This window comes from Lampris incognitus, chromosome 8, assembly GCF_029633865.1.
Source record: "Lampris incognitus isolate fLamInc1 chromosome 8, fLamInc1.hap2, whole genome shotgun sequence".
Taxonomy (NCBI): domain Eukaryota; kingdom Metazoa; phylum Chordata; class Actinopteri; order Lampriformes; family Lampridae; genus Lampris; species Lampris incognitus.
The window spans coordinates 32,895,851-33,121,046 of NC_079218.1; the positions used below are offsets into that span (position 1 = coordinate 32,895,851).

General features: G+C 41.5%; 4 protein-coding genes across 7 annotated transcripts; 2 read left to right on the forward strand and 2 right to left on the reverse strand.

Annotated features, from left to right (window-relative positions):
* Positions 1-38,139: 38,139 nt before the first annotated feature.
* On the reverse strand, positions 38,140-39,696 carry pou4f3 (POU class 4 homeobox 3). Of its 2 annotated transcripts, XM_056285254.1 has the most exons (3): positions 39,577-39,696; positions 38,803-39,123; positions 38,140-38,733 (listed from the first exon to the last, which is right to left on the reverse strand). In XM_056285254.1, exons 1-3 carry the CDS (start codon positions 39,694-39,696, stop codon positions 38,140-38,142), a joined length of 1,035 nt encoding a protein of 344 aa, XP_056141229.1. The 2 variants fall into 2 exon arrangements, with proteins under 2 accessions (XP_056141229.1, XP_056141228.1); XM_056285253.1 differs by having other exon boundaries at positions 38,140-39,123.
* A 6,882-nt stretch (positions 39,697-46,578) lies between these two features.
* Positions 46,579-117,997, reverse strand: rbm27 (RNA binding motif protein 27). Its single transcript, XM_056284981.1, has 21 exons — positions 117,847-117,997; positions 117,149-117,267; positions 115,712-115,839; positions 115,014-115,093; positions 106,321-106,520; positions 105,466-105,804; positions 96,271-96,498; positions 87,247-87,453; positions 85,404-85,550; positions 84,557-84,710; positions 84,266-84,419; positions 82,000-82,236; positions 80,361-80,492; positions 79,258-79,380; positions 77,724-77,798; positions 76,778-76,954; positions 69,817-69,921; positions 60,866-61,093; positions 60,248-60,331; positions 60,035-60,154; positions 46,579-46,889 (listed from the first exon to the last, which is right to left on the reverse strand). Exons 1-21 carry the CDS (start codon positions 117,903-117,905, stop codon positions 46,788-46,790), a joined length of 3,198 nt encoding a protein of 1,065 aa, XP_056140956.1. The 5' UTR covers positions 117,906-117,997; the 3' UTR covers positions 46,579-46,787.
* A 310-nt stretch (positions 117,998-118,307) lies between these two features.
* On the forward strand, positions 118,308-203,947 carry LOC130116610 (leucine--tRNA ligase, cytoplasmic-like). The gene is made up of 32 exons (XM_056284575.1): positions 118,308-118,415; positions 118,853-118,974; positions 119,763-119,850; positions 120,160-120,240; positions 121,062-121,199; positions 121,609-121,770; positions 124,078-124,190; positions 131,719-131,782; positions 132,222-132,310; positions 132,588-132,813; positions 133,071-133,158; positions 141,449-141,525; positions 141,681-141,734; positions 141,917-142,057; positions 145,690-145,767; positions 154,069-154,154; positions 155,523-155,588; positions 159,559-159,641; positions 161,608-161,746; positions 164,134-164,346; positions 173,564-173,621; positions 173,950-174,013; positions 182,005-182,188; positions 188,865-188,955; positions 189,830-189,970; positions 191,200-191,340; positions 194,461-194,571; positions 195,925-196,035; positions 200,067-200,171; positions 202,254-202,349; positions 202,656-202,788; positions 203,467-203,947. Exons 1-32 carry the CDS (start codon positions 118,410-118,412, stop codon positions 203,670-203,672), a joined length of 3,555 nt encoding a protein of 1,184 aa, XP_056140550.1. The 5' UTR covers positions 118,308-118,409; the 3' UTR covers positions 203,673-203,947.
* Positions 203,948-212,403: 8,456 nt separating this feature from the next.
* plac8l1 (PLAC8 like 1) lies at positions 212,404-220,022 on the forward strand. 3 transcript variants are annotated; one of them, XR_008810622.1, is made up of 5 exons: positions 212,404-212,453; positions 214,763-214,995; positions 215,228-215,364; positions 218,101-218,640; positions 218,800-220,022. XR_008810622.1 is itself a non-coding variant. In XM_056285298.1 (4 exons), the coding sequence occupies exons 1-4, from the start codon at positions 212,428-212,430 to the stop codon at positions 218,230-218,232; spliced, it is 528 nt and encodes a 175-aa protein (XP_056141273.1). In that variant the 5' UTR covers positions 212,404-212,427; the 3' UTR covers positions 218,233-220,022. The 3 variants fall into 3 exon arrangements, 2 of the variants coding, with proteins under 2 accessions (XP_056141273.1, XP_056141274.1); XM_056285298.1 differs by having other exon boundaries at positions 218,101-220,022; XM_056285299.1 differs by having other exon boundaries at positions 214,763-214,947; positions 218,101-220,022.
* The last annotated feature ends 5,174 nt before the right edge of the window (positions 220,023-225,196 follow it).

Genomic DNA, 225,196 nt, shown 5'->3' on the forward strand with positions numbered 1-225,196 from the left:
CCTTGCAGGATTTATTTTCCTTAAGCAGGATATTCCTTAGGGGCATGGCCTAATTTTTTTTTTCCTTTTGATTTTTCCCCCCTTTTCTCCCCAATTATATCCAGCCAATTACCCCACTCTTTCAAGCCGTTCCGGTCACCCCCTCTGCTGATCCGGGGAGGGCTGCAGACTACCACATGCCTCCTCTGATACATGTGGAGTCGCCAGCCACTTTTTTTCACCTGACAGTGAGGAGTTTCACTAGGGGGACATAGCATGTGGGAGGCTCACGCTATTGTCCTCAGTTCTGTCCCCCTGCAAACAGGTGCCCCCATTGACCAGAGGAGGCGCTAGTGCAGCGACAAGGACACATACCCACATCTGACTTCCCAAACGCAGACACGCCCAATCGTGTCTGTAGGGACACCCAACCAAGCCGGAGGTAACAGGGATTTGAACCGCCATGTTGCAAATGAAAGTGTGTCCTAATTTACTTTACCTTCAATATGCAAATTATGCATTGTCCCAGATCCGTGACTGGATGATCTTTGGCACAGTATCTTGCTTTTGTTCATGTCTATTAGGAGCATGAGTATTAATTAGCAGGTAGCAACATGTCCATGTTCACGCAAACTATGCTGCATTCAGTCTGATTGCTAGAGCTTTTCTATGGCATCAACAGGTAGAAAATAGGATAGGTGCCCAACAATTGCCTCACAGTCTCAACTCTGACTCCGTCGATGTGCTACTTCCCCCAGGTTGTGCCAAGCAATGGGGTCACCATCTACATTGGCAGACACAAAAAATATAGCCAAATTTTCCCTCAACACTTGTAGGCAATTGGTGGAGCTATTGCTTTCTGTAATATCTGCCGGTTGTGAAAGCTCTCTAGCGATAGTTTGCATGAACACGGACATGTTGCTACTTGCTAATGCTCATACTCCTAACTGGGCATTAGCAATTGAACCATATACTGTGAAATAGATCATCGAATCACGAATCTGGGGCAATGCATAATTTGCATAGTGAAAGTAAAGTACATTAGACTACACTTTCATTTGCATATTGAAGGTAAAATAAATTAAGCCACACCCATAAGGAAAATCCTGCTGAAGGAAAATAAATCCTACAAGGGAAAATAAATTCTCAGATGACTGAATGACAAAATAAATGTGAAATTAATTAATTTACACATTTATAAATTTCTTAAATTTTGTGCATGTTCTTTATTCACTATTTAATTAATTTATTTACTCATATCTCTATTTGAGCATTTTTAAAACCTATTTATTACTTTATTTCCTAATAGATCAGATTTGGTCCTCCATAGAACATACAACAAAATTTAATTCTTTAAATTTTTTTCACTTGTGTATGTTAGAGATCTTTCACTGCAATTTGGAATTTTAAATAAAGTGTAACATTTACAGTAGCCAGCGCTCTGTGCAGAAAACAGTTCTCAGGATTTGCACTGATAAAACCCTTCTAAGTTTTCCTAATTACAGTTGAAATGTTAGGGAGGAAAAATGTGTGATCCATTCTGGTTTTGTCTGATGTTTTCCTCAGGACCACTGACTTGTTATCTAAAGCTTTAATATGTGCGCTAGCCAGTTAGTCACATCATAGCTTTCTTCATTCTCTTATTAAACTCCTCTAAATGATTAAATGGCAGTTGGCTTTAGGGCCATAGAGGATAACACAGTGCTTAGCTTTAATTCAGGAGATGTTTTTGCACTCGTTGAACGAATATTTTCCACTTTTCATGTTGATGATAATCTGTTGTCTGCATTTGGCTAATAAAGTTCATTGGATGTATCACTTGATACGGCCTAGCCATTATCTCTCAATTGTCTTCCTTTCTAAGTATTAAGGATACCAGGTCACAAACAGTTGCTCAGTAGGAGAGGAAAGGTATTGCTAATGTGGTAACCACCCTGCAGATCCGCTCTTCAGAGAAAAGGCGCTTGGTGGTGAACAAGCTAATCAGCCATATATCTTAATCAAGATTACTGTAACCTCGAGCTGACGGGCTCTGCAATCACTGACACAGCAAAAATTTATTTTTTTTATTATTATTTTTAAATGTGGGAGGGAAAAAATCACAAGGTGTGGGGGTAAGTTGGTATATAAATCTGGTGTGCTCAGCAAAGACAGGACATCCAGCTCTCTGAGCCATCAACCAACTGATCAGCACAAAGACCCTTCCAGAGGTCAGTACCACCACCAAGAAGGCAATAATGATGAAGACAACCCTGCTTCTTCTGTTGTCCACTGCAGCACTGCTAGTTAGTCCGGCACCCAGCAAGTCTCTTTCAGACATAGAGATAAAGAGAGAAATTATTCTTAATGACCTACTTGACTCAGTTGACAACTACAGTCGCTCCAACCCAAAGGTAAGAAAGCCTGGCAAGCAGCACCAGGCAAATATTTGGTGAGCTTTTTGATGACCCCGGCAAACAATGACAATCATTACCTCTTTTTTGTTGTTTCATTTTCAATACTGCCTTAAGTCATTGTTAAAGATCTTTGTAAATCAATTGTCAATCAATTGTTAATGAAGTTCTGAATTGTGCATGTTGCTCCCTTTGCAGAAATTTGTGGAAGACATTACACCCCTGGCCAAATCCCACAACAAATGCGAGGTGAGGAGGGTCATATTTCCTTGCAGAATTGCCAACACATCTATGTGTTATCAAAAGAACCAGATATACCATTAATCTATAGAGAATGTACGAATCCCAGTTTGAAATCTTGAATTTTCCATTATATAAAGCTGCAAATAAATATGACACTGTAACTTTACTAGTCATGATCCATAATGAGCACTCGTACAGATGTCTAATTCAGACGAGCTGATGCATTAACCCTATTTTTAAAAATTATCCTGCAGTATTATCATGTCATAAGGAATATGTAGAGATGTTCTAATTCTAATTTTCCTGCTGATTTTAAGGAAGTATCTCAATTTTTTTGACCAGAAGTTTGTGCTGTTAAAGGCAATCACTATGAAACTGGGGCCACCAGTTTGCACAATTGACTAGCTTGGCAATAAAAAATATACCTCTTTCTTCTGAAAATATAAAATGTGGAGATATTTGTAACTTTTGGATACTGTATTCGTACCTACATATCCAATAAAAAAACTTAAATATGCGCACATAGACACACATACCTCTGTAGCAAACATTAGCTCTTGTTAAGCACTTTGTTTTGTATTTGCTTTAGTTTTGGAGTTCTCAATTATGAAGTGAGGAAACAGTGGCAAGGAGATGTTGATAAAGAAATTGTTTGAAAAATGTACCACAAAACCAGGGCCTAGACACTCTACCACTGGTTTGTATTTTGACTACTGTTATGTCCTTTTTTCTTTTTATAGTATCAGTTCTTCTGCAAAGCAGAGCAGATCTTTGCAAAGCTTGACCATTCGGAAAAGATTGTTTTACACCTGTCAGCTCATAACAAAGACTACAAAGTAAGACCTCCAAGAAGTTTTCATACCTTTGGAATTACATTGATTGACTATTTGATTTGTACTTTGTTCATACATGTAGCTATTCTCCTGATTTGACAAAATATTGCCTTGGTGTTTGAAAACTGCAGCCCTGACTCAGATTTGAAACTTAGATCAAATATTGTTACTAATAGGAGGAGAAAGGGGATGGGACCTCAAACTCGCTGATAATTAGTCTACCATTATTTTACTTGACCTACAGTAGATGAGGATTGTCCTCATAATTGGGGGAATGCCTTGATCACATCATTATTTTCAGACAATTACCAACATGATCAGTAATGAAATGGTCTTTGTAGCCAAGGGGGAAAATGTAGAGCAGACTCAAGAAAAGGGAATGTGAGGAGGCAAAACTCTGGACAATGTGGGGAAATAAGTCAGAGAAATCAGCAATTTCACAGCTCTGAAAGTGGTGATCTTTTTACAGGTCCTCGCACATTACCACACATTTACAACAGCTGGCCAGTAAACCCCAAATCTTGGGCAGTGCCTTGCTTAGATGCACTAGAGGAGAAGAGTTTAAGAGACAGGAGAACATGATCCTTGTTGATTTTCTGCTGCCAGACTTTTCAAGCTAGTTTTCAGAGGTGGAAATGGTGAGACCTCTAGTCACACCCCACCCCTCCTGCAAAGGAACCATAAGTTGAACCTGTTTTTTTGTCTTCCAGACAGTGTGTGACCAGCTTAACCTGATGGATAAGAAAGACAAAGCCAAAGACAAAGAAATTAGTATCCTCCAACTGGTAGAGTTGCTCATCTCTTGTGTCCAGCACGTGAACTTCAACAGGAAATCCTCCTGAACCTGTTAACTAACTTTCAGAACAATGGCCTCATGTTGACTAATGTTAATGAGTTTTGATTACAAAAAAAAGATTTTCCATTTAGCAAACTTGAGGGGAAAAGAACAAAAATATGGATAGCAAAATATTGTTACTCATACTGTAATTTTTTTAATGTATAAGGGACAAATTGACAAGATCTGTGTCTTGAATAGGTATTTGATCATCTGGGTCTTATAGATATTAAACCTCAGCTAAACACCCCTTTTCAGCAATAGATATGTGATGTTTCACGATAGAATTCTTCATTTTATTGTTTCATGCCTTTCCTGATTTTTTTCTTTTGTAACTACAGTATAGTTAAGCATATGGAGTAGTGGTGCTAGTAGCAGTTGTTGTCCACAGAGCTGGTCCCAGATAAGTGCGGCATTCTCACTTTAAGAGGCTTGATTGATGCTCTAAACACAGGCTGGTTCACAGGCATTAATTTTACCATTTAATTTTATCAGACCTGTAATCCAGGTCTTAATGTTACCAGATACTGTTTCTTATTTATTCCTTATATTTTATATTTAAAAAAATTACAACAGAATTATTTTTATTATCATTATTATTTTTAATAAACAATTTGGTATTTATTTTTTTAAATTGGTATTTATTTGGATTACAATATATAGCTTTGGACTATAAGAATGTTGTCAAGTGTTTATTGAAATAAACAGTCAATTTTGTTCAAAAATAAAGTGTGCATGGCAATGTTTTGTTGTGTTGAACAAATGAGTCAATGTTCATAAAAATGTATCTACAGCCAAAGGTGAATTTCATCTGTAACTCAAAGTTTATGAAGTTTTTTTTTTTTTTTTTACAATATTTCTACTTGGTAAAATTAAAGGGACGGTGTGTATCAGCACTAGCAAATGTCAGCAGGAACTACTAAGTGCTAGTGACTGAAAAAAAAGTAGTTTCTGGCTGTGGCTTCATAGTGCAGCAAATTAAGCCGTGATTACACTGAACAGTGTCTACAGAGGATGTACCGACATAGCTCATGTCAGCAAATGCTGATCATCCTGCTACCTTATAAAACCCTCCTGCCAGCCTGGATCCTATGTTTTTAATACACAAATCTGGGGGGAAAGGACATTGTTGTTCACTTTGTTTTCAATCACTACACACACGGACTATTTATATTACACACTTGCCTTCCTAAATCCTTCCCCTTTGCCCACAACACTGAACGTTGCATCCTTCGCTCACACCAGCTCCTCCTTGTGGTATGATCGCACTGCTGTTCATTCCTTACCGCATTACCAACGGACATCATTACCCTCACCGTCACCGCAACAAACGACACGTAAATCAGCCCATCCCTTCCTCAGTCCACACAGCCTATCCAGAGCCCTAGAAAGAGAGAGTTACGTCAACTCCGTAGACGTCAATGGGCCAATTATTTACAGTTTTTCTCAGTCGCTTTGGTGCATTTCTCGCATCACTATTTACATTTGCACAACAGTTAATGCATTTCTCAAAACAATTAGTACAAACTGCAAAACCTAGTTGATAATCTGCAAAAGCGTGTCACTTGCTCAAAATGTATAGTTCATTCCTAAGAAGCAAGTATTCATGTCAATGAAAGTGTCAGTGTCATCAAGATGAAAAGTCCTGACACCATTGTTTATGAACAAGATAGTCAAATGGCTTTGTCATGTTTTCATTATGACAGTTTACTCTGTAAATGTTTTCCAATGCAAAAAAGTCAGAGCTTGGTGACACTACCTGAAAATGCTCAAGACAGCACTATATACTATTTACACGGCCATTTGAAAACTACAGTAAAGTTACACATTACCGTATTTAGTGAGGTAACTGAGTACAAGACACTGCATATGTATGTTTTACATTTTTACTGCATATGCTCTTTGCAATTCTAATTTGTTCACAGCATTGTGCAAAAGAAAAAATACACCCTTATTTACAACAAACATAAACTCCCTTTGGGTAGAGCTGTGCACAACTGTAAACAATATTGCAGTACATATTGGAAGTGAACATACAACATACGAAGACAGTACTGTAAATCATTCATGCACATCCAGACGTTCCTCTCTGTCTGGCCACATAGTTTCATCTACATCACAGCCAATATCATCTCTTGCAATGCAGTGAGGAAAGTATCTCCTCGAGTAGTGAATCCACCCTCTGCAGGACTCTGCTGTGATGTCATCACATGCTGCATCCATGGCCGCTAGCAGGGCCATTTGGGTATGTGGATGCCGGTCATATACCTTCCACCTCCAGGAAGAGAAAAACTCCTCTATTGGATTTAGGAATGGTGAGTAGGGAGGGAGATATTCCACCAGCGTCCTATCATGTGTTGCAAACCACTGTCTGACCACATCGGAGTGGTGAAAATGCACATTATCCCAAACAACAGCATACTGGTTCAGATGGTCTCCAGTTAGACCCCTCTCATTCTCAGGGATTATGTCCCTGTAAAGAGTGTCTCAAAAAGTCAGCAGATGTTACGCCGTTTTCTGAGATGGCTGCACACATAGTAATATTCCCTCCTCGTTGGCCTGGTACATCAGTGGTTGCTCTCTGTCCAATGCGATTCCTTCCACGCCTTCTACCTTTTGCCAGATTGAAACCCGCCTCATCAAGGTATATGAATGTGTGCAGCGGTTCCCTGGCCTCCAGCTCCAGTACACGCTTTATCACAGAAGAGGGAGCGAGAAAAACTATAACAACTTTTCCTGTGTAACATAATGCATTTTGGACAACATATTGTACAGTATGCGCTGTGAATACACATACACAGAACTGTCATGTAAGTGTAGTGCATGGCACTACACAAAGTAAACAGTTTACAGCACTGAACATTAGAGTATGCATAGAACACATACATGTTTTACCTGTACATACTGGTGACGGATCTCCTTCACTCTGTCGCTGTTCCGTTCAAATGGCACATTGTACAATTGTTTCATGAGCATTTCATTTCTCCTGAGCACTCTGTCAATTGTAGCGATTGAAATGGATTCAGTATTCCCAAAGCTGTTGTCATCCTCTATAACATCACTTTGTATCTCTCGCAACCTTATGGCATTGTTTGCAATCACCAGTGCACAAATGGCTTCCTCTTGTTGCAGAGTAAAAAGGGGCCCTCTTCCACCTCTGCAAGGTTGTCTTGCAATCCTATGTGGTGCAGAGTAAAATTACAGTAAATATGGCAAATCTTTACTGTAACACTACTGTACACTACAATACACTAAATCTGTGCTGCAGTAAAGCTGTAAGTCTAAATGTAAAGTTCTTGTCCCACTGCAAGCTTCATGTATGACACAATGACAGTAGTGCAGTGCAGATTGTTTAGTGCTGAATTACTGTCCATTATACACACCTGTTCTCCCGACGAAATGTTTGAATAATTGAATTTACAGTAGTTCTCCCAACATTTGGCTGCACCCTTTGACCAGCCTCAGCCATTGTGAGGCCGTGATTGACAACATGATCCACAATTGTAGCCCTGATTTCATCAGGAATCCGCCTATGTACTTGGCCTCTTCTTCCCCTTCCCCTGTTTCGTCCCCTTCCCCTTCCTCCCTGCATCCTCACCCCTCTTCCACGAAGCTGACCTTCCATTTCTGTGTCACAGTATTGTAGAAATGGTACACACTATGTCCTGCTTGGTTCATATATGCTTGTAAAGTGGGGGTTCATGGGATTCAGCTCTGAGTAACTGTGGAGAAGTGGCTTATCATTGGTTGCAACTAATGCTTCACATACCCCTTCTCTTCAGTGAAAGCTGAGGTTCACCTGAGAGAAATTGTTCAATTTAGGAGACATTTTCAGGGGAAAAAAAAAGATTAAAAAATGTATAAAATTTGCTTGACAGATTTTGACAACTAGTTCAACATTTTTGTATGTAATGACTCAAGCAATGAAATGTGGACTATTAGTTTTATAGGGAATGACTATTCAGCATTCACACGAATAGTTCATTTTGACTGACATGACATAAGCAAATGATAATGTTATAAAACAGCAGAGAGTTGTATGAAAGCAATTGATGCATGTCCAAAAGCATTTACAATTTTTGGAAGGAATGAGAAACTGCTACTATGATGTGCACAAATTACTAAATGTGGTGGAGGTTGAACTAACTGTTGTGCAAATGTTAATAGTGATGTGAGAAATGCACCAAAGCGACTGAGAAAAACTGTAACAGCAATGGCGGATCATGGGAGCCCTGGATAGTTCCAAACAGTACGCATAGAATATGTGTCACGTTGGAATATATCTATATCTATATATAAATGTAAAAATCTGAAAATATTGGTTAGTAGTTACCAGAAATCGCAGCTAAGCAGTTCATTTGAATGACCCGCCAAGCTTCGTTTGGAACTATTCGGCGGCTACATGAACCATGTGACCCTCTCACGTTCTGACCCCTCATTGATGCAACTCTCTCTTTCTAGGGCTCTGGGCCTATCATAAAGCAACGTCATCTGAAACTGGTTTTGAATTTATAACTGACAGTAACTTTGACTTCCTCTGCCTCACCGAAACCTGGCATAAGCCCCTGGACTATTTCTCACTAAACCAGAACACACCCGCAGGATTAACATTAATTGATAAACCCCATCTTGAGGGGCGGGTAGGTGATGTTGCAGCTGTTTACAGGAAGGACATTAAAACAACCACCATCTCCATTTCTGCCTCTCATTCTTTCAAACACCTTGTCTTCAAACTCTGGCCCCACTCCCTTGGTCACTGCCATTATCTACCCCCCCCCCCCCAAGCCAAACTCCTCCTTTTTCTCTGACTTCTCTGATTTTTTTTGACCCGGCTATGTGTCATCTCACCTTCCATTTTCCTCTGAGGTGATTTTAATATCCACATTGATGACACTGACTGTAAATCTGCCATAGAATTCCTGGAACTGCTAAAGAGCTTCAACTTCACACCAATATACCAACTTACCCATTCATAGCTGTGGTCACATCCTAGATTTAGTCTGCGCCACTAGTCTCACAATGCATCACCTCTCTCCCCTTAAACTCAATATCTCTGACCACCTGGCAGTCACCGTGAACATTGACATTCCTATCCCCATCCCAAAAATCAAACGCATAATATCCTTCAGAAATCTCAAATCTATCTCCTCCTCACCTCTTTCTGTCTCTCCTGCCAGTAAAATATCTGCCTCTCTTCCCCTGCTGTCTGATAATCCCTCCGATCATGTCAATTATTATGACTCACGCTCTTCCTGTGTTGATCATCTGGCCCCCATTAAAACCAAAACAGTCTCATTCACACGCTCTGCTCCCCAATATACTCCTGAACTCCATCAAATGAAATCCCATAAGGGCCAGCTCAAAAGACTGCAAGAAAACTGGTTTAACGGTGCATCATATAGCCTACACAGACTACCTTCAACAATACAAAGACACTCATCACAGCCCGGTCCACCTACATACACCTCATACACTCTGGTATGGTATATGGTTTCTCGAGGTCCTTGTGGGATCGTCTCACACAATCACCAAGACACTCACAGAAACTCTTGGTCACCGGACGCACCACGTCATGTTGTGAGCTTTCCCCTCTGTCTGTACCTGCCATCTGTTGCTGCTGTTTATAGTTTTGTGTAATTAAAGAGTTGTTCTGACTCAGTTTGTCTCCACTGTTTGCACTTGGGTCCTCTCCCTGCTCTCGCCATGACAGTACGATCCAACCAACTATAGACCCAGCGGATGAGTCGGTGTTTTGGGGATGACGTAGGCCTTGGTCCAAGCCTGCGTCTGGTGTCGAGCCGGCCACAGCCCTAAACCCCTTCTGGGGAACCCGCTTGGCTGGGGGGGGTCCCTGTAGTTTCCGCCGACCCTATGTTCCCCAGCACCCAGCTGATGTCCTGTCTGACTATCAGCCGCCGGCCACACCGGCCGACACCTTCTACCTGTTCCTCTTCTGCCTGCCACCTCGGCCGACCTATCAGCGTCAGCTGCCCAGCGCCCCAGAGCTCAAGCTGCCCAGCGCCCTAGAGCCTAAGCTCCCCAGCGCCCCAGAGCTTAAGCTGCCCAGTGCCCCAGAGCCTAAGCTGCCAGGCGCCCCAGAGCCTAAGCTGCCCAGTGCACCAGAGCCTAAACTGCCCAGCACTTGGGCCACTTCAGGGTCACATCCAGATTATATGTTGCCGAAAGCACTGCATCTTTGCCACAAAACAAAAGGCCCACATTTGATTTGGCATATTTGGGCCACATCTGCTATTATACATGTGGGCCACTTTAGGCTCACATTCATTTTGTCAGGGCCAGAAGAAGGCCATCAGTGCCACATCATTGCCTGAAGTGGCCCACATCTGGATGTTATCTGGGGTGGCAATGGCGTCCTCTGTAGACCTTTTGAGATGGTAGGCGAACTGATGTGGGTAGAATGTGGGGGGGATAATGTTTTTGATGTGAGTCAAAACCAGTCTCTCAAAGTACTTCATGGCAATGGGGGTGAATGCTATGGGTCGGTAGTCATTCAGACATGTGGATGTTGATTTCTTGGGAACAGGAATGATAGAGGTGGTCTTAAAGCATGCCGAGACTATGGATTGGGACAGTGAGAGTTTAAATATAGTTGTGAAGACCTAAGCCAGCAGGTCGGAGTATTCCTGGAGGACCCGACCCGGTATGCCGTCTGGTCCGGCAGCCTTCCGTGTGTTCACTCTGCGCAGTTATTCTCTCACCTCTGCCATCGATAGAGTGAGCACCTGGTTTTCTGGATGGGTGGGGGTTTTCGTGGCCTGGTACAGTATTGTCTTTGTCGAAGCGGGCGTAGCAATTATTTAGCTTGTCTGGGAGGGGGGCATCATGGACAGTGGGACCGCTATTGGAGCTTTTGTAGTCTGTGATAGACTGAATGCCTTGCCATGTTCGCCGGAGATCAGAATTATTGTGAAAGTGGTCCTCTATTCATAGGGAATAGTTATGTTTGGCTGTTCTGATAGCCTTTTTGATGTTTGCAGTATTTTCCATCCGTCCAACCATTTTCTAACTGCTGCTCCATAAGGGTCACTGTGGCAACAGGGTGGACAGATTGGCTCAGACAACCCTTTCCCCAGCCAACTGGAAGATATAATCCCTCCTATGTGTCCTGGGTTTGCCCAAGGATTTCTTCCCAGCTGGTTGTGTCTGGTACACCTCCAAAGGGAGGTGCCTAGGAGGCGTACTTACAAGGATTGAAGTTCAATTGTAGTTTATCAAATCTGAAATCAGCATCGAGTCTTCTTACCGAATCCAAATCCATTTGAATCCCATATCAAACCTTTTTGGTAAATTATATATAAAAAAAAAACTTATTATTTTTGATTGACATGTTAGAGCAGTTTTTGCCGATCATCCACGATGTTGGAAGTAATCTCAGGTCGAAATTTGGTCCTTTTGGATTTAAGTGGCCACATAATAATTTTTGCTTAGGTTGAGAAAGTTCTCATCCATCCATACATTGAAATTTGACATACAATTGGTGAAGGGAATTGGACTGAAATTTTTATTTTTTTTAGTGAGTCAGTGACTCACAGCAGTACATTACTTTTGATACTCCTCACTTCTTAACCTATGACCACTGATTCAGGAGCTTTCTTAGAGGAGCTTGTTTCAGCACTGCATCTCCCTTTGCCTTGGACAATGTATCCATCGCCCACTGACTTGATGCAACGTGAAAGCTATGGAGAGGTTACTGATGCTGACAGTGGTTGTGTCTGTAACATTCACTGTGTGTGTGTGTGTGTGTGTATGTGTGTGTGTGTGTGTGTGTGTGTGTGTTATTTAACCATCGCTGCCTCATTACTAAATAAAAAGCATTTCTCTTATTTAGCAGGGCTTTTTATAGGACTCCCGTAATATTCTTGATACATGTGGATTTTTACCTTCCATCCTTTTCTTGGAGAGAAACCGACCACCTAGCAAATAAAACTGGTCCCTTTGACATAGTGAAATGGTCCAGTATTCCTGTGGTTTGCTACCAACTATGCTGACACCATTGTGTCCTACTTTACCATTGCGCCCTACTTTTCCAATTAGACTGCAGTGTGACTTGTATTAGACCATCTGCACTTACATCAAGACTGTATCTGCAAGCAATCATCTGGAAGGAGTGGAGGGATGGCCTAAAACACACTTTAATACCAGGTGAAAATGGGGACCTTAACCCAGTCTAATGACCCTGCTTCTGCCGATCCTTTCTTTTTACCTCCACCTGGAGGAAAATTGAGTATTAAAAGAAAGAAAGATGATTGAGACAACCAATGGATCTTTAGAGGTGAAGGCAGGTTAGGGTTAGGGATTTTGAAAATGCTGTATGCTTCTTTTCCTCCGTGGGGAGTTGCTGGCATTGAGTTAATCGTCGCCCCCTGCTGGCATTGCACCTTCATACACGCGTGTACTTTTCACGCCTGAGCGAGGCAAACCCTGACACTGACACGTTGGACCGGCGGGTGTACTACACGCTTTGGCATGATACTGGGCTGATTGGGAAGACAAAACACAAACACAATAGTTGGTATTGATTATTTTGGTATGAGATGAAGACTATTATAAAAGACTATTATAATCAGCTGTTGCAAAAGCATGAATATAATATTAAGGTTACCTGGGATGTGCTTCATGACATGATTAAAAATCGTAGTAAAATGAATTTCCCATCATATTTTGTAATAAAAAAAAATAATAATAATAATTCAATTATTGAAAATATAGAGGCAATTGTAAATTAATTTAATGATTTTTTTTGTTAACATAGGCTCAAATTTGGCAAAGGAAATTCACCTTCCTACAAATGAAGACAGTAATTTTGATTTTGATTTTGTATTTGACAACGAAATTCAATGTTCCTGGGTGGAGTCTGTGGGAGTGGTGTGGTATAAGTGGTTAGAAAGTTTAAGAATAAAAAAATTCCCCTGGATGGTTATACTATTGATATGTCTTGATATGTCACTAATAAAAGAGGTAATTGAATGTGTCCTCAAACCATGTACTTATATATGTAATACATTTTTTCTAACAGGTATTTTTCCTGATAAAATGAAAATGACTAAGGTGGTTCCAATCTATAAAAATTGTGACAAACATATCGTGTCAAATTATAGACCTGAGTCTTTGCTACCTCAATTTTCTAAAACACTTGAAAAATTATTTGTAAATAGTCTTGATAACTTTAGTGCCAAATATGAGTTATTGAGGGACCATCAATATGGGTTTAGGAGCAACTGATCAACACCTTTAGCAGTGATGGATTTTGTAGAAAATATAGCAACAGAATTAGATAAGAAACAAAACACTGTAGATGTTTTTATTGATTTACGTAAAGCATTTGACACAATCGATCATTCCTTACTTTTGCAGAAATTGGAGCGCTATGGTATAAGAGCAGGGACGTAATTACCATATATGCTGGTGCACAGGGGCCCGCTCTGCACGGCCGAATATAGCCAAGGCAGGCGGCGCGGCTGCACTGGGCCCCGCCCACGGAAGTGAGTGGGCCCGTAGAGCGAGCCATATCTACCCGCAAAAAGACTTTCTCCATTATGGTTTTTTCATAGTCTGTAGCAATCTATAAACTATGAAACACGACAAATGAACTAAAACTATTCAATTAAATGAGTGAGTGCTTCTTATTTTGGTATATTTGTGTTCTGTGCAGTCTTTCTCCAGAGGACTCCATTTTCATCAACCTCCAGTTTATCCCATTCACGGAGGAGACAACCGCTCTGTTCATTGAGGTTTCTCAGATCTTGACGTGAGGCCCTCACTCCAGACACTTTGTGCTACAAAACTGGTCCAATATGTGAGTCGTTTTTTTTTAAAATCCTGTTGTATCTGTGCTGGTGTTAATGAAACAACTGAGGTATCTTGAGCATCGAGCAGACTCTTGACAGAGATGGCCATTGACCATAAGGCATTTGTCTCTGACTGTGTTTCTACTGCCTGAGCAGTTGTTCCCACCACCTCATAAAACATTTCCTCTGTGCACTCATTCATCAGCTTCCCAATATCTACTGGCATTCTAGACAAACTATCAGCATCAATGTTTTCTTTGCCAGGGCGATATTTTATGGTAAAGTTAAAGTCTGCTAATTCTGCTACTCACCTACTTCCTGTGGCTTTTAACTTCACAGTGGACAACACATAAGTCAGGGGTTGTTGTCAATGTAAACTGTGAAAAAGGGGGCGTAATACAAATAGTCATGGAATCTTTCTGTAATCAAGAAAATTGAAGAACTTGAAAGAAAAGTAGAAGATTTGGAAAAGTACACAAGGATGGATGACCTCATGATATCTGGACTTGAGACAACTCACCGCACATATGCATGGATCACAGCAGGTGACAAGCGGGGAGAGGATGCGCCAAGAGGTGAATTGTGCACACTGGAGCAGCAAGTCATTAAGTTTTTCAATAACAAAGACATTCCTATGGACAGTAACAATATAACTGCTTGTCCCACCATACACCAAAAACAAAACAACAGGCCAAAAATCATCATTAGATTTGTGAGCAAAAAACATCAAATTGACGGGTGCTTAAGCATGCAAAAAACAAAAAAAAAAACTGAAGGGTACACAGGTATATGTAAACGAGCATCTCACAAAGAGAAATGCTGAAATTGCAAGACAAGCTAGAATTCTGAGAAAGGAAAAACGAATTCAGGACACTTGGACAAGGAATTGTAAAGTAATGATAAGACTGAATGGGACACCAGAACAGGCCAAAGTTATAGCCGTCAGAGACATAAAAGACCTTGAGCAATATAAATGAATAATGATGAATATTATGGTAGATCGGTGGAATAGTGAGGAAATATACGTTTATTTTAGTGGTGTTGTAACAGGCAATGTTTGTTTGTGGGTGACAAATCTGGTAAAGAAAATGGGTGAATACACAGATTTTTTTTTCTAAATTTATTTCTGATTTTTCCCTTTTTCTCCCAATTTTGTGGCCAATCGCTCCCTATTCTAGTTCAAACACCCACCCTCGTACTGTATGCGTTCGCCAACTGCATCTCTCCGGCCGGCAGTCTCGAAGGAGACGCCTCTTTACAACATGACATTGATCCCGAGACCCACTTCTACCAGAACATTAACATTAATTGTGAATATTGTTCTGAAAACAAGTTCACTTCCAACGTGGAAATGGAGGGGTTTTCGGTGATTAATTTCAACAGTCTGAGTCTCTATAGTAATGTCTCCAAAATTAAAGGTTTAGTGTGATAGCAATTTCAGTGACTTGGTGTAGTGATAATAAAGAACTGCAGGATGGATTAGAGGGCTACGAAATGTTTTGACAAAACATGGTCAATAAAAGGGGAGGGGGAGTTACCTTATTTGTGATGTCTGCTCTTAAATGTAGGGTTATTGATAACCTGCTATTGACAATTTGATGGAATGTGTAACCGTTGAAAATAAAGTGGAAAGATTCAAAAACATTAATTAGTTGCATCTATAGAAGACCGGGGTCATGTATTGATCAATTTAATACAAAGATTTCTGAATTATATGAAAAATATAATGATAAAGTGATTTTTCTTTGTGGTGACTTTAACATTGATTTGCTGAGATTAAATGCTCCTATGAAAACTACAGAATTTGTTAATGTTGTGTTTAGTTTGAGTTTCTATCCATTAATAGTAAAACCAAGCAGAATAACAAATGAACGTGCAACTTTGATTGACAATATTTTTACAAATGTAATTGATGGAAAGATAAAATTGGTCTATTAGTGACTGATGTAAGTGATAATTTGCCTGTCTTTACAGTGTTAGAAATTATCAAGTTAAAATTAGGAGCAAATAGGCAGACTATAATTTGATTAGAATAAAATCACCAGAGGCAATTATAGCTCTTAAGGCAGAACTTTTGAATCATGATTGGCAGGAAGTTTATGCAGAGGATACTAAGGAATCATATGATGCATTTTTGATGCATTCTTGACAATTTATGACCAGCATTGTCTATTGAAAGACTATAGACAAAATTATAAAAAGAGGAGAAAACCATGGTTCACAAAGGGGCTAGAAAAAGCTTACAAAAAGAAAAATAGGCTCTATAGGGAATTTATTAAACATCGAACAAAGGAAAAGGAGGACAAGTACAAAAAATATAAAAACAGATTAACATTTATTATGAGATCACATAATCAGTTGTTGCAAAAGCATAAATATAATATTAAGGCTACCTGGAGTGTGCTTAATGACATGATTAAAAATCGTAGGAAAAGGAATTTCCCACCAAATTTAGTAAAAAATTATAATTCAATTATTGAAAATATAGAGGAAATTGTAAATTAGTTTAATGATTTTTTTCTTTCTTTTTTTTGTTGTTGTTAACGTTGGCCAAAATTTGGCAAAGGAAATTAACCTTCCTACAGATGGAAACAGTAATTTTGATTTTGATTTTGTATTTGACAACAGAAATTCAATGTTCCTGGGTGGAGTCTGTGAGAATGATGTGGTAAAAGTGGTTAGAAAGTTTAGGAATAAAAAATCCACTGATGGTTATACTATTGATATGTCACTAATAAAAGAGGTAATTGACTGTGTCCTCAAACCATTTACTTATACATGTAATAAATCTTTTCAAACTGGCATTTCTCCTGATAAAATGAAAATGACTAAGGTGGTTACAATCTATAAAAATGGTGACAAACATATCGTATCAAATTATAGACCCGTGGCTTTGCTACCTCAATTTTCTAAAATACTTGAAAAATTGTTTGTAAATAGATTTGATGACTTTATTGACAAATATGAGATATTTAGGGACCATCAATATGGGTTTAGGAGAAATCGATCAACACCTTTAGCAGTGATGGATTTTGTAGAAAATATAGCAACAGCAGTAGATAGGAAACAAAACACTGTAGGTGTCTTTATTGATTTACGTAAAGCATTTGACACAATCGATCATTCTTTACTCTTGCAGAAATTGGAGCGCTATAGTATAAGAGGTGTCATAATACGCTGATTAAGAAGTTATTTAAATAATAGGTTTCAATATGTGAATATTGAAAACAGAATCACATCTAAGAAGAGTAACTTGCGGTGTTCCACAAGGTTCAGTCTTGGGACCTAAATTGTTTATACTTTATTTAAATTATATTTCGATGACATCTAATATGTTGAAATTTTTTACGTTTGCTGATGATACAAATTTATTTTGTTCTGGGGAGGATATGAAAGAATTGCTGAAAACAGTAGAAAGGGAACCGAGAATTTAAAAAAAATAGTTTGGTATCAATAATTTCTCACTAAATGAAAATAAAACAAAATTTTTGGTGTTCGGTGGTTTTAGGGTTAATTGTGAAATAAAACTGAAGTTAAATGGAGTTGAAATTGAAATAATATTTGAAACAAAATTCTTGGGATTGATTATAGATCAAAAACTCTGTTGGAAACCACATATAGAATATATTAAATGGAAATTATCTAAATCTATTGCTGAGTGATCTGCTGAATAGGAAATGTTTTCATATATTTTATTGTTCATTGATAATGACATATCTGTCATACTGTGTTGAGGTTTGGGGAAATGTTTATGAAACAAATATAGACTGTACTGCTACACCCAATGTGACTCTTGTCCTATATTAGGTTTTACAGCCAGCTAAACTCTCCCTTGCATCATATCCTCCAAGGAACAGACCAGTGTTGTATATGGACCGGATTTAATAACAATGAAGTGTGAAACTGAAAATAAACATACAGAAAAGCATACATCAGTATACAATACAAAATAGCTTACTCAATCTAGAGTTACAGTTAGGATAACTAATCCTCTATTTTTCAGGAAACAAAGATAAGTATAAAACTAACATTTTCTTTGCAGGAATAAAATGTAAGTTGTAACTAATCAGGTATAGCACTGAACACTGTATTTACGCTAGCATCAAACGTATAGCCTGAATGCCATCATTAAAATGTGCTGTCATACATGTTACCAAAATTATACAAACTGTAGCAAATACGTAAAAAATACCTCAAAATAAAGATTCTAGCAATGATGGATAATAGCTTTACTTACAGTTATTGCCACTCAATGGGGTAGAAACTAGGTGATGGCTAATGATGGAGCATGACTATTGCTGTGTTGTCACACAATTTTCTCGTTGTCAAAGGAAAAGGAAGAGGAGGAAAAGGAAGTAGCTGAAACCGCGGTACTTATCTATGCCACTAGAAAGCAAAATGCTCAAGATAATGGCACAATTCCCCTAGTGGCAGGGAGGCTCTAAAAAAAGGAAACCGTTCCATTACATAGACCCTATAATTAAACATCAGAAAAGAGCTATTAGAATAATAAATAAAGCCTGTTACCATGAATCTACTAATCTATTATTTATATGGCCCTGCACCTTAAAATTCTTAGATATTGTGTATTTAAAACATTGGAAATACTTTATCGAGCTAGAAGTAAAAGCCTTCCTGTTTGTATCCAACAACCTTTTAAACTGAGAGAAGGAAGCTATAATTTAAGAGGGTTGTGTATTTTTGAAACATGTAAAGTGAGAACCACTGTAAAATACAGATATGTTTCAGGAGTCAAGCTATAGAATGGGCTTGATAATGAGTTGAAATTGTGTAGCTCGCTGTTGCGTTTCAGAAAATCTTTAAAATGTAAAATAATTAAGGATTACAACTTAGTATAAATTCTTTTTTCTTCCTTTTGTAACTCTGATATTTTAGGTTAACTTAAGAACTGTACAGGATAGGCAACAATAAGCCTTGGGCTTCAGCCTGTTCCTTTTTTGGTCATTGATTGATTGAGTTTTGTTGTGTGAAATGGACTGATGTAAATATGTACGATGATGTTTATGTTTTTTTTTCTGTCTGTCGCATATGATCACAAATACATGACCGAATTCATTCATTCATTCATTCATTCCATGGGTTGAGAAATCTGCATCTTCATGAGAGTACAGTGGCTCATTTTGCGATTGAGTGGAAGCGCAATTATCTGATATTCTGGTGGGCCTTGTATAAGGACTGTGATCTGAATAACAGCGTTATGTCCCTGCATTTGATTCAACAGAATTTCCTCGAGATGTCATTGATTTTTGTCATCCTGTTTTTCCAGGCATTTTTATGGCACCAAAGTAGGAGAACAACCCAAAGGGGTTGTTTATAAATGTTTGGTAAAGTTGGCCCATTCGGTTTGATATTGGCACCATGTTGGCTTAGTGGTTTAGTAGGTACTCTGTAGAGAATAAATGAATGCATGGATGAATAGGTAATTTGAGTCCACAAAAGCATATTATAACCCCCAGAAAACACAACTTGCAAATTGATAATGGTGCATTTGCCATTCATTATTATTACCTCTGTATTTTGTGCTGCCCAATGATTTGTGTCATGACTATATGACTTGTGGTTACTTGGAGTCATTGAGGGTTTGCAAGTGTCTGACACTGTCCTTTTCCCTTTTCCACTGCAAATAACCCACCTAACAAAAAGAATAAATTGCAGAATGTTACATCAATCTTTGTTTTCTGTTGTTCGTAGTGTGCCTTTGGTAAAATCCAGTTGCTTTATCCATTTCCCTGCACACAACTGCTTGCTCCTAATCTTGCTGGTGTTTTGACAAACTATCAACTCAGTTAGCAGCGTTATGATTATTCATGCAGAAAAAATTTTGAATTATTCATCTCGGTTTAATATTTAATCATTTATTCAAGGTAAAAACAGAGAGGTAGGTTAAATATGATCATTTGGAGCTTAGCACCATTAAAGAAAAATAAATCTCTCACAATTAAACTTCTATTTAACACCTAATAAGGATTCATTTATTCTTACACGTATTCAGACCACCTTATTAATTACTATTTGTGTTATTTCTGTTGTTTGCACATGTATTCATATAAGCTTTATATTCATTCATCTTACTGGAATTAGTTTGGGTCATGGAGGACCTCTGTTCATATTTCTCTGTCTAACCTATCGGAGTCCCATGGGACGAAGCCTGACCGTATGCTAATGAGCTGAAACCAGCCTGAGGCAATTATAACCTGTCCTGTCATTCTGCCCAGTTCATACTGGCTTTGTTCTACCACCTTATCCTGCTACACCCATGCAGGTATTAAAATTGCATTCCGTCTGATAAATACCTCAGAATAGGCCTATACAGATGTATTGTTGTCTGCTGGGCCCTCTTGAAAACCTCACCTCCTTTTAATTGGCCGTTCTGGATCATGACTCTATTAGAGGAGGCTTGATTAAAACAATTTTATTTCATGATCCCCCTTGATCCATGTACACACAAATATATATACACACACACACACACACACACACACACACACACACACACACACACACACACACACACACACACACACACACACACACACACACACACACACACACACACTTCTGATTTGCGTTATTGGTCGGCTAGCCTGGGGGCAGTCTTCAGGGCTTGGGGCCACTGGGAGCAGAGAGAGGGTCGGATGCATCTGCTGGGGGACCTCCTTCAGGGGTCCCGCTGTGGCTTGGCTCTGTTTTCACGTTTCCCTTCAAAGGCACAGCCTAGAGAGGGGGGGGGGCACGGCAGCAGTAGACTGTGGTGCTGCAATCCAAAACATAGTTCTCTCGCCCTGTTCTCTCATTCAGTATATCTGACAATGTCAGACAGCGTGTCTACACAAATTCAGCTTCCTTACCTCTCTATTTCACATGCACCGCCGGCCTATCAGATATGCAAAATTCATTAAAGTCAAAGGAGGAACCTTTGGAGAATTAGACGGGGACGCGTGTGAGCGAACGAGTCGTCGGAAAGCATCGAGTTCTCCATTCAAGAGGCAGTTGTAGCCCCTCTCCTGCCGCTTAGCTCAGGCTGGAAGTCCTCTGGGGGCTCCTGTTGTCAGGAAAACTTAGTGTCAAGCTCCACCCTGGTCGAGGGTGGGTGGGGATTTGGGGTGGGTGGTATTTGGAGTTAGACTTGATGTGTTCAACTCATTCTCCCCTTCTTGCTCCCATCTTTCTTTTCTTGCTGACTTGCTTCATTCTTTCTCTTGTCTTTCCTTCCTCCCTCCTGTCCTTCTCAGCTCCCTTCTTTCTCGTTTCTTTTCTTGCTCCATTCTCTTCTTCTCTTCCTCCTGCCTTCCTTCCTTCCTTCCTTCCTTCCTTCCTTCCTTCCTTCCTTCCTTCCTTCCTTCCTTCCTTCCTTCCTTCATCGTTCCTTCCTTCCTTTCTTCATCCTTCCTTCCTTCTTCTCCCTACTCACCAACACTTTTTTCTTGTGCAGTTCTTGAAACATACTGCATGAACTGTATCTATATATATATCGAGTGTAACAATAGGAACTATTGTTAGGAACCATTGTTTAGTTCCTTGTTTACACAGGGGTCGTTTAGGTTGTTGCACCTGGAATAACGGACCGAGCATGATGCATAACCTTACGTGCCGAAGTTATTATTAAAGTTTATAGCCCCGTGGGGTTGAAACGAGTTGTAACGTCTCATTAGTAGAAGGTAACAACACACTTTAACATGGTGGCAGCGGCGGACGTCGTTTTATCGCCCATATATATATATATATATATATATATATATATATATACACATAGACGTGTTTTGGTTGCATCATTTCCTTCGCAAAGTTCACTGCGAAGCGTTCTCCAGTGCAGAGTAATAGTCTAAATTTGATTTTTAATTATTGCCAACATGTCTGGGTACAGACGCCATTACGGACGCACTAGGACTACCACCTACGCGTTGCAGTATTTACAGGCGTTGGACAGCGGCCATCTTAAAATGTTTGAAAAATAGTATTAAAGTTGTTAAATTGTTAATTTTGGTGTCAGTTAGTTTCTTAACAGACACACTAACATATGTAATGCATCAATATCTCAATTGGGTATTTACCTTGACAGAATATAGAGTTTAAAAACCGTGGCGTCAAAATGACCGCCCACGGTTCTAGTAGTTTCTAAGTTCCGGTCGTTGTTTAGGACTGTTTTAATATTTATTTTCAGTTCTTTTTTTACATTTTACGTTTCATTACGTCATTGTTACGTTTATTAGATTAGCAATATGTGTTTTCCATTTTGATTTTCAGGTAATATTTTCACTTTTTCAGTTTTGCTATTCAAGTTCGACCATGTCTGTCTGAAGTTTTAAATTGTTTAAGTAATATTATAGTTGTTAAAATTTTAATTTTGGCGTCATTCGTTTCCTTACACATATACTAACATATGCAGTGCATTAATATCTCAATTGATTATTTATCTTGACAGAATATAGAGTTTAAAAACCGGCGGTAATTTTGACCGCCCATGGTCGTTTTAGATAGGAGTAAAATCCCAGTCATTCTATTGTTGACAGGTTTCATCCCAGTGACCATACCGTGGGTATGAAAATGTCAACTGAAATGTCAGGGGTGGAATCTACTGACAAGAAAAATGTCCAGCCTTTTTCACGTCAGCCAGAATAACGTCATTAACTCTTCTTTTTTTGTGCTATGAGTCGAATCACTTCCTCACATACAGTTTTTGACAAATAAGAGGGATTTCCTGATCCGGACTTTCCATACCGATTGATATGAGCCAGTAAAAATGGATCAAATTTTGCTACTAGTTCTGAAAGACCAAGCCAATTGCCGTTATTTGGAGAACCGAACCAAATTGTTCATTGTCTCCTCTGAATGGTAAGCCTCGTTCTGCAAGAGTGCATATTACAGTGATAATTCTCTCCGTGACATGCCGCCAGTACTGCTGTTCTGCTTTTATTTGTTTCTCTAGCTTTGACGTTAACGTTTGTCCTCTCTTCCGTGTTAGGTAGGTCAGCATGGCATTCCTCTGCTTCCCTGAGTTTGGATAAGATAGGAGTTTTGCCAACATCAAACCCTTCAGAAGCTAAAGCTGTAGCAGAAGATGCAAGGTTTGGGAAGAGTTTACAACCAAAGCAATATATCCGGCCTTTTGAGGGAGAATACACAAGCCACTCTCGGCTATATGTTTCCCCATTGACTTTTGTTGAATTAAAAAGAGCTTTTGTGCAAAACCTGGGCTGTTTTTTGTACACTCGCTTGGAATTTGAAAATGGTCCATAATGATGCTGAACTTGAGAGGGGCCCCTCTCTACCCAATAGGATACTTCCTCATGTGATAATTCTGTCGACAAACCAACGTCTGTTACAGTAGATCTTTGTTTGGTATCTTCATCTGGAATACCTTGGACTTGAACTATTTTACCAGGTGTGAGCTGAAAATTCTGACTATCCACATTATTTTCTTGTGGCTCTTTAGCCTCTCCCTGTCCAGTAAGTGACTCTTGAATTCGTTTTATATTTTCATTTTGAGCCGGCATCATGGCTGCTTCCTCATAATCAGCTTGCTGTTCCGCATCCTGCTTCGCTGTTTCTGTTTTGGGGACGTTTTCTTCTGGTTGAATGTTAGTAGTTGGCTGGATAGCACCACCACACTGATTTCCTTGTGTTAGTATCAATGTATCTGCTTCACCGCTGGCGCTTGTTGCTTCTGTCAGTGGCTGATGCAAGAAAGCAGTGATTGGTCTTAACTTCTTTACTATATCATTTTCAAGTCTCTTTCTCTTGTGCTTGCTAGCACCACTTTCAAATCTTTTACTCATGCTAAGATTAGAATCTGAAAATAAAAAGTAAAATTAGTCTTCAATAGTTATTAGAAAGAAAAACATGAAGGGATGCTCTCACAAAACGGGATATATATATATATATATATATATATATATATATATATATATATATATATATATATATATACTTAGCACAAAAAGTAAGGAAATGTGTGTTTGTATTATATAGCACAACCCCCCCCGGAATGCTTTATAATGAGTAGCTGTAAATAGTGATTAATAAATGAGTAATAGGGCACTTATATGCTGTCACAACACACAAACACTGCAAAAGACAGTATATATTGCACTACAGAACAGGCATTTCCAGCCGTTGAAGGAAGCTCTTCACAAACTTTGTAAAGTCAGTATATATTGCACTATAGAACAGTTAAAACAACAACAACAACACACACACACATACAAATGCGACCTTCTTCATTAACATAAACCAAATAATTATATTTTAATTATCAATGTTGCTACTGTAAACTACTAATAAGACACGTTAGTCCATAGCCAACGGGTCTGACCCTTTAGCCGAGCGGTTAGTGATGTCGCCTTGTGGTCCAGTGCATCTCGTATCGAATCCCGCACCGGGCAAGAAAATAACCGGTTACATCGGTGGCAGCGGTGGGACCAGAAGTCTCTTCGGAGCGCGGGAATAACAAACCGCGAGGGCGCGCTTCCGGGGAGGGTGACGACTGTAAACTTCAAATAAGACACGTTAGTCCCTAGCTAACGGGTCTGACCCTTTAGCCGAGCGATTAGTGATGTCGCCTTGTGGTGCAGTACACCGTATCGAATCCCGCACCGGGCAATAAAATAACCGGTTACCCTACTGTTGATAAAATTAAATCAACATAAATACAAATAGGAAAACAGAACTATACAATTGGTCACACAAAACATGTGTTACAAAGCTTCAAAAAACACTGCAAAAGACAGTAGGCCTATATGTATATTGCACTACAGAACAGGCGTTTTCAGCAGTTGCAGGAAGCGCTACAGACGCACACGTCTGCATTTCCTGGCTGCAAAATCCTTAATTAACTCATCGTATGACAGCTTCTGAGCGAGTTCTGCATTGATGCTGATGACAGTGTAACGGGGGCAGTCCTATGCTGTTCTATGCTGGTCAGCCTGCTGCACGCCCGTCACTCTCATCATTAGCTCTGCGTTGTGTTCTAGTTGGGTGGGGCCCCAGGTGTTGTGGGGGGGCCTCAGTCTCTCATCATCATCATGATGATCAAGGAAGGAGGGGGGACACACAGGACTCTATTTGGCCCACCTTGCCATTTATTTTGGTTTCAAACCCTTCGACAAACGTCCAGTCCTCCAGCGGGAGCGGTGTTTCTTACGGACGTGGGGGTCGAAGTTCAACCACTGCCCGGACTTCACTCGTGTGCGTTAGAAGGAGAAACCGTCCACGGGACTCCGATGTAAGAAAGGATAAACAAGTATTTTATCCCACAGCTTGCAGTATCTTCTTACAGGGATACTGAAGGTTACGTTCTCCTCAACCAGCAAAACTGTCCTGCGGTAAGAAACACGTGTGGCTCGGCTCGATTGCTGCTTGAGACTCCTCCCACAAAACAAAATGGCCTCTCCCGCGTTCCCTCTTCCGTGTACCCACAAGACCTCTCTCTTAAAGCGACAGTACACGTAGTATATGACGGTCGTTGTAAAACATACATAAAAGTAAATAATGACATAAAATAAAATGTAGTAAACACAAATAACAGCACACAGACAGGATTTGGTGATATTTCATACTCAAACAAAATAAAATAAAAACATTAATTTTAACCTGGTTACAACAGCAAGACCGCTTAGACGTTCCTGTCCCATTGATGAACGCGTTTAATGAGCTTAAGTTTTGAAAAACTTCGCTCAGCAGAGGCAACTGTAACTGGGAGGGTTAATGCAATGCGTAGAGCAATCCAGAGATTCGGATAGACCTCTTGAAGTTGGTTGTCATGAAGAAATGTGAGCATCCCTGACAAAGAAATCGGTTTTACACAGCCAATCAGAAATCTTTGAACGCTGGTCCGTCTGTCATGTCAGATCTGATTACAAGTAGCCTACGATGTCCACAAAATATTCCTGTGTTAAGAGGCAACAATCTGATTCTCTCAAACGGCCTTACACGATCATTATGGGTCTTGCAAACGCCATGTTTTGAAATAAATATACTAAACTTGGGTAAATGCTTTGCTAAAGACGGGTTGGATCTGGCATGCTAATGACTGGTTTGAAGCAAGGGGTATTCACACGTGATGAGTAGGCTAACTATTAAGGAGAAGAACGTATTCATGTATTTCAGAATAAACCGTCATCTATTGCTGAAAATCGGCACCTAGTAACGTAACTACTAGCTTCCCTTAAATATTTGCCTCCTAAACAATGCTGGTAACGTTAAAGATTATGAGATATTTGCTTGCAGCTAACGTTATAAGATCTTTAACTTACTAACTTTACCTGCTGGTTGCCTCAAGATGTTTCCTACCATTAGGCTATGTATTGTAACGTGCATGAATAAGTAGACACGTTAGCCTTTTGCTAACGGGTCAGAGCCTTTAGTCGAGCGGTTAGCGACGCCTCCCGCGATACAAGAAATACGGGTTCGCCTCCCGGCTGCAGCGGTTCCTGCGGTTGCCCCCCGAATTCGCCACGTTGGTGTCCGAAGTGGAATGCGCGCGGACGCGCTTCCCGAAGGAGGTGGGATAGTGTAACGTCCATGGATAAGTAGACACGTTAGCCCTTAGCTAACAAGTTGGAGCCTTTAGTCGACTGGTTAACGCTGTCGCCCGTGCTGCTGGAGCCACGGGTTCGCGCCCCGGCTGTGGCGGTCCCGGGCTCCTCTTTAATCTGTTACAGTATGTTATGCATTCCAAGGCTAACATTTAAGCACTTTACAGTATTTTAAGAATTAACATTTCTAATACATACCTGCAAGTGATGCACGAGCGTGCAAGAAACCAGTCTCAGATGATTCGAGCTTTATGACATGGCGCGTTATCCTGCTGGAAGTAGCCATCAGAAGATGGGAACACTGTGGTCATAAAGGGATAGACATGGTCAGCAACAATACTCAGGTAGGCTGTGGCGTCGACACGATGCTCAATTGGTACTAAGGGAGTGTGCCAAGAAAATATCCCCCACACCATTACACCACCAGCCTGAACCGTTGATACAAGGCAGGATGGATCCATGCTTTCATGTTGTTGATGCCAAATTCTGACCCTACCATCCGAATGTCGCAGCAGAAATCGAGACTCATCAGAACAGGCAATGTTTTTCCAATCTTCTATTGTCCAATTTTGGTGAGCCTGTGCGAATTGTAGCCTCAGTTTCCTGTTCTTAGCTGACAGGAGTGGCACCTGGTGTGGTCTTCTGCTGCTGTAGCCCATCTGCCTCAAGGTTCGACGTGTTGTGCGTTCAGAGATGCTCTTCTGCATACCTCGGTTGTAATGAGTGGTTATTTGAGTTACTGTTGCCTTTCTATCAGCTCGAACCAGTCTGGCCATTCTCCTCTGACCTCTGGCATCAACAAGGCATTTTCGCCCACAGAACTGCCGCTCACTGGATATTTTCTCTTTTTCGGACCATTCTCTGTAAACCCTAGAGATGGTTGTTCGTGAAAATCCCAGTAGATCAGCAGTTTCTGAAATACTCAGACCAGCCCGTCTGGCACCAACAACCATGCCACGTTCAAAGTCACTTAAATCACCTTTCTTCCCCATTCTGATGCTCGGTTTGAACTGCAGCAGATCGTCTTGACCATGTCTACATGCCTAAATGCATTGAGTTGCTGCCATGTGATTGGCTGATTAGAAATTTGCGTTAACGAGCAGTTGGACAGGTGTGCCTAATAAAGTGGCCGGTGAGTGTATATATTTTTTAATAATTAATCATTATGAAAATTATAAATAGATAAATAATTCTGGTGCCCCCTCCGGCAGTTGGTGCCCTACGCAGAGTGCGCAATGCGCGTTATGGGAGCGGCGGCCCTGCATCGGTGCACTTCCTGCGGGACTTAGTTGCACCCCAATTTTTTTTTTGTCCGTCAAGTTAAAACCTGGATTGATCCAGAACTTTCCATCTGAGCATCGAAATGACAACACGCTGTAAGTAGGTCTATATTTCCCTGTGAGGGGGTTGTGGTGTGAAGCAGAAAGCATGAAGATGATGATTCAAGTTCGTACAGTTTCAGTTGGGTCTCTGTGAAGACCCGCTCATGACCGGCTAAGTGCTGTGTAGGAAAGAAAATCACGCCACTGTGAGTTAGTTCTGGCTGGCTTAGTCTTATTTCTCTGGGCACTTTGATAATGGAGAGGATGTGAATAATGAACGAGGTGTATGATACTGTTCTTTAGGCACACTGAATGAATTAAGCAGGTGTCATCCCATAGCTTAGGGTCTGTTCGTGTCCTTCATATCTCAGCCTGCTCCTCTGCTTGGTCCTTTCCTCCCAAGGATCCTTCTTTCACTTTCCAGTGAGGGAAGGATCCTTGGACAGTGGAACAACTTCAGGTTTCATTGGCGATAAGCTCTTCTTTAGTCTGAGTGATTTCGAAGTAGCCTACTTAGACTGAAATAAACCACGCAAATAACAGAAACGTGTCTCCATATTATGCAAACATCCTTTCCCTGAAATCGCGCTCTCACACTGTCTCTGCTCTACCTTTCTCCCTCTTATGTACCTGTGTGTGTGTGTGTGTGTGTGTGTGTGTGTGTGTGTGTGTGTGTGTGTGTGTGTGTGTGTGTGTGTGTGTGTGAGAGTGAGTGAGTGAGTGAGTGAGTGAGTGAGTGAGTGAGTGAGTGAGTGAGTGAGTGACAGAGAGAGAGAGAGAGTGACAGAGAGAGAGAGTGAGGGAGAGACAGAAAGCGAGACGGAGAGACAGACGGATAGACAGAGAGAGGGAGAGACAGAAAGAGAGAGACAGAGACAGAAAGAGAGAGACAAAGACAGAGAGAGACAGAGAGACAAAAAGAGAGAGGCAGAGACAGAGAGCGAGTGAGCGAGAGAGAGAGAGAGAGAGAGAGAGAGAGAGAGAGAGAGAGAGAGAGAGAGAGAGGATAAGACTAAGTGTGCACACGTGCAAGTATGTACGCGCTTGAGTTGCTTTCTGTTTGGCTTGTGGGTGCATCTCAATATAGGGTGTGCATGATTCACGGTGTGTTAGTTATAGCACACAGCCTGACCTTCCATACAGACTGCGTGGACTCAACCTTCCAACCAAAAGCTCTGAAAGGTGCAGAGAAGGAAGCCAGCCTCTCTGCACCACCGTAACTGGGAGACTAATATAGGCAAGGGACAGATGATTCAGAGCTCTTTCTTACTTGATAATCAATTGGTTTCGTTTACTTGAAGTGATGGAAGTGACAAAGCAACCATAGTGGGGCAGCTTAGTATAAAAATTGTGCATTTTGTAATAAAAGCATCGAACTTGGTACATGTGTAGCTTAATATATTTAGAAGACTTTGGATATGGAGCCACTGCAAATTAACCCCGTAGTGGCCATGGCCGGCATGGACGTTATTAGATTGCTTTTAGTTGGGCTGTGGCCTCCCTAAAGTTCATAACAGCCACTATGACAAGACCGAGGAGAATGTTGCCTTTCCAGAGATACCAATATTATTGTTCTAGTCCAAACAGAATCAGATATATGCCATTTACATATCGGATGGCAAAAATGCATGTTGAAAAAACTAAGGTCCCAGCCACTTTTGAGACATTATTCATCTATACACTCTGTATAGACATTTATACCTAAACACTCCTCTATTCATCTATAAACTTTGCATAGACATCTATACCTAAACACTCCTCTATTCATCTCTACACTTTGTATAGACATCTATACTATACCTAAACACTCCTCTATTCATCTCTACACATTGTATAGACATCTATACCTAAACACTCCTCTATTCATCTATACACTCTGTATAGACATCTATACTATACCTAAACACTCCTCTATTCATCTATACACTATGTATAGACATCTATACCTAAACACTCCTCTATTCATCTATACACTCTGTATAGACATCTATACTATACCTAAACACTCCTCTATTCATCTATACACTATGTATAGACATCTATACCTAAACACTCCTCTATTCATCTATACACTATGTATAGACATCTATACCTAAACACTCCTCTATTCATCTATACACTTTGTATAGACATCTATACCTAAACACTCCTCTATTCATCTATACACTCTGTAAAGACATCTATACTATACCTAAACACTCCTCTATTCATCTATACACTATGTATAGACATCTATACCTAAACACTCCTCTATTCATCTCTACACTTTGTATAGACATAATACATGAACACTCCTCTATTCATCTCTACACTTTGTATAGACATCTATACCTAAACACTCCTCTATTCATATATACACTATGTATAGACATCTATACCTAAACACTCCGCTATTCATCTCTACACGTTGTATAGACATCATACATAAACACTCCTCTATTCACCTATACACTATGTAAAGACATCTGTACCTGAACACTCCTCTATTCATCTATACACTATGTATAGACATCTATACCTAAAGACTCCTCTATTCATCTACACACTTTGTATAGACATATATACCTAAACACGTTTCTATTCATCTATACACTATGTCTAGACATCTATACCTAAACACTCCTCTATTCATCTATACACTCTGTATAGACATCTATACCTAAACTCTCCTCTATTCATCTATACACTCTGTATAGGCATCTATACCTAAACACTCCTCTATTCATATGTACACTATGTATAGACATCTATACCTAAACACCTCTCTATTCATCTATACCCTATGTATAGACATCTATACCTAAACACTCTTCTATTCATCTATACACTATGTATATACATCTATACCTAAACACTCCTCTATTCATCTATACACTCTGTATAGGCATCTATACCTAAACACTCCTCTATTTATATATACACTATGTATAGACATCTGTACCTAAACACTCCTCTATTCATCTATACACTATGTATAGACATCTGTACCTAAACACTCCTCTATTCATCTATACACTCTGTATAGGCATCTATACCTAAACACCTCTCTATTCATCTATACCCTATGTATAGACATCTATACCTAAACACTCTTCTATTCATCTATACACTATGTATATACATCTATACCTAAACACTCCTCTATTCATCTATACACTATGTATAGGCATCTATACCTAAACACTCCTCTATTCATATGTACACTATGTATAGACATCTATACCTAAACACCTCTCTATTCATCTATACCCTATGTATAGACATCTATACCTAAACACTCTTCTATTCATCTATACACTATGTATATACATCTATACCTAAACACTCCTCTATTCATCTATACACTCTGTATAGGCATCTATACCTAAACACTCCTCTATTTATATATACACTATGTATAGACATCTGTACCTAAACACTCCTCTATTCATCTATACACTATGTATAGACATCTGTACCTAAACACTCCTCTATTCATCTATACACTCTGTATAGACATCTATACCTAAACACTCCTCTATTCATATATACACTATGTATAGACATCTATACCTAAACACTCTTCTATTCATCTATACACTATGTATAGACATCTATACCTAAACACTCCTCTATTCATCTATACACTATGTATAGACATCAATACCTAAATACTCTTCTATTCATCCATACACTATGTATATACATCTATACCTAAACACTCCTCTATTCATCTATACACTATGTATAGACATCTGTACCTAAACACTCCTCTATTCATCTATACACTCTGTATAGGCATCTATACCTAAACACTCCTCTATTCATATATACACTATGTATAGACATCTATACCTAAACACTCTTCTATTCATCTATACACTATGTATAGACATCTATACCTAAACACTCCTCTATTCATCTATACACTATGTATAGACGTCAATACCTAAACACTCCTCTATTCATCCATACACTATGTACAGACATCTATACCTAAACACTCTTCTATTCATCAATACACTCTGTATAGACATCTATACCTAAACACTCCTCTATTCATCTATACACTATGTATAGACATCTATACCTAAACACTCTATTCATCTATACACTATGTATAGACATCTATACCTAAACACTCATCTATTCATCTATACACTATGTATAGACATCTGTACCTAAACACTCCTCTATTCATCTATACACTCTGTATAGGCATCTCTACCTAAACACTCCTCTATTCATATATACACTATGTATAGACATCTATACCTAGACACTCTTCTATTCATCTATACACTCTGTATAGACATCTATACCTAAACACTCCTCTATTCATCTATACACTATGTATAGACATCAATACCTAAACACTCTTCTATTCATCCATACACTATGTATAGACATCTATACCTAAACACTCTTCTATTCATCTATACACTATGTATAGACATCTATACCTAAACACTCCTCTATTCATCTATACACTATGTATAGGCATCTCTACCTAAACACTCCTCTATTCATCTATACACTATGTATATAATCTATACCTAAACACTCCTCTATTCATCTATACACTATGTATAGACATCTATACCTAAACACTCCTCTATTCATCTATACACTATGTATAGACATCTATACCCTAAACACTCTTCTATTCATCTATACACTTTGTATAGACATCTATACCTAAACACTCCTCTATTCATCTATACACTCTGTATAGACATCTATACCTAAACACTCCTCTATTCATCTATACACTATGTATAGACATCTATACCTAAACACTCCTCTATTCATCTATACACTATGTATAGGCATCTATACCTAAACACTCCTCTATTCATATATACACTATGTATAGGCATCTATACCTAAGCACTCCTCTATTCATATATACAGTATGTATAGACATTTATACCTAAACACTCCTCTATTCATATATACACTATGTATAGGCATCTATACCTAAGCACTACTCTTCTGTTGGTTAAGGTTTAGAACCAGCGATTGCAGGAAACAATAGATAATTCAGTACTTCAACAGTATTTATTTTTTATGATTTTTTTTATTTACAAAAGTAACTGCTTATCAACTTAGTTTTTTCAACATGCATTGGTGACATCCGATATGTAAAATGGCATATCTCTGGTTCTGTTTGGACCAGAACAATGACATTCGTATCTCTGGAAAGGTAACATTCTCCTCTGTCTTGTCATAATGGCTGATATGAACTTTAGGGAGGCCACAGGCCCGCTAAAAGCGATCTAGTAACGCCCATGCCTGCCATGGCCACTACGGGGTTAATTTTCAGTGGCTCCATATCCAAATTTCTTCTAAATATATTAAGCTACATATGTACCAAGTTTGATGCTTTTATCACAAAATGCACAATCCTTGTGAATATTGGAGCTAAGCTGCACCAATGCCACTTCTTTTTTTGTTTAAAGTTTTACTTTACTCGCTCAGAGAGTCAAATAATAATGATCACAACAACAACAACAACAACAGCAACAGTAATAATAATAATAATAATAATAATAATAATATAAAGCGGGTTCCATTCCACCTGTGCTTTTTAAAGTTTTCATCTCTGTTTAGATGGCTTTTCATGGGCGTCTCATTTGCCGCAATTAAAAGTTTGAAAATACCTCATTAGCATAATTGAATGTCAGTGTATATGCCCATCCCGGCTGTAAGCTTGCTCATCCACCATGCCTCATATTCAGCATATGTTAAGGACAGAGTGACTGGCAAAGTGGATTCGAAAGCACTATTATAAGGAGACATCGGATGAATCCGGGTGCGTCCCGAAAGACACACAGGGACCAACCTCGTGGATGCGGGAGTGAGAGCAGCAGGCGATCCTGTCTGCATATGTGAGTGCCATGGCAAGCAGGGGTTTCATTACCGAGTTTGTCCTGGGCTGGCTTGGCATCTGATGATAATAGAAGGAGACTAATAGAGAGCACAGAGGTAGCTGTCGTCTTCTGCACTGGTCACATTCTCATTTGTTGCTACCGGCATCGGATGAATTATTTAGTTTGGGGCGTCTTGGCTCCGCCATCGGCCCGACGTACACCCTCTTGCATTCCCTCACTCCGGTCCCAGGGACGACAGCCATCCAGTGCACGCAAGTGTGTGTGTGTGTGTGTGTGTGTGTGTGTGTGTGTGTGTGTGTGTGTGTGTGTGTGTGTGTGTGTGTGTGTGAAAGAGAGAGAGAGAGAGAGAGTGAGAGATGAGGCTAGAGATTGTACGTGTGCGTGCAGTCCGTTGCAATTAAACGGAGCTTCTCATCCTCATTCTGTCAAGACCGGTCTTCCCTGCATGAAAACGTCCCGCGCAAAGCCGCACGCCACGTTCCAGTCTCACACCTCGCCCTCTCTCCATCAGCTTTCTTCTTCATTCCCACCGTCCTACAAACTCCTCCGCAGCGTACATATACATCACACCGTTTTATTCATATTTTGCATCAACTGCTGTATTCTCAACCCTGCCTCCATGTAAGTGTTGTGACACAGCTGGTTATAAAGTAATTCGCAGGAGGCTTGATAGGCTCGTCCAAGGTGAATGCACGGTGTTTGGATCACAGGTCCGATTCACCTCAACTCTTGCATGAGGAACTGCAATATACCTTTCAGCTGCTGTTAAATTATTGAGGTGCCCTCGCTCACCACATGCTGCTAACGCGCACCAGCCTTCAGCTCAACTTACCACGTCGCCAGTGGGTTATGATATCAATACGGGCTTTACAACGATCAATAATTCACACGCCTAAGCACCTATCAGGCGCAAATATAAATATATATATATATATATATATATATATATATATATATATATATATATATATATATATATTACCTCACATTTACGTCAGATCCAGTCTTTATGTCCCTTTACGCCTAAGCACACATCAGGCCCAAATGTGTGTATATATATATATAACCTCACATTTACGTCAGATCCAGTCTTTATGTCCCTGCAGTGCAAAGATGGCGCAATATTTTAAATCCCCGACGGCATTTACCGAGGGAAGGTATTTACAGTTCACGTTTTTCGATACGCTGCAACGAACCTATGAATAATATAGTCTCATACATGTCTCCATCCGAACAGACGGTTGAATATGACGACACATCAGCAGGATAAGCGCGTGCGTCTCACCTTAGCCGCCTGTTATAAAATATTCTCTTTATCATCACAAATCAACTGTATCTTGTCCGATATATCATCAAAGGGAATATGAACGAGAGCCAGATATGATGACATGCATGTACAGACTGTTGATCCTCCGGCTACGTAGGACCACCATGGGAGGGAGAGGCAGTCTCACCGGGCAAACGACCACCGCAGGTTATGTTTGCTCTGGCCCAAAGATGGAGGACAAACTTGCCATCACACAACAAGTCAATGAGTCTGACTGTTGCTTTATTCCGACGATGCAAATTTCCACCAATAAGATGTAAGATGGGAGTGGGCCCTCCCAGTATGGGACCCTTGAAATAGCTGAATTGGTTGCGCGTAAAATGCTCAAAATGCGGTATGCGTCCAACTCCTGTCAACTTATGTAATACAAATATATTATTATTATTATTATTATTATTATTACTACTACTGCTACTACTACTACTACTATTATTATCATTATTATTACTACTGCTACTACTATTATCATTATTATTGTTATTACTGCTACTGCTACTACTACTACTACTACTACTACTACTATCATTATTATTACTACTACTGCTACTACTACTACTACTACTATCATTATTATTGCTACTACTACTACTACTACTACTACTATTGTTACTATTATCATTATTATTACTACTACTGCTACTACTATTATCATTATTATTACTACTGCAATTACTACTACTACTAATACTGTTATTATCATTATTATTACTACTACTGCTACTATTATTATTATTATTATTATTATTATTATTATTACTGCTACTACTTCTTCTACTATAGTTATCCTTATTATCATCATCATCATCATCATCATCATCATCATCATTATTATTATTGCTATTATTATTTTGTTATTATTACCACTATTATTATAATTCAAATTTATATTATTATATTGTTGTTGTTGTTATTGTTATTATTATGTAAAGCGCATTGGCGGCCTGCGGTAAAATTAATTACCAAACGGCAGCACATCGGACAAAGACAGAAGACAATCTTAATAAATGCAGATTAATCAAAAGTTTACACTGACTTAAAAAAAACATTTCCAGGATTTTCTTTATCTAATTATACAAAATATAATCGCCACCTTCCACATGGTTTACCTCTTCGATAAACGTAGTCCCATGCCCCCCCCCCCCCCCCACTCCCTCTCTCTCCCTCTCTCTCTCTCTCTCTCTCTCTCTCTCTCTCTCTCTCTCTCTCTGGAGTCACACGTCCCCCGTCAGACCGCCACTCGGGTCTTGCATTGCTCCTCACTGGGTCCTATACTGATATATATGATTAATATTACGTCGTCATTATACGTGATCAGCCTGACGCGGTCACATAAGGCCGTCCATAATTAAAATGGAGCTAATTTAGAGAGGAAGGGCTTTGTTAAGACTCACATAACGACACTGGGCGTAAACAGGGAACATGTATATTTTCAGTGTTTGTATTAAACGCCAGGCTGCATTTCTAATCCCAACGGGGCCTCTGGGATTCATAAATAAAACAGTCGGATACGTTTGTGTGAAACAAACAGTTTACAATGATCTTCTCACCTTTGGTCCAATTACTGAATGATTAATGCGTCTATCGTCAGCTTTGGCATCTATTTCAGCGTAAAAACGCTTTATTTTGTCATTTTTATACATATTTTGTATATTATCAATGCATCCGTCATTCCTCACCATGTCGAGTCCCTGTAGACTTGCAACCCGCAGTGTTGATTAAGATGATGCCACTGGCACAAATGAATAAAAAAACAAAAAAAAACAAAAAACCCAAGTGGCTTATTCAGGACATTTTTGTTAGAAAATAATCAATTATTTATTAAGTTTAAACTTCACACATCTTAAGTGAAATCCAAGAGTGAGGCAAACATACTTGGGTGATATAATGCGTGTGTGTGTGTGTGTGTATGTATGTATGTATGTATGTATGTATGTATGTATGTATGTATGTATGTATGTATGTATGTATGTATGTATGTATGTATGTATGTATGTATGTATGTATGTATACCTGTAATACTCAAAAACATGTGTACATGAAAGCACGCGATGCCAAAACATAGCAGCAACGTCCCAAAGCCCCGTGGCTGTGTCTCGTATTTGGGTATCGTTTGTAAAAGCATTTCAAGGTAAAACTCACTCATGCGTCATCGGCTGTGGAAAATATACTAACGATACCTGATCGTTCGCATGTGTGAATCATCCTACAGTTTTTAAAAACAGCACGGTCGTTTGCAGACGGTGACGCTGGTTTACAAGGTGGCCGGACGCGCGTGCAATCCGTTCACAGTCAGCGGTTACCAGCGCGTGCAGTGCCACACTTATTGATTGATATGCACATACATACATACATACATACATACATACATACATACATACATACATACATACATACATACATACGTACGTACATACATACGTACGTACATACATACGTACGTACGTACGTACGTACGTACGTACGTACGTATATGTATATGTATATGTATGTATGTATATGTATATATGGGTATGGGTGAAATCGTCCTAAGACAGAGTAATGGTGATACCCGGGCTATGTGGACAGACAACTGAGTGGATTTGATTAACAACTGACAAGAGTCTGTATAGGCTTGACTGTGGAGCAATCCGGAGCGTTTCTCTCAAATTCATTCAGCCGAGTGAGGAGGGAGGGAAGTGATCAACAACATCAGAATAAACACCCAGTCGGACTTTTAGCACAGTAGTAATACACGTGTCCCATAGCATACCAACAAAGAAATTCAAATGTGCAAGTGTGGTAAGAAAGACGAGGAGTGAGCAACACGATTCAATCTGAATGAAATAGAAATAGATACTACGGTTGTTGGGTTTTTTTCTTTTTCTCCCAGATAATCCCAGACGAGTGTGACGATGTGTTGATAAATCCCTGTAAGCAGGCTATCATTAATCAGCCGACCAGAAATGTAGTATTTTATTCATGACGCCTGGACTCAATGCACCGCCGAGTATTTCATCCTTTTCTGTTTTTGCCGCTGGTTGCAAAACCACACTCGAACCACGTTCTTTTTCAGGTCCAGTTTCTCGGCGATTGCCGCGATCTTTTCCGATGACGGCCGGGGCTGGATGGCAAAGTAGGCCTCCAAAGACCGCTTCTCCGGCGCGGCTATAGACGTGCGCTTTCGTTTCCTCTCGCTGCCACTGAAAAGGTCTGGCTTGCTGTTTTTCTCACGGTACGCCGCCTCGGCTTCCTCGAGCCAGGCCTGCAGAACCGGTTTGAGCGCGATCATGTTATTGTGGGACAGCGTGAGGGACTCGAACCTGCAGATGGTGCTCTGGCTCAGCGACCCGACGCCGGGGATCTTCAGGTTGGCGAGCGCCGACCCGACGTCCGCCTGGGTAACGCCGAGTTTGATCCTCCGCTGCTTGAACCTCTCGGCGAACGCCTCCAGCTCCCGCGGGTCCGACTCCACGTCGCTGACGCACGCCATGCTGCTGTGCACGGAGAGGGAATGCGGGTGGGCCATGGTGGCCATCGCCTGGTGCAGCTGCCCCATGGTCTGCAGGTGATGATGGTGCTGCTGCTGCTGCTGCTGCTGGTGCTGCTGCTGCTGCTGCTGCTGGTGAAGATGGTGGTGGTGGTGGTGGTGGTGGGCCGGCGTGGTCATCCCGGGAGGCTCCGGAGCCCCCATCCCGTTCACGGACAGGCTGGAGGAGAGGTGCTCCAACAGATCGCCAGCCTCCAGGCTCTGTCCGATGTGGTGGTGGGAGGCGATGGTGGAGGGGACGTGGGAGATGGGTACGGTGGTGGAGGAAGAGGAGGCTGAAGTGCAGGGGACACTGCTCATGGTATGGTAAGTCACGTCTGGTTTGAATGGGTGACTCTTGCCGTGAGAGACGACGCTGTCAGCAGCCGCCAGAGCCTCTGCCCGTGCCAGCAGGCTCTCATCAAAGCCTCCGAATATATTGCCCTGGAGCTGGAGGCAAGAGTGCGCATATTGGAGTCAGTGGGGAATTCTGTCAGGCAGCTCAGGATTTAAAAAACATTTTTTTTCTTCCAAAGGCAAGCAGCAGCGCCGAGGAGGAGAACCCTCCTCAAAGCACAGGTCATAAAAATTAATATGAAAGCAAGAGCGACGCTTGAATAGACATTTGGATAAGAGAGAAAGAGAGCGAGAGAGCGCGAGGGGGCGCTGAGGAGGAGGAGAAGGAGGAGGAGGAGGAGGGAGGACACAGTAGGAGAATGCGAGGATGAGGAGGAGGGTGGGGAGCGGGATGGGGAGGGAGGCAAGAGGAACGATAGAAGAGCAGCAAGCAAGCGGATAAGAAAGAACAAAGTCCTGTCAAATCAAGTTTTACAGACGTTTCCAGTGCGACATTGCTCCTTGCCCACACACCTCCACAAGCTTTCTCCGCCAAACTCTACGTACCTGCGGGGCAGGCAGACACACTCTGCGCATGCCCTCCGCGCCGGCGTGCAGGCCGGGGTACTTGGGCTCACACAGAGCCGGGTGCATGGAGAAATGCTGCTTTCCGCTCATGGTCGTCATCCTCCTCGCGCGCAGGAGTGCGGGCCGGACATGCGGCCGGGGGACGGAGAGCCGGCTCCTCTGCTGCGGCGCGACCCGCTCCCTTCTCCTCGACCACACGGAGCTATTAACATCGGCAGCACCTCCCGGGCTTCCCTTTGCTCTCCTCTCCCTTTCTTTCAGCCAACCCTTCCCTCATGCTCTATCCATCCCTCCCTCCACCCATGCCACTCCACCCCCACCCCATTCCACCCCCCACCTGATCCGATCCCCTGCTCAACTTACAAGTTACAAGTCTGGTCCTCAGTGCGCAAGCGTGGGATAGCCTTGTAAATAATGATAATACTAATAATGTTGTTTTTTTGTTTTTTGTTTTTTTTTTAAAGTTAGGAGGTTGATGCTGGCGTCCGACTCCAAGTGAGACTTGTGGCTATTTGTCCCTCAGTTGGAGCACAAAACACAAAGTAAAAGGTCAGCTCTCCGGTCAGCCTCGTCACTGCGTGGTATACCTGCAGGGCTCCTGGGATATCACAAAGGATATGTTGCGGGGGGGGGGATAGTATATATTTTGAGGAAGAATCATGTAAAACGGGAGACTGTGAAACTTCCGGGGAGTTCCTCGTGATAAACTGGTTAAAAAAGGAGTCTGGTTTAAGAAAAAACAAAACTCAAAACCACACAGCAGGGACAACCCAGACCAGTCTAACGCAGAGCTGGCCAACACCCAGCTGTGCACATCCGTCCGAACAGGCCCGTCATCGGTCTCTTTAACTTTAAAACAAAGCAAAAACAAAACAAAATAAAGTCATGTCACTCGCACGCAGAGGACAAACGTACGACGCACGTGACGTACACGGAGACATTTGACTCACGTTTCAATGACGGATCCAAAAATTACATTCGACCAGCTGTGTGTTATAGCTACCGTACCCTATCTGCAGGGAACGTAGGCATCATGGAAAATGTCTTTAGAAAAATAATAATTTGCACAAGATCGTTCGGAGACCTGCATCTTACACCAGGGGTCCCCAGTCTGGTCCTCGGGGTCCCACTCAGCATAACTATTGCTGGGTTTCTCTGCCGCCAGGTGATTAAGTACATTTCCTCGTTGTGTCAGCAAGACAGGGGATCGTTATTAACCACCCGGCATGTATCGCAGGGCAAGTCAAGTCAGACTTATTTGTAGAGCCCAATATCACGAATCACACATTTACCCCAAGGGGCTTTACACAACACCCCTGTCCTTAGACCCTCGCATCGGATAAGGAACATCTCCCGAATAAATAAATAAATAAATAAAACATTTAAAATAGGGGAGAAACCTCAGGGAGAGCAACGGAGGGGGATCTCCCTTGAGGACCGGATTGAGGACCACCGGCCTAAACAACTTCATAAAAAATTTTGATCAATTAGAATGAAATAATTCAAACCTCTGTTTCAAACACTGTCTGAACCTAAACCCTGCCAGCCTTGGGCCCGGGTCCGGGTCCCGTGTCCCCGTTAAAAAAAAAAACCAAAACCCCTTTACAGGCTGTTCGTGTAGCTGCCTGCTTCAGCAGGCGGCACAGGGCCGGACGGTGGAAAGGGGAGCCCGGCGGACGGAGGCGGACCGATGACACGCGCGGTTCAATCCGATCCCGTCTCCCGCCTCTCCGATTCCTGGAGCCTGCATTATTAAACAGCGCGGTGGCAGGCATCCATTACCACGTTGGCATGTTCTTATTCATTATACAGATTAAAGCAGACATGATCTTCTTTCTCTCTCTCTCTCTCTCTCTCTCTCTCTCTCTCTCCTCTCTCCTCTCTCTCTCTCTCTCTCTCTCTCTCTCTCTCTCTCTCTCTCTCTCTCTCTCTTCTCTCTCTCTCTCTCTCTCTCTCTCTCTCTCTCTCTCTCTCTCTCTCTCTCTCTCTCTCTCTCTCCTCTCTCTCTCTCAGTGCAAACCTGTTGCAGGAGCCCCAAGTGTGCTCGTAGACTTCTGATATAATCCAGGTCACCCTTATGCTGTGCACACGGCGAAGAAACCACGGGGGTAAAAATCATTTCCGGAAGGGGGATCGATATGAATTTCTGCAACAACACCCAGAAACCCTGTCGGCGCCTAGGTTCGGAAGGCCACGTGCGAGAAGTCTTCAGAAAGCTTCGGTAACTTCGGCTCGCATCTAACGAGACCGGAGAAAGCCCATCTTTAAAACGACTCATCCCTTTTAAGACGACCCTGAATAAGGCATGAGGTCCTTTTCTCACCCTCGCCACAGCACCCCTCCTTTTCTCACCCTCGCCACAGGCCGCCCCCCTCCCCCTCCCATACCACCCCCTTTTCCTTCTTCTTTTTACTTCTTAATAACTGTATGGCAAGAGCCATTCATAATTCAGCGGCCATTGTACAATGTTTACGACTTGTCATCTGTGACTGTGCGCGTTCGCATCCCGAAGATTGACTCTGGCATGTTTTATGGATTTGTTTGTGGCGAAATGTGACAGCAACTCTCTACCCCCGTCTGGGCTACAGACTTTCCTCTGCCCAGTGACCCTGCGACTGTCGTAGTTAGCCCCCCCCCCTCTCTCTGCTGTTGTCCTCCGTGCACACCCCCACTCCGTCACCAGACGCAGAACGAGCGCTTTAAGGTGACATCCCCTCCCCCGGGGACAGCCGGCACTTCTTGCATTAAATCCAACACACTGAGTGTTTTCACTTGGCTTCCTAAAGTAAGAAACGCCCATCTATAATTAAGCAATATTTGAACATGTCAGAGCCGCTGAAGGCAAATTAAAGTCGTTCGAGAGAACGGCAGTCGCGGTTGCCGTCCATCGCCGGGGGATGGGCTGACTAAGGACCATCCCTAGTTTCCAAGAGAACCGAGCGTAAAATGTGGGCATCGTCTCACATCTCTGATCTCGTTCATTTCCAGTCTGGACCGCACGAGGTTACGCAACCGGCACAGAAATGTACAAGAGTGTGCCAGAACAACACAATGCTATATCGACCACTTATCACAAATACACACACGCGCATCAGCTAGATCCGCTGGGCATTAATGAACAGTTGTGCTTCTGTCTGGCACCTGCCAACTAGGGATGTTTAGTTAAGTTAGGCCTACAAGCAAAGTGCCCGATGCATCTTTAGACTAATCTATACACAGGCAACCATGTGCGATGGGGGTGCCAGTGGTATGCGTGTTTTCTTTCCAACCAGTCACAACAGGTGATTTCAGTGTGATATACGCCAGATGGACCAAAGTGTGAAATTAGCCGGTGCAGTAATTGTTTGGAAGGAAAACCTGCATTATTCTCTCTCCTCCATGGCACATGGTTGTCTGTCTGCCATACCACTGGATGCTGTGTATTGGACTGTACATCGTGTTGCATTTCAAGTAAAGCTAGTATATGTGAAATCCGCAGAAAGACACCTCTCCCCACTTCATTCACTCATTTGCCAACTCATCTGTTCTCAGACATTTCTGTAAGCCTAGTGCCGTGGTCCTGAACCAAAACAACACAAAACTCCTGGGAAGGGTTAGAGCAGACAGCACACTTAAAGAAACCACACCAAACAGGGGTTGAAGGTAATATTTCTGGAATGGAACTTTTAAGTACTTTTGGAATTTTCTCTTGCAACTTCTTTTCACAAATGTTGATTTTTTTTAACCTGAAATTTTTTTCTCTTTCAATCCAATTCGTCTTTTTCTTTTCTTTTTTTTGTTGATGTTGTTGTTTATCATGTTCCAAGCACCCCATTCCTCCATCTTTATTGGCAAAAGCAAACATGCTACTTAATTAGAAATAATTTTTACAAACAGAATAAATCAAGAAAATACATCCACATCCTGCAAATATAAACAGTAACAAATCCAAAACTATTATCCAATAAAGGTTTTACATTTTTTTACATTGTGTCATAGTAGCATACACAAGATAGTAAAAATAAGGGGGGTGAGAGGCATTCTGAATCTTCACCTCCACTCACAGGGAGATCTGCCAACAGGGCGGTCCTACAAACCTCCTCTGCCAATGGCCCCATGAATGATTTTAGGGAAATTAATAAATAAAACAAAACAATGCCTTACAAGCGCAAAATTGGTTGCTTTCAAACTATGAGTAACAACTCCTTCCTGCCAATTTGGAAAAAGCCCAGCTGTCCTTACTTGTCCTCATTTGGCTGCAGGAAGTCTGAACAAGCCATCTACTGGGACTGAGGACCAGCTATCGCCTTCAACAGATGGACCGGAGAAGAAGGCTCTTTAAACGGGACAGCAAGGTCAACCGGAGGGACGCCTTCTAGTTATCAGACAGACAGCCCACAATTCAGTGAGCTATGAGATGCAACGGACGAGCCAAACAGCAGTGTATAAGTGGGAGAAACCTTCAAAGCTAAAAGCATTGTTATTTTATTTACCCAAAAAAAACAAAACAAAAAAAAACAAAAAAAAAACAAACCACGACATGTACTCTGGGGAGATTCTACAACCTTTCACATCCAGTACCAGTGTATGTTATAGGCAACAAGTGAAACAATATCTGTCCACAGTTGAGAAACTATTGTCCAAATCTCTAACTACACAAAACCTCCTTAGGGATTATTTTATTAAGAAAAAAACAAACAAAAAAAACAAAACAAAAATTTTCGAGCCAACACAGTGGAGTATCTTTACATGCAGGCGGACACTGAAGCGGGACTATTGGCGTTAAAATTACTTAGGAAAAATACCACAATAAATAAACTGGTGTTGCACTTTCAATTTGGTAAGGGGCCAAGTTTATAAAGTGTATACACTTAAAAAAAAAAGAAAAAAAAAGAAACTGAATCCGTCTTCAATGTATCGGGCTGCATGTAAACACTGTATATCAAACCCGCGCTGAAAGACTATTATTTAGAATTGCAAAGTAACTTTAAACAGTCTTTTTGACAATTCTTTTAACTAAATTGCATGAAATTTCATTCCTCCCACCCTGAGGATTCAGAAATACAGTATACGTAGGAAGAACAGACTATTTTTTTTTCTTTGTCATCTAATGTACAGGGTCCTGAACTTTTTGTTTTGGGGTAGCTAGAAAGCGCTGAACGCCTGCCCGTCGTGGCGTTCAAATAATACGGCGAGAGCTGTGTGAGCCGTATTGCCCTCCAACACGATCTCTCTTACAGCTCTGGCATGTTCTTCCTTTTAAAATCTTCCTTTTCCAAAGAAAATGTGCTACTTATGAGGTCAAGTTACACATCTCACCGACTGCCTGTGGGCAAGCACAATTGCTAACAACTAAGCTGAGACGCTCTTAATTGGCCTCCTGTAACAAGACCTCTGCCTGACAGTCTTGCCGTTCATCCCAAAGAACTTCATCATCAGAATAATTAAAAAAACAAAACAAAAAGAACAAAAAGTATCAACAGTAATTTCTTGTTCAGACATTTACAAATTTTTACAAAAGTAAATGACAAATCTCATAAAAATCCAGCCTTCTGCTGATCATGTAAGGCGAAATATATATATATATATACATATATATCATATATATGTGTATATATATATATTAAAAATTAATTATTAAGTATTACATTCAAACATCTGTCTACGTGTCTTGACACATTTTTGGAAATGGGTGATGCTATCTGTGTCCCCAGAAGCCTCTCAGGAGGTCAAGGGTCAGACTGGAGGACAGAAAATGTGAAAAACTGCTAAACACTTGTAGAAAATGTGGAACACCCCCTGGGTGTTAAGACTATGTACAGAGAGTGGCACCAGATGCTGAATCCAAATAAGAAAATGAGGAAATAAAAACGGAGAATCTGAACATTTAGCTATACAACAGTTGGGCAGCGTCACATTGATGTGGACACAGTAATGGTAGTTGCTGCTGCTGCAATTTGTAAACATCATAACGATTTTGCTCCGGTTGCCCTCTACACCTATCCCAGCCCTACTGTGATTACGGTGCAATTTTGGGCACCCTATAGTAGTGAGCCAGCAAGCGCTTCGGGTGTCTAGAAAGCGCTATATAAATGCAATGATTATGAATTAATAAACATTGTATCCAGATGAACTGATTCAACTTTCTTTGATTTTTTTACCTGGATTATTGAGCATGCATCAAGACAAATAATAATAATCCATCCATCCATCAATTATCCAAACCGCTTATCCTGCTCTCAGGGTTGCGGGGATTGATGGATTATTATTATTTGTCTTGATGCATACTCAATAATCTAGGTAAGAAAACCAAATAAGGTTGAATCAGTTCATCTAGATACGACGTTTATTGATTCATATTTGCATATGAAACTGGTTGTTGGTTTCAGTCGTTATGCAACTGTATTGTACTGTATTGTTTACAAGGGGTGGGGATATCTGCAGTGAGTTTGACTGAAGATGTCACTTAGTTGAGTGTTCAGTGATGGAACGTATCTGTCAGTAAATGTTGTATCCAGATGAATGAACTGATTCATCCTTCTTTGATTATTATTATTATAGTGATGTTAGTGGAGGCGCACACAATCAGAATGGCACCAGTGACCCCTTCGAAAGTTGGGATCGCCGCCAAACATGTAAAACAATGTAAAACCATATTAGAATTGTTCCGTTCGGGTATGGAACGGTGCGCTTATGCAAAGGGTGGGGTGGGTTTGGTGGCAACGCAAAACTCTCTTTCTGTGATGGAATGACCATCCCTGGACTGAGGACAAGACTTCAAAACAAGGGAAGAGATAGCTTAGATATGTATAAAAATACTTATTCACAGTAGTCACAAATGTTGTGCATTACTGATATTAATTATCTGGTAACCACACTGAAACTTAGACATAGAATTTCTATTTATAAGAACAACTTAACATTTATTTTTCTCAGCAAAAGTGAGACATTTTAAATAATTGTTTAGTGAAGTCAAGGGATACAAAACTGTCAGCCCTTTGAGCTTCTTTACACAAATAACCCACGTAAAGACTTTTGTTTTGCATTCTGATTAGAGTCTTAGATTCTTTAGTTTCAAAATACTGGACTGGAAAAAACAAAATAAAAAAGGCGACCTCCATCTTCTGGTCTTTCAAGCTCTACGTGAAAAAACAACAATAAAATAACTGATGGTCTCTCTCGAGAGCAAGTAATGACAGTCCATGCCACCTTCATCGTCTCCAAGATCGGCTCTCGTATTCATCATCTTCATCCTCGTCCTCTTCCTCCTCATCTTCATCCCCTGCTGCTGGCAAGAAAGAGCTGACTTCCTCCTGTTTGAGTGAAAGATTTATATTAATTAAATTAATATAATCAATTAATTATTAACATTATTTATATTACTACATTAATATAAGAGAATAAAAGTAAAGAATAAATAAATGTCGAATTTTTGTACAATTTACCCCCCCTCCCCCAAGAAGAAGAATCCACCGCATTACATATTTTGCCCTGCATCATGTCACATCTCCCCTTCACTAAATTATGAGATTTAAACAGACAGGAGCATTAGTTACTCATGAAATTACTATTATCATCATTTCTAGCAGCAGCAGGTTCGCTGGATGGTGTAGCACATAGAAATTAACACAACTCAGGTTCAAATCCCTTGATCAGCATGCACCCTGCTGCTGAGGCACCGTTAAGCAAGACACTGAATCTCTATCAGCCGAAGGGAGTGCCTTTCTATTCATGACTCTGCATTTGCCATTTGTGTGTGTGTGTGTGTGTGTGTGTGTGTGTGTGTCAGGAACACACTGTCATTTTACTTCATGCACTTGTGTACATAAAATGAAACGAAATGCCGTTTCCTCCAGCCCACAGCAGTACAACACAAAGACAAAATCGCATCCAAAAACTACAAGAACACACATATCCAAACTAACACATATATCCAAACTAAACAAAACAAAAAAATCACTATCCAAGGGAACGAACGCCAGCCAGGGTGACTGTCGGAACCGCCTGTCTGCATGGGTTAGCAGTTAGCTTAGTCTGCCCCGCTTCCGTGTCCTGTCAGACCGCTCTTGGCGACAGCTCTGGGCAGGGGCTGTGGTCCCCGGGTCCACTGGACGAAGCAGACCAAGCTCTCCCAGCTGATCCAGCACTCCCAGCCAGACATCCTTGACACACCTCCCCGCACTCCTCACGATGACGTCAAAAACACCACAGTCAACACCAGGTGAGGCCGCTGCCAGACCACCCTCGGTGTTATCGGGATTGCCGGTCTGCATGGGCTAGCAGTTAGCTTAACCTGCCACGCTCTCCCAGCCAATTCATCATCTATTTCTGTACATAGTAGTTAAATGTTTATGTTTACCTTGTCATCTGTTTTAGTTGTACGTCTATAAGTACACGGAGAGCAATGGAGGAACTGGAGTCAAATTCCTTGTATGTGTAGGCCTACACATGGCCAAATAAACTGATTTTGATTTTTACAAGGGTGTAGACTATTTACAGGTGAACTGACAGCACACAAGCAACAATGGCCGCGACATTATGTTTGCAGTCTAAGTGAATCAGTTGTACAAGGACTATTTCTCTCTGCCTCCTACATCAAAATATATTGGAACATTGTTCTACTGTGATCGTCTGGCTAGCAGAATCGCCACATCATTATAACATTTCAAATGGATAAAATAGAGAGAAAAATCACGGACTGCATCTTTAATTAGCAAGAAAATTGCATTTTAGATAAATAAAAAAAAAAAAAAAAAAGGGAGACAATTTTCCATGACAATCAAAAAAGCAGCACTCCTAAAAAGTTACTCTTTAGTAAAGTTGGATGTTACAAAACTTAACTTAACAAAACTGGTTTGCATAAACCACCATATTACACACATCCACTGCTCGGTCCACCCATTTCTTAGGGTGGTTTCAACTCTGGCTTACTTCTCAAAAAGTCTTCTCTGAATTAAATTCAACTAACACTGTTTACTCTGTGTTATGTAACCAAAAGAAAAACGATGCAGCTTATCCAGTATTTAAAAAAGGCCAATGAAGGTTGACCACTGTGCACTTTCGAAACTATACAATACAGTTTCGAACAGGTTTCCTATGCTGCTGTGGCATATGTAACCCAGTGATGTGGTGCAGCCACCAAAAAAGGGTAAATATTTCTTTAGAAAAGTAATCATTTTGTTTTTCCATGGAAGGATGCTATTTTCACAGTGATAGCGCTATCTATTATACATTTTACATGGCTTAGCATGATGGCACCGTGGATGGCAGTCTCAGTACAGCGCTCTCTAGTACTTTCTTTGTTTTTGTTTATTCTCTGTGTGTTCGGTTACTCAAACCCGATTACTTTCACTAGAGAACTGCTTAACATTAGGCAGGTCACTCCAGACAGTTTTCACAAACCCGTAAATTTTGCTGGAGATCTTAGTTGGCTCTGACAGTGGGGGAGTTCGAGCTGTGCTCCCAGCTTTTCACCTGGTGAATCACCGCTCCATGCTCAACAAAATGGACGAGCTGCTTCTCCTCAATGGGACGTACAAGGACTTTGCACGTTCTGCTCCCCTTTGTTTCACTGAAACCTGGCTCAGAGTGAATCCATCCCTGACAGTGGATTACATCTGCCAGGCTTCTGCCTACACCAAATGTAACATGTAACGGTGCTATTGGGGAAAGCGAAGGGTGAAGGAACATCCTTCTACATAAATGATGGTTGATGTACAGATGTCAGTGTTAAGTAAATACTGCAGCCCGAACCTGGAGACAATGTTGATAAACTGCGAGCCATTTTATTCACCGTCAGAGATTTCCTCCTTCATCCTGGTTGGTGTTTACATCTCACCCCAGGTCACCATGAATGACGCACTGCAAACTCTGGCCAACCAGATTACCGGCTTGGAACAAAAACATACAGACTCACTTTTTATAATCCTTGGGGACTTTAAATGAGCAAAATTAAACCATGAACTACCGAAATATAGACAGGATATTAATTGTCCCACCAGGGATAATAACACACTGGACCACCGCTTCACCATTTTTAAAAATGCATATCTCTCTGTCTCCCGGGCAGCTTTGGGGCACTCTGATAACTGCTTGCTTCATCTTATTCCAGCCTACAGGCAGAAACTACAATCTGCAAAGCCTGATGTTAAAACAATGAAGAAATGGACTAGCGAGGCAAAGCAGGAACTCCAAGACTGCTTTGACTGCACTGATCGGAGTGTTTTTGAAGTGGCAACTGACAACCTGGACAAACTGACTCACACTGTGACATCTTATGTCAGCTTTTGTGAAGACACGTGTGCCTACAAAGACCTTCTGCACATACAACAACAAGCCATAGTTCACAGCCAAACTAAGGCAACTATGGCAGGCCAAGCAAGATGCCTACAGTAGTGGGGATAGAGCCCTGTACAAGCAGAAAAGAAACTCACTGACAACGGCGATCAGACTGGCTAAAAGAAGCTACACTGAAAAGCTGAAAAACAGGTTTTCAGCCAAAGACCACGGGTGTGTGTGGAGAGGCCTGCAAGACATCACAAATTACAGAGGACCATCCCCCCATGCTGAGGCAAACAAAGACCTGGCTGACCACCTCAATGTCTTCTACTGCAGGTTTAATAGGGACTAATTCACACCCCTCACCGATTCCAGCCCAACAACAACAGCCCCCATCACATCTCTGGCAACCTCCCCCAAGATACACAGGCTGCACTCAAGATTCGTGCAGAGGATGTGAGCCTGCTTTTCCAGAGACAGAAGACCAGGAAAGCACCACGTCCAAATGGTGTCTTCTCCCTCCTGTCTTAAAGCATGTGCTGACCAACTGGCTCCAATCTTCAACAGATCTTCAACAGATTACTGGAGCTGTTTGAAGTCCCCTCTTGCTTCAAATGCTCTACCGCTCTCCTGGTCCCAAAAAAAACCCCTCCATCACAGGACTGAAGGACTACAGGACAACCGTTCTGCGTCTGTGGTCATTAAGTCCTTCAAACGACTGCAGTTGGCCCACCTGAAGAATGACACAGGACACCTACTGGATCCCCTGCAGTTTGCCTACCGGGCAAACAGGTGGTCAGTGGATGATGCAGTCAACATGGGAATGCACCACATCCTGCAACATCTTGACTGCCCAGCAACATATGCAAGGATCCTGTTTATGGACTTCAGCTCGGCGTTCAACACCATCATTCCAGAAATCCTCTCCCAGCTCACTGTATCCCCTGCCATCTGTCAGTGGATCACCAGCTTCATGACAGGCAGGAAACAGAAGTTGAGGCTGGGGGAAGTCGCTTCTGGTAAACAGAGTCAGGATTGGTGCTCCCCAGGCATGTGTCCTCTCCTCACTGCTCTTCTCCCTTTACACAAATGACAGTACCTCTAAGGACCCAGCTGTTAAATTCCTGAAGTTTGCAGATGACACAACAGTCATCGGACTCAACCAGGATGGCGACGAGTCTACATATCAGCGGGGGGTTGAGCAGCTAGTGCTCTGGTGCAGTCAGAACAAATTGGAGCAGAACAGGCCCAAGACTGTGGAGATGACAATGGACTTTAGGAGACACCCCCCAGCATTGCTTCCAAACAATATCCAACAGCCCCATGTCAACCGTGGAGACCTTCAAGTTTCTGGGACCTACCATTTCCAAAGACTTGAAGTGGGGGTACAACATCAACTCCAGCCTCAAAATGGCCCAATAGAGGATGTTCTTTCTGCAGCAATTGAGGAAGTTTCTTCTTCCACAGGAACTGTTGAGCCAGTTCTGAACCACAGCCATCGAATCTGTCCTGTGTACATCTATCAAGGTTTGGTTTAGAGCAGTAACAGAACAGAATAGGAACAGACTGCAGCTAACAGTAAAGACAGCAGAAAAAAAATCATTGGTGCTCCCCTGCCCACCCTACAGGACTTGTAAACCTCTAGAAACCAGAACAGGCAGGCAGGCAGAAGCAGCAGACTCCCCACACGCTGGACAGTTTGTTTGAACTCCTACCCTCTGGTAAGTGTTACAGAGCAATGTACACCAAAACCACCAAACACAGGAAGTTTTTTTCCCCACAGGCCATCTCTCTCATGAACACTTAACAGCATGGTGCAATAATGGCCACATTATGTAAACATACACTACCGTTCAAAAGTTTGGGATCACCCAAACAATTTTGTGTTTTCCATGAAAAGTCACACTTATTCACCACCATATGTTGTGAAATGAATAGAAAATAGAGTCAAGACATTGACAAGGTTAGAAATAATGATTTGTATTTGAAATAAGATTTTTTTTACATCAAACTTTGCTTTCGTCAAAGAATCCTCCATTTGCAGCAATTACAGCATTGCAGACCTTTGGCATTCTAGCTGTTAATTTGTTGAGGTAATCTGGAGAAATTGCACCCCACGCTTCCAGAAGCAGCTCCCACAAGTTGGATTGGTTGGATGGGCACTTCTTGCGTACCATACGGTCAAGCTGCTCCCACAACAGCTCAATGGGGTTCAGATCTGGTGACTGCGCTGGCCACTCCATTACCGATAGAATACCAGCTGCCTGCTTCTGCTCTAAATAGTTCTTGCACAATTTGGAGGTGTGTTTAGGGTCATTGTCCTGTTGTAGGATGAAATTGGCTCCAATCAAGCGCTGTCCACTGGGTATGGCATGGCGTTGCAAAATGGAGTGATAGCCTTCCTTATTCAGAATCCCTTTTACCCTGTACAAATCTCCCACCTTACCAGCACCAAAGCAACCCCAGACCATCACATTACCTCCACCATGCTTAACAGATGGCGTCAGGCATTCTTCCAGCATCTTTTCATTTGTTCTGCGTCTCACAAACGTTCTTCTTTGTGATCCAAACACCTCAAACTTGGATTCATCCGTCCACAACACTTTTTTCCAGTCTTCCTCTGTCCAATGTCTGTGTTCTTTTGCCCATCTTAATCTTTTTCTTTTATTGGTCAGTCTCAGATATGGCTTTTTCTTTGCCACTCTGCCCTGAAGCCCAGAATCCCGCAGCCGCCTCTTCACTGTAGATGTTGACACTGGTGTTTTGCGGGTACTATTTAATGAAGATGCCAGTTGGGGACCTGTGAGGCGTCTGTTTCTCAAACTAGAGACTCTAATGTACTTATCTTCTTGCTCAGTTGTGCAACGCGGCCTCCCACTTCTTTTTCTACTCTGGTTAGAGCCTGTTTGTGCTGTCCTCTGAAGGGAGTAGTACACACCGGTGTAGGAAATCTTCAATTTCTTAGCAATTTCTCGCATGGAATAGCCTTCATTTCTAAGAACAAGAATAGACTGTCGAGTTTCAGATGAAAGTTCTCTTTTTCTGGCCATTTTGAGCGTTTAATTGACCCCACAAATGTGATGCTCCAGAAACTCAATCTGCTCAAAGGAAGGTCAGTTTTGTAGCTTCTGTAACGAGCTAAACTGTTTTCAGATGTGTGAACATGATTGCACAAGGGTTTTCTAATCATCAATTAGCCTTCTGAGCCAATGAGCAAACACATTGTACCATTAGAACACTGGAGTGATAGTTGCTTGAAATGGGCCTCTATACACCTATGTAGATATTGCACCAAAAACCAGACATTTGCAGCTAGAATAGTCATTTACCACATTAGCAATGTGTAGAGTGTATTTCTTTAAAGTTAAGACTAGTTTAAAGTTATCTTCATTGAACAGTACAGTGCTTTTCCTTCAAAAATATGGACATTTCAATGTGATCCCAAACTTTTGAACGGTAGTGTAACACTTCGTAAATAGCCCCCTCTCATCAAGATGTCTCACTTACATATCTCTGATGTGCAATGCCTCTTTTTAAACCAGATGTGCAATACAAATGTACAATTGTAAATACATAGACAACAGCTGTATACTAGTTATAAACATTATTGTTATAATTATAACATAAATATATGGTATAATATATAATTATATAAATAAATATATAGACAAATATATAGTACATATTATCAGTATATAATATACTAATATACAAGTAGGGCTGGACAATTAACAGAAAATGCATCGAAACCGACATTAAGAACCTCTCACCAACTTAATCTTGTTCATGTCGGTTAATTCGGTTAATAATTTCCCCAATGCGTGTGTTCATGAACTTTCCCTTAAAAAAAATACTACGTCATGTCCAGTCACATGCCTCCCCCCCGTCCAGCTAAAATTAGTATGAGTTCACTCAAAGCAAGCTGGCGGCATGGATGACACAAGTGCTAACACTGAGCCAACAAATAGGCCTCAACCTGAGCAGCTTGTCCATAAAAAGAATGCCGTGTCCGTCGTTCGGACATATTTTGGCTTCTGTGAAGACGACACAGAACAAAAAGAAGTCAAATGTAAACACTGCGGAAAAACAATTTGTTTAATCACTTGGAACGAAATCACATTACCGAATATGAAGAGTGCATGGCTGAAAAAGAGAGAGACCGACTAACGCAAAAGTGCTTCCACAAAGCACTCACCCCCATTGCCATGAAGTGCTTTGAGAAACTGGTTCTGGCTCACATCAAAAACATTATCCCCTCCCACATTCGACCCACATCAGTTCGCCTACCATCCCAAAAGGTCTACTGAGGATGCCATTGTCACTGCCTTGCACTTTGCTCTGACCCACCTTGAACTTAACAACACATACATCCGGATGCTGTTTATAGATTATAGCTCTGCCTTCAACACTATCATCCTGCCAAACTAACCACCAAAGTCCTCTCTCTTAGCCTCAACCCCTCTCTCTGTAACTGGACCCTGGACTTCCTGACCAACAGACCTCAGTCTGTTAGTTTAGGTGACCACACCTCCTCCACCCTCACCCTCAGCACAGGTGCCCCTCAAGGCTGTGTTCTGAGCCTCCTTCTTTTCTCCTTCTTTACCCACGACTGCCTGTCAACTCACCCTTCAAATGTTATAGTTAAGTTTGCAGATGACACCACAGTCATTGGCCGTATCACCAACAATGACGAGATGGCCTACAGGGATGATATTCAGCACCTCACATCATGGTGTACTACCAACAATCTTGTCCTCAATGTGCAGAAGACGAAGGAGCTGATTGTGGACTTCAGGAGGTCTAGAAGCTGCAGCCACTCCCCCATACACATCAATGGGATGGAAGTGGAGTGTTCTTCCATCTTTAAATTCCTTGGAGTCCACATCAGCGAGGAACTTTCGTGGACATTAAACACACAGGCCCTTGTGAAAAAGGCACAACAACGCCTGCATTTCCTGAGGAGGCTGAGGAGCGCCCGTCTAGCCCCCAAAATGCTCACCAACTTCTACCTCTGCACCACAGAGAACATCCTGACCAGCTGCATCTCAGTGTGGTACACCAACTGCACCTCAGTAGACCAGAAAGCTCTGCAGCGGGTCGTCAAGGCGGCCCAGCATATCACCGGTACCCAGCTCCCAGCCATAAAAGACATTTATCACAAATGCTGCCTTCGAGGGGCTCTCAGCATCAGCAGAGATCCCACCCACCCCACCTATGGACTGTTCCCCCCCTGCGCTCTGGGAGACGTTACAGGAGCCTCAGAGCCCACACTACCAGGCTCAAAAACAGCTTCTTTCCACAAGCTGTTGCCCACCTGAACCTGGCTACCCACTGAATGTCTGTAGATATTTTTAAATATTTTGGTGTTTTTTAACTTATTTTTAGCTTTTGGTCTTCATGTGTGTATATCTTATACTGTGTTTGCTGTGTTTGTCTGTGTCTGTCTTGCACTGTTTGGTGAAGCCACAGCCCTCATTTCATTTTTAACATGTGCCTGCACATTGTTTTTAATGACAATAAATTGACTTGAATTGACCTGAATTGAAAAGCAGCTGTCGCTAACACAAGCATTTACAAATAAAACACAATATGCAAAGGATTCAAGAAGATGGAAAGAAATAACTGATGCCATTGCATATTAAACCATGAAGGACATGGCTCCCATAGCTACCGTGGAACATAGTTGGTTTAAACATCTCGTAAAAACCCTAGACAAAAGATACGCCGTGCCATCATGAAAATATTTTCCCCAAACAACGGTGCCCAACATGTACAAAACATGTCATGAGAAGGTAGCTGCTGAACTAAAATCTGTTCGGTACTTTGCAGCCACATCTGATCTCTGGTCAGGTAGAATGATGGAGCCATACTTGAAGCCTTATGTTGCACTACATTGACAATGAATGGAACCTGCATAACAGATGCCTTGAGACGGCATATTTTCCAGATGATCACATGTCAGAAATGATTGCACAGGGCCTGAGAAATATGCTTTCTGCTTGGGACCTTGTGAAAGAGAACCTCGTGGCCATTACAACAGACAATGGCACTAATGTCGTCAAAGCTAGACAGATCAATGGATGGACACGGGAGCAATGTTTTGGACACAGGTTCCACCTGGCAATCAGTAGGTAACACATCAGCTGAACAGATACAATACTACAGTTGAGCTAGAGCTATCTTTCAGCACACTTAAAATAAATACTGTGACATCAATAATAAACTATTCATATAGCACTTTTCTTAATGTTACAATGTGCTTCAAATTACAATGTTACAATTTTAACTTCAGATTACAATGTAACAAAATAAAACGCTACATTGAGTCATCATTAAAGTAGAAATAAAAATTACTCTAGAAGTGTATAATTAATCTGATATTATATTTAAGCAGCTCAGAATTAAAATTTCTCACCTATTAATTTTGCTTAAGCTATACAGTTTGTAAAATCTTCAGGTATAAGTGAAACCCTCAATAATATAATAATTCCTCTTTTCATGTGTGTGTATTTCAGAAAATGCAATGAAAGATCAACGTGTGGAGTGGGCAATGAGGGTGTGCAAAAAGATTGTCAGTGCTTTTTCCTATAGTTGGAAAAAGAAGAAGGCGCTTGTGAAGGCACAAGAGCTGAACCTGCCACAACACAAGTTGAAAACTGCACGTGCCACCAGATGGGGATCAATGCAAATGATGACTGCAAGGGTCCTTGAGCAAAAGAAAGCCATCACACAGGTCTTTGCTGATGATAAGAAATCAAGGCACCTTGTTCCATCTTGGGCTGACCTGGATGTCTTAGAGGCTGTCAACAAAGCTCTCTCCCCATTGATGGAGTTCACAGATGCCCTGTCAGGAGTAAAGTAAATGACCTTTTCATTTGTGAAGCCTGTCCTACACATCCTCCATTCACAAGTGCTGGCTGAGGAGGAAGATGACATGGAGCTGACTAAAACAGTCAAAACCCGCATCCTTGAGTACCTTAAGGAGAAGTTCTCAGAACCCATCACAGAAGAGCTACTGAACACAGCCAGTTTTGTTGATCACAGATTTAAAACGGCATACATTTCTGCACACCATGTCCTCACCATTCAGGAAAAAGTGAAAACAGAGATGATGGTGTCAGCAGCTGCATACCACAGGGCAAGTACCCCAGAGAGCACAAAGACGTCTACATGTTCATTAGAAGGGAAGAAGCCAAGGAGGTCATTAGGAAACTTTTTTTTCAAAGGAAGTGAGGCAACCCCTTCAAATGGACCCACTTTGTCACTTCAGCAAACAATAGAAGCAGAGTTGAGCAGCTACTTGGTGTCTCTCATGCTGGATAGTGAGGAAAATCCACTGGAATGGTGGAGAAAGCATCGTGTACACTTTCCCACTCTAAGCAAGGTGGCAAAAGAGCACCTTTGCATACCAGCCACCAGCTCCCCATCTGAGCGGGTTTTCAGTTCAGGAGGAAATATTGTTACATGCCTCAGATCCTGCCTGAAACCTGAAAAGGTAAACATGCTAGTGTTTCTTAGTAAGAACCTAGAGTAAAATACCCACTAGTGCATAGAGTAGAGTAACTAGGGCTGGGCGATATGGATCATAAATTATATCTTGGTATTTTTAGGCTGAATGGTGATACACAATATATATCTCGGTATTTTCTACGAAGTGGGCTAAATGTTCAGTTCTAAGTCAAAGCCACTTGTGAGATGTTTCAAGCACTTTTATTAAAACAGATCAAACGGATCAAAATAAAATGCAAAGACAGGGTCTCCTTCCATTTTAAAATATACAGCTGCACAATATATCAACATGCAAATGAAGAATTATCTAAAATAAATAGCCTATATTAAATAAAAATATGCCTATCTCTGAGAATGCAAACCGCATTCCAAAACGATTTTCAGTTAAATAACTTTGTGAAAAAAAGAAAAAGATACAGACCTGCCACTCCCTGAATTCTCCTAAGATTGCATATATTTGTATTTAAAATTAGTTTTAGATCAATTGCACAAAAAAGAAAAAAATTATGATAAGATCTACCTAAAACGACAATGAGCGGTCAAAATGGCCACTCGTAATTTGCTCATGCGCATCATGTCACTATTTATGACGTGTTTTGGTCACATCACTTCCTTCGTGAAGTTCATTGCTCTGTCTTGGAAAAAAATAGCATTCTCCAGTGCAGAGAAATAGTCTAAATTTGCTTTTTGATTATTGCTGCTGTTTCAGACACACCATGAGTACCGCCAAGGCATTGCAGCATTTACCGGCATGGGACCGCGGCCATTTTGAATTGTTTGAAAAATAGTATAAAAAGTTGTTAAAATGTTAATTTTGGTGTCAGTTAGTTTCTTAACAGACACACTAACATATAAAATGCATTAATATCTCAACTGGGTATTTATCTTGACAGAATATAGAGTTTAAAAATCGTGGCGGTCAAAATGACTACCCACGGTCGTTCTAGTGGTTTTTAAGTTCCGGTCGTTGTTTGGGACCGTTGCAATTGTTACTTTCAGTTTTTTTTGTTTTTTTACATTTCACGTTTTATAGGCCTTGTTACGTTTGTCAGATTAGCAATATGTGTTTTCCGTTTTGTTTTTCAGGTAATATTTTCACCTTTTCAATTTTGCTATTCAAGTTCGGCCATGTCTCTCTGAAGTTTAAATTGTTTAAAAATAGTATTATAGTTGTTAAAATGTTCATTTTGGTGTCAGTTGTTTCCTAACAGATATACTAACATATGCAATGCATTAATATCTCAACTGAGTATTTATCTTGATAGACTATAGAGTTTAAAAACCGGCTGTGAATTTAACTGCCCATGGTTGTTTTAGTTAAGAGTGAAATCCCGGACGTTCCAGTGTTAAGAAACGGGTTACGTATTTTAACGCAACATTAAACTATATCGATATAAACGGTATTGTCTCATCCTATACTCATCCTATATCTTGTTTGAAAATATATTGATATAACGTAAAAAGTCGATGTACCGCCCAACCCTAAGAGTAACAGGGCACGATCACATGCAACAGCGGTCATGAGTCACATTCACATCTACAACATTATGAGCACACAAGAGATTCAAGATATTATTTTCTACTTTTTTTAGGGAACTTGCTTTTTACTTTAAAGCTAAAATGTGACATCTTTCACAAGACGTTTTCATTTCAAGCGATGTGTGCTTTGATTTCACCTGTTAGAAATATTCAATAAATAGCCATAAATAGTTTATCTGTGTGAGTTTCCTTAAATTATTTAAAAATCACAAAGATATGCGTCATTAGAAAAAAAAATATCCCAGCAGTTCAGCATATTTACAGTACAGACCTTGTCAGAGAACTATAAGGGCCGTGTAAAAAAAAAAAAAAAGCATATAAAATAAATGATCGTTCATTAATCGTAATTGAGGTAAAAGTTTGAAATAATCGTGATATTGATTTGAAGTCATATCGTCCAGCCCTTTAAATAAGTATAAGTTAAATTATTCAGCCATAACAAAACTGTATAGTTGTGACATACTTTGTTGTACATACATACTTAACTCCAGTATTCTATTAATTATCCACTTATTTCTTCTGTTTTTCTTTTTCACTGCCTTTTTTTGAGTGATATATGTAAGTACTAGAAGCTTCTGTAAACTGAGTCAAATTCCTTGTAGGCATAAACACAAATGGCAAATATAGTTGATTCTGATTTAAGACAAAGATTTACATATGGCTAAAGGTAAACTTGATAAACTGTCCTGCAAATCCAAAGGGTGGTAGATTGGATTTATTTGGGGCATCCAAATAAATTTGGGGCATCCATTACTGCATCCAAAATTTGGCTCAAAAAGCCTCACAAGAAAGCAAGCATGAAAGAAAGAAAGAAACTGGAAACATAAGATTTTGACCTAACAACCATGCAGCGTTAAGTCAAATGGCTATGATGCTCTTAGTGCTAAGAGGCTTGCCTCCATTCTCCGCAGGGAGCCATGGTGAAAAATTTAAAAGCACAGGAAATAAATTTGAGGGTTTTGATCTGTTAATGTGATTGAGAGTTCTCCAAAGTTTGCTACACTGACTCAGAAGTTGAACAAGCAGTCCTCCTTTTTTAGCTCTCTGGGTGCCCTGAGGATGGGTTGGAGTGTGTGCGCTGCTGGATGACGATGTCGAAAGTGTGTGATTAAGTGTGTATTCTGGTTCTTACTGTGTTGCCCTCCTCTTTTGCTTCTTCCTCCTCTGGCTCAGTGGCAGTAGCTGGCGTCTTGGGCTTGTACCAAGATATCTGCAGGACACGACCTTTAAACTTAGCCCCCTGGTTTGCTGCCTAGAAAAAAAAATGTAATTGGGGGGGAAACATTTAGAATGTATAAAGAGAAATCCTGAAAAGTATAGCTTATCTGGAATCTGTTTGACTTACATTCTCTGCCTCGCTTCGCGTCTTGAAAGTCATGACAACGCTTGTAGCATCTTGGTCACGGAGGTCTTCAATCTCGCCGAATTTCTGAGGCAAAAAAAAAAAGACATCACATCACCCTCAGATGTTAACTAGCGCCGATCCATTCATTAAAATGATGAAAGAAGGAATATGTTCAAGCAGCAAATGTGCTGAAAGAACATTATAGTGCATCTCGTTAACCACTTGCACCACACAGACTGAACACAACTTTGACTTCATCTCTAACAAATTAATCAGGACAACTCAATTGCATTTTTTATTTCCTGTTTTCTTTTTTTAGGGCAGTTGAAACGCTTGCACTAATTTACACATCAATTGTTGTAAATTCTCAAAATAAAATTCTAAAAAGACAAAGACAATACATAGTATAATTTCCTATTCCATAGATTTGATTGTTGAATTGGAATTAGAGTAATTGAAAATAGGAAAACTTTTCATTCTATTGTGTGCTTTCAACACAGAAATGGTATCCCTTTTGTAGGAGTTGGTGGCATCAACACTCCTCCACAAATACCAGGTATAACATTCGACAAATGCACTCTTCATGTAATCACAGGCTGCATCCTGCCCTAATCTCACCACAAAGTGCGGCATAAGCTCTTCTTTCTCCTCCTGAGTGACCCCCAGGATGGCTAGAGCTCTGGGTCTGTGGTCCACCACCATGCGGTTCAGGGCCCCACCACGTGACATCATATCCCGGCTTCGGGCTCTTCCACGGCCCATGAGTACTGCACCTGGCTCCAACGCCATCCTCCCTCGACCTCGACCGCGACCTGTTGGAGGTCTGATCAGGCCCAATTGGGTTGCCTGTTGGAGAAGGACAGCATAAGTTTGGGGTGGGATTTCTTTCTTTCTTTCTTTTTTTTTTTTGAGGCAGGGGCCCATAAGAGGCTAGTTGAAAGTTTGACTGCTCATATTGTTGACACTATGTTTCCATCACTGTATATTTGTGAAACTTTTGAAGTACTGAGTAAGAAAGTTGAATGGAAGCATCAAATTCTAATAAAACAAAACTAGGTCAAAACCTAGTATATGGCTGGACCGTGTATGGTCAATGTTCGAAATTGTGGCCGATTTGTTGCAGGGATAGTCGGTGGTAGTGTCTATAATGTGAATTCCTGGATATTACATGTTCATCTGCAATTTTGTAGTGGTCCCAGTAATATTTGTTGCTGAAGTGTACTGAAGTAGCATATCACATTATATGGTTAAGCTATGTTCGAGTTAAAAAAAAAGGTTATAAATACAGCTACAAGAAGAATTCCACTCATCTTGGGAGGTTTGATTTTAAAGCAAACTCAATTTAATTGTAAGTATACCTATTCTAATTATCAGTTAACTCCCCCTCCTATTTCATCTGTTTCTATCTGAAGGTGTCTCCTTTTTCAGACAAACTCTATATTGACAGGCGAATTCACAAAGAACAGATTGCGCATCACTTGCAACCACTATCTGCCCCGTCTCAAGGTCCGACTCACAAAATATATTGCACAAATTTCAGTCCAGCGCAAACACACCCATGAAGTTTAGCAACTGTGTGCAATTTGGCCTTGTTTTGCATCTGATTGCAATTATCGATGTGACAAAGTATAAATGGTGGCTTTGTGCCAAGAACACAGTAGGCAGGTTCAATGTCATCCTTGATGTAACCAAGTACAGCAAGAATTGTTAGACCTGGCAGCCTGAATCTGCGAATGACTTTGGTCTCAGTTAAATCACAAAGTGTTATTCTCCTGCGTAATATACGCTCACAAGCACACCTGGCATGACAATGCCTTCGCCTGGCTATAATCACTTCTGCCATGATCACTGGAAAGTCTGGGCGTGACACCAATTATAAAGGTGTTTCGGTTACCACCAACTTTCTGAAGACGCTAATAATTTTCACTCCAACTTAGGGTTGCCAACTCATTGATATGGAAATAAGCAACAGGGGACAGGGACGGGGGTTGGATGGACAGGTGGCGCAGGCATAACAAATATAATGTGCCTTACACTATACACACATATATTATTTATATATATATATTATATATAAGGAACGATTCCTTATTTTAAGGAACGGTTGGCAACCCTACTCGAACTGCATGTGGCTATTAGCGCAGGTGTTTTGCAATGAGGTTCATTTGCATAGAAAGGGGCCCATTTTTCCCCAAATTTATGAATATTACGTAATTTATATACATGGTAATAGCAACATAGCATCTGAGACGCCATTGGCTCTGCAACACAGATAGGGGGCATTTCACCCTTTGGGTGTGCTTTGACAATTACATGGTTTCTTTTTGTCTTATTTGTGCACGTTTAGCGGCCACAAATGCCATGCAATCCTTTTGTGAATTCGCTAGTGACTGTTTTTTTTTCTTTTTTTTTTTTGGAGGGGGGTTTCCCCTTTTTCTTCCCAATTGTATCTGGCCAATTACCCCACTCTTCCGAGCCATCCCGGTTGCTGCTCCACCCTCTCTGCCGAGCCAGGGAGGGCTGCAGACTACCACATGCCTCCTCCGATACATGTGGAGTCACCAGCCACTTCTTTTCACCTGACAGTCAGGAGTTTTGCCAGGGAGATGTAGCGCGTGGGAAGATCACATTATTCCCCCCAGTTCCCCCTCCCCCCCAAACAAGCGCCCCAACCAACCAGAGGAGGCGCTAGTGCAGTGACCAGGACACATACCCACATCGAGCTTCCCACCTGCAGACACTGCCAACCGTGTCTTTAGGGAGGCCCGACTAAGCCGGCGGTAACACAGGGATTCGAATCGACGATCCCTGTGTTGGTAGGCAATGGAATAGACTGCTACGCTACCCGGATGCCCACCAGTGATTGTTTTGTCAGCGTGATTGTTATTTGGGGTGCTTTACTGTGTGCTCTCTTCCTTATGCCTCTTGGTGGTCCACCAACCAATCATGTAAATTCAGTGACGTTGTTGGTCACTTGATCCCGTGGCCCAATTGTGTCAAACTGATCACTCAGTTAGGCACTCTAACATGGCCAGTCAATCAGGGACATTTGGGTTTGTAAGGTTGCCCGCTGACCGGTCCAGCCGGAAAAAAAAAATAAACAGAAAAGAAAAATCCAACATATCACAAAAAAATTCTGATGCACACTGAAACGTTAGCATACATATAAAGAGAAGATATAATAAATGAAGGTGGATACATTACTTTGAAATCAGTGACGATGGAGGGAATAATGCCATTTCTTCAGCCACTCTAAAAACTGCCTATTGCATTTCCTCACCTTCGCCTTAGGACAGTATGGGATACGACCAGCTGACATAAACTTAGAATGATTCCTACAAACAAGTCTTGAAAATTCTCCATTTCTTTCTCGTGGGAGCTAGCACTTGTTAGCGTTAGTACTAGCTGCTGTGAAAACTTTACCAGTGCTGTTTTGATGATGTTGCGGCAAGAGCAGAGGGAAACCATTTATTCATACAACACCCATAGATAGAAATACACACTGATTCACATTTTCTTTCACCAACTTTTCAAAATTTTTTCTTGTAAATTGCACAATATTTGAATGAAAACAAAGGTACCGTTTCCCCACTTATTTTTATTACCCTTTTTTTGGGGGGGGGTTTTTCCCCCCTTTTTCTCCTCAATTGTATCCAGCCAATTACCCCACTCTTCCAAGCCATCCCGGTCGCTGCCCCCCCCGCCGATCCGGGGAGGGCTGCAGACTACCACATGCCTCCTCTGACACATGTGGAGTCGCCAGCTGCTTCTTTTCACCTGACGGTGACGAGTTTCGTTTCGTCAGGGGGACGTAGCGCGTGGAAGGATCATGCTATTCCCCCCAGTTCCCCTTCCCCTCTGAACAGGCACCCCGACCAACCAGAGGAGGTGCTAGTGCGGCGACCAGGACACATACCCACATCTGGCTTCCCACCAGCAGACACGGCCAATTGTGTCTGTAGGGATGCCCGACCAAGCCGGAGGTAAGACAGGGATTCGAATTGGCGATCCCCGTGTTGGTTGGCAATGGAATAGACCTCCATGCTACCTGGACGCCCCCTACTTTCATTACCCTACAAACTTTGAACTCCAACTAGTTCCTTGTACTTAACTTCCAATCTAAACCTATAAAAGTTTAGCTACTTTAAAGAGCTGTACAGATGGACACAATTTTTTGAAATTCTGCATACTCTATAAATGATAACTTGTTTTTCTATTTTTGGTCATAGAAATGAATGTTGGAGTGCATGCAAGGGCATTGTTGCATCAGAGAAACATGAGGGTTGCCACCTGGCAGTGTTAAAAAATTATTAGAGGCAGATGTGAGAGACTGAGGAACAGACTGTGGCCACCAGATGCCATACAGATGTTAGTGTGTAAATATGGTGCAGTTGGTACTAGTGTGCCTGCAAATATTCCACATGAATGTGCATGAATATAAAACACAAAAAGTTAAAGAGGTTGTAGACAAATTTTTTTCCCTTAACTTATTATGACATAAATGTTGCTTGCACAGTAGCTATAGAATAATCACACCATTGTTATTTACATTGGTTTCCTGTAAGCCTCGCTTTCAAGGTTATAGGGAACCAAATTCTGTCTGCCACCATGCATAATCTCGTGGGAAAATGAAGGCTTGATTTATGGCACAAAGGAAGTGCGTCTACCATTGCGCAACCAAAATAGGAAGAGGATAGCGCTTGTGTTTTCCCCGCTATAGGTAGCTATCCCCAGTAGCCGGAATGGCAGACAGTGGAAACACTACCCGGCAACAGAAAAAGAACCCCATTGATGGAGGGGGCAAAGAAGGCAAAGAGGGAAAGTGATAGAAACAGAGGCAACATAGGAGTGAACTTGGACGGGCACTCGATGAAGTGAGCTCCAGTGTAATCAAACTCTGTTTACCCGTGGAGATCTGTTTCCCACTAACCAGACGAAAGCATTCACATGGAAACAGGTTAGCTATCAGTTATGATTAGGTAGGTCAGCATTAGGTTAAGCTTAGAGTTAGGTTAAGGGTTAGGGTTAGCCCTCTATCAAGTGTCCCGATGTTGTGTCGAACTCTGGCTAGGGGGAAACAAAGAGTTCGATACAACACTTGGGACTTGAGAGGATTCCCAACTCATATTCAGTGGCATTTTTTCTACTGGATCAGTAAGTAACACAAATTGCCTACTTATTATACTGGATGTTTTACTCTGCCTTTATCATAGCAGTGAGATCTGGGTTCCTAGTTCAAATTGGGTTTCTTACAGTTATTTCTTGCTTTGAATGTAGCCAGGCTGCTAATAAACAGAAAGTGATCCGGTTGTCTTTGTGACAGCGGCACCAACAATAAAAACTTGTGGGGTTGGTTAAAAGTAGTCTACAGCCACTTTAAAGCCAGACCGTTTTTCATTTTAGTTTTAAATTTTCTCCACCTAAAACTTCTCATGTTCCCCCTCTCCTGCTCCCTCAGTCACCTGCTGCACTTAGACACACTGTTCCTCCTTCATTTTTAACATGTCTTTTTGTGCAGCCACCCACCCTGCAACCTCACAATCTCTCTCTGTTTTGCTTGTATCCCTGCCTCAGTGCCCTCACCCCCCCTGCCCAGTCATCATACCACAATTTTTCCCAAAGAGGGGCGGCAACTTAAACTTTAATGAGACAGAGCTCCATCAGCATGGGACTCCGGGTCTGATTTGGCATCGTTAGTGGGTTTTACTCTGGGCCCTGCTTAAGTGACTGAAGTTTAATGTGCAGAAAGTGGATGGTTAGACTGGGACGGATGGAACGACATGCATTTTTAACCAGCAGCTAATTTAGGATCCACAGGGACAGAGGGATGGAGAGATGAAGGGTGGGTGAGAGCTCGTAAGGGTAAGAGGGACTGAGTGTGAGTGATAGAGACAAAAACACATGCAGGGAGGGGTGTTGCAAACAAAAGCTTATGTTCTTGTTAAGGACGCTGACCATGTGACAGTGAGTGATATGCACGTGTGTACGTGTTGACAACCATGATTCTGTCTTGAATGCTGTATGGGACTGTGTAAAATACGGTGTTATAAAAGGCACAATTCTAAATCATTAATCTTATCCTTAACCATTTATAAATCCAACAATGTTGGACTTGTTATTACTACTACTTGTTACTAGTTATTTTATTGTGGTAAACTCATCAAATAGATTACGTAGTGACTTCTGATGAACATATTCCAACAAAATCTGCCACTAGCACTGGTGGAAAGAATGTTCTTGAAGCAATTAATCGTTTAATCAATCAATCCACGCCCATACAAAGATATAAGTTTCCATTTCTTGACATGAATGACGTTTACAATATTTAAGGGCGGATGTTTTATTGTGGTGAATATCACCGCTGAACCCATTGTTTTGTGGTTGTAAAATCCTGTAGTTATTGTTTGTTTGCCATGCAATCCAATGACACTATTCAATGGTATACTGTACAACTGGGATCTAAATCCAAAACACAGTGTACTGCCCTCTGGTGGCGACAATAATTCATATGTGACACTCAACCACATTTGCTACCATAAATCAATTGTACACATGTGGCTCTTACAGCGTAAAGAGATGCAACACCAAAGACAAGAATAAGAAATGAGACGACACTTCAGCTAATTTATCATCTAGAACTAAAGCTAACAGATGCAGGTCAAACAGAAATTTGACCCACAGCATTTGGACTAATCATCTTCCCTGAAAGAGTTCCCTGAAAAATGATGAGAATGAGATTTAGATTAACAAAATTGCTGAAAAGAATTCAAGGCTCAAATTGTTCCCACGATGAGTACTTCTCAGCATCCTTCCACTTATTTTTCTCTTAATTGTTTAGGATGACATATTCAAGGGTGTTTATTCATTTAAACCCAGCCAAAGGAAAAAAATCCTCCCCGTTCTCATTTTTTTTTTTTTAATTTCACAAGTTTATTTCGATTAAAACTTGGATGGAAACGTAGCTCCTGATATGCTAAAGGACATTTTAGCAGGATAAATGTTTGCAAACATGTATTGTACTTTAAAGTCATCCAATTCAAGGACCTTAAGGCTACATCGCTGCCCAAGCATAACCAAATCCAACCCATGTTCTTAATGGTTTTACCTTGCATTTATGTTTGAATACAGAAAATACAGCTGTAACATGAGCTTAAAAAAACTGCCAAAAATGAAGAAGCATCCATGTGATTCAAGTATTTTCACAGTCTCATTTATTTTACTTATCTTTGCTTTGAGTGTATGTGACTTCAACTGTTTGCTGTTTTGAACACTAAGAAAGGATTGAAAACTGTGACCTGAAACACACTGACAACTCTTAAAACAGGCTGAATGAAAGACGTGCTGGAATGGGAAAGACAGAGAGGCCAAATAAACAGAGTATTTTCTATCATTTGGGACGCCTATGCTGGCCTTTAATGTCTTAGTGTTGTTCAGCTCAAACCTTCACTGCTGTGGCTTTCTCAGGCAAGAGCCGTGCATGTGCATGACCTGTGTGCGTGTATATTTACCGTCTTTCACCCTTCGAGCAGTTCCAAGGTCAGAAGATGGGGCTTGACTGATGGGAGATTTTCTCTCAACTTTTGTCAGTATTTTAAGAAAAACCATGCAAATTCTTATCTGCTGATGTAGGTTTGTGATTGTTCACATTTCTTGACATCATCCCCTCAACTCGAGCTCTCAAGAATAACGACGGCGAGATGCTCTTGTCAACCACAACCTGTGTGTGCGTCTGTCTGTGTCTGTACGCGAGTGTGTCTCTATATCTCTGTGTGTGTATGTACATGCATGTGAGTGTATATCCGTTTTGTGTCTGGGTGCATCTCTGTCTGTGTATGTATCTGTGAATGTGTGTGTGTCAAGTGTACCTGTGTGTATGTACACTCACCGGCCACTTTATTAGGCACACCTGTCCAACTGCTCGTTAATGCAAATTTCTAATCAGCCAATCACATGGCAGCAACTCAATCAATGCATTTAGGCATGTAGACATGGTCAAGACGATCTGCTGCAGTTCAAATCGAGCATCAGAATGGGGAAGAAAGGTGATTTAAGTGACTTTGAACATGGCATGGTTGTTGGTGCCAGACGGGCTGGTCTGAGTATTTCAGAAACTGCTGATCTACTGGGATTTTCACGCACAATCTCTAGAGTTTACAGAGAATGGTCCGAAAAAGAGAAAATATCCAGTGAGCAGCAGTTCTGTGGGCGAAAAATGCCTTGTTGATGCCAGAGGTCAGAGGAGAATGGCCAGACTGGTTCGAGCTGATAGAAAGGCAACAGTAACTCAAATAACCACTCATTACAACCGAGGTATGCAGAAGAGCATCTCTGAACGCACAACACGTTGAACCTTGAGGCAGATGGGCTACAGCAGCAGAAGACCACACCGGGTGCCACTCCTGTCAGCTAAGAACAGGAAACTGAGGCTACAATTCGCACAGGCTCACCAAAATTGGACAATAGAAGATTGGAAAAACGTTGCCTGGTCTGATGAGTCTCGATTTCTGCTGCGACATTCGGATGGTAGGGTCAGAATTTGGCGTCAACAACATGAAAGCATGGATCCATCCTGCCTTGTATCAACGGTTCAGGCTGGTGGTGGTGGTGTAATGGTGTGGGGGATATTTTCTTGGCACACTTTGGGCCCCTTAGTACCAATTGAGCATCGTGTCAACGCCACAGCCTACCTGAGTATTGTTGCTGACCATGTCCATCCCTTTATGACCACAGTGTTCCCATCTTCTGATGGCTACTTCCAGCAGGATAACGCGCCATGTCATAAAGCTCGAATCATCTCAGACTGGTTTCTTGAACATGACAATGAGTTCACTGTACTCAAATGGCCTCCACAGTCACCAGATCTCAATCCAATAGAGCACCTTTGGGATGTGGTGGACCGGGAGATTCGCATCATGGATGTGCAGCCGACAAATCTGCAGCAACTGTGTGATGCTATCATGTCAGTATGGACCAAACTCTCTGAGGAATGTTTCCAGTACCTTGTTGAATCTATGCCACGAAGGATTAAGGCAGTTCTGAAGGCAAAAGGGGGTCCAACCCGGTACTAGCAAGGTGTACCTAATAAAGTGGCCAGTGAGTGTATATGTGTGTACATATTGCTTTACTAGTGAGGTCCGATGCTTGACAGCCCATGTTTTTTCTGAGGATTAACTTAATTTGTGAGGAAATTTTGGCCAACCCTCATTACTTCAAGGCTATTTTAGGGTTTTTGACTGAGGTTTAGGGTAAAATTAGAACTAGGTTAAGGCTTGAATAAGGGTTCATGCTAGGCATGTAGTGCTGACTGTTAAGATTCGGGCAGGGGTCGGCAATCTTTTCCAGAAAGGGGAGGTGTGGGTGGGAGGCTTTTGCTTGAACCAAGCAATCACACACTTGAGTTCACTTATCAAAGTTCTTAGAAAAGACTCTGGTGGTTGATTAGCAGAATTGTAGAATCAGGTTGTAACTGCTAGGAATAAAAGACTGCCCATCCCTGGGCAAGAGAATGAATGTAATCAATAAGGGTCCTCACAACTACAGAATTACCAATGTGTGTACATGTGTCCTACCTCCATCTGTAATTGTCCCAGTTTTCTCCTCAGGTCAGTCGTATCCTCTCCTGAGCTCATCTTTTTGTGAAAGTCAAGCTGAGCATCCAATAGTTCTTTCTGGGCCTGGCATAAATGTAAACATAAATCAAAAGAATGTAAATAATGGCATGTACTTTACGTCATATGATACAGAACACCAATAGCAAACAGTTTTTTAAAATAAATTTAGTAACGCTTAATAAAAACTTAGTCCTCCAATAAAATTAGAGTATGAAAAACACAAAGTTGACCACAGACATTTCACCTTAAAAAATGACTACCATTGGTTTTTTTTAAAAAATTTGCATCGTCTGGTTTTGGACGACATCCATACCAAGACCACTAGCGCAAATAAAAAAATGCAGCCTGCAGGACAAATCGGAAAGCAATTATCAAACAGCATAACCAAATCAGTGTTATAATTTTCTGGTATCTTTATGTAAACCTCGGTTTTCAGTTCACCCCCCCCATAACCCCTGCCCAGTAAATTATGCTTTTGTCTTTGTTTTTCTGTCCTTATGATAACTCAAAAGTGGATGAATGGATGGATTCACATAAAATTTGTAAGCAGGTGATCCTTGGGCTGAGGAATAATTGGTCCAATTTGATAGTGAAATTCTGTAAACCTTTGTAGATTTTCCACCTTTATTTGTAAAACATTTCCAGTAGAAAATAATGACGGAATGTTTGGAATCTCTTGTAAAGGGAGAGATTTGATGATGTCACCCCATATTCATAATCCCAATTTAAAGATGAACTGCAGTTTTTGGCCACTAGTATGATGAATGAATTGTATCCCTGTACCAAAACAAAAACAACATCAAAGGAGCATCCTCTCCAATATGATGCCAATATCCAGAGGTAAACAATGGAGCCTTGTAAACATTGTAATTTTATAAATATCAGACACCAAGATTTTTCAAAACATATCTGAAGGTAATAACTTTTGTCAGCATAGTGGGGTCTAGCACCCTACATCTTCTAGTGAAATTATGTATGTAAACAAATCTGTGTTTGTTTACATGGAAAACTCCGCAATTCAGCTTTAAACCACTGTAACCACTTAACCAACACTTTCTGCCAGACGACACATTTTATCCAGGAAATAATTTAATGTAATTATAATTATAATAAGTAAGAAGAAGACAAAGAGGTTAATTTGTGGGTGTGAAACATTATGGGGGGGCTATTCAGCCTTGATGGAGATTCGTGCTCTTTCAGCATTCTCTTTATTTGAATTTATTTTAACTAAGTAGGTCATAAAAAGCTAATTTTTTAATAGGATAGGGAAATTTATTTTTATTTTTCTTTAGTCACCCCTGCAGTATCTACCCCAAGGAGTCTCATTTCTATATTTCTAAAGATTTTCCTTTTGTAGTTACCCTAATTTACCACTTTTAAGAAGAAAGAAAGAAAGCCACTTTATTTTGTCACCGTATTGTTACAACGAATGGTATTGTTACAACGAATTCGTTCTCTGCATTTAACCTATCCTATTGTATAGCAGTGGGCAGCTGCAGCGCCCGGGGACCAACTCCAGTTTTTCTTTCCATTGCCTTGGTCAGGGGCATAGGCAGGAGTATTAACCCTAACATGCATGTCTTTTTGATGGTGGGAAGAAACCGGATATCCCGGAGGAAATCCACACAGAACCCGGGGAGAACATGCAAACTCCCCACAAAAAGGACCTGGGACGGTCTGAGGTTCGAACCCAGGACTTTCTTGCTGTGAGCAACAGTGCTAAACACTGGGCCACCATGCCCATTACCATGTAAATAAGGAATAAATGTAACATAAAAGAAAAAAAATATGTCACTCAGTCCCAACTTGTAAATTCTCAGGTATGTTGATACACTGTTGTAAATATTCATAAATCCTTGTTCATTCTACTTTGGAATATAGTGATTGTGCTTTGATTTTCAAAGTTGATTGATCAAATTTCAATGAGTGCAAATTTGCTTGGCTTAAAATAAAAACCAAAACTTAATCTTTCTTTATGAAAGGAGATGCATAGACATCTTGTATCTTTATATCAAATCTACTTATTGTATTTATAACCAGGTTTGAGCAGAAAACAATGAAAAGGTATTTAGTGCCTGAATACTGAATACACTGTCCTAAATGTAATCAGTAACAATAATGCGAACAATTAGTAACATATTCAGATTACATTTAGAATAGATCTTCAAAGGGCACATGTGAAACAGATGCACTGTATCATGAATGTTATGTCAGTCACAATCTTGTTTATTCCTTGGTGTTACTGGTATCTTCATGCCATTATCAAGTCCAAATCCAGCCTCGCCCTTACATTCTTTCCATTCCCCATGTTAATTCTGCCTCTTTTATCCTGTTTCAACCAATTATAATTCCGGGTTAGCGAGTACAGTCTCCAATATGAACTCCTCCTCCTGCATCTTAGACATCATTCCCACTAAGCTGCTCAAAGGGGTATTTTCAACTGTTAGCCCTGTTATTCTGCAAATTCTTAATAATTCTCTGGCCTGTTTTTTTCCAGACAGTTTTAAGCATGTCATTGTTCACCAATTGCTGAAGAAAGCTAATTTAGACCCCCTGTGCACCCTGTAACTACAGACCAATCTCCAAATTGACTTTTTTATCTAAGGTTCTGGAGAAAGTAATTTCATCTCAATTGATACTTTTATGAATACTAATGGTAGTTTTAATGGTTTCAAGTCTGGTTTTAGAGCACTTCATAGTACCAGGACAGCTCTAGTTAAGGTCACTAATGACCTACTGCTGACTGCAGACAGAGGTGACTGCTCAATTTTAGTTCTTTTAGAACTAAAATCGAGGGATCGACTGTACTGCCTTTGACACAGTCGATCACAGCATCCTTTTATATCGCTTAGAGACTTGCATTGGCGTCAAGGGCTTGGCTCTTTCTACTTCCTCGATGGTTCAGTTGAGTTGTGGTGTCCCTCAAGGCTGTTCTTGGCCCCTTTCTGTTTTCTATATGCTGTGCTCCTTGGCCAGGTGATTCAAAATCACAATGTGTTTTACCCTTTTCATGCTGATGACACTCAGTTATATATGTCACTAAAACCCAGAGTTCCTAGCACCCTGGCAAATCTCAACATTTGCCTCTCTGACTTTAAATCCCAGATGTCCAAAATTTTTCTAAAATTTAATGATGATGTGTCAGGGGTCATTCTGTTCGGTCCCCCAAATTCCATCAGCCCTTTAGTACTAATCTTGGTGGTCTGTCTGGTAGTCTTAAGCAGGCTGCTTGGAATGTTGGGGTAATATGCAATGCTAACCTCGGTTTTGATAAATCAAAGCTGTTGTTCAGTCACGTTTTCTCCAGCTCAAGGTAATCTCCAAAATTAGGTCATTTAATTGCGAATCTGAAAAAAGTTGTACATTCTTTTATCTATTCTCGGCTTGACTATTGCAACACACTTTACTTGGGCATCAGCAAGGGCTCCCTCCACCATCTACAGTTGGTACAAAAAGCCGCTGCTTGGCTCCTTACCGGGACAAAGAGGCATGACCACTCCTGTGCTTGCCTCCCTACACTGGCTCCCTGTTATATTTCGAAAGGATTTTAAAATTTTATTGCTCACTTTTAAGGGCTTAAATAGCCTTGCTCCTACATACATTTCTGATTTGTTGAACTGGTATACGCCCTCTTGACCGTTAAGCTCCACATATGAAGCCCTGCTGGTTATTCCCAGGTTTCGGTTTGTCACAAAGGGTGATCGGGTTATTACTGTTAGAGCCTCAAAACATTAGAATTCTCTTCCTATTGAACTAAGACAAACAAAGTTTCTAGCTTCGTTTAAAACTCATCTTTTTGTGAAAGCTTTTATAAATGTTTGATATTTATTTTCATTTATTAATACTGTTTTTATTTTTACTTTTACTTATTTGGTCTTATTCTTATTTTTGCCTTGTCTGCTTTTATTTCTTTGTAAAGCACTTTCTAAATTGGTTTAGAAAGTGCTATATAAATAAACATTATTATTATCTCCTTATTTACAATCTGCCAATTACTGCTGCACTCTACCGATGTGTGGTTAAGAGTTTATTTATATAGCACCATTTAAAACAAAGTTACAAAGTGCTGCACAAGATACAGAAACAAACAATATACATATACAGGTATAAACAGAAAAGTATAAATTACAGCCCCTTTACGAGGAAGGCAAGTCAGTAGAGATGGGTTTTGAGAAGTTTTTTTTTTTAAAGCTGTTTACAGACTAAGCCAGTGTTGTAGTACTCGGACTCAAGTCCGACTCGAGCCCTGATTTTCAGGACTAGTGACTCGACTTTGACTTGAGCACTGATGACTTGGACTTGGACTCAAGCATTGACTGCATTTGGACTCGGACGTTGGAGATGAGGACTTGGACTTGTTAATTGATAAAGACTGTTTTTTTTTGTTTTGTTAGTTTTTTTGTTTGGCTATTGTGTCACAAAGTAAATAAACTCCCTTTGAAAGGGTGACAGCTGTGTCATTTTTGCTTAATTTAGACCTTTGGTAACACTTTAGTATGGGGAACATAAAAAACACTTAATTACTAGTGAATTAGTAATGATCAAGATGTCACTTTAGTATGGGGAACATATTCTAAGTAACAAAAACTTAATTTACAGTAATTTAACACTATTAACACTTGTAGTTTTGTGTTTTGTTATGTAAGAACAGACCATATTCATTAAGTGTTAGTAAGGGAGAATAACTCTTCTTGTGGTACTACCACCTTATAAAGTCCATACTAAGCAAAGCATATTGAGATGGTACTACTAATAAGCAATAATTCTGAGGTTATAGAGGGAAAACTCATAGTTAATGGCTTACTGGTTGTATAATAAGGCCATGCAGAATAAGGCATTAATGAGTACGTAATAATGACCAATTAAGAGCCAATATGTTGCTAATTTGCATGCTAATAAACACCATTCTAAAGTGTTACCAGACCTTTTTTATTTGTATGTCAGCTTTATTACGGTGCCAGACTGGAGCACTGGAGCCCATCTTGAACTCGACTCACACTCAACCTTGATGACTCGGACTCAGGTAATGGGGACTTGACTCGGACTTGGACTCGAACACTGGGGACTCGAGACTCGACCTCGAAGTTTAGTGACTCGACTACAACACTGGACTAAGCTGATCTAAGAGAGGGGGGACACTGTTCCAAAGGGATGGGCCCTGATGGCAAAAGCACATTCACTCTTGGATTTGCGGCGGGAGCAGGGTATAAACAAGAGACCCTGGTCAGGAGATCTAAGTGAACTAGAGATGGAATAAGGATGCAACAGTTCGGAAATGTATAAAGGGGCAAGACTATGTAGGGCCTTGTATGTGATAAGCAGTATCTTGAAGTTTGTTCTATACTTAACAGGGAGCCAATGAAGGGATGCGAGAATTGGTGCGATGTGGAATCTACGACTGGTATTGGTTAGCAGCCTGGCTGCAGCATTTTGCAGGAATTGCAGGTGGGACAGGGCTGCTTGGCTGAGACAGGAGAAAAGTGCACCGCAGTAGTCAAGGCATGAAGAATTAAAGGTATGGACTCGCAATTCTCGATCTCTGATTGAAAGCATTGATTTGATTTTTGCGATGTTCCAGAGTTGGAAAAAGCAGGGTTGCACAAGCTTATTTATGTGTGGGTCAAAGTTCAGATTCTGGTCAAAGAGTACACCCAGACTTCCTGCGGAGGGTTTAATATTAGTGGCTAGAGGGCCAATACAGGGTTTCACCTCTGAGACAACCTTATTGGGACCAACAAGGAGAACCTTGGTTTTGTCTGAATTGAGCTGAAGGAAATTGAGTGACATCAATTCCTTAATAGCAGCCAGGCAGACACGAAGGATACTACTATTACCCATATCATTTGGCTTAACTAAAAAATACAGCTGCATGTCATCAGCGTAGCAGTGGAGAGAGATGCAATTGAAATGGCTAACCAGATTGCCAAGGGGTAACATGTAAAGTGAGAAAAGGATGGGACCAAGGATTGAACCATGCAGAACTCCACAGAGTATAGGGGCAGCTGAGGACACAAAGTTATCAATGGCAACCTGAAACTTCCTGTTAGACAGATAGGACGAGAACCAATTGAGAGCAGAGCCCGAGATCGTAACCACTTATTTAAATATTTAACCAAGATGGAGTGATCAATAGCATCAAAAGCAGCAGTTAAGTCAAGCAGGACCAGGATAGAATATTCACCATTGTCAGCTTGCATGAGGATGTCATTTGTCATTCTTAGTAGTGCTGTTTCTGTACAATGTTGGTGGCAAAAGCCGGATTGGAATTTATTGAAAATATTGTGTCCTTCAATGACCTCAAGGTCATTGTGTGGTGTGGAGGGAGAAATGTGCTTATACCGATTCGAAAATAGACATTTATAGCTTCTAAAAGATTGTATCATTACTTTAATTAGGTGCAGAGTTAGCACCAGGGTATACAAGTTTCACCACAAGTTTCACTTTTTAAGTTGACCTCACCATGCTGTTACTATTATGCTGTGTGAACAAGATTTAGGCTGACAAAGAAACGCAAATGTACACACTGAAACTAAATGCAAATACACAGTCACATATCAATGCACTATACAAACTATGATGTAAAGAGTAAATCTATTGCAGGAAAATAGATGTTTTTCATGTGTTTTATCATTGCCGAGTTGCAGATTGCAGACTAAGCCAAGACAATTTCCTTCCATTCAATTTTTACGAGCTTTCGCTGACCACCAATGAAATGTGAACATATAGTCCCACCTGTAACGTCGATGCTGAATAGAATTAAATTATTCTAAAAGTATTCTCCTCAAAACTGATAAAATAACTTATCTGAATACTCGTGTTTCTAAATGTTAAAACAGACTGAAACAGACAATTTCTCTATTCTGAATATGTAACATCATCACTTGTATTCCATTACAACCCATTCCTGTTTATGACTTACATCATTCTTGCTCTTGGGCTGGCTGTGGTTGGGGTTGGCAGAGGAGGCCTGTGAGGCAGTATTCATCTCGTTCTGCAGCTGGGAAAGCTTCTCCATCAGCTCCTTCAGTGTCTTCATGATGTTGGCTCTTTGCTCGGGCTTCATATCTCGGTTGTTTTCCAGACGGTTTATCAGTGTCTGGGGCAGGGATGGATGAGGCAGCAGGAGGAAAATGAGAGTTTTTAGAGTGGAGGAGAGAGGTTGGGGGTAGAGTCGAAATGAGAGGTGCAAGAGATAAAAGACAAGGAGAAAATCAGGAGGAAGAGGGAATGGAGAGTAAGGGGTGGGTATGCAATAATATCCACTTGTGTCAGACTTGTAAGTGCTATGTGAAGTATTTCATCCATTCATTATCCAAACCGCTTATCCTGCTCTCAGGGTCACAGGGATGCTGGAGCCTATCCTAGCAGTCATTAGGCAGCAGGTGAGGAGACACCCTGGACAGGCTGCCAGGCCATCACAGGGCAGTATTATTTCAAATTTCCAGAATTATATGGCAAGTAAATGTCAGTAGTGGTACTGTTTGAAACAAAGTAAACAGCCCACACTACCCAACTCCTCAGATTTCTCCATTCACAAACACAACAACAGGGTAGGCGAAGTTGTTTTCATTGTTGTTTGACACCCCTCCCTCCAAGACACATCCTCGGCAAACTACGTAGTAATCAAAGGAAACTGCCATGTACTGAGGACGTTAAAAAATGGCAGAAGGTGGCAACCATATTGTTTATCTGCAACATCAACATTTCTGTTTGACTATTTATGTCTTGATCACTTTGATTAGTTGTGAAACAATTGGGGTAAGGTAGAATTCATGTAGATTTACACAGAGCAATTTTATTTCAAATGATCCATGCAGTACTGAAAGAAAATTAGTTTTGTTAGATGTTCCTCAGGTTCTACCAACCTTATGACACTCAATCTGTGTCTTAAACATCTCCTCCTTCTTCTTCATCATGTCTTGCTGGAGTTTGAGTGCCTCCTGGACAGACAAAAAAAGAGGTCATTTGATGCACACTTAGCTAAGGTGGCATTAATACCTTGTTTGGAGCTGACAAACATTTTTTGCTAAGTTTGGAACTTTTTTACTGGTGTGAGCACTCCACACAGACAAAACCTGTACAAAAAGGTCACCATAAATCAGGGGTCATGATTCATTTTCAGTTGGAGCATGGTTGTAGACTGTTTCGGCCATGAAAGCAACATCACTTAATAAAACAAAACTGAATCAAATAAAGGAAATGATGACATGATGCAATGCACTGTGGGTTCAGGGAAGGACGTTTTTATTGCTTTAAAGATCTAAAAACTCAAGATTAGAGGGTCAAGGCAAGATGGACTATTACCGGTCATTTTCCCAAGTTTGTCCACAAGTAAAGTTTACCACAAGTAAAAAAGATAAATCCAGGACTCTCTCTTTCTGCCAAACTCGTTTTCCTCTAGAATTTGAGCTGTGCAACAAACTGGACCCAGTACAATATAACAACAGTGTAGCCTCTGGTTTTAAGTCTTTAAAGCGAGTTGGTTAAATGTGAAAATGCCCTAAGCCCTATGAGAAACAGACATTCCAAATGTATTAGGACTGCACAATATATCGAAAATTTACCTTCATCATGATATCAATATGTGCGATATACATATCGCAAAGACTGCTTGAACTGCAATAAATGGTATATGCACGTGCCATGCATTCACACTGTGCATATCAATATATTTGGCCAATCAGATGGAGCCCTACTGCCCTAGATGCCCGGATGTCGATGCGAGTGACTGAGGTTAAGCGTATGGCGGTAGTTAGAGTGTGAGCGTCATGATGGCTGAAGGGAGAGAGATGAGCGCTGAGGAAAATTTGGGCGATGGAGAACTAGTGGCTAAAAAGAACAGCAAGTCTGTCAGTTGGCAATATTTTGGTTACAGGAGACCTGTTACAAACACAGGTACTATGCAAGTCATGCCAAACACTGGCAACTACCAGAGGAAACGCAACTAATCTCCACAGCCACCTACTACACAACCACAAAGAACTATATGAAGAGTTAAAAAAATCTAGCGTTAGCCAAAGCAAAAAAACTAACGTCAAGTCGAGCAGCATTGTCAATATAGCGGCTGTAGACAGGTGCATTTTTTTCAATAAAACCATGTTGCTGGAATGGAAATAATGCATTTTATTTTTCTATTCAGTGTGCATAGGCTGTTCATTGTCTGGGGTCTATGTTAGCAACAAACCTAAAGCACAAAGACATTAAAACTGTATACTTCAATATTTGTTTATTTATCACGAGTCATATCGTCATCACAATTTTCAACAACGTTATCGCATGTTTTCCTAATATTGTGCAACCCTAAAATGGAAATGTGCATCCATGAGAAAGCAAAAAGCTGATCAACAGGAAAAAAACATAAAACAAAAAACGTTGACTGTGGAAAGCAAAGCGACATGCCTGTTTCTTTTTCAGGGCCTCCTGTGCTTCCAGGGCTTTGGCAGTTTTCCCCAGACTCTTGGAGGCCTTGACAGCTGTCAATGTGTAAGGGCCCTTCTGGGTGGTGGTCACGGTAGACACAGCCTAGGTAGTACAATGGTGAAATTAGACCAAGCAAAACTTAAGCCCTGTTGACACCTGGCACTGAAATGTGTTTTGGGTGATCGAGTCACAACTGGACAGCTAAAAATACAGGTGTAGATGCCTCAAAGTCGCATAATGAATTGGATCATCCAAACCTCCTTACGGAGGTCAGAGATGCACATGACTGTACTGGTAATGTAGCGTGAATGCTTCTACATTTCCTGACCACTTATAACTGCATTCTACATGTGCAGAAGCGAAATATGTAAACTTTACGTAAGCCCTGTTTGTCCCTACCACTAACATGGCATAACTCTTCAATTAATGTTGGTGTAGTCCTTTGCGGCAGACAATTTAACCTACCATTGGTACCCATAGCCTATGATGGTGTACTAGGGTCGGGGGGGGGGGGATTCCAATGTTTTTTCGAGAGTAACGTCTTTATTTCAAATTTATTGTTAATATGAAACTGAGAAATTTTGGCCTGGAAAGCTACACACAACAGACCAACAAATAAACTTAGTCAAGTGCCAATATATCTTGGAAGCAAGTAAATTATATATCTTTGTTCTTTCTTAGAGTTTAAATTTTTCATTTGCATGTTGGTTATTTCCACATTAGTCACAGTTTTTTTTCTTGGATTCACACACTTGCTTAATATGAATCAACCAAACTCATACCAAAGAGTACTATCAATTCTTTGTGACTGTTCTGGATTTGTCTAAATTCAAGATGAGTGGGATTTTGTCACATAAGAGCCATGAATGCTGTGAACCTCAGACAATTATAAGACAAAACTGAAAGTTAAAGTAAATGTTCTGCAATTTACACCTTAACTGACAATATTCACTTTCTCCTGACCAACCTTCTTACACTTCATCCCAGTCAAACCACCAAGAACCTCTTTGCTAATGTAAATTTAACCCAGGATTGGCATCAGTTAAACACTCACACATGCACGTAGATAGAGTTTAACTTACAGCGGCAGGCTCTGTGCCTGGATGCACAGGTTCCGGTTTGCTTGCAGGGGGGGCCGTGGTCGCTCCCGGCAACCGATGCTTAGGAACAGTCTTGTTCAACACATAGGCTGCTGGACTGTGCTGTTTGATCCCCTGCTGATTGACAAACACCAGGATGGTTTAAAAAAGGCATTAAGACTGAGAATGAAAAAAAAACTACACTGTGAACAATCAGTCTTTTATAGCATTTGTACAAAATAATGTTTTAGAATGTTTGAACAATTTTGTGGTAATGTATAGCTTAATGGGTTAAATGTGAGACCAACACTGCTAGTTGAGTCTCAATCCCAACTAGCATTGCTAAAGCTAGGGGGGAAAGAAACTGATATGCAGCCTACGTGTGGTACAATACAGCCCATTTGATGACTGTGCCCTAATTCATTTGAAATTCAGTTCAGTTTCATTCAGTTTCCTACTTCACACACTGAGACATTATTTCTTTCACATGAGCACTTAGTCAAATTAGAAGAGCACCCATGGAAAAAGCACTGATGCTTGGCTCCTGTGCAATTCACAGCATGAAATTAAATAAAAGCAATGATCGTAGAGTGATGTCTTCCCCCACAACACGGCCTTCACTAATAACTAATCTGCCCCTTCCTCCTGCCTGTCAAACATACACACACAAGCATGCCCTCTCTCACTGCTCCTCTGCACCAATACAGATACTAACGAATGCTCAAGATATTACCGCCATACTGCTGATTTTCAGCACCAACGAACAGTCCTCGTTGGACAACTACTAATATCAATATCTCATCTCATCTCATCTTCAGCCGCTTTCCGGGGTCAGGTCGCGGTGGCAGCAAGCTAAGTAGGGCACTCCAGACGTCCCTCTCCCCAGCAACGCCCTCCAGCTCCTCCTGGGGGATCACAAGGCATTCCCAGACCAGATTGGACATGTAGTCCCTCCAGCGAGTTCTGGGTCTACCCCGGGGTCTCTTCCCAGTTGGCTGTGCCCGGTAAACCTCCAAAGGAAGGCGCCCAGGATGGCGGGCGCCAAAGGAAGGCGTCCTAGGATGGCAAGCGCCAAAGGAGGCATCCTAATATCAATATATAATATAATAATATATGATATTTAATAATATCTATGTATAGGATTGCTATCACTCCCAGATTCATAACTTACTTGCAAATCAGATATTTTGATCATCTTAGTTATGTACATTGTCATGGCACACATTCCGTGGCCATCAGAGGAGGCGCTAGTGCAGCGGCCTGGACACATACCCAGATCCGGCCTACCACCCACAGACTTGGCCAATTGTGTCTGTAGGGACGCCCGACCAAGCTGGAGGTAACATGGGGATTCGACCTAGCGAGCCCCGTGTTGGTAGGCAACAGAATAGACTGCTATGCTACCTGAATGCCCCGAAGATGACTTTCTTACAGAAGCGGTGCTGGTAGGAACGTTAAACTGAGAATCAGGCCCCTCCCCCAAAAAAAAAGAAAGAAAGGAAGAAAAAGAAAACATGCGTGCGCACGCATGTTTTCACACACATGCACATACACATACACACACACACGCATACACACACACACACACACACCAACAACCAACTAATTGCACCAGAGCTTAGCTTCATATCTCTTTGCCAACCTTATGTAGACTACTGTGCTGTGGTCCCTGGCTGTGGCCTAGCCCCGTTCCGCCTGCCTGGGTTCCCAAGTTCTGTTCCTGCTGCTGGGTGCCAGTGGTGGCACCGGGCTCACGATGCCAGTAGACCCGGATGAAGCGGTTGTTGAGAACAGCCTCAATGCTGGAGATGGCCCGTCTGGCTTCTTCATTGGCTGTGTACTGGATCAGTGCCGCCTCTGGGTCTCCACCAAACACCACCTGGATGGAGATAGAAGAGTCCGTGTGTGTGTTTTTTTTTTTGCATGACAAAACAAGTGCATTTCCTTGCAGACCTACACTTGCTTAGATGGATGCTATTCTTGTCTCATGCCCCTTTCCCACTGGACAAAACCCCCCACTAACACCCACTAACATCTGGCTTTTTCTTTAGTGGAAAAGGTTAGAATAGGCATTCAGTCCTGGGACAAATGACTCTGTAGTAGTCATGTGTATTTATCAGCTCCAGCTCCGACTGCCAGTGATGGTAACATACGATGGCATATTAGGGCCACTGTAAGTTAAATAAATAAATAAATAAAAATTATAGTGTGTTTTGGCGGGGGGGGGGGGTTAATATCCTGAGAAAAACAGAATTTCCGAGATTAAAGTCTTAAATTTATGAGAAAAAACTCGGATAGTCTCTGAGATTTAAGTGGTAAATTTACAAGAAAAAACTCACAAATTATGAGGAAAAAACTCAAATATTCCCCAAGATTATAAATTCATAAATTTGCAAGATGAAACTCAAATCCTATGAGATTAAAGTCGCAAATTTATGAGAAAAAAAACTTGGAAAAATAGTGTTTTTTTTTTCTTTTCTTTTTTTTTGGTCAAGGAATCACATCACTTCACTTTGCAAGGTTGGATAAATCTCATCACACCACAGACACCGCCGCTTGCCTTGTATTATGCCTACAGTGGATGACCTAATCAAATTATACTTTGCAATTAGATTTAGCAATAAGAAATTACTCATTATTTTAGACCAGAATCTCCATATTATCATAAGCATCCAAACTTTGAAGAGATAAGGCTGTGAATTGAGCCTATTCAGAAGAAAAAAAATCACACTGATTTGGATGAGGTGATAGCTTTTGTGCCTCAGGAACTACAACACGATAGATATATGCAAGTATATCGCTGGTTATATCTATGGGCAATTCAAATGGGATTTGTGGTACAGCAGGATACAACACTATTAGGGCCATGAACATGAACATAGGGCCGACTGCAAAGTATAATTTTATTAGGTCATCCACGGCAGGCACAATACATGTCATGCAGTGGCATCTGTGGTGCGATGAAGTTAATCCAATCTCGAAAAGTGAAGCGATGTGGTTCCTTGACAAACAACATTAGGTAGAGTCAAGTAAATTTTATTTGTATAGCCCATTATCACAAATGATAAATTTGCCTCAGTGGGCTTTGAAGTTATAAGTGATCGTCTGCCAAAAACCGATTGCCGCCCGCAGTTTCCACTTGCCAAAAAGTGATTGCAGCTCCTACCTTGTGACTGAAAGGTTCTTTCTTCCTAAAAATAACTTGAAATGGATAAACTGATACAGCTTGTGGATGGCAATCAGTTTTTGGCGGACAATCACTTTTTGGCACGACACAACACCGACACTTTTGTCATGACACACCAAGACAAAAAACAAAAAAACAAAAGCATACTGGCAATGGGGAAAGGGGTCAATCGCTTATTTTTAGCGGGTAATCCCACATTTAAAAAACTTGCTTATACATGCTAATTTTGGTGGGAAAAGGGCATCAATGCTGGCAAAATCTTTTATCAATACTTGTGGAAAATCAAAAATAATTGTCTAAAAAATAACCATCAAACATCTTTACTATACTACTACTACTACTTTTGGCTGCTCCCTTTAGGGGTCGCCACACCAAACATCTTTTCCATATAACCTTCAAAGTAAGGCTATGATCAAAAACAATGAGTTGTTATCTAATACCCCAATTCAGCTCTTTCATTTGGAAAAAGGTCTTGTACAATCTGGGGATTTGTTAAAAGGGTACGAGGCAGATATGAGTGTGAGGTCCTGCTATGTTTTGTTCAACATCTTGTGTGTAAAACCTTTATGAGAAAATGCCTTTTGATGAGTCGGCATCAATTCAATTGACTAATTTTTTTGCGTTGGTCACATATCGAATTAAACTAATGTTGCATGTATTAACACTAAGTTTTAAGGACTTGCACATGGTAAGATATAGTAGGTTTTGTGTTTTATGTTACCTGGATATTGACAATGGTTCCAAACTTGCTGAAGTGTTCATTGAGTTTGGTGATGTTATTTAGCTCTCGGGGGATCCTCCGTACCTCCAGCTTGGTGTTGACATAGTGGTTTCTCTTAGGGAAGCTGGTTTTGTGTTGGTTATTAAAGCTTGGCCTAAAAAAAAGAAAAAGGAAAAAAGATGATAATTCTGATATCAGTCTGTAGAGGGATTCATTTGAGAGAAATCAATCTAAATTTGGTAGAAACAAAAGAAAGCTTCAAGGCATGTCAGTAAGTCTATTAAGTCTTACTTATCCATCCATGTTTTTTTAGCAGCTGGCCCATCCATGCTGCTAGGCCCCATGACTCTCTTTCTGCTGTCCTGCTCTGTGTTGAACCGGGTCACATTTGTGCTGGGTGTGCTGGCAGCAGTGGCAGGCTCTGTCTGGATCACTATGTTGGCAGCTGGACCACACACACACACACACACACACACACACACACACACACACACACACACACACACACACACACGCGCGTGCGCGCAAATCATAACGATTATGATTAGCAGTTGGGCAATGTATCGAATCCAGCTTTGCAGCCCGTCAACAGAGATTGCATCGATACTGAGTCGTTGCTATGAGGTCCATATATACTCTGCAGCTTAAAATGTAACAGATATGAAAGTGATTTAGCAAATAGATTGTTTTTATCAATTCCTTCATGTGCTTTTCATGTTTACATCGCTCGTAATTCTCCTCTTTTCTCTTCAGTTACCTTATTATTGTTTTCCCCACATTTAATCAGATTTGTAGAACCCAGAAAATAATTTCAGACTGTTGGACATCTAAAGCAAGTGGTTGTCAGGAAGCCTATACTCTTGTCACCTTTGCGGTGATGAAGCCCAGGCTTTGAAGCAGACTCCTTTTTTAGCATTAAAATAACTAATTCAAGTCCCTGCTGTAAATCATGTCTTAAAAGACTCATTGCTTTTCCCGATCTCAGAATTGCTTTTCATCGCTTATTACATTTATTGCATATTTTTGTCTTTTATTTCTATTTCAAAAAATGTTTTATTGAACATATCAATTCTTCATTCAATTCTGTGACTTTATTGACCTGTGAAGCAGATAATGCCATGTGTTTTGTTGTTTTTACCTCTTGAGCCCTGCCCATCCCCTGAGGTCAGTCCAATGAGGTTGGACCGCTGGGTCTGGACCCGGGGAATGAACTGGCGGTACTTGTTTCGAGTTGCTAGCGTCAAGCCTGGGGATTCTGGGTTATAGCCCTCAGGGTCATAGTTATCTAATGGAAAGAAAGAAAAGCATAAAAAGGTAATCATACAAACTAACACTTTTAGAAGAATGCATAGCAGAAAAAAATTGATTTGAGCCTCTACTTTGATTTTGTCCATTAAAGGTCCCATGAAATGAAAAATCTATTTTCATTTTTACTTATTTCATCTACATCTTATTAACATTATTTTCCAGAAAGTTACAAAAAAAAGTTTTGTTCTTGTGATTATAAAAATATTGTTTTTCTCTTCCTGAAAAAAAAAACGTTTTGTTCTTTTGTACTGCACTTAAGGGCGTACACAAAAAAAAAAGTCGAATGAGTGGGACATTAGATTGAGAATAGACAAGTGATCATCTATTACCAATCTGAAATTAACAAATAGCATATCCATGTCCACATTTGCCTACAAATGCCTGGGTGTTGTTGGCTGTTAGTCAGCTCAAATGCCCTCCCCTCACAACCCCCCCCCTCCCCCGACTGTTCCATTTCATTTGACATGATCATCAAACCATAGACATTTAGTGTGCTGGAAATGCTGTTTCATGGGACCTTTAAGCATTATCACATCAAAGTATTTCGAGTAGCTTTAAATACCCTAGTAATGGCAATGGGGGGGGGGGGGTTAAGCAAATGAAAAGAAGAAAAAAAACACAGCATGCCCTGAAGCATCTGAAAGAGATTCTGCTGGAAAAGTTCAGCTGGTAGATTAGTCATTTCCTTCATACACTAACCACAGTGAATGTGGCTTTGTACGAACTACTATCAAAAAGAAGAAATTACAAGCCGATATCAAATCAGCTCAAGACCATGGTGAAAATCCCTTAGACTCAACTACACTGAAGGCTGTGGAGAAAAACATGCTATTAAAAAGGAAAATGCATTGAATTACAGATGTTATTGTGGTCTGATTAAAGTGGAAACATAAACTAAAACCTTAGTTCTCAATTAAGATGAAAATCAAATGAAAACTATTCTCACTCATTTGATGTACTTCCATCATGTATTGTCTGAATTTATGAAGCTGGTCATGGTAAAAATACTCAACGTAACTGCAGTCAGCAGATGGGTTGTACTGTCTCAACCTTGCTACCCTCTGGTAAACAGTTGTTTCTACAGCTTGAAGATATTAAATCAAGCAGCACTGAGCACTACAATGGTGCAGGCACAAAATGAAAAAAAAAAAACAACACACACACACATACATACATACATATATATATATATGTGTGTGTGTGTGTGTGTGTGTGTGTTACATGCATGTCAAAAAGACATGCATGTTAGGGTTTATACTCCTGTCTGTGCCCCTGACCTAGGCATGGCAAGACGAATTGGAGTTGGTCCCCGGGCGCTGCACGGCAGCTGCCCACTGCTCCTAGCTACACAGCTAGGATGGGTTAAATGCAGAGGAAGAATTTCCCCACAGGGATCAATAGAGTAAAAAAATAAAAAAATAAAAAATACATACTATATATCGCTCTCTCTCTATATATATTTAAACAGCGTAAAAGAGGGATTCAGGTATAAGCATCGACAAAAGGCAAAAATCGGCAACATATATGCAAAAAGCATACTTTAAGTAAACAAAAATAAAAACTCTGAAGTCAAGCAAATAAAGGGAAATCATGTGGAAGAGCCATTTTTTTTTTCAATAATTGCCTCCAAAGACAAGCGTACCAATCTGAATAGGAAAAGCATCACTGCTTACATTCAGACTGGATATACTGGGGGCGAAGAGACACAGTTGAAGATGAGGAGGAAGGAGGAGGAGGAGGAGGAGGAGGACGAGGAGGAGGAGGAGGAGGAGGAAGAGTAGGCAGCAGCCCCACACCAGGAGGTCCAATAGGAGAGGAGGACGAGTTTGCTGATTGGTTGTTGGGGGTGTCTATCCCACTGGTTGCGATTAGTGGGGATCCTGAGGGAGACACAAGCCCAAGCTAATAGCTATGGTACATCACAGAGTTTATATTTAGACCTAGCTAGACTCCAAAGCAAAGTGAAAGCAAACCAGCGTCAATTATGCCTGTTCGCACTGATCCACTGGAATACGGATAGGATGAGAAAATTTGGATCCCATGTCAGGATATGAAACCTCATCTGTATTCATTCGGATTATATTCTGCTATGGCAGCTTAATTTGCCAAGGGATATCGCTAAAGTTTTACCTGTACTGTACATTTGCGAGTAGTTGATTGTGTGAATGTATGATTACAATTGCAAATTGTGCCCTTTCAAAAACTGGTTCTTCAGTAGGGATAGTTACAGATTATCAATACTTTTAAAGGTAACGGTGCCAAGGTGGGAGGTACCGAGTGGACCGATAAGGGTTGTATTATAGTACTAACAACTGTGCTTTGTATTGGTGCCACATGTCACATACACAGGTAATTCTTCACAGTGGGTGGTACAGTCACACAAGAGAGGTTATGCATTCTACTAGAGAGGTCTGTGTTGATTTTTCTACAGAAAAATTGTTAAAAGCCCGAGTTAACCAATAAGTAAAATATTTCAAAGCTGATAATTATTGTACAGTTCACAGTATATTATTCAGTATGCATGTTTTTGCTGAGTTATTATCAATAGTAAAAACATTCAATTTATCAAATATGATGTTGTTGATATGTGGCAATTACAGGCAATAATAAACATTTTTTACACTGTGGTGGGACGGGATAAGAACCATCTGCCCTGTAGTTTGCCTAGGTAATGTGTCCACACCCCAAATGAAGACATAACTGAAGCTGGGAGAGAATGAGAGCTATGGACAACACGTCACTGCCATTCTGTCACAGCTAAAGATACAAGATGTCAAGTTTTATTTTAGGATGTTTCAATCCTTGATGTTTACAATATTTTGACTTTTTAAATAACCGAGCTGTTGATCCCATGCCTTCCATGTTGTATGTCTTTGTGCTGGAGAGCCCTGGCTTTGATGCAGCCTTGCCACATTCACCATGACAAAAAAAAACAAAAACGGGTACCGTTAAGCGGGATTGTAAAGAACTGGTGTTGATAGGATGTAGCAGAATAAGAATGGAAATCAATAAATTCATAATGATAGCCAACCCTATTCTTGAGTTGCTACTGTGGAGCAAATGTACAACTTTTAGAAGAAAATTTCTTTTACCGAAGGAAATATAAGCAGCTTTTTTCAAATGAGTGTGATTATTTAACACTGTATAAATTGACTCCACATATGAATTAAAGGAATCTTCTGGGAGGGTACACATCTTCCCTTTGTTCAATTTTTCTTTCCTATGCTGAATGAACCAGTGAACAATACAAAACAATGTAATAGACGCTGCAAGGCACCCTGGTGGTATGTAAATATGTAACTGAAAGGCAGCAGGTCATGAAAACAAACATGCCAGACCACCACACCACAATTTCAAGCCAGCAACTGCAGGGGGGGCACTTTCTTCAAAAACAAGTGCTGCCCCTATACTGAGCATTGTATAGTCTACAATGTAATCAGTCTATGTTATGAACATTTTTAGATGTAAAGCACCTCATGAACCTGGCCATTCACAAACTGACATTTTATCTCATGTTTAGATTTGGGTGGGGTTTGCTACTTCCAAAAGTGGCCAGAACACCACTGACAGAGACAAAAGTAAGACATGCTCTATCACCTTTACTGTGGCTTAACTACTACTTTCGGCTGCCACCTGCATGTCCTCTCTAACCACACCCATAAACCTCCTCTTTGGCCTTCCTTGTTTCCTCTTCCCTGGCAGCTCCATAGTCAGCATCCTTCTCCCTATATATATATATATATATATATATATATATATATATATATATATATATATATATACATACACACACACACACACACACACACACACACACATTTTTTTCTTTTACTACTTTATTGATCCCCGCGAGGAAATTCTTTCTCTGCATTTAACCCATCGTAGCTGTGTAGCTTGGAGCAGTGGGCAGCTGCTGTACAGCACCCAGGGAAATATATATGTATACGTGTGTGTGTATGTATGTATGTATGTATGTATGTATGTATGTATGTATGTATGTATGTATGTATGTATGTATGTATGTATGTATACATACACACACACACACACGTATACATATATATATGTGTGTATGTATATATATATGTATATGTATGTAAACACACACACACACACATATATATACGTATATATATATATATATACGTGTTTATATATATGTGTGTGTATATATATATAACTTTGGTAAAAGAAACACTCAATGATAGGGAAAGTGCTCAACAAATAAGGAGCAATATAATCCAGTGAGTCAAGTAAATTCTTTATGTGACAGTACAATGAGACAGTGGATGATGCTTATGGCATGAAACAGGCTTGTACTGTCTCATATAGAATTTACTTGACTCATTGGATTATATATACTATATATATATAATTTTTTTTCTTCCTGTATCTGTACTGATATTCCACTCCTCATTAGTTGAGCACTTATAACAACACCATTGATGGTTTCGGAAAAACACGCTATATATACACACACACACACACACACACACACACACACACACACACACACACACACACACACACACACACACACACACACACACACACACACACCCAGGATCTCCTCTCCACCCATGTCCAAACCATCTCAATCTTGCCTCTCTTGCTTTGTCTCCAAACCATCCAACCTGAGCTGTCCCTCTAATACAACTGCTCCTAATCCTGTCCTCCTTTGTCATTCCCAATGAAAATCTTAGCATCTTCAACTCTGCCACCTCCAGCTCCGCCTCCTGTCTTTTCGTCAGTGCCACTGTCTCCAAACCATATAACCTAGCTGGTCTCACAACCATTTTGTAAACCTTCCCTTTAACTCTTGCTGGTACCCTTCTGTCGCAAATCACTCCTGTCACTCTTCTTCACCCACTCCACCCTGCCTGCACTCTCTTCTTCACCTCTCTTTTGCGCTGCCCGTTAACTTTGTACAGTTGATCCCAAGTATTTAAACTCAATACGCTTTCGTCACCTCTACTCCTTGCATCCTCACCATTCCGCTGTCCTCCCTCTCATTCACACATATGTATTATGTCTTGCTCCTACTGACTTTCATTCCTCTTCTCTCCATTGCATACCTCTGCCTCTCCAGGCTCTCCTCCCCCTGCAACCTACTCTCGCTACAGATCACAATGTCATCTGCAAACATCATAGTCCACGGAGACTCCTGCCTGACCTCGTCCATCAACCTGTCCATCACCATTGCAAACAAGAAAGGGCTCAGAGCCTATCCTAGATTTAATCCCACCTCCACCTTGAACCCATCTGTCTTTCCAACCGCACACCTCACCACTGTCACACTTCCCTCATACATATCCTGTACAACTCCTACATACTTCTCTGCAACTCCCAACTTCCTCATACAATACCACACCTCCTCTCTCAGCACCCTGTCATATGCTTTCTCTAAATCCACAAAGACGCAATGTAACTCCTTCTGGCCTACTCTATACTTCTCAATCAACATTCTCAAAGCAAACTTCACATCTGTAGTGCTCTTTCCTGGCATGAAACCATACTGCTGCTCGTTAATCGTCACCTCTCCTCTTAACCTAGCTTCTATTACTCTGTCCCATATCTTCATGGTGTGGCTGATCAACTTTATACCTCTCTAGTTGCTACAGTTCTGCACATCGCCCCTATTCTTGAAAATCGGTACCAGTATACTTCTTCTCCACTCCTCAGGCATCCTCTCACTTTCTAAGATTGTGTTAAACAATCTAGTTAAAAACTCTACTGCAATCTCTCCTAAACATCTCCATGCCTCCACAGGTATGTCATCATGACCAACTGCCTTTCCACTCTTCATCCTCTTCATAGCTGCCCTCACTTCCTCCTTGCTAATCGACCGCACTTCTTGATTCACTATCCCCATATCATCCAACCTTCTCTCCCTCTCATTTTCTTCATTCACCTGCCTCTCAAAGTACTCCTTCCACCTTCTCAACACACTCTCCTCCCTTGTCAGCACTTTTTCATCTCTATCATTGATCGCCCTTACCTGCTGCACATCCTTCCCAGCTTGGTCCCTCTGTCTAGCCAATCAGTACAAGTCCTTTTCTCCTTCCTCAGTGTCTAACCTCTCATACAACTCATCATACACCTTTTAATTTGCCTTTGCCACCTCTCTCTTTGCTTTATGCTGCATCTCCTTGCACTCCTGTCTACTTTCTTCATCTCTCTGCCTATCCCACTTCTTCTTTGCCAACATCTTCCTCTGTATACTTTGCTGTACTTCTTCGTTCCACCACTAAGTCTCCTTGTCTTCCTTCCTCTGTCCTGATCACACACCAAGTACCTTCCAAGCTGTCCCCTTCACTATTTCTGCAGTGTTTGCCCAGCCATCTGATAACTGTTCACTACCAACCAGTGCCTGTATAAATGCCTCCCTGAACTCCACACAACAGTCTTCCTTCTTCAACTTTGACCATTTGATCCTTGGCTCTGCCTTCACTCACTTCCTCCTCTTGGTCTCCAAAGTCATCCTACATACCACCAGCCGATGCTGCCTAGCTACGTTCTCCAATCACCTTCTTGGAGTCCCCAATCCCTTTCAGGTCACGCGTTCTACATAACATATAGTCCACCTGTGTGCACTTTCCTCCACTCTTATATGTCACCTGTGTTCCTCCCTCTTTTTGAAATAAGTATTCACCACAGCCATTTCCATCCTTTTTGCAAAATCCACCGCCATCTGTCCTTCCACATTTCTCTCCATGACACCATATCTGCCCATCACCTCCTCATCACCTCTGTTTCCTTCACCAACATGCCCATTGAAGTCCACTCCAATCACCACTCTCTCCCCCTTGGGTATAACACTCTCCACCACTTCATCCAACTCACTCCAGAATTCTTCTTTCTCTTCCATCTCATACCCAACTTGCGGGGCATATGCACTGACAATATTCATCAATACGCCTTCGATTTCCAGCTTCATACTCTTCACTCTGTCTGACACTCTCTTCACCTCCAGCACACTCTTGACATACTCTTCCTTCAGAATTACCCCTACCCCATTTCTCCTCCCATTCGCACCATGGTAGAAGAGTTTGAACCCACCTCCGATGCTCCCGGCTTTACTCCCCTTCCACCTGGTCTCTTGCACACACAGTATACCTAACTTTCTTCTTTCCATCATATCAGCCAGCTCTCTCCCTTTAATAGTCATAGTACCAAAATTCAAGGTTCCGACTCTCACTTCCAGACTCCTACCCTTCCCCTTCTCCTGCTGCCTCTGGAAATGCCTTCCCCATCTCCTTCTCTTTCACCCAACAGTAGCATAGTTTCCACCGGCACCCTGCTGGCCAATAGTACCGGTGGCGGTCGTTGCTAACCCAGGCCTCGATCGATCTGGTATGGAAATCTGACTTACGATCCGCATATTTGATTCGGCAAAGATTTTACGCTGGATGCTGTTACTGACGCAACCCTCTCCATTTATCTGGGCTTGGGACTGGCACTAAGAATGCACTGGTTTGTGCATCCTCAGTGGCTCAACAAATCTATTTTTTGATAAAAGTTTAAGTGTTTCCAATGTGTCCGTTTACTCTTCTGGGTTGTTTTTAGGTAAAAACAAAAAAATAAAGATTCAGATGATCATGAACTTTAGCTTTGTTGAAGTGGTGCAAAAGTATCTATTTTACACTGTCAATGTAAAGCGTCTAGTCAGGCTATGATGCAAATAACACGCAATGCTAGCTACTTATTTGAAAATGCGCTGTGAGTACTAGACCTGTTTACAATGACATATTAAAGGCAATGATTCCGTATCACCTCTCACAATAAAGTCACACCACAGTTTAGCTTTCCATCTATGAGACTATGTGTCCCATTTGAATACGTATAAAAGTAACGTGTACTTGATAATGTTAGATAAAACTGAACAATTTCCACAAGAAAATGTAACAAAGACAATGCTCATTCAGTGGCACTCTTACAGTATATTGCCTTACTGCACTGTACTTTACTGTGGTGGTCATAATTTATTCCACACAGCTCAAACACAAAACATTTTGGAGTGTTATGGCGGCTGTCCAGAGTACAATTAGCCCTGTCTCTTAGTATTGTGTCATTTTGTAGTGTTAAAAACAAAGTTGCCATTATTATTCTATAACTGTGTCAGCTAAAAGAATTGTGGGACATTTATCTTTTTATCATATTTGACAAGTGGTAAAGTTTTGGATAGGTATAGTATTGGTGCACTGGGGTAGTGTATTTTAGTCCCTCCCCATGGGGAGGGACTAAAATCTTTACTGTTCTAGGTATCATCCTTGAATACTGGGTTAAGAGGTTTCTGTCTTGGGGTCCGCGGTGGTGTAACGGTCTAAGTATCAGCTTTGTGTCGATGCAGTTGCCCACTGGGGACCGGGGTTCGCGCCTCGGTCTCGTCAGATCTGACTATGGCTGGACTCGATGAAGCAGCAATAATTGGCAACGCTGTCTTCGGGAGGGGGGCGGAGTCGGCTTGTGTCCGTCACATGAATTGTCTCTGTCTGTGTCGGAAAAAGCAGTGGTTCGGCCTGGGGTCGCCTTGTCACGGAAGTGGCGAGGCGTCTCTTTCGAGACTGCCGGCCGGAGAGATGCAGTTGGCGAACGCATGCAGTACGAGGGTGGGAGTTTGAACTAAAAAGTAGGGAGGTGATTGGCCACTAAATTGGGAGAAAAAGGGAAAAATCAGAAATAAATTTAAAAGAGGTTTCTGTCTTGTTAGGTTTGGGCACTATCCATGTACCTGTCTGTGGGTATTTTTTCACAACTGGAATAAGGAACTTTGTCGGCGATACACACCAAAAAACATGGATTCACTTCCAGATTGCCATTTGTGCCCGAGCATGTAGTAATCAGTAAAAGGTATCTAGAGTGTTGGATTGGGTGAATTGTGTACCCAAAGTTACTTGCAAATTGTGGAAATTTCCTTGGAGTTTTCTACATCACAATGCTTATCACAGCTAGCAATTCTTTGATTCTCGATTGCAGGTGAGAAATAATTTAGGTGGGCCATTACATAGATATAAAGCAAAAAATATCCTGATGTAGATTTAAGGAATCATCTTTAAGACCTTCAAATGATCACTGAAAGCGTTTACAATATTTCAAATTGATGTGATTAATATGATTGTGAATACCTTCATCTTCAAGATGCTGACAATAAAATAAGATGAAATTCTCTTCTCTGGACAGCATGACATGTAACATCTTAAACCTTGATTGTATAGTTATACATTACAATAGAATAATTTTGTGGATATTTCAGTCTTGAAGGTCGAAACGAATCAAGAAAAGCACAAAGAATTGAGCAATCCAGTGACTTCTGTGTCCCTCTAACAAATCCAATTAAATATAATAGGGTATTTTACAAAGATACCAAACTCATTCTTAAAAGGTGGTCAGTAAGCCTTAAAATTATTTAAAACAGTTAAGATAGTTCCTGGGCTACAAGTTGCACCAGAGTACAAGTCGTACTCAGCAAAAAAGCACGTTGCTACGAGGAAAAAAAACATATATAAGTTGCTCTGGTGTATAAGTCGCATTTATATGGTGGTACAGTATTTTCAATTAGTCACAAGATTAAATAGTGACATCTAGTGGCCTTAGTTGAAATGCAGTGTATTCATCCGGACTTGTGCCCATGCCTGTCGCATGTATTCCCTTGTCAATAATAAAATGTGGAAATTAATGTTTTCATTTTCAGTGAAAAGGAAAACCTGCAACAAAAGTTCATTTTAATGTACCAAAGAATTACATGTTTTTAAAAGAATAATCTGCACCTCTGTTTATTTTGTCCAAGATATGTAACTTTGTTTCATAATAAATCCAGGCAAAAGAGTTGAAGCATTGTTCACAATGCAGATAGCATACAGTCTTGTATTTTGGCGTTTGTCATGGTGGATGGTTTATAACACAGTAACTACAACATGTAATGTTTCCATTCCTGCATTTGATTTCTCTAAAGATCGCTTTACATTTTACACAGTTGAAAGTTCCAGTGATGACAAAAATAATTCATCATGGGGCAAGACTACATTTATTTTCATAGTGTGCTTTTTTATGAACAAAATAACCAGTGAAACCAACTACTTGGCAAGCGGGGTGTCATAGAAGGCGGTGGAAAGTCTTAACGGTAGCTTAGGTATGATGACAAAACAGATTAAAGGAACGGAGCCGGGCAAAATTTTTAAACCCCCCCCCCCCCCCCAGTCAACTAATTAATTACATCTCATCATTCCTGCCCACTAACAGGAAATTTCTATGGGAAATACTGCAAATATTACAGCACTTTTCTTGAAGAAACTGAGGGCTAGTTAAAAGAGGTATGGAAGATGTGGCCCATGGGACAAGATGTTTAGATATGATGGGCCAGAAAAGCTAGAGAAAGGTTCTGTACCTGACCAACAGCTCGACCACTGACAATTTTCATAATTTTACCAACCAAATATAAGTTTTAGAAATTAATGGGATCAGTTAAAAATAAATTATTATTGACCAAAACAACTGGTAAAGACCATAAAGTTAATGACAGCTAAACAACACCTGTGTTGGGTTAATTGTTTTTGTAAGTTTCAAACTCTGCTTGGTAAAATGCGAGGCATCATAATGTTTGCAGGCTTTAAAGAGTAACATGGAGTTCATGTAGCCAGAGAGCTTACGTTAATGGCTATAAATCACCTTTAATGCAACAGCATAAAGTCAACACTCACCAGTCAAAGGGAATACGCCAGGAGGCGGTGGCTGGCTGTAGGGAGGCATAGAAGGCATCCTGAGGGAGGGAGGAGGCTCTGTGATGGGAGGCATAGGCAGCCGGGCGGGAGGCATGACAGGTGGGGGAGGGAAGGGAATCATGCCAGGCAGGGTCACGTCATCAACGATGAGAGGGTCGTTGCCGTGGTCAAACGGACAGAGGTCGCCACGGACACAGAATCCTTTCTCTGTGTCAATAAAGGTGCATGGGGGGGGGTATGACAGAGAGACTGTTCAAAACAAAACTACAACAACAAAAACAACAACAACATCATCATCAACAAAGTAATCCTACTATTTAATTAGCCACCTGCAGATTATAAAAAAAGACCCTTTAAACTGTCAAGCTACATCTTGTTTCACCACATTCTTAGTATCGAATTCAACAAGAGAAAACAATGAAAAACTTGCCAACACGAGAGAAGGAGGGCGAGAGAGAGAATGAGCAAAATAGAAAGAGCGATCATCAAGACAAAGACAAGCATTGATAATCCAAGTAAAAACCAACAAAGCCTTAGATAACTGACATTATCTAACAGCTTCATTAAGACTAGGTTGTGTTGATGTGCTCGCTGTGTGCCAGTGGGGAAATGGGAACAGCATAAACCTTTTCATGCCCCTTTGGGGATGGTGTTTTAAACCTGCCTGCCTGTCCTTCTTTCAGTCTCTTTCCCTCTTAGGGGACAAGAGTCATTAGCAATGAGCTAAACAAAGTGTTCAATGGCTGTTGTAAGAACATGACATAAGAAGTTAACATTTGATACATTGGCTTATGCTGGTTTGAGTTAATCACATTGTGGAAAGTACTCCTTAAGCCAAAATGTTTATCTAAATAAGCAAACAAATACCTTTACCCATTTGATATATCTTGTATGATTTAAATGTATATTATACTTCCATGTATTTTTGTATCTGTTCAAAAATGCATTGCATTTTTATGTACAAAAGGTTTTATAAAGATCAGTTCATCTGGACACAACATTTGAGAGAAACGTTTCATCACCCATCTAAGTGACCTCTTCAGTGTCAACTGACTGTAGGTATCCCCACCCTTATAAACAATACAGTGGCATAACAACTGAAAACAACGATCGGTTTCATATGCAAATTGCCGTGACCATTAACTAAAGTTACAATGGCAATGTACTATTTAGAGAGGATTGGGGAATGGCTGCAATCACATTATTGTAAGATGGCGACAGATGTACTCTTAGCCGCCCCCCCTCGGTTCAGGGACGGTAATTCATTTTTCACATAGATGGCCTCTTTGACTCCCCATTCAAACCAGCATTCCTCCCTATCAAGGATGTGAACATCCTCATCCTTGAGTGGCAATTTGCATATGAAGCCGATTGTTGTTTTCAGTCGTCATGCCACTGTATTGCTTAGGATAACCACACTTAACCATTGCCTGTTTAATGTGAGATTTCTCCCCTTCCCTGACTGCTGTGTCAGTGGGGATGTTGTCCGCTCGTTGGTACAGCATCCTGATGACTCCTAGTTTGTGCTCCAGCAGATGATGAGTCAAACCTTAAGTACTGATCAGTATGTATTGGTTTAAGGTAAAAATCAACAACAACTATAATAATAATAATAATAAGGTCCGTAGAAGTTCAACCCCGCCGCCACGTGGCATGGACCGGGCAACTCAAGAATGGAAAGCCAGCAATACAAGCGGCCAAAGGGGCTCTGACAATTAAACAAAATGATGCAATTACAACTAACTAAATCACCCTACTGCATCGGTTGTCGCGCGGGTCAACAAGGACCACGATCCCCAGTGAGGAACCAGGCTGGGATCGAAAAGTCTGCTACTGGAACATACTCTACCTACCAAGTACTCGAGGAACACCACACTGAGGACTCTCCTCACAGTGGCCTTCTATGTACAACAACTAAAAACCCAACAGAAAGAACAAGACAGAAATGGTCTAGGGAACAGTATAAAGATGTCATGGAAGCATTCTGCACTGCTTCACTAAAACCAACAGTAACGTCAACGTCCAAAGCTGCCTACAACATCTGACGAGAAAAACAACCCACGGACAGACTGTATCTGGATGCCAACAAACTCTCCAATGATAGGCGTGACATCATTAAAAACCAAAGACTAACAGACCTGGAACTCAAGAACATATGAAAAAAGATGAGAGAGAGCATCCCCAACACGAACATCAAGGAGCTAAACATCAACAAACCAGACGAGACAGCAGCAACTGTCTGTTGCAGTATGCGGATCTTGTCAATCCGCATACTGATTTGGCAAAATGTTACGTCGGATGCCCTTCCTAACACAACCACTAACCCTATGGATGGGGTCACAGGTAAAGCACTGGATGCCATTCCAGTATTCATGGATTTGCATCCATGCCTGTCACCTAAAAGAGCAGCGGTTATTAAACGTGGTAGCATGTACAACATATTTGGTGTCATATACAACATCATTAATCCCAGATGACGACGTCAGGTGGTAACGCGTTGCTAAAAGAGCAGCGGTCATTAAACATGGTATCATGTACAACATATTTTGATGTCATATAGGTACAACATCATTAATCCCAGACGACGAGGTTGGGTGGTAACATGTTGCTAAAAGAGCGGTGGTCACTAAACGTGGAATCATGCACAACATATTTTGATGTCATATACAACATTGTTAATCCCAGACAACGAGGTCAGGTGGTAACGCCGAAATCCTATTAGTGACACATTGTTACTTATGCACTGGTGTCAATGATTGCAGGCTGGGGATGGATGAGTAGGAGTAGGCTCTTAAAGCTCGGAGCAGCTCATTTAAAATAAAATAAAATAAAATAAAATATATAAACGTGAACTTAGTGTAAAATTCAAAATAAGAACGTGAACTAGTTCATTCTAATCTCCATAACATTGGTTTCTTCATCTTTCTCCCCCCTCCCACACACACATTGGTCTGAAATGAATTCGGCAACAGAGAACACAATTTCCACTGCTGTGCTTAACCTTCAAAAAAAGCTGATGTGCAATAGTTTAGTTACATACAGTGTTATTGTCAGTGTTGTGCATTAATGTCAGATGGCCTTTTCACGTGGAACTACATTCTCTCAACCACAGAACGTCTGTCTGATTCTGCTTATCTGCGGCGTAATAACGTACGCTGCATAGGTGCACTTGTGTGAAGGAATATGAACATTTGCGGTTGAGAGAATGTAGCTAATGTAGTTCCACATGAAAAGGTCGTGTGACAGTAAGATAAAGCGGTGAAAATATTAAAAACAGCATACACTTAAACGGATTATATTTTTTTGAGGTAAGCCTTTTAAGTGGCTAAAATGCATTTTCTCTGTGTTCCCATCTGCAGCAATACGTTCCTCAACTTCTGTACCGGCTACTCCTGCTAAATCTCCAAACTGGGAGCTCACAGACTCCCATCTACTGCAGGTAGACGATTGATAAGTACCTCATAGAACCCCACCTCAAAAAACCTGAACTATCACTTTAAAGATAAGAGAATGGGAAAATAATGACACTAATGTACATTTTTCCATTCAGTTCAGTCAAAGCCTGCTGGGAGCCCTTTAACCAATTTATGTGGAGTTATTTTATTATTATAATTATTCAGTTTGATCAAAGTTTACTGCCTGCTGTCCATGCAGTTTAATTCATTCTATTTTTATGTTTTGGAAGTTATTTATTTTGATTTAAAGAATTCTACTCAGATTGTTATCTAGTTATTGCCTTGAACATCATGCACTTTATTTTTTTTCCCCAAATATTTTGTTTCACAAAAAATTCAATTAAACTTATGTTCATTTAAAGGCATCCTTGTGTTGGGGTTTGTGTTGCTGTAAATTTTGGCACAACATTTTTTAACATTTACCACAACTGAATATTGGCCCCAAATATTGGTTATCGGCATCCATAACTTACCAATAATCGGTATCAGTATTGGCCCTGAAAAAAACATATCGGTCGACCCCCTGGAAAACCTCCAAAAGGTGCCCAGGAGGCATCCTAATCAGATGCCTGAACCACCTCAACTGGCTCCTTTAGATGCGAAGGAGCAGCGGCTCTACTCCGACCTACCTCCGGATGGCCGAGCTCTAAGGCTCTCTCTAAGGCTTAGCCCAGACACCCTATGGAGGAAACTCATGTCAGCCGCTTGTATCTGCGATCTCACCCTTTCGGTCACTAACCAAAGCTTATTATCACAAGTAAGGGTTGAAACGAAGACTGATGGGTAAATTGAGAGCTTTGCCTTCCAGCTCAGCTCCCTCTTCACCACAACGGTCCAGTGCAACGTCCGCATTACTGCTGATGCTGCACCAACCCGCCTGTCAATCTCCCGCTCCATCCTACCCTCACTCGTGAACAAGATCCCAAGATACTTGAACTCCTTCACTTAAGGCAACAACTCATCCCCAACCTGGAGGGAGCAATCCACCATTTTCCGGTAGAGCACCATGGCCTCAGACTAGGACTAGGAGGTGCTGACTCTCATCCCAGCCATTTCACAGTCAGCTGCAAACCGCCCCAGTTCACACCGGAGGTTACGTTTTGATGAAGCCAACAAAACCACATCATCTGTGAAGAGCAGAGATACAATTCTGAGGCTCTTAAAATGGATACTCTCCTCACCTTGGCTGTGCCTTGAGAGCCTGTCCATGAATGTCACAAACAGAACTGGAGACAAGGGACAAACTTGGCGGAGTCCGACACCCACCGAAAACGTGTTTGACTTTATGCCGAGAATACGGACATATATACGTCAATTTTATTTGTATAGCCCAAGATCATAAATTACAAATTTGCCTCAAGGGGCTTTACAGCAACACAACATCCTGTCCTTAGACCCTTGCATCGGATAAGGAACAACTCCCTAAAAAAACAACAAAAAAAACTGTGTCCTGGATGGTTGCACTGAGACAGGCAATCGGTTTGGACTGCCCAGAAGCCACATCCATGAAGCTTATCAAAAGGGAATCTTTCTTATGGAGTTCATTAGAAAGCCGTCGAACATCCTCTTCAAGGTCAGCGATCTTTCTATTTGCTTTCTTTAGTAGCACACAGTCCTCACAGGACAAAGTTGGCATAATTGTTCGCTTAGCTTAGCCACAGGCTAGAAACAAGTCTTCACATACAGCCCCAGTGCTAGAGAAACGGAGGCTTCAGTGTGATTAAGTCAGTGCAGGAGCCGATGATGGAATAAAACCAATAAAGTAACAACAGAGGCAAACCATAAAATGGTCCCAATGAGTTGTAAGTTATTAGTTATTAAAGTTTAAAGCAAGCAGAGCAACACACAAACAAACCATCAGCTGGGAACCAGATGTTCAATCAAATGTCCCTCATCACAATCTGCAATTTCAGTCTAAGAAGGCTAACCTGTCCTTTTTCACATCCTCCTTGATGTGGTTGGCCACAGAGTTAATGTGGTCGGTGAAGTGTGGTACATCCTGAAATTTTTATTTTAACCCCAGTGTCATCCACAAATCTGAACCAATGGCTAGGTGGTGTCCCTGAATAGGACATCAGAGCTCTCTTTTCCACTTCCTCCACATACAAGTTGGCCACTACAGGTGAAACTGGGGAACCCATAGCACACCCATGCTTCTGCCTATAGTACTGTCCCTGTATGTAAAGTACGTGGACTGAAGACAGCTTCAGGAGCAGAAACACTATTCCTCAGGGTGGGGTCACTTTGTAATTTCATACGGACTACCTCCACTGCTTCATCAACAGGAATGCATGTGAAGAGAGACGTAACATCATAAGAAACCACAGAAAGTTGAATCAGTTCATTTGGACAAGTTTCATCACTCATCTAAGTGACCTCTTCAGTCTCAACTCACTACAGGTATCCCCACCATTATAAGCAATACAGTGGCATAACGACTGAAAACAACAACCGGTTTAAACCTAGTGCTGCACTGAAGCAGACCAAGCTGTCACTTGGTGAGCAAACAACGACCTTCTGCTTAATACAGCCAAAACCCAAGAACTCATTATTGACTTCCGATGCATGCCGAATCCCAAAACACCCGTACAAATGAACGGAGACCCCGTTCACTACAGCTGACTGTTAAATTCCTTGGAACATACATCAGCAATAACCTGAAGTGGAAAATTAACACTGAACATTGCAAAAGCTCAAGAACAACTTTTCGTTCTTAGGCAGTTTAAAAAATACCAGATCAAACATCAACTCAATCTGGTTTACTCAATCTCATTCTGGTTTACTCAGCAATTATCGAGTCCATCGTAACATCTTCTATTACAGTATGGTATGGAGGCCTGAACAGTCAATCATGGAAAAAACGGCAGCAATTGTCAACAAAGCATCCAAAATCATAGGCAGCCGAATCCCCTCAGCTGAATCTCTATATACTCCCTGGACTGTAAAGCGAGCAAAGATCATCTCCGACCCTTCACATCCTGCTCATTACTTCTTCCAGCTCCTTCCTTCAGATGGGCGCTACAGGTCACTGTCCACCAACATTAAACACGTCACAGTTTTTTCCCTTAGCTATCAGGACTCTCAATTCCTCCCTACAGTCTCCTCTTCACACACCACTGGCATGCATACTATCATTCCCCTAATCGTTGTGCGTAATATGTTTGTTTCTGCTATTGTGTAACTGTATTGTTCATGGTAATATGTAGTGTCTGCTGTTGTCCATGGATGTATTGTGCTGTCGAGTTTAATGTGTACCGAAATTTTTTTTTCACCGGCTTTGGTTGTGTGGCTAATAAAACTATCTACATGCAAACTGCCATGACCATTAACCAGAGTTAAAATGGCAATGTGTACTATTCACAAAGGATTGGGGAATAGTTGCAATCACAGCACTGTAAGATGGTGACAAATGTACTCTTAGCCCCCCCCTCGGTTCAGGTATGGTCATTCCCTCTTCACATAGATGGCCTCTTTGACTCCCCGTTCAAACCAGCGTTCCTCCCTATCAAGGATGTGCACAAGCTCATCCTTGAAAGAGTGGCAATTTGCATATGAAATCGATTGTTGTTTTTGGTCGTTATGCCACTATATTGTTTATAAGGGGGGGGGGGTTACCTGGAGTCAGTTGACACTGAAGAGGTCAATTAGATGAATGATGTAACGTTTCACTAAATAAACGTTGTGTCCAGATGAACTGATTCAACTTTCTGGGATTTTCTTACTTGGATTATTGAGCATGCATAAAGATGTAAGAGACCATTGTTTCATCCCCCTCCATAATGATGTCCCTCAATTTATCCACAAAATCCAGAGTGTTCTGAATGTTTTGTTCATTACTACCAACGGGTTAAGAATAGATGCCAGAAACTTAAGAGATGTTATAGGTCACTGAGTTAATCATACAAATAGGCTGTAATGGCACATCCTGTTTATGTATCTTAGGTAAACCATACAGACTAGGTGTATCTTCCCCTGGGTATAGAGGATATGCATTGACGTCACTTTCCCACCGGAACACGCCCCCTCAGTCGCAGTGAGTGGCAAAACATCCTGCAACATGGCTGCTTCTAGTAGGAGAAACAGTGAAACTGGGATTATAATGCAAGATTATCTGCTTAAAATAAAGGAAGTTGGACTTGACAGTGACCCGTACAGCTTACCAAATAACCAGTGGTCCATGGACATTAACATTTGGCCATAAATCGAGTTTCCTGATATTTATATGTACTTGATTTCTATGCCTGGGAAATACACAAAGCAAAGCCTGAAGGTATATAAAAGTCTTGACGCTTGGTCGTACTTCAAGGCGGGATTTGTTGGTGAAATTAAAGTGACGAGGACAATGATGGACATTCTGGTTGTATGTGGACAGGTTTTTCCAAATATTTATTCTATTTTATTTATTAAGTTACAACTGTGAAAACGGTAACGTTAAACCAACCATTCTCCCTTTTGTTTGTAAAACACAACACAAGGATGTTTAAAAAAAATATCCTGACAGAAACTTATGAAAGATGCTAAATATTTAATTGATGAGTAGTCAATACAGTATATGACTTGATGATTTTACATTTAATGTTACCCAAAAATCCAACATAGCCTAACGTTAGCCTACCTGACACAAAATGGGAACCACAAATCCACGATTTAGTGCCTGGATTCCAGTTGTTTCTGCGAATTGCAGTGATCTGTTTGTTTCTCTTTACCTTATCGTTTGGTAGTCTGTAAAAAGATAACTCCGATTTCTTGTGAAATCTATTAGTGCAGTCTATCACACAACAGTTCTTTCTTTTAGATACGTTTTCACTGTATTCAAGCTGGATGTTAATGCTGCCACTCAGTCTTTTTGCCACTCAGTGTCGCGTTACCACTGTGAGTTCCGCATCTGTTACATCACCCGCATACCCTCTATAATCTGTGGTACAAAATTCTGGCAACAGCTTTGGACTGTTCTAACAGTTTAAGACTAACACCTTTATCTTGTAGCCTGGATCTCATTTCAGGGGCTCATAAGTATTCATGTCGCTAAGTAACGTCACAACTTTCCAACCATTCCCCAATCCTCTGTGAATAGCACATACACATTGCCATTGTACTGGTCATGGCAATTTACATATGAAACCGAGCAGTTTTCAGTTGTTATGCCACTGGTGTTGTTTAAAAAGGTAGTGATACCTGCAGTAAGTTGAGACTGAAGAATTCACTTAGATGAGTGATGAAACGTTTCTCTTAATAAACATTGTCCAGATGAACTGATTCAACTTTGTCTGTGAATGTTCTCATTCATCCAGGTCATGGTTATCCAAAGGAGTTGAATCAAGTGCAACTGGACTTGGTATATATCCGTGAAGACGTTTCGCCTCTCATCCAAGAGGCTTCCTCAGTTCGTGCCTTTCTGACTAGACCAAACATCGGATCACAAAGAGCCACGCATATCAATAGCTCTGACAACAACTCCTAGAGGATAAATTCTGAGTCTCATCACCAGCCAGTCAGACTAGCTTGGTCTAGTCAGAAAGGCACGAACTGAGGAAGCCTCTTGGATGAGAGGCGAAACGTCTTCACGGATATATACCAAGTCCAGTTGCACTTGATTCAACTCCTTTGGATGATTCAACTTTCTAGAAATTTCTTACCTGGATTATTTAGCATGCAGTAAGTTATATAGATAAGAGTTTGATGTGGGGGTTGAAGTGATGAAAACCAACTGCATTCCTACCATCATAGTCCCGGCAACGCTGCTTGAGTGAAACACCCTTGCTGTTGAATGGCTTGATGCCTATGCCATCTTTCCTTTGGCCACCATAGAAACTGGACCAGCTGTCTGTGGTGCTGTCAGGCAGGTGAGCTGGTGTTGCTACAGAAACTACCCCAGCTCCCGAGACTCCAGCTGAGGAAGAGGAGGTGGAGGAGGAAAAGGGGTGCTGTTGGATTGGCAGGGGGAGGGGAAGGGGCAGAGGCAGGAGGGGGGTTGGGTGCTGGTGCTGGGAGCTGGACGTGGTAGAGGAGCCATAGCCTTCTGGATCCTTCCTGTCTGCCTCAAACTTTGACTTGAAGTCTGTAAAAAAAAGAAAAGAAAAAAAAAAGATTTGACACAAAAACAAACTCGGATTAAATAAAATGTGTAGTGAATGATTAATCATCATGACCCATTTTATCAAAGAATATTCATTCACACACATTCAAGCAAGACATTAAATCTTCAATGTCAACGAGCAGCTTTTTGTTATATTCACAACGAAACACACATTGTTGCAAATCCACCTTGAAGGTAATATGGCCAGTTCCAGTCAGTGCAGCTCGGTCTCCAAGGAGGCAATGCCGTCCACATTTTTCCCCTCAAAGGCTTCAGAAGACACTGATTAACCGCTTCACAAAAGGTGATCCTATCTACTTCTCAGCACTGTTTGCAGCAGCAGAGGCAGCAGTGGTAGTATGAATGCAGCAGTCACAATAACTAGGCTAGGTTGGTGGGAGACAAACAGTAAACTGAGCAGACAGGAGACTCTTAACCTCCTGTGGTGCTCTGAAGCGGATGAAGGGTGGGGGTGGGGGGGTTACTGAGCTTACTCACCTCTGCTGCCTCTGTGCTCCCGGTCCCTGCTCTTCCCTCGGCTGCTGCTCCTGCTTCGGCTTCGGCTGTAGCTGCGCCCCCTGGGACTGCCCCTGCGACGCTCGTGACGCTCACGCTCCCGGTATGGGTCTCCACCTCCTTTTCCATGTCGCTCGAGGTCACGACGCTTGCGCTCATCCCGCCTTCTGTCGTCCCGGCTCCTTAACGGTGGAACACAAACCACAATACATGTAAATGAATGTGTTTGGATTAAATGTTTATCTTCTTAAAACAAGTGAAAGGGCCATATGGATGTCAATTACAGGGCACTGAATGAATTGATTTTATCTGTGGTCAGTTAGCATCATCATAAGAGCCCTTTAGCAATACAGTTGTGCATAATGACTGGAAATACATAGTTGCAACCAAAAACAAGAAGTGACTACTTTTCATTTTAAAAGTCATTTATGCAAGCTAAAGGGCTACTGGTTACTTTCCATTTTAGTTTAACATTTACAGAAAATATTTTGCTGTTCTTTATTTTGTTTTGCAATGAACTTGGTTTGCCAGAGACTAGGGAAGAGACTGGACACCAGGGCCTTAATCAATCTAAAAGCAGGACTCATGGGAGAAAGTTCTCTCTCTAAATATAGACGTGCTTCAACAAGACACTGAAACCTCTATATAGTGAACACACTGGAGAGTGGTAAGAAAACTAGAGATAACCTATTTCAAGGGTTGAATGAAAAGTCCGGTAGGAAACAGAGATAAAGTTTTATTGAGAGGAGTGGTATTTTCTTGATATACCATTAGCGCATGAGATACAGCGCATAGCCGCAGGAACGTATTTTGAGCAGGGGGGCTGAGAAAAAAGAGGGCGGGTCGAGTTTTGCCAGGAGTGACGTTATGACTGTGCATAGCCTAGACACTCAAGTAAAACATAGATACATGACTAGAATGTGAGATTAGTTGCTGCTGAGGGACAAATAGACTCTCTCTCTTTCTCTCTCTCACACACACACACACACACACACACACACACACACACACACACACACACACACACGGTGGTGCCAGGCCTAACGTTACGGACGCTGCTTTTCTATGCGGAGTGCTTGTACGCTGACTGTGATGCTGAACATCAACACTCATTTATGCATGACAAAAGCACATCACCACACAAACGCAGACTGCTCGGCGGCAGCATAAAAAAAACAAACACATAAACACATAATATATGTATGCCTATAGCCAAAGCAATATCTCCAAAACACAACTGCAGGCTGTGCGGCGGCAGCATATAAAAATCAACCCATACACATAGACCTATCAGCCATAATCTCCAATCAAGAAATATACAGTTGGCGCTGATTAAGTCCCTCATGAGGGCATCAATGTCCAAACTGTTCAATATATCTCCATGAACATGCATCAGAGCAAGGTGGGTCAGTCTTTTTTTGCGTCATAGTTGTCCATAACTATGTCTTCAGATGACAGAGAGCGGAAAAGGTCCTCTCCGATGAAGCAGCTGAGATGGGGAGACTTGGGCAGAGTTTGATGAGGTCTTCAACTTTGTTGAAAAGATCCCTTGTTTGTGGATGGAGTTTAGACATGGTTGTTGCGATGTCTTTTACTGTCTAGGGAGAATCACTGCAGAGGTCTCCGATCATTTTCAGCTGAAGCTCCAGTCGGGCTTTGTCAAAGTGCAAGGGAGGGTGAAGGGAATCTATATCCACTATTTGTTTCTTGTTGGCTGCGTTAATAAGCACCCTCTCTCTGAGAGCTGCTGTTTTCATACCATCTTGATCAAATCTCCTCTTTACTTCTGCTGTGACCAAGTCCACAGCTTCATAGAACTCTTGTCTCCATAAGTGTTGCGCAACTTGTGCATCTGCCTCTGGCTCTGCTGTGTGTCGAGAACAGGCTGGTGTTTTTGTCATCCTGTGCTCACCTGGCATTTTAAGTCCCGTTGTGGATACAGTTTGCTGTAGCATGTTATCCACCACTGTATCATCCCGAAGGGCCTCCATGCGCCTTCCAAGCAGTTCGGCACACTCAAGGGCGCCCAGTGTGCTGGCTTTGGTGTGCTGCAAACTCCTGGCCACCAACTCGCAAATATTGCTTCACAACAGAGGAGGCCATAGTAGGTTTTAGCCTTCATTGCTTGCTTGAGTAGGCCTCCGATCTTAGCTCTGGTCTCTCCCCTCACACTTTTGTCACCCTTAAGCTGCTCCATTGTTTTGATGATTTCTCTGTAGGCACTACACACACGTTTGATAGCTATTGTTTGTATGCACCATCTTGTTGGACATATGGCCAGTATGGTAAGTATCTCATTGCAGCCAAACATGGACTCATAGAGCTCCTTGCGTTTTGCTGATTCACAGATTACCAGAGCTATGCCCTGAACCAAGTTCATCGAATCAGTGATGAGACCTACCTCACGCGCAGCCTCCTGAAGAACTAGGTCAAGTGAATGGTTGGCACAGTGGACGAAGAGGGACTCAGGGCATGTTTCTTTTAGCCGCGCCTGAACACCCGAAAACAGTACTGACATGTTAGAAGCTCCATCAAAACAATATCCATGGAGATGCTAAATTGGGATGTTCAGCCTGAGAAATACATCTTTGCTGCACTTGAACAGGGTCTCTCCGCTGCTGTCGGGGGCATTGTATAATGCAATGAATTCAGAGTGAATCCACATACTGCAGCGTCAATGAGAACTGCTCTCTTGTACAGGAGTTGGTGGTACCATCAGCTGTGAGTCCATAGTACGGACTATTTCTGGCACGAGATACAATCTCACGTTGAATAGCAAAGGCATACTGTTGAATGACTTCATTCTGGATTGTGTCTGAGAGCCAGTTATCTCTCCTCTCAATCCACTGTCTCTCTCCTGGGAGGTTGTAGGTACGTTCAAGCATCAGTTCATACAAAATGCCATCACGGGTGCTGTCACCCCGAAAAGACACCCTCTTCTTTCCCAGGAAGAGCACTGACCTGAACATCAGCTCCAAAACATGCCTTGCTGTGTCATGAGTTTGGCGGGCAGCGTCAGATAAAAGGGCAGTAATTGGGGTGTTTTGTAGAGCAGCGATTTTTTGAATGGCATCACTATGAAGTTTAGACTTTTCATGCTTGTTGAATTTTTCTATGGCTTTCTGCCAGTTTGTGAAGCCTCCCTTGACAAAACTGCTGTCAAACCTTACACTATCTTCATTGATGAAATGTTACTCTACTGCTTTCACACAGCTAAAACAGACAACGCGATAACCTTTCTCAATATAATGCAGCCACCTCCCATTTGTTGAACCAGTTTGCATTGAATGAACAAGAAAACGTCTCTTTTCCAAACTGCCTTCCAGGAAAACTGAAGTTGGTTGGTTGGTGTGGAGTGATTTCCTCGACTGAAACCACGTTAACGGTAGCATTTTGTCCTGGTACTGCCATGACTTTAGCTTGAATTAGCACGGCTTCTGGGCCCGGGGCAGGTGTGGCGGTCGCTTCGGAGGTGCTGCAGTTGCTGCTGGTAGGCCTACTTGGCTTAGGCTCCAAGTCTGCTTCCTCCTCCTCCGCTTGATCCGCCAACTTGAGGCTCAATCTCTTTTTGTCTTTTTTGGGCTTCCCAAAAAACTCAGAAATGTGTTTTTGCGCCATTTGGACTGGTGTTCAGACACTTGACCTGACTGAGTTACTGACGGGTGCCGTCATGAGACAATTGTTGCTTGTTGTCATTGTGGCTTACTTACTTTTTACATTCTAGTCATTAATGTTTCCAATGAATTTTAATGAATGAATGAACTGATTTTTTTTTGTTAAAACATATTTATTTATTTATTTATAAACCCCCTCCCCCCGCCCAATTTTTCTTGGGCTCCATGCCAGGGGGTGCTGCAGCACCCCTACTTCCCGCAGCTATGATACAGTCTCATGTGTCTGCAGTAATGAATATGAGTCCTGTGTATTTGTCAACATGAAATTGGGAAAATAACCCCTCATGTATCTGACAGGTATAACTGTCATAGTGGTATCATTTTTTTTTACATTAGCATTCTCTTCTTTAAAAGGTTCTATATGTAACTAGGGCTGCACAATAATTCAATATTACTGTGTATTGACTTTCAATGGTATTGTATCGAGATTAAATTTAAAATTGTCATATTGTGACACAATTTTGTCATCTGATGATAATGACAATCTATTGCCAGAAATTTCTCACAAAATAAGGTTATAAATAATTGAGGGTGTATTATTTGAAAACTAATTTTAGTTTGACATTATAGAGTACCAAACAGTTAAAAGTGATGAATCACACCTGGATTCCTAAATATGGTATTTTTGCGCATGAAAGCAGATACTGTGGAAATTGCAGGAAAGTAAAGACGGACAATTTTTCTCATTGACTACACTTTATTCTTCCGTACAAAATCACAATGCGAGCAACATGGTGCTGCTCCAACCATCCTCTTCCTCATCGCTCCACCCTCTCAACCTGAAAACCCTTTCTTAAAGGGCCCGTGTCTACCAATTATAGTGAATTGTGCCCATATAGTCCGCTACATACGTCCCCCAACTTGGAGGGGGGCGGGAGGTCCGGCCGCAACAGCTTCGCTGAACAGGTGTGGAGGCCGGGGTGCCTATAGGAGGGGCCTTAAGGACCCTGCGGTGGCGTGAAGGTAGGGCGGGTGGTGGAGGAACCTTAGGGATCTTGTTGGGGGGTGGGGGCGTGGTAGGAGGGCACCCCTGCCGTGGGGGCTGGGCAAGTCCAACAGGTCGGTCCAAGTCCAGGCGAGCCGGTTTGAGGCGATCTACTGAAATGTGCTCTGGCTTGTTGCCGACTTCCACGACAAAGTGCTTGTTTCCGGTCTCCAGGACACGGAATGGCCCGTCATAGGGATGCTGCAGGGGTCCACAATGGGCGTCGTGGCGGATGAAAACATTCTGCTAACTGCAGACTTGCGGGGATGTGAGACTGTGGGAAGCCGTGTTGCGAAGTGGGGACTGGTGCGAAAGCTCTGGCATTATCCAGGAGCGTGGTCTGTTGATGGGCTGCAGACCAGGGAGCTATGGTGTTGGAGGCGAAATCCCCTGGGACCCGCAGTGGCTGTCCATAAACCAGTTCAGTGGACGAGGACTGGAAGTCCTCCTTAGGGGCGGTCCTGAGGCCCAGCATGACCCACGGGAGCCTGTCGACCCAGCTACTATCCTTAAGGGTGGCCCGAAAAGCGGGCTTCATAGAGCGATGAAACCACTTGCACAACCCATTGGCCTGTGGGTGGGTACGCTGTGGTGTGGTGGAACTTCACCCCTATGCACTCTGCGACTGCGTTCCAGAGCTCAGACGCAAACTGTGAGCCCCGGTCCAAAGAGAGGTCAGATGGAGTGCCGAACTGGGTGACCTAGGTCCCGATGAACGCCCGGGCTATGTCGGTGGATGTCGTCAATGACAGCGGGACAGCTTCTGGCCATCGAGTGGCCCTGTTCACCATGGCGAGGAGGTAAGTAAAACTGTGGGAGGGGGGCAGGGGGCCCACTAGGTCCACGTTTACATGGTCGAACTTCCTTTCGGGCACCGGGAACTGTGCCAGGGGGGCTCTGGTGTGGCGGTGCACTTTCAAGCGCTGACACTCCAGGCAGGTGTCAGCCCAGTCTCACGTCTTTTTTGAGCCCGTGCCAGATGAACTTGGCTATGACTAGTCTTTGAGATGGCTTTCTGTCACCAAGACCTTGTAGAGAGAAGAGCCAGCTGGCCTGCTCAGCGCCAGAAAGTTCAAAAGTTTTCAACAGGTGAGCCTTGAGTGTCTCGTATTTATCTTGCTGCAGAGGATTTTTGAGGAGGCTCACCACTGTGGTTGCTGATGAAATGCTGAGAGCCGACATCATGTAATAGTGTGGCATCCGCGGTGATTTCCTGCAATGCTAACTGCGCTTCTGTCTGGGCGAACCAAGCCGAGGCTGACAACTCCCAGAACTCCGGCAGCTTGAGAGAAACCGCATTAGTCATCATGTTCGTAAAGAGTTGTCTCTGGAAACGTCGAGCAAACAAATGTCGGGGTCACCAGTGTGGAAATTGTAGGAAAGTAGAGACGGACAATTTCTCTCATTGACTACATGAACGCGTGTGTAATTTATTCTTCCGCAAAAAATCACAATGGGAGCAACATGGCGCTGCTCCAACCATCCTCCTCCTCACTCCGCCCTCTCAACCCGGAAACCCTTAAAAAGGGCCCGTGTCTACCAATTGACCATTCGCAAAGTCCCCCCCCCCCTTAGTTACTGTTGCTATGCCCATCAAGCTTTTCAGAACCATCCAGGAAGTAGCCGGATAACTCCAAAACATGAAGGAAGAAATCAGCGCATTCCCAGAGAAAATAAGTGATGTATTTTGGAGTAATTCATCCTTAATATCATCCCGTGAAAGGCAGAAGTGGTTACAGTATGCAGGAGGGGTACATCCAGAATATTAAAAGTAAAACTTCTTGGGTGAATTCCAGGCTGCCGGGTGCGACTGTAATTGAGGGTAAAGCTTACTGGTCGCAATCAAACAATGAGAAACCCCATCAACTAATTCTGAAAAACATTGTGGACCAATTGTGCTCTTGCACTGTAGGGTAAGTTAAATATTTCAGCTATTATTGGTATATTTTTAATAATCCGTTGTCAACATCACCGTATTATAGTGTTGATTTTGGCCAAGGTTCCCCATGGCGTTCTTTTATCCAGGCTTTTTCGGGGGTTCTGTAAGGGCTCCTGGGGGTCGCAGGGTGGCCAGGGACATGCCCCGGGGCCGGGGGAACCGCCCCATGATTTTTTTTTACTTTCGGACGAGAACCGGTATTTTCAACAAAATAAGGCAAACGAGATGCCTCCGCGGGCAGGATGACTTTTCCGAACGGCCGGTCCCCACCTGGAGCTCACAGAGGGGGAGAAACACTTAAAATAGGCCGGATATGGGGAGATCAGACTGGCCAGAGACCATCCCAGCTGATCCTCCCCGTGGGTCTTTATGCTCTGAAATGAAAGGTGGAGCCAACCTGTGACTAGCATAACAAAGTTGTGTTAGTGGGCTAGCTATCATTAGCTATCATTAAATTAGGTATCTCTGTCACAGACTAAGCTGGTTACGTTCATCAGGGACATTAATAATGTTATTTTGTTAGTCAGTAATATGTTGATAATGGTAATAATCATTGTGTGGGCAAAAGTAACAGTAATAATACGTTAGCTATATTAGCGATCAATAATAGCTAGTAGCAAGCTTAGCTTGGAGCAGACAGGTATTTTTGTTGATTGTGGATGGATTAAGTTGGCCATGGGGTCTGCTATACTGTGAAATCCATTGCCGACATTGCGCTTCTTGCGTTCTGGGTTTCGGGAAGGGAAAGAAAATTACACTCCCTCCAAACTTTTCAGATATCTAGTATCCGATTTGCAGATCCCATAGGCACACCGTTTCAGCATTTTGCTGTCTGCTTGAAAGCTTGATGGACCGCCCTCAAATACAAACCGTTGCTAAGGTAGGATTGGACAAGCACCGTTCTGGGGCGGTACTTTGCGAAAGGTCAATTATGGTGAATTGTGCCCATATAGTCCGTTACAATACTGTCATATTAATATTATATACATCATATTATAAACATAATTTATGTCATATTCCATAGTATGACTAGCCAATTGTCAAGGTTTGAGGGCTAGCTGAATGATACTGATTAAAACTAAGTAAAATGAACCCTTACTCCACCCAACTCCACACACACATCCCATATTTCTGCATTTAAAAACAAAGGAGTTGGACTAGCTGAGCATGTTTGCTGTTTAACACCTTGCACTCCACAACAAACTACGCAATGATCATAGCGATTAATAACCAACAATATCTAAGTAAATGTGCTGTATATCCACTACTTTTGCAAAAAAAATATGTCCTGTATGCTTTGATTTACTTATGTTATTCCCATAGCTGAAAGATAGAGCTCAAGAATACGGAAAAATTAATGTTGTTAATAACCAGTATTAACAACTTTAGCCACTGGAAGGTTTTTTTTTTGCATTTCTTGTTGCATTAAAAATCTTTTACTATCAATGTTGTCTGATGACTCTTGCAGCTTGGAAACTCCTAAGCTCACCCAAGACTAACAAGGAAAAGCTGCATTGTAATTTAACACCAGCAAGCAACAAATTGTGGCTGGAAAGTGACAAAGACTCTAAAGACCCAAACATACTCAGGCGGAACGTACGCGGAACGTATGTGGAGTGGACTCCGCCGGACTAAAAGCGGACGTCCACAAGCCCTGTGCACGCAAGGCTCAGATTTTACTCATCGCGGTCGTAAAATCTGAGCTTTGCGCGTACAGGGCTTGCGGACGTCCGCTTTTAGTCCGCCTTTAGTCCGGCGGAGTCCGCTCCGCGTACGTTCCGCCCAAGTATGTTTGGGCCTTTAGACTGTTGTTGATTAGTGATCAGCAGGTGAAGTGCATTGCTGCGACCCCTTACTTATTTAGCCTAGTTGCCCATCATTAGTGCTGGAGAAATAATGTGTGCTTTCATTTTGAAATAAACACTGGTACCAGTCATGTTGAATTATCACTACAGGTGTTGCTCTAATACTGTATATCACCTGGAATCCCACCCACCACAAGATGCCCACTGAAAAGTGTTCATGCATGGATATTTATTTGGGATGAGCACCGAACTTAAAAAGTTTTGAACTGAACCTGGCGTCATTGAAATCGGAGCGGTTTCTCAATGGACTTCTCCTTCGCCTGTTGTCTCTCTCCTCTTCAGCTGTCTCAGGCTTGAGAGAATGAAAAAAAAATTAACACTTCAACTCTTCCAGACAGCCATCAAATTTTATGAGTCAAGATGTTTGAATATGAAAGAGTATTTATTATTCAAGAAATATTTACATTTTAGTTAACAAAATGCCTAAATTCACCAACAATTAATTCCTTAGAACAGGGGTGGGCAATCTTATCCAGAAATGGTCAGTGTGGATGAAGGTTTTCATTCCAACCAAGCAATTATACACCTGTGTCTCCTAATCAAGTTCCTCAGCAAAGACTCTACTGGTTGATTAGTGGGATCAGGTGTGTAACTGCTTGGTTGGAACAAAAACCTTCACCCACACTGACCCTTTCTGGATAAGATTGCCCACCCTTGCCTTAGAACCTTGCAGTGCCACACCCCTATACATTCTAAATATGTATGGTCCCGAAGAAAAACATAACTCTATTCCCTTGATACAATCATGTGTTTCTAACACATTCTTCCCAATGAGCTGCTGTAAAAAATAGAAGGTTTTGTTCAGAACTGCTCAGGTCTTTTAAAGAACTGGTGTAAAAGATGTATGAATGTAAGAACAGGCGTATTGTCACAGTTAAGAATACTTCTCACAAACTGTTCAATAAATTACCTCCAAAACATCAGATTTGACAGCAGGTTGCTTAACTTCCTCCTTGGGAGTTTCCTTAGCAGATGGATTCCCCAAGTAGTTCTTTGATGTCAGACATTCAAAGAGTTTATCCACAAATCCTGTTGTCTCTGTAATAAGGCAATGAGTTTTATCATTAGTTGTAAGCTTCACTAAGACAAATGTCCAACCTTGTGCCCCATCCTTCCAAGTTGAAGAGTTTTCCCCTTAGGGTTCTTCTGATCAGTTTTTCTGTGCTGATATTTTTGTTGCCCCCACAACAATACATAGAGCCAAAGAATAAATGTGAAATTAGTCAATAAGTAACAGGCAAAAAACTGTAGGAGGGGAAAAAAAAAAAAGGAAAACAAACGACATGAAAAACAACCTAAGGTTATGGGGCAATGTTGTGTGTAACAAGTGGTTAAACATCAAACAATATTAAAAGGAATAAATCAGACGAAGGCAGCACATTACAAAATTAGTTTCATATAAATGTCACATATTTTTATATGTTCAATGAAATAGCTGCATACTACACTTTCTATCAAGTTAAAATGAATTTATTTTGAAGTAATGCAAATATGCTTTCATTGCTAAATCCACATTGGTCTCTGGAAGTACTTGACTGTAAATAATGCCATGGGACTGCCAGGCTACAGGACTTCCTGCTCTCAAGTGCAGACGTTTAAAACATAGCTGGGATGTACTGCATTAACTGCAAAATGTTATTCTAAATTTTCTCCTATTCAAAACATTCTGAATGAACAAACGAAGATAACTGTGAGCTTCCATTTTTGAGAATGAGATAGTTTTTGAAAACTTAAATGACTGCCCACTGGACTGTACTGAAGCCCAATGAGAAGATTCAGAAGAATGGTAAATGTATCAGTGCTGAAGTAATCAAAGATTTTGTTTCTATGATTCTAATTGATGCCCAACAATGTTTTAATTAAGTCTGGGTTCAAAAATGGTGACCCTTTCCTTTAAGGTCTAGGCTCTCTGAGGATAAAAGCCTAATTGTCTTAAATTTCAGATTTCATATAAAAGCGCTCTCTGATGATATTTTTTGGCTGTGCTCCAGCTCATAAAGCAATGTAGAAAATCTGATTCAGCCAAACCACAAATGTAAAAAGCAAAATCAGCTCTAAAACTAACAGGCAAGAGTAGCACAGAAGCCGTGATGTCTTTTAATTGTGTTACTGCTGCATTAGAGACGAGCTGGTGCCTAAAGTTGAGACATGGACAACTGGCTGGAGCATGTATGAAGAAAGATGCATGGGTGACTTCTCCCAGATTAGTAAATGATTGAAATAACAACCTGATGGGAAAAGTTTGCATCTTTCTTGACCTGTAACTAACCTTATGAATCTTATCACCTCGACATTAACATACATACACAGAAGAAGAAAAAAAATAACTCAGGTGTGGACCCTATACCTTTCTGTAGGAAAACATCGAGTTGATCTGCGCAGAATGCTTTCAGCTCTTTCTCTGGTTTGTCCTTCTTCACTAGAGCCACAACATAGTTTGCTAATGCAGATGGGTCTGCTTCACATCTGCCAATTAAAATACATAAACTTTTAATTCCATAAAGATAGCCAGTTCAAGAGGATAAGCACAAGAAAAGCAACTGTAGGAAAAGTTACAAAATAACTGAAGTGTGTGTGTGTGTGAGAGCGAGAGAGAGAGAGAGAGAGAGAGAGAGAGAGAGAGAGAGAGAGTATAACTGTGGTAACTTTAACGAGCAGATCACAGTTAACTGGTTAACATAGTCAATCTAAAAGTCTTGAATATTCATTGACTGACTGGTGGGATCTAAGTAAAGCGATGTGCTTCAGCTACCCAAATGATCAACTACACTCTTAAGTTCCCTTAAGTCACATTAGCGTCGGCTAGCTACAGTTCTAACAACCTTAGAGACCAATTTTTGCAAAACATAGATTAATATACCGTACATCGTTTGTGGAACAGTTAAAATTAACACTATTTCTCTATCTGCACCATAAGGCAGCGAGCTAGCAGCCACGGCGGCTAACTCGTGCAAACATTTGCCAACAGATGCGAGCAAGCTCCAACTCACTGGCTATTTGGTTAGCATGTAAGCTAGCTAAATGTCATTACAATTCATCACTTACATTGGCTCCAGGAGTTTTGCCAGCCATGACTTCAAAGCTTCCACATTGTCTATGATCATCGTGAGAAAGACTGTAACACTGTCTATAAATTGAAAGTACGTTTTAATAATACCACTTTCATCGTCTATGTATTTAAATATTTTTCGGGCCTTCTCTTTCTGTTCTCTTCACTTGCAGGTCGTACAAAGTGTTTTACGGCATGGCAACACAAGTGGCGTTGTCGTAAAGCAATTTTACCAATGACGGAGTAACACCGCCATGTCGTTTATTAATCCTGAATCAACGTTAGACTAATTCTTGAAAATAAATAAAATGAATTACTCATCAAATAATTAACCCTGATGTATAAACCAATTTTCCAGTTGGCGACATAACTGCACGGTGACGCAATTGACAAGTTGATTGTACACTACATTTCCCAAGAAACAATGGGTATCCGCTTGCTAAAGATGTCATCAGCCAAGAACCGGTGGCGTGGTTTTTTTTTCCCTTGTCAATTTCATTGAACTGTCGCAGGTACTTTTTGTGACTAAATAACAAAATATCACACCACTTGAATAGAAATGACGGTAGGTGGATGTTGCTAATTGTGTATACTTTGTTTGCAGTTTGTGATCGATACTTTTGATTAATAGACATTGCAAAAATAGATAACCACATTACAGACTTGCTAACTGCTAACGATGACTAGCTGTAGCCAATTGCTGAATTGGACTTGAGAGAAATCTCAGAAGATAGCAGTTGTTTCTTGTACTGTAAAGTTGTACCAGAACTCGTTTTGCTTGATGTTTTTGACTGATATCAGCTATTTTTCTATTCTTCAGTATTTCTATTGTACACTGTTCTGTTCCATTCCCTACTACTCTGTCATTCGTTTCCCTAATATAATACAATTGCTGTCAGTGTAAGTGCAGCTCAAAAGTTTGTTACTACAATATTACAAAGATTTCGTGATGCTGAAGTAAATTGCATGTCCTCTTGACCGGTGCTTATAATTCTCTTCTAGGAGCGAAAGGGAACTGCAAAGTTGGACTTTTTGAGAAAAGTAGAGCTAGAGATCCAACAGAAATGGGAGAAGGAGAAAGCCTTCGAGTGTGATGCACCAACAACTATCGGGCAAAGCACCAAGTAAAAATGGTTTCTGCTGCTTGTGTCATAATTGCCACAAAACAATTTTACACCCCATTTAGACTCATAAACTGGATATATATCTTGGTAGGCTTAATCCAAGCACATCCCTTGTAAGAAATAATTTACATCAAGCCTTGCACACAGAAATGTCCTCGCAGCTGCCGTTCCCAACAGATCTGGGACAAATCCAAATATGCTAGTCTACTTCCTAAAGGCTGTCACTTTGCAATGTATTGAAAAGCAGACACATTAACATCAACATATCTCCTTCTTTGTACTCACAAATAGGAATTCATTTGTTGATTAACCAAATGCAATTGTCTGGGAACTATTTTAATGTATATCAAAAGCTTTTGTTGTTGTGACTTCCACATCTACATAAGCAGTTCATCGCACCAGAGGGAGTGTGTTGTACTTGGTCATGGGGCTGGAGATCGTTAGCATTAAAGCAGTGCCAATATACAATATAACCTATTTCCTTGAGCGGGAATTTGCTTTTATTCCACCAAAACACGACTGTTGTATGAGAAGCCTTTTATGTCACACTTGTGTGCCAGAAGGGTGAGCCAAGCAGGTCTGATTCAATTATTATTGAGCATCATCCTTAAGCAGAGCAGAGTTTAACCAGGGTCTTAACCTGAGCTTGACCAGGGTTGGTTTACTAACCCTGGCTGACCTGCTCACCTGCTGATTTCCCGGATGTCTACTCTAGTGTGTAAGAGAGTTCCAGTATTGATCCTAGATGGTCTCACAATTTTTTTCTCAATGTTCCTTTTCTGTTCTAGCAAAAACAAATATTTTGTCACCTTCCCCTACCCTTATATGAATGGCAGACTGCACCTTGGCCACACTTTCAGTCTATCGAAGTGTGAGGTAAGTTGATACACAAATGCTGACATAATTAGAGACAGAGTTCTCTATCCACAAGCCTCAGTAGTTATACCTGGTGAACTCAAAAGCCTCACTTTTGATCTGGGATTTCTGACCTGTTAATATTGCCTACAGTGTACACCACAAATCAAGCAATAGTCAAAACAATGATTTTTGTCAGCTATAGAGATGGATTTGACCAAAACATCAGAAACTGAAGCTCAGTCATAGCTCATTCGTTGTGCCTGTCATGTTTTTTTTCTTGCCTTGTTGAGCTGAATGAAGTGTATACTGTACTTCTTTTATCTGCAGTTTGCTGTTGGTTACCAGCGTCTGAAAGGGAAGCAATGCCTGTTTCCGTTTGGGCTGCACTGCACAGGAATGCCCATCAAAGTAAGTCTCGCTGCTTTATCCAACACAGAACCATAAAAAAGAACCTCAAAAATGCTTCATTGATGTAGAGATTTGACTTTGTTGAGGAATTTCATGTATTGTAATTATAGGTGTGGTCACTGAAGCAGACGTCGATGTGGATGTTTTCATTGACTAATGATTTTTATAGTCTTCAAAGGTTGCGGCAAGTTTAATAAATAAGTTATGAACCGTTGTTTGGTTTTACCAGAAGAACTTCAGGATAAAATAGAGGCTCACCACATAAATAATAAGTATAGAGAGAAACATCTAATATCTAGTATTGGTTTGCAGATGGCATTCTTGTGTTTGAACATGTTTCTGTTTGCATCGTTTTCTCCTTTCATCCTTTCATTGTTTCTCATATTCAACTCTTTTTCTTGCTGCACTAATGTATTTAAATCAGTATTATCTATATTACCAGTTATGGAAGAAGCAGTAGGATCAAAAGTATAGATCTCTCAACATTTTAAGTCACAAATAGTTAACCCTTCCACAGGTGTATTGGGAGGAAGGTGTAGTGCAGCAGTAGCATTCTGCTGGCTCAACAAGTTAAGGGTGTACTATGTTAGCCCGGAGCACAACATCTTGGGTTTGAATCCAACCCAGGACCTCCATTGTATGTCTCCTCCTCTCTCTATTCCCGCTTTCCTGTTGTTATTCACTTTGTTCAAATTCTTTTCCAACAAAGGTAAAAATGACACAATGGATATATTTTAAAAAGTCGTCCCCCCAGTTTCCTAGATATTGTTGACCTACTTGTTGCCTTTCACTGTCTATAAAACCACTACCTTATCCACCAGGCCTGTGCAGACAAGCTGAAGAGAGAGATGGAACTGTATGGAAACCCTCCGCAGTTCCCAGATGAAGAGGAGGAGGAAGAGGAGAAGCCCAAGGTGGCTGATGAAATCATCATCAAGGACAAAGCAAAGGGCAAGAAGGTCAGGATCTAAGAAGAGATGGTTGGCTGTGTGCTTTAGTGTGCATCATACTTGCTTCACCTCAAATTTACAATATGCTTTTCATTGTTTATTTCAAACTGTTAAGATATCAGCTGGATGGCATTTGCTGCAACAGACAATTCAGTGTCAGAGCAATGTATGTGAAAACTTAATGTATGTTTTTTATGTGAAGGGCAAGTCACCTGACACTCTCTGACTTGTATGTGATTAGGTAAAACTTGTGCAAGTTATGACAAATGCTCAGAATTTTACTAATGCCAGGTCTGTGTCCTGTTGGTGTCCACTTGTTAGAGAGTAGTCCTCCCTCTACTTACTCACATACATAGTATTTCACATGGGAATTTTCTGGGGGCCTTTTCCTCAAATCTGTGTTCTTTCCCTCTGTTAGAGCAAAGCAGTGGCTAAGTCTGGTGCTTCCAAGTTCCAGTGGGACATAATGAGATCTCTCGGTTTGAGTGACAAGGAGATCGTCAAGTTTGCTGAGGCTGAACATTGGCTTGAGTACTTCCCTCCTCTGGCTGTCAAAGACCTCAAACAAATGGGAGTTAAGGTGAATGATTTTAACTATCCAGTAGTGCAAAGTGCTTTTCATTGGGTTTTCTCTGTGCTATTCCTTATGAAACTTTTTATGCATAAAAGTATGGTGAGGAATCTGCAGTACCTTTTTAAGTCGCAAAATGTGTACAGTGACATGGTGGCTTAGTGCTTAGCACAAGGTTCAAGTCCCAGCCCCAAAGTCCCAGCAATTCAGTGGAGACACTGAACTGCCAATAGATATTAATAGGTGTTTTAGTGGGCCCTGTGATGGACTGACAACCTGCCCAGGTTATCTGTCTATCTCCTGCCCAACGCTCTCTGGGATAGGCTTCAAACCCCTGTTAACCTGAATATGGTTAAAAAGGTTATGATTAATAAATTCATTTATGAACCAAAAAAAAATCCCTGTGATGGACTGGTGGCCTGTCAAGGGTGTCTCCCCGCCTGCCGCCCAATGACTGCTGGGATAGGCTCCAGTATCCCCGCGACCCTGAGCAGAATAAGCAGTTTGGATAATGGATGGATAGATTTATGAACACATTAACAGATGTAAATTATTAGTAGAGACAGGCATGGGAGCAAGTCCATGAATACTGGGATGGCAACCAGTGATTTACCTGTGCCCCCGTCCATAGGGTTAGTGGTTGTGTCAGGAAGGGCATCCGATGTAAAATTTTGCCAAATCAATATGCGGATTGACGAGACCGTACCGGATCAGTCGAGGCTTCATTCCGGATTCATCAAGGCCCGGCTTAACAATGGCCGCCATTGGTGTTGTGCCCTCACAGGGTACTGATGGAAACTTTAAAATCCACTGTGGTGACCCCTGAGAAACAGGGGATAAACTGAAAGAAGATGAAGAACAGCAGATATACATTGCTATTTTGTACATTTCTCAATTGAACTCGAACAATACACTTTTTGTACAAGATTTCAATAGTATGAGCTAAATTTTTGTGGAAGGTTTTATCATCAGCTAAATATAGAAAATTTTTATGCGGATATTAATATTATTAGCTCTCTAGAAAACATTTTGGTTGAAGGTTGTTAGCTCTACGTAGTACTTTTTCAGAGGGTTATAATGTTATTAGCTATATATACAATCGATCTGTTTGTAGAGGTTTAATTTTATTAGCTATATGTTGAATTTTATGGTGGGGGTTGTTAGGACATGGCAGAAATGTTTGAGTTCAGGGCATCCGGGTGGCGTGATGGTCTATTCCGTTGCCTACCAAAAGAGGATCGCCAGTTCGAATCCCACTGTTACCTCCAGCTTGGTTGGGCGTCCCTACAGACACAATTGACCTTTCACAAAGTCCCGCCCCCCTTAGTTACTGTTGCTATGCCTGTCAAGCATTTCAGAACTATCCAGGAAGTAGCCGGAAAACACCAAAACATGAAGGAAGAAATCAGCACATTGTGTGGGTAAAAGTAACAGTAATAATATGTTAGCTGTATTAGCTATCAATAATAGCTAGTAGCAAGCTTAGCTTGGAGCAGACAGGTATTTTTGTTGATTTTGGATGGATTTAGCTGGCCATGGGGTCTGCTATACTGCGAAATCTATTGCTGACATTGCGCTTCTTGCATCCTGGGTTTCGGGAAGGGAAAGAAAATTACAACCCCGCCAAACTTTTCAGATATCTAGTATCCGATTTGCAGATCCCATAGGCACACCGTTTCAGCATTTTGTTGTGTGTTTGAAAGCTTGACGGACCGTTGCTAAGGTAGGATTGGACAAGCACCGTTCTGGGGCGGTACTTTGTGAAAGGTCAATTGGCCATGTCTGGGTGGGAAGCCGGATGTGGGTGTGTCTCCTGGTCGCTGCACTAGCGCCTCCTCTGGTCAGTCGGGGCTTCTGTTCAGGGGGGAGGGGGAACTGGGGGGAATAGCATGATCCTCCCATGTGCTATGTCCTCCTGGCGAAACTCCTCACCGTCAGGTGAAAAGAAGCGGCTAGCACTCCACATGTATCGGAGAAGGCATGTGGTAGTCTGCAGCCCTCCCCGGCTTGGCAGAGGGGGTGGAGCAGTGACCGGGATGGCTTGTAAGAGTGGTGTAATTGGCCAGGTATACTTGGGAGAAAAAGGGGGAAAAAAATCCAAAAAGAAAAAAATGTTTAAGTCCTCTGGAACTCCAATGGATCCAAACCCCATTTTCCCTCTCATGTCAAAGCAATTTCTCTTTTTAGCCTCTAACCATGGCTAAAATAGTGTTTTGATCATATTATTTATTAATGTGTAGGCAGCAGTAAAGTTATGATATATTTTAATTTTTTTATATGTGATGAATCATTTCTTTCTCTTTCGCTCTCTCTCAGGTGGACTGGAGGCGCTCATTTATCACCACAGACGTGAACCCCTTCTATGACTCCTTTGTCAAGTGGCAGTTCATCACATTGAAGGAGAGGAAGAAGATCAATTTTGGGAAAAGGTGACACGATAAAGAGACTCTTTGTAAGATAAGATGAATGTCATTTATCCTTTTGGAAAAAGTGAAGTTTAGGCAGCAAACAGAATCAAAACTGGAAAAGACACAAAACAATATAATAACACAAACTTTTTAAAAGATATACATCTAAGTAATGGGGAACACATGGCATTCATATCCAGCATTGTCAATTAAGTAAATTGCTTATCGCTAAGTATAATGAAAAACAAAATCTTGCCAACTAGTACTTAAAAGTACTAAAATCAAGATTATTGATCAAGTATAGAAATTCTAAATTAAAATCAACAAATTGATGATTATAGTACACTTTTTCTTCTTTTTTTTCTTTTCAAAATATTTTTGTTGAATTTTTACCAAAATTAACAGTGTTGGGCACATATATTCCACAATGCTACACATCAATGTACAGAACAAGCAAAAACAAACAAAAACCTGTGGCAGTGACAGTGGTAACAGTGATATAGTGAAACAGCCCTTCCCTCCCACCCCCGTCCCCCCACCCCCCTGATTATCTGGAATAATTCTAAGGCACAATGTCTAGCAGAAAGGAAGTAAATAATATTGCTATTTCCATGGAGTCAGGTATTGTTTTTCATGTCAGGGGCCAAGTTAAAATGAATATCGTGCTTATATTGTTTGGGTGTTATGAAAATATGTTAAAAAAGTGTTCCCAGGTTTTATAAAATTTTTCTTCTGAGCCACTGACTGAGAATCACAGCATCTCTAATTTGAGACGGGACATCATGTTTCGAAGCCACTGACTAAGCTTGGGCGGGGCAGCATCCTTCCATTTGAGCAAAATTGCATGTCTGGCCAAGAGCAAAGCAAAGGCCACCATGCGGCGCTCCGCAGATGTCAGATGAGAGTCATCTCCATCAGTAATGCCAAACAGAGCAATAAGAGGGTCTGGGTCTAGGTTTTGTTTTAAAATTTAAGATAGGGTACGAAAGCTGTCTTTCCAGAATTTTTGTAAGTGAGGGCACAGCCAGTACATATGGATCAAGGTAGCATCATTGTTTTGCATTTGTTGCAAGTGGGGGAGATATCAGGGTAGATGCTAGATAATTTTTCCACTGGACATGTGGGCCCTATGGACCAGCTTAAATTGCACTAGGCAGTGTCTTGCACAGATTGGAGATTTGTGTATTGATATGAGGATGGAATCCCATTGGTCATCAGATATATGTCCCACATCATGTTCCCAAGCTGTTTTAATCCTGTTCAGAGGGGACATGTCAGCATGAAGATTTTTCTATATAATGCTGACAGTGCACCCCTAGATAGTGGGTTAAAGGAAAGAAATGCGTCAGTCGGGTTAGTGTCAGGTTCTGTAGGAAAGCAAGGTAAGGTGGAGTGCACATAATGTCTGACCTGTAAATATTGAAAGAAATGTGTTTTTGGTAAGTTGTAATTCTCAGACAGTTGACTGAAAGAGATAAAAGTTATCTTTGAACATGTCTCGAAACCATCTGATGCCTTTCCTGTGCCAAATCTGGAAAGTTGAGTCGTGTTGAGATGGAATGAAAAGATGATTAAAAGCAATAGGGCTCAGGAGAGAAAAATCTCTGTAGCCAAAGCACTACCTGAACTGGGCCCACACTTTAAGGGTATGACACACAACCGGGTTGTCTATTGATTTTTGTTAGGGATTAGTTGAGCGGTGAGCCAAGGAGTGCTTGAAGCTAAATATCTGGGCATGATCCCAACTCTAGAAATTTCCAATATGGGCTGTTGGGCTGAAGATAAAAGTGGGCCGGGAAAGCAAAACAACGGATGTTAGCAGCCCAGTAATAGTGATGGAAATCGGGGAACCCCATTCCCCTGTCCCTTTTGAACCTCTGAAGTAAGATCCTGCTTATTCGTGGCTTTTTATTTTGTCATATATATGAAGAAATAACAGAATCTAGTGAAACAAAAAATGATTTTTGGGATGAACACTGGTACACACTGAAATAAATATGTAAATTTTGGTAGTATATTCATTTTTATAGAGTTTATTCACCCGGCAAGGGACAATATAAGAGGGGACCACTGCAATAATGATGTTTTAACCTGATTTAGTAATGAAATTTTCTTTAAAAAAGATTTTTGAATTTCCGAGTGACTACTGCTCCCAGGTAAGTGAATTTTCTCTCTTCAAGTTGAAATGGTAAGTTGTTGTAGTCTAGGTCAAATGCTTCTCTGTTAATTGGGAACAGTTCACTTTTTTTTTGCATGTTTATCTTGTATCCCGATAATGATCCAAACTGTTTAAGCAGAGCGAGTGCTGCTGGTAGAGAGGTTGTTGGGTCTGAAACATATAGCAGAAGGTCATCTGCATATAAAGATACTTTATGTTCCATACACCCCCTCCAAATATCAGCGATGTTTGCATTGTTTCGAAGAGCAACTGCAAGCGGTTCGATGGTTAAGTCAAAGAGGATCGGGCTTAATGGGCAGTCTTGACGGGCTCCATGTCCTAGAGCAGAGGGTTGACAAAGTGTACTATTGGTTTGAACTGTTGCACTGGGAGATGCATATAATAATTTAATCCAAGCCATAAACGACGGCCCTAATCGAAATTTTTCCAGAACTGTAAATAAGTACCTCCACTCAATTCGATCAAATGCTTTAACGATACAACACACTCGGGGAAGTTTTCAGATGGTGAGTACAGAATATTAAAGAGACGTTGGAAATTAAAAAAGGAATGGCGATTTTTAATGAAGCCAGTCTGGTCATTTGCTGTTATTTGGGGGACAACTTCTTCTAATCTGCATGCCAGAGCCTTTGCTAGGATCTTGGCATCAGTGTTCAGAAGTGAAATTGGCCTGTACGAGGCACATTGTACAGGGTCTTTCCCTTTCTTGGCTATGAGAATTATACATGCCTCATTCAGGGATGGTGGGAGTTAACCCAGCCTAAGGGATTCTGTTAGGACGGTTGTTAATTGTGGGGAGAGGAGTGCTGAGAACTTACCGAAAAATTCAGCCGGAAAGCCATCTGACCCTGGGGATTTTCCAGATTGCATTGATGATATGGCCAGGGCTATTTCTGCTTGGGTGCTTCTAGTTTCTTCACCAAGTCTGGGGGAATAGTTGGGAAGGGTAAACGGTCAAGAAAGTCTTTGATTGTCACTTCATCTCCATCAAATTGGAAGGTGTGTAGACGGCTTTCCTGTTTACAAACACTACTGGGTGCGTGCACAGCCAGGAGCTAAAACTGCTTTGGTAGCTCTCAAAAGATAAGAGATGCATAATCTTTTGAGAGCTACCAAAGCAGTTCAACAATGAAAATGTTGGAACATTTTCCACCCATCCTTTTGGCGGCTTGTGCAGTTTATTGCACAACAACTGCGCATCATCTCTGCTGTATCTGAGCTCTATCTTGGTTAAAATCTCTGCACTGTAGCTGCTTTCTGCCCCCTAGTTGCGCACGCATCTCTGTGATGACGTGGCATGGAAACCCTCCTATAGTTGGTAGTTGAAATCTTTAAATGTATTACTGATTTTAATGGGATCTACAGTGACATCCCCACCATCTGTGTGAATACTTATGAGTTGTTTAGTCCTATGTCCCTTTAATTGGTTAGCTAACAGTTTCCCAGTCTTTTCACCATGTTCATAATGGGTACTTTTGCTTTTTAATAACAGATTTTGTGTTTGGCAAGTGGTAAAGAGGTCAAATTTATTTTTCAGTTCTAATCTTTTGTTATATAATTCTGGGGTTTGGGGTAATGCATATTGCTTATCAATTTCTAAGATTTTAGTCACTAAATCTAATCGTTCCTTCTGAGATTGTCTTTTCTTGTTTGCAGTAAAGGATATAATTTGCCTTCTAAGGTAGGCCTTAAGTGTATCCCAGACCACAAGAGCAGAGACCGGAGTGTTATTCATTTCAAGAAAAAAATCTAATTTGTTCTTCTATATATTTTACAAACTTATCATCAGAAAGTAGGGTTGAATTAAAACACCAGTGCCATGTGGGCTGTGCAGTACCAGGGAGCAGCAGTGACATCACAACAGGGGCAGGGTCAGATATAACAGTACTTTGGTATGTACAGGAACCAACTTCGGGGATTAATCTGTTGTCGATGACAATATACTCTGGAGTATGTGTGATGTACATTGGAAAAAAAGGAATACTGTCTCTCCTTAGGGCGAAAGAACCGCCATATATGTATCTGACATTCCAAGCTCAAAAAGAAAAGACTGAGTATATGAGGCAGATTTACTCACTACTCCATTTTGGTCGAAGAATGATCCAGGATCGGGTCCAACCAACAGTTTAAGTCCCCACCAAGTATTAAGTAGTGTTTGCCCAGGTCAGGAAGAAGAGAAAACAGGTGATCAGAGAACCCATCATCGTCCACGTTCGGGGCATAAACGTTGGTCAGGACAACATTTCTGTTAAATAGTTTCCCTGAAACAACTATAAACCTCCCATTCTTATCAGCTGTGATTTTGGTTGGTTCGAAGAATATACGTTTAGCTACTAGGATGGAGACCCCTCTTGCCTTGGCCTGCAAAGCAGAATGGAACTGCTGCCCCGCCCAGTCTGCCATAACTCTGGAGTGCTCTGAGGAAAGCACATGTGTCTCCTGCAGAAAGACAACATCTGTGTTTAACTGTTTAAGATGGGTGAATACTTTCTTCCTTTTGACCGGATGATTCAACCCCTTGACATTCCAACTCACTATATTAAGGTATCTACTCATTATAGTTTGTAAGGGATGTGTGTTGAAGAGTAGCAGTGTGGTATAGACTCCATGTAATAGCATTAAAGGGGAAATGGACAATATATAGTATGTATTCTAAGTTAGATCTATTGCAACTTTTCCAAAAATAACCTAGTTTATTGCCTGTGTTAAAGCAGTCCCTTCCCTACCCGACCCCATTCCCACAAAACTTCCCAAAAACATAAAAAAGCCCAATAAGAACTTCCCATATATCCATATCCAAGACAGCAACTGTATTAAACAGTTGCAAGCTCTCCCTAACTTTAACTAAGCCATCCATACACTTCCTGGCAGTTTTAGCCTCAATCCCACGTTGATCCAAGTGCCTCAAAATAAGGAAGTTTTCATTTTAAGAGTCTACTAAAATCTGTACACAGAAAAAATATGCTGAAAGTAATTGAAGAAAAAAATGAAATGAAACGAATAAGATGGAACTATGTAGTAGCTACGTTATGTGCGCAACGACCATCAGTCCCTGTGTCACAGAAGCGCCGCCCCATGGTAAGATGTCTGTCTGTGTGGTGCTGTTTTGTGTGAGGTAGTTCGTCCGCCAGACCAGAGGGGGACCTATTATTGGTTCCACTGTTGACGTTGTAGTAGCCTCGAATGTAAACAGAGATGAAAGCGCCATAAGCGATTAAAGCTAGGCTATACACAGAACTATGTAGGCTAACAGAACGGCCAGTTAGCCGAACTCACATCAACAAGGAACTACAAAGACAGCATGTTCGTATAAGTGGTATCACAAGTGCAAATAACACAAAAACATTTCCTATGTCATGTTCTCTATAAAAGTGTAAACTAGGAGTATTAGCACGTAGCGCAATGGTGCTAATCAGAGATAGCAGTTTGAGTTTGCCCAAGTTTTGCCGCTATTATTAAAGTTACCGCTCTTCCCTGGTCGGTGATTGTGATAAATTATGCTGATTTGCCAGGAAAGTCACGGCGCCCTGCACTGATGCGAGGTGCTTTTCTCTCCCATCTTTGGTTGTGATTCGTAGTCTCGCTGGGAATAGGAGTGATGGCTTGAAGCCCTGTTGATACACCCTTGACATCACCTCCCGGTACGCCGTGTGTTGCTCGATGACTTTGGGGCGTCTTCGAAGGTCGCCACTGGTTATCCCCCAGGAGGAGCTGGAGGGCGTTGCTGGGGAGAGGGATGTCTGGAGTGCTCTACTTAGCTTGCTGCCACCACTACCCAACCATGGAGAAGCGGCTGATGATGAATGAATGAATGGTTTACTGGATTTATTGTGCCGTCCTTTTAATTTTTTGAAAGAAAGGTGACTGTAAAAGGAGAATTCCACCTAAATTAATTCATTTAATCTCATCTCATTATCAGCTGCTCTTTCAGGGTCGGGTCGCAGTGGCAGCAAGCTACGTAGGGCGCTCCAGATGTCCTTCCCAGCAATGCCCTCCAGCTGGCATTCCCAGGCCAGATTGGACATGTAGTCCCTCCAGCGAGTTCTGGGTCTACCCCGGGGTCTCCTCACAGTTGGACGTGCCTGGAAAACCTCCAAAGGAAGGTGCCCAGGAGGCATCCTAATCAGATGCCCAAATCACCTCAACTGACTTCTTTCGACGCAAAGGAGCAGCGGCTCTACTCCGAGCTCCCTCCGGATGTCCAAGCTCCTCACTCTATCTCTAAGGCTGAGTCTAGACACCCTACGGAGGAAACTCATTTCAGCTGCTTGTATCTGTGATCTCACCCTTTCGGTCACTACCCAAAGCTCATGACCATAGGTGAGGGTTTGAACGAAGATTGACTGGTAAATTGAGAGCTTTGCCTTTCGGCTCAGCTCCCTCTTCACCACAATGGTCCAGTACAACGTCCGCATTACTGCTGATGCTACGCCAATCTGCCTGTCAATCTCCCACTCCATCCTACTCTCACTCGTGAACAAGACCCTGAGATACTTGAACTCTATCACTTGAGGAGTACATTGAGGAGTACTTGAGGAGGACCGGAGGGTGTGCTCCAGTTATTGGGGCATCATATTGCTCAGCCTCCCTGGGATAGTCTACTCTTGGGTGCTGGAAAGGAGGCTTCGACCGATTGTCGAACCTCAGATCCAGGAGGAACAATGCGGATTCCCTCCTGGCCGTGGAACAACGGACCTATTATTTATCTTTGTGGCCGTGCTGAGGGAGGCATGGGAGTTTGACCAGCTAGTCTACATGTGTTTTGTGGACTTGGAGAGGGCTTATGACTGTGTAGCCGGGGCACTCTGTGGGGGGTACTGCTGGAGTATGGGGTACCAGGGGAGTTGCTACAATCCATCTGGTCCTTGTATAACCAAAGTGAGAGCTGTGTCCGCATTCTCAGCACAAAGTCAAACACGATTTTCGTGGGTGACCCTTGTTGTCCCTTTCTTGGTTGTCCCTTGTCTCCGATTCTGTTTGTGATATTCATGGATAAGATCTTAAAGTGCAGCCAAGGTGAGGAGTGTGTCCATTTTGGGAACCTCAGAATTGCATCTGCTCTTCGCAGATGATGTGGTTTTGTTGACTTCATCAGAAAGTGTCTTCTGGCGCACACTGGGGTGATTTGCAGCTGAGTATGAAATGGCTGGGATGAGAGTCAGCAACTTAAAGTCTGGGGTCATGGTTCTCTACCGGAAAATGGTGGATTGCTCCCTCCGGGTTGGGGATGAGTTGTTGCCTCAAGTGCAGAAGTTCCAAGTATCCAAATTAATTTGTATATTTAATTTGCAAATGCAAGTGTTTTCTAAAATTTAACACTATAAAGTGAAAATGGAAAATTCATGGAGTGTTTGTGATGACTCTTTGCAGGTACACCATTTACTCTCCCAAGGATGGACAGCCTTGTATGGACCACGACAGACAGACAGGAGAGGTGTGGCTTTCAGGCTGTTTCTGTGGCATGTTTTTATGATCATAGCCATTTTTAAAAATTGGTCATTTCTGTTCCAGAAATTGCAATTACTTATTTAGGTTATTTTTACTACCCATGAAAAGCCCTCATCTTTTGAAACAGAAGATGGATAACAATCTTGCCAATATGCCAACTAAGAGCCCATTTTAAGTACCTTTGATCCAGGAGATCACTCCTGACTTTTATTTGATTTAAACCTTTTGTCAACCTGGGTATTTCTTGGCAAATCAGTAGGGAAAATTCTTCAAGTCATGTTAATCTCTTGTTTTTTATGAACGCTACCACAATTCTAAGAACTTTATTTACAATAATGACAGAAAAATGGAATAATCCTGGTAGGCTAATGGAGAATTTAGAATGTAACCCCACTGCCATATTAACTAACCAACTCCATCTTTAGGGAGTTGGACCACAGGAGTACACACTCATCAAGATGAAGATAGTTGAACCATACCCAGCAAAACTCAAGTCCAAGGTCTTCTATAGCAGGTAAGACATTTTTTATTAGCTATGTATTTGACAGTAAAGTGGAATATACAAAGCTAACTGAACTCTTGATGAGTTTTCCTACAGGTAAATTCCTGAGTTTGCATGGTGCTTCATCAAAAGGAATTGAATTGAAGTAGTTTCGTGTGTAGCCTCAGGATAATTTGAGTTCATATACATATTATAAACAGGTAATTTTGCAGGAAAGTGCAAAAGCCTAAGCAGGTCAGTCTTGTGTAATTGTTAATTCCGACTTATATCATGTCACAACCACCTTCAGTGGCTTTAAAGGCAAGAACATCTACCTGGTGGCAGCCACTCTACGACCAGAGACCATGTTTGGCCAAACCAACTGCTGGGTGAGGCCAGACTTGAAGTACATAGCCTTTGAGACGGCCAACGGAGATATCTTCATCAGCACGAGAAGGTCTGCCAGGAACATGTCCTACCAGGGCTTCACCAAGGAGAATGGAACAGTGCCAGTGGTTATGGAGATACTGGGACAGGTATCCTGCATGTTTGCTGCGTTCTTCATGATTTGTTTAGCAAAGGTCGGTGTTTCCTACAAATGCTAATGGAAACAAAAGGCCGTGGAAACTGTAACACATAAACATATTGTTGATTTATTAGGATCCAAGGGCGGATTGGTACATAAGTCCTTGAATTTGGGCAGTGCGCCTATCCCATTATGGTGAGGTGTTTTTTTCAGTGTTGATGGACATATGAATGTTGTATGTCCATCCTCCCTTCTCTCTCCTTCCAGGATATACTAGGCTGTGCTTTGAACGCCCCTCTGACATCTTATAAGACCATCTATGCTCTGCCCATGCTCACCATCAAGGAAGACAAAGGTATTAGTCAAGACAAATGTTTCGCAGCACACTTAATGTTCTCTGGAAATTCAGAGCAATTCAAATTCTAAGAGTGAAATCTAATTTATATGTGGATCTCCTATTGTGGCCCTGTGATGGCCTGGGGGCCTGTCCAGGGTGTCTCCCCACCTGCCGCCCAACAACTGCTGGGATAGGCTCCAGCATCCCCGTGACCCTGAGAGCAGGATAAGCGGTTTGGATCCCCGTGACCCTGAGAGCAGGCTAAGCGGAGTTTGGATAATGGATTGATGGATGGATGGATGGATGGATGGATGGATGGATGGATGGATGGATCGAGAGCAGGCTAAGCGGAGTTTGGATGGATGGATGGATGGATGGATGGATGGATGGATGGATGGATGGATGGATCTATCTATCTATCTATCTATCTATCTATCTATCTATCTATCTATCTATCTATCTATCTATCTATCTATCTATCTATCTATCTATCTATCTATCTATCTATATATATATATAAAATCCAGTGAGTCAAGTAAATTCTGCACTGATGTTCGACGAGAAGACCTGGCTTGCAGTCTCTGTTCTACTTCATCCCAAAGGTGTTCGACGGGGTTGAGGTCAGAACTCTGTGCTGGCCGGTCAAGTTCTTCCACACCAAACTCACCCAACCATGTCTTAATAGACCTTGCTTTATGCACTGGGGCACAGTCATGCTGGAACAGAAAAGGGCCCTCCCCAACTGTTCCCACAAAGTTAGAAGCATAGAATTGTCCAAAATGTCTTGGTATGCTGAAGCATTAAGATTTCCCTTCAGTGGAACTAAGGGGCTTAGCCCAACCCCTGAAAAACAACCCCATACCAATATCCCTCCTCCACCAAACTTTACAGTTGATACAATGCAGTCAGGCAGGTAACGTTCTCCTGGCGTCCACCAAACCCAGACACGTCCATCAGACTGCCAGACAGAGAAGCATGATTCGTCACTCCACAGAACATGTTTCCACTGCTCCAGAGTCTAGTGGCAGTGTGCTTTACACCTCTCCATCCGACGCTTGTCATTGTGGTTCGTGATGTAAGGCTTGCATGCAGCTGCTCGGCCATGGAAACCCATTCCATGAAGCTCCGGGTGCACGATTTTTGTGCTGGTGTTAATGCCAGAGGAAATTTGGAACTCTGCATTTATTGAGTCAACAGAGTGTTGGCGACTTTTACGCACTATGCGCCTCAGCACTTGTTGACCCCGCTGTGTGACTTTACATGGTCTGCCACGTTGTGGCTGAGTTGCTATGTTCCTTAAACACTTCCACTTTTCAATAATACCACTTACAGTTGACTGGAATATCTAGCAGGGAAGAAATTTCATGAACTGATTTATTGCAAAGGTGGCATCCTAGGACAGTACCACACTTGAATTCACTGAGCTGTTCAGAACGACCCATTCTTTCACAAATGTTTATAAATGCAGACTGCATGGCTAGCTGCTTGATTTTATACGCCTGTGGCAATGGGTCTGAATGAAACATATCAATTCAATGATTAAGAGGTGTGTCCCAATACTTTTGTCCATATAGTGTGTATATATACCCATCCATCCATCCATTATCCAAACCGCTTATCCTGCTCGCAGGGTCACGGGGATATATATTTAAATACACATATTAAGATATCAATAATTTTAATATTCGCTCGGGTTTGGTTTTTTTTATATATATATATATCTATATATAGATTAGTGGTGGGACTTGATTAAAAAAATTAATCGAATTAATTATGGGCTTTGTAATTAATTAATCATAATTAATCGCATTTTAATTGCATATCGATATTCGACACCAGAAGCGACATTTTTCAATTCAAACAAGTCTTGGTAGATGACTAAATCAATGAATAGACACATACATAAGTTTAAACAACAAAATCCTGTTTATTTTGTTCAAAACAAGTTTGTTTTGGAAAACACAGTACTTTTTGTAACCCCTGATCTTCTACCACTGAAAGTGGTCTACAGTCCACAGCAATCCATTTCGCCAGTGAGTTTGTTAATTTATCAGACGTGGACTTACTCATCTTGGCTTTGAACCCCGTCATCTGGTGGAGAGTCGGTTGGAGACTCTGCTTGGTTGTACTAGGAGCACTAGCGTTAGCATTAGCTCCGGTGTTCGTACTAGCTGCAACGTGTTTCGCATTTAGGTGGTACCGGAGGCCTTAATAAGTGGGGTGGAATGCAAACTCTTCGTTGCAGAGCCTGCACACAACAGTGCTCTTATCTAGGCTTCCATCCGACCGTTTTTTAAACGTAAATTTCTCATCCACAGAGCTAAGCAACGCGGTGTCGTCCATCACATCTGTTGTTAGCATACTAACTTGTTAGCCTAACCTACTCTGCCTTCCGCTTGACTGACGTCACTCGGTGCATCGGTATAATCCGTATGCCAGAAACGAGTGCACTGAGAATCGTTCCGTGTTGACTGGAGTGTAAAAATAAAATGCGATAAAATGCGTTAAATTTTTTTAACGCCGTTATTTTTCCTATAATTAATTATCGAATTAACGCGTTAAAGTCCCAGCCCTAATATATATCTTGCTTTTCCATCACATATTTTTCTAGATTCTATCTTGGTTTATGCCTTGATACTCAAGAAACTAGTTGCAAATCCAGCCTATATATCTCCAGATGTTTGATTTATGCATGACTGAGGCAACACGGAATACCAGAGTAGTTCGGAAAATCTGTCAGCCACTTTTCTGAATAATTATGCTCACTTGAAATTGGGGTGACTTAACACAACATAGGACATTATTCCGACGTAGTATAGTGTTTAAAAAAATACCCAGAAATAAAAGTTGTCTTTTGCCTCATGTCCATCCTTTAATCTGAAATACATATTCATAAGTATGCAGCAGAAATAGCCAATTTTTCTTGACTATCTGAATACTTATGTTTTCCGCTGTTGCTCCCAATGCTCTAGGCTGTATTTCTGCAAAAAAAAAATCTGCACTGTGATTTATATCTCCTTTTCTGGAATCTTCTTGCTTGGGCCAGGGGTAAACTATTTGGATGTCTTGGAATACTTGAAGCCAGTGTTGATACAGAAATTGGAAATTGCCTCACTCTAAAGTCAAAAGGAGAATAGTAATGGTTTCTGATTTTAGGCTTCAGTATAAACAACAGCGTATGTGGACATACACTCTCTAAGAAAAACACATGTACAAACACACAGAAAAACAGAAGCGCTCACATCCAAATGTCCTCAGAGTTCCTCCTTGGTTTTCTTGTGAGTTGCTACAGTGCATTATTGTGGTCTGCTTAGCTAGAGAGGCTTTGTGTGTGGTCACGTGTTTGTTTCTTTGTGTATAGGACGATAGTCCTTGTTAATTTGTAATGTCAGGATTTAGATATGAAAGCTTTGTGATATTCTCTGGATAATGTCCTGTTTTCAAGACTAAGTAGAGCAATAGAGGAAGGGGACTTGGTCTCAGGTTGCATTAGTGGGGTTTTACAGACCTGCCAACCTGTACGCATTTTAGCAAAAGTACGCTGATACGATTTGCCACTCTAAACTACACAAAAAAATCTGCAGAAGCCGACGAGTTCAATTGCATGCGCAGTACTCAAGTCTACCAGCAAGAGGCAGCAGCGTCTAGCCTACCGAAAAGCAAACAAAGAGTTTGACCAATCATAGCGCCAGATTCACCCCCCGCCTTCGCCCAAATATCAAGCGGGCATCATTGACAAATGCGTAATGTCATTTCAGGAGACTGCAAATTGACAGCAACATGCCACTGATTTTATCCCTGTCGTTCCCCCTCTTCCGGCTGCTTACTCAAGTGTGTGTGCATGTGTGCGTGCGTTGTGTCCTAACCAGCCTTGCAGTTAAGAAATTATCATGACTCCAGACAGGGAGAGTGCAGCAGACCCACTAAAAAGAAACGAGTCCATGCTCCCCAAAATTTCTCGCAAAATATCAGGAGCAATGGCCTTGCCTCCGCCCCTTAAAACTGCCGCACCATGCACATTGTGCAATTATGATTTTGACATAAGCCACCAAGGTGCTTCAGGTAATAATTACATTACATTACAGTCATTTAGCCGACGCTTTTATCCAAAGCGACTTCCAATAAGTGCATTTAACGTAGGAAATCAGAACTACTAGTCATCAGAGGTCATAAGTGCATCTTCTCTCTAAACAAGCATCTAAGAGCAAAACCAGTGCTCAAGTAAAAGTGCAAGAAAAGAGTTTTTTTTTTTTTAAATGAGTGAATACAATAAGTGCTAAGAGCAAGTAACAGGGTAGTAGTTCTTGAAGAGGTGAGTTTTCAACCTGCACCGAAAGATGGGCAGCGACTCCGCTGTCCTGACATCAGTGGGAAGTTCATTCCGCCACTGTGGGGTCAGGACAGAAAAGACCCATGACTGGGTCAATCGGCAGAAGAGGCCTCTGAGCGACGGGGCAACCAGGTGTCCTGAGGCAGCAGAGCGAAGTGGTCGGGCGGGGGTGTAGGGCTTGACCATGGCCTGGAGATAGCAAGGAGCTGTTCCTTTCACTACCCTGTAGGCTAGCACCAGAGTCTTAAACTGGATGCGAGCAGCTACTGGAGCCAGTGTAGGGACATGAGAAGGGAGTTGTGTAGGAGAACTTTGGGCGGTTGAACACCAGACGAGCTGCAGCTTTCTGAACAAGCTCCAGAGGTCTGATGGCCGATGCCGGGGCGCCAGCAAGGACGGAGTTGCCGTAGTCCAGCCGAGAGATGACCAGAGCTTGGATGAGCACCTTTGCCATCTCGTTGGTGAGGAATGGGCGAATCCTCCTGATGTTATAGAGGAGAAATCTGCAGGAGCGAGCAACCGATGCAACGTTTGCAGCAAACGATAGTTGGTCGTCCAGGATCACACCCAGATTCCTCGCAGTCGGAGTTGGCGTCATCACATTGTTGTCAGTGGTGATGGCCAGGTCTCAGTGCAGGCAACCGTTCCCCGGGATGAACATCAGCTCTGTCTTGTCCAGATTGAGCTTCAGGTGGTGTGTCGCCATCCACTCCAAGATGCCAGTCAAGCATGCAGCAATGCGTGTCTCTACTTGTGTGTCAGAGGGAGGGAGGGACAAGATCAGCCGGGTGTCATCGGCATAACAATGATAAGAGAAGTCTTGCGAGCGAATAACAGAACCCAGGGATGTCATGTACAGGGAGAACAGGAGAGGACTCAGAACCAAACCTTGTGGAATGCCTGTAGTCAGTCTGTGAGGCTCCGACACAGATCCCCTCCATGTCACCTGGTAGAGCGACCCATCAGGTAGGATGCAAACATTGAGAGTGAAGAGCCTGTGACACCCAGCCCATTGAGGATAGAGAGGAGGATCTGGTGGTTCACTGTGTCGAACACAGCTGACAGGTCCAGGAGTATCAGGACAGAGGCGAGAGAGTTTGCTCTTGCAGAGTTCAGCAATTCTGTCACTGCAAGGAGGGCCGTCTCTGTCAAGTGACCCACTTTGAACCCAGACCGGTTGGGGTCCAGGAGGTTGTTCTGGTGCAGCTAAACTTCGAGTTACAAAGGCCTACATTCCCAGATAATTTTTCCCTTAAATAGGCTACATTTTTTCATTGGGCCTATATGATGTGTGCCTATGTAAGCTGATTCAATTTTTAAGTGAAATAGAAATCCCAAACAGAAACTTGGATTTTATTTATAATTGAAGGTGTTTTAAAATGCAACATATATATATATATTTTTACATTACAGCATGTGTTTCTGTAAATAGTTGAGAATGAAAACATGTTTGTCATGGGTGTGTGATCAGGGTCATCAGGGCTCGCCGTCCCCATCCCCTGATTGGTGTTTCGGTTCACCTGCCCTCGTTTGCCTGAGTGACCCTGATTGCTCCTGATTGCCTGGCTTCACTCACCTATTCCCCTTTCTCCGATTGGCTGTGTGGTTCCTGCGCACCTGTGCCCAATCTCCATCCACTTTCTATGATTGGCTTGTCTGTTCTTCCCCTGTCCTGTGCACCTGCACCCAATCTCCCTGATTGGCTCCCTTATGTATATATTATATTCCCCCTGGTTGGCCGGGGTCCTGTGGGATCGTCTTACAGAGACAGTCACAGAGACACTCAGTTGCCGGATGTGTCGTGTCCTTTTGTGAGCCTTTCCTGCTGGCTGTACCTGCTATCTGTAAGTTTTTGTTGTTTGTTTAAGGCTTTGTTCTTGCCCAGCCTGTCTCTGAGTCATGCATTTGGGTCCTCCATCCCTCCCTCCACCGTGACAGTGTTACAACATACAAAATAAATTATTTCAGTTTTTATTAAATAATTGAATGCAATTCACTTATGGTTATCAGTTTGTTTAAGCACACATACAATGAAGTATTAATCATGAAAAAAATGGTTTTAAGCAGGTGTACTCTAACTTTTGACTTCCACTGTATATTATAATATAGTGCAGTGCAAGTGATATTTTAGAATCGGATCAAATTATACAATTTTGCCTGATCACTTTAATAGTCGAAACTGGAATTATAAAGAATGTGTGTGTGTGTGTGTGTGTGTGTGTGTGTCTCTCTCTCTCTCTCTCGCAGACTGCCGATGCCACACGGAGGGAAAAAAAAACATTTAAAAACTGTGGCTGTTACAGATTCAGTCCCTATAATTAACTCATTCTTACAAGCATGTGATGTGAGACCAATTCGGGCAGAAACCCTTTTCACTACATTCATTGTAGAACACAACTTGCTGTTAGCTGCTGCAGACCATGTCAGACCACTATTTAGGAAGATGTTTCCTCATAGTGAGCTAGCCAAGCAGTATGGCTATGCCAGAACCAAGACGGCCTCCATAGTAAAAACATTGGCCAGGAACGATAAGTGCATTACAGAAGCAATGAAGTGCTCTCCCTTCAACATTGCTACAGATGGGAGCACAGATATGGAGAACATAAAAATGTACCCCATTGTGGTTGGGATTTTTGATGCCAGTGTTGGGAGGGTAGTTGTGATGTTGGTCAAGATTTGTGAACCAAGAGAGTCTGGAAGAGCAATATTTGAATTGCTTGATGGTGAACTGAAGAAAAGAGGCATACCATGGTCAAATTGTGTCGGATTTGCAGCTGATAATGCTGTAGTTATGTAAGGTTTGGGGAAAGGCGTAGCAGCTTTTTTGGAAGGCACAAAATCCACACAGTCTACCTAGTTGGTTGTGCCTGCCATCTGATACACTTAGCTGCAGAGAGGGCATCCAGGCAGCTTAATATGAACATTGACGACTTCCTTATCACCATTTATTACTACCTGGACAAAAGCAAGAGAAAGTCAATTTTACATGACATACAGATGTGTGATGCAGAGGTGAGGAAGATCCGCAAGCTTGCTGTCTTTGGGGCAGTGTGTGAACTGTCTACTGCAACAGTGGTATCCTCTTACTGTTTTCTTTGAAAATGAGGTGGCTGCAGGAAAGAAAAAGAAGACAGAACCCTCTGGTTCCTCCAAGTTGCCAAAGCCTCCATCTGATCCTACCCAGCAGCCTAAATCCCTCACCCTAACGCCCCACCCTGCGCCAAGGTGCAAGCACACCTGGCTTTTAAAAAGAATGGGAGATGATGCTCTGATCAGTTTCATTCATGTTACGCCCAAAACACACATAGATTAAGTAATTAATTAACACACCTGATTAATTAAGAGACTAAGTACGACTCCTTTGCGCCTTGTGCCTTACTTTGTGCCCAGATTATGTGCTGTTTAACTAGTAAAAGTTGATTTGTACATGGTCTAAATGCACTTGTGCCAATGTGCTTTAGACCATGCACTATAGATCACTTAAATAGGGCCCATTGTCTTCAGAAGTGAGAGGTCACCCGCTGTGGCGACCCCTAATGGGAACAGCGGAAAGTAGTAGTAGTAGGCTTTAGATGTGAGAGGGGGTCAGACTTTTTTTTTTAAAGTGTTCTAGTGTATGGTAGGCATAAAAGACCAATATTTACACCTCTATGAATGTTTACTTCACTTTTATGTTCAAATTAGTATTTACATAAATATACCCCGAATCTGAATATACTCCTAAGTGACTATAGCTCGTACTTTATGAAGGGCATTCTCCCTATTGAAGAGCAAAATAGCCTTCCAAGGCAGAACACTGTGCATGTTTGCCTGCCTATGTAAAATCAGCTTCAGTCTTCAATTGCAGCAGTTGAAATGCTCAGTGGTCTGATTTAAGAGTATGGTAGTCCATATCTGTGAAGGATTGCTCAGCATAAAACATCTCCGGACATATAAATTATATGGTGTATATCCCTCTGTGATGCATGTATTCTTTAGGTACAGGTGTAGTGACCAGTGTACCTTCTGATGCTCCTGATGACATTGCTGCCCTCAGGGACATCAAGAAAAAGCAGGTGGGCTCTGTTAGTGATACTGGATGAGCAATTTCTTTTCTCAGGCTCATAGCATGTTCCTGCTTTGCTCATTTTGTTGGTTCCTTTGATAGTCTATGCTGGATGTATGTGTTTTGTAAACGTTAATTTAAGTGATTTTTGATGCCCCTGTCAAGGCCCTGAGAGAGAAGTATGGAATCGAGGATAAAATGGTGTTGCCTTTTGAGCCGGTAAGCCGTTATCCTGAAGTTTTTGATTTCACCCTCCAGTTTTACAACTGGAACAACACAGAAGTTATAACAACAACACAGAAGTCCATACTTTTATATTGCAGTGCACAGCAAAAGCCGATCCCATGTGTCCCACCTTTATGAAAATTTGGTAGTAAACCTTAACATTCTACATATACCAGGTCCCCATCATTGAGATCCCAGGCTACGGAAACCTCTCCGCTCCCCTGGTTTGTGATGAGCTTAAGATCCAGAGCCAGAATGACAGGGAGAAGCTAGCTGAGGCCAAGGAGAAGGTCTACCTGAAGGGATTCTATGAAGGGGTGAGTCCCACAACTACATACACTGCAAAAAATCATGAGCTTAAATACAAGAAATAAACACTGAGTTTGAGGGGAGAAGTACGTAATACTAGTGAAATTATCTGTCCATGCAGCAAGATAATTTTACTTGACAAGAAATCTTAAAATAAGTTGGTTCCAATCTATAAATAAGTAGGCTTGGATAGTGTTCAAAGGCTTGAAATAAGAAGAAAATACTGGTTTTTAGATGAAATTACTTAAGATCAGATTTGTTACAGCACAGTAATAAGTGAAATACACTGACTATTAGCAAATATTATTTTTTTTTATTTCTGATTTTTCCCTTTTTCTCCCAATTTAGTGGCAAATCACTCCTTATTCTAGTTCAAACACCCACCCTCGTACTGTATGCATTCGCCAACTGCCAATTACTGTTGCTTCATTGAATCCAGCCATAGTCGGATCTGACGAGACCGAGGCGCGAACCCCGGTCCCCAGTGGACAGCTGCGTTGACACAAAGCCAACGCTTAGACCACTACACCACCGCGACAGGGGAGGGTGCCCCAGACACAGCCAACACTAAACCATACACGTCAGAGCAGCTGGATGCTGTCAAAAAAATCAAGAGCTGTAAAGATTACTACCAAATTCTTGGAGCTGAAAAACATGCAAATGAAGCAAATAATTCCTAACTCATTTTTTTGCATTCTTAATTTTAGCACACTGAAAAAGGAACAAGAAATCAAATCACTAATTTAAGTGGAAACTACTTAATACTAGTGGAGTATGATTATTCCATTACTTGAAACAAGTTGGCTCATCTTGAAATATGTAGGCCCAAACTTAAAACTAGTCCTTAATCCCAGAGCATACATCTTAAAATGGGAAACTTGATTTTACTGAAATCACAACTAGGGCAAGTGAAATTTCTGTCAACATTTATTGCCAACTCTTTCCAAGTTTGAGCAGTGAAAATCAAAGTGTACTTTCATTTCGTGATAGGTGAAGCATGTTGGGCCATTGAATGAAAATGTATGTATGTAATGCCTTGTGTCATTCTTAAATCAAGCAATTGAACTTGAGTTTGTGTCACTGAATCTTGAAACGAGTTATTTTTTGTGAAAGAGAATGGTATAAATTACAAACCCCAATTCCAATGAAGTTGGGACGTTGTGTAAAACGTAAATAAAAACAGAATACAATGATTTACAAATCCTTTTCAACCTATATATTCAATTGAATACACTACAAAGACAAGATATTTAATGTTCAAACTGATAAACATTTTTTTTTGCAAATATTCACTCATTTTGAATTTGATGCCTGCAATATGTTCCAAAAAAGCTGGGACAGGGGCATGTTTACCACTGTGTTACATCACCTTTCCTTTTAACAACACTCAGTAAGCGTTTGGGAACTGAGGACACTATTTGTTGAAGCTTTGTAGGTGGAATTCTTTCCCATTCTTGCTTGATGTATGACTTCAGTTGCTCAACAGTCCGGGGTCTCCGTTGTCGTATTTTGCGCTTCATAACTCACCACACATTTTCAATGGGAGATAGGTCTGGAGTGGAGGCAGGCCAGTCTAGTACCCGCACTCTGTTACTACTAAGCTACGCTGTTGTAACACGTGCAGAATGTGGGTTGGCATTGTCTTGCTGAAATAAGCAGGGACGTCCCTGAAAAAGATGTCGCTTGGATGGCAGCATATGTTGCTCCAAAACCTGTATGTACCTTTCAGCATTAATGGTGCCTTCACAGATGTGCAAGCTACCCATGCCATGGGCACTAAAACACCCCCATACCATCACAGATGCTGGCTTTTGAACTTTGCACTGATAACAATCCGGATGGTCCTTTTCCTCTTTAGCCTGGAGGACACGATGTCCATGATTTCCAAAAACAGTTTGAAATGTGGACTCGTCAGACCACAGCACACTTTTGCACTTTGCGTCAGTCCATCTCAGATGAGCTCGGGCCCAGAGAAGCCGGCGGCGTTTCTGGGTGTTGTTGATATATGGCTTTGGTTTTTGCATGGTAGAGTTTTAACTTGCACTTGTAGATGTAGCATTGAACTGTGTTAACTGACAACGGTTTTCCGAAGTGTTCCTGAGCCCACGTGGTAATATCCTTTACAGAATGATGTCGGTTTTTAATGCAGTGCCGCCTGGGGGATCAAAGGTCACGGGCATTCAATGTTGGTTTTCGGCCTTGCCGCTTACATGCAGAGATTTCTCCGGATTCTCTGAATCTTTTGATGATATTATGGACTGTAGATGATGAAATCCCTAAATTCCTTGCAATTGTACGTTGAGAAACGTTGTTCTTAAACTGTTGGACAAGTATTTGCTCACGCAGTTGATCACAAAGTAGTGAACCTCGCCCCATCCTTGCTTGTGAACAACTGAGCCTTTCGGGGATGCTCCTTTTATACCCAATCATGGCACTCGCCTGTTTCCAATTAACCTGTTCACCTGTGGAATGTTCCAAACAGGTGTTTTTTGAGCATTCCTCAACTTTCCCAGTCTTTTGTTGCCCCTGTCCCAGCTTCTTTGGAACGTGTTGCTGGCATCAAATTCAAAATGAGTGAGTATTTGCAAAAAAACAGTAAAGTTGATCAGTTTGAACATTACATATCTTGTCTTTGTAGTGTATCCAATTGAATATAGGTCGAAAAGGACTTGCAAATCATTGTATTCTGTTTTTATTCACATTTTACTCAACTTCCCAACTTCATTGGAATTGGGGTTTGTACTACTCTAGCTAATGTATCTTGTTTTAAGAATAAATTACTTAATTGTAAGATTTCCTGACTAATTGAGGCATAAAAGACATATTCATGATCAATTTAAGAATATACCATGATTTCAAAGATAGAAACTAGTAAATAACTTTTAAAACAAGATAATTAATCTCTTATTTCCTGATCTAAGATTTTAAATCTTGGCAAGCACAGAAGAATTTGCAGTGTAGTTCAAAGGTCAGCATGCCTCCGCTCGCTCAATCCCTTCCAAACCATGTACATTTGGATTAGAGAAGTGATAAATGTCAATATCCATTTGTACTTTTGTTAACCTGTCAAGGGGTTGGCTATGTCTCGTCTTACTAACAGTATTTGTCCGTCTCAGTTGTCTACAGACTAGAACAGTAAGAATTAACAGCCATAAAATGTTAAGCACAGAATATATGTATGTTTTCTTTTTTCTTTTCTTTTTTTTTGCTTAAAAATCTGCTAATGGAGAAGTACCTTTTGCCCATTTCAATTTTCTTTACCCCTCAAAAGCTCACTGAATATTAGAATGAAACCAAAGCTAATTTTAGCAATCCACCAAATTTCATTTACATAATGTTTAAAACCTAAAAATACAATACAATGCACTTTACATTAGAATAGAATGTAAAACTTAACATAGAATAAGAAAGATGCATAGAATTTGTATATATACACCACACAAGACGTGTAAAAAAATATTAAAAGGGAGAATGTTCGGCCAAGTACATGTATGAAAGATTGTATGTCAATGTGTTGGGGCAGGATATGGATCAAGGTTGTGGTAATGTGACAGCAGCTCTAACCATGGTTACAACTGGATGAGATTATATTGAATCAAGTATTGATATTATGAGAACTATGGTGTTATTCTTTCCTCAGATCATGCTGGTTGATGGCTACAAGGGGCAGAAAGTCCAGGATGTTAAAAAGCCCATCCAGAAGATGATGGTGGAAAAGGTATCCCCCTCTTCACTGTTTTGTTCAAATGCATTTTTTATGCCTTTACAGAATCATGCTTTAACTGTTAAATAAATAAATAAATATATAATCCAGTGAGTCAAGTAAATTCTGAGATGGTACAAGCCTGTTTCATGCTGTAAGCAATCATCAGCTGTCAATAAAACTACTTAAGGAAAGGACATACCATCTAATGCCTCGTCATGTGCACATTGTCCAATAGGGAAGGGAGAGGTGCAACGTACAACATTTTCAAAAACATGTGATCGCTAACGGTCCAATTTGGGGGGGGGGGTATTTGTCTATTGTCATGATTTACACTGCTATAAAAAATAAAGGGAACACCTAAAAACACAATATAGACCTCGATGAATGAAATATTTCAGCTGAAAGTCTTTATTTATTAGACAGAGGAATGTGTTTAGAGCAAAATAACCTAAGAATGATCAATGGAAATCAAAATCATTAGCCCATTAAGGTCTGGATTCAGAATCATACTCAAAATCAAAGTGGACAATGAGAACATAGGCTGATCCAACTTCTGTGGAAATTCTTCAAGACGATTCAAAATGAGGCTCAGTAGTGTGTGTGGCCTCCACGTGCCTGTATGCACTCCCTACAACGTCTGGGCATGCTCCTGATGAGACGACGGATGGTCTCCTGAGGGATCTCCTCCCAGACCTGGATCAGGGCATCGGTCAACTCCTGGACAGTCTGTGGTGCGACATCGCGTTGGCGGATGGTACGAGACATGATGTCCCAGAGGTGCTCGATTGGATTCAGGTCTGGGGAACGTGCAGGCCAGTCCATAGCATCAATGCCCTCGACATACAGGAACTGCTGACACACTCTGGCCACATGAGGACGAGCATTGTCATGCATGAGCAGGAACCCAGGGCCCACTGCACCAGCATATGGTCTGACAATGGGTCTGAGGATCTCATCCCGGTACCTAATGGCAGTCATGGTACCTCTGGCTAGCACGTAGAGGTCTGTGCGGCCCTCCAAGGATATGCCTCCCCAGACCATCACTGACCCACCGCCAAACCGGTCATGCTGAAGGATGTTGCAGGCAGCAGAATGTTTTCCACAGCGTCTCCAGACTCTCTCACGTCTGTCACATGTGTTCAGTGTGAACCTGCTCTCATCTGTGAAGAGCACAGGGCGCCAATGGCGAATCTGCCAACCAAGATGTTCTCTGGCAAAGGTCAATCGGGCTGCACGGTGTTGGGCTGTGAGCACAGGCCCCAATTGTGGACGTCGGGCCCTCATACCATCCTCATGCATTCTGTTTCTCACTGTTTGAGCAGAAACCTGCACATTAGTGGCCTGTTGAAGGTCGTTTTGTAGGGCTCCGGCAGTGCTCCTCCTGTTCCTCCTTGCACAAAGGACCAGATAGCGGTCCTGCTGCGGGGTTGTTGTCCTCCTGCGGCCCCCTCCACGTCTCCTGGTGTACTGGCCTGTCTCCTGGTACCTCCTCCATGCTCTGGACACTGTGCTGGGAGACACATCAAATCTTCTTGCCACAGCACGCATTGATGTGCCATCCCGGATGAGCTGCACTACCTGAGCAACTTCTGTAGGTTGCAGATACCGCTTCATGCCACCTCTAGTGGTGAGGGCACTAGCAAAATGAAAAACTAACCAAAGATCGGCCAGAAGAGATGAGGACAGGCAAATGGTCTGTGGCCACCACCTGCAAATCCATTCCTTTTATAGGGGTTGTCTTGCAAATTGTCTAATTTCCACCTGGTGGAAATTAGACAATTTACAAACAGGTGAAATTGATTCACAAATCAGTGTTGCTTCCCAACTGGACAGGTTGATATCTCAAAAGTGTGATTGACTCGGAGCTACATTGCATTGCTTATGTGTTCTCTTTATTTTTTTGAGCAGTGTGTTTGTAATTACAAAATAGGTGCTTATGTCTGCAACTACTGGCCAATTCATTCCTGTTATTCAATGTGGATATTTCTGGTTTGCAAATGAATCGGCTGCCAATGTGATGGCACATTGGCAGCTGATGAGTGCGCTATGCATAAAACAAGCTTGTACTGAAATGCATTCAAAGTTTTTTTCCTACATCTATCTTAATATTCCGCACCTCATTTTGTTGAGCACTTGTATCTACACCATTGATGGTTTCTGGAAAAAAAAAACCCCGCTATGTATGTGTGTGTGTGTGTATATATATATATATATATATATATATATATATATATATATATATATATATAACTTTGTTAAAAGACACACTCAATGGTAGGGAAAGTGCTCAACAAATGAGCAAATGTGTGTATGTGTGCATATGTATGTATGTATGTATATGTATGTGTGTGTGTGTGTGTATAGTATGTGTATATATATATATATGTATATATACATACACACACACACACACACACACACACGTGCATGTACACTGCAAAAAAAACATGAGTTTAAATACAAGAAATAAACACTGAATTTGAGGGGAAAAGTACTTAATACTAGTGAAAGTATCTGTCCATGCAGCAAGATAATTTTACTTGACAAGAAATCTTAAAATAAGTTGGTTCCAATCTATAAATAAGTAGGCTTGGATGACTGTTCAAAGACTTGAAATAAGAAAATGCTAGTTTTTAGATCAAATTACTTAAGATCAGACTTGCTATAGCACAGTAATAAATGAAATACACTGAGTATTAGCAATTTTTTTTTTTTTAATTCGGATTTTTCCCCTTTTCTCACAATTTAGTGGCCAATTGCTCCCTATTATAGTTCAAACACCCACCCTCGTACTGCTTGCATTCGCCAACTGCCAATTATTGCTGCTTCATTGAGTCTGGCCATAGTTAGATCTGACGAGACCGAGGCACGAACCCCGGTCCCCAGTGGACAACTGCATTGACACAAAGCCGACGCTTAGACCACTACACCACCGTGTCAGGAGAAGGTGCCCCAGACACAGCCAATGCTTAAACCAGTCATGTCAGAGCAGCTGGATGCTGTCAAAAAAATCAAGAGCTGTAAAGATTACTACCAAATTCTTGGAGTTGAAAAAGATGCAAATGAAGCAAATAATTCTTAACTTAATGTTTTGCGTTCTTAATTTTAGCACACTGAAAAAGGAATCAGAAATCAAATCACTAATTTAAGAGGAAACTACTTAATACTAGTGGAGTATGATTATTCCATTACTTGAAACAAGTTGGATCATCTTGAAATATGTAGGCCCAAACTTGAAACTAGTCCTTAATCCCAGAGCATACATCTTAAAACAGGAAACTTGATTTTACTGAAATCACAACCAGGACAAGTGAGATTTCTGTCAACATTTATTGACAACTCTTTCCAAGTTTGAGCAGTGAAAATCAAAGTATACTTTAATTTCGTGATAGGTGAAGCATGTTGGGCCATTGAATAACATATATATATATATATATATATATATATATATATATATATATATATATATATATATATAACTCACTGGCCACTTTATTAGGTACACCTTGCTAGTACCGGGTTGGACCCCCTTTTGCCTTCAGAATTGCCTTAATCCTTCGTGGCATAGATTCAACAAGGTACTGGAAACATTCCTCAGAGAGTTTGGTCCATATTGACATGATAGCATCACGCAGTTGCTGCAGATTTGTCGGCTGCACATCCATGATGCGAATCTCCTGGTCCACCACATCCCAAAGGTGCTCTATTGGATTGAGATCTGGTGACTGTGGAGGCCATTTGAGTACAGTGAACTCATTGTCATTTTCAAGAAACCAGTCTGAGCTGATTCGAGCTTTATGACATGGCGCGTTATCCTGCTGGAAGTAGCCATCAGAAGATGGGAACACTGTGGTCATAAAGGGATGGACATGGTCAGCAACAATACCCAGGTAGGCTGTGGCGTTGACACGATGCTCAATTGGTGCTAAGGGGCCCAAAGTGTGCCAAGAAAATATCCCCCACACCATTACACCACCACCACCAGCCTGAACCGTTGATACAAGGCAGGATGGATCCATGCTTTCATGTTGTTGACGCCAAATTCTGACCCTACCATCCGAATGTCGCAGCAGAAATTGAGACTCGTCAGACCAGGCAACGTTTTTCCAATCTTCTATTGTCCAATTTTGGTGAGCCTGTGCGAATTGTAGCCTCATTTTCCTGTTCTTAGCTGACAGGAGTGGCACCCGGTGTGGTCTTCTGCTGCTGTAGTCCATCTGCATACACTCACCGGCCACTTTATTGGGCACACCTGTCCAACTGCTCGTTAGCGCAAATTTCTAATCAGCCAATCACATGGCAGCAACTCAATGCATTTAGGCATGTAGACATGGTCACGACGATCTGCTGCAGTTCAAACCGAGCATCAGAATGGGGGAGAAAGGTGATTTAAGTGACTTTGAATGTGGCATGGTTGTTGGTGCCAGACGGGCTGGTCTGAGTATTTCAGAAACTGCTGATCTACTGGGATTTTCATGCACAACCATCTCTAGGGTTTACAGAGAATGGTCCGAAAAAGAGAAAATATCCAGTGAGCGGCAGTTCTTCGGGCGAAAATGCCTTGTTGATGTCAGAGGAGAATGGCCAGACTGGTTCGAGCTGATAGAAAGGCAACAGTAACTCAAATAACCACTCCTTACAACCGAGGTATGCCGAAGAGCGTCTCTGAACGCACAACACGTCGAACCTTGAGGCAGATGGGCTACAGCAGTAGAAGACCACACCGGGTGCCACTCCTGTCAGCTAAGAACAGGAAACTGAGGCTACAATTCGCACAGGCTCACCAAAATTGGACAATAGAAGATTGGAAAAACGTTGCCTGGTCTGATGAGTCTCGATTTCTGCTGCGACATTCGGATGGTGGGGTCAGAATTTGGCGTCAACAACATGAAAGCATGGATCCATCCTGCCTTGTATCAACGGTTCAGGCTGGTGGTGGTGGTGTAATGGTGTGGGGGATATTTTCTTGGCACACTTTGGGCCCCTTAGTACCAATTGAGCATCGTGTCAACGCCACAGCCTACCTGAGTATTGTTGCTGACCATGTCCATCCCTTTATGACCACAGTGTTCCCATCTTCTGATGGCTACTTCCAGCAGGATAACGCGCCATGTCATAAAGCTCGAATCATCGCAGACTGGTTTCTTGAACATGACAATGAGTTCACTGTACTCAAATGGCCTCCACAGTCACCAGATCTCAATCCAATAGAGCACTTTTGGGATGTGGTGGACCGGGAGATTCGCATCATGGATGTGCAGCCGACAAATCTGCAGCAACTGCGTGATGCTATCATGTCAATATGGATCAAAATCTGAGGAATGTTTCCAGTACCTTGTTGAATCTATGCCACGAAGGATTAAGGCAGTTCTGAAGGCAAAAGGGGGTCCAACCCGGTACTAGCAAGGTGTACCTAATAAAGTGGCCAGTGAGTGTGTGTGTGTGTGTGTATGTATGTATATATATATATATATATATATATATATATATATATATATATATATATATATATATATAAAGCCTTGTGTCATTCATAAATCAAGCAGTTGAACTTGAGTTTGTGTCACTGAATCTTGAAACAAGTTATTTTTGTGAAAGAGAATGGTACAAATTGCTACTCTAGGTAATGTAGCTTGTTTTAACAAATTACTCAGTTGTAAGATTTCCTGACTAATTGAGGCATAAAAGGCATATGCATGATCAATTTAAGAATATTCCATGAATTCAAAGATAGAAACTAGTAAATAACTTTTAAAACAAGATAATAAATCTCATATTTCCTGATCTAAGATTTTAAATCTTGGTAAGCACAGAAGGATTTGCAGTGGTGTGTGTGTGTGTGTGTGTGTGTGTGTGTGTGTGCGTGCGCATATATATATATACACACACTATATACAGTGCATCCGGAAAGTATTCACACCCCTTCACTTTCCCCACATTTTGTTATGTTACAGCCTTATTCCAAAATGGATTAAATTCCTTTTTTTTCTCATCAATCTTCACACAATACACCATAATGAAAAAGTGAAAAAGGTTTTGTAGAAATTGTATTAAAAATTAAAAACTGGAATACTGCATGTACATAAGTATTCACACCCTTTGCTATGACACTCAAAATTGAGCTCAGGTTCATCCCGTTTCCACTGATCATCCTTGAGATGTTTCTGCATCTTGATTGGAGTCCACCCAGAGTAAATTCAATTGATTGGACATGATTTGGAAAGGCACACACCTGTCTATATAAGGTCCCACTGTTGACAGTGCAAGTCAGAGCAGAAACCAAGCCATGAAGTCAAAGGAATTGTCTGTGGACCTCCGAGACAGGATTGTATTGAGGCACTGATCTGGGGAAGGCCACAAAAAAATGTCGACAGCTTTGAAGGTCTCGAAGAGCACAGTGGTCTCCATCATTCGTAAATGGAAGAAGTTTGGATCCACCAGGACTCTTCCTAGAGCTCGCCACCCAGCCAAACTGAGCAATTGGGGGAGAAGGGCCTTGGTCGGGGAGGTGACCAAGAACCCGATGGTCACTCTGACAGAGCTCCAGCGTTCCTCTGTGGAGATGGGGAAAACCTTCCATAAGGACAACCATCTCTGCAGCACTCCACCGATCAGGCCTGTATGGTAGAGTGGCCAGATGGAAGCCTCTGCTCAGTAAAAGGCACATGACAGCCCGCTTGGAGTTTGCCAGGAAGCACCTAAAAGGACTCTTGGACCATGAGAAACAAGATTCTCTGGTCTGATGAAACCAAGATTGAACTCTTTGGCCTGAATGCCAAATGTCAAGTCTGGTGGAAACCAGGCACCTGTCATCACCTTGCTAATACCATCCCTACAATGAAGCATGGTGGTGGCAGCATCATGCTGTGGGGATGTTTTTCAGCTGCAGGAACTGGGAGACTAGTCAGGATCGAGGGAAAGATGAATGGAGCAAAGTACAGAGAGATCATTGATGAAAACCTTTTCCAGAGCGCTCAGGGCCTCAGACTGGGGTGAAGGTTTACCTTTCAACACGACAACGACCCTAAGTACACAGCCAAGACAACAAAGCAGTGGCTTCGGGACAAGTCTGTGAATGTCCTTGAGTGGCCCAGCCAGAGCACAGACTTGAACCCCATCGAGCATCTCTGGAAAGACCTGAAAATAGCTGTGCAGCGATGCTCTCCATCTAACCTTACAGAGCTCGAGAGGATCTGCAGAAAAGAATGGGAGAAATGCCCCAAATATAGGTATGCCAAGCTTGTAGCTTCATACCCAAGAAGACTTGAGGTTGCAATCACTGCCAAGGGTGCCTCAACCAAGTACTGAGTAAAGGGTGTGAATACTTACATATGTACATGCAATATTTCAGTTTTTTATTTTTAATAAATTTGCAAGAATTTCTACAAAACCTTTTTCACTTTGTCATTATGGGGTATTATGTGGATTGATGAGAAAAAAAAGGAATTTAATCCATTTTGGAATAAGGCTGGAACATAACAAAATGTGGGGAAAGTGAAGGGGTGTGAATGCTTTCCGGATGCACTGTATATACACACAAACACACACATGTATATCTACTAGTAATACTTTTTGCTGCTCCTGTTAGGGGTCGCCACAGGGGATCATCTGTTTCCATTTCTTCCTGTCTTCTGCTTCTTCCTCTTTCACACAAGCCACCTGCATGTCCTCCCTCACCACATCCATAAACCTCCTCTTTGGCCTTCCTCTTTTCTTCTACCCTGCCAGCTCCATATTCAGCATCTTTCTCCCAATATACCCAGTATCTCTCCTCCACACATGTCCAAGCCATATCAATCTGGCCTCACTTGCTTTGTCTCCAAACTGTCAAACCTGAGTGGTTCCTCTAATATACTCGTTCTTAATCCTGTCCTCCTTCATCACTCCCAATGAAAATCTTAGCATCCTCAACTCTGCCACCTCCAGCTCCACTTCCTGTCTTTTCGTCAGTGCCACTGTCTCCAAACCATATAACATAGCTGGTCTCACAGCCATCTTGTAAACTTTCTCTTTAACTCTTTCTGGTACCCTTCTGTCAAAAATCACTCCTGACACTGTGTGTGTGTGTGTGTGTGTGTGTGTGTGTGTGTGTGTGTGTGTGTGTGTGTGTGTGTGTGTGTGTGTGTGTGTGTGTGTGTGTGTGTGTGTGTGTGTGTGTGTGTGTGTGTGTGTGTGTGTGTGTGTGTGTGTATATATAGTATGTATATATTCAGTTGAAATGCGTGTTAATTCATCTAACGGTAATGGCTTCTTATCTGTTTTCTGTGGCCTTTTAGTGTTATGATATGACTTGGGTTCACTTATCTGTCACAGGGTGAAGCCATGATGTACATGGAACCTGAAAAGCAGGTCATGTCGCGGTCATGCGACGAGTGTGTGGTGGCCCTCTGTGACCAGTGGTGAGTGCACCATTAGTCTTACCTAAATCATTTTTTTGTAATTGTTTAATTTTTTTGTTTAAGATCAATACTTTATGGGATTAGTATGGGATTGCAGAGGGTTAAAATAGAAATGGCTATTTAGAGAAATCCTTTGATCTGACTGAAGAATGCACATGTAGCTACGTGATTTGTAGTAAGAAAATGTATTGGCTCCAACGTTCAAAAAGAGATGTTATAGGGAAGAGAAGTTAACGTGTTCCTTTTTGTGGGTGCAAAGGTGGGTTAACTTCAGTTTTTCCTCTCATTCAAGAACTACTACCCTGTTACTTGCTCGTAGCACTTATTGTATTCACTCATTTAAAAAAAAAATTAAAATCTTTCTTGCACTTTTAATTTAGCACTGGTTTTGCTTTTAGATGCTTGTTTAGAGAGAAGATGCACTTATGACCTCTGATGACAAGTAGTTCTCCTGAATTCCTACGTTAAATGCACTTATTGTAAGTCACTTTGGATAAAAGTGTCGGCTAAATGACTAATGTAATGTCATACGTGCTGAAGTCATAAACCATGAAAAGAGTCAGTCAGCAGCAACTGTCATTTTTAACAAAAAATCTAAGAATTTCAGAATGTCTTTTCCATGACATCAGCATTGTCTGATGCGTTGCTTACCAACATGGGGATCACCAGCTCGAATCCCGGTGTTATCTCCGGCTTGGTTGGGCGTCTCTACAGGCACAATCACAGTTGGCTGTGTCTGCGGTGGGAAGCCGGATGTGGGTATATGTCATGTTTGCTGCATTAATGCCTCCGCTGGTTGGTCGGGGTACCTGTTCGGGGGGGGGGGGACTGGGGGGAATAGAGTGAGCTTCCCGCGCGCTACGTCCCTCTGGCGAAACTCCTCACTGTCAGGTGAAAAGTGGTTGCTGGCGACTCCACATGTATCGGAGGAGACATGGTAGTCTGCAGCTCTCCCCGGATCGGCAGAGGGGGTGGAGCAGTGACTGGAACAGCTCAGAAGAGGAGGGTAATTGGCCGGATACAACTGGGGAGAAAAAAGGGGGAAAAAAAAGTCTGATGCCCTGCTTTTGCAGTAATCCCTGTGATGCTTTTGTACTATTAATGGCAAGCATAAAAAGACTTGTGGTAACTGTGCTTGCATTTTAAAATGCCTCAGTCTTTCTTTGAAAAGAATTTTGTTATTGTAAATGTCGTGTTGACATGATTGACAATAATGACATTAATGTCTTTTACAGTTCATAATGTTTTTGGGAAATCTTTAGTTAGACCTGAAGTATTAGTGCACCTTCTTTGTATCTCATCTGGGCAGTCTTTAACTAGAATCAGTGGTAATGGTTAATTCTGTAATATTTCTTATCTGTCTTTCAGGTATCTGGACTATGGAGATGAAGAGTGGAAGGCACAGACTAACAAAGCCCTCAAGTCTTTAGAGACGTAAGATGATTCCTACATTATTAAGATTCATAATTATAATACACTTTAATTGCTTATACATTTTCAAAAAGAAAATATTGACCCTACAGAATCAGACCACAATGAAAAATATAGCAAGTAAAACCCCAATGCTAGAGAAATATAATGGTAACAACAATAACAAAACAAAGATGTGATCTAAGTAATATCCGGGATAGTAACTGCAATAACAAAATGAAAAATGGAAAAAAATGGTGGACATCCACCATATTTGTAACCTTTTTGTTTTAATAATTAAAAAAAAAATTAAGTCAATCCACCTGCAATGCCTTTCAGCCCACACCATGGGAAATGTTAACCAACGCATATGACTTAATTAATAGAAGTGTCCTATGTATACATGTATTTCACTTTTGTTGTAAGCAGTTTGACTCAGCTAAAACTCAAGTGCAGACGTTGAGTCTGTTATCTTGTCTTGTCCTGAAAGTAGATGAGCTACATACTTTGTCTGACTGACTGACTTATAGCAATGCAACATCCTGTCCTTAGACCCTTGCATTGGATAAGGAAAAACTCCCTAAAAAAACCCTTTAACAGGGAGAAAAAATAGGAAGAAACCTCAGGGAGAGCAACAGAGAAGGGATCTCTCTCCCAAAACAGACAGACGTGCAACGGATGTTGTGTGTACAGAATAAAACACAATTTGTAGAATACAACATTGAAAGAGGATATCAGAATTATAATGGAATTATAAGATATATGAAGAATATGATGAAGATACCAAGCAGTGTACAGACGCCACCAGAACAGCCTAGGACCTGAGCCACGTTACCACCATCATCATGTAGACCTGGCAGGAGGACAGACTACACATGTACATGGGGGAGACTCATATCACACCATTCACATACACAGGAGAAGAGACAGGAAAAACATTAAATGTCACACATTGAAGTGAGAGAAGGATGTAACATTGAAACAGGATAATAAAATTATATTGATTTATAAGATATATAAAAAAATGTGATGAGGAAGATGCCAAGCATTGTCCAGGTGGTGATCACCATGTAGACTTGGGAGGAGGACAGACTACACATGCATATGGGGGAGACTCGCGTCACACCATTCATATACACAGGTGAAGAGAAGGAAGACATTCAGAGAGAGAAAATACATGTGAGAGAAAACAGTTTGCAATAGTCACTAATCTATATTCCATAATTTCATCGGCAGAACAGTGCTTTGTAAATTCATTGAGACAAAAACCGACCCGCCATGCAACACAGTTCATGAAATACTCAAATGAAAGGCAATGGATTGTAGGTTAAGGCAAAAAAAAAAAAAAGATGAGTTTTAAGTTTAGATTGAAAAGACTCCACAGACTCTGATTGTCTGATGGCAGCAGGCAGGTTATTCCACAACAATGGGGCCTTATGGGAAAAGGCCCTGCCACCAGCTGACTTCTTTTGAACTTTGGGTAAACACAGAAGCCTGTATTTTGGGAGCGGATAGCTCGAGATGGAATGTGCAGTTTAAAAGACCAGCTAGGTGTGATGGGGCAAGCCCATTTAGGATTTTGTAAGTCAGCAGAAGCAAATTGAAGTCCGATCTAACATGGATAGGAAGCCAATGAAGGGAAGCAAGCATTTATGTAATATGGTCAAATTTTCTAGTTAGAGTTAGGATTCTAGCTGCAGCATTTTGAACCATCTGAAGACTTTTAGTACTAGCATGTGGCAGAACTGAAAACGGAACATTGCAGAAACCAAGTCTGGATGAAACAAATGCATGTATTAGAGTCTCTGCGTCAGCCATAGACAGGAAAGACTGAATTTTATCTATGTTATGTAAGTGAAAAAGGCAGTCTTGTTGATTTCTTTAACGTACTTATCAAAGGAAAGGCTGGGATTAAATGTAACACCAAGATTTTTGGCTGCCACACTTTGTGAAATCAGAGTTGTCTTTTGTTATCGTTACTTGATCAATTTGGTGTTTGTGTCTGGCAGGGCCAATGAGCAGCATCTCAGTTTTATCTGAATTTAAAAGCAGGAAATTTAGTGACATCCATTTTTTTCACAGCAGCCAATCAGACCTCTAAATTAGTCATTTTAGTATGATCATCAGACCTTATAGGCACATACAGCTGAGTATCATCAGAATAGCAATGGAAATTTATTCCATGACTGCGTATAATTTGGCCAAGAGGTGAAATATATAAAGATAGTAAAGTAGCGGGCCACGATCTGAGCCCTGAGGTACGCCATATCTAATGTCAGATAATTTTGATGTAATATTACAGTAGACACACTGTGTTCTTCTAGATAAGTAGGACTTAATCCAAGAGAGAGCTAAGCCAGAGACACCAAAAGTACAATTTAATCTGTCTGATAGTATACAGTGATCAATTGTGTCAAAAGCTGCACTGAGATCTAGTACTAGAAGCACAGAGGTGGAATCAGAGTCCATAGCAAGTGGAAGCTTGTTCACCACTCTGGTCAGAGCAGTTTCAGTGGAGTGACAGGCCCTGAAAGCCGATTTGAAAAGTTTCATATAGTTTTCTTCTATATGGGTCACAAATTGTTGATATACAACTCTCTCTAGTACCTTAGAAAAGAATGGAAGACTAGAGACTGGTCGATAGTTATTAAGAGACCCTGGATCGAGGTGCGTTTTCTTTTTTTTCTTTTTTTAAGTAGAGGTTTGACCACATCCGTCTTAAAACTGTTGGGGACAGTGCCAGTAATAAGTGACAAATTAACAATGCCCGGCATTGTAGGTCCCAGGAAAGGCCAGAGGTCTTTAAAAAGTTTTGCTAGTAAAGAGTCAAGTAGGCAAGTAGTTGGTTTGGAAGGTGGCATGAGCTTCGTCAAAGTATCAAGAGTGATAGTCTCAAAAGCTGTAATAACAGGGACTCTCAGTGACTCATTCATTCATTCATTCATTCATTCATTCATTCATTCATTCATCTTCAGCCGCTTCTCCAGGGTAGGGTCGCGATGGCAGAAAGCTAAGTAGGGCACTCCAGATGTCCCTCTCCCCAGCAACGCCCTCCAGCTCCTCCTGGGGGATCCTAATTAGATGCCTGAACCACCTCAGCTGGCTCCTTTCGACGCAAAGGAGCAGTGGCTCTACTCTGAGCTTCCTCCAGATGTCCAAGTTTCACACCCTATCTCTAAGGGTGAGCCCAGACACCCTACAAAGGAAACTCATTTCAACTGCTTGTATCCGCGATCTCACCGTTTCGGTCATTACCCAGATTGACAATAGGTGAGGGTTGGAATGAAGCTTGACTGGTAAATTGAGAGCTTTGCCGTCTGGCTCAGCTCTCTCTTCACCACAATGGTCCGGTACAATGTCCGCATTACTGCTGATGCTGAACCAATCCACCGGTCAATCTCCCGCTCCGTCCTTCCCTCACTCGTGAACAAGACCCCGAGATACTTGAACTCCTTCACTTGAGGCAACAACTCATCCCCAAACCGGAGGGAGCAATCCACCATCATCCGGTAGAGAACCATGGGCTCAGACTTGGAGGTGCTGATGCTCATCCCCACCATTTAACACCCAGCTGCAAACTGCCCCAGTGCATGCTGGAGGTCGCTTACTGATGAAGCCAACAAAACCACATCATCTGCGAAGAGCAGAGATGCAATTCTTGAGGTTCCCAAAATGGTCACACTCCTCACCTTGTCTGTGCCTTGAGAGCCTGTCCATGAATATCACAAACAGAATCGGAGACAAGGGACAACCTTGGCGGAGTCCGACACCCACCGAAAACGTGTTTGACTTGGTGTTGTGAATGCAGACACAGCTCTGACTTTGGTTATACAAGGACCGGATGGCTTGTAGCAACTGCCCGGTACCCCATACGCCCATTACTCATTGTATAGATATGAATTTGGTAACAGGATCTGCAGGAGTAGCTGGAGTTGAAGAACTCATTTTTTTGTCTGTCTGTCTCTGTTTCTGGTGTTTTGGGGTTTACGGACAGGTTCTGTGATGAGACCAGGAAGAACTTTGAGGCAACTCTAGCTTGGCTCCAGGAGCATGCGTGCTCTCGCACCTATGGCCTTGGTGAGTGTGTGCCATATAGTGCATTTTTGTGTTTGTATGTGTCTACCTTTGTGGAAGTGCACGTATGTGTGTTTGTGTTTCTGCAAATATGTTGGTGTATGTTTCTGCTTTTGTGTGTGTCTACAGTTGTGTTTTCTGTGTTTGTTTATGTAGTTTTACATGTTTTTGTGTCTGCAATTGTGGAATTGTTTGTTTCTGTGTTTCTCTGTCTGTGTGGAGTGTGTGTAGGGTGCTGCGAGTGTGGGTTAACTTAAATTTTTCTTCTCATAATTGTTGAAGTCATAAACCATGAGAAGAGTGAGTCAACAGCAGCTAACTTTGCTTGCCACAAGAGGTGGGAGAGCTTTGCCAGTATGTGTTTGCAGAAGGTCCCAAACCAACAGATCAAGAGTTATTGCAAACCATTTTATGAGGGTTGTAGAGTGTCTGGATTGTAAGAGTTGTACCTCAAAAAAGAACAAATTTGCTAGCATTCTGCTGCTTTTCAGTAATAATCTGTTCCCTCATAGTATTGTTATCATTATTATTATTATTATTCCCATAGAACAGGCTGACTCTAAATAAACCCATTTTACAAATGACATAGTACATAGTTTGTGTGTGGGGAGGGGAGACGGAGGACGAGTGATGAAGTAATCTGTCTGTATAGGAGTGGATTCATACCCTTAAAGCCAGCTGACCTAGTATATCAACTCATTCTGGGCTGTGATGAAGAAATTCTCCAGTTATTATGCAACACTAAGACACACAGCCCAATATGCGTTAAAATGGCATGTCGTAAAGATATATTTGGCCATATATGATCTTTAAAAAGCTTCCTTGTCTGCATAACCTGCAGATTGTGAATGCAGAGTCTTTTAGTCTGTGTCTTTCTTTTAACCAAATTTGTAGTTTTGACCTGGACACCAGTTATCAATTAACCAAAGCAATGTGTTGCTATAGTTGAGTCTTTGTAATTTAGTGTGTGTGTGTGTGTGTGTGTGTGTGTGTGTGTGTGTGTGTGTGTGTGTGTGCGTGCGTGCGTGCGTGCGTGCGTGTGTGTGTGTGTGCATTCTATGTGTTTGAGGCTTAAAATCCCAGCCCTTTGATACATTTCTACGTCTCTTCTACCCCACTTTATTGTCTTCCCCTTCCTTGTAGTTATTTAAAGTAAAAATGATTTTAGGAAGTGATGCCTGATGAAGAAGATATGAAATTGCAAGTGTCAATTAAAGAAGAACAGGAGCCAGCCTGCGTATTTTTTTTTTTATTTCAGATTTTTCCCTTTTTCTTCCAATTTAGTGGCCAATTGCTCCCTAGTTGAAACACCCACCCTCATACTGCATGCGTTCGCCAACTGCATCTCCCCAGCTGGCAGTCTGGAAGGAGACACCTCGGCGCTTTTGTGACAAGGTGAATCTAGGCCGAATCACTGCTTTTTCCGACACACCCAGAGACGCATTCATGTGACGAACACAAGCCAACTCCTCCCCCCTCCTGAAGGCAGCGTTGCCAATTATTGCTGCTTCATCGAGTCCGGCCGTAGTCGGATCTGACGAGACCGGGGCACGAACCCTGGTCCCCAGTGGGCAACTGCATCGACACAAAGCTGATGCTTAGACCGCTACACCACCGCGGACCCGTGCATATTTTATTTTTTTTCCCCTCATCTTGGAACAAAGAGTTAGTCCGCTTGACGCATGGCAGTTTTAGAGAAAAAACTCTTTTTAAGCAAAAGCAGATGATGGATAACATCTTTGTTTTTCCCCACCTTGATGTGTTTTCTGTGTGCATGTGTCTCTTGTGTATGTGCCTGTTGTGTTATCACTGGGTTTTGTATTTGTGTACATGCATTTGTTGTCGTGCATGTGGTGGTTTTTCTGCATGCATGTTGTTCCATCACTGACTTTGTATGTGTGTGTGTGTGTGTGTGTGTGTGTGTGTGTGTGTGTGTGTGTGTGTGTGTGTGTGTGTGTGTGTGCCATAGGAACGCGGCTGCCTTGGGACCAGCAGTGGTTGATTGAGTCGCTGTCAGACTCCACCATCTACATGGCATACTACACAGTGGCACACCTCCTTCAGGGGGGTGTACTGAATGGACAGGGGCTGTCGCCGCTGGCCATCAAGTAGGGATATTATACAGTGACATACAGAATAGACATGCACAAATATGAATAATGCCTCTTTCTTTCTCTTGTTTGCTCACTCTTTCTCCCCGTGCTTCCCCATCAAAAACTGCACAACACCTGGGGGGGTGAGATACAATACTGGCTTTATTCATACATAAACATATTTCACCAACAAGTCAACAAATGCTTACAAAATAATTAAAAAGATACAACTGTTGAATTTACTATTTTGAAGAAGATATGTTTTGAAGCTACAATCCTAAACATGACATTTCTAATATTTTCTGTCACTGTCTTGTTTAAGACAATAGCAAATTCATGAATACTTTAATAGTTGCTCATTATAATGGTTACTGTCTGGTTGGACTTTCTTGGTGTGGGGCATATTCTACATTTTTACCATAGCCAGCCAAACCCACAACCAATAATGGAGAATAAGGTAGCAAGCAGCAAATTTGAAGTAGACAAGACATTGTTGTGATTAATGCGCAGGTAAGCAGACTAGTTTTCTAGAGGACCCTGACAGACAATGTACAACACTGACCAATGCAATTAGCACCATGTCCAAAGGCTAAAATAAACAAAAATGACAATCTGCAGGATTTTTGTATTACATAGTTAAAAAGGCCATTGTTACGTAATCAGGTAATCTGGCAGTGAAAATAAATTTTGATCCCTGTGGTTTGGTTGATTTACTTTAATAGAAAAGAGGTGAAGTTGAAATAAATAATGAAAGTAATATGATGAAAAATGAATATTGCAAGATTATATAAAATGTATTTAAAGACATGTAGGTCAGGTGAATCAGCCATACTGAAAAATTGTCCCTAGGTGGAAATGTGTTGGCCCTGTGATGGACTGGCAGCCTGTCCAGGGTGTCTCCCCGCCTGCCGCCCAATGACTGCTGGGATAGGCTCCAGCATCCTGCGACCCTGAAAACAGGATAAGGGGCTTGGATAATGGATGGATATTTTAAAATGTTGAAATGTCCAAGATGTGCAAATATAGCTGTAGAGCTTGCAGACATCAACATACAACAATGAAAACCTTGATATAATCATTTAAATTTTATAAAATGCATTTATTGTCTTCTCTGTATTTCCATCTTTCTATCTCTTCTCTCAGCTTCACTGTCCCTGTCTGCCCCTCTCTTCTGTTCAGTTTAGTCTACTTCATTGGCATGAATGTTATGTAAAAAAAACATCACCAGAGGATGTAAATACAGTTGGAATCAATTAATAAGAAGACATTTTCTCATGGTACAAATGTTCTTCAGCAGACACATTTTCGTTTCATTTCATTTCATTATTTATTCCGCTCACGGTAATGCACAGCTCCAGAAAGAAAGAAGCAATTTATGATCAAACACAACTCAATTTACACATTCCATGATTGAAAAGGAGAAGGGAGAAGAAAATCTTATTGTAAACAACAGAATAGATGGTCTGTCAGTCAGTTACTCAACTAATACTTACAGCAACATGAGAAATGGAAAAAGAATCAAAAAGTCATACACAATAATTCACCATCAACTGAAAACCCATTACCTGACAACTCCATATTGTCTAATTATTCTTTCCTTATACATTTTCTTGAACTGAAAGATATTTATCCAACCTTTTAGATCATTCTCTAAAGAATTCCACAGTTTGATGCCACATACTGAAATACACATCTGCTTTAAAGTGGTACGTGCATACTGATGTGTAAAACGAAATTTCCTTCTATGGTCCGCATCCTCTGAACTAAAAACAAATAATTTTTGTAAATCTTCTGGTAATACTCAGCTTTTTGCCCTGTACATAACTAACAATGTCTGTAACTCAACTAAATCTTTTAAGTTTCATTAATCCTTACTTAATAAACAGTCCATTGGTGTGTTCTATTGGATCCACTTTATGAATAACTCTTACTGCCCCTTTCTGTAATATAACCAATGGCTTTATGTTGCTCATGTACGTGTTGCCCCACCCAGTAACTAAAATATGGCAAAATAAGTGAACAGTATAGCATTTGCATTACCTTGTAATCTAACACATACTTGGCTTTGTTCAAAACAGAAATATTCTTAGACACCTTTGTTTTTACATACTATGTTATGTGAGCTTTCCATGTCAGTTTGTCATCCATTATTACACCCAAAACTCTAAACTCAGATACTCTTTCAATATCAATTCCATCTATAGACAGTTAAACATTTTCATCCTTTTTCTGTTTAGCAAAAACCATAAACTTAGTTTTGCTCAAATTTAATGATAACTTATTGCATTAAATGCAAAGAAAAAATATTGAAGGATATAGTGGGTTGAATGCAAAATCTAATCTCTAGCTTTCTCTGTGTCTCTCTCACCTTGGCTATTCATTTTCCCCGTCTCTCTCCCCAGGCCAGAGCAGATGACCAGGGAGGTGTGGGACTTCATCTTCTTTAAGACTACTCCTTTCCCCAGTACAAGTATCCCCAAGGAGAACCTCCAGAGGCTGAGGAGGGAGTTTGAATACTGGTACCCTGTGGACGTACGCGTGTCTGGCAAAGACCTGGTCCCCAATCACCTGTCCTACTACCTGTACAATCATGTGGCTATGTGGTCCAATGACAAGTAAGTTAATTGACAAAAAGAGTAAAGCTGTGTGTGTGTGTGTGTGTGTGTGTGTGTGTGTGTGTGTGTGTGTTAGTCGTAGTTTGTGTAGTAGAGAGAGTGTGTATGTACGTTAGAGATGTCTCGATACCACTTTTTTTTGTGCCTGCTTTTTATTCAGTTTTTTTTTTATTGGGTTTTGTAAAAAAATACACCCGTGTCATCAGACCATTCACAAAGAGTAAAAAGTACACATTCCTTTTACAAAGACACACCATGAAAAAAGTGACAATTGACTCATTTCTAAGCACCACAACAACCCACAGAAACCAAGAAAACAAACAACAAAAAGATTAAAAAAAAGAGGAAAAAAACCCATCAGTCAACCAACAATAAACTGTGTCAATAATAGACACCAATAGTCAGTGCAGCAGCACATGACCCACGTCACAACAAACTCAATATTAATACTCTTCTAAACTGTTAAGAGCTGCCTCAATCAGGGAGACATTGGAAATCAATTTTCTGAACAAATTGAAAGAATGGACCCCATATTTTCCCAAATTTATTGGAGGAGCCACTTAATGAAAATATGACTTTTGCCAATCTAAGAAAATAGAGAATGTCTCTTATCCAGTGGGTATGAGAGGGAGATACAGTTGATATCTAAAGATATCAAAGCCTCTTGAGTGTCAGAAGGTGGAGTATTATAAATTACATTGAACAAACGTCTAAGATTAGAGAATGAATGCCTATTTCGAATAAATCCTGTTTGATCTTGAGAAATTATAGAAGGGAGAACAAATTCAAGGCGCAGTGCTAGTAATTTGGATAGCAATTTAAAGTCAGCATTCAGTAAATTTATTGGGCGATAAGAGCAGCAAGCTAAGGGATCTTTGTCTTTTTTCAAGAGGAGAGAAATAGAGGCTTGATTAAGAGTTTGAGGAAGACGACCAGCGACAAGTGATTCGTTAAGCATATCTAATAGTAAAGGGGCCAGCTTGTGCCAAAACTTCTTATAAAATTCAGACCTGGGCATGGGCACTTTCCATTTTGCAGAGATGTAGCAGCTGCGTGAAGTTTTGAAATAGTAATTGGATTTTCTAATACTTTCATGTCTGATAGACCAATAGAGGGAATAGCTAAATTTTCAAAGAAGGTATCATAATTAGGAGGAGATGGACCTTGATCAGAAGACTAAAGAGATATATAAAATTCCTTAAAAATATTATTAATTTCTAAAGGGTCAGTAGTTTTACCTGAATCTGTTTGGATCTGAGAAATGTGACGCAACGTAGCCATTTGGCGCAACTGGTGTGCTGGTAGCTTGCTGGCCTTATCACCATATTCACAGAACTGGGATCCCGACCGGAGCAAGAGCTCAGTAGTGCGATGAGTCATGAGGGCATCGTACTAAGCTTGTAAGGAGAGACGTTCCTTGTAAATATCTGGGGACTGGGAGGAAGCATACAAGTTATCAAGTTGAGAAATACTCTTTGCCAGCCTAGATAATTTTTCCTGTCTAACTTTTCTCTCATGTCTTGAATAAGAAATTATTTCCCCCCTAATATATGCCTTTAATGTCTCCCACAGCAAAGAAGCAGACACGTCAGGTGTTTTGTTTACACTCACAAAAAAGTCAATCTGTTGTGAAACAAAGTTAACAAAATCCTCATTCGATAGTAAGCGTGTATTAAGATGCCATGGTGAGTGCGTGTCGATTATGTTTTTAAAAAAAATTTCATTGAGATTGGAGCATTGTCAGATATAACAATAGCATTGTATTTACAGTCTGACAATGATGAATGTAGTCTATTATCAACCAAGAAAAAGTCAATACGGGTGAAAGTGTGATGCACATGAGAGAAGAAAGAATATTCCCTTTTAAAAGGGTTGAAAAAGCACCAGGCATCAGAAACTGCAAACTCTTGCGTGAAAGACTGGATTACTGGCAGATTTCGAAGGTGAGCAAACCTTAGAGGAGGAGCGGTCCAACTGAGGATTGAGCCAGCAATTAAAGTCACCTCCTAAAATCAAACAGTGTGAAGACCTATCAGGGAGAGTTGAGAAGAGACGTTTAAAAAAGGCCTCATCGTCATAATTTGGAGCATATACATTTGCCAAAATCAAATGAGTGTTATGTATTTGGCCAGTAACAATAACGAATCTACCATTTGGATCAGAAATAACAGATGAATAAGTAAATGGAACAGATTTATGCAGCAGAATGGCAACCCCCCGTCATTTGCCCTGGAATGTAGAATGGTATATCTGACCCACCCATCCCCTTTTCAATCTGGTGTGATCAGAAGCTTTAAGATGGGTTTCTTGTAAAAAGATCACCTGAGCACCAAGAGTGTGAAGATGATGCAACACCTTGCTACGTTTTATGGGGTTATTGAGTCCTTTACAGTTAAAACTAATGAATTGAAGGCCCCCCCCATATGAAGGCATTTTTAAATTAGTATGAGACATGACTAAGCCTATACAGTGCTATATGCAAGGGTAGTAGTGTGACAGTAGTAGCGCATAACAACATTGAAAACAAATGCCTGACTGATGGGGAAAAAAAGAGAGGACCAAGAACAAAAGCGAAAAATAAAACCGAACCAAAACCAAAAGCCCTTCCACCCAACACTGGCAGAAGCATCCCCCCAAATGGGATGCGTGCAACTTGACCCCAAAAAAACACACAAACTATCACGCCTCCTAGTAGCTCTGATTAAAAACCCACCAAACACTACTCGGTGTCCACTAAGAAAATGTGACATTTTAAGGAAACAATGAAAATATACAATAATAAACAGGCTTATAGCCTAATCATGTAAATATGTATGGTCTAACCAGCTACATGTCACTGTATATATGTAACTATTCCACCCTAAAAAAAGTAGACAAGCAGCATGAATTTGCAGCATCAAACAAGCTTAACAGGAAAGTGACTCCTGTTGTTAAAACTTCGAAGTTGAGGTATTCATGCATAATTAAACAGCAAACGTGTATTCAAGTTTTAACTGTAAACAACTTAAGATTTAAAGAAAAAAAAACAGCGAAAAGTGAACAGAAAACATTGGTAACATCAGTCTCTAGCATAGACTAGTCTCTAACCGTAGGAAATCTCACTTCACTGAAGCAAGGCACTATAGGAAATGTAGTCTTATCTCCTGGCAGTAGCGGCTAACCAACTAGCCAGTTAGCATGTCAGCTAAACTGCATCAGGATCGACAACTTCTTTAATGTTTTTCTCAAGAAAGTCTGATGCCAAAGCAGGGTCATCAAACCTGTGAGTTTGTCCGCTGGGTAAGGTAATGCGAAGCGTTGCCGGGTAGAGAAGACCAAACTTGATGTTTGGGCAAGAGTGGAGCTCCTTCTTTACTTTGGCAAAAGCGGCCCGTTTCTTGGCCACCGCTGGAGTGAAATCCGGGAAAATCGAGATCCTCCTGCCATTGTAGGAGAGAGGAGGCTTCCTCGGCACGTCGCAGAATCTGGTTCCGAACTTGAAGCGGGTTAACCCGAATAACAAGCGGACTGGAGGTTCTCCATCTTTGGGCCTTGCACAGAGGGTACAATGGGCCCAATCCAGTACAGGTTTGTCATCAAGTCCCAATAGGTCCTGTAAGAGTTGGGCAGTAAACTTGGTGGGTCGCTGGCCTTCCAGACCCTCAGGCAGGCCCACCAGGCGTACATTATTCCATCTTGACCGCCTTTCCAGGTCCTCGCAATTCTTGGCGAGAGAGTTGACCAGGGTGTTAAGCGTGCTAACATTAGCTTGAAGGTCGGTTAGCCTGCTATCTTGGTCATTAGCCGAGCGCTCGAGGTCAGTTATAGTCTGTCTGAGAGGCAAGTTTAGCTTCGATTGACTCCAGAGCCGCCGTAATCTCTCTTTTGACAGCACCCGAGATGATGGAGTCAAATTTACTGATGATATCGGAGCGCATTTCGTCCATCATCTACCTCATATTCATTAGCAGGGCTTCATTAGCATCTGGCTGCTGCTGGGGTTCTGGCTCAGGAGAAGGCTAAGGCTTGTTGCCGCGACCCGATTTGGGAGTGTCGGGTTTCCCTCTATTTGCCATCATAGATCGTCCTCAGTTGAAAAATAAGTCACTTAAAGCAAGTAGCTGCAAAAGTAAAGCATAAAATAGTGCAAAAAAGTAGAAATTAAGTCACATTTCGGCGGAGCACCTGCAAAACACACCCTACATCAAGCCTGCTCAGCAGCGCCCCCCCACCCGATATACACTTCTAATCAAAGAAGCATTTAATTAATCACAGTAAACAATTTTAGAGAAAATGTAAGGATAAAACAAAAGAACAAACAACTTGCAACCGCAGACCATTGACAACGTTACTAATTTTGTACTTGAAATTTGGCTATCTGCTGATACTGATATCAATCCGATATACTACTACCACTACTACTACCACTTTTAGCTGCTCCCATTAGGGGGTCGCCATCTCTTCAAAAGGTACCAGAACCGTGAAAACCTTCTCCAATAGGCCCCACTTGTTTGCTGTTAGTGTGGCGGGAAGGTCATATTCAGCCATATACGCAGACAGTGCCCATTTCTGTGCAATGAGGCTTTCAATCATGTATTAGGTGCTTTTCCACCTAGTTTGGATGACCTGCTGCAGATGCTTAGGCTACATATATAGCTCTACTTGAATGTCTTCTAACCGTGAATAGGCAAAGGGTGAGTGTTTTAAGTGGCTTACTATTTTTCTCCCGCTAGCCAGTGTGTCACTAACACTGCACTACGACAACAGTCTGTCATGCACAATTGGCTGCAATGTGTGTGCGAAGCATGCTAAACTCGCCACGCCAAGTTGACCCAAAGCCTTCTTCATATTTTGTGCATTACCCCTTAAAACTATATGCACTTTGTTTGTATTAATCTTCCATTCACGCAGCATTTCTTCAATGGCTGCTATAATGGAATCCCCTGTGTGTGAGCCACGAAAATCTCGGACATGCAACACCGCTTTTTTAAAGGTAAAATCCGAGTCTATCCAATGTGCGGTCAGACTCAACAAGGACATTGGACTCACGTCTGAGCTCCAGATGTCTGTTGTGAAACTAACCATGCCTACATTCTCCCAAGAGTTTCGAGAGAAAATTGCAAACTTCGTTGTGTATATGAGGGATGGCCTTTTCCGTTATATAATGGTGACTGGGCAAAGTGTAGCGAGGCTCGGGGTGCTCAATTAAGCATCAAAACCCCATATTTTCTATCACCGAAAGGGGTTGGTCATCCAGGACAATAAACTGAACTAGTTTCTCCATTATCAATTTCGCCTTGTTACTGTCTGGGGGCAGTTTCTCTCACTTTTTTATTGATTCCGTCAGTGTTTGCTGTTGGGGCGTTTTGCTTTTCTTTGTAGCCGTTGCATGCAGAAATTCCTGGTGGTGTTTCGTGTGGTGTTTTTCCAAATACTTAATTAAGTTTGTGGTGTTAAACCAACCAAAAACACTGCCACCCTCAAAACATTTGCATTGCAAATTTTGCATTCGGCTGTCGGTTGAAATACTTCCACACCACTGACATGATTTCGACAGGTAGTTAACGCTCATACACATGTGACTAATTGGCTACTACTGTTGTTATCACTTGACACGCTGTGCCGCTTAACTGGAGGTGCACGGCATAGGAAGTGCTAATATGAAGAAGAAAGCCAGAAAGAAGAGGAAGAAGAAGGGGGAAAAATACAAGCATTTAGGCGATGGTTTAAGCTAGATTTCCTCATGGTTTGTATCGGATGGGTATCGGAACATATTTTTTTCTCCCCTGTGATATTCAATCCAATGTTCTGGACCAGCATCGACCCGATGCCATGGAATGGATCGGGACATGCCTAGTTATTGTGTGTCTGGAATTGTGAGTGTGATAAAGAAGAAGTGGGAGGGTTAAAGAGAGAGTGAGGGAGGGAAAGAGAGATAGCTGACAGGCAGCAAGTGAGTCAGAGCTGACTTGGAGTGGGAGAGTGAGGCAGTAAGTTGGCAGGGTGAGCTTGTGAGGAAAGAGAGAAGGCTATGCAAACTGGAACCAAAAACAGACAGTCCCGCTCTCGGGCTCGGTACACATGAGAGGATAGTCTGGCTAATTTACTTGTGATGGAAATCTCCTTCATGGACTCAGTCCAACTGTCACACCTAGACCAACTGTGCGAAAACATTACCTCAAAGTTACAGATTTTCTCTTAATCATCATGAACAGCTTGCAGATCGATTTGAGATGACACAAAGTACGGGTCTTGAACAAGCTTTGTGATTTTGGGGGATCACTGACTCATTCCATGGCCCACGGCCAATGAGAGGTTACAGTGAAGAGAGTTGAAAGTGAATAGGAGGATTTGAATAGGTACTACGTGAACTATTTTTCTTATCATTTATGTTTTTTTTGTTTTTTTTATACGGTGCATCAGTTTGAGTCTGTCTGCCTGCCTGTTTTGCTCGATCCTGTGAGAGTTAAGTTGCAGACGTCAGTAATTTTTTTAGAATCGACAAAACAAGATCATTTACATCATTAAACAGACATACCAGTGTTTTAGCATGTTTTACCCCAATTACTTCAAATGCAGTATCCTTTGCATTGCTCCCGACCATTTCCAAATCATACTGTAATTTGGAAAATGCACTTATTGTAAGTCGCTTTGGATAAAAGCGTCAGCTAAATGACTGTAATGTAATACTGTAGTTTTTCTTTAATTTAGATTTTTGAACGTGTTTTCCCTCACTCCCATGAGCCATTGATTTCCATACATTTTAGTTCAAGATGAAAATCAACTTGTGAAGACTTCAAACTTGATTGAGTTGAATAATCCGTCACAATGGAAATTTTGTCTATTATTTGTCTTTTTTAAAGCTACGCCATACTTGGGGGACAGATTGTTTTGAAATATCCTCCGGTGGTTCGTTTCAGTGTGCTCGAACATCCAAGATTTGGGAGTCGGCTGTTGAACAGAACCCTTTTTAATACAAGAAGCTACACAACTTCACGTTACGCTGTTCACAACATCCATGTTTGATTATTGTTATCCACCGAATTTCATTTTATGAAAGCATGGCCTGTGAATACTATTCGGTTCAGCAGCCGACTTTTCGCAGCAAGCATGCTTTCAGCTGCATTGCCCTCACAATAGGGAAACTTGGACATAAAAATAACATCAACAGAATTTTCATTAAGATGGATTACCTATCTCAGGCAAGTTTCAAGCCTCTGAAAGTTGTTTTTAAACTGTACTAAAATTAATGGAAACCAGTGGCTCACTGGAAGGTAGGGAAAAACTCATTCAAAAGTCTAAAACATAATTTGTGCTCTGGAAAGTGGTCAGCAGTAATGTCTATTCCATTTGTAATTAATGGGCTAAAACATGAAAAAAATATACTGGCACGTCTCTTTAAGTGTGTGTATTACCTTGTCATTGCCTAATCCTCCAGTGGCTGCACACCACAAGGAGGCCTCAGTGAGCTTCCAGGGGGACTTTGAAGTGATGGGAAAATATTCTCAAGATGGCTGTATGTAATACCCTATCCACAAAGCATCATCAGAAGCAAATGTTTTGCTTAAGAAATGATCCATAACAGTCTAAATTTTCCTATGATTTATAAAGTAATATCATATGATATTACTTTCTCTTGTTTGTCCCCCTAAAATTGCCCAGTACATCTCATCCGTAAGAATGCTGTGGCTAAACAGTTCTTATCAGGGGAAAAATAGGATTATATGGAAAAAGATATAAATAAAAATGTAGCCTAATTAACTGTAAATAATATCCATTCATCCATCCATTATCCAAGCCGCTTATCCTGCTCAGGGTCACGGATATGCTGGAACCTATCCCAGCAGTCATTGGGTGGCAGGTGGGACGACACCGTGGACAGGCTGCCAGTCCATCTCAGGGCTCACACTCGCTCTCTCTCTCACACACACACGCACATTCACACTTAGAGACAATTTAGTACGGCTGATTCACCTGACCTACTTGTCTTTGGACTGTGGGAGGAAACCGGAGCATGTGATTTCATCTTGGTGTCTTATTTTATTTATTACTGAAATCTTTTCATGGTTATTGCACATAGAAATCATTGGATGCAAATTATTGCACACAATGCAGATATAAATTGACAGAGTATCTCCATCTTCGCCTGAAAACTGCAGAATGTAGAAGTGTTTGACTTATTCCTTTGAAACCGTTGTTCTTGATTTGGAAACTCTGTCAACAACTTCTTCGGTTGGCGCCTGAAATTAAAATGAGAATGCCCTAGACATGGCGCCATATGATGTTGACAGTGAGGCCTCTGTGTGAAACAAAAGGCAGAAATACCAAACCAGAGTTACCTCAAACTAGTTTCATATTGTATCCCAGTAGCAAAGGCTCAGCTCAGCCACAGTATGTATTGCTCTCTCAAGTGCCAACAAATGTATGAGACCTTACAATTTTTGTAGACATTTGCAGGCAAGGCATAGCGCTTTCAAAAACAAGCCCAGGGTGCTTTTTTTTTTTAACAAAAGGCAAAGAAGGGACTGAGCCACCGCACAGTCGAAGATTAAGGCATAGACAGCTGTGGATAAGGAACTTCTTAGAAAATTCTATGCTTTGGGCCAGAAAATAGCCCAACAGAAGAAGGGCTATTCTATTGAGAAATATTTGATTATACTTTGTGAAACCGATATAGCATGTGGACATTTTCAAAAGAAATTAGGAGTTGGAAAATTCTCCCAGCATTACCCAGCTTCAATAAAACTCCTCACTGATTCTGACAGCAATATTTAAAGCTGCTTCAAGGAATTTTTCACTGATTATTTATCAGTCTCCGTTTAATTTTGATGCCTCTAAATTTACGACATGATCAAATGAGACCATCTGTGAGAAGATTAGATATTGCTATTTAATGATTCCAAATGCTTGTGTCCTAGTCGCATTCCCTGCAAAATCTGATGGAAAGATTTGGAGCACAGAGATGTAATTAGAGATACGTTACCTCATCACTGTATAACTTGCGAACACCTGCTCCTCCATAACGCCACACCATCTCTGTTTTCTCCTCAAAACAAAGGCACAAGCTGCCAGATGGTGAGTCTGAGAATGAAGTCGCTCTTCTGTGAAACACTACCGCTTTTGTCCGCAGGGTCGCACAAAGTCAACAAAAATCCAAAATTCCTTGTAGCATCTTTTAAAGTGAGGATTACAATGTTCATGAAGAAAATACTGAAGAGAATGATCTCTGTCTCCATAGTGGGAAGTGGCCACAGGCAGTGCGAGCCAATGGACACCTATTGCTCAACTCTGAAAAGGTGATTTATTTGTGTTTCTTGTCATACTTCTCCATATATTATCACCAGTGTCTGCCCTGAAATCAGAAGGTATTTTAATGGCTGTGATCCTTCCCTTCCCTGACACGGGCTGACTAATGGTAGACTTTAAAAGTACAACACTTGGTAGAGATGCGCTCTAAAAGCTTTCTAAATACACAGAATAAATTATGTGGCCATGAAGTTAATGTATCATTTATATGACCTCTTTAAAGGTTTAATTTTTGTCAAGGTTGACCACCGCTTTTAAACGGTGTCAGTGTGTTAGTATGTGTGAGATCCCGCTAACAGCTGTTTTTGTATTCAACAGATGTCCAAATCCACAGGAAACTTCCTCAGTCTCCGTCAAGCCATCGACAAATTCTCCGCAGATGGTAGGCTCTCTCACTCTAAGTCTTGTCTCTCCCTTTTTCCCTCTGCCTCTCCTCCTTCCCCTGCAGCTTTTCCCCTTTCTAGTCATCTCTCCCAAACAGAAAAATTGAAAAACACTTGTGCATGTGAAATACACGCTTACAGCAGATCAGTGTGTTGTAGTAGTGTGTGTTCCATTACATGTGACCATACTGTATTGTATTTACTTTTATTTAAACACAGTATGCTCCCTCTGTATATATTTTATGTTTTTGCTGAAGTTGAACTAATACTGTCAGGTTTACATGATGTCTTTTGGTGAGGATAATTGGAAACCGTCAAGTCGTGATAAATAGGTTAAGCCAGGGTGTTGATAGTTGATTTAGCCACACTTGCTATTCATTATTCACTATGACAGTTTATGCAGTGTAAATGTGTTGTTTATGTAAAATATTTTATCAATTATAACTGCAGAAAAAAATGGACACTACTCCAGGTGGGATTTTAATTAAAGCACTTCCTTAAATGTGCGTTAAACAACGACTAAGATTTTACACTTAGCATCATTAGTGATATTACTTTTTGTTGGTGTATGTTTTTTGCTTCTTTTCATTTTACTTCATTTTATATTGTATTTCTTCTTTTGTTTTCTTTTTCGTGTATCCTATTTTCAGCTGGTGAAGGAGATTAGCAAAATTAACCTTTCACAATTTTGTCTACTGGATTTCTCGACAAGCCGCACTCGGCAAAAAACGTGTTGTTATGAGGAAAAAAACAAGTCACTTTGGTGTATAAGTCGCATTTATGTGGTGGTACAGTAGTGATTCGCGGGTAAGGGTTTTTTGATACCTTTACCCAAATATCTAAAATATGAGTTAATTAACCACCTGAACCTGACCCAACCCACAAACCTCCAGATTTAGCCCAGGCTAGCAGTGTTGCACTATTTAGTTTTTAGGCTGTTTGCCCAGCACAATAGACTTATTGCAAAGCAATAGCCTATTATATCTTAGCCTAATTGCACCTGGGTCAAGTCAATCTTATTTGTATAGCCAAATATCACAAATTATAAATTTGCCTCAAGGGGCTTCACAGCAATGCAACATCCTGTCCTTAGACCTGGGTCTAAGTACAGGACAAGTTTACATTTTTTCACAATTCCTTACAATGACTTAAAGATATTCAGAGGCAGACAGATAGCATGGGATCAGACCGCATGGCTTTGAAAAGACTACAAGGAACTTGAAGACCACACAAGGACAATTTCTTTTTTCCTTTCGATTATTTCAAACTCCCAGGAAGAAGGGACTGTGAAAGAACACTGGATAGAATGTGCTTTTGTTCCATATTAGCTGAAAATGGACAGAGATCAGCTTTTCAGAGACCTCTCCTGGTTTCCTCTATCTCTCCAACATTTAGCAGTGGACATGCTGGTCACGCCTGATACGATCTGTCAGATGATCATATTGCTCACTGGACTGGGCACATGCTGCCTCATTTCAGTGAAGGTTTTGGACACCATCCTAATCTTTTGCGGTGAATTTAAAATGTTAGACAGCAGCTGAATAGCGTTTCCTAATTCACTGCTTTGATTAATCGTATGGCGTTAAAACTCAACCACAAATGTCACAAGACTTGTAGTTGTATTTTACTACCTGTACATGTATATTAACATTTGCAAATGTGTAAAAATAGAGTTGAAATAATAAATCCTAATCATAGTTGTATATCAATATCTGTAAATATGTAAACAGATCTGTAGTTGAACACAAAGCCAATTTCTTCAGGTAAATTGCTGTGTACAAATACCGTTCTACATGCAACTCTTGAAATACGAGTACTGTTTTTGACGCAGCTCTGCGGTTAAGGGTTTTTGACAGAGACTTCACGCATTCGGTGTAATCACGTCAATCAGAGTGAAGGATTTTACTTCCTATTTTACTCGCGAATTGGGGGCCGCTATGATCTGTGCAGAGTGCAGGGTTGCCAGTTCTGATAATAGCCGAGAAAGTGTCAAGCATTTGATTTGTATTTCCAGAACTTTCTTTAAATTCAGTTGAAAATGACTACCAATACAACTTTTGGGTTTTCAGGAGAAATTCCATATTCGTCTTTCCACTTAGAAAAACAGCATTTCCAGACATTTGTGAAAGAGTCCAGATCAGTCTGGATGCGGGGCAGGAAAACATACTGGGCACAGAAGAGGTGATAGTTTCAGAATGTAGAGAATTACCACTTAATTTTGAGGGCTATAAACAATGGGTTTTTGGGGTAAAAAAACAACATTTTAGCATAAGTCTTAGCTACCCTATTATTAATTTACTACAGACAATGAAAACTGAATCTACCTGAATTTGGTAAATTTGCCTTTATTGTTGTCACCAAGGTGTCTAGTTCTTTATCAGTCATTGGACTGTATGTTATTGTAAGTTCCCCCTCTTGCATCTGGCGGTGGTCTGTACTGGCTGAAACACCAAGCAGTTCAGAAATGCAGGAGACAGACAAGTAAATTTCAACCAGTTGCTGGGTGTGGTCTTTTGACACAACCAGTTTGCGACATCCTATCTCACCATCCACTGCCTCAAGTAAAATTGTGGTCCTCCTTTTGTCCATTTCTACATTGATCATGGTGATCAGCTGGGAAAGGCCCTGGATAAACTACAGGAATTTTAGCTTTATAAGTTAATAAAAGATAAGTTATATGTTGTTAAAAGAGGAACTTTGTTTCCAACATTGTAAAATTCCATTTTATGAACCAGACCTGCTTCATATTTTCCCCTACTCTGCCTCATAATCAACATTAAAGTTGTAAATTACAGTGTATTCAGTGTATGGAAGTAGCTATACAAATTAGGGCTGACTGATGTTGGGTTTGTCCAAAATCTCAAACTCTAATACTCAACAAAGACAGATGGTGTTCAACTTATCTAACCTCCTCCAGGACATCTACTACTACTACTACTACTACTACTTTTGGCTGCTCCCATTAGGGGTCACCACAGCAGATAATCCATTTCCATCTCTTCCTGTCTTCTGCATCTTCGTCTGTCACACTAGCCACCTGCATGTCCTCCCTCACCACATCCATAAACCTCCTCTTAGGCCTTCTTCTTTTCCTCTTGTCTGGCAGCTCCATATTCAGCATTCTTCCCCCAATATAACCAGCATCTCTCCTCTGCACATGTCCAAACCATCTCAATCTTGCCTCTCTTGTTTTGTCTCCAAACTGTCCAACCTGAGCTCTCCCCGTAATATCCTAATCCTGTCGTTCTTCGTCACTCCCAATGAAAACCTTCTCTCGCTCTCTCTCTCTCTCATTTTCTTTATTCATCAGTCCCTCAAAGTAGTCATTCCACCTTCTCAACACATTCTCCTCGCTTGTTAGCACATACCCATCTCTATCCTTCATCACCCTAATCTACTGCACATCCTTCCCAGCTTGGTCCCTCTGTCTAGCCAATCAGTAAAAGTCCTTTTCTCCTTCTTTAGTGTCCAGCCTCTCTTATAACTCACCATACGCCTTTTCCTTTGTCTTCGCCACCTCTCCTTTTGCTTTACACTGTATTTCCTTGTACTCTTGTCAACTTTCTTCATCTCTTTGACTATCCCACTTCTTCTTTGCCAACCTCTTCCTCTGTATACTTTGCTCATACTTCCTCATTCTACTACCAAGTCTCATTGTCTTCCTTCCACTGTCCTGATGACACACCAAGTACCTTCCTAGCTGTCTCCCTCACTATTTCTGCAGTAGGTTGCCCACCCATCCAGCAACTCTTCATTACTGCTCAATGCCCTGATTGCCACACTACAGTCTTCCTTCTTCAACTTCCACCATTTGATCCTTGACTCTCTGCCTTCACTCTCTTCCTCTCCTTGATCTCCATAGTCATCCTACAGACCACCATCCAATAGTGTCTAGCTACACTCTCACCTGTCACCACCTTGCAGTCTCCAATCCCTTTCAGATTGCGCTTGCTGCGTGAGATATAGTCCACCTGTATGCACCATCCTCCACTGTAATACGTCACCGTGTTCTTCCCTCTTCTTGAAATATGTATTCACCATAGCCATTTCCATCCTTTTCACAAAATCCACCACCATCTGTCCTTCCACATTCCTTTACACCATGCCTACCCATCACCTCCTCATCACCCCTGTTCCCTTCACCAACATGCCCATTGAAGTCCGCTCTCTCCCCCTTGGGTACACACTCCACCACTTCTTCCAACTCACTCCAGAATTCTTCTTTCTCTTCCATCTCACACCCAACTTGCGGGGTATATGCGCTGATAACATTCATCATCACACCTTCGATTTCCAGTTTCATACTCATAACTGTGTCTGACACTCTTTAGCTCTAACACACTCTTGACATACTCTTCCTTCAGAATTACCCTACCCCATTTCTCCCCCTATCTGCACCATGGTGGAAGAGTTGGAACCCACCTTCGATGCTCCTGGCCTTACTCCTCTTCCACACAGTGTATATCTACCTTCCTTCGCTCCATCATACCAGCCAGCTTTCTCCCTTTACCAGTCATCATGCCAACATTCAATGTTCCCACTCTCACTTCCACACACTTACCCTTCCTCATCTCCCATTACCTCTGGACATGCCTTCCCCTTCTCCTTCGCCCAACAGTAGCATAGTTTCTACCAGCACCCTGCTGGCCAACAGTAACTGTGGCAGTTGTTGGTAACCTAGGCCTCAACCAAGCTGGTATGGAAATCTGATTTATGATCTGCATAAATAATTTGGCAAGGGTTTACGTCGGATGCCCGTCCTGACGCAACCCTCCCCATTTATCCGGGCTTGGGACCAGCACTAAGAATACACTGGCTTGTGCATCCTCTGTGGCTGGGTTTACATGAGCTTATAAGAGTTATCTCATAGGTGCAAATGAACTCCAAATGCTCAAGGTCCAATGGTAAGCATTGAAGTGCATGCCCAATTTTCCCTGAGGCCTCTCAAAATTAATTATTTTTCACTTTGTTTATTATTCATATATTTATTATTTTTATTGCAATTATTATTAACTTTGTTTGTTTGTTTGTTAAGTAAACAAGAAGTAACCTAAAAGATATTTCAATGTCGGTTGACTGAGGTTAATAGAAATAGTGGAAGCACAGTTTGAGAGGATGAGAAGATTTGACACTGGCCTATACGCAGTCTTGATACCAAAGAAGGGACTTTAAATTCAACAACGATAACAAAATAACAATGTTGCTACCGATAATACTGAAATATACATGACCCTTGTTGAATGTTGTGCAACTAAAATGGAATTAATGGGAATATATTGCTGTGATGGCCTGGTGGCCTGTCCAGAGTGTCTCCCCACCTGCCACCCAGTGACTGCTGGATTAGGCTCCAGCATCCCCGCGACCCTCAGAGCAGGATAAACGGTTTGAATAATGGATGGATTAATGGGAGTATATTGCTGCTATCGTAGCATATGTTTTGTGTTATGACACCATGTCTGTCTATTTAACGATGGTGGGTAGACACCGATTGATGCATCTTTGAAGAGAGAGCGTGAAAATCCCATGTCTCAATAGAAGGAACAAGTCAACAGCTTACCAGAATGCAAATACAACAGCAATAAGAATTATTACGTTATGAGTGGGAATATATTCTGATTTGCATTAATATTTGCTTTAAAACAACATTACAACATAAACACAAGTCGTATGGCTAGCTCACAGCTATTTTGTATATATTGCAGCATGTAAATTACTTACTAGTTCTTCAGAATGTCTCTGCAATTAACCAGTCATCTTCTTGAAAGAATGGTACACTTAAGTTTACAATATCACAGTGCAAACTTATCCGTTGGTTAAATACGCTACCTGCTGAGGAAATATAACATTTCTGGTGCAGTCAGAGGCTTTGGACCTCAAGAACTAGCAACCCACCCCTCTGCACAGATCACAGCGCTCCCTGACTGGCTAGTCAAATAGGAAGTAAAATCCTCCATTCTGATAAGTTGATCACATCGAATGCGTGAAGTCTGTCAAAAATTCGTAAGTGCTGCTGTATAGTTGCATGTAGAACGGTGCTCATATTTCAAGAGTTGCCTGTAGAATGGTATTTGTATGCTGCAATTTACATGTAGAAATTGGCTTTGTGTTCAACTACAAACCTGTTTCACACATTTGCAGATGCTAATATACAACTATGATAAGGCTTTATTTTTTTTCAACTCTATTTTTACACATTTGCAAATATTAATATACATGTACAGGTTGTAAAATACAAGTACAAGTCTTGTGACATTTGTGGTTGAGTTATGATGGAGCTTTAATGCCATACCAGTGAGAAACCATGAACATCAAACCCTCTTACACACTACTAAACTATGAGAGAATTTGATTGTGTGTGAGACGGTTTGATAGTGCGTGAGAGAGTTTGATAGTGTGTGAGCGTAGCTGAGAATCGCACACACACAAGCGTATTCTTTCTAACCAAAAAGGGAATTTTTGCTGTGTAAACAAAAGCTCTGAATACCACTTAGGGAAAAAACTTATAGGTGAAGCTTCAATGCTCTAAAACACATGCTTTGACCAAAACAATAAAAATTGGAAAATTGATGATAAAGCTGCTTGTGTGTGTGTGTGTGTGTGTGTGTGTGTGTGTGTGTGTGTGTGTGTGTGTGTGAGAGCGAGAGTGGACTAGTAATGCACAGCCTAGCCTATTGCACGCAGTGTTTCTGTAAGTTATTAATAACTTACTCAGAATGCTGCTCTGTCACTTTTTGACTTTTTGGTCACCCGAACTCGTGATATTTTCTATTAAGCTTACCCGAACCTGCCTGACCCACGCATCACTATGGTACAGTATTTTCAGTTGAGTCACAAAATTAAACGGTGCCATTAATGGCTTTATTTGAAATGCAGTGTATTTGTCCCACAAAATTACATTGTATAAGTTGCTTTGGAATATAAGTTGCGGGACAAACCAGACGAGTTAAAAAAACCTAGCAATTTATAGTCTGGAAAAGACAGTACTTGATATTTCTAGATATTGATGCTCTTCAATCCTTAGATCAGGCATAGGCAATCAAGTGCCATGGAGTCTGATGAGTATGCAGGTTTCCTATCCAACCAATCACTACACCAGGTGATTACGCTGATGAGTCTGTTCTCTTTGTCTGAAAGTGTGGTAAACAGTGAAATCAACTGGTATGGCAGTTGGTTGGGTCAAAAACCTGCATATTCATGGAATTTCATAGCAAATGGTTGCCTATACCTATCTTAGATACTCATTTCTAGTTTTTCTTAGAACACAATGTCCCACGGTGTCGCAGTGGTTAACACGGTCACCTCACAGCGAGAAGGTCCTGGGTTCAAGCCCCGAGTAGTCCAACCTTGGGGGTCGTCCCAGGTCATCCTCTGTGTGGAGTTTGCATGTTCTCCCCGTGTCTGCGTGGGTTTCCTCTGGGTGCTCCGGTTTCCTCCCACAGTCCAAAGACATGTAGGTCAGGTGAATAAGCCATACTAAATTGTCCCTAGGTGTGTGTGTGTGTGTGTGTGTGTGTGTGTGTGTGTGTGTGTGTGTGTGTGTGTGTGTGTGTGTGTGTGTGTGTGTGTGTGTGTGTGTGTGTGTGTGTGTGTGTGTGTGTGTGTGTGTGTGTGTGTGTGTGTGTGTGTGTGTGTGTGCGCGCCCTGTGATGGCCTGGCGGCCTGTCCAGGGTGTCTCCCTGCCTGCCACCCAATGACTGCTGGGATAGGCTCCAGCATCCCCGTGACCCTGAGAGCAGGATAAGTGGTTTGGATAATGGATGGATGGATTGCTGGAGTGTCACAAGTTGACTTCCTTGCTTTTTGGGTTAAGTGACCTACTCTACTAGTAGTACTATTGGATTTGAAGGAATAGTGAAGACGATGGTTGAAAAAGGCTCAGGAATTAATCGCACCGTCCTTGACATTTCTCTTTAGTTTATTTGAAATTTCAATTGTTTAAAAGAAAACAAACAGCCTACCCAAACCTGTTCCCATCCTTGTACCCTCGTAGGCATGCGGCTGGCTCTGGCTGATGCAGGAGACACCGTGGAGGACGCCAATTTCGTTGAGACAATGGCAGACGCCGGCATCCTGCGACTCTACACCTGGGTGGAGTGGGTGAAAGAGATGATTGCCAACCAGAACAACCTGAGGACAGGGTCTGCCGATACATTCAATGACAGGGTCTTTGCCAGGTAGATGCAGGGCTGTGTGGAGGGAAGGCTTGTGTTATGGATTTTCATTAAATAATTTTCTTGTTTTTCTAAACAAATTCCACTTAAATTAACAAACAAAAAAAAAGAAAAGAAAAAAAAGATTTTAGGATTGACTAGCCTAGAAAATTTGAAAATGCTGTGTTTTTAGGCTGGGAGTCAATTGCTTTACTTTTGGTATAACACCGATATTATATATAGTATATATACAGCGAGAGAGAGAGGGCGGCACGGTGGTGTAGTGGTTAGCGTGGTTGCCTCACAGCAAGGAAGGTCTTGGGTTCGAACCCTGGGGTGTTCCAACCTTGGGGTCATCGTGGGTCGTCCTCTATGTGGAGTTTGCATGTTCTCCCCATGTCCGTGTGGGTTTCCTCCGGGGGCTCCGGTTTCCTCCCACTGTCTAAAGACATGTAGGTCAGGTGAATCAGCCGTACTAAATTGTCCCTAGGTATGAATGTGTTGGCCCTGTGATGGATTGGCGGCCTGTTCAGGGTGTCTCCCCGCCTGCCGCCCAAGCATCTTGTGACCCCAATTGGGATAAGCTGCTTGAATAATGGATGGATGGATGGTATAACACCAAAAAAGCATGATGGCAGTTTTAATGTCTGGCTCGTTTCTGATTAACAATACCCCTGATTGTTTACATGAAATAATGAAGATTAAACGTATAGATTGACTGACGTGACCTTGAATAGAAGCATCTAAGTACAAATTACACTCAAGCTAAACAAAATCATAAAAGCAAACAGACAAAATCATTATGCCCATGTGTTATCATCCAAATATATCAGCATGTCGGTATGCTTAGGGTTAAGTCATGAGTTTATTCTTTTGACAGCTAGGCCTGGAAATGAAAATAGTTGATACCTAAGAATACTAGTATCCATTTTTTAATGAAGCTTGATTGACATTGTCATAAACAGACAGACTGTCATGGGATATTTCATGGGTGGCATTCCCATAATATACAGTATATATAAGATGGGTGCATGGGTATATTCTGCTGGTTTACTTGGTAGTGAAATCCTTAATTTGGTTAGATACTTAATACAATTTTTCGAGCCAGGAAGTTACTTGAAAGTAATTTTGAAAAACATTGAGGAATGATTGATTCCTCTGTGTGGCCATACTTGTCTTGTACTTAATCTTTACCTGATTCAGGGCCGCCGCATTAACCGGCTGATCCTGCTCCTCCAAACAGGGCAAAATTATCATGTCCTCCTTTAGGAGTTAATAAAGTATATCAAATCTGATCACAGATGCACAGGTGTGTTATCTGAACAGGGAAAAAAAAAAACCTCAGTCAGCTGTTACGCTTAGTCTGCCATTGAGAAATACATGTAGATTGGTGTGTGGGTGGAGTGGCTCAGGAGGACAATTGCTAGCAAGAGCAGTCTCAGAGCACTACCTGCTGACATCAGCAGAGACAGTGTTATATGTCACGTCAACCGAGAGGTGAATTATTGCCCTGATAAATGAGAGAAAAAGGTGAATGGTGGATCAGTGGGTAGATACATGGATAGAATGGTAAATCCAGGATGTTTGTTGTTTAGGGACGGATGGATGAATTGATTAATGGATTTATTGTATAATGGATGGATGGATGGAGGGTCAGGCCTATCATGACTAATCAATAAATAATTGAATAAATAAAAAGATAAACAAGAGGGGATTGTAAATCATTAAATGAATAGAGGAAAAAATAAATGTATGAATTAACTGGAGAATACAAATGGTTAAATAGATAAATGTAGAGGAAATTATCAATAACAATAAAGATAAAATGGCATATAAATTCATTTATTTGTTAGCTTTGGTGTGAAGGGGGCTCTCCCCCTTTTCATCCCCTTTTTGGCGTGTTCAACTCCGTGTTCTCCTGGGTCTCACCACTGCAAAACCCCAACATTAGTTGGGAAGGCCAAAGATCTCCACATGCATCCTCCAATACATGCGAAGCTTGCTGACCACACTTTTCACCTGACAGCTGCAGGTTCGTAGCTGCAGGGAACGTAACGTGTGGAGGTCCACGCTGTTTCCCTCAGATCCACCTGCCACTGTACCAGGTGTCCCACCATCTGTATGAGACACTAGTTGTAACAGTGACACAGATTACCCTTGCTGGAAGGTCACCCCTCTTTTAACCGAACAGCCTTTAACTTCCAGTATAATTAACTTTTAAATTTACAAGTCATGCGATGACTTGGTGGTTAGCACTGTTACTTCATATTAAGTTGGCAATGGGTTCAGTTCCAGCCTACTATAGGGAGTTTGCATGTTCTCCCTGTGTTTTTTGGGATTGCTTCTTGGTACTCCCGTTTTCTTCCCACAGTCTGAAAATATGCTTAAGAGAAATGGAGTCTATATATTGCCTATAGATATTGACTGTGTGTATGGGTCTTGCAGTGGACCTCAGTCATGTCTATTGTGTTTCCCTGCCTTTCACCCACTTTGGGAAAGGCTCCAGCCCCCTGTGACCCAGAAATGTATTAAGTGATGATGGATGGATGGAATGAAACTTGTGTAGTCCCATAAATCAGACATATACTATGAATTTCACAAGTTAAAGATAGGAGAAGTTTGTGCTACATTCTTTAATGAAACAGGTTGAACAACAACCTGCATACAGTTTATCTTATTCACCCTTCTATGTTCCCCTCCCTTCTTCACTATCTAGTTTTAAACTCCCAACTGTTGCTGAAATACCTGGTCTTATTCACAAATCATCTACCTGTCAGTTAGACCCCCTTCCTACTCATTTAGTAAAAGCCTGTCTACCTTCTCTATCTTCTTTAATAACTGATATCGCACATTCCTCCCTTACCTCTGGTCTTGTTCCCTCATCTCTCAAAACAGCTGCAATAACTCCAATACTCAAGAAACCTGGCGCAGACCCCAACAATTTGAATAATTTTCACCCAATCTCAAATTTACCATTTCTTTCTAAAACACTTGAAAGAACAGTCACATCTCAGGTACACACTCATTTGACTAACCACAATATGTTTGAACAATTCCAGTCTGCTTTTCGCTCCATGCACAGTATGTAGACAGCCATGGTGAAAATCACTAATGATCTGTTGATGGCAGCTAACTCTGGGCTCTTAACCATACTTGTCTTCCTTGATCTGAGTGCAGCCTTTGATACCATCTTACACAGCATCCTCCTAGAAAGATTAGCTTCCGTTGGAATAACTGGCACACCCCTTGACTGGTTTCGATCATACCTCTCTGGCCGCACTCAGTTTGTCCCAAGTTAAAAAAATTGAGATCACAGTACTCTCCTGTTACTACCAGTGTTCCCCAGGGCTCCTATTTATTATTTACCTACTACCTCTTGGCCACATTTTCAGGCCTACCTCCGCTCTTCTGCCCACTTCCCTTTCTGACTGCTTACCAGAAGTTAAACCCTGGTTTTCATACCACTTCCTCAAACTTAATAGTGATAAAACTGAGGTCCTCCTAGTAGGCACTAAATCTACTTTGGCCAAACCTGATAGTTTTTCTCTGACTATGGACAATTCTATAGTTCCTCTATCGCCTCAGGTTAAGAGTCTGGGTGTCATCTTGGACAGTATCTTTTGAAGCTCACATCAGCAATGTTACTCGGTCTGCATATTTCCACCTACGCAATATTAATCGTCTTCACTTACACCTAAAAGCACAGCCATACTCACTCACACCCTGATTACATCCCGTATTGACTACTGTAATTCTATCCTGTTTGGTCTTCCCCTCAAATGTCTTCATAAACTTAAATTGGTCCAGAATTCAGCTGCCCATATCATTACCAGAACTTCTTCCATAGATCATATAAATGAATAGATGAATGGATTGCATTCAACAGCGCTTTTCTAACTGCAACAGCCACTCAAATCACTCCTCATATCATATCACTCATATCACTCCTGTTCTTCAGCAATTCCATTGGCTCCCTGTTAAATACCGTATTGACTTAAAGATCCTGCTCCTCACCTTTAGGGCCCTTAATAACCTAGCTCCTTCATATCTTTCTGAACTTTTTCATATCCACACGCCCTCCTGCACTCTCACATCCTCTTCTGCTCTCCAACTCACTATGCCATCAGCCTGCTTGACTACCATGGGGCCTAGAGCCTTCAGTCATTCTGCCCCTATGGAACTCTCCCCCAAGAACCTTCAAATCCCATCTCAAAACATACCTTTTCAAACTGGCATATTCAGTCTGATACACACTTCATTGATTTTTTTGCAGATGATGATTTTATACTTATCTGTTGTTTTACTTTTTATTGTCTACCCTGCTTTGTTTTGATTTTATGCTGTCTGATACAGTGCTACTTGTTTTTTACTGTGTTCTGGAAGGTGTCCTTGAGTGCTTTTAGAGACGCCCACAAATAAAATGTATTATTATTATTAACTAGAGGATAGTTACCCTTTGTCAAGATAGGCTGATAGACAATACTAGGAGAACAGAGACTGCTCTCTAAGAAAGCAGTAATAGAAGTGTCTTGCAGAAATGCAAGATTCAAATCGCAAAAGTAAACCAGTGAAAAAACATCTCCAAAACGGTTACATTTTGGGTGCAAGGTATTGATATTCATATAGGTAAAACATAGCCACTAATCCTCATTAGAATGCTTGAAAACCTGTCTACTAGAGTCTTGTTTTCTGGTGGTATAAGAGTTAAAAATTCTCCCTCCTCACATAAATACATACATCCAGCTGTTTGCCAGTTTCTCTTTCCTTAGAATGACATTTGCTATCCTCCAGGGAGAATGTGTTGTCATGGTAATGCTCATTCCATACCACTGTTGGGCAGCTTTAGTTTATTTCCATGCAGGTAGATTGGTACCTTTTCCAAAAGCTAAATCTTCCATCTCTATCTGGGCTATAGATTAGAGCATTTCAGATCTTGTCAGTGTTGTCCTACCCAAAGATGTAAGCTGGGCTACCATCATGCTGGGCTACCATCATCCTGGACCAGTGGAGGCTTTGAAACTGTTTAATCATTGAATTTATTCATTGTTCTTGTTTCTGTCTCTTTCTCTTTAACTGGGTCTTAGTATATCGGATGTTGTCTTGTTGGGAGTTGCCCTCAGCTTGCTCTGTCCTAAGGGAGGAATTAAAACTAGTGGGTGCTGAGATAAATCAACTTCTTAAAAACCTATGGCTTGGCCCCTGCTCATCAGGAGGCTGATTTTATTTTTTTTGAGATCCCCCCCCCCTTTTTTCTCCCCAGTTGTACTTGGCCAATTACCCTGTTTTCCAAGCCATCCCGGTCGCTGCTCCACCCACTCTGCTGATCTGGGGAGGGCTGCAGACTACCACATGTCTTCTCCGAAGCATGTGGAGGCGGCAGCTGCGTCTTTTCACCTGACAGTGAGGAGTTTCGCCAGGGGGATGTAGCGCGTGGGAGGATCATGCTATTCCCCCCAGTTCCCCCTCCCCCCCAAACAGGTGCCCCAACTGACCAGAGGAGGCGCTAGTGCAGCGACCAGGACACACACACCCACATCCGGCTTCCCACCCGCAGACACGGCCAATTGTGTCTGTAGGGACGCCTGACCAAATCGGAGGTAACACGGTGATTCGAACCACCGATCCCCGTGTTCCTAGGCAATGAAATAGACCGCTACGCCATCCGGATGCCCTGGGCTTTAGTTTTAATGGTCCAGCATAACATGAAATAAAAACAATGGGTTTCTTTTAGGCAGTGTCACTTAGCTAGCAAACAAGTGTCAGTCTAACTTTAGCATAAATGAACCTGACATACCCGTGTCTCTTTTGAAGGTCAAGGTTGCGAGCAGAAACTCATACCATTGTCGTCATCCTTATTGTCATTACTCTACAATTTTATGTGATTGCCACCATCATTTAATAGATTGTTTGCCATGTTATTACTAGGACATTGTACCTAACTTTCAAAATAACTGCCAAGTGTAAGTGCTCAGTGGATGATCCAGGGAAGTTTCACCTTTAGCAGCATGGGCCAGACTTATCATTTGTTGGCTTGCGTGCATATTTATTTATTTACTCTCAAGTTAATTGTTACATTTATTTGTTGATTCAATTTATTTTTCCTCTGCTTTTCTGTATTTTCATTTATTGATTGATTTATCAATACTATTGGCCTAGTCTTCTATAGGGGGGAGGGAGGTATGATGGATAGGTGGGTTGAATAAAAGAAGGATATACTTGGCTAGAAGAATGATCTGAAGATAAAGCCTGTTGTAACTTTCGGTGACAAGGTATTTGCTAGATAAATGGATGCATGTTTTGGTGGTGGAGAAAGAGATCAATTGCGGAGTGAAGGTGGCAAACTATTGTACATTTAAATGGAATACTGGATGTAGGGAGAGTAGAGTTATTGCCAGGTAGAGATAACATTTAACATGGTGATCTGCTCTGACCAGCCAGGCTGACTAACACAACACAATTTGGGCAGTGCTTACTCGGCAGGTCTGTTCAATTTGGCACACCATTATTTCAAGCAATGTTCATAAACTAGATATGTTGGAGGGTGCTGTAAAAATCAAACCAGGCAATTTTAGCTTGGCCAGTCTTGGAAGATTTTCAGAATCATGAACCTTTTGTTGTTGTGTTTTGTTTTTTTGTTTTTATGCTGCCAAATGAATGATACCCTGAATGACTGACTGCCTGCTCTTGGTACCTTGTCAAGTGAGATGAATGCTGGCATCCTGAAGACAGAGCAACACTACGATAGGATGATGTACAAGGAAGCTCTGAAAAGTGGATTCTTTGAGTTCCAGGTAAATAACTGCCTTTTGTAGCAATCTGTCTTTTTACATGAAAGGAAGGCGGTGTCCATCCTACTGAAGCATATCATTGGATTGCGCTGTAAACCAGGACTCTGGAGTGAATAGGAATAACGATCTGGGAACCTCATGGCCCTGGTTTCAATTCTCACCTGTTAGTACGTAGGTGCTTTGTGTGTTGGCAGACACAGCCACAGGGAAACCTTCTGCTGACTTTTTCAAACATGTCACCTCTGTGTACAGTTTCCTATTCTTTCTTATGCACCTGCAAACTTGTCAGCATTTCTTCTACATAGAGTTTAGTCACTGTTTCCCCACCCTAAGGGGCATTGTTTGTGATGGTATTTATTTGTTTGTCCTCATTAGAATGCTTGAAATAAAACAGCTGTAGCAACTGACATACAATGTTCAGGAAAGGTCAGCATTGGTCCCTGGATGGCCTGAATAAATTTTGTTTTTTAAGGCCCAATTTTCAGGTAATTGAGTCGAGGTCATGAAAAATTTCCCAATTGGTTTTTGTCCAGAACTTGTTAGAAAAAGATGTGATCTGTTTCAAATTGACACAGAAATATTTAACTTTCTTTTTCAATGATATATTTCTGTCCATTGCTGTAGCAATAAATTCATTGTTTTGAAGATCCGTATTAGTCAGAATTTGGGGGCTGGGTCTGGCATCACTTGTCTTGTATTTGAACTAATATCACATAGAACTCCAAATGCTATTATTCAGAAAACATCAAACTGAAAAACATCCTTATTACTTTACTTTCATTTTAAGTGTCACAGTAAACAGTGCTTTAAGTCATATTTGTGGTATTTGAAAACCTTTATGACTTTGTGTTTGTGCGTTTGTGCATGTGTTTCACAGGCTGCCAAAGATAAGTATCGAGAGCTAGCAATTGAGGGCATGCACAAAGACCTTGTCTTCCAGTTCATAGAGAGACAGACTCTACTGCTGGCCCCAATCTGCCCACATCTGTGTGAATACACATGGGGTCTGCTCGGAAAGGTAAGAGCCATATCAACACAAAACATTTCATTTTGTGACAGAGGACTTTCACATATGTCTTTTTGTAGGCACTTTACAACAAAAGCCACAATCTGTCAGTCTTCAGGAATATGGCTTTAAGCTAGCAATGTGTTATTTGTGACAATGCAGTCACACCAATGGTGATGCATGAAACTAGTACTGCTGTCTGACCACTCTAAATCTCAGATTCATTCAAAATGAAACTGCTATGAGTGCTGTTGGCATCAGCGTCTCGCCTCAACCTGCCCTGTACTTCTTCACTTAGCTGCCATTCTAAATTGAAGAGGTACTGACGATATAAAACTCTGCATATTGATGGGCGTCCGAGTAGCGTTAGCGGTCTATTCCGTTGGCTACCAACACGGGGATCACTGGTTCGAATCCCCATGTTACCTCTGGCTTGGTCAGGTGTCCCTAAAGACACAATTGGCTGTGTCTGTGGGTGGGAAGCCGGATGTGGGTATGTGTCCTGGTCGCTGCACTAGTGCCTCCTCTGGTCGGTCGGAGTGCCTGTTCAGGGGGGAAGGGGAACTGGGGGGAATAGCGTGATCCTCCCATGTGCTACGTCCCCCTGGCGAAACTCCTCAGTGTCAGGTGAAAAGAAGCGGCTGGTGACTCCACATGTATCGGAGGAGGCATGTGGTAATCTGCAGCCCTCCCTGGATCGGCAGAGGGGGTGGAGCAGCAACCAGGACGGCTTGGGAAGAGTGGGGTAATTAGACGGGTACAACTGGGAAGAGAAAAGGGGGGGAATCCAAAAAACAAAAAAAAAACTGCATATCATATTTTTTAAGACCTGCCCGACAGTAACCAGTAAAAAGAACAACTGCAAGTGTTTGTACTTTGAATATTTTGAGTAGCTTAAATGTGCCAGCAATAGCGAAAATCAAAGATTATATTTGCTTGCATGTATGTATGTTTAGGATTGTAGCTTTAAAAAAATGGAGATGCTCAAAGGGAAGATCAGTATACAGAGAATTATGTGTGTGTGGTCTTGGGTAGTCCTACTGTTGCCTTGTTTTGTTAGGATGGTGTTGTGAACTGCAGGTGATCCAATTTAGAAGATTCTGTGTTTAACCTTCCTTTAGTATGTCTTTTTACCATGGATTTTTAGCTGCATAAAACTCTCTACTTACAACTGTCTTTTACCACTTACTAGTATCTTTTTCTCTTTCATCCAACCATCCATCCATCCATTTGCATTACAGCCCGGTTCTTTGATGAAGGCATCATGGCCTGTGGCCGGTCCAGTTGATGAGGTTCTGATTCGTTCCTCTCAGTATCTGATGGAAACTGCCCATGACCTTCGACTACGACTCAAAGCGTACATGCTGCCCCCCAAGAACAAGGTGAGTGTGTAACAGTGATAATGATTTTTTTCATGTAGCACATTTCGGAACAGGGTTTACAAAGTAATTCCCAGATAGAAGAAAAAAGAAATGTCATAAAATTTAGCCGTTTAAAGGCTAAACTGTAGCGGATTCTCAGAATTCTTTCATCAAAACAACTGTCAGTGATTTGTGACTGTTCACAGGGTCATTAGGGGTCAAGCGGACATATACACCAGTATGTATGGCTGTGTATTCTGGTGGACTTTAATGGTAGATCACCGGGTGTGTTGATGTACTTAACAACTGCTTTTGCCTTTGAATACAAATCAGGTTTCTATTGTCTTGGGGCTTTTTTGTTTTTATTTGAAAGGTTACACAAAACGGCATTTAGAGCAAACTTGTATGTCTACTTGTGTATCCAAATGAAATGGAATGGTCAACTGGGACATTGTGGGGGAGGGAGTTTGATTTGACCAACAGCCAATAATGGATGGGCATTTTTAGAAGAACGTGGACATTGACTGGCTAGTCTCAGTTTGGTGGTAGATGATCACTCAACTTTGCTCAGTTTCACTCCTATTCGTTGGACATCTTTGTTAGTGGTATGCCCAAAAGAGCTGGATGACCTAAAAGAGAGGAAAAAAATCCATCTTTCTAACAAGAAATATCCTGTTTTGTGAATTTCTAGAACATTTTGTTAAATACATGTAAATTAAGTGCAGATGAAAGAGGTAACAAGAATGAAAATGCATTTCTATTTCACGGGACCTTTGAATTTCAGGTTTTTCTTTTTTACATGATTTTAATCCAAAATAATGAGCTCAGACAGACATGATTTGGGAGAGAGGATGTGAGGTCAGAAAAGGACAACAGGCCACACCTGAGATGCCCTGTAATCTTGGCAGACTAAATCGTTTGTTCTCTCCCTCCCTTTTGCTCTCGCTCTCTCTTGCTCTCTCCTTGTCTGTCACACCCCACTGGGTTCTGTCTATCCAGCCATTATCCAAACTGCTTATCCTGCTCTCAGGGTCGCAAAACACAATTAACAATGTTTAAAAAAAAAGAGCTCTGCATCGTATGCCCACACTGTTGCTATGTAGCCTTTATCTTTGAAAGGATGCTGCTAAGCATGTGTGCTTTACCTTCATTGAGCAGGTATACAAAGGAGGTTGGATTCTGCTCTCACTTAAATTAATGTGAATCCTCTTGACTGCACCTAGCCTTTAGGCCATAGTGTATACATGAAAGTTGGTTTATCCTTGACTAACTGCTTAGACCGATGGATGATAGAGATGGTAAATTACTTCTAGAATTGACATAAGAACTGTTATATTTTGTATTAGAGTAGGGAGCCCGAGTGTGCCCATTTTGCTGTAACAATAAGCTTTTGCATGCTTTTTTTTTTGTAACAATAAGCTTTTTTCTCTCTCTCTTTTTTTTTTTTTTTTTTTTGGCATGGCAGTGCAGTGGATACCACCGTCGCCTCACAGCAAGAAGGTCCTGGGTTCGAGCCCTGGGGTAGGCCAACCTTGGGGGTCGTCCCAGGTCATCCTCTTTGGCGTTTGCATATTCTGTGTGTGTGTGTGTGTGTGTGTGTGTGTTTGGGTTTCCGGTCCTCTGGTTTCCTCCCACAGTCCAAAGACATGTAGGTCAGGTGAATCGGCCATACTAAATTGTCCCTAGGTGTGAGTGTGAGTGTGTGTGTGTGTGTGTGTGTGTGTGTGTGTGGATTCGGGTCGGTCAGTCCTGTAATGGATTGGCGACCTGTCCAGGGTGTCTCCCCGACCTGCCACCCAATTACTGCTGGGATAGGCTCTTGCATCCCCGTGGCCCTGAGTAGGTTAAGTTGTTTGGATGATGGATGGAATACGCTTTTGAGTCAGTATCATGTTGATCATACCTATATGCCCACTGAAACAAGCCTAATATTAATGATACATACATTACACTAAAATGCAAAGGATAAAGAATATTTTTTAATCTTCCAGCCAAGTCAAAGTAAGGTTGAATTCCATAGATATATTTTAGGAGTTCAGGATGAATTCAGGATCCAAGAACGGCCATTTGGCATTGACATTTGGATGACCAGACCACAACACTTCACATAATGTTATATATTAATCCATTATGTTACCTTGAAGGCTTAAAGATTTTGTGCTATGTAGAATTTTACAGCTGAGTCTGTTCTGCGGAAGGACAGGAGTCTCTGCACTTAATTCAAATCAAAGATGAGAAGCCATATTAGCTTCAACTTTCTACTACACAATGATACAAGCACAGAGAAACTTTCTCAGTTCATTGTGGTATGGCAGTGTCATGCCACTCTACTCACCTAAGGAAAACGCGTGTATGCAGACACACACACACGCACACGCACTATCCTACAATTCATTTATAGCTTCTACACTGTGTTACTGAATTAGGCTTGACAGCTGTCATGTAAGATGAATTCAAAGATGCTCAGCTTCACAGTGAAGGGTAGTACACACAGACGCGCACCCCCCCTCCCACACACACACACACACACACACACACACACACACACACAAACATACATACACAGAAAGTGGAGGATTTTATGAATAATCCAAATCTACTGTAGATCGCTGTCTTATGAAAGAGCTGGTCTGTCAGATAGTATCTGCTGGAGAGGGTTATTCTTGTCTTGTCCTTCTCAAACTAGCCTTACACTCCCTGTCTTTTATTGCTAGTGTTACTCTTAATAATGACCAAAAAATATCTGTCCCGGCTTGTTTTTGCCCTCTGTATTTTTATATTCAGAGAGGTTGTTTCAAAGGGAAAAAAAGAATTTTCTCTGTCCCACCACGCAGATGCAGAGTGATAATGGAAGTCTAAACACATCAAGAATCCCAGATTTGATATGAAACAGATGGCAATGAGTCACCTTGTTGGTTCTGGAAAGTGAAGTTAAAATGAGTCAGAAATTAGGTATTAACTAAATTTAAAAAGAAAATGTTTTTGCTTGAAAAGAAATCCTAGTACTACTTTTCAATCATGAATGTCAATTAATTTTGAAATGGCCCATGACAGATTTTAACATTTTTTGTTGTTTTTTTAAGGATTAAGCTCAAAATTTTTACCCCCTGCATCTCTTCCCTGCTTCCCCATCCTAATCAGAAAGGTGATACGAAACCACCAACCAAGCCCTCCCATTGTACCATTTACATAGCCAAGAGCTACCCTCCATGGCAGCACAGCGCCTTGTCCCTGCTTGGCAAGCACTACAAGGTGAGTAATATGCATGGTTAATCTGTGTACTGACTGATATAATAACTGTGTTTTTGGGTCAGATTAGAATTAAAATGAAATTTTATTATGATCTGTAGCCATGTATCCACCCAAGTTTTAGGTGAACCTTCAAAAGATTAGGAAAACCTCAAATGTGATTAAGAAGCATTAGCTGGTTTTAGGCAATCAAACAGGCTCATGTCATTAAAAACATTGAAGAGACGGGCGTCTGGGTAGCGTAGCAGTCTATTCCGTTGCCTATCAACACGAGGCTCGCTGGTTCGAATCCCCGTGCTACCTCCGGCTTAGTCAGGTGTCCCTACAGACACAGTTGGCTTTGTCTGCGGGTGGGAAGCTGGATGTGGGTATGTGTCCCGGTTACGGCGCTAGCACCTCCTCTGGTCATTCAGGGCTCCTGTTCAAGGGGGAGGGGAACTGGGGGGAATAGCGTGATCCTCCCATGTGCTACATCCCCCTGGTGAAACTACTCACTGTCAGGTGAAAAGAAATGGCTGGTGACTCCACATGTATCAGAGGAAGCATGTGATAGTCTGCAGCCCTCCCCGGATCGGCAGAGAACGGGTTGGAGCAGCAACCGGGATGACTTGGAAGAGTGGGGTAATTGGCCTGGTACAAGTGGGGAAAAAAGGGGGGTAAAAAAAACATTGAAGAGGAGAAATTAAGGGGTTGACAAGAAGGGGGGGGTAGAAAGTTTCTGTCGTTCTTGATCTCTTAGTAGGCACAGCCTTTCCACTTCAAGGGAACAAAACCTTTACAAACCTTTTCACTTATTTAGGATTTTTTTTACACCTTGGTGTTGTCATTGAAATTTCAGGATTTGATAATAGCTCAATCATTTCTGTGTGTCTGGGTCATTGTTATAGTCTTTTTCTGGGTTGGGCGGCACGGTGGCGCAGTGGTTAGCACTGTCGCCTCAGCAAGAAGGTCCTGGGTTCAAACCCTGGGGTTGTCCAACCTTGGTGGGTCATCCCAGGTTGTCCTCTGTGTGGAGTTTGCATGTTCTCCCCGTGTCTGCGGTGGGTTTTCTCCAGGTGCTCTGGTTTCTCCCACCATCAAAAGAAACATGCATGTTAGGGTTTATACTCCTGTCTGTGCCCCTGACCAAGGCAATGGGAAAAAGAACTGGAGTTGGTCCCTGGCACAGCATGAAGGCAGCAGCCTACTGCTTCTGGCTACACAGATCATAGCTAGGATGGGTTAATTTGCAGTAAATTAATTTCCCCAAGGGGATTAATAAAAGAAACTTACTTCTCTATATAATCGTGTTATAGTCTTATCTATTCTGTAATATAGTATTGTCAGTTGTCATCCGTCCTTGTTTCATTTGTCCAGAGCAACGGTGGAGTCTTGCCAGACAACAAAGTAATAGCCGGTGAGTTAGGAGCCCTACCTGAATTGAAGAAGTACATGAAGAGAGTCATGCCGTTTGTAGCCATGATCAAGGTGAGTTGTGTCTGTATTTATGACTGTTGTGTCTGTATTTATGTTTGTACCATGAGTAATTAACAGGCAGTTAATGCTGACATTGTCCTGCCCTTTTCCCTTTTCTCACTCTGTCTCTCCTCTTCTTCCATATTTGAGTCTTATCCCCGCCTCTCTACATTTCTTTCCTTTCTTCTTCCCTGCCCTGTCATCTTTTTCTTACTTATTGCAATTGCTGTAAACCATTTCTACAGTTAGACTTGTCATTTGGATGAGATTTTATTTGGATCTGAGCCAAATTAACTAGCCTTGTGTGACTCAGCAATGTGTGTCCACACTTGGCCTGAAAAGTGCCCATTAGACGCCTCCTGTGGCTCTTATTTGTATAAATTGATGTCCAAATTACACACGCTCACTTTTCCCTCAACATCTCTTCATGTTGACTATAGAACCATTATGGCTGGCCTGGTCCCAGACCATGCCGATTTGCTGTTAGACATTGCCAAGCCTGAGTGCTTCCTCACCTGAATTTCACAGTTCACTAGTGATGCAAGGAACAATAAAATGTTTATTTGCCCAGCTTTATCACTTACTATGTCCGGGAATTATTAGAAAATAAAAATCCAATTGAAACAAACAGGTTGTAACCGTAGCTGTTGTTTCTGTTGGTCAAGGAGATTACACAGTGGAGGTCAGGTCACTGATGAAGCATCTGAAGTAGGATGCTGGTTAAAATGATTCACTGCATCGCCACGTGGCTCGAGGCTTTGTTCAGGCGTTATTGTTTCACAGCCAAGATCAAACAGAATGGGGGGGGGGACCAGCTGCTATTCTAATTCTTTTATTTTAACTAATTTCCATGCAACGCAAGTACTGAAACAGCTACTGCTGCCTTTCATCACAATTCAACACAATTATATTGGATATGTTTGGAGTCAGTGGTGTGCTCAGTCCTCTCTGTAGTTAAGTAATATATTTGTTGGGTGCTCTTTGGTCCAAGGTTAGTAGTTTCAGATGAGAAAAAGAGAACAAATCTCTCTGACCAAGGCACTCCGTGTAATTAAAAATGTCTTTATTGAAACTTGGACATATCCAAAAAGGACCTAAAAATGCCCATGCATAGTGGCTTGGGCCTTCTTCAGGGCATAGTGAGACAAAACAGGAGTGAATGGTTTTTGTGCAGACACAGAGCACAGGTGTTAGTTGCTTGATTGGATCTGAAGCAACCAATTACTAAGACCTGCCCCTCACACAGATCCTAGAGAGCAATCACATGCCAAACACAGTTCATTGTAAAAAGAAAACAAAAACACAGATTAATTGTACACACACCCACAACTATATCACAATAAAGGTACATGTTCACAGTGACTCAGAAAAACAGTAGACTATAAATTAGACATTTTTACAAAAAAAGCCTATAGTCTATCTCCTCGTTCAAACCTGGATATTCCATTGCCTTAAAATTCCAGATCCAAAAAGTTTCCTGCTGCAGCAACTTTTTCAATCTACCCCCCCACGTACAGATTTCTTTATCATCTCAATACCCTGGACTCTTAAGGATGAAGGGTCGCTATGGTGCATTTCTCTCTAGTGTTTGGCCATTGGGTAATCTTCATTGTTGATCCTTATTGCGTATTTGTGTTCAGACAAACGTTCTTTTAATTTCCTCTTTGTCCTACCTAGGTAAAAGCACCCACATGGGCACTGTAGGCGATATACAACAAACTCAGAATTACAATTGATAAAGCCATTGGTTTTGTATTCTTTTTGGGTTTTCAGGTCAAGGAATGTCTTGCACTGAATGACACCCTCACAGTGTTTATATGACCCACACTTATAAGTTCCCCAAAGGTCTTTATGCAACCATGTTTTTTCTTTTGAGCCTGGCAGGTAACTCCTGACAAGTTTGTCTTTTATAGAAGGTGCTTTTCTGAACACTGTCATAGGTGGATTTGGGAAAATTTCCTTTCGAAGTGGATCACTATTAATCATTTTCCAATTGGACCTGATTATTTGTTTCATCCTGGAGGCACAGCGGCTGTATTGTGTGATGAAGCATGGTCTGGGATTGTTTTTAACCATATTAGTTTTCTTCTTTTTCTTTAAGAGGTCAGACCGATTTTGAGACTGGGCTTTTTTTTTATTGCACCATCAATCAAAATTGGGGAATAACCCCTTTCACAAAATCTCAATTTCATGTCTTTGGCCTCTTTTTCAAAATCTGAATCATTGCTGCAAATGCGTTTCAAACGCTGAAACTGTCCAAAGGGAATGTTGTTTTTAAGTCCCTTGGCATGGAAACTGTCAGATCTGAGTAAAGTGTTCCTGTCTGTACTCTTTCTTTATGTTGTGGTTTGTAGAGAGCCACTCCCATCAATAGAAATCGATAAGTCTAGAAAGTTTACAGACATTTTGGAATAGTCAATTGACAACTTGATGTTAGGATTTGTCGCATTGATATAATCATGGGATTGTAAGATATGGATATGTTCCTGAAAAAAGCTGAAGCAGCGATAAAGGAAAACAAAAGCAGAAAGACAAACACTCCAAGTATGGCTAGCGCTAGCATTAGTCTGACCACAGCTAATACCGAAGCCTCACCGGCATGGTTTCTTGAGGAAATGGATAAAGTGATTAACAAAATTCAAACCTTATTGGGCCACAAGTTGAATGTTATATCTGAGTCGGTGGAAACACTTGTCAGCGACAATCGTGCACTGGGGCAACGTGTTAAAAGAGATAGAAGACAAGCAGCAGAGCTACACGGAAAGCCTCAACTTTGTGCACCAAGATCTCAATGACTACAAAAAAAAAAAGAAAAAAAAGAGAGATGGAGAAATTAATGATCTAAAAGAAAAGCTTGATGATTTGGAAAACAGGGTGAGAAGGCAAAATGTAAGGCTGGTTGGCTTTCCAGAAGGAGTTGAGGGGAAAAACGCAATTGCCTTCCTACAAGAATGGCTCCCGAAAATACTAAGTCTAGAGACCGGGCACTCAATTGAGATAGAGCAGGCTCACTGTACACTCCAGTGGCGTCCCGATGAAGGCAGTTGACCTTGGGCCCCAGTGATCCATCTAACAGAATGAAGAGTGTAAACTGGTATGAATATTTATGAGTGTGGTCTTGGTCAAAGTTTTTTGCTCAAGGTGTTCTTTGAGATTTTCAGGTTTTGATTTACTTCCTCACATCTCCTGATGTGAAGGACCTAGTTTTGACACCTGGCTTTTTTTTACATTTTTTTTTAATCAAACTTAGTTAAAGCATCAATCCAGTAATTAATTTATATGTGCTGTAGCTCGATAAATAAAGACGTATTATTTCTGTGGTGGTCCAGTCCATTCCCTTTTCCAAATTCTCTTGCTGCTGTTACAAATTAAGACTTAAAGGAGGTATTTACACTCTTGGCTTACTTGATTGTGGTTTAGTGATAGAAGTCACCAGCAAAATAGGACAAGAATAAGAGACATTTCCAGATAGCTAAAAAGAGGTTCTTAGTGATCCAAAGTTAGAGTTCTTCCCATGGAAAAAAAAAGGACAAGCAGAAGTAATTTAAGTGGATTGAAACACTCTCCACTTAAGTCACTTTCTACAGATTTGGAGATAATGGGCATCCTTAAGACATTATAGGTTGAGATACTTCTAAAAGTCTCTCTCTCTAATACTTCACTGCCTTTTTTCATCTTTTGTACACTATTGGTTATTACAGGCCTTGTACAGTGCACCACACTTTACTGCCCTACTGTTAAACTTACTGTGTAATACTGCGCAATACAAGGTTTCTGGCATTACACATACGATACTTACCTATGTACAAGATTGATCTCTATGTATGCATTCATCCTAATTTGTTTGTGAGGTATCAAAGTAGGGGTTTGTCTATAACTGTGATCAAAGTTTTCTCTTGTGTACTGTATTTCAGGATTTTTAGTGCACTTGGAGATCTTACTAACAACTGTAAAGTTGATGTGGCAAAAAGGTATATTGATTCACTCATTCATGCGTGTGGCTGTATGGTTCTGACTAACTTGAATCCCACTTTGTCCTGCAGGAGAACCTGGAGAAGAATGGGCCACGGGTTCTGGACCTGGAGCTGGAGTTTGATGAGCGGGCAGTTCTGTTAGAGAACCAAGTCTACCTCACCAATTCCCTGGAGGTGTGTAACACTAGCCATTAGACTGCAGCAAGATATATATAGCGTTTTTCCCGGAAATCATCAATGGTGTAGATAAAAGTGCTCAACAAATGAGGAGCGGAATATTAAGATAGACGTATGGAAAAAAAACACTTGTACTGAAATGCATTAAAGTTTTTTCCCCCTATATACACACACACTCACACACACATATGCAACTACAGTAGCAAAGGCCGCAAAATGTAAAGGGTAACTAATTATGTTATTAATTGACATACTATTACACAGTGGGTTTAATAATGGGAAATTATACAATTGTAACAACTCAGTAACAATTCAATGGACCAATAAATAGGCAAGATTTAGAGGCAGTGATACTACATATGATAAGGCAATAAAGCGTGAAATAAATGTTTGTTAGCCAAGCCCCACACATGACCGAGGGCCAAAACTGGTCATATATTACTGCCAATAGTTTATTTGAACGATTACACTAAAACATATAACTAAGGCATTTAGAAATATTGCAAGAATACATAGAATAAAGAAAATTATTACAAAATTTGTGTGTGAAATTTAAAGATCATATAGGGTCACATGACGAGTATAAAACTGCAGTCCAATGATTCGTCGACTTCAGGAATCTGGAACACTTTTTTATTTGTCATTTCCCCCAGCCCACAGCAGTGCAACACAAAGACGAAAACATATCTAAAAACTACAAGAACACACATGTCCAAACTAACACATATATCCAAACTAAACAAAATAAATAAATAAATAATCACAGTTCAAGGTAATGAACGTCAGCCAGGATGACTGTCGGAACTGCCGGTCTCCATGGGCTAGCAGTTAGCTTAGCCTGCCCCACCTTCGCATCCTGTCAGACCACCCTCGATGTTTCCTCTTCGGGCACAGCTCCAGGCAGAGGCCGTGGTGTTTGGGCCCACCGGACACAGCAGACCACGCTCTCCCAGCTAGATGCCCTCAACACACCTCCCCGCACTCCACATGACTTTAAAGCCATCTTGCCACTGCACACTTGTGGGAAATTTAGTGCGAAGTTAGACTCTTCCTAAATGTTTGTGCAAACAATATTCTGAATTTATATCCGGTTAGCCAGTGTAGTATTTTTTTCTTTAATGTTCCATTATCTCTTATCACCTATGACGAAGAAAATGGTTCTCCAAATTCTACACTATTAGACCATTGTGCCAAATATACTCAGAACAGAGGATCAGTATGGCACTGTAGACTTAGTATCTCATGTAGGACTAAACATGGTTCACAGAGGTGGCTGTATGAATGCATATGCATATTTAACGAGTAAACAGGTGCTTGCCAGATAAATGAGTGTGTATGAGAAAAGTCAACTGCTATTTTTTGGTTATGGACATTCAATCTGCTGATTTAGGTTACTGACATATAAAAATTTTGTTTTGTCAGTGAAACCATACGGGAATGTGTCCTTCAGTGTGCGGACTCCATTTTTCTTTATATAGTCATTCGATTGTGCCAGTGTTATACAGTCTTGTGCAAAAGAACCAAAATGGGGATGCGTACTTTTTCCTCCTTCATTTTCTCTATCTTATGCCACTTTTAGGATAAATTCCATGTTTTGCTTTTGACTAGATTGTAAACCTAGGTCTGTTTCAGCTCTCAAGCTGAAATCTCATCCTCAGTTTGGGGTGTGGGTTATGGGATAGATTACTAAGACAGCTGTCCGCTCTCTGATCACTGCAGGGCCTTGGTTGAAACCATCAACCATTGAACACTTTGAATACCAAACACTTCCATACACTGTCCCATACACAAGCCTGATGACATCTTTCTTTATATTTTTGTAGCTCTCTTGATATCACACTCATATTCCACTCACAATCTTTTTTATGTCTGATCTCTCTTTCATATCACTCTTTCCTCTCTCTCTCTCTCTCACTCACTCTCTCTTCCCCATCCTTACTCGTATCCTTCTTATTCTGATATCCTCTCTCGCTTCTCTCTTACCTCTCAGTGGCCCCCCCAAACCCATCCATCTCATCTCACTCTCACCCCCCCCCCCCACACACACACACATAACTTTCTCTCCTCTGCTCTCCCCAGTTGGAACAGATAGATGTCCTGTTTGCATCAGAGGCTGATGACAAAGTGAAGGAGGACTGTTGTCCAGGGAAACCTTTCAGTGTTTTCAGATCAGAGGTAAATGCTTTTGTCTCGGCTGTTTAGTGCGATCAAAAAGGATGTCTGTTTTGGTGGGAGTATGTCTGTGTGTGTGGCTTCTTCTTGTTAGCATACCTATGTAGCTCAGAATGTGCTTGGGTATGCATGCTAGTGTCTGTAGTGTTTTAATCTGTGTGTACGCCCTTTTCTTTGTGTGTAGTGTGTCTACAAGTGTGCACCCCTTCTGCAGCAAAATTGTCCCTTATCAATCACAAGGCTTTATCAGCCAAGTTTATCTTTGTCTGTCTGTCTCTCTCTCCCCCCCTTCCCCCCTTCCCCCAATAGCCTGGTGTGTCTGTGTCTCTGATCAACCCACAGCCATCCAATGGTCTTTTCTCTACCAAGATTGACATCCGACAGGGCGACAGCAGGGACAGCATTGTGCGACGACTTGCCAAGGTCAATAGACTCATCAAAGGTCAGTGGTCTGAATAGAAATACTACAGCATCTCTCATAACTCTGGGCACCTCCGCAGCAGTGCTCCATAAAATGGGGACTATTATGAACGAAAGCGGGGAAAAAAGTCACTCAAGGGTGAAATTTAGCAGTGTACATTTTTTTTCCTGAGTTGATACCTGAAGCTGCTAATGTGCTTGTGCGGTTTTTATACATATTTCCATCTGCACATGGGTTCTTGTAAAATAGCCACATTTCACCATTGAACATGATTATTCGCTGTCTTTCCGAATCATATTTCAGATTGTGTTCATTTTTATTTTTGCTGAAGACTACAAAGTTCATATGCCCCATTTGACATATGTGGTCCCTTGACACGCTAGCACGTGTTTTGATTTTGCGTTACAACTAATACAAACAGACAAACCAAATGATTCAGCATCTCCACTGACAGATTTCCATTTCTTTGGTGGTCTCAATGATGAGTATATGAGCCAGTTTTGCCGACTGGCCTTACTATATTCCAGTTTTCTTCTTTTCCTGTTTTAATCCTCTTCTCTCTGCCTTTTCCTTCTCCATCGTTTGTTCTTCACCACCTCCTTCTTTCTTCCTCTACCCTCCTCTTCTTTCTCTCTTCCATCAACATCTACCTTGCCTTGGTCTTTTTTTCTCTTCCACTCTCATCCCCACCATCCCCAGATCTGTCCAGGGTGAAACTGATGCGGTATGAGGACCCTGTGCTAGGGTCACGCCGGGTGCCCATTCTGGGACGGGAGGAGCAGGGCAAGCTACTTGTCCCCGACAAGTCTGTCTTCAGTATCAGCCTGGAGGACAAGAAGATCACAATGGCTGACAATGGACTTACAGTGGACATAGGGGACACTCTTGTTTATCTTGTTCACTAGAGTAATGCACACATACACATACACACATATAGACCACACATGCAAACACATTCTGGGACACATTCAGCATTTAGTATTTTGTGAAAGGTTCACATTTACAATGTGAAATGCCAAGATTAAATTGTGTTACAAAGCCATACAATGCTGACTTGAAAGCGACTCTTGCCTTCATTACGATTCACCTTATGCCTGCCACATTTGTGATGGGGATATGTATATGCATGTTGTATGTTTTTCAAGACCTTGTCATCTGCCACTGCTTGTGCAGTTGGATTAGCCAGATACAGGCTGTATTAAAAAAAAAAAAATCACCGTCTGAAGGTTTTATACCTTTTTGATGCTGAATTTGTCCTGAGGGAATGTCTGAATCAAATTGTACCAGAAAAAGCTGGCTTCAGACTTCCCCCTTTTTGAAAACCATTTAAAGCTCTACTTTCAGATTAGAGCAAAAAATTGGATTTTGTTATGCAGTGTACTGCATCAAAGAACGGAAAGGCTTATGGCTTTTGGAAGCCTGATTATGGTGATGCAACTTGCACTACAATGGCTTCCTTACAACCTTTGCTAATTTCTCAGAGCAAAAGAAAAAAAAAAGAGCTTGTTCATGGAACTTTTCAAAATGTCCCTAAAAGGATTTGACCTGGGACAAAGAGCGGCTTTTAAAATTTTTCATCTCCTCCTTTAAGTTCTATAAGTTTTGATTTAAAGAATTTAATTCAATTTACTTAAAATGAATTAACTGAATTTTTTTCCTCTTATATCTATGGTAATATGGGAGGGCAGCCAACCTTCTTCGGTTTAATTTTTTTTCTGGACCGGCTGGTGGGCCAGTCCTACAAATGCAAACATCGCTGACTGACTGAGTAACTGAGTGATCATGTTTAACACGAATGGGCCGCTGGATCAGGTCACCAACAACCTCACTGAAAGTACATGATTGGTTGGCCGAGTGTCGAGAGGCAGGAGGGTAGAGAACATAGTTAAAGCACCCAAATAACAGTCACTCTGGCAAAACAATCACTGACGAATTCACAAAAGGATCACGACTTTTGTGGCTGTTAAACCTGCACAAATATGAGAAAAAGACACCGTGTAATTCTCAAAGCACCCACAAAGGGTGACATGCACCCCTAACTGTGCTGCCACACAAATAGCGTCTTGGTGCGCCGGTGCTATTTGCATGTATTTAAATTGGGTAATATGCATACATTTGGCACAAAATTGGCCCCTTTTATGAAAATGAGCCCCATTGCTAAGCAGCACTAATAGCCACATGCAGTTGGAGTGAAAATTATTGCCATCTTTGGAGAGTTGGTGCGAACTGACACCCAGATTTTCCAGTGATCATGGCGGCAGGGATTGTAGCCAGGCGAAGGCAACGTCATGCCAGGCATGCTTGTGAGCGGATATTTGGAAAGAGAATATCACTTTTTGATTTAACTGAGACCGAAATCATTCACAGATACAGGTTGCCAGATCTAACAATTCATGCTATACTTAACGACATCAAGGATGACATGGATCATGCCTACTTGGTGCAAAGCCACCATTTATACTTGGCCACATGGATAATTGCAATCAGATGCAAAACAAGGGCAAACTGCACTTGGCCACAAAACTGGGTGCGTTTGCACTTTAATATCATTTGCACAATATATTTTGTGAATAGGACCTTCAGACGGGGCAGAAAGTGGTTGCAAGTGATGTGCAAGTGATGGTGCTATCGATGGCCACAATCCATTCTTTGTGAATTCGTCTGTCAGTACAGAGTGAGTCTTAGAAAAATGAGACTTCCGCAGATAGAAACATGAAAGACGAGGGGGCGTTATCAGATAATTAGAAAAGGTATCTTCTTCTTTTGGCTTTTTTCCCCCGTTTCTCGGGTCAACACAGTGGATTTTATAGTTTCCATCAGTACCCTGTGAGGGCACAACACCAATGGCCGTCGTCGTTAACCCGGGCCTCAACCAATCCAATATTGTCTCGTCAGTCCCGATACTGGTTTGGCAAAGTTTTATGTCAGATGCCCTTCCTGACATAACCACTAACCCTATGGACGGGGGCACAGGTAAAGCACTGGGTGCCATCCCATTATTCATGGACTTGTGCCCATGCCTGTCACCTAAAATTAGAATAGGTATAATTACAATTAGATTAAGTTCTCTTTCAGATCAAACATCCCAAGATATGAGTGGAAAGTATTGTTCTTGTAACTGCATTTATAACGTTTTTTTTTTTACTCGAATATAGCTCAACCATGTCGTGTGATACCAGAAAGTTGAATCAGTTCATCTGTACAAAATGTTTAATGGAAGAAACGTTTCATCACTCATCTAAGTGCCCTCTTCAGTCTCAACTGACCGCAGGTATCCCCACCCTTATAAACAATACAGTGGCATAACGACTGAATCCAACGATCAGTTTCATATCTAAATTGCTGTGACCATTAACTAGAGTTTCAATGGCAATGGGTACTATTCACAGAAGATTGAGGAATAGCTGCAACCTGTTGTGTATACATGCTTACCTCAAATGCTCTATTCATTATTCAGAATTCACACTTTAGCGATTGGGAGAAAGGAAACGGCGTACCAGAGGCATGCTAGTCACTGTGAGGCCAAGTGTTACAAGTGAGGCCCTGGTACACTGATAATGGCGCACATCTTCCCGGCCAGAGTGCCTCATCCTAGTTGTAACTATTACCTAATCTGTGTATTGTACACATGGCCATTGTAACTCTAGTTAATGGTCAGGGCAATTTGCATATGAACCGATCGTTGGTTCAGTCGTTATGCCACTGTATTGATTATAGGGGTGGGGATACCTAAAGTCAGTTGAGACTGAGAAGGTAACTTAGATGAATGATGAAACGTTTCTCTCAATAAACGTTGTGTCCAGATGAACTGATTCAACTTTCCTTACCTGGATTATTGCGCATGCATAAAGATATGTCATTTGATATGCTACTGAAGTACACTTCAACAATAAATATTACTGGGATGGCAACAGAAAATAGCAGATGAAAATTTAATATCCAGGAATTCCTGTAACAAATTGGCCACAATTTCGAACATTGACCATCCACGGTTCCAGCTGTATACTAGGTTTTGACCTAGTCTTGTTTTACAAATAATGTGCAAGCAGAACATACTTCAAATTGGTCCACTCTAATGTTGGTTATTAATTAAAAAGGCACATGTAGGTAGTCCTCAGTTATTGCCTGTTTGAAGTCGTCAAAGATGGAGGATTAGATAATGCTTGAATAAAAGCATTGAAGGACCATTTGTCATTGTGTCTGTGTTTGAGCAAAGTGAGATTTCACATGGATTATCTGGGATATTAGTTGCTTTATCCGGATAGTAATGTGTCCACTCTGTTATTTCATACACCCGAGCTGAAACATCAGACATACAGTGCTGCTTGAAAGTATGTGAACGCCTTCAGCAGTTTAGATTTTTCTGTTGTTTTACCATGATTTTCTTATTCTATCATCACCAGTTTTTATGTATGAAATGTCAGATATATGTTTATCAGTTGCATGTACTTGTTTAGTGGGACTTGTTTAAGTAGCCCAAAAACTACATGAAACATGGAATTAGTGTATGTGCAAAAGTAAGTGAACCCCCAGCTGCATTGGTTAAGTCAAGCAGGTAACAGACTCGGGTGAAACACATTTGGGTGCTTAATTAATCATTTAAGAAGACCAATGAAATGAGACATCCTTGGGAAAGGGTTTGGCCTGCACTAATTAAAAGAGAGAGGAAACCAACCAAACCACTGTGGTCCCATACAAATCAACAATGCCGAGAGCAAAGGAGATATCCGAGGACATGAAGAAGAGGGTAGTGATAGCCCATCAGTCTGGGGAGGGATATAAGACCATCTCCAAAAGATTCCAGCTCCATCCATCCACTGTAAGACAAATAATTTACAAATGGAGGGCCTTCAACATGACAGCAACTCTGCCTAGAAGTGGACGCCCATCAAAACTATCACCCAGAAGCACCAGAAAAATAATAAATCAGGTAAAGGCCAACCCACACATCACCTCTGGAGAGTTGCAGACCTCTCTGGTAGCATCTGGGACAAATGTGCATGCGTCTAAAATCAGACGAAAATTGGATAGCCATGACATTCATGGGAGGGTTGCTAGAAGGAAGCCTCTGCTCTCAAAAAAGAACAAAGCTGCCCATTTCAACTTTGCCAGAGAGCACTTGGACAAACCAGAGGCCTTCTGGAAGTCCATTCTCTGGACAGACGAGTCCAAAATAGAATTATTTGGTCACAATCAAAACCAACATGTTTGGAGAAAAGCCAACACTGCATATGAAGAAAAGAACCTCCTCCCAACAGTGAAGCATGGTGGTGGAAATGTGAAGGTCTGGGTCTGCTTTTCTGCTTCTGGACCTGGACGACTCCATATTATCCAAGGAACCATGAATTCTCCGGCATATCAACCAATTCTTGACCAGAACCTCCTGCCATCAGTCAGGGAGTTGAAGCTGGGACGAAAAGGGATTATGCAACAAGACAATTACCCAAAGCATTCCAGCAAAACTACAAAGGAATGGCTTCAGAGAAAGACGATTCGTACTCTGGATTGGCCCAGTCAAAGTCCGGATCTTAATCCAATTGAAATGTTGTGGCGAGAACTGAAGAAGTTGTTACATACCAGATGTCCCTCCAACCTCTCTCAACTGGCTGAGTTCTGCAAGGAAGAGTGGGCAAAAATCGCCATAAGCAGATGCGAGAGACTGGTTAGTGGTTACAGAAGATGTTTGGTTGAAGTAATGGCTGCAAAAAGGAGGAGCCACAAGCTACTAATACAAGGGTTCACATACTTTTGCACATGTTAAATTTTCAGTTTTTGTGAAATAAACCACCTTTGTTGAATTAAATAATGAAAATGTATCTCTTTTTGTGTGTGTCCATTATTTGGAAGGGGTGCTTTACAAATTGGGATTTGGATGTATGTGTAATAAGCTTATTTTAATGTTTTTTACAAAAACAGTGACCATGTCTGGAGGGTTCACAAACTTTCAAGCAGCACTGTATATATTACCCAAATATTTAGTCAGGCAGCTAGTCTGACAAATTTCTATTTTTTGCAGGGGATGGCAGTTATCTAGTGTGATTTTCCAAAGAAATAAACCCTAGCTATGAAATATTCACTTGGTGTCAACTCTTCTTGCTCTACTTTGTTTCTTCAAGGGACATGTAAAAGCCAAGCATTCCCTGCTAAACTATAAAGCCTCAGAGCCTCTTATGAGCAGGTCTTCTCAGTCATGGATCCTGCAGGCATCTTCTGAAGAGGTCATACCGAAACTGTGTATGTAAAGACCCTCAGTACTTTCGAGCCAGTGGCTCCCAAGGGTGGATGTTTGCAAAATGTCTAAATATTGACATCTTGATATACAGTGTGTAGATAAAAAGTCTTAACACACCCCTGTTAAAAAGGCAGGTTTTATGTAAAAAAAAAAAAGTGAAACCAAGATAAATCATGTCAGAACTTTTTCCATCCTTAATGTGAAATTGCAACCTATAAAAATAAAGTGAAAAACAAAAATTTTTTGGGGGGGGGGGAAACAAACGTACAATACCCTGGTTGCACAAGTGTGCACACCCTTTTATAACGGGATGTGGCTGTGTTCAGCATTAACCAATCACATTCAAACTCGTGTTGAATAGTAGTATAATACCTGCCATCAGTTGCAGTGACTAATTAACCTCGAATAAAGTTCAGCTGTTCCTGTAGGATTTTTTTTGACATCTTCTTGGTTGCATCCAACTGTAAAAGCCACGGTCCACAGAGAGCTTACAAAGCATGAACGGGATCTCGGTGTTGAAAGTTATCGATCAGGAGAGGGGTACAACAGAATTTCCAAGGCATTAGATATACAATGGAACACGGTGAAAAATCACCAACAAGTGGAGAAAATACGGCACAACATTGCCAAAGACAGGATGTCCCTCCAAAATTAATGTGAAGACAAAGAGAAAACTGGTCAGGGGGGCTGCCAAGAGACCTACAGCAACATTAAAGGAGCTGCAGGAATTTCTGCCAAATACCGGTTGCTCCGTATATGTGACAACAATCTCCCATATTCTTCATGTCTGGGCTATGGAGTGGGGTGGCAAGACGGAAGATTTTTCACACAAACAAAACATCCAAGCCCCGCTAAATTTTGCAAAAAGATACACCCAGTGTCCCAAAACCATGTGGGAAAATGTGTTATGGTCTGATGAAACCAAAGTTAAACTTTTTGGCCATAACTCCAAAAGGTATGTTTGGTGCAAAAACCACGCAGCACATCACGAGAAGAACACCATACCCACGGTGAAGCATGGTGGTGGGTGGCAGCATCAGGCTTTGGGGCTGCTTTTCTTCAGCTGGAACTGGGGCTTTAGTCAAGGTGGGGAGACTCATTAATAGCTCTAAATACCAGTCAATTTTGGTGCAAAACCTTCAGGCGTCTGCAGGGGAATTTCACCTTTCAGTGGGACAAAGATCCAAAGCATACATGGTATGGCTTGGGGCGTCCGGGTGGCGTGGCAGTCTATTCCGTTGCATACCAACACGGGATCTCCGGATCGAGTCCCCATGTCACCTTTGGCTTGGTCGGGTGTCCCTACTGACCGTGTCTGCGGGTGGGTATGTGTCCTGGTCGCTGCACTGGTACCTCCTCTGGTCTGTCGGAGCGCCTGCTCTGGGCGGGATAGCGTGATCCTCCCACGCGCTAGTGCCCCTGGCAAAACTCCTCACTGTCAGGTGAAAAGAAGCGGCTGGCGACTCCACATGCATAGGAGGATGCATGTGGTAGTCTGCAGCCTTCTCCGTATCAGCAGAGGGGTTGGAGCAGCAACCGGAACGGCTCGGAAGAGTGGGGTAACTGGCCAAGTACAATTGAGGAGAAAAGGGAGGGAGGGGATAAAACAACAATGGTATAGCTTCACCAAAAGAAGATCAGCGTTTTGGAATGAACCAGCCCAGAGCCCAGACCTGAATCCAATTTAAAAATCTGAGGTCACCTGAAGAAGGCTGTGCACAAGAGATGCCCTCGCAATTTGACAGATCTACTACGTTTCAACAAGGAAAATATTGCTTAGTCAAGATGTGACAAGCTGATGACACAAAAAAGACTGTGCTGTAATAAAGTTAAAAGGTGCTTCAACAAAGTATTAGTTTAAGGGTGTGCACACTTACGCAACCAGGTTATTACTGTAAGTTTTTTTTTAACTTATTTCTTTCCATTTGTTTTTCACTTAACTTTCACAGATTGCAATTTCACGTTAAAGGTGGGATGAAGGTCTGACGTGATTGACCTTGGTTGCATTTTTTACATCACAAAAACCTGACATTTTAACTGGGGTGTATAGACTTTTATATCCACCGTATTATATAATCTTCTGGTTTTTGTAAATGGATGGTGACAGTCAGAATATATACAATGTAATCTTATTAAAATTAATAAAATGGAACTGAAAGCCAATATAATCATTACACTTTGTGTCCATGAATCCAGAAATGGTTTCCACTACTGAATGGGCTGAGTGCTCAAAGCTCATGCCCGAAAACAGACCTACCTACTCAAACACACACCCTCACTACATCTCACTTTGTAAATAATGCTTGAGCCTCCACTGAAAGGTAAATTACATTTACAACAATCTACGTGAAATCTTCGTGCACGTGTGTGTTCCAAGTTTCAGCTCAACATGCCTCTCAGACTCCCCCCCCCCCCAATTTTATCCGGCCAATTCGGTTCGTCAGAGAAACTGTTAAGTCTGTGTTTCTGTTTTGAAAGGTGAGTTTATGTGATAGGTATGCTAGCCTTTGTTGCGTAACAAACCAATTACTCTCACTGTAATCATCGGTGTTATCTGTGATACAGTAAGTATGCTATGCTGTAAAACTAATGAATACAGCCTGAAGTAAATTGCAGACAACTGTTAAGACGACCCACTGAATGGTATCCTTTGGCTGTGTGTGTGTGCTATCTTTCAGTTCTTTTGTCGACTTACTGTACCTCCCTTTTTCTCTCTATGTATTTATCTCTCTCAGCGCCTGGGAGCTATTATGGTCTAAGCCTCGGCCTTCAGCCTTTCCTATCCAAGCTTAAACCCCATGGTTGGACTTTTCCTATTATGAGTTACAGCATGTTATAAACAGACTGCTGGTTTGTGTGTGTGTGTGTACGTGTGTGTGTGTGTGTGTGTGTGTGTGTGTGTGTGTGTGTGTGTGTGTGTGTGTGTGTGTGTGTGTGTGTGTGTGTGCATGCCTGTCTGGGTGCAAGCATTCACACCTATAGTTGAGGATTTTTCTAAACCCGTATTACTGCTAGATGCATGTGTGTGCATCTGCACGTGATGGATATAAACATAGGCGTAGCTCGCAAACATCTGTATTTGTCCAGGGCCATGCGATTACCCACACATCTCTGTATTTGCATGTGTCCATGCTGTATTAGCGGGGGCATGATGTAGCCTCGGCCACATTGGTTATCTCTACCAAACAGCTTCTGGCCAAGCTGTCACACAACGGGTTTATCTGCTCTCGCACACACCCTCTCAAAGGCTTGAGACCCCCACCAAACCATTTCCTCCCTCCTTCTAACTCCTTTTTCACCCCCTCTCATTCTTTGTCATCCCTATGGATCCCCACTCAAACACACACGCATGTAGACACATGTACACAAACTTGTACACACACAGACATAAACTGGCAGGGAGAGGAGGAGCAGTCGAGCTTTCAGTCATGGAGCAGACGACAGGCGCAGACCAGTAAGTGTCTCTTTGTACCTACTGGTACCTAGTGTGTCAACACTGGCACCATGGATTCATAGCAAACAGCTTACTTAAGTTACATCTTAATATGCTCCTTTTTATTGGTATAAAACATAGAACATTATCTACCTTTTTATCTCATTTATGCAGAATTTCTGAACTATGAACATTCGTAATTTTGGATAAATAGTATCCCACCATAATCCTAGTTACATTTTCCACCAAGTAGCTATGACTACGCCATGAAATCCTTGTTAATGGTTAAGTTCAAGTTCAAATGACAAATGTATTTAGAATACAATGAAATCCTTGTGCTCTGGCTGTTTCTGCCTTAACACAAGGCACACAAGGACAAAGGACACAAGGACACACCATCCAACAAGAAAAGAAAAAAAAGAACAACACTATAGACCTATATAGACAATGTACATAATGAATTCATACACAATATACAGTACACAATAACACAACAATGTAAGGTGCATATGGGTTTGTCAGCTGTTCAGTAACCTGACTGCCTGTGGAAAGAAACTATTACTGAGATGGGTGGTGTGTGATTTGATGCTCTGATAACGTTTTTTAGATGGAAGGAGCGAGAACAGAACATGAGCGGGGTGGCTGGTGTCCTTCATGTTTTGGGCTTTCCTTTTGCAGCGAGTGGTGTAAATATCATGAAGTTGTGGTAGTCCCATGCCAGTGATGTTTGCTGCTGTCTTTACAGTCCTTTGAAGCAGTCTGCAGTCCTGAGCAGTCAGGTTGCCAAACCACACTGTGATACAGCCTGTCAAGACACTCTCCATGGTACTGCCGTAAAAGTTCATAAGAGTTTTGGTGCTTATACCAGAACTCTTGAGATGTCTCAGAAAACAGTCTCTGCTTTGCCTCCTCAGGATGCAGTTGGTGTTTAGAGACCATGTGGGGGTGTCTGTGATGTTTAAACTGAGAAATCTAGAACTGTCCACAATTTCAACAGATGACCCATTGATGGAAATAGGAATGCAATTTTCTCTGATCTTTCTAAAGTCAACAATGATTTCTTTTGTCTTGACATTTAGAGAGAGGTTGTTATCATGGCACCATGTGGTTAAATCTTCCACTTCCCTCCTTTAGGCCCTCTCATCACTGTTACTTATTTGTACAATCCCTGTGGTGTCACCTGCAGATTTAATGACTGTGTTGTCATATTTGGCAACACAGTCGTGTGTAAACAGGCTGTACAATAGGGGACTGAGACAGCAGCCCTGAGGTGTGCCAATCCTAAGAACTAATGTGGATGAGTATGTTTTACCTATTCTCATATTCTCACACTCTGGGGCCTGCCTGTCAGGAAATTAAATAGTCAATTACAGATAAAGTAGCCCACACCAAGACTCCTGAGTTTCAACCAGTTTGCATGATACAACTGTATTAAAAGCACAATTGTAATCAATAAACAACATTCTGACATAGGTATTTTTCTTTTCAAGGTGTACTAAAGCAGTATGCAGAGCAAGTGAGATAGCGTCATCTACAGATCTGTTGGAAAAAAACTGTGATGGGTCAAGGGTAGCAGGAATGTTATATTTTATATTATTTATATATATTACCAATCTTTCCAAACACTTCCTAATAACAGAGGTCAAAGCATCAGGTCAATAATCATTAGGGCAAGAGGCAGGTGTTTTCTTAGGTACAGGTACAATGGTGATTTTCTTAAAACAGTGGAACCACACACAATGATGGGTTATAAATGTCAGTAATAACCTGAGATAGCTGAGTGTAACATGTCTTGAGGACATGGGTAGAGATGCCATCTAAGCCAGCAGCTTTATGAGTGTTAACCCTTTTAAAAGTTTTACCCAGTATGTTGGTAATTTAGGAACTGGCAGGGAACTAATGATGTGTTTTCTTTCATTAACAGCTAGTAAGAAAAAGAATGTAGGCTAAATGCCTGTATCAGATACATGTAAACCATGCCCACATATAATGCTGAACATCAGAACAAGGACAGTTGCTCTGGAATAATGAAGCTAGCCTAATGGTTTAAACGAGTGAAGTGAAAATGAACTGAGCGATTCATCATTACTTAACGGTGCTTACGGCCTCAGACTACAGAAATAGCAGACAGTAGTCAATTTCTTTGATTATTATTATTTCAGCTCCATTTAAAGACTCTTTTTGGTAACTGACTCCTTCATACACTCTGCCTCCCTGTTAAAATTTGTCAGTATCAGCAGAATGTCATCTACTGACAAGCTGTTGAGGGCCGACAGACTAACAATCACCATAAACAGTTGCCTTCTTTTTATATCACCATCTAATTTCAGACCAAAACCTGTTCACACCAACGCCTTGTCACCAGTGTTTGGAAAGGAGGGCGATGGGGGTTTCACCACAAGAAGTGATGACATTTGGAAGTCAAAGATTGACCATATGGCGATGGAACCAGTGCTAATTCAACCAGGTCTTGGGATCACTACCACGACTATTACTACCATCACACAGACAGGAGGTGATTGGAGCACCGGCTTGTTTGACATATGGGGAGACAAGAAGACATGTGGGTGTATACACACACACACACACACACACACACACACACACACATGCTATGGAACCTGTATCCCTGTGCCATAGGCCAATTCAAAGCCACACTTTTACACTCTAATGCACAGGCAGGCAGATGGGTAGTTTCTCATCCTCAGGGAGAAACACATAGCTATAACAACCTGAAAAAAAACTAAATTTTTGCATTAAGCAATGTTCACCTGCCTCCCTAACTGGACTTTCAGGTGTCCTGGGGTCCTTCTTGCCGTGCTGTTTAGATCTGAGTTTAGCTCACCAGTATGGAGAGTGTCTCTGCCTGCCTCTCCTGCCTGGATCCACCTTCGCCATACGGGTTGGGATCCGCGAGAGGTACAAGATAAGGGTGAGTTTGTGCAATAATGTTTATGTGTGTGTGCGAGTGTGTGTGTGGTATATACTAAATATAATGGTGACCTGTGTGTAACACACAGTAATCATAATGATATAAAATATCAAATCGTAATAATCTTACAAAAACATACTAAACTTTACAGTACATATGGATGAGAGGCATGACAGCTGGTGATTTCAAGCAAGTTTGGACTTTGTGAACCTGTGTTCAGTAGACCGAGGCCTTCTCCAAGTTAAAACAATATCAACTTCTGCTGAAATGCACATCTCAACATGTGCAGATTCATCTCATTCATCTAGGTAGTAAGAGGTCAACAGTAAAGTAGACAAAAACAGACATCTGGACAAGTATCAAGTCTAGTTATTAGTTAAAGTCTTTTTTTAACTTACCCAGCTGTGATTTTTCTACATTGCTCGACACACAGCTCAATCAATCCCACCAACCAATAAGAACGAAAAAAACGAAAGAGGGGCACCCGGGTAGCGTAGCAGTTTATTCAGTTGCCTACCAACACGGGGATTGCCGGTTCGAATCCTCATGTTACCTCCGGCTTGGTAGGCCGTGTCTGTGGGTATGTGTCCTGCTCGCTGCACTAGCACCAACTCTGATCGGTCGAGGCACCCGTTCAGGAGGTAGGGGGAACTGGAGGGAATAGCATGATTCTCCCACGCACTGCGTCCCCCTGGTGAAACTCCTCACTGTCAGGTGAAAAGAAGGGGTTGGCGACTCCACATGTATCAGAGGAGGCATGTGGTAGTCTGCAGCCCTCACCGGATCGGCAGAGGGGGTGGAGCAGTGACCGGGATGGCTCGGAAGAGTGGGGTTATTGGATGGGTACAATTGGGGGGAAAAGAGGGGGAAAAAGAAGAACGAGGGGTGGGAACAGAGAGGAAATAACTACATCTACTTTGTGAAAGTGGATATGAGAAACATAAACAATGGAATAAAATTAATATATAATGCTGATAACAGATAACCCCTGTTTATTTGTCATTTTATTTGTCACATGTCAGGCCATCACAGAGTATATATACACACATACACACACACACACACACACACATATATATATATATATATATATATATATATATATATATCAGTACAGATACAGGAAAAAAGAGTTTTAATACATTGCAGTACAGGCCTGTTTCGTGCGTCGTGCACTCATCAGCTGCTAATGTGGTTAAACAAAGAATCATACAGTTTACGTTGCCCAGTGTCATGCCCCTAATTTTGGTAGTGCACGACGCACGAAACGGGCCTGTACTGCAATGTATTAAAACTCTTTTTTCCCTGTATCTGTATTGCTATTCCGCTCCTCATTAGTTGAACGCTTATACCGCCATTGACGGTTTCGAAAAAAACGATATATACATACATATATATATATATATATATATATATATATATATATATATATATATATATATACACACACACACACACACTGTGATGGCCTGGCAGCCTGTCCACGGTGTCTCCCCGCCTGCCGCCCAATGACTGCTGGGATAGGCTCCAGCATTCCCGTGACCCTGGGAGCAGGATAAGCGATGTGGTTAATGGATGGATGGATGGACATGTCTCAATATGAGTCGTGAGAAAGGAGGAGGAATATTTCTTTTGTGTGGAAACTTATCTCATCGAGCAGAAGCAACTATCAAGCATATTCTCCCGGCGCTCGGCACCTACTTTTCACACAGCGCTATCCGAGCGTTCGCCTCCACTGCTTGTGATGTTTCTCTGAGAGAGGTCTGCAGCGGTTACATGCCCCTTTCGTGTGTGTTCAGTAGGCATGAGGCTTATAAGGGCATGTTTCTCTAAAGGGTTGTGCAAACAGGTCACAATAGGAAGAAAAGTGGTATATTTTTCATTTTCAAACCTCTCACGCCTTGCTGAACACATTTTAACTTTTGAACCCTCCTTTCAATTTTTGTGTTTCTTTGCCCCCCGTCCCCCTGTCCCCATCCCCAACAAAGAGATGGACTAGCTAACTCTCAGTATGTGAATGAATGATGGAGCGGGTGAATTCTTTTCTAGGTCAATGAGTTGCTTTGCACCTAATAAAAAACTAAACCTACAATTAAATTATGGGCTAGTCACATCATAGAGTGTTAGGCATAAAATGAAACAAGGACATATTAACTAGTTTCTGTAATACTCAGTGAAAGACACTTGCCGATGTTAAAAGCTCACCCACACCATCAACCCCTCTAGTGTGTAAAAACAGTCAGCACTTGTTTTGCTAAAGACTCATTAATAGAGGATGTGAGACCCGTCTGGTGTGCCTCAGGGTTCCCTGTACACAGACTGTGCTGAAAATGTGTAGCTGCTGAACACAGCTGTTAACACAGGTGCTTATAACCCCACCCCCTGCCCAGAGTGCTTAATGTGTGTGTGTGTGTGTGTGTGTGTGTGTGTGTGTGTGTGTGTGTGTGTGTGTGTGTGTGTGTGTGTGTGTGTGTGTGTATTTCATATTTTTTGCTGCATTTGCGTGAATGTTTGTGTGTCTGCATACTTGTGTGCATTTGCATATATCCTCATTTGTTTGTCATTGTGTTCTTTTGCATATGCATGTGTACATTTGTAGTATTTTTTTGTGAATTTATGCATGTATCTATATACATCTGTGTGTGATTGTGTGGCTGTGTTTGTGTGTATGGGTGTGTGGGTGTGTGGGTGTGTGTGTGAGAGAGAGAGAGATTTTATGTACTTGGTTGTTCACAGGGCAGTGTTTATGAGGACTGGACCACCGTGTGCTGCTGTTATCCTCTGGCTGTCTGTCAGATGACCAGAGAGATGAAGAGGAGAATGAAGAGTCAGACATATCATGTGTCTACCACCCTGCAGTGCTCCTGAGGAGGCTCTGGAGACTAACTCAAAGCTATCCTTTCCGATCTGATGAACACGGAAATTTATTATTAATATGAGTAGCATTAAGAATTAGTGCAACAAGGTTCAAACAAGTTTGAAATGCTCGTGAGAGGGCTTTTGGATTGTACATCAAGCCTATCTTTTACAAACTGAGGCAGAGTGGAAATTATTAGACTACATTGTTTGCCATATCTTTTTAAACTATTTTTTTTCTCAAGTAAAGAGAAACCAAAGACACGTGTCCATGTCAGGTGTGCTCATGAATAAGAGCATGTCTAATTCCAGGGTTTGTCAGGGAAACTAAATCAAGCCTGCCTGCCTTGTGCACTGGAGAACATTGGGGCGACACCAATGTGATTATTGCAAAGCAGTATTGACACCTGCCACTATAATGTGAGGTTTTTATTTTTTTTACAGATTTCATGTTTTAGAGGGGGACAAATTTGAATTTTTACAACATTTAAAAAAAACTACTTGCTGTCAACTTGATTATGTCTTCTTTCCAGTTGAAAGTGACTGTCTTGTTGATTTCACCTTTTCCATCCTTTTCAGACACCAGCTAGTAGATTTGACGACAAGCATATTAGAAAATTTATGACAGCCTTTTGAAACTGCGAGACAAGGATTTCTCAAAGGGATTGCAGCTCAGGATGAAGAAATTATCCCTTTTTTCCAGTGTAAATGTCTGTGGATATCTCTAAATCTTTTCAACATGAAATTGAAAACATTTCTTGAAGCCACAATCCCGGGGATTTGCATGCTAATAATCATAACTTTTCATACTTTCCATCGCTGATGTATTTAAGACAACCCATATCGTAACATCAAAATGTAAGTTTTCGAGTTGTTCATTGTAATTGTTCCTCTTGGGGGAAACTTTCCAAAAATACGATAGGTCACATAGTGTTTTACATCTTTGCCAGAGTGGCCACATGTATAGGTACTATAAGGCCGCTGTGGCTTGCAAATTCGTTGTAGCTACCATTCAAATATAGCAGAGCAGAGTCATGACAGACTTTTACCAACAAATGTTTCAACTCCAGTAACTAAAAACCCAGTTTCAACCATGTGTTTCTTTATCTGGCAGTGAGGAAGGTGAATAACATAAAAAAAACAAGATTAAATTAAAAATGCCGTATCTCGTATTTATGACTTTTTAAGTCAAAATTACAATTTAGTATCTCATACTTATGTCTTAGTAAGTCAAAAACATGACTTAATATCTTAACTTTCTAAGTCAAAATTATGGCTTAGTAGCTCATAATTATGACAGTATCTAAGAACACAAACGCATATCCAGTTTAGTACAGAGAAGGTTTACTTTACCTGGCCCAAACAAGTTTCATCCTTCAAATTATGACCTGAAAAGCCTCTTACTAAGTCATAATCATGAGACATTAAGTCATAAGATATTTAGAATTTTTTTCTTTTCTTTTTTGGATTCTCCCCTTTTCTCTCCCCAATTGCATTTGGCAATTACCCCACTTCCGAGCCGTCCCGGTCGCTGCTCCACCCCCTCTGTCAATCCCGGGAGGGGGGGGGCAGCAGACTACCACATGTCTCCTCCGATACATGTGGAGTCGCCAGCCGCTTCTTTTCACCTGACAGTGGGGAGTTTCACCAGGGGGACGTAGCGCATGGGAGGATCACGCTATTCCCCCCAGTCCCCCCCCCACCCCGAACAGGCGCCTCGACTGACCAGAGGAGGTGCTAGTGGAGTGACTAGGACACATACTCACATCCGGCTTCCCACCCGCAGACACGCCCAATTGTGTCTGTTGGAGCGCCCGACCAAGCCAGAGGTAACACGGGGATTCGAACCGCCGATTCCCGTGCTGGTAGGCAACGTAATAGATCAATACGCTACCCGGACGCCCACATAATTTTTTTTTAATCATTCTGAATTCTTTATCTATTATTTTATCTTCCTGGTGGGAATGGGCCTCCACAGATCACACGGGGACGCTGACTCTTGTCAGAATTTAAATGGATCTCTGGGATTTGAAGCGGTCAAACACTAGCACAATTACCAACAGTGATGGCAGGTGGTGATATTAGGTGGGTGGGCTAACAAATATAGTGTAACGACCACGGATAATTAGACTCGCTCGCCCTTGGTCAACGGGTTGGACCCTTTAGTCGACTGGTTTCATAGTCGCCCGTGGTGCGGAAGACACCGGTTCGCGTCCCGGCTGTGGCGGTTCCCGGCTGCCCCCCCCCCCGAATTTGCTACAGTAGTATACCCATCTATAGTTCACACTGCAGCGACATAACATCTGAGATCCCAAGTTAGAGCAACGACACTATATACCTTGTTATAGCAAGTGCTCTATAACAACACTATAGAGCCAAAAAAAACTCTCGCGCGCACGCACACAGACACACACTATTTGACTATTTTTCTCCGTACACATTAGCACACGCCATTTATAACAAGAGCAACATAAGCAGGAATGATGGAATGATATGCCACATGATAGAACAGAATGCAGTAGCATGTAGCCTACAATGTCTGAAAAGTGAATTCTTAGCTACACTTGCCATTAGCCAGTCCTTTCGTTGAAACCATCCACCCATCCATTAGCTGAACCGCTTATCCTGCTCTCAGGGTCACGGGGATGCTGGAGCCTATTCCAGCAGTCATTGGGCGGCAGGACACCCTGGACAGGCCATCACACACAGACAATTCACTATGGCCTAACTTACATGTCTTTGGTCTGTGGGAGCAAACCGGAGCCCCCAGAAAAAACCCACGGAGAACATGCAAACGCCACACAGAAGACGACCCGGGACGACCCACCAAGTTTGGACTACCCGGGGCTCGAACCCAGGACCTTCTTGCCGTGAGGCGACCGCGCTAACCACTGCGCCACCATGCCGCCCTTCGTTGAAACCAAGTAACACAAAATTTAAGATTTTGTCGTTTGCCCTTTTGTGTTATTTGAACGTCATTTGGACAATGTGTCCCCAGTCTCTTCATTTCCAATTTTCCTCCAAAGACATTGAAGAAAATGGATGAAAAAGTAAATAATCCACCTCGTTCATGCTAACGCCCTCGGCCACCATTGCCACAGTTGCTCACTTTTTCTCCCTTCCCACTCTCACACAAGTAGCATTTCACTGTATGTACTGTCTGTGCTGTCGTTGGTCAAAAGTCAGTTGTCTGTGGGCTGATTGAATTTAGCCCAAATGATCAGCAAATCAAGGGAGCGTGCCAAGACACCTGTCACTCATGTAACGCGAAGATGAATGGAATGTTTGGGCTGTAAAAAATTAGCCCATTTAGATGTATTTTGTGTTTTCCTTGTGACTATTTAGTGCAGTTGCTACTATTAGGTTCCACCAAAATTTAAAATAACCTTTTCTAAGGTTTTTTAACATAATTTTCTCAGCTTTATTGTAAAAGCCCATTTATACCAACCATCCGTGATTACCAAGCTCGATAAAGATGTCAGTACGTAAAGAAAAAAAAACAAAAAAAACAAATCACGGTGCAGCTGAAAGATTTTGCTCATTAAATGAGAAAACCTTCTCAGCAGTCGTTAGACTTTGTTTTTGAAGTAGTCAATAGTTTTGACTGCTTTCCTTATCTGAGCGAGAACAAAACAAGCCTGAAGGTCTGAATCAGCATACCGACGCTCTGCCACCTATCTGATGACCCAGCATCTGGGCCACGATGCATTGCAGGTTGCGTTCTTCCCCCACGACAGCTTAAATACACTCCTGTGATAATATAAACCATTTGCATATTTCTATTATTCTTTGAGCCTTCTGTTCCCTGTTTGCCCCTCAGGCAGTCAATCAATCGTGTCATTAATCCAATACATTCTTTGTGCCTCCCTAAACCTGAAATGCCTGCCGACGAGGCCGCCGTGGCGCAGATCAGAAAATGTTATTATAACACAAACCGACAGTTCTTCAAAGGGCAAATGTACCATTTATTAACGCTCAAGCCCCCGCCTGACTTCGCTCCCCTCAAATAGACAAAATAATGTACCGACATCAGGTTAAAGAAAATTGAATGGACAAAGGTTGTATTGAACTCCTGTAATGTATTTTAAATCACGGTGTGCAAGAAAGTCAAATTAATGCATATTGATTTAAATTTTGTTTAATAAAAATGTAATTTAAGTGGAACACACGCCTCTCTTGATTTATTTATTTATCTATCTATCTATCTATTTATTTATTTATTTTGAGCTCCTTCTCTCATCTCTCATCTATGTCAACCTCAGTCTTTATCTTTGCATCAGTGTCAATAACAACAGAATCCGGTAACTTTCTCTTTTCCACCCACAAAAAGAAACAAGTCACATATAAGCAGCCAGTATGTTACTTTTTTGGGATCAAGAAGGCAAAACAGCTGAAATATATAAATGAGATATGCTTCAAATGATGAAGTGAAAGACGTTTCCGATATAATAGTGTTTTTTTATTTCTTACACTGTGCTGTCTGGAAACTGCTTGGCACTGCACAAAACAGAAAATCCTGGGTTCGATGCCAACCAGACACCTGAATGGAGTTTAGCCTACATGATGTTCCTGTGTTCAGTTCATACTCCGCTTTCCTTCCACAGCCCAGTAACTTGCAAGTTTGGTAATTGGAGAATCCTAATTTCCCATTTCCCCATGCTGTAAATGGTGTTTGAGTGAGTGATTGTGTGTGTGTGGGTGCTGTGATGGGCTGGGCTAGTGTCCTGTCCAAGGTGTCTGCTTGCCCTCTATTTAACACCTGATACACCATCAAACGCTATGCACCCAGACTCAGTTATCAAGACAGGATAACCATTGTTACACAGAACAGTTTGATGATTAACCAGAAATGCTCGATTGTTTGATTTGACCCAACTGTCACCCACTAAAAGGGAATGTGGACACATGTTAGTTTGACCCTTTTGATGATGTGTTGTTGCAAAATAAATCCACATCCAAAATGTAATCAATATTCCAAACTAATTGATTCATGTAATATTTGGTAGACCATAGTGAGGACAAATAATTTTCAAAAACAAACAACGACATAAAAAAGATAACATTTTCAAAATGGCTATCTCTTGCTGTTGGGTAGAAACGAATGTCTTGATTTATTGGCATACGTCATACCACCACATTTGTGCTTGCTCTACTCAGCACTTCGCATACAGCTAAACCGGCACAAGGCCTTACGTCATTCTTAGCAGGTACACTTCCATGAGCTGACCAGCAGGGAGCAGTGCTGCTCCAGAACTGCTCCATCTCTCCGTGTTCTTTCCACTGCTAGGAGGTTGGGGTTGTAGGTTCCACCCCACATGGACAGGAGACGCTAATCCCCGGTCAGCATAAAGACAGGGCTTTTGTTGCTTGGCGTGTTAATACCGTGTACCCCCAGGATGCAGCAGAGGTGCACAAGAGTAGCCCATGCAGTTATAGGAGTATATGCCTTATTTTGTGTTATTTTTGATTATTTTTGATAAACTTTAGTTGTGGTAGTTCTGTTATAGGTCTCTTATTGATTGTTTGATTGATTGAGTGTGTGTGTGTGTGTGTGTGTGTGTGTGTGTGTGTGTGTGTGTGTGTGTGTGTGTGTGTGTGTGTGTGTGTGTGTGTGTGTGTGTGTGTGTGTGTGTGTGTGTGTGCGTGCGTGTGCGTGCGTGTGTGTGATGACAAACAGGCCTTTTGTAATATAGCACTGCCACATTGATTGTAAGTGCAGCGATTAACCACATATAACTTTAAGACTATTTTTACCCCAAGAGTACGTCATCCTCTTCATCTCATTGCATGAAATACATGACATACACAAACAATATTTGAAATGCTGGTCATAAAAATATATATACCATACATATGTCCATATATATGTGTGGCTATATGTTATATATGCATATGTAGACTTGTATACCTTCCAATTTAATTCGGGACATTTTTTTTAATTGATAGTTCATGAATTGCTGAATTGTGCTCATCTAGTTCATGGCGAACCCTTATCTTCATAAGGAAACTACAACAAATGGATGTAATATATCAAATCTACCAAATAACATACCAAAGCCAAAGTCTCTTGCAAACCATGATTGAATAACAAATAGCCAAAGGGGGAGAGAGAGAGAGAGAGAGAGAGAGAGAGAGAGAGAGAGAGAGAGCGAGCGAGATGGATGGATGGATAGAAAGAGAGCTCCCAAAGTAAATCTTGACATTTCAATAATCCCCAAATGTTTCAATGCATTCACTCCTCTCTTCTAACATCCCCCTATCTCTCACCTTGCTGCCAGTCTTTATTTTCTCTCTGGCTCCTCCTTTCATCTCCCTGACACTGTGTGTACCTCCTCTCCTTTCCTCTGATCTCCTTCCTTTCTTGCTTTCCTCCTCTCTCACGCCCTTCTTCATTCTTGTCTTGAACACCAACTCTCTCTCATTTTGCCTCCTCTCCCCTCTGCTGCCCCTCATCCCTCCCGCTCCTCCCTCATCTTCTCTCATTTCCCCTCTACCTTCTGTTCTTCCGTCAGCCTTCCATTTCCCCACTCATCTTCTCCTTCTTCGACCTTTTCCCTGTATACACTCCTTTATTCATGTCTATTTTCCTCTTTACTTTCCTCTTCTACCTGTCCTCTCTCTCCCTCTCCCCCACCCATCCTACAGCCTTCCTGCCGAGCCCGACTCAAGGCAGGTATGTAGGTACCAATGAAGCAATGGGGAGTACATGTGTATATTTGTGAGTTCCGTGTGTGTGTGTGTGTGTGTGTGTGTGTGTGTGTGTGTGTGTGTGTGTGTGTGTGTGTGTGTGTGTGTGTGTGTGTGTGTGTGTGTGTGTGTGTGTGTGTGTGTGTGTGTGTGTGTCTTCTGGACTGCCACCTCGCCGTGGAGAAGCTTGCATGTACTAATGATCCCAAGAGCTATGTTGTCCGGAGCTTGGCTCCTGGTAGGGTCCCCCAAGGCGGACAGGTCAAGGGGGAGCTTCCAGACGAAGCGC

What these genes read in the sequence shown, in the direction of transcription:
- rbm27 (XM_056284981.1), bottom strand. Translation starts at nt 117,905, where the DNA reads ATGATCATAGACAATGTGGAAGCTTTGAAGTCATGGCTGGCAAAACTC. An exon ending in TGGCGTATTCCCTTTGACTG is followed by an intron (nt 87,454 to 96,270) that starts GTGAGTGTTGAC and finishes TGTCTCCCTCAG; the next exon opens with GATCCCCACTAATCGCAACC. An exon ending in CAGGCACAGAGCCTGCCGCT is followed by an intron (nt 79,381 to 80,360) that starts GTAAGTTAAACT and finishes TGTACTACCTAG; the next exon opens with GCTGTGTCTACCGTGACCAC.
- LOC130116610 (XM_056284575.1), top strand. An exon ending in GGGACATCAAGAAAAAGCAG is followed by an intron (nt 141,526 to 141,680) that starts GTGGGCTCTGTT and finishes GCCCCTGTCAAG; the next exon opens with GCCCTGAGAGAGAAGTATGG. An exon ending in CTCTCGCACCTATGGCCTTG is followed by an intron (nt 159,642 to 161,607) that starts GTGAGTGTGTGC and finishes TGTGTGCCATAG; the next exon opens with GAACGCGGCTGCCTTGGGAC.
- plac8l1 (XM_056285298.1), top strand. Translation starts at nt 212,428, where the DNA reads ATGGAGCAGACGACAGGCGCAGACCA. An exon ending in CAGACGACAGGCGCAGACCA is followed by an intron (nt 212,454 to 214,762) that starts GTAAGTGTCTCT and finishes ATCTAATTTCAG; the next exon opens with ACCAAAACCTGTTCACACCA. An exon ending in ATGGGGAGACAAGAAGACAT is followed by an intron (nt 214,996 to 215,227) that starts GTGGGTGTATAC and finishes CTGGACTTTCAG; the next exon opens with GTGTCCTGGGGTCCTTCTTG.
- pou4f3 (XM_056285253.1), bottom strand. Translation starts at nt 39,696, where the DNA reads ATGACGACCATGAGCGGAAAGCAGCATTTCTCCATGCACCCGGCTCTG. An exon ending in TGTGTCTGCCTGCCCCGCAG is followed by an intron (nt 39,124 to 39,576) that starts GTACGTAGAGTT and finishes TCTTGCCTCCAG; the next exon opens with CTCCAGGGCAATATATTCGG.